General features: G+C 35.4%; 9 protein-coding genes across 14 annotated transcripts; 4 read left to right on the top strand and 5 right to left on the bottom strand.

The window, feature by feature from the left end:
* Positions 1 to 89,033: 89,033 nt before the first annotated feature.
* On the bottom strand, positions 89,034 to 98,246 carry LOC137405967 (large ribosomal subunit protein eL33-like). Its single transcript, XM_068092455.1, has 4 exons — positions 98,192 to 98,246; positions 97,617 to 97,719; positions 97,191 to 97,343; positions 89,034 to 89,245 (listed from the first exon to the last, which is right to left on the bottom strand). Exons 2-4 carry the CDS (start codon positions 97,688 to 97,690, stop codon positions 89,074 to 89,076), a joined length of 399 nt encoding a protein of 132 aa, XP_067948556.1. The 5' UTR covers positions 97,691 to 97,719; positions 98,192 to 98,246; the 3' UTR covers positions 89,034 to 89,073.
* A 2,210-nt stretch (positions 98,247 to 100,456) lies between these two features.
* On the top strand, positions 100,457 to 131,389 carry LOC137406176 (protein inturned-like). Its single transcript, XM_068092709.1, has 17 exons — positions 100,457 to 100,512; positions 101,487 to 101,590; positions 101,776 to 101,909; positions 103,880 to 104,029; positions 113,943 to 114,111; positions 115,947 to 116,091; positions 117,200 to 117,367; positions 120,198 to 120,435; positions 120,910 to 120,972; positions 121,236 to 121,457; positions 122,157 to 122,206; positions 123,071 to 123,264; positions 127,041 to 127,142; positions 129,466 to 129,739; positions 130,428 to 130,617; positions 130,834 to 130,925; positions 131,028 to 131,389. The coding sequence occupies exons 1-17, from the start codon at positions 100,502 to 100,504 to the stop codon at positions 131,137 to 131,139; spliced, it is 2,418 nt and encodes an 805-aa protein (XP_067948810.1). The 5' UTR covers positions 100,457 to 100,501; the 3' UTR covers positions 131,140 to 131,389.
* On the top strand, positions 108,828 to 110,582 carry LOC137406518 (uncharacterized). The gene is made up of 2 exons (XM_068093107.1): positions 108,828 to 109,148; positions 109,594 to 110,582. The coding sequence occupies exons 1-2, from the start codon at positions 108,860 to 108,862 to the stop codon at positions 110,394 to 110,396; spliced, it is 1,092 nt and encodes a 363-aa protein (XP_067949208.1). The 5' UTR covers positions 108,828 to 108,859; the 3' UTR covers positions 110,397 to 110,582.
* A 1,821-nt stretch (positions 131,390 to 133,210) lies between the features above and the next one.
* On the top strand, positions 133,211 to 140,208 carry LOC137405880 (thioredoxin reductase-like selenoprotein T homolog CG3887). 2 transcript variants are annotated; one of them, XM_068092320.1, is made up of 5 exons: positions 133,211 to 133,276; positions 136,747 to 136,952; positions 137,469 to 137,706; positions 137,978 to 138,065; positions 139,631 to 140,208. In XM_068092320.1, exons 2-5 carry the CDS (start codon positions 136,795 to 136,797, stop codon positions 139,744 to 139,746), a joined length of 600 nt encoding a protein of 199 aa, XP_067948421.1. In that variant the 5' UTR covers positions 133,211 to 133,276; positions 136,747 to 136,794; the 3' UTR covers positions 139,747 to 140,208. The 2 variants fall into 2 exon arrangements, with proteins under 2 accessions (XP_067948421.1, XP_067948422.1); XM_068092321.1 differs by lacking the exon at positions 133,211 to 133,276 and adding an exon at positions 136,098 to 136,215.
* Positions 140,209 to 149,011: 8,803 nt separating this feature from the next.
* Positions 149,012 to 228,473, bottom strand: LOC137406653 (diacylglycerol kinase delta-like). 2 transcript variants are annotated; one of them, XM_068093257.1, is made up of 29 exons: positions 228,019 to 228,473; positions 227,019 to 227,069; positions 226,062 to 226,124; positions 214,834 to 214,914; positions 210,086 to 210,190; positions 209,499 to 209,637; positions 197,553 to 197,666; positions 195,167 to 195,288; positions 184,161 to 184,429; positions 182,894 to 183,002; positions 181,709 to 181,844; positions 176,105 to 176,214; positions 174,908 to 175,035; positions 174,236 to 174,395; positions 172,299 to 172,379; positions 171,109 to 171,205; positions 170,036 to 170,323; positions 167,444 to 167,572; positions 166,352 to 166,469; positions 162,460 to 162,570; positions 161,524 to 161,734; positions 161,308 to 161,421; positions 160,442 to 160,576; positions 159,350 to 159,550; positions 156,188 to 156,268; positions 154,242 to 154,328; positions 153,934 to 154,147; positions 151,174 to 151,313; positions 149,012 to 149,836 (listed from the first exon to the last, which is right to left on the bottom strand). In XM_068093257.1, the coding sequence occupies exons 1-29, from the start codon at positions 228,295 to 228,297 to the stop codon at positions 149,756 to 149,758; spliced, it is 3,954 nt and encodes a 1,317-aa protein (XP_067949358.1). In that variant the 5' UTR covers positions 228,298 to 228,473; the 3' UTR covers positions 149,012 to 149,755. The 2 variants fall into 2 exon arrangements, with proteins under 2 accessions (XP_067949358.1, XP_067949359.1); XM_068093258.1 differs by having other exon boundaries at positions 153,934 to 154,144.
* Positions 228,474 to 228,697: 224 nt separating this feature from the next.
* Positions 228,698 to 243,486, top strand: LOC137406099 (ran GTPase-activating protein 1-like). Of its 3 annotated transcripts, none has more exons than XM_068092627.1 (13): positions 228,698 to 228,858; positions 229,230 to 229,357; positions 229,549 to 229,608; positions 229,691 to 229,870; positions 231,789 to 231,923; positions 232,494 to 232,652; positions 234,562 to 234,675; positions 235,442 to 235,562; positions 235,882 to 236,033; positions 237,554 to 237,767; positions 239,215 to 239,297; positions 239,793 to 239,923; positions 243,301 to 243,486. In XM_068092627.1, exons 1-13 carry the CDS (start codon positions 228,753 to 228,755, stop codon positions 243,368 to 243,370), a joined length of 1,653 nt encoding a protein of 550 aa, XP_067948728.1. In that variant the 5' UTR covers positions 228,698 to 228,752; the 3' UTR covers positions 243,371 to 243,486. The 3 variants fall into 3 exon arrangements, with proteins under 3 accessions (XP_067948728.1, XP_067948727.1, XP_067948729.1); XM_068092626.1 differs by having other exon boundaries at positions 237,551 to 237,767; XM_068092628.1 differs by having other exon boundaries at positions 237,551 to 237,767; positions 239,793 to 239,919; positions 243,301 to 243,435.
* A 7,560-nt stretch (positions 243,487 to 251,046) lies between these two features.
* LOC137406266 (uncharacterized) lies at positions 251,047 to 271,038 on the bottom strand. 2 transcript variants are annotated; one of them, XM_068092806.1, is made up of 8 exons: positions 270,909 to 271,038; positions 268,863 to 269,219; positions 266,707 to 266,987; positions 263,443 to 263,641; positions 262,854 to 263,005; positions 260,163 to 260,365; positions 256,601 to 256,715; positions 251,047 to 251,803 (listed from the first exon to the last, which is right to left on the bottom strand). In XM_068092806.1, the coding sequence occupies exons 2-8, from the start codon at positions 269,148 to 269,150 to the stop codon at positions 251,581 to 251,583; spliced, it is 1,461 nt and encodes a 486-aa protein (XP_067948907.1). In that variant the 5' UTR covers positions 269,151 to 269,219; positions 270,909 to 271,038; the 3' UTR covers positions 251,047 to 251,580. The 2 variants fall into 2 exon arrangements, with proteins under 2 accessions (XP_067948907.1, XP_067948906.1); XM_068092805.1 differs by having other exon boundaries at positions 268,863 to 269,222; positions 270,909 to 271,028.
* Positions 271,039 to 273,240: 2,202 nt separating this feature from the next.
* On the bottom strand, positions 273,241 to 273,915 carry LOC137406827 (uncharacterized). The gene has a single exon (XM_068093438.1). It carries the CDS (start codon positions 273,913 to 273,915, stop codon positions 273,241 to 273,243), a length of 675 nt encoding a protein of 224 aa, XP_067949539.1.
* A 12,221-nt stretch (positions 273,916 to 286,136) lies between these two features.
* Positions 286,137 to 286,610, bottom strand: LOC137406826 (uncharacterized). Its single transcript, XM_068093437.1, has one exon. The coding sequence runs from the start codon at positions 286,608 to 286,610 to the stop codon at positions 286,137 to 286,139; it is 474 nt and encodes a 157-aa protein (XP_067949538.1).
* Positions 286,611 to 288,358: the final 1,748 nt, after the last annotated feature.

Below are 288,358 nucleotides of genomic sequence, written 5' to 3'. Positions count from 1 at the left end.
AAGCGCCACTTCCCGTCCTTCTTCTGGACCAACACCACGGGGGATCTCCAAGCTCCTCTGGCTGGCTTGATCAGCCTCCGCTTGAGCAGATCCTGGACCTGCCTTTTGGCTTTGACCTCCTTCTCTGGTCCGAGTCTGTGGGGGGGTTGCTGGATTAGCCGGGTGCCCTCCTTAAGTGGAATGGAATGTTCCACCTCGGTGGTCTTTCCTACGTCGTCGTCACGTGTACTGAACACGGTGGCATATCGACTCAGCAAGGAGGCCAACCTCGCCATTTGAACTGTTCCTTCACAGTTTGGCTGGGCCGCCTGGAACAGTTCCTCAAGGTGAGCCGGCACTCCATTGATTGAAGTCAGACCGGCGTCACACAGTAAGGGATCATCCTTTTCAATCTGCGGGGTTTCCACTCTCGTGTAAATGCCGATAGTGGCTCCGGACCGGAAAATCAATGGCCGCTCCGTAGCATTCATGCAGTGGGTGATGACCGGTTCCCTGGGTCCTGGCTGATTCAAGCTACTTGCTATCGGAGGTCTGTCGGGGAATCCTTCGATCAGTCCCATGGGGCAGTAATTTCGCATGGCGATGCGATAGTGTATTGCCATTTTTGTCCAGGCAGAAATCACTACCCCCCTTATCACCTGTACCTTGCTCTGTAGCAGCCGCCCATGTCGATCTGTGCAGACCAGCCGTCTGCCATCCACTCAGACCACTGGCTGCTCAAATTCGAGAGAGCCCTGATGGGCCATGAAGAATGGCATTCCGAGTATGGCATTCTCGCTCAGACGGCTAACCACAAAGACATCTTCTGTCTTTACACCCCTCAGGCGGATGGTCAGCCGGATTATCCCTTAGAAGGGGAGCCGTGTTCCATCAGCCAATAGTCTATGGCTGTCACTTTCTTCGAGTTGGTCCCGTACGGCTCCTGGCAATCGGTCAAAGACCTGCTAATTGATCAGGTTTGTGGTGCATCCTGTGTCTAAAAGAAACTGGATGGTCCGCCTCATCACTTTTCCCGAGAGGAAATAGCTGGAGGAGTGAGGCCGGCTGAGGGTTTGCGCCCTAGGGTGTCTTCCAAGACACATTCCGGAAGGCCTGAGAGCCTTCCTTTTCGCGGTGGGGCGGGATCGGTCCGTCTGGCCGTCCTACATCTGGGGTAGACCCGCGGCTCCTGTGATTGCCATCCCCAAGGCGGAGAAGGTGGTCGGCCCTGCCGCCTTTACGGCAGGCTCCCGACCATCTGGTCCAGTGGGAGTGGTTCTTGCTGTCTGGGGTGGAGGGAATTTGGGGGTCACCCTCCTTTGTTTTTGGCAACGTCCTTGCCGTTTGCTCGGAGGGGCGTAGGCGGTATCCGGGACAGTGGGAATGTCCAGATTGGCCTCACTCAAAGACTGGTAGTAGTTTCATGTCTCCACAGGCCTTTGCTGTGCACGAACTTTCCTCGACCTAGTCCTTGCTGGTTGAGATTGACCGCTGACTGTCATTAAATTCCATGTAATTCTATTGTGTTTCTAGGGTTGTTTGGCCTTGGTACAGCCAGTAGTCAGAGCGACTGCTGTGACCATGTTTCGTTTCCCGAAGCCGGTTTGGTGTAGCGAGGGCAATTCTTCCGTACGTGCCCCGGTTGCCCACATCCCCAGCAAAGAGTAGCTGGCTGGCTCCTCCTCTCGGTTGGCGTACGAAACTGCTCCTGGAGCCGTTCCACCTTGTCCGTGAGAGTTTGGACCAGCCGGGCTAGTCGTCCTATAGCATTGGTTTTGGCTGAGTTCACCTGGTCGGAGGTTTCTCCCTTCAGGGTTCATACCGAAGATTCGGTAGATTTACACTCACCTCTTTGGATCTGGAGGTAGTCATTCCCGGCCTGTACAGCGTCAGCTAGCGTGGGCGTATATACGGCCAACAGATGTTGCTGCAGGGCAGGGTCCCTTAGTGAGCTGCAGAAGGTCTCCATAGCCATACTATTTCGGTGTCGATTTGGCAGGTCCCTGTACCCAATGCGTACCAACCTCTCGACTTCCATAGCATGCTCTTGAAGTGTTGTCCTTTCCTCTCGCCTAAGGGCGTTGAGCTGGCTTAGCCCCTGCTTGGGGATAGCCCAAATCTTGCTCGGAGGGCATTGAAAATGGCCTCCTGGTCCTCGGCCCGTCCGCAGTCCTCAGCCTGTTTGCCCAGTAATTCTCGGAGATGAATTAGGGATGCTCCTTCCGTCCACTGGTTGGCGTCGACTACCTCCGTGAAGTGAGCAATGAAGTACTCCACATTTCCCTTTCTAGTTTACTGAAGAGTCCTAAAACATGATGCCAGTTCCTGAGCTTTTGGCATCAGTAGTACCCGTTCTAGTGCTTTGACTAGTCAGTCGGGTCCTGGGTCAGCACTTCTTGCTCTCCTATTGGTCATGTCTGGCTTTCAGTAGGTTTCTGCTCTCTTTCCAGAGCAGTGTCTCTACTGTGTCTGTGGCAGTCGGCTCCTTTCCGGGTTTTTTTCTGTAGGAAGTTCTTCCGGTAGGAGCTCGCTGCCTCCTCAGGCAAGTCCTGTTGGAGCCTTTAATAGGTTTTTGCTCCCGGAGCAGTACATCCACTAGGTCCGATACCGCAGGGCTTTCCACAGCTCTCTCTGGGTTTCTTCCTGTTGTCAGGAGGTTCTTCCAGTAAGAACAGTGTCACCATTTTTCAGGCAGCCCAGTTCAGCCAGAGTCCAGTATTCCTTCCAGTGTCCAGTGATCCTGATGCGAGTCCTGTGGTGGAGTTCTTGGGACGTCAGCGATTCCACCGCTGCCACCAGTGTAAAGGTTTTGTCCGACCTTCACTTTCCTCCACTAGTACAAGACTTGTTGCATGAGTTTATACATATATTTCTGCTTAGTTCATAAGTTGTACAGGAATGATCAAGTAACAGGTAATGAACAGGCCCAGAACAGCTCTGCTCTTCTACACAAATCTTCGAGCTTATGTAGCTAGTAAGCTCCGCCTCTGTTCTACTTGGCTGGGGCCGACATGGCTCGGCTCAGCTTGGTCTTGACTCGGCACGGCTCTGGCTTGGCTTGGCTTAACTCTGACCTCGTCATTATGCCTGACTGAGCACAGTTGGCTCGGCTTAGCTCAGCCCTAGGCTCAGCTCTCAGTGGATCACATTCCACAACAATATTACCTATCTCAGTAGAAGTGGAGTTTATATATTAACTATGTCATTAGAAGTGTTTCACATGTTACCTATCTTATCGGAAATGTGATACAAAACAAACTTTTGTGTTCACATCGATGGAAAATATTTGCTAGTGCAGCCAGGCATTTAGACAAGATGTCACAGTAGCAAACAGCAACCATCAATCACCTAATTTTCTATTAATAATGCATCCATAATGACCATATTATACTGTAGGTAATTTATTTTTATAATTTTGCTTTCAGGAACTCTTCTATTGAGGGCTCAGCCGATCAGGTGGCAGCTACCTAATGTAACTGAGTTCAGAGGTTACAGCTTCAGCATTCTTCCAGATCTTCAAAAATATTTTACAAGTCTAGATAATGATGACTACCTCACCACATCACCCTTAGTGCATTATTCCAGTGGTACATAAGTGCTAACAGCAGGCTTTTGTTCAAATGCTATGCAATGATTTTCTTAAATAAATTTGCTGCTTGAGTTCATATCACAGTTTTCTTACTCCTCTCTGTAGTTTCCATGAAAGCTCAGATGATGCAGAAGTTATTTTTTGTTCATTGTACCACAAAACCCAAAACATTTCTAAAGCGTATTATATTCGAATGATCTAATAAAGCCTGTAGTCAAGGATTCTGACAGAATATTTTACATAATAAGAACAGTGCCTGTCCTTCTGCCCGAAGCCATGCTAAGAGCATTTCGAAAAATGCTTGCTTCACACGAGGATCGATCTCGAATATTCCATTCTGCAGCCAGGAACTCTCGACCATTTGGCAGAATTGAAGAATAACTGTTCAAGTAGTTATTAGACATAGTACGGTTCTATTGACTATAATACATAGTCCATAGACATAACACAGCGTACTAACCAATATAATCTTATTAAATCAGTGGGCAGACTAAATCATTAAGAGAGCAACTTAAGGGTGATGTCCTTCCTATTACTTATAGCCTCTTTTCTCGGGATTGACCAGAGTGGCTTCAATGGAATTGTTTTTGGATGCACAGGTATGTTTTCCCAATGAATTTATGCCAATGAAAATAAGAAGTTGCCTGTATTTGAGAGTGTTATTACTATGTTATGAAAATAATATTATATTAGCCAGTTCCAAGTTTTAAAGTAAATTATTATATTAGGTTTGACTACTTGAGTATTTATTATAATACTCAGTAAGTATAAGTGCCAGATAAACGTGACTTTTACTAGTTTTGACCAATAAAAACTGATATAAATTGTCAGATTCCTTTAATTAAGCATTTGGCAAGCTACTAACTTTTACCAATTTAATTTAATATTTTGTTACATGTGTAAGGTTATAGTATAATATATTACATTGTAATACAAATCTATACATATAAATCTCAGTTTGGCTTTCTCCAGTCCAGCTGTCGCTATTAAAATCTAGCAATAACAATTTCTATCTCACAAGATTTGATCTCAGAACCTCCCATTCACGAGGTGAGAAGCTAACCCATCAGGCTACACGAGATGCAATGGATATATTGGACGATGTGAGTCAGTATCTTGATTAAAGTATGAAGGCATAGCGATTCTGCGTTACAAGCAACGTCTCTAATGTTTGGTCTCACAGCTCTTATTAGTAAGTTTAGCAATATGGATACTACCTTACTCAATTTTGCCAATGTCAACTACATTGCCTGCCATTGTTTATAAGCTGTTTTAATACCAGTGCACTGCCGAGCATTCAGCTAATAACATAATGTAATACAATCTTTACTATAATAAGAACCATGTATGCATGATGTTCATTTGTCCATCTTTAACCACGCTAAGAGCGTTAGCAAAACTTAATTCTCTGCGGGTGAAACAAACTTGAATATTCGGAACTGAGTGAAGCCCACTATCAAAGCACCACGCAGCCACTTTTTTAGATTTCAGAAAAGTAGTTAATAGTTTTTGGCAGTAGTTAATGAACATGATGATCTTTCACTGCACACGAGACTGCTAATGTACTTGTATAATATACTGTAATATTATATATAATAACATATATAATTATACATATTATAATATAATATGATATATTATTATATATATTGAGTTTCAATGCCCAAAAAAGGCCCCTTGTGGTGACAGAAGAGACATCCAACCTTAAATATCTCTCTGCAACTGGTCATGTCTCTACTTGTTGAGGCTTTCTTGGCACTAGACTCAGACAAGTACAGCCAAGACCACAGACCCGTAGATCTGTCGCTCCTGAAAAGACACACAATCAGCTTTTGACAGAACCCATTATTTAATAGCAACAATAACTCGTTATAGTACGTTTTTATCTCTTACTTACCTAAGAGCCTTTAGTACAATCATACCTGTACATACGAATGCCACAACATGTAAAAAACATGAGCATACGAGCTGACTCTCTAGCGAGTTTCTTCTTTGAGATCTGAGTAATCTTTGACATATGAGCATACGAGCCGGTTGTCGATGGCCACTATATGGGTAAGCGTGCAAGAGGCCGCTTTCAAAAATATCATCATTATTTCTTTCTCCTCAAATCAGTTTGAAAAAAGATTTTAATAGATTGAGAAAACGTTGTGGTGAATGCGAAGCAAAACGCAACTAACCAAAAATAGATACTAAAAAATAAGACCACAAAGTTAAAGTAGGTTTGGTGAAAGATCAAAACTTAGCTTCAAGTGTCTGTTTAGTCAGCTAAATTCATTCAAGTTGAACTCAAATTTTCTATTAGATAGGGTCACAAAAGTTTAGTGCACCGAACGCATCGATCTCAAGTTTCTCAGACGGCTGTTGTCCACAACGTCTGTCTTCAAGGTAAAAACTTCAAAAAGTAGTGTACATAGTGATGTTACATTTTATTGCAGATCATAACAGCTAATTAATAGGTATTTGTTACTTTTTACCACATTTAAAAACACGTTTTTCCACTGTAATATCCTGTTTAAGTAGCTTTTTCATATTATACTAATGAATTAATTTGTCCTTAAATATAGTCAAACATGGATAACTCAAACTTCACGGGACCGAGCGAAAGTGTTCGAATTATCAGAGCTTTCAAGTTATCAGAGCACTGTCACAAGTCTATGTATTTACTTATTTATTAGTAGATACATGTACATATACAAACTATAATATAAATCAAAAGCACAAAGGGCTTGTTTCAAGTTAAATGCTTCTAATGTAAAGTTTAAAACGTTTTTATCAAAAAGTATAGAGATTTTTCTATCACTTGAGATTGGTTTGTTGTTTGAGGTGATGTTATTGCCAGGACATTTTTTAGATTGACATTGGCAAAACTTGATCGTTGTTGAAATGCTCAAAAGAAAAGACATCTTTTCATTTTGAGCGTTTTACCCACGATCAACTTTGCCGATTTGTCTTGAAGTTTCTGCAAAGATTACCTCACTTTACCTTGCTTCCGAAGGGCGATCGCTAAGCGGATGTTTGGAATAAATCAAATTTTACCAAACCTTTAAAAAAGTCGTTGACAAAAATATTTTGCCGATGGTGGTAATAACGACGCTTATGAATTACGAAAAGTTGAGGTTTACCTCTATGGCTTGGAATAAAGTGATTTTCTAAAGCGATAACAACCGTTTCGGTAGCCGTTGGGCAAAAAACAGTTCGAGTTAACAGTGTTGAGTTTGAGTTATCTATAGCAATTTATCATTACGTGAGAACGGACCAAAGAAACCGTTCAAATTAAGCATGTGTTCGAGCTATCCAAGGGCGAATTATCCATGTTCGACTGTATTTTATATAGAAACTAATGCTTTGAGGTGTGAGTAAATTGACGTATAAACTCAGTTCCAGAGTGCATTAAGCTCGTGTGTCGAGGTATGACTATATCTGTTTTTGGTAGCCAAGCTCTAGTTGTTTTTCCGCCATGGCAAAATATGCATGTACATTTTAGCTGTTTACAAAGCAACCAAAGCTTCAAACGGCCGGATGTTTGATGGATGGTTCTGCATAAAAGACTGCTTAAAAACACACACATGGACCAACAGAGGCTTCGGAACAAATCATTCTAAATGCTGGTTTTTTTAAATAAATAAGCTGATGCAACTTTAACGTTGCGCTCTAGTTTGAGCAGTTTTAACATCTACCCAAAAGTTAAGCTTGTAGAAGATAGTTTAAAGCAACTTGCTTACCAATATTACTAACCTTTTCATAGAAATTTGATGAAATAATTTAAAAGGATTTAAAGAATTTGTTTAGGGACGAGATGGTTAATACGAAAAGATTTTAAAAAATGCTCTCATATTCTTGTCCGATACAGCTGATTACAGTTGTGTTATAAATACAACTCTGTGCGTAGTTGTCTGCACTGTTAGAAGCAGTTATTCGACCTTTCCTTAGAAAGTAGATAATTCCAAACTAACTTGTAGCTGTGATTGTTCTTGCCTTTTGTTCTGTAGTCATTGAAAGACTTTTTGCTGTGACTTTTATGGTGGCTATTGGTATCATCATTGTGGTTGTTATTGTTGTAGATTTTGTTGTGACCGTAAAATCTGACAAGAATTTTTTGCTGCACTTATAAAGAACCTAACTAGAGTAGCTACAAGTGGTAATTTTAGACGCCACTGTTTATATGAAGCATCTCAGGTGTTTTCTACTTGCTATGTTTTTAAAAAGAAGTGGCCAGTATATAGTGGTTGCCCTGGACTGTCTGGTGTCAGGTCAGTGGCTCAAGCCTAGCTAAATGATATCAAAGAGGGCAACTGGTCTTAAATTGCTCCTGCATGGAAGGAGACAACCCTGAAAGACCTGAAGTAGGCAATGGTAAACCAACTTAGTAACCTCTTAAAAATCTCAATCAAAAAAATATGAGAAGATCATGAAAACAAAGTGCTGCCTACTACAGAGCACTCTTATTTAACATTTCTTCAAATTATATTTTGTATTATTGTACTTATATTATTAGATAAATATATTATATACAAGTATTTTATTTGATAAGTTAAATTAAATGTATATTATTTTATCATTATAATATTTAGCCTATAATCAAATAATATACTACTACATTATTTTATTATAATATTTTATTACAATGTATATTATAACTATAATATTAAAATGTTTTGTTATTATATTATTAGATTATTTACTCAAAAAGTATAAAGTTCTTGTCAGATTTGGTCATTGCAAAAAAACTGCAACAATTGTATATAATAATATATTATTATATTACTTTTACATATACTAATTACCTATGTTTCTATATCGTATTAGTAAACATAAGCAATCTCACATGTATTTTTTATTTTCACAAAAAGTGTGACCAAAGATGCCACTTCTTTGGAAACTGTTGTTTTTATGGCCCTCCACTTCCTGCCTACCTAAAAATTACACCATTACACTTGCTTGGGTAAACCAAGGTGAGGAAACGATTTTATATATATAAACAAGCTGAATGCCAGGCATTTACCGCGTAATAAAACGTCATTGGACATAAGTTTCATTTTTATTTAACATCCAACATTTACAATTCTCACTTTTAAACTACCTATCATGAGTAAAAATTTTCGTGTAGTTCAAATGAATTAAGAGGAGAAAAACAACTACAAAAGTTCTTAAACTTTGTCAGACAACTGTAACTTTCAAACTTCATATCATGAAAAAAAATGTTTTCTGCTAGTCAAATGAATTAAGAAGCAAAGTTAAACAACTATAAAAGTGTTTAAATGTAAATGTGAAATAATTAACAAGTAATAGCTAACTTAAGTCTGTTTTGCTACAATTACATTGAAATATGATTTGGTAATGATGCAATTAGTACGAACTGAGTAAACATAATAAAAATTCTGAATATTTTGAATTAATAACAACAATTCTTGCATAGAAGTGTGAGTGTACAAAAAAGGTTACTGTTTCACCCGAAGCTATACATCAAATTTTTGAATACGACGGTACTGGTACTTCTCGATACTGGTACTAATGTAAAAATGAGATATCGTACTGTATTTGTCTGACCAAACATAAAGAAAATGTAGAGATTATTCCTACTCAAGATAATGCAATGGTCCGGGTGGAAAGTATTACCCTTAACCGATTTCGCAATTGAACCTAACAAAAAAACGGAAATAGAAGAGTAACAGCACATTAGAAATTGAAATGGCACATTAAAAAATTAAACAAGTTAAAAAAATAGGTAATGGTAGCAATAAATAATTTTTAAACAATTTCAAAAACTGAAAAATGCAGAAGTTAATATTAGTTAATAATCAAAAGTGTACATTTAGTGTGTGCATACAGTATAGGGTATATGATACGAGCAATTGAATGCTAAGGACTGTATTGCTCAGTGGTTAAATGCGTGGTTTGAAACTTGTGGTTGCAATTTTTGTGAGTTCAATTCCAGCATGCAGTAACCTTTTTATTTTTAAATTTTAATAGCTATTCAATTTATAATAGCTAGTCAAACTGAACTACGGACAAACTTGGAGATTGATATATATATAAATTGGTTTTCTCACCCGGGTTATATATATACACTTGCATATACAGTCAAACATGGATAACTCGGCCACGGATAGCTCGAAAACATGGTTAATTCGAACCGTTTCTTTGGTCCGTTCCCACGTAATGATAAATTGCTATAGATAACTCGAACTCAACACTGTTAATTCGAACTTTTTTTTGCCCAACGGCTACCGAAACGGTTGTTATCGCTTTAGAAAATCACTTTATTCAAAGCCATAGAGGTAAACCTCATATTTTCGTAATTCATAAGCGTTGTTATTACCACCATCGGCAAAATAATTTTGTCAACGACTTTTCTAAAGGTTTGGTCAAATTTGATTTACACTGCTATACGATTAATAGCACGGGCTTGCCGGGTCACGCGCGCAAGGATTTTCGCCACGCACATACAAAACAAAAACAGCATGTTGTTTTGTATGTGCGTGGCGAAAATCCTTGAGTGAGTGACCCGGCTAGCCCGTGACGAATAGTTTTCCGACGTTGATTCCGTGTTGAATCAACGTCGGAATGTTGAATGTTTAAAACGTCTTAAAATTGTTTTTATTAAACGTATACGTTGTCTTAGCTAAAAAAAACTATTCATCGTTTGACCTAAACACAGAATACGTGTGTACATTCAATAAGTATCCATTCAAAAAGCGTGAGTGATATACAATGTACCGTTAAACCTCGTAAAACTTTTAATTGAACTGCCTCGGAGTGTTGCTCTTAACGAATCCCAGGTAAAGTAAGGGATTTTTCTTTGGTAACTTTTTCTTGAAGTTGCATAAACTTCAAGAAAATTCGGCAAAATTGATCGTGGGTAAAACGCTCAAAAGAAAAACATGTCTTTTCTTTTGAGCATTTCAACAACGATCAAGTTTTGCCAATGTCAATCTAAAAAAACGTCCTGGCAATAACATCACCTCAAACAACAAACCAATCTCAAGTGATAGAAAAATCTCTATACTTTTTGATAAAAACGTTTTAAACTTTACATTAGAAGCATTTAATTTGAAACAAGCCATTTGTGCTTTTGATTTATATTATAGTTTGCATATGTACATGTATCTACTAATAAATAAGTAAATACATGGACTTGTGACAGTGCTCTGATAACTTGAACGCTCTGATAATTCGAACACTTTTGCTCGGTCCCGTGAAGTTCGAGTTATCCATGTTTGACTGTATATGCACATGTAAATTTGTTTCTTCACCATGGATATATATATATATATATATATATATATTTACACATGTATGTCAGTATACATATAATGATATACATATCTACATAATATATGCATAATGGTATACATATTTACATAATATGTATATACTATACAGTCAAACATGGATAACTCGAACTTCACGGGACCGAGCAAAAGTGTTTGAATTATCAGAGCGTTCAAGTTATCAGAGCACTGTCACAAGTCCATGTATTTACTTATTTATTAGTAGATACATGTACATATGCAAACTATAATATAAATCAAAAGCACAAATGGCTTGTTTCAAATTAAATGCTTCTAATGTAAAGTTTAAAACGTTTTTATCAAAAAGTATAGAGATTTTTCTATCACTTGAGATTGGTTTGTTGTTTGAGGTGATGTTATTGCCAGGACGTTTTTTTAGATTGACATTGGCAAAACTTGATCGTGTTGAAATGCTCAAAAGAAAAGACATGTTTTTCTTTTGAGCGTTTTACCCACGATCAATTTTGCCGACTTTTCTTGAAGTTTATGCAACTTCAAGAAAAAGTTACCAAAGAAAAATCCCTTACTTTACCTGGGATTCGTTAAGAGCAACACTTTGAGGCAGTTCAATTAAAAGTTTTACGAGGTTTAACGGTACATTGTATATAACTCACGCTTTTTGAATGGATACTTATTGAATGTACACACGTATTCTGTGTTTAGGTCAAACGATGAATAGTTTTTTTTAGCTAAGACAACGTATACGTTTAATAAAAACAATTTTAAGACGTTTTAAACATTCAACATTCCGACGTTGATTCAACACGGAATCAACGTCGGAAAACTATTCGTCACGGGCTAGCCGGGTCACTCACTCAAGGATTTTCGCCACGCACATACAAAACAACATGCTGTTTTTGTTTTGTATGTGCGTGGCGAAAATCCTTGCGCGCGTGACCCGGCAAGCCCGTGCTATTAATCGTATAGCAGTGTAAATCAAATTTGACCAAACCTTTAGAAAAGTCGTTGACAAAATTATTTTGCCGATGGTGGTAATAACAACGCTTATGAATTACGAAAATATGAGGTTTACCTCTATGGCTTTGAATAAAGTGATTTTCTAAAGCGATAACAACCGTTTCGGTAGCCGTTGGGCAAAAAAACAGTTCGAATTAACAGTGTTGAGTTCGAGTTATCTATAGCAATTTATCATTACGTGGGAACGGACCAAAGAAACGGTTCGAATTAACCATGTTTTTGAGCTATCCGTGGCCGAGTTATCCATGTTTGACTGTATAATGGTTTCTTCATCCAGGTTTACCCAAGCAAGTGGTGCTGTCTACTCAAGCATGAGTCTCCTACCAGAGACCTGGAATATATGTGTGCGTGTGCATGCGTTTGTGAGTTTGTGTGTGTGCGTGTTTGTTAGACCGTGTAAACCCTATATGTTTTGGCGCTTGTTGGCCAACTTCATCCAAACTTCGCAAAATTCTGCCTTCAGTCAAATCACTAAAATATTTAGTTGCGAAACGCTATCAGGTTTCTGAGAACCAGCTTCCGGATTATCTGATTGAAATTTCTAAATTCTTGGGCATCGCAGGGCTTACTGTTTGCCTATTATAAGGTCTACCAAACAACAAATAAAAGTCAATAAATATTGATGCTTATCGTTCAATAATTTTTAAATTTTCCATTAAATAAAATAAAGCTTCAGCATACCTCACAAGAATTTTAGTAACATAAAATTACAAAAAGGTTTATAAAAGAAACTTTTTGCCAAACTTGCTGAATGATAGCTTTGTTGAAGGAGCCTGAAGTGCTGTAATTGGCCCTGAAGCAGCTCTGTTTCCTGCCTGAGATATCTTATATTCTGTCGGGTGATGTAACTACCCCGCAACAAAAAAGCCAGAAATAGTGAGATACACAGCCAGCCTGCTACAGTTATCACACATTTCAAATAGCTGCCATAACCGCAAATATTTATCGAGCACTGATCTGCGCTGCCGTTATAATGCGAGTCTTGCATTCCTTCCTCTCCAATGATTGTCACAAGTTGCTAGGGAAAGTTTGTGGATTGTTAGCTATAAAATTTAGCAGAGGTTTATATAAGTGACAGATTCCCACGTCTTGCAAGCTGCATCCTGTTTCGGTTGTCTTCCTTCAAGGATTAACCTGCATGGGTGGCAGGAAGTTAAGATACTAGCGTGGGGCGTCTTTAAGATTATTGATTGCTTATAGATTGATCTGGTACTTCCTAAAAGTTTGGATATAACTATGTACATGATGGCTATATTGTATTATGGCTAATTCTAATGAATTTTTTACTCCAGCATTTTTAATACAGCGTATGTTTGAGGCTATCTATCAGAATAAGGGAAAACATGGCGCAAATGTTTCCTTGCCTTTACTCTCTTCCAGTTGATCGGGCTTGATATCTTCTCTGATAAAAATCTGCAACATGCTATTTATGGCTAACTGTTTGCACGCATAACTTCCTAGTTTTGGTTCTATCATATAATATTTTATATTGTATAATATAATATTATTTGATTATACTGTAACAACCTTTGGCAGCATCACTCATACAATTTACGAGTAGAAAAATACGATCACACAATTTGCGGGGAAGTAAGATTACGATAGCACAATTTGTGGGGAAGTAAGATTACTCCAACTTTAAGCCCATTATAAAGTAATGAAACGAACGATTGATAAAATAACACTTTGTTTATTATTAGTGTAAATGCTTTTCTGTGTTAACCTACATGTAGGTGATGCTAAAAATATAAAATGTAGAAAGTAATGGTGTAAGTTAATTTGTGATAATACTTTCATTAAGTTTCATTATAAGTTTTAACATTGGTTATACTCTAACAATAAACAGCAGATTCATTAATAAAAAGATACACAACTGTGGTTGCAGAACTAATTTACTGATTTGTACATAATAATGTTTCATAAGCATAATAGAGGTCAATCCAATACATGTAAACAACTTGTGTGCTTTCCTTTACTAACTTGTATTATTAGTCAAGAAAACTCGAAATTAATTAAAACAAGTTGAATTTAATTTAGAGTCAGCAAAAGAAAAATCACTTTTAAACTTACAATGATAGATTTAATTTTTATCAAACAAACTGGGCTAAGTAAAAAGCATGCAATTTATTGTAAAATTAAAATCGTTGTAATTTATATTTCAGTATGTAATCTTTCTAGTGTAGTTGCTCTTTTGGCTTTCTCTTAAATATTACTCAAAGTATCACTTTTTTGCTCTTTCATGTTTATTTGTTTACAATTCAGGATATCATATATACTGTCTGCTTCATATATACTTCTAGTATAGCCTTAATATAGTCTCTCAACAATTTTTTCACATTTTTTGGCACCTCTTCTGCTGTTTAGTAAAGGATTTCAGGCTAAACCTATATTTAAGCCCATCAATTTAACATCAGCGTGTGGTAATATCTAAATATGTTTATCCTATGAATATAGTGTGCAACAATGAATAATTTATAAGTAATAGCATGTATGAGTAGGTTTCTCTTCCTTCATTTGTCTCCTTCTATATGCACTGAATGGAGGCGGAACCAGTTATTTTAGAGCCGCATGATAGCTCCTCCCATTACTGGACTAGCTAGTCTTCACCGTACTGGACCAATCATTTCTGGTTGGTTTAGTCTTCAATCTGTCTGGCCCTTTTGAGGTAATCCACATTTTCTTAAATGGATACTCTGAAAGTTTGATCAATATCCGTAACCAGTTTATCAATAACATCAATAACCAGTTTGGTTTCCTAGTTCAACTACTTCTATGTGCTTCACCCCAACCCTTCCTCTACAACAGTGAGATAACTATATCTCCATGTTTATTAGTCATCAAGGTAGATCAACGGAGCTGGTATCTCAACACTCCAATGTTGAATCATCCCCTTGTTAAGTCTGAATGACTAGGGTTGTGATATACAGGAAACTTTTTTAAAGCGCTGCTGTTTCAAATTTTAAAATATTTTATCAGAAAGTTTAAATATATTTCTATCATTTGAGATTTTGTTGGCTGTTTTAGGTGATCTGACTTCCAGGATGTTTCATGATTAAAATCAACAAAACTTAATCACAGTTGAAATACTCAGATAAAAAAGACTTCTCCCAAATGACATCAGTAGTCGCGCTTCCTGTTTGTTCTTCTCGTAATGACATCAGCTATTGTGTTCAAGCTGCATTGGTACGTGTCTCTATTGACATATATTTTGTATTTGCATTTTGTTTTGTCATTTTGTTTTGTATTTGCTCAGAACTGCTGGAATAAAACTTCAAATATAGTTTAAGATGCATTGCTATAGATGTTTCAAATGGTTTAAAGATAGATTGGGTAGGATTTATCCTATTGCTTTCCTCTAAAAGCTGCATAAATATACTAGAAATTTCACTGTCATACAGCCCACGACCAAAGTGATAATGGAAAAAAGAAAGGGTACTGATGGTTGAAAATTGCAATATTAGCAGTCAAATAGGATAACTGCAATGGTAGCTGTAATGTACTGGCTGTGGGTGTTATTATATACAACAAATAGCAATAATGAAAGGAAAAGATTATATGTTTATATCTCTCCTCCTGCAAAAAGAGAAATGCAATATCGGCCAATATTAGAAGTAAAATGCACTGATATAGACTTTTAGAAAATCTGTACTACGTAGCCATTGTTCTGTAGTCATCCAAACCTATAATTAATTATTGTAATAATCTCATTAGAACCGTTAGAAAAAATATCATCGTCTTGCCCTTTACTTACACTGCGTTAGATTTTTAGAAAATCTGTACTACGTGTTCATTGTTCTGTAGTCATCCAAACTTATAATTAATTATTGTAATGATCTCATAAGAACTGTTAAAAAATATCATCGTCATTTCCTTCACATATACTTCGTTGGACATCAGTTAGAATACGAAAGTACAGTACTCAAATGTGTCGGCAAATGAAATTGAAAATGAAAAAATTGAAATCGGCAAGAATGAAACGATTTCTGTACTCCTATGTTAATTGCCGAAACCTTCGGTAATTCGACAATGCTATAGACTGGTGAAAAGTGCACGTTTTTTCGTGAAATGCGCAAGACTTTATCGTTCTATTCTCGGTCGCTCGGCATTTCAATTTCCGGTCTTAACTTTTATTAAACCAAGCTTTTCAAGCATTTTGTGACGGTTTTCATCCTAATAAATCTGTCTATTTATGTATAATCCGATCAGATGGGTTAGTTTTAGGAATTTGCGTCAACCTTTCAAAGGCTTGGTAACATATTTAAATAGGTTTATATGCGTTTTGTATCATTATTATATTTAAACGACTTTACTGAAAAATAGTTAAATTTGTTGATAGGATTTCGTTGCAAGGGTTTGGTGACGGCCGTTAACGGATAACTTTTCGGGAGTTGTGTGCACATGTGCATTAATCATAAATCTCCCAATCAATCGCTTCACTCTTGTTTGGTCGTGGGATTAGTACCCGATCCTAATGAGACCGTATATTTATCCCTTATAAGCAATATGGATGACTTTTGATGTTATTTTAGAAAAGTCTGTGCATTCAACTGTCATCCATGCTTTATGGTTGTGCAAAGTTTGGTAGACAGGTCTAAGAGTAGGGTCACAATATTTAACAGGAAATGGAAGGTTTACTAGTAGTCAATGCTTGTGTAACAGTCGTACTTCCTGTTCCGTTTTAAAGAAGGAATAATTGGATTAGGGTTATACATAGCTATGCAGATCATGAGAACTTTGAGAAGTAAACCCAAACAATTGGCAAGAGATGCAGGAAACAGAGCTGCATGGAAGTCATCAGTGAAGTCTAAACAATAAAAGAGTCTTTGTCAAAATGATCGACTGCAAGAGAGAGATGTAGCTCAGGTTTCTGTAATTTTTTGATTTTTTACCCTTGTGAGGGAAGAGCCAGCAACTCAAACAAGAAATAGGATTATAGAGATGTTGCTAGGAATTGTGAGCGCAGTCTAAAAAAGTGAATTCTCAACCAAAATGTAAAAAATCAAAGTACTATTGAATGCAGTAAATTAACAAATGACACGCTTCAGCAGGTTCATGCATTGAAAATGTTATGATTATGAATAGAGTGACAGATAGGAACAGTATGTGTTAGATCACTTACTAAACAGTATAAAATTATACAACTAAGAAAGCTGCTGACACTACTTGGGAGACATTGATAAAGAAGAACATAGACAGCAGGGTTGGGCAAATAAGCAAGTAATCTAAATTTAACCTGCTCTGCCTGACAATCGCTCTATGAGTACTTGCAGCGCTTGTCAAATGCTCTACTTGAACATCTATTTAGCTCATGTTTCTTTGCGTTATCCATAACTGTATTTTTGCTTTAAGGTTTTTTGTGTTTAGTATTTGTTTTAGTAAAATAATTAGATAATAATCTTTAGAATGAATAGCTAATCCATGCGACTCTGATAGCTGTTCCAAAATATTCTTCATCTGAAATGAGAGTTCTATTTTACTATATAATGAGTTATCTTGATCTACTAGGATAAGCGGTTCTATGTGAAGTTGAAAACAAAAAGTGGACAACTTTCCAAAGTATCATCTGTTTTTACTTGTTGTTAAATATACATTCTGTGCTTTATCTATTTTCTGATAGTTATAATTTAAAACAGAAATACTTATAATATTTACAAGCAGTGTATATATTTAAAAGGAATGGGTGTTTTATTCTCTGAACTAACATTGCTCAAAAGTTTAAAGCAAGTCGTTAGCGGTCTTATAATAATATAACCAGCATATCGTATCAATGCTTCAGAGATGTCAAAAATTGCTATTGTTCTGTTCCGCTAGAAATGTACAGGCTTAATTGCTTTATTCAAATGGCTTTTCTCTTACTTTTATGACAGTAACTTCCGTGATCATCTTTCAAGTGCTCCTTTGTATTGAACTTACTATTAGCAAACCAGTAGGCACGCATTCTCTGTAGTCAAAGCTTTGGTTTCGGCTAACACTGTTAACATAAAACTGCATAGTTTTTTCAATCTGTACAAAGCTTTGCTGGTGGGTAATAAGCGGGTCAGAGACAGACATCTGTACTAGTTCTCTGTAAACATAGTTTTCATTCGATTCTGCCAGTAGATTAGAGTTCATTGTCTGGTCATTTCCAGGCATATTTGGCGGAAAGTGAAAGTAAGATAATCTGAGTTTAAACTTAGTAAGCTGTTGAGGGCGGTAAAGCTAGCCACTCGTAAAACATTTAGTAGAAGGGTGCGTAACTCCCAGGCTTATTCGTTCCTAGATATACAAATGGATTCATATGTTGACTAGTGTGACAGCCTTACACTGCCTCTGCTCAAGTAGTATGCTATTGTGAACATAACTATATAACATATATATATAACATATATATCATAACATATGATATATATGTTATACATATCATATGTATAATATGATATGATATATATAACATCTATTATGATATACATGTTATATATATATATGTTATATAGTAGATAACATATATATAACATATATATGACATAACGTATTAGTGAACATAATATTTTCCTTCAGCAAGCTTACAGGCTAAACTAGTAAACATCATATTGCATAACATATTAGTAAACATAATATTCTCCTTTGGCAGCGTCAGCAAGTCTTACAGGCTACACAAACAATGAGTCATGTCGCTTTTTTTAGGTTGGCTCACACATTATATTACCATATGTTGGTGTTGATTAATCCTCCAATACTTCAGTGATCGTCTGTAATAACAATGTTCACGCAATCACAAACCCACTTACATCAGCAAATAGTTCACGGTATAGTGTTCTAATTATACACTCTATCACGGAACGAGGAAATATTAGTCATGCAGCAACTGCCATAGAAGAAAATATAAAACAAGCAATCCTCAGAAGCCAACCACCATCGTAGAAGTTGTGGACATTGCACAGACTAAACTGCTTGGCAGATGCTCGGTGAACTGTCAAGAAAGTTTGACAGCTGCAATATTTCCCAACGTGTCCACATTGTCTCAACGATCCCATCGGTTTATGGTCCACATAGTCCAAGAATAATTGCTGAGAGGACAGCGCTGACTTATGGCAATGCTGTGGGAACCAGCTTTTTACTAAAACTCGCTTTGTTTGATGCAGGAGGGGAGGATTGGGGTGAGAACATTTTTGTATTGATGCAATGGTACCAATTCTTTCCTTTATTTATTAATTTGACTATTAACAAACTACCTTGGCTGAGGAGGGATACTTATGAAACAGAATGAATGTGCTGCATAAATCAGTTTTTTGCACAATTATTAATCTAATATACAATTCCCTCATTTTACTCTACACCAATACAGCTAGAAACACAGACATAGTTTGGTTATTTTTGTATATACTTATTATGTTGATTTGTAAATACTAGTAATATCTTTCAATTCAACTGATGTGTTGATTTAAATCTGTGCTATAAAGACTAATTATACAATACAGTAGATACCCCTACAGCAGACACCCATACAGTGTAAATATAATCCATTCTGGGAATGTTTATGCTATAGAGATATTATGTTATACGAACTGTAAAATACATGTAAATAGCCTAATCCATTACACAACCATTCCAAACGCACCCATTTGGCTTTTCAAAAAATAATAGTCTAAACTTACCTTTTTAATTTAATGACCGTACAGTGGTATTATTAGTTTGTATCAACAACTATTTTCTTTTTTCATGTCACCTACACTTGGTTCATTATTACCGTAATTTTACATTAAGTCATTGTACACCGTCAATGTCATATTAAATTGATTTTTCACTTTTTTTCTACACAACAAGATCTATACGACAAAAAGAAAATTTATTTGTGTAAATTATGCGTGCAATATAATATTATATATATTATATATAATATACACTTAAATACGTCTAAAAATTTATACGCCTAAAACGTCTTCATCTATATATATAATCATTAATTTTAATATCTATATATTGTAAATCTGAAAGTGTGTCATCATCTGTCATTAACTGTTCAGATGTCTGCCTGTCCAATTATAGCTGTTAAAATCTTGGAATGAAATGTTCGCTGCATACTGGATTTGAACTCACGGAGATTACAACCGCAAGTTTCAAACCACAAATTTAACCATTAAGCTATGCAGTGCTTAGCATGTGGTCATTCTTATCATATACCGTATACTGTATGCACACGCTAAGTGTGCACTTTTGATTATTAACTAATATTACCTTTTGCATTTGTTATGTTTTGAAATGGTTTAAAAACTGATTTTTGGCTACCATTCCCTATTTTTTTAATTGATAATTTTTTAACGTGCCGTTTCAACTTCAAATATGCCATTACACTCCTATTTCTGTTTTTTTGTAAGGTTTGATTTCTAAATCAGTAAAGGGTAATACTTTTCACACGGACAATTGAATTATCTCGAGTAGGAATACCCTCTACCTTCTCTCTTCGTTTGGTCAGACAAAGTACTAGACACAGACAGTCCGATATCTCACTTTTACATTTGTAGCAGTATCGAGAAGTGTCAGTATCGTCATATTCAAAGTTTTGATGGATAGCTTCTGTTGGAACAGTAACCTTTTTTTATACACACTCACAGACGATTCTAAAATTGATATTATTAATTCGACATATTCAGGATTTTTATTTTGCTTTTTCAGTTTGTATTAATGGTATTATTACCAAATCATCTTTTATTGTAATCGTAGCAAAATAGACCTAATTTAGCTATTAATGGCTAGTTATCTTACATTTACATTTAAACACTTTTATAGTTGTTTTATTTTGTTTCTTAATTTATTTGACCTGCACAAAACATTATCTTCATGATAGAAAGTTTAAAAGTTACAGTTGTTTGACAAAGTTTGAAAACCTTTACAGCTGTTTTTGTTTCTTAATTTATTTAAACTGCACAAAAGATGTTTCTCATGATATGAAGTTTAAAATTTAGAATGGTAGTTGTTGTTATGTGTAAAATAAAAATCAATTTTCTGTGCAAAAACTTTTATTACCCGATAAACACCGGGCATTCACCTAGTCTTTACTATAATAAGAGCCGAGTCTGTCTGTCTGTCTGTCTGTCCATCCGAAGTCAAGGTAATAGATTAGGATAAAATATTCTTTCAATGAGACTCTAACTCGTGACATGCAGCTTGGTAGATTGACACTCTGACGTCTGCATTAATCAGCTGACTTTAAGTATTCCTGAATAAGTCTGCTGCTACTTATTCCCTCTGCTTTATTTTGACTTCTGACAATCTATCATGACACATTAGACTACCAGGGTACTTGTTATATATAATAGAGATATCACTATATGCTTTTTCTTTAGTGCAGCAAAAGGAAAAAACGATATTTTTAAGGCTAACTCCAGGACTTTTGTTATTCAAATTAAATTTGAGAACTTGGAATAAACTTTATAATTTATCGGTGTGGCTAGCTGGTAGTTCAAGTTTTTCAAAGAAAACTGGCTAATGATGGATGGTAAAAATTTCACAAGCCTGGGTGGGCACTCACAGAAAGACCAGCCTTACAGAAGGACCTTGGGTTAAGTATTAGTAGGCAGCTTGAGCTAAAAACTTGGCAATATTCCAAAAATGCAGCATGTTCTTGACTAATGGCATCCTGCCTCTATACAACATGTGCATGTACTGTATATGGATAAGGAAATCCCACTTAGAGATGTCATGTGCCACTACATAAGCTCAGTCGGCTATTGCTGTGGTCAGGATAGCTTCTAATTTATTAGAAGGAGAGACTGTCGCTCTGAAGAAACTATCACTGCAGCTCATGAGAGCATAGGCATCTTCAGATAGTTACCAACAGCTATCAACGACCAAACAAGAAAACTTTAAAACAACAAGGTGCGTGTTTGACAAAGAATTCTGAGAGACATGTGAGAGCTATGTGAGCTATTTTTTACCGTTGAATCAGAGAGATTGTCACATGTATGTGCACATATCAGGGTGATGGGAATATTATCCATTGTGTTATCCTTGTGTGCAACTAACAGTAGATTAGCCTGAATTTGATAGTTAATAAGCCCATTATTTGATTGGCTAGTATATTTATTAGTTAGGAGACATTTATACTCACCAGATGTCACAAGAAACCAGTGAGACAAAGGTACAGTAAACATCCAGTCTCTCATCAAGGGTTGTGTCCTGTAGTTACATTACATTTGCTCTCATAGCAAGGGGTTTCATATGATGATACAGTAAACATGTAATTTTACACCTATAGTGTCTCAATGGAGATACATGTAATTATATTAAACATCTGCTGTAATCTCAAACAGATTGCTTGCTGATATAATGAACTTATAGTCCATTGGTTGCTACACTATTGGTTGCTCCTGTAGATACAGTAAACACCTAAACACATATGGAGAACATGGTATCTTCTTGCTAACACTTTGAAGTCTGGGGCCAAGATAATTCAGAGTTGTTTTCCCACGTACTCCTATGCCTGAGTATACTCGGCTGCGTAGTTTCCCTTTGTTTTTTTTTTGCACTTTCGTTTTATGTGGGATTACGAGGTTTAACCCACCCTATTTTTTGGAATATGTTTACATTATAAGTCCAAAGTTTCAAACTGTTTGCTCTATTAGTTCTTGAGATATTTTGGCAATATCTCAAGAACTAATAGAGCAAACAGTTTGAAACTTTGGAATTATGCTGTAAACATATTCCAAAAATATAAAGCAAAACTTTTCAATAGATCTGTTCTTAAGATATTTTAGCAATATCTCAAGAACAGATCTATTGAGAAGTTTTACCTGACGAAGAAATAAAAATTGCTGATGACAGTACATTAGTTTCTATTGGCACCTTGATTAAAATTCTTGGTAACAAAGTTTTGAAAATAAACAAAAACTACAGAGTTTCTTCTCTTCAGTAACAAGAGCTTTACATTAAAACTATTTGTGTTTCTATTCATAACAAATAATAAATATAATAATAAATAATAAAGATCATAATAAATATACAACTCTATTAAACTCGATATACTGTAATCAATATGTTTCTTCAGTTACTTCTAAAACAACAGTCCTTTAGAAAAGGGATAATATAATTACTCTGATTGGTTGGAATTTTGAAGCTCTCTAAGCTTTCATTTTGAAGTTTGAAGCTTCATAATGATACTCAGTTTAAAAGGAGTTGCGCTCTCCTAAGTACTTTCAGTCAATGGAAGGTTGTGAATACAGTCTATGATCGGAGGACCTTTTTGTATATGTAAGAGTAGGCTACAAAGTTGTATTACAATCGACCTTGATGTTTCCTTGGCCTAGAGAGTGTAAGTTTTATACTCCCTTAGTAGCTCAAAGAATGTAAGTTTTATATTCCTTTTGTAGCCGTAAGATACTTTGAATTGTTGTTGTTAAATTATATTATTAGTTGAAATATTTAATGGCTGTTACAGAAAGTTGCTGAACATATAACCCCAGGTTCTCACAGATGGGTAACATACTGTTAGTTCTACTAGTGAACTTACTTCGAATAAGCTGGCAAGAAGTATTACATGTACCAGTAGAGACTGAAAATGGCACAGTGGTGGTCACCTATGAAAGATCTGACAGCCCCATGTCCTGTTCACTTCTTTCACGGAGTGGCCGAGAAGAGTGCAAATACTATGGAGAGTGCTGCTATGATCCAGTGAGAGTCAGAGAAGTGCTAGAGCCAGGAACATATCAGTGCCAGAATATTGGAGCTACGCAAGGTAATATTCATCACTCCTACCTGTATTTATTACTGGTTAGAGAGTGAAAGCTTTAACACGATTGACCAAATTTTTTGACCCCTGAAAATAAAAACTTACTCCAGTTTCAGATAGTTAATATCACCAGAGTAAGTATGAATAAACTGCTCAACAGTGCCTGATATAATTTAATTTATTTTTAGCAATATGGAACCTAGATTAGGTGACTCGGCCCAGTTGGGAATCTAGATTAGCTGTAATTATTGCCTCCAACTCAATGGGCATTAATAATAACAAGTGGTCATAGCTTAATGGGAGAAATACATGTTTTTGTATACAAATAATATCGTAGCACAAATGCAAGTACTAAACATGAGTGCAGCTATTCTACCTGTTCATATACAAGCTTCACCTTATATACGAGTTTTCTCATGTTAGACTTTTCACTCTTTTCTTGCTCGGGTGCATGGCCTCTTGGGGAATGTGTTCCATGTGGTTTCTCTCTCTCGGTGGTGGCTCGGATGTTTCCACTACAGATAACAATGTGAATCAATTAGCAGCAAAAATGCAAAAAATTAGTATTTGTTGTTAACAAATTACTAGGTCAAGTTGGTATGTTAGAAAGGAAAATAGCTGACCTTATTTAGTTTACTGCTGCTTTCTTCAGCTGCCAAAGCTCTCCTACTAAACAAGATCTCCAAATTTTTAAACTAAGTTTCAGACAGCTAAAAAAGTAACTAAGTGCCATGTCCATAGAGTAGACTGATAAATGAAGAACCCAGGTACACTTACATATGCAATATGCACTTGGATGTTTATACTATGTAGAATGTTTGCAGAATTTTTGCGACCATGCTCAAGGAATAAAGACATATTAGCTATTAAAGCTTTGAGAGGCTTAACTGGGGTTGTTATCTGTTTATATACATGTACTTATAAAACTCTGATCATCTTTTAATCTTCTTGATACCATCGCATTGAAGAAATAAAATAGGAGGTAATACTAGTGTTTCATAAAACATTGCTACGCGTGGGACTCGAACTCAGAATATTCATCTTGAGAGATTAAAACTCCATCACTCGCACCACCCAATCTCATGCCACTATCAAAAATAATTTTTACTATAATAAGAGTAACGTTTCGTGATGTAAACAAATTCTAGAGAGATGGAAGAATTGCAAGAGCAGACTCACTACAGCTTACTTAATGTACAAAATCAGGTCTACTGCTAGCAATGTTAGGCTCAATTGGAAGTCTTAGAACTTTTTTTTCGATGTAAATGTGCCACAATTTATCTAATTAGAAACTCAAAAATCGCCTTTTCATGTACCAAGAACAATTGCCTTCAATGACCAAGTTCATAAATTGTGGTCATGGAATAGTTTACATTAAAAATGGAAGACACCTTGAGAATTTCTGGACTTAATACTATTAACTGATGAATTTGGAGTTTAAAGGTATTTTAAATTGACTCCGTTAATTCATTTTTAGTTATATACAGCTAAAATTGTTATACTTAATTTAAACATTTTTAAAAATTTAAATAAATTTAACAAATATACATTTCAATTACAATACACAAATACATTCAGGTCAGGTACTTGCGCCTGCTAATTGATAACCATGAAGAATGATACAACCTGCAGCATGGGTCAGATTGCCGCTGACTAAACTGGTAATGACAGCTCTAAGCAGTAGGAGATTCTAGACATTCTGTTGGAGCAAAATAAAATATCAAGCAAGGAACCAGACTAGACCTGCTAGAAAGTGTTAGGGCCACACTCAAAAGCGGAGATAGATAAATTTATCCTCCGGTTAGCTGCTGCAACTCGACAGTCAGCGTGAATGACTTTTTCATCAAAATAAACTTTATTAAATAAAATTAGTTTAAAATAAACTATATTATTAGATAAACATATTATAAAATTCTAAATAAGGTGCAATTAAAATTTTCGAAGTTAGCTTAATAATTTTTTCTCCCTTTTGTTATATAGATTCTATTGAATCTATATAACAAAAGGTTATATAGATTCAATAGAGGATTCTATTGAAGAATGTTGTTAGAATTCTGTTGTTACATAGCTTCTATATTCTAATCTAGAATATAGATTCTATGTTATCTATATCACATAGATTCTATTGAATCTATGTAACAACAGGGAGAAAAAATACCAGTAGAAACCGAAAGGGAACCAGTGGTGGTCAACTATGAAAGATATGATAGCCCCATGTCCAGTTCACTTCTGTCACGGAGTGGCCAAGAAGAGTGGAAATACTATGGAGAGTGCTGCTATAATCCAGTGAGAGCCAGAGATTTATATATATTGATTCTATTGAATTTATATATATAAATCTTGAAGTTTGTGTGAATGTGTCGGTTTGTCCAGCTATAGCTATTAAAATTTAAAAAATAATTATTCGTCTCATGCTAATTTAGGTCGCGGAGCCTCTCCATCACCAGACAAATATTTTACCAATTAAGTTATGCGATATTGATGGATTCATTGGGCGATATATGTCATGATGTGGGTGAAAATGCGCATACCGCTCTACATACGGCGCTCAACATCATTTTATGCTTGCTCTTACGGCTCTTACTAGTAAGTTTACCAATAAGTTTATTAACTAGCTTACTCAAATTAGGCATTAGCAATTTGCCAGGCTAATGACAAGTAGCAGGTAACTACATTACCTGTCACTGTTTATATGCTGATTTTTAATACCCATGCAACGTCAGACATTCCGCTGATAATCTATAATAGCTAAGACTTGTACACTTTTACACCAAGGTACAACTAGGCCTAAAAACAACTTTGTTAAAATAATTGCAGAGCTGCGCAGTGTTCACTTTATAACATTATAATCTATCTTTGGCAGTCACCTTTCCAACTGACAATCTAATGATATAACTTCATGCTTTATAGGATATTTAGTGAATAGCTGCCCACAAGAGACAGAGGAAGAAGTTAGTCGACTCTGTACACAAGGGAGCAGTACAAAAGAACCAGGTACTTTTAATAAATCAAACAAGATCACTTGTATCTTCTTTAAAGAAGGTTTGATTAGTTAAAGTGAGATTGGTTGAAAGACTTTTTCTATAATTCTTTATAGATGAACTTAAACAAAATCTTAGTGGATCTTATCAGAAAGTATCAGTATTTTTCTATTATTTGCAATTGTTTTTGATGTTTGAGATCATCTGACTGTCAGGATGTTTCAAGACTAAAATTGACAAAACTTGATTTTGGTTAAAATGCTCAGATCTGTGGGTCGAAGAGAACCACAGAATATAGAGGGAAAACTCTGCAACTTTCATGCATTAGCGGATATCAATAACAAGAGAGACAGGCAGCCACGCAACTAGTGACATCATTTCAGCATGTCTTTTTCTTCTGAGGATTTTAACTGAGATCAAGCTTTGCCTATTTAAATCTTGAAACATCCTGACAGTCAGATCATCTCAAACATTAAAAACAATTGCAAATGTTAAAAAATACGGATATCATGTGATAAAATTCACTACAATTTTGTGTAAGTTCCTCTTTTAGATGTTGTTTCTGTTTTTAGACTTGAGTATATCAAGATGGCCTGTAACTGGAACCTACACAGGAATAACCTACAGTAACATGTACTGTGCGGTTTGTAACGGAGCTCTGTCTCCTGTCACTAACAATAATATCTCTGAAGTATTTGACACGCAGAAAGCTCTAGAGTTCTGGAGTATCGAGGTGTATTGTGACAATGGTATGATAGAACTCATTGAGAGCGATGAGGATTACTTTGTGACCACAGAAGAGCTTCAGAAACACTTACGACAAAGGTGGACTTGTGCATCTCTTTTTTGCTTATACCGTATTAAACAATCTAATGTTATTTTTGTTATAAAATTTGTTATAATTCATTAATAATCTAAACTAATAATTTATTACAGAACAGAAACTATTTAATGTTGTGTTCTAGATGAGAGTGTAGTTGAAGAGCCCCAGTGATATATTTACTCAAGCGCAGCAGATACATCATCTTATTTGCTTTATAAGTATTATATTATACAGTAGACGCTCCTATAACGTATATCTCATAAAACGTAAACTCTAGATAAAGTAAAGAGTTTATGCAAAGTTGTTGTTTCGTACTTGGAAAAAATTTCATATAACATAAAGTGTCAAGTCGGGTGAATTCTCAAATTCTATTTGACTGTAAATCTAGGCGCACTTGCGAAAAAAAAGAGATTTAAAGTTATAGTAGGCATACTGTCCAGTGCGCCGTGGGAGATCACCATGTGTAATGAGTGTATGTACAATTAGTTCAGAATTGGTGGATGTATGGTTTAGTTGTAATACACTAGGTTTCTATGGAACGCATGATGCGCAAGTTCTGCGAGAGTTGTGTTACCACGCAATCAAGTGCTTCAATGGACACTCTCATGATGCACGAATAACGCCAGAGGTTTTGGTAAACGACATTAGTAGTTATTGACCCCATAGATCAATGTGTGACATTTGGAACTATAGCGTGTTGGAAATTGCTCAAGTAAAAATAGAAATGGCTGAAGTGTAAAAATGTTTAGAGTTGACTAGTCTGCGCAATATTTTAATGCGCATCATTCTCAAATGCCGCTTCTATCATTCTCAAGTGTGAAACATTCCATAAATATTTGGGAATAAATAATTTTTGCTAAACTTGCACATTTTAGCCATTTCCACGAGGCGGATCTCTTGCGAAGTGACTTAAACTTGTGCATCATGCGAGTCATGGAAACATAGCGATGAGCTTGGCTTTCAGTCAGTGGACCCAAATACCGTATCCGGGTGTGATTTCTATGTGCTGCAATCTTTTTTCCTAGCATTCTTAGCTTGACCTTGAACAGACACACAGGCAGATATATTTCTTATTAAGGTGAAAATTATTCGTATATAGGCCTATTTCCTATATATATGTATATATATATATATATACCTATATATATATATAATAGATATATATACGTGTATGATGTATGTGTATGATATATTTATGTATATATATCATACATATATATATATATATATCATACATATATGTATAGGAATATATATATATGTATATTATACATATATGTAAATCTATATATATAGGAATATGTATAGTATACTTCCTATATGTATCATATATATAAATATATACACATATATCATATATATATTCATATATCATGTATATACATAGACTACATAGACATATATATACATATATACTTATACATATATACTTATACATATATACTTATACAAAAATTGTTTCCTCACCCCGGTTAACCCGTATGGGTGGTGGTAGTTTCTGCTCTAACTCGGGTCTCCTACCAGAGACCTGGGTGTTTGAGCACTCGCCTCAAGATCTTAGCTGTTCCCAATAGGGCACAGCGAAGATCCATATATATATACTTATACATATATATACATATATATGTATAAGTATATATATATATACATATATATACATATATACATATATATACATATATATGTATAAGTATATATATATATATATATACTATACATAGTATACATATATATAGTATACATATATGTAGTATATATACATATACATATACTATAGTATATATATACCAAAGATATAAATATATATATACATGTATATTTATTTTTATATACATATATACAATTTTGCAAATAACAGCCAATGAAGCTATTTGTAGCTAACAGATAAATCATTGCAAATGGCAATGAAGCTACCTATCCATAATAGCTGTAAATGTCTATAGCCCCAACACTTGATAATTCTGTCAGTTGATGACTCTATACTTTCAGGTCGTGCTGGACAACCTTGCGTCCAACATATCTTGGCATCTATCGTGAGGGTTGTGGCAACTACATTACTCGTTGTCCTGAAGACTATCCCGAAGGGGACCTCAAAGAACTGTGTGACAAAGGGCCTACCAATAAAGTCTGTGCAAACAGCGATGACCTCCCCGTCTGTCAGAGCGAATCATATAAGAATGTGTTTTGTCAGGTCTGCTGGGAAAATCGAACAGTCAACATTCTCAAGAAAGAAACAATAAAGCCAGTAGGTAAGCAGACAATTTGTGGCTGTCTAAGAACTGAACCGACCAAGCATGCATGTCCAAGTTATTCCTGCAACATTTAATACAAAACCGCTCTTTTATGACAATGATTGTTTCAGTTGATCAACTAAGTTACATTGAATTTTTTTGTTACACAGCTTTTCATGTATTGCCTATGTCATTAGGAGTTTGTGATCAACTAAGTAATGCATTCAAATTTTGCTTACATAGCTTTGGTTTAAGATGGGAGAAAAGTTTTTTTTTACATACACTGCACATTCATCAGCTTTAGGAACTTCCCAAAATTTAATGAAAAAATATGTTTATGCCAAAGTGTGTTTCCTGTTTTATTTATCATATTAGAAGAGTGTTTCCTGTGTTACCTATATCATCAGAAGTGTGTTTTTATGCTACCTATATCATCTAAAGTGTGTTTTTTATGTTACTTGTACGCAGTAGAAGTGTTTTACATATGTGGCTTATGTCATTAGGCATTTAGATGTGTGTTTCCCATATAGCATATGTCATTAGAAGTGTTTTGTTATGTTGCCCGTATCATCAGAATAGGTCGTGGACCAAGGCAGTTTATCTTGCATTTCCGTTGGCACCTCTTCTCAGTGGCAATTTTTGCAGAGATTTAGATTAATTTTAGTATGGAGAATTCAGAACTGAAGAGTTGCCACAGCTGCCATTCCCAATTCTATTAAAAAATTGATAAAAATAATATTTTAGGATTTATTTCCCCAGTAAATAGGATTTCTTCCATAGAAGCATCAGATTTGCAACTTTTTATCATAATTATTTTGCAGTAATTCAGGATGTCAGTGGCGAAGTCAAAATTTATCTGCTATTTATTTTCGAACATTCTATATCTTACGATTGTTACACGCACATGTAAACTATATACATGTATATACGTATTAGTACATGTGTATATAATTGTATGGTCTAACAGCTTTATTTTACAAAAAAATTCCAAACACTATAATTATAGTGTTTGGCATTATAATTATAAGTTTATAACCTGACCCTGATGAATCCTAAAAAATAATAAGATACAACATTAGTGCATTCGTGGTTTGAGCTTTGACATGGCTTGTGTAGACCCCACACATGGCACTCAAGAAATTAATTTGATAAACATTGACTAAGCACACAGTTCAAACACTTAGTCACCGTCAAGAAAGCTGAAAAAACACTTTTAAAGAGCCTGGAAGGTCTGTTTCTAATAGAGTATGCCTTCAACTTGTCTGCAAGGGCCCCCAGATTCACAGAACATGCTATCAGAGACTGACTAACAACAGCAAAAATGAGTTTGCTAGTAAAAAACACAGTGAGGTGAGTGAGTATTTTTTAGACTTGTGATACTTTACCACTCAAACATTTAAGGTGAGATAGAGAGACTTATAATTATTCTATAAAATAATTATCATGTAATTTATTTACATAATTAATAATCATTATTAAGATAGAAGGAATGCTCACATTGTAATCTGTACAAACCTGTAGTGTTGGCTACTGATCAAGATGCTTGTATTCAGTTTGAAAATAACTAAGTTTCAGTCCAGCAAGGCATTAACCATTAGTCTTGCCCTCGTTTATCAAGTGGACAAATCATGCATGTATACAATCTAGTTTATTGGTCTAAGCTAAGTAAGTGATAGTGATTTTCCTACTCATTAATGTTGTCCTTGCATTCATTTAGCTACAGGAAGAGAGTCGGAAACCCGGTACTCATGATACACCTTGTCAAGATGAAGACGATCCACCAAAGAAAATTACAAAATCCAATTCTGCTGTTCACCTATACACATCAAGACCTATATTTAAACATATATGAATGATTTGTGAAAATAAGATGTGGTACTACTCACACAAATCAACTACTTGCAAAGCTGTTCTTCATGTGGCCAAAACTGTGTCTGCTAGTATGTCCATTCATCCTGTAAATTAACCTAAAATATGATTTCTCCAGTTGCTTTGACTATGATTAAGTAATTGATAAGCAGTGCCCTGTATTGTTTTGCAGTCCAACTTGTACTGGTATGGCACCAATGATTGGCATCATATCGCTCTACTAGCAACTATGGCCCTAACAACTGACTTAAACCCCTTTTGACATTTTCAAGCATGGTTTCGCTTAAGCAACTTGCTAATTTTGCGAGCGGTGCCCCTGTCTACATATGCAGATGGATTGAAAAATGCTGCTACCATCAACCAGGAAGAACGTGTACTTTGTAGAACTTTGATCAAGATGTGGTTGCTTTAGAGATGGCCTCTCGTAACAAGTGTTACGATGAGTATATCTGTGTAATGCTTGTTACACAACTGCGTAACTGGTGAAAATGTTTATCGATCTTGCTTCAAAAGAATCAATTAAGATTGTTCACTACTTACCTATGGTATCTTGGAATTTTTTATGTAAGGGGCAAGCAGAGAGCTGTGCCTCTAACTGTAGTTTGTGGATATTACAGCCGAGATTCCCAAAGGGCAACATTTAGAAACCTTCTCAGAGGGCTAGTTCATATCTATAGCAGACATGATCAAACTACCATAAATGCAGTGACTCCAAGCTATTGAGGATGTGGGGCCATCCTTGTGAATGCCATGGGGCTTATCCAAGTCCTGCCTGCCAGTGCCATTCCTTCAACATTTCGCTCATGCTAAGAAGTACAAGGCTGTTTGTGTGGATTTTGTGATCAAAAAATATTGCAAGAATAGAGCTGCTAAGGCTACTAAGCTCGGAGATAAACTTCCAATGTGAAATTCTCATAGGTTTGCATGGTTTCTCTAGCTGTGATGCAGTTTCATCCTTTGCAGGAAAAGGGAAAAATAGTCATAGAAAACTCATCAAAACATGCGTCGACTTTTAGCAGGCAATGAAAAGACTCTGAGAACCATTTGAGTTTTGGGGCAACTTTATTCTCTCTGTGAGACTTACACATGCAGATTCTATGGCCAAGAAGATAGCACCCAGGAAAATGGCACATATTTCAACTGACTGAGAGACAGGCTTTTTTGTGTCTAGGTCTAGGCCAGTCAGTCTCTCCCTCCCTTCAATCGCTGAAAAAACATGTGCATTGTGTCATTCATGTAGCAGCTACCTACATGTATATGGAAAGAGGCAACAACACAACTTGCCAACTTCCTTCTTTACATCGGTGGATACTGAGTAAGAAAAATGCTGAGTATGCAGTAAAGTGTCATACCAGAATAATTGCTCCATCTGATATTCCACAAGCAGTTCTACGGGAGTGTCAAAAATCCAGGTGCCAAAGGAACTGATGTGCCAGTATCATGGCAAAGCTGCCTTACACAGAGCTTTGCACTTGCGTACACTAAAAAAAACTGAAGCAGGAGTAGGAAAAGATGCCGATGGTGAGGAGAATGACTAAGAACTCAACATATTAAACAAATAGTTAAGATATGCGATATTTTGAAATATCCCTGCTTGTTTTGTAAGACTGTTGATATTAGCTACTAATAATACTACTAATAGTTATGCTAATAATAAAATCATGTTCACACTGCTTGCAGCGTTCTTATTATTTTCTATGGTTTATCAGTGTCAGGTTATAAAACATAATTATAGTGTTTTGAATGTTTTTTTTGTAAAATAAAGCTATTAAACCATACAACTCTATGCACATGTACATATGAATACCGAAAGTCCTTATGCACAAACCGCGCGGCTTGTCGTTAGGCGCGGCTTCTGGTTCAAGGTCATAGGCCGCGGCTAAAGCCAAGTTTTTAAAACTTACGTGAGGCTAAGGGCGGTTTCTCGATAAATGCGGTCTCTGCTCAGTTCTGTGCCATAACCATAGAATCGCAGTCATGATACACTTTTATGTACGGGGTTTTGGCAACCTACTCATTTATTTTCAAGGTCATGTTTATGGAATACTTTAGACTAAAGAAGAATTTATCGCTCATGTTTAACTCTCCACGGTCATAGGTTATTAACACCTTTTCATTCTTGACCGGCATCTTTCCATAAACGTGAAGCCCTCTAACAGCGCAATAAAAATCTAGTTGAGACATGGCAAGTAATTTATTGATGCAAAGGTTTACGAATTTTAACTCGAACTTGGAAGTAAAAGAAAATTCTTTTTACCTGTATTGATGTAGCCTAATTTCTTATTTCTTATTAGCCTGTTTTCTTATTTTCTTATTAGGGGGGTATAACGAAACCCATCTCAACATTCCCGCTCTCGAAGGGGTCAAGGACAACAAAACCTCACTCAGTCATTAGCCGCGGTCTGTAGGCAAACCCGGCTTGTTGGAGGATTATTTTTTCTTGCGTGAGTCATTTGTTTTTGAGCACAAGCCACGCGGTTTAAGCATGAGGACTTACGGTACATGCATGTATATAGTTTACATGTGTGTGTAACAATCGTAGGATATGAAATGTTCGAAAATAGATAGAAAATGAAGTTTGAATTTACCACTGTCATCCTAAATTACTCAAAATAATTATGATAAAAAGTTGCAAATCTGATGCTTCTATGGGAGGAATTTTATTTACAGGGGAGATAACTTTTAAAATATAATTTTTATCAAGTTTTTCATAGAAGTAGGAATGGCAGCTATGGCAACTCTTCAGTTTTGAACTCTTCATACCAAAATCAATCTGAATCACTGCAGAAATTGCCATTGAAAGGGGTGCCAAGGGAACATCATTTCTAGAGCTATTTTGTCTGCTCAGCCCTCAGCCTAGAAGTGTAGGTCCTATGTTGCCTATGTCATCAGAAGTGTGATACAAAAGATTTGTGTTCACGTTGATGAAAAACATACACTAGTGTGGCCAAGCGTTAAGACAAGCTGCCATAGTAACAAACAATGATAGTCAATCACCTAATCTTCCATTAATAATAGTTAGGTAGTTCATTTTTGTAATCGTGCTTTCAGGAACCCTTCTGTTGAAAGCTCAGCCAATCAGCTGGCGGCTACCTTACGTAACTGAGTTCAAAAGTGACAGCTTCAGAATTCTTCCAGATCTTCCTAGATATTTTATAAGTCTAAAAAATGATGACCTTCTCACCACATTACCTTTGGTATATGACAAAGGTGAGTGCTAGCAGAACACTACCCTTGGTATATGACAAAAGGTGAGTGATAACAGAACACTACCCTTAGTATATGGCAAAGATGAGTGATTACAGAACACTACCCTTGGTATCTGACAAAGGTAAGTGATAACAGAACACTACCTTTATTATATGACAAAGGTGAGTGCTAGCAGAACACTATCCTTAGTATATGGCAGAGGTGAGTGATAACAGAACACTACCCTTGGTATCTGACAAAGGTAAGTGATAACATAACACTACCCTTAGTATATGACAAAGGTGAGTGCTAGCAGCAGGTTTATGTTCAAATGTTGAGCAACGAGTTTTTGAAGCAAATTTTCAGTCTCAGTCAATATCACAGGTTTCTTACTTCTTTCTGTAGTTTCAATGACAGCTCAGATGATTTAAAAGTTATATTTTGTTCATTGTACAACAAAGCCCAACATATTACAGCTAGAAAGTATTATATTCAAATGGTTTATTAAAGCCTGTAGTTAAGGATTATGACAAAATTTTTACCTAATAAGAGCCATATTCATCTGTTCGTTTGAAGCCTCATTAGGAGCATTAAAAAAAAATTGCCTCACACAATAACCAATCTCAGATATTCCACTTTGCAGCCAGGAGCTCGCAACCATTTGCCAAATTGAAGATTAACTGTACACATAGTTATTACATATCTTGATGATTTCTCACACCGCACGAGACCGTCGGGCGTACTAGCCAATATAATCTTATTAAATCATTGGGCAGACTTATTAAAAGGCAACTTAGGGTGATGTCCTTCCTATCACTTGTAATTTCCTTTCTAGGGATTGATCCCTAACCTGTTGTTTAAGCCTGGTTTCCATATTACAGCGCAAGGTGCGCAACAAGGCGCACGACGTCATACGTAGGCCAGCTGTGATATGGAAACGTCAGCGCACGACGATCGCGCGACGTGCGTACGTTGATCGCAAGGATCCGACAGAATGGATCCTTGCGGTGGGTGCGCACGATGATGTATCCCACAATACATCGCTAGACCTTTTCAACCTATCCCACAATTCAAACGGAGGGCTATGGCTCCGAAAAAATTGGTCTCCCGTACGAAAGAGTAAGCCTGGTTTTCATATGACATCGCAATTTCGCAACGGAGGGCTGTTTTTTCCGAAGAAATATGTCTCTCCTACGAAAAAGTAAGGAAACTATCCACCTTGTCCAATGTAAGCATGGCGCCTACGCGCAATATGGAAACACTGCATCGCGGCCCAAGAAATCCATTGCGCACGATCACTGGGCCGCGCATGATCATGGCGCTGTTATATGGAAGCCAGGCTTTACAGGTTAAGCTCTCTAGACAACTAGCCCAGGCAGCTTCATTTATATAGTTTCCGTATGTAAAAGTATGTTTTCGATGAACTTATTCCAATGACAGTAAGAAGGCTGCCAGTACTTGAGAGTTTTACAACTATGTTACGGCAATAATATTATGTTAGCCAGTTCCAAGTTCCAAGTTTTAAAGAAACTTACTATTGTAGGTCTGACTACTTGAGAATTTATTATGATATTCAGCAGGTAAAAGTGTCAGATAAACTAAATTTTGACTATTTTTGAGCAATAAAAACTTATCTAATTTGTTATATTTCTTCAAATAAGCATTTGGCAAACTAGTAACTTTTGCCAATTCAATTTAATACTTTCTCACATATGTATGGTCATAGTATAATATATTACATTATAATGCAAACCTATATATATAAACCTCAGAGTTTGCCATTCATCTGTCCAGCTACAGCAATTAAAATATAGCAATGAAATCTCATATCGCACAAGATTTGATCTCAAAACCTTTCATTCACATGGCGAGAAGTTAACCTATTAGGCTGTACAAGATGCAATGTATATCGTGGTATAAATCGGAAAAACGTGACTTTTATTATTTGTGACCAATAAAAACTTATCCAATTTGTTATATTCTTGCAAATAAGCATTTGGCAAGCTAGTAACTTTTGCCAATTTTATTTAATACTTTCTCATATCTGTAAGGCTATAATATATAATATATACAATATAATATATATAATATAACACAACATAACATAGTATATAATAATATAATATTATTATAACAGAGAGAATTTATTTATTGGTGCATTTCCTAAAACTGTTTATATTTTATCTCATCAACAGGTGCAGATGAAGCATTCTGGAACCTGGGGAGTATTTTATGTCAGAGTACCTACAGTAGAGTCTGTGGAGAGTTTATTGTGTATCCTGAGGGAGGGGAGTGTTCTCTTCCTGGCTGCAGTGAGGGGAGGGTACAGGACCTACTAAACAAATGTGCCAAAGTTGACAGCTACGCTTACAATCCTGAGACTACATTTAATAAAAGTTTCCTGTGGGCAGATTCTCTGTTGGCTAAAAGCCTCAGCTCCTGTGAAAGTGACATTAGGTTTAAAAACTGCAGGTAATTGGGAAAACTTTCGTATTAACAGTTTGCTCTGTTTCAACTTATCAACATCTCGGACAGTAATTTGTCTTCAGCAGATCTATCTGTATATTTAGGATTTTTGCTTAAAAATGCAAGCTTTTTATTACCTGCTATCTACCGTTAAAAGCTCAATTTCAAACTAATTTTTGTCAAATTATTTGAGGTATTTGGGTAGAGTTTAGCAGAGATCTAGTGGTCTAGAACACTGGTCTTGCAAAAAGTAAGTTGTGTTTCACTGTTCAAAAAAGGCCAACAGAAGTGACAGAAATAACATTCATACATGATTGGTCTTTGCAGCTAGGCATGTCTCCAGTCGTCGAGGTTCATTAGCTACTGGGCTAGGACAAGCCCAGTAGCTAATGACATGCCCAGACATGCCCAGACAAGCCCAGACATGCCCAGACATGCCCAGCCAAAACCACAGAGCCATTGGTTGTGCAATAATGCTTTTGAAAAAACACTTAATAACTTTTTGACAGAACCTATAAATTAATAGCAACAATAACTTGTTATAATACGTTTCTAACTCTCACTCGACTAAAAGCTTTCAGTATATGTTTTTGCTAGTCAGACCGCGTGCAGTTGTTTTTAGCCGTCAGCAAATGCGTATGTACAGTTTAGCTAGTTACAAAACAACACAGGTTTCACACGGCCTGAAGTTTGGTAATTCTACATAAGAAACTCTGCTTAAAAACATAGTATTGACCAATTTTTTCCCCCAAATATAGCTCAACTAGGCCTTTAGGACATTTTTCTACACGTTCTTTTTTAAATAAGCAAGCTGATGCAACTTCAAAGTTGCACTCTAATTTCAGCACTTTGAACATCTATATACCCAGAAGCTGAGTTTATAGAAGACAATTTAAAGAGAACTGCATACTAACATTATTAACTCATACATTGAAAAGAGTTTGTTTTTTAGTGTCAAAATTTAACCTAATTTAATAATATTTTTAAAAATGCTTTCATACATTTGTCCAATGCAACAGATTACAATTGTGTTATAAAATTCAACTCTGTATGTAGTTGTCTGCACTGCTAGCTGCTGTTACTTGACCTTTCCTTAGAAAGTAGATAATTCTAAACTAACTTGTTGCTGTGGTTGTTGTTGATGTTGTTTTTTTGAAGTTGTTCAAGTGGTTGATTGTGATTTTGATTGTGGTTATAGTTGTCATTGCTGTGCTGGCTACTGTTGTATATTATGGTGTGACCGTCAAATCTGGCAAAACTTTTCCACTTCACTAATAAAGAATCTAACTAGAGTAGCTACAGTTGGCAATTTTAGGCGCCACTGTTTATATGAAGCATCTCAGGTGTTTCCCTATTTGCCATGTTTTTTTTTAAACAAATGGTGATGGTCTAGTGGTTATCATTCTACCAAGTGTCATACCAGTGGTGCAAGCCTAGCTTCGAGCCCATCCCGGTTTGAGCCCAAGTTCAAGGTCTTGATTTGCTCCTGTGCGAAGGGAGACAACTTGACTAAAACTCTGAAGTAGCCAATGTAAACTACCTCAGTACTCTCCCAAAAAACTCAATCAAAGCAAAGAGAGAAGATCATGACAAAAGGACTGCCTACCTCACAACACTCTAAGCTAGCATTTTTATATTATTATTTATGTTATTATATAAATATATTATCTATATGATCTATATATATAAATCTATAAGTTTGTGTGATTCTGCATGCCCAGCTATAGCTATTAAAATTTTAGAATAAAGTATCCGTATTGCAAAAGATTTGATCTTGGAACGTCCCGTTCCCCGGACGACTGCTAAACTATTGTGCTAAGCGAGATTGATGAATCATTGGGTGATATGTGTTGCTATGTGGGTGAAAATACGCATACCGCTCTGCGTGGTGGCACAATGTCATTTTATGCTTGCTCTCATGGCTCTTATTAGTAAGTTTAGCAGTAGACTCATATTTTACTCAAATTAGCCATTGGCAATGTGCCAGGCTAATGATAAGTGGCAGGCAACTCAATTATCTGTCATGTTTACAAGCTGATTATTAATACTCTTGCAACACCGGGCATTCCACTAGTATAATAATATTTGTTAATCTTTTTTTATTATAATATTATTTATTTTACAATAAAATAATATGTTATTATATTATTTTTATGTATTTTAATTCTTTATTATATTTTTATATCATTTCAGTAACCTTAAAAATCTCAAGCTTGTTTTCTATTTTTACAATAGGTGTGACCAAAGATGCCACTACTTTGGAGACTGTTGTTTAGATGCCCCTCCACTTCCTGCCAACCTAACAACTATACCTTTTGACCAATCAGACTGGACCTGCTACAATGTCTACCAATCAGACTACGAAGGCCTCATTGTGATTGACTCATGTCCTGATCGCTCGACACAGACCGCCTTTCTCTGTGAGAGTGGTGAGCTAGGAGCCTGGGATCTACATGGATGGCTTGTATCAGACAAGGAAACTAAGCTAACGTAAGGATACTCTTAAATATGAACTTACACTAAACTTTCTAACTAGCAGGTAAAGTGCTCAGTTTCCAACCAAAATGCGATTTTGACTAATATAGTTGTACTTCAGCGAAAAGATCGGCAGAATAGAAACGTTGCTGCAACTCCAGCGCAATACCCGATATCAATAACAATAGAGACAGGCAGCCGCACGACTATAGCGACAACATTTTGACATATATTTTTTTTCTAAATGTTTTAACCACAATCAGGTTTTATCTATTTTTATCTTGAAACATCCTGACAGCCAGATCACCTCAAGCATCAAAAACAATTGCAAATGATAGAAAAATACCGATACCCTCTGATAAAATCTACTAAACATCAGTGTAAGTTAGTCTTTAAAATACGTTAGCTAAATATTATTCTCTTATATGGGCCGAGTCTAATTTGAGATATCATTAGTTAAAAGATTGGTGTTAGTCATTCGCTATTTACTAGAGAACTGGCTGTACTACCCGCAGCTGCCCGGGCAGTAAAAAAATCTTTGGACAGAAAATTGATTAGTATTTAACATATAACAACAGTTACCATTCTAATTTTCAACCTACATATCATAAAAAAATGTTTTGTGCAGTTGAAATAAATTAAGAGAGAAAATAAAAACAACTAAAGGTTTTCAAACTTTGTCAACCATCTGTAACTTTCAAACTTTTTTATTGTGAGGAAAAGGTTTTCTGCAGACCAACTAAATTAAAAAACTAAATAAAACAACTGTAAGTTTAAAATTTCATCACTTGAAAGAAGTTTTCTGTTGAAATAAATTAGAAGAAAAAATAAAAATGTAAAGGTGTTTAAATGTAAATGTGAAATCATTAGAGAGTAATGGTTTAATATAGTCTGTTTTGCTACGATTACAATAAAAAGTTATTTGGTGTACAATTATATGATTTTAGCTGGTTTCAGTGTTGGCATGCAAAAATATCGTAAGCTATAGACAAACATAGAGTGGTATAGAAAGCCATAGTCATTATCTAATGCAATCACCTCGTGGTAAAAATCACCAAAATTAAAAAAAATACTACTGAAATACTACCTTTACCTTTGTAACTATATGTACCTACAATGACTTTAGTGCATTTTGTGGTAATCATCTCCAAGATAATATAAAATTACAATGTGCTACGTGGAGAGTTCTTAGCTTCAATAAATATAAACAAACGTGTAACATAAACAATGAATCTATCCTAAATTTACTTTACTAAACACAAACTTGAAGGAAGTTTTAGTATGTAATTTAGTAAACTTCAAACTTTTAACCAAAATTTCCCGAATCGTTTTTATTATAACGGATACCGGATATTGGATAACGGATAACTTGCGATGGCGAGTTCAGCGACGTATATCTTTTAATATATATGGCGATAGACAATAGATTTGGATCTTTTAATAGATGCTTAGATAATAGAATTGTCCGAAGAAGAATTGGCTTTGACCCCAGATATAGTAATCGAACCTACGAAAAATATTTCTCAACAGGGGCATCGTAATGCGTGGCCGCGCCGGTAAAATAATCAGCGTGCGCTGTAGCTATAGTTGGAATGACAGATCCACAGACGACATACATGTACTTTGAAAAATATATATAGACTAAGTAACTTGTATCTAAAAAATTAAGGCAGTTAAGCTAATGTAAGAATTTTCTACTTTAGTGACAACAAAACTTGAAGCTGAATAAAAATTGTGCATATAGTTTTATATTTTTGTGGTATTAGATGTCTCTCTCGTTATAACTAAACTACTATTGATATTAAGTTGCACGAACATATTCCTATAATAGCAAAACTGCACTTGACATCAAGTAGCAAGTGGCTACCATGGTCCCAGAACTATAATTGACATCAAGTAACAAGTATGCTTATGATATCAGAGCAACTCTTGACATCAAGTAGCAATTATTTCTATGATACCAGAGTTACTATTGACATCTACTATTACGTATCCCCATTATACTAGAACTACTATTAACTTCAGAATGCAAGAATATACAGTTACATAAAGGCTACTATTGACAAGAAGAGGTAACTGATTCATTCTTACAGTTTTACTGAGTGTACAATGTAAAATATAATTATTCTGGAATTTTCTTGAAGTGTATCTGCAGTGTGTTCTAACTGGAACACATCAGAGTGGGTGTACAGCTAGTAGCCCATCTACTTGCTAAAAAGGTAATGACCCCAAACTCATTATAAAAATATTTTTAAATGACAGCGTTTTATCTTTTGTTTGTAGTTAAGATTGAAACACCATATTTCTGGTTCCCCAGAAACAATAGAATAATTATGCTAATTTTCTGGTCACCAAAAGAAAACCTGATTATTACATTAATACTAGCAACGTAAAAATTTAACCGAGGCTCATACCCTATAAGATATTTTTAATTAACAGCCAAAGGGCTCAGCATTAACGCATTCCATCATTCCTTTTAACTAATAATATTTTATTATTATTTTTTGGTGATAACTGATACAGGAATTTAAACACTTTAATTAAATGCGGTATTTCAGTTTATCAAAAGTTAGCAGAACACTCACTGGTAGTGATTTGTGCCTTCTTATAGTTGTTACGGTTTTGGTCTGTTGTTTTAAACACAGTGCTGTTATAATTTTATGTTTTGGCAGGCCTGTTATGCAGTACAGAGTAGCATAAATGCCATATTTCTCCCAAATGAAGCTAATTTAATAAGTAGATATTTCACGAGAAAAAAACTTTAGGTGGTTCTTTGGGAACCTTCGAAGCTAAAGGTTAGAGTTCATCAACTGGCAGGATCCATAAAATAAACTACTCATTATGACCTCCTTTTAAACATGAATAACAATAGATTGAAAGACGCGTGACCCCAATTGAATGTCGGGTGAAAAAGTGACAATAGGTTTCTCAGACTACTCCACACAATTCCTTTCATTAATTCTAAAATTACTGGGCATGCTGCTTGATTTCAGCTTACCAACCTATTATATACAACTTCATTCAGCTTGTTTACCTCGTGACATCAAGAACTGTGGTAATACTAATATGATCATCAAAATTTAAAAAAGTAAAATAACATTTAATCACAAAAAGTCTATAGCATGCAACTTGAAAAATAATTGTAAAGTTCAAACAAACCTTTCAGAAAAAACTAACCAAAGCATCTGCCATCCTGCTTGTTTTGCGCCTAGACACACATACATTCAATGTTTTCGTAAATTATTCTGTATTCTCCAAATCTATTCTTGCCACTGAGTTTTGAATATCCTTCCCTGACCAACTTCTTTACATTTCGTTGTCAAGGCTTTAGTTGTTACTCCTGACTTATATTCTGTTTGCTCATTATGTTCTGTCATTTGTAGCAATCCATAAATAAGACATAAATATACTCAATACAGAGAGTACTGCGCATATTTTTATGTAGAATACATCAAGTCAAGTTTTAGGAACTAGACTATAGCAATGACATATGCTACTCTCATCTGTAGGTACAAGAATATCTACTGCGCTAGCTGCAATGGAGCATCAGATATCATCTTCTGGGATGTTTTGATGGATTGTTCTACTTCTAATGGGATAGTTACGTAAGTATTATGACCCATGTCTACTAGTAGAAGTAACCGCCAGTGACTAAACACTCTGAACTAACTAACTTAGAGAAAAGAATTATTGAGAACTTTAAAGATTAACTTGCACCAAATTTTAGTAGATTGTATCAGAAATTTTTAGTATTTTTTTATTATTTGTGATTGTTTTGATGTTTGAGGGGATCTGACTGCCATTATGTTTCAAAATTAAATTCGAAAAAAATTTGATCACGGTTGAAACGCAGCACACCCTATTGTAATGTCTTCAGATAAAGATCTCTATTTTTAGTTCTATAAAATATTCCAATTTTATTTTTCCAACCAGCCTTAAAGAAAGTGCCATATAAAAGTACTTGATGCTGCAAATAATTACGTGTAGACAACTCTAAGTATGGTATATGTATAATTCCATTAATCAAGTTATTGCAACTCCAAAACACTAATAACCATCATACAGCAGACCTTATTATGAATCTTTCTTTGTTTTAGAGGTGAATGCTATTTCCATATGTACACTTTACCAACCCAGCATGCGGATATTTTCTATCCATGCATTTTGAACACCACATTGATATCCTCTTGTCCAGATATGTTCAAAGGATGGCAATTAGACCAAGACTGTCGAAAGAAGCCAGCGTCATTTGTTTACTTTGGGTATTCTACCTACCGTAACTCTTATTGTGCCATTTGCAATCTTGGAGACGCGCTCTATTTAACCACAATTTCTCCTGTCGAGGCATACCCGAGCCGCACAAGATTTGGCACATCTTTTCCAGCAGATGTTGGAAAAGTCGGATACCTTGACCATATTATTCGATTTTCATACGATTCAAAAAGCTGTTGCAGCAATTGTGGAGGGTATCCTAATGAGCTGTGCCGGCAACTTACAAATCTTACAAGCTCTGACTGGGGCAGCGCGATGCTGCCACTTTATCAAGGTTGCGCAAGAGTTCCCTTTGATATGAAGTGTCCAGGCGTAACAGCAGGAATGAATGTTGTAGTCAATCCAATGACCTTCAACTACCTTTGTCCCGGAGTGTTTATCAAATGTCCAGAAATACGAGGACTACCTGGTGAACCTGTATGGACTTGGTCTCTTCCATTCAGCAAATATGTTACTCATACCGCTATTGAGCATGATAGCACAGTTGAGTTGTACACCGAACCATCCGTTCACATCTCAGCTCAACCTATTCAAGTTGTTATTGCTGGAGTTTTTTCAGGGAAAGTCGCAGCTAGTGATCAAGCATTCGAGGTAAAGAGGAAAGAGACTCGTTTGCTATCAATCTCAAACGAAACTTACTGGTTCTGTCCTGAAAGAGTGATAATTACCAACAGCAGTGATGACCACTTCTACAAGATACTGCTAGGTTATGGTGATGTCCAGGTAAGAGTAACATGTTCACTTTGTTTTTCAAAGTTGTTCATAATTTTCATCTTAGTAAGTTTACTAAAGAATGAGCATGTGAATGCAATAGTGAACATGAATGTGAATGCGGGTGTGAACAATGGTGCTAATGCAAGTACGAACACAAATGTGAACAAGACTGTGAACACGGGTGTGAATGCAAGTATGGACACAAATGTGAACATGAGTGTGAATACATGTGTGAATGTGGGTATGAGAACATGTGTAATCAACTACAAGAGTTTGATTTGCGATCATCTCTTTGTAGTCTATAAAATATAAATCAAAGTAATTAATTCACATTCAAAGAGCTGTGTATATAAAGGTTTTCCGCTTGGCAAAAGGTCATAGGTCATAAATTTTTGTGGTCAGCCAGAATGAATTACTAAGCTTGCCTTAGGATAATTTTGCTCATCACATGTGAGATTCAGAGCAAATCATAATAAAGTATTAAATAAACTAGTAGCATAATAGTCTTTCCAGGTGTTGGAAAGACTATTTATTATTGTTTGTTATACCTGAAGCTCATTGTTTTATCCAATCAAATCTCTGATCTGAAAGTCTAAAAGTAATCGTGGATTTTTGTAGCTGAGGACTTACAAGAATATAACAGAAGCAAAGATGAAGAAAAAGAGTAAATTTCACCTTTATGACTTTATTCTTATCGGCCTGTCTCTCTGGGCAATCGTCTTTTACCTCATCTATTTGATGATTTCTAAGAGGAAACGACTCACCACTGCTGATAAAATGATGATAGCTCTTCTTGTTTCTCTCTTCGGAGCACTGGTTTGTTTTGCTTTTATAACCACACCTTCGGCTAATGATCTGATTGGTTGTCAACTCCTCGCTGCTTTGACACAGTTCTTCTTTCTATCTTCGCTGACTTGGAGTAACTCTATGGCCATAAGTATAGTGAGAACTCTGCATACCTTCCTTTTACACAGACAATCCCGCCTCGAGTTTCTGTGTTACACCATCTACTCCTTTGGTTTACCACTTGCTTGTACGTTTATTACATACCTTCTTTCAACTGCTGACATTCCCACTTTCACTAAAGGAGTTTATGAAACAGCAGTTCTTTGTTTCATCGGAGAGATCATTGTTTTATACACATTGTTTTTAGCCCCCGTGTACCTGCTACTTTTCATAAATTTTGTGTTAGGAGCCATCGCTATAGTAAAAGTGTCAAAAAGTGGAAATGTTGGTTCAAGCCGGGATAAAAACCGCATGAAAAAACAAATAATTTCAAGCTTCAAGTTGTCTGTGTCATTAGGTTTAGGTTGGGTCTTGCTGTTTTTCGTTACGTTATTTGACACACTTCAGCCACAAAATTCCTCAATACTTTGGAAAACTATGCAAGCCTTTGTTGAGCTTCAAGGAGTTCTGATTGTTATAAGCAATTTAATTAGTTGGAAATGCTTGCAATCTGCTGCTAAACGTGTGAAACCCCGTATGAGTACCAGCCAATCAGACTCTACTAAAGTAACCAGCGCTACTGAGTCAGCAGAAACCAGAGCGTTGACTGGTGACATACCGATGCAACCAATTAATGAGGAGGAATGAAACGACTCCCAATGTACCATGTTTTGCTTTGTTGCACAGAACAATAGAACTGATGGTTCCAGTATAGTACTTTGTTTATACTAGTGGCTTAAACCAGCAAACATAGCTTTTACTATTTGTGAGACTTGATATATATCATGAAATAAAGCCTGCTGTAAATGTCCAAGTTGGTTTGTTCATTATCTCTAGGTGTAATAGCTGACAGGTCTCAACAGGTTCTCCAATGGAAAACGCACAATCTCATGGCACTACAAATCAAATAGGGTTATGTGGCATCGGAGCGGAGATACAGTTCGAAGACTTAATGTATACGACATTCAAGATTACCACACTGTGTAGCAAAAACATAGTCTCAAAAGAAGGCGATAGAGCTCGAGCTAGAAATGAATTTACTGTACATATAAATGCACAAGTTATAAATTTTAACATTTTATATGGAAATACCATGGGCTAGCTTGAAACACTTGAGCAGGCTTACATACAGTTGACTTCTTTTTAGCAAATATTAGCTTCATAAATGTTTCTAGAAAACTCTTTTGAGTTTAATGCATGTCTTATGGTATGTAGCCAAAACATATGCCCATATTGTATTATGACAAGAACTATTGCTATTTGTATGGCATGGTAATAGTTGCTGAATAAAATATATATCAATTAACTGTTTTTATTGTTACATACCAAGCAACATGAACTACAAGTTCTTAACAAAATACAAACCACCTCTTGCTCCTCATTACGTAAAGTAAAGAAAAAATAAAAACATTTTAAAAAAACCTTTTTTATTTATAAACCATTTATAGTGGTATAAAAACATTTTTCTATCACAATTTCTTATTAATAATCAATAAAGAGAGCCAAAGACTTAAGTTACTGCTAGTTGCTATTAAACTAGCTGTACAACTTTTTTGAGCTGATCGTTAAGTTATAACTTAACATGTTGGTTATATTCTAGCGTGTTGGTTATATCTTAACATGTTGGTTATATCCATAGATATATAAACCTAGATTGGCCAATAGGGAAAAAGCCTGTCAGGCTTAAATAGCATGACATTATGCCATTGTATTGTACCTAACGCTTGACTGCACTGTTGTTTACAATAGAGGTAATGAAAAGAAGGGGACAAAATAACATTTATTTTCACATAAAAACCTTCTTGGATACATAAGCCAGTAAACTAAAGCAATTCTGTGATAATATCTGATAACCACCTTAGATTAAAACTATAAAAGTTATGAAATGTTGCACACACATCATGAGCCATCAGGGATTTATTTGCGACCTCCTCTCCAGACGAGACCAGACGAGCTACCCGTGCCAGCTCTATTCTTAGCTTCATAATGTGCCCTAATCGAAATATATCTCTTTGCTATCTCAAGAGTGAGGCTACTAGCATGAAGATTACACTTATAGCTTACACTTACACTTAAACAATAGCGTGATGTTAAACCTCAGCAACCTCTCCATGGTGGCAATTAGTGCTAGCTTGGGAAAGTTTGTCACCAACCCAGCACTACTAAGCAACACTCTCATCGCTTTCTCACTGTGGTTGCAAATCTCAACCACCGCAGGCAAAGACAAAGTCAAGCCATCACGAATCTGAAAGGTTGACTTGCAATAAAATTCACATTACAGTTATTTGCTATGAAAAGATTTGCCATGTCTTACTATGTTGTGTTGTAGGTGCAAAATATGTGGAAAGGTGATTACAAGCTCTTAGAAGCTCAAAAACGAACAAAAAATCGCAGCCACACGAGACCGCCATAGTTTGGATTTTCTTTCCAAAACGGCTCAAATGTGGCATAGATGTGAGAGATGGTTTCTGTTTACACTTTCATGCAATCTTATTCGTCGAAATATTTTCACAAATATACTTCACACATTCAATAAAACCATGTCTATTGTTCTTACCCGTCTGTTTTATCGTCATCGTAATGCTGTCACTTTTAGCAGTGATATCCTATAACTTACTGTAAAAATTTGTTTAGTTTTTTAGCCTTAGTTTGAAGGAGTACATATCATTGTCTGATAATCATGACAAGCCTGTTAGTCCAGGGCATGTGATGCTGAATTGTAAAATGTCAGAAAACGGCCAGCAAAAGATTTTTTGATCATTTTAAAATGATTAATGTAGCATAAATTAACTAAAATAAAGTTTTTAGAATCTGAAAACTTGCCATTTTTAGTAAAAATGCTACAAAATATAGTTGCACTGTTTCACAACGCGCAGTCATGATTTTATAATTACTACGCCATGTTAAACAATGCGCTTTACTATGAGTAATCCGGTTTGTTATTATTAAAGAAAGTAGTGCGTAAGCCGCATGCATGTTTGCAAGTTGAAATGGAGAAAAAGGCTGCTACCAAAAAAGCTGCTATGTGCTTTTCACTGTTTGAAATCAGAAAATGACAACTGTAACGTGATTGTTTTATCATCAAAGCGGCTTGCCACTGCTGAGTCATATGCTCAGCAATATATTAACTATCATCTTGAGCCACAAAGAAGTTTATCCAGACTCTATTTGCAACGATCTTCTAAGGGACTAGGAGCATCATCATCCTCTACTACTACCAACACCTCTCAAGATATCACTATCAGCTGCCATGAGAAATGCTACAGCCATTTCACTCACAAGAAAACATTACAATCAGCTCAAAGGAGAACTGAAGTGAGTTGAGTAATACTATCTCAAACAACAATCTCTTTTGCTTATAGCTTTTGGAAGACGCCATGAGAGTAAAATAAATTTGTGTCACTCTGGGAAAACATTCAGAAAGCAGAAACGAAAGCAGAAACCAGCTACAAACAAAATTCCCAATTTTATTTAAATACATTTTTATTTCGGATTTTTCGTTCATTCAGTATTACAAAAACGATCGTTTTTGTTTCTCAAAACGGCTTTTTTTGTTGCTAGCAGAGATCAATCTATTGTAGTTTACTATTGGTAAAAAAATTAAATAAAAAAAACACTAAGCTAACCAGAAATCAGTTTATAAAAAACATTCGCGTGGTGACATAATAGTCGCTCTGCCCACCAGCGTCAGTATCGCAAAAGGGTTAAGGCTTATGTATATATGAGATGCAACTGTTTTACGCAGAGTACACAAAAGTCTAGTGTGTATGTGTAAAATGGTCTGACTCAGTGTTATCAAGTTACCTGGTTGAGAACCCGTCACCTCAGCTTGGCCTTTCATTCCATCATAATATAAACCTGTTCTTTGCAAAAATGAAAGTAAGTTTGCACATTTTGCGTAATATCACCACAGCCAGAGACAGACCCAGCTGTCAATATTTATGAATCTCAAATGGAAAATGAGGGTATAGGGGAGACACCTAGGCCTGCTAAGAGAAAACGAGTGGCAAACCAGCGACCAATCTTACCTCCAATATGTATTCTGTGTCAGAAGGAACGCAAGTGCAAGACTGGATGTGTAACCACTACTATTGATAAACTCCGAAAAACCCAGTCCAAAACTGCAGGTAAGTCAGTGAAGAATGTTCAAATAACCTGTGATGGCTTATTTGATCTAGTTGGTTTGATGGCATAGTATTATTATGGCGATATCATCCGATTTTGACCTACTAAAGGTAACCTGTGATTTATGGTATATGTTTGAGTTGTGCTATTGGTTGTGCTATTTTTCAAAGGTAAACTCCAGGACTGCGCAGAGATCCTTGGAGATGAACGTATTTTGCGGAAGTTTAGCTGGAGTGATGCTGTCGCTCGAGAGCTGAAATACCATAAATCCTGCTATGATAAATATGTATATGACGCCGAGAGGTAAATTTCCTATTCTATTTCTTTTTAAGAATATTATTGTTGTTAGTGCTTTATAGTCTCTGTGTGAACAGGTATTCTATCTTTGATATTTGTTTGTCATGTGAAACACTCAACACTGCAAAGCATGATTTTATTTAACAGATTACGCAGGAAAGATGTGGTATGTATAGAGTGTGTAGAATAATAGGTATAAAAGGTGTATGGCGTATGTTGTGATTTGTGTGGCCTTCTGCTATAGAGATTGGCAATCTATTTCAGTTGTAGTTTGAGGCAAAACAACAACCCCAAACATAGTGCTGTTGAACTAGATTATTAATAAATCTCAACTAGAGGCTCTTTAATATGGTTAAGGATCATAATTATTTGGCAGGGGGAAATAACTCACCTCAAACATAAACTTATCAGTGCAATGTAATCTAAGTAGAAAATAAACAGCTGATTTGTGTTATATAATTCTTCTTCAACATGGCTTCATTATTATCCTGCTAACATCTACACACCCTATGACTGCTAATAAAGAGCTTTCACATGCTTGTCTAACAATTTGATATAATGCCATTGCTGTTTATGGTATGAATTACCATCGCACATATATAGAGTTTATTTCTGCAGATTAGTTGGTAAAATAAACAACCTGAATCACCCTCCTGAACAGTCAAAATCAGAAGGATATGAAAGGTTTGTTGATATTGTGCGCACATGAGTGATCATGAACCACATGGTGATAAAGTGGACTGATCTATATGAAGAATATGACACAATGATGGATGATTACCCAGATGAAGTACGCCAGAGGTTAGTATGACTAGACAATTTTATATCATTTGGCTAATATATAATGTTAACTACCACTGCAGAACATGTTTTGCTCTTTTGTGCGGGGCGTAAGCGTTGATGGGCTTATGGCTGGCAATGCATTGTTGTTATTAGCACAACAGCAAGTGATTGCTGTCATGAAGTCCGATTGTAACTTAATGTCATTTTGTTAGATCAAACAGATTGAAAGAGAGACTGTGCAAATCCATTCCAAACCTGAGATTCAAGGTTATTGATGAAACGAGGTCACACTATATTTGTGCATCGGATTCTGAGCCTCAGTTTAGTCAACCACTTACGAGTATGAATTTTAGCGACAGCTCTGATTCAGATATGAATGAAATTGACCTCTCAAGAAACCTAAAATTAGGTGACTCGATTGAAAGAATGATATATCATGTAGCTCAAACCATACGCTATGACATTAAGCAACTCCCTCAAAACATGATGGGCTGGCCACCCTCTTTTCAGAGCTGGGGATTGATGCTTCAAGAAAACATGTCCCAGAGTCTCTGTATAACATCATTGCCCTCATTGTTGGTGCAACAAGAGATGTTCCTCAGCCTAATACTCGAGTGTCAGTTCCATCTTCCAAACAAGACAAACAGATTCTTTCTTTCTGTCAGGATATCGTCACCTCTGCTACAAAAGGGAAAGTTATGACACCAAAGTCTTACCTTTGTGGTTTAACTCTACGCCACTACAACATCAGCAAGACCACTGCTAATCTCATTTCTGAATATGGTCATGCAGCGGGTAATGGAACACTTGTTGATCTAGAAACTGCTACAGCTATGGCAAATATGGATGTTGAAGTACCATCTGGATTCAGGAAAGAAGTCCCAACTGTGATCTGCATGGATAACCTTGACTTTAGCGAGGAGACTAAAACAGGTGCAGGTACAAGCCACTTCGTCAATGGTATCATGATTCAAAACGCAGGCCCAGATTCCACACAGAGAGAAGAAAGTATTAGTCAAAAAAATATTCTCAAGATAGTGAAAAAGTTGCCTGAGCAAGAAAATAATATCACTCCAACAACACACAAATCCAAAGATCGCCATGGTCTGACAGGATTAGATTATCAGCCTACCATAAATAACACTCAGATAATGAAAGATGGCAATCTCCTGGATCTTGGTTATGTCTTAGCCAAAAACGTAAACCCTATGCCGATGCCTAGCTGGAAACATTATAATCAAAAGTCGCCAAGTTCGTCATCTGAAAAAAAACATTACCAAGTCAGCTATTCATTACCTAAATCCCATAATGGCCCCAGCCACAGAAATAAATACTATTAACACTATCCTAACCAATGCCCTTCAAATTTTAAACAAGCTAAAGCTCACCAAAATTACATTGGTGTTCGATCAGGCCATCTATGCCAAAATACAGGAGCTACGCTGGCGCAACAAAGAATATACTAAGAGATTCATTGTGAGGCTTGGTGAGTTTCACACAGCCATGTCATACATGGGAATTATCGGAAAGCGATTTGGTTCTGCTGGCTTATCAGATCTGCTTATAAAAGCAGGAGTTGTTGCCCCTGGCTCAATTAATGGGGTTTTATCTGGAAAACACTATAACAGGGCGTTTCGCGCCTACAGACTTGTCTATGAAGCTCTCACCAGGTCACAAATCAATGTATTCTTAGAGACTCTTGATGAAAATAAAGCCAGCAAATATAGACAACTAGGACAGGTACTGTCTGAAACATTCACTCAGCCTGGCATGCTTGACAATGTTGTCCTACAACAGTTTGCTGTAGAGTTCAATAACTTTGTTGCTGACAGAAGAAAGCAGAGTGTGACCTTTGATTTCTGGTCCAGCTTCATCAACATGACTCAACTACTACTGCTATTTATCAGAGGAACTAGAAGCTCCAACTGGGATCTCCACCTGGCTGTTATTCCTGAGATGCTCCCATGGTTCTTTGCCTGCAACCATACTAACTATAGCAGGTTTGTATTAATGTGATGTTGATGTACATGCTGCTAACCTGCAAACCATGAGTGTGATTTCGAGAGGCTTTGCTGCGTTTACATAGACTTTTGAGCTAATGAATTTCTATTTGCCGCTTATTTTAAAGGTTTCTACCAGCTTATCATGCAGAGATGATGGCATTGTCAGATGTTGACACTGACATTGTAAAAGCTACTTTCACAACTCAGAGAACTTGTCTCCCCTTCTCGGGAACAGCTGTAGACCAGACAATCGAGCAAACCCTAAACAAATCCTGCAAGACATCTGGTGGAATGAAAGGCATTACATTACACCCAGGTATGCATTGCTTACAAAGATTAATATATCATAGAATAATATATGGGCACAAGTTACTGGAAAAAACATGTTGCTTATGTAAGAAAACCATAGATATATATTATGAAAACCTGCTTTGTAAATTGCCATAGATATAAGCCTTTTATGTTTGGTTTTCAGTGCATACAAATTTTTTCGACAGGTGGCATTCAACGATGGATCATGGCTCAGCCATACAAGGCTGCGGTTGCAGAGTTGGCGGAGGAAATGGCAGGGCTATCTACATCTGATCCAGCTGTAAGACACGCTGACACCTGAAGTGAAGAGGATATTAAGTGCTTGCTCACAACTATTGACACAATGATGAACCCATTTGATCCCACAATAGGGGGGAACAGAGTTGCTCAACATCAGTAATGACACAGTGGCTACTGCTGCTGAAATATCGGATATAATTACAGACCATCAAAAAGGAGCTTAACAGTATCAATCATTCTGTCAAGAGCGACTCAATGAATACAGCAAGGATTTGTTCATGCCAATCCCAAAGATCAATCTCAAAGACTTCTCAACCAAGGCCAAACCAAGTAAAGCTGCAGCTGCAGAGAAAACCGCTTCACAGCAGCGACAAATCTTTTCTAGAATTCTAGTAGCAAGCCAATCAAGAAACATCAATCTCAAAGATATTCTCAGCTATTCATTGAGTGAGAAACCCCCATCAATCGCTTCGTCAAACGGTTTCCTGGTAAAAACGAATAAAGCTGAACTGCTGCACCACCTTGAACAAGAAGCAGGATACCCAAATTTACAACTGACTGGCAATATAGCTGTGTTCATTGATGCCATGGCTTTAATACGTTCTCTGTCATTCACTGATGTAAAGACATTTGATCAACTTGGGGAGAAAGTCTAGGAAAGAATTATCAGCATTGCAAGTTTGCATAGTGCCTCAAGGGTTGACTGGGTTGTAGATTCATATCTAAATCATAGCATCAAAGATGTTGAGAGAGCCAAGCGAGGTTCAACCCAGCAACGCATCAAGTTGACATCAGGCACCCAAAAGATACTGTCGGAATGCAAGCTCACTTTGCAAACTCAACAAATAAAGAAGAACTGCTGGAATTCTTATATAGCAAATTCACAAAGAAGAGCACTGAACGTCTGAATGTTTATGTGACTAACAAACACAGCTGTACACTTCTCCCTACTCACCATTCCACCCAATCCACAATGGAGATTTCCGATTTAGAAACCACCCAAGAGGAAGCTGATACCAGGCTGCTTCTTCACTGCAAGCATGCTGATGGGATGCAAGGGCTTGGAGGAGAATTTGAGAAACTGATCATCACATCCCCAAATACAGATGTGGCTATCATAGCCTTAGGGGTGATGGGTCAGTTCAACTGCACAATTGGCCGCTCAACTGGAACAGCTAATAACAAACGGATCGTAGATCTAACAGCTATACATTCATATTTTGGGGATTTGTTTTGCAAATCATTACCATATATACACGCAGTCACCGGCTGTGATTCAACCAGCGCATTTTTTCGAAAAGGGAAGAAAAAAAGCTTGTAAAATCGTCAAGTACAATAAAGAAATGCTTGCTACCTTCAGCGCTTTTACAACCACACCACTCAACACGCTAACAACTGTAACTGAAAAGTTGGTCTGCTTAATGTATAACACCAAGTGTCTTGCTGTCAATGATGCTCGCTACCACCTATTCAAAAGCAGAAATGCTGAACAAATGCTACCACCAAATGATGATTGTCTTCAACAGCACATCAAGAGGGCCTGCTACCAAGCTGCAATATGGCTCCGCTGCCTGGATGCCAAGCCCAACATTCCTCCACCTCAAGGTAACGGCTGGCACATGACTGAAGAAGACACACTAGAAATAACTTGGTATCAGAAATCTGTCATACCTACACAAGTTCTGAAGACGGTACATTGCAAGTGCGACAAAAATGGCTGCCGCCAAAAATGTTCATGTAAGATGGCCAACTTCCCATGCTGCGACCTTTGTGAGTTTGTGGCTGCACCGATACAGAATGCACTAATAGGGGTGTGGAAAAGGATGATGATGAGGAATATGAGAGCTAAATCCTATTATTAAGTTATCAATATGTATGTATTGTTATTTATCAAATCTCAATAAAAACCACAATTATTTGTTGAAGTTGTCTCTTTTGTGTCTGTAGAAAATACATTTAATAGCATAAGGCATCTATTCACTTGTGTAATAGTTCAGCTACTAGGTATGAAATACATTGATATAATCACCTTATATATAAAACAAAGTTAAATAGTTGTTTAAAAGCCTTTAGGTCACCTTAGACTGCCATGCACACAGTACATGTGTAAATGGCAAATGTGGCCGCCAATAAATTTGACGCTGATTGAGAATTGGAAAAATTGACCATTCCGACAAAATGAATTTTTAAAGACATACATTACATTACAGCTATCTTTTGGAACAATCAAATTCTGCTCTGCTTTTGGTTTCCTAAACTAAAAGAATATCAACAATTCAGCATCACATGCACTGGACTATGTTGGTGACTTGTGATAATCGAAAAGTGCTGCAGAAATTATTTGCGAAGTATTAGGTCACATGATCAGATTACGACTTGACGATTGAATAATGCCGAAACAAAACTGTAAAGTAGCGAACATCTATATTTGATACAGGGTCTTCAGTAAAACCCGAAGTGTTTGTCATAAACTAGTGCTATGATAAGTTTTATATTGAGCTTTTTATTGGCATTTCAGTTCACATGAGAACATCACGTGACAAGACAATAACTAAATTTTGTGGCTACGTCATCGAAATAAAGAGATTCCAATCTACGGCGGCTTTTCTTTTTTGAGCTTTTATGAGCTTGTAATCACATTTCCACATAATTGGCATCTACTACACAACAGCGTAAGACATGGTGAATCTTTTGATACCAAATGACTGTAATGTGAATTTTATTGCAAGTCAACCTTTAACTGTGATTAGGGAATTCGTTGCTTGGTTGACATCATAGTTGGTAACATCCACGATGCTAGTGATACAATCATTACACTTCAGCTTTAGTGACCGAGATACATAGCCAGTTGTAAAATAATCATTCTGTCTCATTTTTGACTTAAGACATACTTGCATACTCATCATATTTAGTCATGTTTAGTTCAGCATGATATTAGTCTATTTACCTAGCCAGGGTCTGGCTCTTCGGGTGTGTGGGCTATTTGCCCCCCCCCCCTTCTCCTTTCCCTCTTCTCTTTTTTCCTCTTCCCAATTCTTCTTGAAAGAAGAGGGAAGGCGAAAAGAGAGAAGGGGGATAGGAGAAGGGGTGGCAAATAAATCCCTGATGGCTCATGATTTGTGTCCAACATTTCATAACTTTTATAGTTTTAATCTATGGTGGTTATCAGATATTATCACATAATTACTTTAGTTTACTGGATTATGTATCCAAGAAGGTTTTTATGTGAAAATAAATGGGATTTTGGCACCTTCTTTTCATTAGCTCCATTGTAAACAACAGTGCAGTCAAGCGTTAGGTACAATACAATGACGTAACATCATGCTATTTAAGTCTGACAAGGCAACCAATGTGAATAGCTATTATTGGCCAATCTAGGTTTATATATCTATGGTTATATCTTAACATGATAGTTACATATAAATTTGGTAAAAACTTTATTAAAATTTGACTAAGCATAAAATTACTAAAAGTTTCATATTACACAAAAAGTTGTTTAACTCTCATCAGATAAAATGCTTAGTGAGAGCTATACATGAAATTCTGCATTAGCTGGTAAACTGAAATGAAAGCTCAGATATTAAAAGCTAGATGAATGGGATCTATTATGTAACGCTAATTTGTAAAAGATGTTTCTTAGAATGTCTACACGTAGATACGTTCACTTCATTTGTTTAGAGTTGCCTGCTCAGGTCTGTAAATGATGAAATATTTTTCCAAAGTACATAAATTGCAACTTCCGCTGTTTGTAGAGTAACGCTTGGCATGTGATAAAATTTTCCAGGTGATGTGGTAGTCGGTGCTGCTTTTTTTGAGGTCTTATATGTAGCTGCTTAGTTCGGTAGAGTGGCGTTTAAATATGTCCTTGAATGTCTATTTGTGATGGTTATATCTTGTTTTGAAGCTGTTTTCGGTGAGCCCTACATACATATGTGGCTACAGGTTTTTTTTATCGGTGGTTGTTACGTTTGCCTGGCATATCACTGATTTTGCTAGGCAATTGTCTGGTAAAGTTACATTTATGTTTACATTCACAGTTGTTTTTATTTTTCTCTTAATTTATTTCAACTACACGAAACACTTCTCTCATGATTTGTACTTTGAAAGTTATAATTGGATTATTGTTATATCTTAAATTACAAATCAGTTTTCTGTCCAAATACTTTTTTATTACTCGGGCAATGCGGGGTAGCACAGCTAGCATGTATATCGTAACATGTTGGTCATATTTTAACATGTTGATCCGAATGTAGGTTACATGTGTGTGTGCGTGTGTGTGTGCATGTGTGTGTATGCTTGTGTGTATGCAAGTATATGCGTGCGCATATTGCTTGAACGCATTGCAGGTGCGTAGGTATATGTATGCGTGTGCATGCATGTGCATGTATATTTCATGTGCATACAATATTACATGCAATATTACATGCATGCAATATTCTGTGTGCACATGCATTTGTGCGTGTGCGCATGTGTGTGTATGTATGCGTGTGTGCATGCATGTACAAGTACAAAGTGCATGTGCATAGTTGCGTGTGTGTGCGTGCATGCGCGTGTGTTCATGCATGCACACGGAAGCGTGCACACGCACACATGCAAACACACATTTAATAACTCAAACACAAGATTTGAAAAACTATGTTTAAAAAGCTTTAAACTTTTTTTGGTAAACAAAATGTCAAAAAATATTTGGTTAGGAAGTAGGGATGAATTCTTTTAGCTAGACACTTGAAAGATACTAAAAACTGTTCAAGAAGGGTGCAGAATTTTTTAGAAAATTGAATAAAGCATAAATTTCATCAATCTAATACAAAATATGACTCAAAAAATATTTCGAATCCCTCAGAATGATTGTAATGAGCAGTAATGGAGATAAACCAACCCTTGAAAAATCCTAGCTTGAAGCTAATTAAAAAATCAAAAAATATAAATGCTTTGTAAAGAAAAACACATGCAAAGTCACCATGTCATCATGTGCTGTCTGCGGTGCAGAATCAAAGACAACGCTGTGAAGCGCAATACATAGAACAGAGAAAAAGATGCTTCAAGTGTGACAGTAGTACATACCTAATTGAATAGTGTACTATCAGTATCGTGACAGAGGACTCTTAACAGTAGAGATGGTTAAGAAACTTTGTGCATGGATGGCTTTGGTTAAATTTTTAATGAGAGGACAACTCTATATATATAGAGTTGTCTACTCATATATATAGAGTTGACAACTCTGAATATATATATACACGTATGTATGTATACATATATATATATATATATATATATATATATATATATACGGGACAGATGACGCAGTTGGTAAGGTATTGGGATAGTGGTCATTGGGTCCTAGGCTCAAACCCCAACGGCTGCACCCTTCTGGCAGGTCCTTAACCAAGACCCTTACCTGTATAATGTCTACAACCTCTATGATGAGTGCAATAACCAAAGCCATGCCGGCTCGAACGTCGCCCAGTCAAAACAAGGTCCGTGCTGCCTGTAGCTAAACCAAGGCAAGGCAGTAAAAAATGGGCTACTGGTTCAAAACGGTTGAGTGCTCATACTCCCAAGTCTCTGATAGGAGACCCGAGTTAAAACAGAAACTATCACCCAAATGGGTTAACCGGGGTGAGGAAACAATTTATATATATAGATTACAGACTAAATACTCTATATAGAGTATTTTGTCAAGTGTATATATATATATGCTAAGTGAATGCTCGGCATCGCCCAGGTAATAAAAGTCGTTGCACAAAAAATTTGTTTTTGTTTAACATATAACAACAGTTACCATTCTAACTTTCAAACCTCATATTATGAGAAAAGTGTTTTCTGCAGTTTAAATAAATTAAGAGAAAAAACCAAATAACTGCAAAGGTTTTTAAACTCTGTCAAACAAATGTAACTTTCAAATTTTATATCATGAGGAAAATGTTTTGTGCAGGTCATATAAATTAAGAAACAAAATAAAACAACTATGAAAGTGTTTAAATGTAAATGTAGAAGAATTAGCAAGTAATAGCTAATTTAAATCTGTTTCGCTATGATTGCTATAAAAGATGATTCGGTAATGATACAATTAATTTGAACTGAAAAAACAAAATAAAAATTCTGAATATGATGAATTGACAATAACGATTCCTGCATAGAAGCGTGTGTGTTTAAAAAAAGTTGCTGTTTCAGCAGAAGTTATCCATCAAAACTTTGAATATGACGATACTGATTCTTCTCGATACTGCTACAGATGTAAAAGTGAGATATCGGACTGTCTTTGTCTAGTACTTTGTTTGACCGAACAAAGAGAGAAGGTAAAGGCTATTCCTACTCAAGATAATTCAATTGTCCCCATGAGAACTACTAGCCTTCCCTGATTTAGCAACCGAACTTTACGAAAAACCAGAGCTAAAAGTGTAATGATACATTTGAAATTGAAATGGCACATTTAAAAGTTACAAATTAAAAAACTAGGTAATAGTAACAAAAAATTTAATTTTTAAACAATTTCAAAAAATAACAAATGCGAAAGGTAATATTAGTTGCTAATCAAAAGTTCAAATTTGGCGTGCACTTTTGCATCGTAGGCACGTGCATTCGGTATACGGTGTATGATACGAGTGATATGATGCTAAGGTCTGTATAGCTCAATGGCTAAATGCGTATTTTGAAACTTGCAGTTGCAATTTCTGTGAGTACAACTCCAGCACGCCGCGAGCTTTTTATTCCAAGATTTTAATAGCTTTAACTGGACAGGCAGACATCCGAACAGATGACAACAAACTTTGCGGTTTAGATGATTTTGATGTATAAGCATACAGGCGTATAGGTGTACAGGCGTACAGGCGTACAGGCGTACAGGCGTACAGGCGTACAGGCGTACAGGCGTACAGGCGTACAGGCGTACAGGCGTACAGGCGTACAGGCGTACAGGCGTACAGGCGTACAGGCGTACAGGCGTACAGGCGTACAGGCGTACAGGCGTACAGGCGTACAGGCGTACAGGCGTACAGGCGTATTGGCATTTAGGTATACAGGTATACAGGTATACAGATATGCAGGTATACAGGTATACAGGTATATATGTAGGTATATAGGTATGTAGGCATATAGGTATACATATATGTATAGATAGATATATAATAGAAGAAATATTAGGAGTAAAGTAAATTTTCTGTAAAAGCATTTCAAATCAGTTTCGTGCACTTCTCGGGCTTCGCACTCCTCGGGCACGATTTGTCTAAATTTAAAAGCTGTATCAAAAACAGCTTCGGTACGGCTTTTTATTTTAGTTAAACCGCACCTGAGTAGTGCATTGCACAAAACAGATTTGTAGCGCTTTTACTAAAAATTTACTTCACTTCCGATGTTTTTACTATTATTCTATACTTTGCTAATTACTGCTTAGGTTTTTAGTGTAGAATTCCTTTTTTATAGGCTTTTGCACCTGCTTTTAGTTACTATATACAGTATATATTTAATTATATATAAAGATATAGTGATATATAACACTTTGAACTTCATAACAAAAGTGTTTCGTGCAGTACAAATAAATAAATAAATAAATATAGAGGAAAATATAACAACAGTAAAAGTGTTCAAGTGTGAAATATTCAGCGAGTGATGTCTGTTCTACTACATTGACTGCAACAAAAAGGATATGATACTGATACAATTAATACGAACTGAGAAAACAAAACAAATATTTTGAATAAGATTAATTAATAATACCATTGCGTACATAGAAGTGTTTGTTTAAAATTTCTACTGTTGCAGCAAAAGCTATCCATCAAAGTTTTGAATACAGCAATAATTTTTGAATACAACGTAAAAATGAGGTATCGGAATTAAACACATCACTTAAGCATTGAAGCAGACAAAGATATTGTTGGATAACCCTATCTGGATGATTTGGCTTAAAATCAAATGGTATCGTGATCTCGCGAAAGTGCAATTGACATATAGTCCTAGAGCCACGCAACTGCAGGTCATGATTTTTTTATTGTAGGACATACTTTTGACACCCTGTTTTTTATAGTTCTATTATTTTTTGTGTATTGAATATAGGCTAATTCGAAAGCCAAGACTCTGGAGTACTAAAATATATAATAAAATAATTATATAAATTATGTGCTTTAAGGTCTTCCACAGTTTACTCTTACTCTTAAATACCTGTAATTCACCAGTGTTACATGCTACAATATTTTTTTGTATTTCTCATTTTTGCAGCGTGTAATTGGTTTAAAACGTCGAATCTTTAATTCTTTGAAGTGATTTATACCTCCGTTTCAAGGGAGAAGTATTTTTGAAAACATCGTATCAACAATGAAGTACTGCGTTTGATGTAAACATCAATATTTGTATTATTGTATTATTGCACAAATATTTGCGATCGGAGATTGGATTTTCATCGTCTTTATTAGTGATGTCCTTACAGCATCCTTACACATCTCTGTTTTTAACGCACGTGTTTTAAAAATATTGTCTCCAAAATAAAAAAAAATTAACTTTGAATTTGAAAGAAAAATTTCTTACACACTTTGACATTTGGCCTTAGACACATTTTAGGAGCGCCAGCCACGATATAAAATATTCCCCCGTTGTAGATAAAAGCACGACAGACTAATATAGAAAGCGCCAAACTGTGCGACAATTTCTTTGTAGCACATAAACTCGTCAGCTACAAACAATTAGGAGTTGTGCGACCACTCCTGCGTATCATGTAAATACCTCCTCCTTATTCCTACGATCAAATCCACAACTTCTTAGAGCAAAAATTTGTAATGTGTTAGACTAGTGATTGCAATATGTGATGCATTCCTTATGTGATGCAATATACATGTGATTATCCTGGTGCTCCAGTGTCCCGTGACTGATCATCATGGCAAGAAGTTTCAATAAAATCATTGGTAGGGTGGTGCAGATGGTAGTGTTCTTGCCTGCTGATCTGAGTGTCTGAGTTCGTGCCTCATATGGTGCAATCTTTTATCATAACATCCAACCACGGCTTTTAACACTTTAGTTGGATTTCATGAGAAGACAATTCCAGCTCTCCATAGTAAAATCTGACTAATAATATGAGTACACTATTATTAAAGTGAGAAATAATTAAAAAATTCTTGTTGTATAGGTTTAGTTTTGAATTAAGAAAACTTGCTTAGGCCTTAGAGCCATCTTCTTTTTAACTTTTCGGAATTAGGACTATCTTTTGTATGAATAAAGCCGATCATAACACAAATAGGCTACTGTTTATCACAGGCTATGGGGAATTTTGCGTGAAAAGATCTTCATTAGTGTCTTTGACCAGAGTTTGATGCACAGTTTCGCCGAGTGCACAACTCTTACTTCGTTAATCTGTCCTCTGTTCTGCATTGCTAAAGAAGACTGCATAACCTTTGATTATGATAGAAAAAGAAACATCTGCAGAATTTCAAGTTTTCCATCTCTAAATAGCAGCAATCTGGCTAGCTCAACTAGCATATTCACAGGTAATACACTGCTTTTTTGGAGTTGAGAAATCACTATCTGGCATGTGCTTATTTTTTGGTATTTGTTGTTGGCTGGCAACTGTATAACATTTATAATTGATCTGAACATATATCACATGGTCAATGCTCTTGTGACCAGCAACTTTCAAATGCTCACAAACCAATAATGTTAAAAATTAACTAACACAATATTTTAGAATATAATAATATATACAATATATATAATATATAGGTATATTATATATATATCAGAAAGTATCGGTACTTTTCTATCGTTTATGATTGTTTTTCATATTTAAGGTGTTAGTACTTTTGTTAGTCATATTTTGTTAGTAGATGTTGTCTGGCAATTGTATAACAGTTGTAATTGGTCTGAGCATATGTCACATGGTCAAGGCTAATTGTATAACAGTTATAATTGGTCTGAGCATATGTCACATGGTCAAGGCTAATTGTATAACAGTTGTAATTGGTCTGAACATATGTCACATGGTCAAGGCTAATTGTATAACAGTTGTAATTGGTGAAATGTTAAAAATGGACTTACACAAAATTTTATTAGATTTTATCAAAAAGTGTCGGTCCTTTTTTACCATTTATGATTGTTTTTTTATATTTAAGGTGATCTGACTACTAGATGTTTCAAGATTAAAATTGACAAAGTTTGATCACAATCAAGTTGTAGTGAGTTTTCCTTAAGGGCCAACTCCTTACCGAGGCCAATTCTCATTAATGTATCAGCCACCAGTAAACGTTGTTTAGTTGCGTTAGTTTGTGTGGCTACTGCATTCATCGTTGTGTTTAGCCACACACCTTTATTCATCAACTAAACTTGGTATTATTTAATGTACTATTCAGTTCCTGAAGAATGTGTTACTGCGATCAACCTCACAGAAGCTTGGAGACAAGACCATAGTGGATCTAAAATTACACCAATAAACGGGGCAGTAAACTGTGACATCAGTGCTATGGTTAGTAGCAGGCCATGGTTTAGATTCACGGGTGAGGCTGGTAACACGCTACTCAATTACTGCCCCCCAACGCATAGCTGTGGAACACACGGAGGAATTTGGTCTAACAATTCCATGCCAACAGCAGTTGGAATTGCTTCGGATATCACCGTTTACGTAAGCTGGACAACTTGTTACTATCAACCCAAGCCTGTATCTGTGATGCGATGTTCATTTTCAAGTTCACCAGATTATATTTATAAGTACCTTGGAGATTACCATTGTGAAACCAGCTTTTGTGGTATGATGAGAGGAACACTGTAGTCGCTGGCTGCAGCTATGTTAGCCTTAGTAAAATTTTATAATAGCGGGCCAGCAAAAACCTCTTTGTGAACTAAACATACAGTATTTATAGCATTAATATCTGTAATTTATTACCACAGCAGTTGTTCTATAGTACTATCAGTAAGCCTGTTTACATATTCTATCATAGTATAGTGGATTAGATCGCCATTCTGCCGACCAGTAGGTTCTGCGATCAAGTCATCTGTGAGGCCCAGCGTTGCCCAAATAAATTTTGGCACAGAAAATTTATTTATTTAACGTTTACAACATTTACCATTCTAACTTTTAAACTCCATGTCATGAGAAAAATGCTTTTGTGCAGTTCAAATAAATTTTTTTTAAAAACTATGACAATTTTTAAACATGAGATATCAAGCAATGGCTAAATAGTCTGTTCTACTACAGTGATTACAACGAAAATTCATTTAATATTGATACAATTGAATGAATCACTATGAACTGAGAAAACAAAGTAAAAATAATGCATATGTTGAATAAATAGTAACAATGAGTACATGAAGTGTGTGTGTATAAAAAAGTGACTGTTGATGCAGAAGCTATCCATCAAAACTTTGAATACAATGATACCGGTACCTCTCGACACTGGCAAAAATGTAAAAATGAGATATCAGAGTTGAATACATTGCTGAAGCAGTGGAGTGATAGAGAGAGAGAATGTAGGGGCAATTCCTAATCAGGATAATGAACATACAACTGTCCATGGGAAAATATTTTCGTTTTCACATTTTTTAGCAATTGACCTTAGGAAGAACCAGAGATTAAAAGCGTCTAAATTGAAACAGCACATTTAAAAATAATAAACTAAAAAACTAGGTTATGAATATAAAACTTTTAAAAGATTTCCGGAAGAAAAACAAACCAACAAAAAGTAATATTAATTAATAATAAAATAATAGCGAAGATAATGTAGATAAAGATAGATAAGATATTAAAGATGGATTAAACTAAAGACAACTTAGTGCAGTAAATAGTCACGCTTGTATTCAGATCTGGAGATTCCAAGTTCAAATCCAGTGCAAAGCAGATTCTTTGTTGCTAGCTTTTAGTCGTTATAACTGGACAAACAACACACAGATGACAGACAGACACTGAGATTTATATTTATATTAGATGGATGACCGGCATCCAACTTTTAAATCAAAGTGTTTGTTTATTTCTGAGTACTGTGCTATCTATGTTTACTGTGTTTATCTCTGTTACAGTCATACCATACCAGCTGCAGCGCCTACTACAGACCTAAACTGATTGCAATAGTCTGGTTGGCTCTATGAGTTTAAACATATTTTTTTACTTATGGTAACGTGTTTTTCATCTGGTCTGGCTTTACACATAAAGCTAGCTGCAGTGTTTTCCGTGAACCCATGAAAGATTGGCATGTATTCCAAGCATGTGCCAAATTTATTCCATGGTGTATCAAGTTAGACAGTTTAGTGTGTTGGATAAATAGATCGTGGCAGAACTGGAAGTTGTGAGTTCAAATCCAGTTCGCAGCAGATTTATCATTCTTAAATCTATCGCTATATTTGGACAGACAGATGGAGAATATTTGAAATTTATATATATAGCTATACTAACATCGTAATACAATGGCTGCAGGATTACCAATGGCATTTATGTTTGCAGCTATTGATCATACATGACATGTCAATTATATATTTATGCAAAACACTAGTGTTGTTTATTTTATCAAAAATGAACTCTGTTGAGATATTTGCAGAACCCAAACGATCATGACATACGAGCCACTATTTAATTTGTCAGAAAATATCTGCACCGATAATTAACTGTGATACTTTGCTTTTCGTCATCCGGCGCTAAAGGTTTTGACGATTTTTGATAAGTCATATAATGGCAGGCTTGAATGAAAAATTAGATATCTCTGAGCAAGTGTCATGATTATACTGTTAGAGCTAGTAAAGTTTACTCAGCAAAGAACTAAATCGAAAATCGCTTCGACACATTCATGCACTTATGTTATTGAAAAAAGCCTTATTTTTAAGGATGTAGTAAGGTAACTCTTCGAAGGTGCCCACACTAGATTGATTTATAGCTTACAGCAAGAATATAAAACTGCCACCTTAATGGTCTAAATCCAATTTGCTGCCATCTTAATCAAAATCTTTGTACTTGGAAATAAAAGATTTTGCAATTTTAAAATTCATATCATTATTTGATTAACTTGTTCAATAATATCGCATTTGTTTAAATTAGTTACTGATTTAAATTTTGATCAGTTGACCAGCACAGTTTTTAACTTGGATTTCTTAGTTGAATTATCTGAGCAAAATATTTTTAATTAATTAAAAATATAAGATTGAGTTTTAACTCATTTTAAAACCAAGTGTCATACATAATCTTTTCCTTTTATAATTGCTGTTTGTTGTATATAATAACACTCACACCCAGTACATTACAGCTACCCTTGCAGTTATCCTATTGCACTGCAGTGCCATTTGACTGCTAATATTGCATTTCTCAACCATCAGTACCCTTTCTTTTTTCCAATATCACTTTGGTCGTAGGCTGTATGACGGTGGAATTTTTAGTATTATTAATTATTATTCTATTACTTATTGTTATTATCTGCAACTCAATAAAAATACACCAGTAAATTGGCTTTTAAATTTAAATAGGCATTTTAAATAAAATAAAAATTTTAATCTCGGATTAAAAATAGTTATTTGAGATAACAATTATTGTAAAACCTTCATGTGAATGCCATGGCATTATATTTTTCAACCCTTCATTTATGATGGCATTTAATTAGAGGTGACATTCAATAAAAGGGTGGCGTTCAATTTTTCAAATAGCTGCTCAGAATTTTGGGAAGTTAAATTTCATTTAACAAACAACGAAGGATAACATAGCATCCAGCATAAAATTCTAACACAAAATAGTTTAACAAGTAATGAACGATAAAATAACAACCAACATAAATATATAATACAAGAAATATGATACAAGACATATAATACAAAATAAAATGATGATAACTGGTGAGTAATAAAATTTTTACGGCTCAAAATCAAATGATACATCGTTATTGCAACAGTCTTCGTCATTCACTAGAACTTGGTCATGAGCGTCGAATAGTTTAATATCATTTTTATTGGTATCAGCATCAGCCTGCATTTGCTGGAGGCATCCTGGTCTAGTCTTAATTGAGCCGTCTGACCTGACATGGTCAAACTTGTTATCCACAGAGCTGTCTAGAGCGTTGATCAGCCTACATCCCTTGAACGAATTGACGATTAGATCATTCGGTGATTGACTCCAAGCATCGACTACCCATTGCAAAGAAGTGAAACACTTCTAGTCAGCAAAGAATTTGGAATTTTTGTAGTAGCTTGTCCTAGTTGTAGTTAGGGTTAGAAAGTGTTGCCACGAGACATCTCTTTGTTTGATATAGTAACACCTAGTTCTTTTATATTCTTAGAATAATATCTGGTCCATATGTGGTTCCAATGGGAATACAATTGTTTTGTAGAAAATATATTAAAATCTTGCCGGTGATGAAAAGTAAATTGTATTTACAAAAGGTCATTACCATTTCATTAGTTCGGCATCAACTACATAATGTAATCAATGGCAAACTATTAGAATGGTAATGATCGTCTATAAATGTTTAGCATATGTAGTGTACATAAGCTATCATAAACTTGCAATAAAAAGAACAGACACAAAAATGCTTCAAGTGTTGACAGTAGTGCCCACCTAATTGACTAGTTTACTATCTATCAGTATCGGTGGCAGAAAACCTTTACCAGCAAAGACGGTTTGTGCAAAAATGGTTTTCATAAAATTTATAGTGAGAAGACAACTCTTATGAATAGATGGCAAACGTGACAGGGCACCAACAAGTTCAATTGACAAACATAATAATCAAGCAGAAGATGGGGCAGCTCTATGAACCATTGACAAAATGCAAAAGACATGCTCACAGTATAAAAGTTTTAGTGTGTTGCATTGTAAGTTGGGAGTAAATAGCTCCAATTTCAATGTGGGAAACGGTGATGAGACAATTTTAATTCACCTTATAAAAAGAGAAGGCAACTTGAATTAGCTCTTGTTGTACTGACAACAGAAGTTTGTGTATAATGTCTGAAAGTAACATTATTATACATCTGTTTTTTATGCATATACATGTATGTACTAAGCATAATTTGTTGTCTATGCCAAACTAGCAGACGATTCTTAAGAAGTTGTTTATAACTTCAATTACAATAACATTAATAGACAAAACAGAAGGGATTCGCGTTAGCAGATGACCCTAGTAGGAATATTTTAAGGTATAGAAGAAAAAATGGTTATCTAATTTAGATCCTTATAAGGTAATAAATTGATGAATGAATTCACTTACAATTGATTGTTGACTTTCGCTCTCACGTATTTGTTTAACCTATTTAACATTTAAGCAATTACATATGTTCAATACTCAGAAAATAGATTTTGGTGTATCTTAGGTGTATTTAGGTGTGTCTTAGGTGTACTTTAGCTTATCTTAGATGTATTTAAGTGTATCTTAGGTGTATCTTAGGTGTACTTAGCTGTATCTTAGGTGTACTTAGGTGTACTTAGGTGTACTCAAGTGTACTTAGGTGTCATTAAGTGTATTTAGGTGTACATGTGTCTTAGGTATATTTAGGGGTATCTTAGGATTGCTCTACCGCTAGCTCAAAATCAAATATTTAGCTTTATTTGCTTAACAAAATAATATAGGTCAAAATGTAAAATCTCAAACCAAACAAATTATTCAAGTTTTATAATTTATAACAATCATTTAATAATACCATATCTCTGTTATTTTTGCAGCTATTTGTTGCAAAACTTTTGGAAGCTTAAAAGATGGAAAAAATATACATAAATTGATGCAACCAAAGAATAATTTCACCTAATAAATAAATTAGAAAAAGAAGATAAAATTCATCTCAAATAAAGATTTATCTTGAGCCAGCTTCTTAATTTGTTGTGTTTTCTGGCATTAAAATTGTAAAAGAGCTATTTGAATGGATATCTTGCAACTAAAACGATGGCAATCGATTTTTTCACGAAGAGTGTATATTTGCTTATGCTTACTTCATACTTGTCATTTATATGCTGCCTCATTTTAGTCGAATGACAAGTGTCATCCACCGGCTGACACTTGTCATTCACATGCTGGCTTACAATTGCCGCTAGCATACTAGCTTGCTCTTGTCATTGTCACACTAGCTCACGCATGCCACACTTATTCACACACACACCGGTTGACACTTGGCATTTACATACAGTCTCAAACCAATGATATAACCCTATAGAGATGGGTGTCTTAAAACCCATTATTATCTAAATCCAGCCTGTAAAACAATCGCAGTCTTTTATGAAAGGTATATAAACTATTTAAAATTGCTCGCAGCTTGTTACATTATGTTTAAATAGGCTGGATGCCAAGAAAAATGAGCTCAAAAAGTGCGGATTTATCACAAACTGGCGTTGTTATCGCACTTTTTTAAATATGTGATGTTAAATAGCTAATCTGCCTTTCAGAAAAGACTGAGATTATTTTTAAGGCTGAATTTAGATATTTATAGATTTTAAAACACCCATCTCTATTATTCTAAATCGATCTAAACATCCCTACGTAACTTCTGTTCCTAAAAAGCTAGGTTACGTCACGTATTTATGGGCGGAACTTGTTGCGCCGATCGTGTTGTTTTCAAGACTGATATTAAAACGCTGTAAAAAAGCCTTCATTACTCTGAAAGCTAGTGGACTAATCTTTATTTTGAGTACAAAATCGGAATCAGCTTGGCTGATTTACCTAGAAACTACGATAAAAGTTGTACGCGACAGTTATGGTTTAACACTGATATTCCTGCTTACGCTTATCAAGGTGCTTTTCATTCACATGCACTGGCCTGTGATTATCATGCAAACCCTTAGAGAGCCAGCTAATAGTAATTAAGTAATCAATATTTAAACTGCCTTAGATAAAGAAATGAGTGAGATTTTGTAGACCTACATAGTTCATTCAAATTTATAACTACAGTCCTTCATCAGAATCAGATATTTCATGAAAGATTCATGAGATGAGTCGTACAATGACAGATATATATTAAAAATAGATTAAAAAAATAATGTGTGCAGTTGTTTGAAACCAATGGACTATGCAGTAACACAGTTTCATATCGGTGTTGGGTCCTACTCTCTTTTCCCTTCTCATTGTAGCAGTCAAACATAAAGTTTGTATATATGTGCAACAGCAGCCAATTAGTGCTCGATAAATAAAGTTACACTGTCAATATATGTTTCTAAAAGGTGACAATTAACTATTTACAGACCACCAGTCTGCTTCGCAGGGTTCAGTACAGTTGGCTGTATTTTGACATCACGATTTTCTGTTATTGTTTTTTATTACTTTTTGTTGTTTTAAAGGTGTTTTGGTTGTATCACTGTTTCCATCACATTCACATGCAGAAAAGATTTAAAATATCTAGTAATGGATTACTAGCTAAAGACTACATTTGATTATTTGTAAGCCTGAGTCAAAAAGAAATGTCAACAGCGTATTCACAAGTTTGAGTAACTCATCTGATTCTGTCTGGGTTATTGAGGAGAGTTATAAAGATGTTATTTTCTCATTTGCGTCCTCTTTTATAAATGAATAAATATTTAGGTTATTTATATAAATAACATCTAATACACATACACATCTACATAGATATTATACAAACAGGATTGGCTTTAGGCATGAGCTTGTCAAATAAAAGGATGTGATGTCATCAAATCAATACTGTTCTAAAATTTAACCATTATTAATCGATGATTTTATCTTTGGAATTGCTATACCTTCCTTTTGTAAGGCGCAAATAGACAAACCAGCTTATCAAAAGAACACTGCAAGCCTCTAGTCCAATAAATACTTTAAATACTTCAAAGCCTATTGATTTACTGGTGTCAGAGTGCAGGAATATTGATAAAAAGCTCTCTATATCAGAAGTCCGTTAATTAAAATATCTAAAGAAGTACGCCACAAGTAAACAACGGTTCTATTTTCTTTCGGCTAAATTACAATATTTTAACAACATCTTAGCAAGCAAAACAAAAAACAACAAGCAAAGCCAGTCATTGTATTTAATCTAATCTCAATAAGACCCTCAAATGTGAGTGTGTATATACATGTGTATAGTGAATATACTATTATATATGGGCCTATATATATTTATGAATCTCAGTGCTTGTTTTTAGTTTGTTTTTTGTTTTCTGTCTGCTCATGTGTCCAGATACAGCGATTAAAATCTAGCAATGAAGCATCCTCTTTACATAGGATTTGATCTCGGAGCCTTCAGGTTTGAAGAACAGCAACCTAAACCACTACACTACAATCGCTCAACTAACTAGAGTGTGGAATGATTGTGATGACATTCATTACACGGGTTAAAATACTCACGCTTAAAGCTCTTGGGGTTTGATCGACAGCTGATCGATAGCTCTTGAGGTTAACTAGCGCAGTTGATCACGCAAGCAACGTAACAATTATTAAGCTGGTTTCAAGCACCGCTATTATTTTAGTAAAGATTTAAACTACTAGCTTACGAGATAAGTTACTCAAATTTATTGGGTCATTATTTTATTACCTGCGCAACGCCGGACATTCACCAGTAGTACATACATCATAGTAAATATAGTGTATATATATACATGATAGTACATATATATACATAATGGTACATATATATACATAATAGTACATATATATATATATACATAATAGTACATATAGATGCATAATAGTACATATATATATATATTATTATATGTATATATATATATATATATATATATATATATATATATATACATATAATAATATATATATATATATATATATATATATAAACTATATTAAGAACTGAAAACTTTTAATATATTGTATATATATATATATATATATATATATACAATATATTATATATATATATTGTATATATATATATATATATATATATATTAGTAACTAATCGTTACTAAATTAATGTATTTGTATATATATATATATATATATATATAAATATATATATATATATATATATATGTACTATTATGTATATATATGTACTATTATGTATATATACAGCTGTTGGTTGGTAGATTGCTGTTGGTATTTGGGCAAGCCACATTTTATGTGCCAGTGTTATTGCGCCCAGTGCCCCAATGACTACTGGGATTACAGTTGTTCTTACATTCCAGCATTTCTCAATCTCTTCTCCAAGAGGGAGATATTTTTCTACCTTTTCTTTTTTTGCTGGCTATATTGTAGTCATTGGGTACTACTATATCTATTATAGTAGCCCTCTCGTTCTCCTTGTCCACCGCCACTATATCTAGTTGATTTGCTAGGATATGCTTGTCAGTCCGGATGTAGAAGTCCCAGAGGATCTTAGCGCTGTCATTTTCATTGACCTTACCAGGAGTTTCCCACCAGTGTTGTGGTCTATTAAAGCCATACTCATCACAGAGACTTCTATGCACAACACCTGCGACATGATTATGCCGCTCAGTGTATGCATTTCCTGCTAGCTGCTTGCATCCACTGATGATGTGTTGGATGGTCTCCAACCAGATGTGTTGGATGGATATATGTATATATACATATATATATATACAGTCAAACATGGATAACTCGAACTTCAAGGGACCGAGCAAAAGTGTTCGAAATATCAGAGCGTTCAAGTTATCAGAGCACTGTCACAAGTCCATATATTTACTTATTTATTAGTAGATACATGTACATATACAAACTATAATATAAATCAAAAGCACAAATGGCTTGTTTCAAATTAAATGCTTCTAATGTAAAGTTTAAAACGTTTTCATGAAAAAGTATAGAGATTTTTCTATCACTTGAGATTGGTTTGTTGTTTGAGGTGATGTTATTGCCAGGACGTTTTTCAGATTGGCATTGGCAAAACTTGATCGTTGTTGAAATGCTCAAAAGAAAAGACATTTTTTTCTTTTGGGGTTTTACCCACGATCAATTTTGCCGTTTTTTCTTGAAGTTTATGCAGATTACCTTACTTTACCTGGGATTCATTAAGAGCAACACTCCGAGGCAGTTCAATTAGAAGTTTTACGAGGTTTTACGGTACATTCTATATCACTCACGCTTTTTTAATAGATACTTATTGAATGTACACACGTATTCTGTGTTTAGGTCAAACGATGAATAGTTTTTTTGTAGCTCAGACAACGTATACGTTTAATTACAAGAATTTTTAAGACGATTTAAACATTCAACATTCCGACGTTGATTCAACACGGAATCAACGTCGGAAAACTATTCATCACGGGCCAGCTGGGTTACACCACGCACTCAAGGATATCCGCCACGCACATACAAAACAAAAACAACATGCGATTTTTGTTTTGTATGTGCGTGGCGAAAATCCTTGCACGCGTGACCCAGCTAGCCCGTGCTATTCATCGTATCGCAGTATAAATCAAATTTCACCAAACTTTTAGAAAAGTCGTTGACAAAAATATTTTGCCGATGGTGGTAATAACGACGCTTATGAATTACGAAAAGATGAAGTTTACCTCTATGGCTTTGAATAAAGTGATTTTCTAAAGCGATAACAACCGTTTTGGTAGCCGTTGGGCAAAAAAACAGTTCGAATTAACAGTGTTGAGTTCGAGTTATCTATAGCAATTTATCATTACGTGGGAACGGACCAAAGGAAATGTTCGAATTAACCATGTGTTCGAGCTATCCGTGAACGAGTTATCCATGTTTTACTGTATATACATAAAAGTATTTGGGTAAAGTTTATTCATTTTATTACTACAACCATTGGTTGCATACAGCCAGCGAGCTAGCTGCAATTGTCAGGTAGCTTGCTGGCTGTATGAAACCAATGGTTGTAGTAATAAATTGAATAAACTTTACCCAAATACTTTTATGAATTTTAGCTCTATTTTATATTGAGCACTTTTAGTTTACATATATGAAACAAAGTATATATATATATAGTATATAAATACTATATATATAGTATATAAATACTATATATATACATAGTAGCGCATATATATACTATATAATGTATATATACTATATATAGTATATATATATATACTATACATAAGTATAGTATACGTTATGCAAGTCATATAACGTATATGTTATATGTAAGTCAGGGATGTTTGTATGCGATGTGAGTCAGAGATGTACACATGAGATGTGAGTCAGAGATGTACACATGAGATGTGCGTCAGAGATGTACACATGAGGTGTACGTCAGATGTCTATCCTTAAGTTTGGAGTATATCTCCAAATTTAAGTATATATATGGGAGCGTAAAGTTTTTCTTAACTCTATGGCTGTGATGTGACATAAAGTGCTTCTTAACTCTATGGATGTGATGAGACATAAAGTGCTTCTTAACTCTATGGATGTGATGAGACATGAAGTGCTTCTTAACTCTATAGATGCGATGTGACATAAAGTGCTTCTTAATTTTATGGATGTGGTGAGTCATAAAATGTTTCTTAACTCTATGGATGTGATGCGATGTAAAATGCTTCTTAACTCTATGGATGTGATGAGACATAAATTGCATCTTAACTCTATGACTGTGATGAGACATGAAGTGCTTCTTAACTCAAAGGAAGTGATGTGACATAAAGTGCTTCTTAACTCTATGAATGCAATGTGACATAAAGTGCTTCTTAACTCTATGGATGTGGTGAGTCATAAAGTGTTTCTTAACTCTATGGATGTGATGTGATGTAAAATGCTTCTTAACTCTATGGATGTGATGAGACATAAACCGCTTCCCAACTCTATAGGTGTGATAAGATGCAAATTGACTTCTATTTTCATCCATCAGGTAAAACTTGAAAAGCTATCTATGTTAATGCTTAAAGGATGACTTGCAACAAAATTCACATTACAGTTATTTGATATCAACAGATTCACCATGTCTTACTCTGCTGTGTTGAAGGTACAAAATATGTGGAAATGTGATTACAAGCTCTTAAAAGCTCAAAAACAAACAGTTAATCGCAGTCATCACGAAAACGCCGCAGATTGGAATCAATTTCCAATATGGCTCAAATAGGGTGTTGTTGAACAAAAAGGCTTCTGTTTACACTTTCATGCAACCTCATTCGTCGAAATATTCTCACAAATATACTTCACGCATTCAATAAAACCATGCCTATTGTCCTTACACATCTACATGTATTTCATCATAATTGTAAAGCTGTCATTTGAGCACTGATATTTCAAAACCTACCATGAAAATTTGTTTAATTCTTTAACCTTAGCTCGAAGGAGTACATATCATCCTCTGATAAACATGAGGAGCCTGTTGGTCACCTGCGATAGTCAAAAAATTATGCAGAAACTGTTCGCGCGATTTGGCAGAACGTATGGGTCACATGATCAAATTATGACTAGATGATTAGACCAAGCTGAAACGATACCGTGAAGTAGCGAGCATTTATTTTTGATGCAGGCTTTCTGGTAGAACCCGAAGTATTTGTCATAAACTAGTGCTACGAGACGTTTTATATCTAGCCTTTTATTGGCCTTCAGTTTCACGTGACAACATCATGTGTCAAAAAAGTAACCAAACTGTTGGAGTACCTCAGCGAAATAAAAATATTCCAAACTAAGACGTTTTTTGTGTGATGGCTGCGATTAACTGTTCATTTTTAGCTTTTAAGAGCTTGTAATCACATTTCCACATATTTTGCACCTGCAACACAGCAGAATAAGACATGGTGAATCTTTTGATACCAAATAAATCTAATGTGAATTTTGTTGCGAATCAACCTTTAAAAATTACAGTATTAGTTCATACTTGACGTCTTTGCTTATCCGCGTAGATTAGATCTCTGAAGAGAGCAAAAAATTATCGTTTAATATGTTAAACCTGTTGAGTGAAATGAATAATAAGAATAGACTATGATTACACAAGTTCATATTTCTTACTCAGTGCTGTATTGATCAAACTGTTTTATCTGCATAACAAGCAATGCTGCCACTTATTGCTTTGTGTGGGTGAAGCTGAGACTGAGCAGTAGTCTAGGCAGCAATACATCAAGCTGCTGACTTTTATCTACCTTCATGTCACAACCATATGGCTGTGTGCTACATACAAATGACGACAGACTAATGAAAGACAAACAAACACTAAGGGTCCACTAAGATTTATATATATATGGATGAACTTATAAGAATAGACTATGATTACACAAGTTCATATTTTTTATTTAGTGCTGTATTGATCAATCCAGTTTATAAGCATAACAAGCAATGCTGCCACCTACTCATTGATTTGCAAGAAGCTGTAGTAGCAGCAGAGGCAGCAACACATCATGCTGCTGACTTTTATCTACCTTCATGTCACAACCATATGTGACCCCGGCCGTCAGAATGTACAATCGTGCGGTAATTCCATTGTTCACAATAGCGGAGCTAAACGTGCTTACGCTATTATATGACTCACCGTCACTATTTTAGTAAACAGTGGTTTATAGGGCATTCAACCCTGCTCTTTCACATGGTCTTGTTTATTTTTGTGTCTGACCAATCATTAAGTCAGAATTGCCTTTTAACTATACCCATATCCGTGGTTGCTATGGAATTTTTCATAACCCAAGATCATAAATATAGGCTTTAACTACGGGTGCGCGCATGCATGTGGCTATTTCCTGTTTTGATGCTTCAGGCTAGAACAAAATAAAACCATCGCAAAAATTACGGCTCGTTGCTGCTATTAATTTAGATGAGTATTTCTACTTAGAATCTGAGTCAGCTGCCTCAGATCATAGTGAAAGCGATAATGAGGGAGGGTTGTGATAATAGGGCAACCTTAGAAATACAGCTTCTTACGCAATATGAGGCTGCTAACGATAATGCGAGTAATAACGGTCATCCTAATGAATTAAATCAAATTACCGCCTATCAAAGATCAGCCTATCACTGCTGATAACATTCTTATTCTAGCTGTTGACATCAAACTAATAAGTGGGTGCAAATGTAAGAAATTATGCGCTAGTTTTATGTCGTCTGAACAATTAAGCCTCATTAGAACTGTGTATCAAGAATTACCGAAGGAAACATTGAATATGGTTGTGTTGGGACAAATTGCCACTAGCATAATAAACAAACCCCTCCAATGCACTACAATAAATCTCTGCAGCGTACTCGTGCTACACTGTGTGAGTGTTAAACTACATAAAGAAGCTCTAGATTGAATGGTCACTTGATGGGTTGATATTTCCGCATCCTGATGTCCCCTGTTGTCACTTTTCCTTGACCTTACCATGACCTTCTGTATAGATGGACAAAACTGAATGCACTTCCAACACTTTGTTAAGTTGTTGGACTCTCATTATATGCAGTCATAGCAATACAGCTTGATGAGAAGTGCCCAGTTTGAAGCATACCCTTTTAATGAAAAACTCCAGGACGGTGAGCTTTTAGCCACATATATTGTTAACCTTACCATGACCTTTGGGAGGTCAACCGTCAATCGAATTGGAACAAAAATACAACCATCATCTTTTTCAGGGTTTTATTGTAGATAAGGCCAGGTTTCATCAATATAGGTTGAGATTAAGTGGTCGGTTGCTATGGCATTTTGATTGGTAAACAAATACCATAATTTACAGTTCATGAATCACCAACGTTATCCTGCTTAAACTCAAAACGACAGTTTTAGTTCATCACGAGACCTTCTCTACTAAATCTTGCATAACCTGGGCATAAATAATCCGATTTGAAAAATTTAAAATGCATTAAAATCCTCAGAACTTGCTGATTTCAGTTCTTTAAATAACTCAAAAATGTGGTTTTAGCACGATTGTACATTCTGACTGCCTGGGTCACATATGGCTGTGTGCTACACATGTGAGTACGAGCAATACTGTTTAGTCTTCTGCAATCTCTAGTGTTTCCTGATAGACTAAAATAACTGTGCTGTTGGGTAACCTTTACTATAATAAGAGCTGCCACCATCCATTCGTTGGTTTGAAGCCACTGGTGGATATTGAGAAAAATGATTGCAGCACCTGGGATTTGAACTCTTACATTCGGCTGAACAGTCACGCATGCTACCATCTGCATCACTAAACTACCTTGCCGCACGTTGGAATAATAGTGCGGATAGCTATTACACATGATGATCTGTCATGATGCAACGGACTGTCAGGGTACTAGTTAAAATAATTTATTTTAGTTTATTTAGAGCAGCGGTGTATTATTAGTGAATATTTGTGTAACACGAGCATATTGAACTGAATGCCTAAACAGCTTACTGTTCTGAAAATACACATCACATGCCTCCTCAAGTTCCTCTACAGTTTACTGACAGTACAGTGTGCCATGAATGATCGTCATGGATAAGAAGATTCTCCAAATCATTGATCGAGTGGTGCAGATGGTTGTGTTCTTGCCTGTTGAATTGAGTGTCTGAGTTTGAACCTCATATGGAGCAATCTTTTATCGTAACATCAAACCACGGCTTCGGACAGTTTAATGAGATTTTGTGAGAAGACAATCACAGCTGTAATTAGTAAAATCTGACTCTAGTAACTTGACTGCTCTATTAAAAGAAAGCGAGAAACTAATTTAAAAGAAGCTTGTTGCGCGTGCGTGGTTTTTGACTTACTAGGTTTTGCCTAAGCCTTAGAGCCATCTTCCTTCTAATTGATTGGAATTAAGGCTATCTTTTAAAAAGGATGGCTGGTCAGAACACAAATAGGGCTATGTTTTATCACAGGCTATAGGGAGTTCGCCTGAAAAGACCTTCATTCGTGTCCTTGACCAGAGTTTGATGGACAGTTTCGCCGAGTACTCTACTCCAACTCAGTCAATCTGTACCCAATTCTGCTTGGCTGAAGAAAGCTGCATGACCTTTGAGTACTATCAAACAAGAAACATTTGCAGAATTTCAAGATCTCCGTCTATACACAGCGTCGACGTGGCCAACTCAACTAGCATATTCACAGGTAATTCACTGCTTTTCTGGAGTTGAGAAATCACTATCTGACAAGTATTTGGTTTTTGCATACCGTATTTGATGTCAACTAGCAACTGTATAACAGTTATAATTAGTCTGAGCATATGTCACATCATCAACGCTCTCACAACTAGCAACTGTATAACAGTTATAATTGGTCTGAGCATATGTCACATCATCAACGCTCTCACAACTAGCAACTGTATAACAGTTATAATTAGTCTGAGCATATGTCACATCATCAACGCTCTCACAACTAGCAACTATATAACAGTTATAATTAGTCTGAGCATATGTCACATCATCAACGCTCTCACAACTAGCAACTGTATAACAGTTATAATTGGTCTGAGCATATGTCACATCATCAACGCTCTCACAACTAGCAACTGTATAACAGCTATAATTAGTCTGAGCATATGTCACATCATCAACGCTCTCACAACTAGCAACTGTATAACAGTTATAATTGGTCTGAGCATATGTCACATCATCAACGCTCTCACAACTAGCAACTGTATAACAGTTATAATTAGTCTGAGCATATGTCACATCATCAACGCTCTCACAACTAGCAACTATATAACAGTTATAATTAGTCTGAGCATATGTCACATCATCAACGCTCTCACAACTAGCAACTGTATAACAGTTATAATTGGTCTGAGCATATGTCACATCATCAACGCTCTCACAACTAGCAACTGTATAACAGCTATAATTAGTCTGAGCATATGTCACATCATCAACGCTCTCACAACTAGCAACTGTATAACAGTTATAATTAGTCTGAGCATATGTCACATCATCAACGCTCTCACAAATAGCAACTGTATAACAGTTATAATTGGTCTGAGCATATGTCACATCATCAACGCTCTCACAACTAGCAACTGTATAACAGTTATAATTAGTCTGAGCATATATCACATCATCAACGCTCTCACAACTAGCAAATTTTAAATGATCACAGGTTGTAGGCGTTATGGATGAACCTACACAAAATTTTAGTAGAATTTATCAGAAATATATTTTTTTAATGTTTGAGGAAATCTGACTGCCAGGATATTTCAAGATTGAAATCGACAAAACTTTATCGCAGTTTAAAACGCTCAAAATAAAAGTATGTGCCGAAATGTTGTCAATAGTCTATCTCATTATTGATATCCGCTATTATTGATTATTGATATCCACTATTATTGATTATCGATATCCGCCATTATTGATTAGTGATACTCGCTATTGTATTCAAGTTGCCGTGTTATACGCCTCTATTCTGTTGGTCTCTTTACAACTATAGATGTAGATGTCATAACCGCATTTTTGCTCTGAATGATTTAACTGCAATCAAGTTTTGTCGATTTTAATCTTGAAACATCCTGGCAGCCAGATTCCCTCAAACATCCAAAGCTATCATGAATAATAGAAAGATATCAATCCTCTATAGTATGGAGTGCCATTTGTGAAATTTTGTGATATCTACACTATAAAAACATGTTTAGTATGTTAGTTTACGTGTTTAATATGTCAAGATTCATGTTTACTATGCTAACTTACATGTTATTAATTTACATTTACGAGCATTTGTTTCGAGATGTAACAAAATAAGATCGCATATAACATAAAAGTTGAATAACAAAATGAATACTGGCATATCAAACACGGATCGCAGCCGATTAGCGCACATGCGTGTTCCGCAATACCAAACATGAAAGTTAGCACACTAAGCATGCATATTAACATACCAAACATGAATTTTGACATATAAAACATGTAAGTTAGCATACTAAACAGGAATCTTTACATACTAAACATGTTTCTATAGTGGGGACATAACAAAATTTTACAAATGGCACTCCATACTATAATAAAATCTACTAATATCTTGTGTAAGCTCATTTTTGACGCAGTCAGTTTCACTGACTTAATGACTTAATATTAACTATACTTAATATATAGTTAATAGGTCTATGGACTCAATACATGTGGTTTGTGGACGACACATGAGTATTATTATATTGTTTATCGAAGAGTACCTCAACTGCTAACTAATGCCTCGGTTCCTTAAATGTGTAGCCCTATTCTTATCACTTTAGTCGTTTATATACAAAAACTGTAACTGTGCTGTTCTCAAAGGAAGAGGGTATCTGGATAATGCATCTATAAAAACACAATAGACCAGATTAAACTTGAGCATGTTTTAGTTCCATGAAACATCTCCGTATTTTATCTAGTTTAAATAAATTTTTAAAAAATGAATTGATTAGATATTCCTAAGTTTCCATACAGTGATAAAATAGTGGAACACCCCCATATGGCGCTGAGATGCCATCATGAAAACAACCTTGCCACTTTTACTCTGTCATGATTCAGTGTCACTGCTTGGAAGCGAAACACACGTGAAGTGCGCCATCTTTGTTTTGTGCCATAGAAACTACCTCAGCGACCAACGGCGTCTCACTGGTGCGCGCATGGCTCTTGCTTTTCTGTTGCTTCATGCGCATACATACATGTATACCTTGACAGAAGGCCACGTACAATCATCACTCTATTATAATGCTCTATGGAAACATGATCTGCTTGTCGGCCAAGCATAAAGCTTCAACTCTAGCACAGTCAGGTGTTATTATGGAAGCATAGTATAATATTACACCAGAGTAACTATAATAAATGCCCAGAAAATGGGTCATGTCTAGAGTTAGGTCTGGAGCATGGTCTCCATAGAGTATAAAATTGTCAACCGTCAATTGTGTTGACTGTTACAACGTAGCTACACGCGCCTATGAGGTGTGTTGTTTGCATGGCTGACATGCTGGCAACGCATTGTAGATGCATTGTTTCCAGGTATATATGTTGGTTTGCGTCAGGAATGAAAGAACCAACACATCTGTGATTGACCAGCAAAAGTTGATTCCTAGAGCACATTATCTTGATTCCATTTTATTCATCTTCAGTGAAAGCTGAGTTTAAATGAGATTCACTTCGAATCACAAGGCTTCACTCTAACAACCATTTATATATGGACAAAAATGTTCCTAGTAAAAATACAGTAGGTATAAATTGGAATATTGCTAAAACATTTCAAAAAATTCTTTAGGTAATTTTTTAAGTTTAGTTATTTTCATAGATGCAAATTATTTTGCTACTACTGATTTCCATAACTTAGTTGTTGGGACGTTTCCTTAGCAAAATATGGTGAAGCAAATATCTACACACAGGTTAATGCTATCACAAATTGTTGATGATCCATATCAGATAATATATATGTTAGCGATGTTCCCATAGCGATAACAGAAAAGGACATCACAGCCTTCACATGACTGAGGCTAATTGTCATTGGTTAATGCACCAGTAAACATTGTTTAGTTGCAGTCAGTTTGCGTGACTACTGCAGTCGAAGGTTTGCCATTCTTCGGCTCTTAATGCTCCTAATTCTGGGGAGCTAAATATATTTTTTAATATTTGCTGTTTAAAATACTCTAATCGTATCTCCAATATGCCTGAACACCCATAAAGCCTGGGTTCCATATGACAGCGCAATGATCGCGCGCGGCCCGCTATGCTATGCGCCATGCTTGCATTGTACAGGGTGGGTAATTTCCTTACTTTTTCGTACGGGTGACCGATTTCTTCGGAAAACAGCTCTCCGTTGCGACTTGGCGCTGTCATATGAAAACCAGGCTTACTCTTTCATACGGGAGACCGATTTCTCCGGAAAACAGCCCTCCGTTTGAATTGTGGAATAGGTTGAAAAGGTCGAGCGGTGTATTGTGGAAGACATCATTGCGCGCACCCATCGCAAGGATTCATTCTGTTGAATCCTTGCGATCAGCGTACACACGTCGCGCGATCGTCATGCATTGACAGTTCCACATCACAGCTGGTCTACGCACGACGTCGTGCGCCTGGTTGCGCGCCTTGCGCTGTCATATGGAAACCAGGCTTTACATTCCTACGTACCCAAAAAACAACTCTCCCTTATACCAGACACCAACACCTTGCCAATTTATATTATAGAACCGCGTAATGCAAAAATGAGCTTTTTCTTTCAATAAACATAATTTACTACTTTTTGTCTCATTGCCTTAAACGGCATGAACCAGAATAAATAAAGTTAATAGATCTGTATGGAATTATGTAGATGAGTTCGATATATCAATCTAACTAAACATTATATTATTCAGTGTACTATCCAGTTCCTGAAGAATGTGCTACTGCAATCAACCTCACAGAAGCTTGGAGACAAGACCATAGTGGATCATTCATTACACCAATAAACGGGGCAGTAAACTGTGACATCAGCACTATGGTTAGTAGCAGGCAATGGTTTAGATTCACGGGTGAGGCTGGTAACACGCTACTCAATTACTGCCCCCCAACGCATAGCTGTGGAACACACGGAGGAATTTGGTCTAACAATTCCATGCCAACAGCAGTTGGAATTGCTTCGGATATCACCGTTTACGTAAGCTGGACAACTTGTTACTATCAACCCAAGCCTGTATCTGTGATGCGGTGTTCGTTTTCAAGTTCACCAGATTATATTTATAAGTACCTTGGAGATTACCATTGTGAAACCAGCTTTTGTGGTATGACGAGAGGAACACTGTAGTCGCTGGCTGCGGCTATGTTAGCCTTAATAAGACTTTATAAAAACTGGCTATCAAGAACCTCTTCGTGAACCGAATATATTTATAGTAGAATAACTATTCTTATATTGAAAAAATATATTATATAAACTGAGCATGATTTTCAATTGTTTATTGTTGGTATGTTTCTCACTCCTCAAGGCTGGTTGTCACTGTATCGCTGTATGTTGGAGTTGTTTTCTCGGTGATTATTTGCCGACTATGTGCAGAGTAGACCGATAGCATGGCCGAGGCAACGCAGATATTTTGGGAAACGTTGAAGCTGTCAAACTTTCCCAATATTTTTCAGTGCATCCATGACAGTCTGCGTAACGTGCAACACTTTGGTGATGGTGATCAACTTACATTTCCGTTTATAATAGTCGCTGCGAGACTAGTATTTCAGTGACCGCGTTAATGACTTAATGACGTATAGTGACAGGCTAGTTTGAGAAAAGAGACATCCTTGAGCAGGTTGTCATGGCAATACTGTTAGAGCTAGTAAAGCTTAATAAGTAAACAACTTCAAACATCCCACAGAGCTCTTCATCATTCACAATTGATCACTCATCATTAAAAAGCATAAGATCTTCATCTTGTAGATGAATGGGTAAGGTGACTCTTGGAGGTGCCCAAACCATATTGATTGATAGCTTAAGAATATAATAAAATTACCGTATCGGTCCAAGTCGTATTTGCTGACATCACAATCAACATTTTTTGCACTTAAATATGAAGTATTTTGCAATTTTAAAATGCATATCTTTAGTTTATTAATGACATCACAATCATTCGAATTATGGCCAGCTCAGTTTTCAATATGAATTTATTAGTCAAACTAGCTGTACTACCCGGCGTTGCCCGGGTAATAAAAAGGTCTTTGGACAAAAAATTGATTTGTATTTAATATATAACAACATTTGCCCTTATAACTTTCAAACTACATATCATGAGAAAAGTGTTTCGTGCAGGTCGAACAAACAAAAAAATAATACAACTATAAAAGTGTTTAAATGTAAATGTGAAATCATTAGCAAGTAATAGCTAAATTAAGTCTGTTTGGCTACGATTACAATAAAAGAATATTCGGTAATCATACAATTAATACAAACTGAGAAAACAAAATAAAAATCTTGAATATGTTGAATTAATAATAATAATAATAATTCTTGCATAGAAGTGTGTGTGAATCAAAAAAGGTTACTGTTCCAGCAGAAGCTATCTGTCAAAACTTTGAATAAGAGGATACTGACACCTTTTGATATTGGTACAAATGTAAAAGTGAGATATCTCTGTCTTTGTCTGACCCAATGGAGAAAGAATGTAGAGGTTCTTCTTACAGAGATAATACATTTGTCCGCATAAAAAGAATTGGCTTTGACCGCGATATAGCAATTGAACCGAAAAACCGAAAATAGAAGTTCAAGAACACACGAAAAAGGATCGTGTTTTATAGAATTAATGGAGTTTCAAATAATACGTCATTTAACGTGCGCATACGGTATAAGGTATATGATAATGTCTTTGATCTATACACCTTATATAGGTCAGTGGTCGAGCACGTGATTTACAACTTGCTGTTGCATTCTCCGTGAGTTCAAATCCATCAGAATGTGAAATCTTAATTCCAAGATTTTAATAGCTATAGTTGTACATATACAGACACACAGAAGAGCTTTGAGAACTATACATGTATATACTAGCTGTGCTGCCCAACATTGCCCGGGTAATAGAAAGGTCTTTGGACAGAAAATTGATTTGTATTTAACATATTACAATATTTGCCATTCTAACTTTCAAACTACATCTCATGAGAAAAATGTTTTGTCTTATAAACAATGAGAAGTAGTGAGAGTCGTTCGCTATTAGCCAGTTTAATAATGTGAGCAAACAGCTTCTCGTAACGTTATGTTATGACCCACGTAGTACGCAAATCCGTTGGGTATTTGCTTTCATACAATGACTTATATTAGCAAGCTAGCAATTCAATCTCTGTAGTCTAGTGGGTAGGGCGTTGGATTGGCTAATGGCAGGGTCCGCAATCAAATTTTCTTCGATACAGAATCTTTATTCCAAGATTTTAAGATCTATAGCCTGACAATCAAACCTACGAATACACATATGACGATCAACTTTGAAAAATATAGATATCGATTATTTGAGCATTCTGAGTCATTCAATAAACTCAATAAAATACATCAGGAAAAGTGGTGTTAAATTCAAATGTGTTTTGTTAAAAAAAATAGATATTTAATCACTGATCATAAATAGCGTTTTGAAATAACAGCTATACACTCTATTTGAATAAAGTTTCAAGGGTAAATTGTGAATATTTGGTATATGTCGAGGTGCTACGTTAAATAGTAACTAAGACGATAATCGGGCATCACAAATGTCTGATTTGACATTGTTGGAAGGATGCCAAATTGCTCATAAAGTGACAAATGAAACTGTCACATAAGTGAAATATTGAAGATTTGATTTGGGAGTTTTCTCCACTCTATGTAAAGCTGCAATCAGAACTTGAGTTATATTCAGGAATCGTTCAATTAAGTGGTTAAGTTAATTAAGTTCAGTTAAGTAGTAAAAATAAATGCAGATTTCTGTTTGATTAAATCCATTGCAATAAATAGTTTATAACTCAACTGAATAATTGTATATGCATTTTTGACTTTAAAAGTGTTTGGGATGTAAATCATAACACATCTTGTAGCTAATGTCATGAAGCTAAAAACATCTAATCTTGTGCTCTTTACAGTTATTGCGATAGAATCAATGTAACATGAAAATAATCTATGACATGTCTAGATGATCAGAACAGATAATGAAGTTCAAATAAACATCTCTGGAGTTATAATCAAGGCTTTCCAACACATTCATTTACATATTAACTGCTCCTCTGATTTCCAAAGTTGAAATACACTACTCGTTTAACTATCAATAAGAACCTTCGTTAAGCATCAGTTCCAAGCGATCTTGCTGAACTTAGTAGCCAAGCATTACCTGACAAAAGTGAAAACTGTTTTTGGTTGAGACTATGATTAACACAGTTTGAGTTCTTTTGCATTTAAAGGGGAAGTTATAGCTAGTTTTTGCTGAACAGTAAGAGAGCCAATAAATATGCCATTATAAATAGTGACCCAATGATGACTTTGAAACTATTGCGTAGCTATTAATCTAGTATAATAGTGAAAGGTAACTTTGCTCAATCAAATATTTAATCAAGATATTAGTTTGTGTTGCAGAGGAAATTTTCATGTTTGATTCTTTCTCAATAGCATTGTTCAAACACTGTTGGAAATAACCAATTGACGTCGACCGAGTTGGTTAATCTCAAACATTCCAACTGCTCAAGTTACTGAAAAAGGTCAATTCATAAAGGTGATAAGCAAATGTCAGACACATAAAGTAGAATTTGTTAGTGAAACTTATGGATTTTTGCAGGCTGTACTATCTGCAAATGGCTCTATAAGCTCAGTTTTTAAAGGATTTAACGAGTTTGCTAAATTATGTTAAACATAGGTAGCTTTGTCTGATTGTTCTTCCATTTGTTGTGAAAACTTTCATCTTATAAGTATTTATTAATTTTTACATATTTGTAACATGTATATATATATAAATCTCAGTGTTAGTCGGTCGTCTGTTTGCCATTCGTTTGTTGAGTTATAGCGATAAAGTTATAGCACGAAAAATCACCTTCGTACTGGTTTTGAACTCACAACATTCAAATCACAAATCCGCTAACAAGGGTGCGTAACCAAAACCCTTTTTATCATTGCCATCACTCTCACCATATACCATTTATCCTTCTCGTGATTGCACATGCCAAATATGCACTTTATTATTATCATTACATTTTGCATTTGTTATGGTTTTAAAATTTTTCAAAAAGCTAATTATTTTTTACTATAACCTATTTTTTTAATTTGTAATTTTCAAATGTGCTATTTCAACTTCAAATGTGCCGTTGCACTCCTATTTTCAGTCTTTCCTAAGGTTTGGTCTCTAAATCTGTAAATAAAACTATTGTACCAGTATCGAGAAATACCAGCGTCTCGTATTCGAAGTTTTCATGGATAGCTTCTGTTGCAACAGTTACCTTTGTATACACACACTTCTATGCACTCATTAATTCAACATATTCATGATTTTTATTTTGTTTTTTCAGCTCATATTGTTTCATTACCAAATAATTTTTCATTGTGATCATAACAAGACTCTATGTAGCCATTACTTGCTTCTCATTTTACATTTAAACACCTTTACAGTGGTTTTATTCTTTCTCTTAATTTGCGTGAACTACACAAAACACTTTTCTCCTGACATGAAGTAAGAAAGTTAGAATGGTAACTGTTGTTATATGTTACATAAAAATATATTTTCTGTGCAGCCTTTTTATTACTTGAGTATTCATCTAGTCTTGACTACAATCAGAGCCATGCCCATTCATAGCTGCACCAACTGCATGTAAAGAAACTACTTCAGACAGGATTTGAACTCAGGCCCTTTGTTTGACAAACCAACACACTAACCACTAAACACTGCTCAGCCACCTTACTGAAGAGTCATGAACATACGGACTGACTACTCATGAAGATCTTTTACAGTGCATGGGACTGCAAAGTGTATATAAATAGTGGCTTGCAGCCGCTCATACATCTTTTCTCACAGCAGTTGAGTGTGAATCTGCTCAAAGGAAAGCGCCATGGAATACTAATTGTGATGCAACATGTGGTGGAATATTTAGTTGGACTCATTCCATAGTAAAACGAACCACAAATCATGCTTGTTAACAAAACACTTCTTAAATGTGTGTAGCCATAATTAAATCAATCGTTATATTAATTTTCTAGCAGTTTTTTTCATGCTGTAATACTCATGTATGAAAGAATTTTCGACTAAGACCTACCAACAAATGGGCTACTCATCTTAGTTGCGGTTCGAGGGCTAGAATATTACTAGTGTTTCTGTGAAATATCAGCAAGTAAATCGTTTTAGGTAGTAACACCTAAAGCGTCCTTGATGTTCGAGAATTAGCACCTTGTTCATTAAGTTATGCGCTGTATTCTCAGAAACCTCAATGGCATCATACTCGTTCCACATGAAACATAAAATTGACTTAATAGCTGTGCAGCTCAAACAAATGCTTTATAGAAGATACATTATATATTTTGCTCGTGATGAAAAGTAAATTGTATTTACAGACGGTCATGATCAGTCCATTAGTTCAGCATCAACTATACAGGCTATCCGAATTCTATACACCGCTTATACTTGACATCGTTTACAAAAACAAGTGCGATATTCCAGGAAATGATAAAATAGCCGGAACAAATTGTTGGTGTTTCATTATTTTATTAATTAGCACAGAGATGTTATACATTTGAAGGGTACAACATTACACGGATTCGTCGGCCCATAGCATTTGCAGGTAGATTACTAGAGAATTTGGCTCTCACAGCACCACTGCTACCATGAGCTCTAGTTATTTTTCCCCAAATCACTCTCAACTTTGACCTTTTCTCGTGTCCGGGACAAGCTGTAAGACTGCAAAAGAAACAACAACATTTGCATGCCATTCTGGAATGGAAAAACAGTTTTTGGCATGATATGTAACAGATCATCGACACGTGGATACACAGAGATGCGACCCACTATATTCGTATTCTATAACTTTATCTAGCCAATCTGGTGATGATGAGCCCATTATGTGACCAATCATACGCTATCATGGCAAAGCATGTAGTGTTTGCAAACTGAAGACTAGAGTATAAATAGAGTCAGAAAAACATGAAAACGTTCTAAATGAAATGAGATTGTTAATGAAATGACTGCTCACAGCTAATAAAATGCGCAGGGAATGGAGAAAGTGAGATTTAGCATAAAACAAACATTTAAAAAAAAGAAAACAGGAAAATAGTGTCTGCTAGCTACTCCGATAAGAGAACTCCGTTGCCACCAACTTGACCAAGCAATTAAACATAATCAAACTTGTTTTATGAGTAGCTCAATTCATGAGTTTATTGACATGCGAATATAAGTTCTGTTTGTCATAGGTGCACAAGATGAGGTGCCATCATGTGTTTATTCGACATTGAGTGCTTGCTTTTTACCTGCTGAAATTGTGAATTCATATATAACTTCTGTGTCAATTTTTTTGTTGTTAGCTAGGAAAATTATTATCACCTCAAATTATTTTTTTCACCCATGCAATGAATATGTCACCCTCGTGTGGCAGCCGATCGCCGGGCAAAGTGAGAGAAGAGAGAATAACCCGGGACTGACGCCAGGACCGAGGCACCAACTTTTCAGATGAGACAACTCTTATTAGTCTCCAATCGATTGAATGGTCAGCCCTACGACTGAGGGGCAGGGCTCGCCATCGTACGAAGATTATTTAGGACGACGCAGAAGCGACAGAATGCGGATGGATTTTTCAGCATCTGAAACCTAACATCGTACAATATACTGTTTATCGCATCTGCTAAACTATACCCTTATATATATTTGCGAAATATCAATTTATTGCCTTGTACTCAAGTAGTTTGAGCCTTGTAGATCAGTAGAGGAATACGGCAGGAAATTTGTCATCAAGGAAAATTATTTCATGTTTACTAACACCGCTCGCAATCAGCTATTTCTATTGTCAATGGTGATGTTTTATCTGTTGCTAATAAATCAAAACTAAATAGTATATCTTTTATTACTATTATCTTGTTACTAAATGAAAAGGTACTTTTAATGGCTGCATACATTGAATTGACTGAAATTTGTAAAATGCAAAGGTGATTAGACAAACAAGGTGGTTTTAGAGGAGAAAATGACATACTACTAGTTGACAGCATCGGTGTTTCTGTTTCACTTTAAAACACAAAGAAACTAATAGGCAAGGATGTTACGTGTAGACAGTAAATGAAAATATACAGAAATGACAACTCCTATTTTGGTTGCATAAAATAGCAACTGTATCAAAATTTGCCAATATTCAGAAATGATAACTCCCAATCAGGTTGATGACAACGCGAGACCATTACACCAATGTTGTAGCATTTATATTTAGGACATCCAGAAAGAAGCTTTGTAAACGTCACAATTTGACAATTTTGTGGTGGGGATGCATGGAATATGTGAACCCACTTAACCGTATAGAGAGAATTGAATTTTTTTCAACGTTGCGCAAGAATCAAGCACAAAAAAGCTTACTAGCTCGGTTTTCACTGTCAACAATATAATAAATACTTCTAAGAATCCATAAAGTATCATTGAGACATTGTTAAAAACTAAGTTAATAATGCGTAAAACATTAAAATGAAGGAATATGTGGTTATCAGGAAAAAGCTTCTTTCAAGATACAGTGAAACTCGGATAACTCAACCTTCAAGGGACCGAGCAAAAGTGTTCGAATTATCAGAGTGTTCAAGTTATCAGAGCACTGTCACAAGTCCATGTATTCACTTATTTATTAGTAGATACATGAACATATACAAACTATAATATAAATCAAAAGCACAAATGGCTTGTTTCAAATTAAATGCTTCTAATGTAAAGTTTAAAACGTTTTTATCAAAAAGTATAGAGATTTTTCTATCACTTGAGATTGGTTTGTTGTTTGAGGTGATGTTATTGCCAGGACGTTTTTTAGATTGACATTGGCAAAACTTGATCGTTGCTGAAATGCTCAAAGAAAAGACATCTTTTTCTTTTGAGCGTTTTACCCACGATCAATTTTGCCGATATTTCTTGAAGCTTATGGAAAGATTACCTTACTTTACCTGGGATTCGTTAAGAGCAACACTCCGAGGCAGTTCAATTAAAAGTTTTACGAGGTTTAACAGTACATTGTATATCACTCACGCTTTTTGAATGGATACTTATTGAATGTACACACGTATTCTGTGTTTAGGTCAAACGATGAATAGTTTTTTAGCTAAGAAAACGTATACGTTTAATAAAAACAAATTTTAAGACGTTTTAAACATTCAACATTCCGACGTTGATTCAACACGGAATCAACTTCGGAAAAATATTCGTCACGGGCTAGCCGGGTCACGCACTCAAGGATTTTCGCCACGCACATACAAAACAACATGCGATTTTTGTTTTGTATGTGCGTGGCGAAAATCCTTGCGCCCGTGGCCGGGCTAGTCCGCGCTATTCATCGTATAGCAGTATAAATCAAATTTCACTAAACCTTTAGAACAGTCGTTGACAAAAATATTTTGCCGATGGAGGTAATAACGACGCTTATGAATTACGAAAAGTTGAGGTTTACCTCTATGGCTTGGAATAAAGTGATTTTCTAAAGCGATAGCAACCGTTTCGGTAGCCGTTGGGCAAAAAACAGTTCGTTATAACAGTGTTGAATTCGAGTTATATAGAGCCATTTATCATTGCGTGGGAACGGACCAAGCAAATCCAGTCGAGTTAACCATGTGTTCGCTATATCCGAGGGCGAGTTATCCATGTTTCACTGTATTTTCCAATGAAGCATTTTGCAAATTGTAGCGCAAGATATTGAAGTGTGGTTTGTTTTATTAGACAAAGATTCCCTTTTTAGGAGGTATGATATCGGCTTATCAATAGGGTTTCACATTTCTTTTTATTACGATGCCCACACATTAGCTAGAATAATAAAATTTTGTCTCCAGTGAAACAACCTTGTTGCCAATCACACGCGACCAATAGAAAATCTTTTGGCTCGACATTTCCATTTCTAAATATTTTTCAAACTGGGAAAACCAGATCGTTATCGTCATGGCAATAAGAAACACACTACGTTCTTTCAACGCATAGAAAGCGTCAGAAATTTTGCGAAAGTGAGATTCACTAAACAATTTTATATTTATCTTGTAGAAAATCTTGTTCTGAATACGATGCACTTTACAGTAAAACGATATCTGTTTTGATTCTCAAGATATTGCCGAAATACTATCGATATATCAGTTTTTCGAAAATCTGTTTGAATCATTTCGGGCAGAATAATCATTCGGGCAGAATAATCATTCGGTCAGAATTTAATGCGGTAGTGAAAGAGTTAATAGCTTAGAGAAACCAACTCAATGTCAATATCTCGATGAACTTAGTACACCGAAACCTTTGTAGTACAAATGGGTTAATCTTGACGTGTGAACAATACCAGATGAAAGGAAAATCCTGACTAGACTGGAAACTTATCAGAGTAATGATGCTCAAGACCGTCAACTCTCTCAGACGAGTCCCGATGTTTATGATTGTACTTCATAGTATGCAGTTTTTTTTTACCTGCACATAGATATACGGACATATTTGTCTACATGTACCAAGTTTTAATGCGGATTAATAGCAATGCGTAGTCTGGAGAACATTCATAAACATGCTGTGTCAATTGGGTAGAATAGATACAGTGAAATAAATCTCTGAGAGGCCATGCGCATCTACCAATATCACATGATGTAGCAAATGATAAAAGGTTCTTCACCGCAAGTGGCAGCAGTTCATTGAATAAACAAACAGCAAGAGCGAAAACCGGAACAAAAATATTCTCAATTTGACTATGAATCTGAGTAAGCAAATTTCCGTAGGAAGGTAGGAATAGTTTAAGAGTCTATTGCAAAGTAAATGCTTCAAATAAACAAACAAACAGTTTTCAACTTTACTTCAAAGATAACTTTTGCTTTACTTTCATCATTTATTAGTAAAATATGTAACAAATATCATCTTTAAGCAGTGTTATTTCCGTAATGTACAGTGATAGCACAATGTTTTTCAGCCATGAAATGCAATTCCATACAATAGATGATCTAATAACGTATACCTCCTATAACGTAAATTCCAGATAACGTAAATAATTAATGTGAAATTTTCGCTTTGTACTGCGTAAAAATTCCATATAACGTAGTGTGAAATCGGGTGAGTTCTCACATTCAATTTGAATGGCAATCTATCTCGCCACACTTGCAAAATAAAAACGACGTGCGTATAGCATTATATCTACTGTATACACAACTTCCGTGACATTCTAGTTCATCATGACAGATCATCAGATGCTTTTACAAAACGGAGAATAGGGTAGCTGGGTGATAGTTCATAAAAACAAAGGCGATCGATTGGTGCAGCTTTGACCTACCAATCTAAATGTTACGAGCTGGAGAACCATCTAAAGTTATGTTTTATCCTAACCTTGACCCCTGAATACAGATCAAACACAAGAAGGTAGTACCGCTCTTGTTACTGTTTTGCTTTATTATAGACGTGTAAACCATTTGTTAGTTTTACATTGCAGAATAGACTTTGCTGTTTGGAGAAAATAAGCAAATCGCTGTAAATGAACGTCGACAATGCGCGCTCGCCATCAATTTATTGTAATATCACCGCAATCATGGTCTATAAAACCAGTGTAGTTGATTGAAAAAGGACAAAAGTCAATGCAAACCAATAATACTGCGGTTACAGTACAGCCCACAAATTAAAGTTGTCAAGTTTTTCATTTTTGTATGACCAAAGGAGTGAATCTGGAAAAATATTGGAACAGATTAGGCAATTTACATGTATTTTACTGTTCGAATAACATGAAATTCCCATAACATAAACATTCCAGGAATGGATTATTCAAGTTGTAAAAGCGTCCACTGTATTTCAAATGGGATTTATTTTATTCGCATAATCAGTTCGTTAATGTAAGAGCTTGACCACCAAATGAATTAAACTCATGCCTTAAAGGTTGACTTGCAACAAAATTCGCATTACAGTTATTTGGTATCAAAAGATTCACCATGTCTTACTCTGTTGTGTTGTAGGTGCTAATTATGTGGAAATGTGATGAAAAGCTCTTAAAAGCCGCCGTAGATTGGAATCTGTTTATTTCCCCGACGTAGTCATGACAGTTTGGTTATTGTCTTGTCACGTGATGTTCTCATGTGAATTGAAAGGCCAATAAAAAGCTCAATATAAAACTTATCGTAGCACTAGTTTATGACAAACACTTTGGGTTTTACAGAAGACCCCGTATCAAATATAGATGCTCCACTACTTAACAGTTTTGCTTCGGCTTGGTCTAATCGTTATGTCGTAATCTGATCAAGTGACCCAATATTTCGCAAATAATTTTTGCAGCACTTTTCGATTATCACAAATGACCAACAGGCTCGTCATGATTATCAGACAATGATATGTACTCCTTCGAGCTAAGGTTAACCCATTCAGGACTGTTCCCGATCACTTCGGGAAGAGTTGTGCTCTCCAGGGCCCATTCCCGAAGTCTTCGGGTTAAACTTTGATTTGCTCTATTGCTTAGCTGTCTAGGTGCATCGGTTTTATTCATTCACCAAACGAGGTTTAAGAGTCTGGGCATCATTTTGATACCAAATATGTGATTGGACAAGAAAGTTTTAACTAACAAATTATGTGATAGATATCAACTGTTTTGAAAATTTGTTGATCGCCATTTTGGAAAAGGTTTATCCGAACGATGGCAAAATTTTTAAGTGAATTAGATGTGGTAATCAGCTCAGGGAAAGAAAATAGCAACAAAAGTAATATTCAAGAAGAAATTGAGAATTTTCTGATGGAAGAAGGTAAGTTTTATGTGGCTATTTATAGAATTTTACCAAAAAAAAAACGATAAAAAGCCGAAATTTTTCTTGTGAATTTCTAACAAAATTTATTCTAACAGTGTAAGATATGGATTTTTTCATGATACACATGATTATAACATTTTCAATCCAATAAAATTTAGATCTTTTTGCAGCATGAACTCATCACTCTATTACCCCATAATAAATAATAGTTTTATGATTTCCTTGTAGAACTACAAGATAATAAAAATTTCTCATTTCATTTATATCCAATTGTTCAACCCACAATTAGTCAATCCTATAGTTCTCAACCTCAACATCTACTATAAACTAGCCCCAACCACTAGGCTCTAATATTGGTTGATAGGGGACACTTACCACAGTAATCATCTTCATGACTTTCTGTGTTTATATCTACAGTATCAAAAAACTATTTGCAATTTGTATTACCAATTGTTAGCTGCAGTAGACTACTTATTTTCAATTTGTTATCAGGTATTTACCCTGAAAAGCTACTAAAGCACAATTTTTTCTCTAGGCTGTACGAGAAGTTTGAAAGCAAATAGGTTGCTTACTACCGATCATATTTGCTACATGAAGGTGAAGACAGCCAAGGGCTTGTGAGTGATGATGCCGTTGATGATGAGCCTAGGGCTTCAACACCAATATCTGATGAATACTGCATCAACTAACTTATAATGGGAGCAAATATGCATGTGTAGTTGGCATCAAATAACTCTCACCGTGTCATCATTTTTTTATGAACACACCCATATTATACATGTATATATTGTTTCGTTTTCATGCATATTCATTTTTACTGTATTTTTTACAATATATTTTACTGTATTTTTACACCTATTTTTTGCTGGTGATTGATTGTCTGTTAGCTGGTAACTTGAGTATCTTTTTTATGCATAATATATTCATAATAACCTCTGCAATGCATTTCAATATAAATTAACAAATTGTTTGATTATATAATTGATAAAACTGTCAGTGACGTAGTGTTGGTTAGAAGCTAGTAACACCTGTTCTATTGCTTGGAATTGAGAAATCTTTTTTTTATTTGCTGCTGATAAAGTTTGCTATCAATCTAACATAGGTCCAACAATGTCAGTACCAAAAATCTGCTTGTGAGCTGCTATGAAAGATAAAAAACAATTTTGATCAAAAAAAAAGTTCACAGAATTATTAGAAATTGTGGTTAGTAGAATTTGTAAAGGTGCACAAAAATTTATATCAAATTGTAGCCTGGAATGTCATTGTTAAGCTGCAAAAAACAAATCAAGATTATTTTGAAAAGAACTCTAGTTATACTCAATTTTGTGTAGCTCTATTTTAATTGTAAGGCTAGTGAAAAATTAATTAGGCTGGGGAGCAGTCAACCAATAACTAATTAGTCCTGAATGGGTTAAAAAGTTTAACGAATTTTTATGGTAAGTTATAAGATATCAGTGATAAAAGTGACAGCAATACAATGACGATACAACAGACGCGTAAGAACAATAGACCTGGTTTTATTGAATGCGTGAAGTATATTTGTAAAAATATTTCGACGAATGAGGTTGCATGAAAGTGTAAACAGAAACCATCCTGTAACAACTACGTCACATTTGAGCCATTTTGGAAAGAGAATCCAAACTACGGCGGTCTCACGTGGCTGCGATTAACTGTTCGTTTTTTTAGCTTTTAAGAGCTTTTAATCACATTCCCATTTATTTTGCACCTACCACACAACAGAGTAAGACATGGTGAATCTTTTGATATCAAATAACTGTAATGCGAATTTTGTTGCAAGTCAACCTTTAAGCTTTATTTGCACCTAACCTCATTCTAGTAATGAATCTTAATTTAATTTAACTGATTTAATGACAGCCAAGAGCCAGAAGTTTTGAACGAGAAATTATGTTTGCCACAATGAAAAAAAAGTAACATACTTTCTAGCTTTGTAGACGTAGGCACATTTCTTGCCCATATAGAATGCTGTGTCCTTCTTGGCATTCACTCCTTCAATTTTCAGCAGTGAAGTGTTTTCATGTTGATTTCTAAGGCCTCTTTTGTATCCAGTAAATACAGCCTTACAATAGAGTCTACAAGAGAAATGGAGATAGAGATGGTCTAGCAAATACAGTGAATTATATGCGCAAATCAAACAGTAACTTTGTCATATTTGGAATAAAATCTGTGGCCAATAAATAGGTCTAAATAACTTAAATGCATTTCTTCTAGCATGAGCTAGTTAACTGTCATGGAATAATATTTTGCAACCTTATGTTGTAAGTGATAAAAAATATGGATTATTTAGTGGTTCTGACCATAAATAGTTCGTCGACCGTCACGGAATAAGAATGAATTGGACTAACCTTCCCGGCTTCTTCCCAGTTTTTTTGTCCACGATTGCGACCGCTTCCTCAGTTTTTTTGGCTACTTCAGCCATTTTAACTACTTGTCCACAAAAGCAGGGAACTGAAAAAATTATATACGCAAAACCAATCAAATGTGAGTACGAATAAAATAATAGAAAGATATGTGCAAGTACCAATCTATTAAACTGATGAAGAAACGTTCACTGTTTCATTGCAAATAAGCTCTGTCATAGCATGCTGACAAATGGGGTGCATAACCCTATAGAGTCGTATTTTCTACTCGATACAAGCGTGCTAATCATCTGATATAACGCATATGCACTTCGTTTCCAAATTCCAATACAGGCAACAAGAGCACACACGGCAAGAATTGTGGACTTCACTTTTTATACGCAGAACTAAGAGTCACATTTGAAATCGTCAAAACGCTTGTCACAAACTGGCCATCGCATTACACTGGCAATTTAAAAAACATCAAAAAATATTCGAATAGCTGTTTTGCATGTTATATTCGTGATTCTTTCACTATTTACCACAATATTTTAAAATAAATATGTACAACTACTGCTTACCTGAGCAATTAAAAAGACTTCTTGTCTGAAAAGGATATGACGTAGGATTTTTCCATAGACTTTTAGAATGTTTGACGTTTTATATAAATTGTTGATATTCGATTTTGTCAATGTCAATGCTTCATGGCTTAACAGGATAGCCTCTGATTAGCCGTGATTGCGAAGTCCCGTCACATTGGCGTCAGAGTTACGTTTAGAATTCGGGAAGAAAGACTGACCCTTCAGCTTTTCCAACAGTTGGCATTCAAAAAAGCGTCTCTGGAGACTCTTTTCCGTCATTGTCCATATATTTGGTGTTTTTTATTGTTTGTTTCATTACATATATTGGCATAAATATTACTTTGCATATTAAATTTATTGTTAATTGTTCTAAAGCAACTGACCCTTGGGTTAACAGTATATGCAAATATCAATTGTATATCAAAGTATCACTTAATACAATCTTGATTATGGAAAATTTTGGCCAACAGTCAACATTGCCAAACATGAACAATCAAAATAAACATGTCCATTTAATTGTATGTAATATCTTTTTTTGGTATATAATATATATTACAATCTATTCAGGTCAATATGTACTATAATCGGACCATACAATTTCATTTCATCTTTGCCTGCAAAAAGAGACTTATGTTTAATTGTTGTATATCATATTTTATTTTATCAATAAAGAGTTCATCATCATTGTTCTAATTTTTTGCGGCAAAATGGTGCAGAATATCCTACTGATCACGAGTTTTATGAGTTTAACGTTAGATATTTGCTGTTTGACTCGTTTGACTTTACTATTTCAGCTAAATAAGTTTTACTTTTTAATTGTGGTTAACTTTGTTAGCAACCGAATATAAACGTTTTTGTTTATTTGATCTCACGTACTTTCTTGAAACAGCATAATGAAGAGATAAGGCCAAGTCAACCAAAACGTGACAAAACTTGCATAAAACTTTGCAAAACTCAAACATAGAAGTCTACATTATACATCACATTTGTGATTTATAATGTAAACATAGTAAGTTTATTCTGCCTGAATCATGTTTGACCAGATTTGTATCGGGGAAGTCTTCATATTTATATTATAAAAGACTTAAATGAAGCAAACTTAAAAAAATTAGTGGCTATCTCAGCCCCTTTTACATGCATTATAGAATGAATCAACACTTTTTCTACCGAATTATACCAAAATTTCACTGCTTTTAATATTTAATAAGTCGGCTGAAAATCTAAGCCCATATGTGAATGTAGCTGTTTTAATAATTCCGGCTTAGGCTGAATGACTATCAAGCTTTTAGACAAACTAGACTAGATGGTGGCTGATAAACAACTTATACATTAGCAAAAGCTATATATTTAACGCTTTCATGCATAGCATAAGTTTTGTATAGGGCTGATAGTTGCTACTATCATTTTTATCAACTCGTAAAGCTATATGTTTACAAAATGAATGTTTTTCAATATCGCTGTTGTTCTAAACGGTGTACATTAGTATTGTATCTACTTTAAATATTTTACTTGCTATTTAAAGCTATAAAGCTTTAAAGCTATAGCTGTATCGGCTACGTATATATGATATGATTAGAATAGCCGCAAATTGGTGAGATATATCAACTATAATAATTGGTTATACGAGACAAAGTTAAAGTTGATATAAGAATAATCAAAAGATAGTGTTCTGTGTACCTTATTTATAAAAGTGATCACTGTTAATATTAATTTTTGGATATTTTTTAATACCTGCAGTTTGCCGTAACGTTTTAAAATCAAGTCTATTTTGTTTTAAATCTATTTACTATTTTGAGATTATACCTTTAACTTTTATAATAAACTTTTGCATTCTACTCGGATTAATATCACAAGCAAGATTGAATGTTTTCGAGTTATTACAGCGAATGAAGTTCAAACTGTTCTTTCAGTCTTAATAAATAATAACTCTAAAAACATTATCGAAGTTATTCATAACAAACTGCACAACTGGTAACTATTATGATAACAAATTATTTAATAAAAACAATGATTTAAAGAAAAATTGATATGAATCATCTTTATCAGCTACGTATGGCATAGTAAGTAGGTAATACATGTATGCTTGCATTGATGGACCACAATGAATACACAAATCTCATGACATACTGCATTACACACATGTTATTATGGTTCTTTCAGAGTTTTTCTAATCGTAAAAACCACGATACAGTCTCATCAAAGGTAATTCATTACTGTAATTGAAAAACTATTTGCTAGTTTTGCTATGAGGAGTTGTCAAATTTAGTTTTGTAGGCCAAAAGTAAGGATGTGACACTGTGATAGAGGAAAATGGAGCCTGGGTAAGTGTTCAACTTTGACAGTTTAATGAATGTCTTTTCTCTTTGTCAGTTATCCAAGTTGTAGCGTGTTACATCACATGATTCAGCTAGCAACTTAGTAGCTTGAAAGGTTGACGTCAGAGTAAATGATCACCTTTGATTCACCACCATTTTTGGCTCTCAAATGATGAAATAGCATTTTTGGTGCTACCAAGTTGGCAATCATGAACTGCTGTGCCTTCCTAAGTTTTCACGTACAATATATCAAATATTTGAACATACAAACAGTTGTGAGCTGTACAACATACAAACTCTAGTGAGCTGTGCTGTATCTAGAGTTAGCTTGAAACCTCATGAAATATAAAGACTATTATAATAAAAAAATTTAAGTTGCACTCAAATGGTCATCATTGGATACAGTTTGTGACGCAACTTGCGTCACAAACTGTATCCAATGATGACCATTTGAGTGCAACTTAAAATTGTTTATTATAATAGTCTTTATATTTCATGAGGTTTTAAGCTAATTCGAGGTACAGATCTATGACATTGATCTAAAGATTGTGTACAGCTGCTATCTTAATTTATCACGGAGTTGTCATCTGTTTTATAACGAGAAGATAACTTTGTAACTAGGCAAGATTACTTTTTGGTTTTGCTAAAATATCTTTGTTGTTTGTGATCAAGTCAATAAAGTACGCATGTTTTATTTTATAGGTAAAATTATTTTGGTAGTTCATAATTCTAGCTCCCATTGCATGTTTCATTTTATAGGTTAAATTATTTTAGTAGGTCATAAATCTAGCTACCAATGCATGTTTTATTTTATAGGTAAAATTATTTTGATAGGTCATAATTCTAGCTCCCAATGCTTGTTTCATTTTATAGGTTAAATTATTTTAGTAGGTCGCAAATATAAAGAAACACCTTTCTCTCACATATTTTTGCCCTAGTTAAATTGTATCAGCACCTGTTGGAGTGCTTCATTTTTGCAGGTCAAATATTGATTGGTCTGGTTCTGTTGGAGAAAAAGGTGACGTGTTTCATCTTGTATATGATGACATAAAACCAGACTTGACTCACAGGCTTCTTCCAGTAGGTAGGTGGGCTTTTACTCCCGTTTTTTTTGTGAAAATAGTTCAAACAATACATTTTAAACCGGATTCTACTCTCTCTAGCCTTTTTATTGGCCAATGCTGGAATGAATTTATTTGATCAAAATTATTGCAATCCTCAGATTTGTATTAAGTTGTTACATTTAGTAGCCTTTCTTATTATAAACAGGAAGTACGTATGAGGTTATACTCACCGTTGACGCAATGAGGGGTCGCAGCAAATCTGGAAACTCGGAGTGCGAAAGGTCCTTCGGAATTGTTCCTTCTAAATTTTCCAAAACATCTCCGGCAGGCATCTCAAAGGTACAGGATTGTTGTCTATATCAGTGGTTGTACTGAGCAGCTTTTTTGAGTCTTCTATGTAGGATCTTTCATTTCTATTCTACCTTGTGAACTCTGATTCCAACCCTATCACAAAAATTCTGATCAATGGGAGAAAAAAATGTTTTCTACAGCTGTTATAATTTATAGTGAAAAAATAAAATATTTAGTCATCGCTTTTTAGATAAACAGCAAATAATTTTTTCATTAAAGTGAATTATTATATTTTAAAAAATTTTTTTTCATGATATTGAGAACAAATTTATGATTTCCTTTTTTATCTAAAAAGATTGAATAATTCATCAGTCATTTACCATGTTTTTATGCGGTGATAGCATAGTGACCGACTCCAGATGGTGCTGCAATGCCATCATGGGAACAGCTGTGTGGCTCTCATTCTGTCATGATTCAGTGTCGCTGTTTGGAAGGAAACATTGGTGCGATGTGTCATCTTTGCATCTTTGTGCCAAGGAAACAATCTTAGCGACCTTAACTTAGCCTCAGCATCGCACGTGTGCATAGGTCTTGCTTTCTTGTCGCTCCACTTATTTAAAACATGCTGTTACACTCCTATTTTCGGTTTGGGTAAATCTGTAAAAGCCTAATACTTTCCATGTAGACAAATATTTTATCTGGAATAGGAATTGCCTCTACATTCTCTCTCCATTTGGTCAGACAGCGTACCAGACAAAGACTTTTCGATATCTCATTTTTGCGTTTGTACCAGTATCAAGAGGTACCAGTGTCATTCATCAAATTTTTGAATACAACGAGCTTCTGCTGCAACAGCAATCTTTTTATACACACACTACTATAAACTCATTGTTTATTTTTTCTTTTTATTTATTTAAACTGCACAAAAACACTTCTCTCATGATATGTGTAGTTTGAAAGTTAGAATATTAAATGTTGCTATATGTTAAATAAAATAGGTTTTCTGCGCAAATACTTTTTTATTACTGTTTATTAATTTTTAATTATTATTTATTGTGTTTGTAATTTGTATGTGTTTAAAGTTACCTTTTTATCAATTATCCCTAGATTTTTTTTTAGTATTGTTAGTTTGTAAAGTAATTATCTATATTTGTAAATATACATACTATGTTTATAACATATAATATATATAAATATTATATATAGTATAGTTTATATTTATATGTAAATATAAACGTTTGTTTTAAAATTCTGCACAATTGACCATCTAGTAAAGATCTATCTCAGGTTTTCATTTGTAGTCTGTTCTTTTGGGAATATTTGCTCAAACATGCAACGATTTTGACATACAGCGCTGTCAGATATTGTGAGACCACCCAATAATTCACGCCTCTGTTAATCTTGGCACTCTTGCTGGAGCCATGTTAATCTACATAGTTACCACATAATGTAAATCACTAGACGCAGAAATTTCTCCTTATTCTAGCAAATATAGCAAAAGCCTTTCAATCTCATTTTATAGCAGAGGTGATGGAGTTGTGTTATCATGTTATATCTTCAGTACCCGATCATTAGCCACTTTACACCATGAATGGCCCTTTTCAGAGCTACCAATTATTACAAGAGTAGTTCAAATTACGTTGAGATAGTATCAAAGAATTAATTAGTTAGAGTATACAGTTAGAAGATAACTAGGATATCTTTTCATTCTCATCAAGGTCAGTTGTATACGCGTTTTCATTGAGAAAGTTAATTGCTAATTGCTGCTTATTAAAAACTTCATCCATAATAATTTTTAGAAAACTCTGCATCTGATAGTACTATATGATTTGTGGTGGTTTCTAGCTTAATTAAGGCAGTAAATCATTGCTGCCAGCAAATGTCTCTTAAAATGTAGGTGGTCTCATTATTTCTTTCGGCACTGTATAAAGCAAGTCCCAGATGTTTGTCTAGTGCAATCTATTCTTTCCACAGTAGGTTCTTTTCTCACGCCTAATTTGAGCAATTATATTATTCAGGGCTATGTGAGAGTCGCTGCTTTAATACCTGGAACAGAGGCTTTTCGGTCAAGAATCAACCTCAACGATTGGCTCATGTGTATTAATGACCTTGAAGTTACTTGGGATACTCTCGACAGCATTCTGTCAGCCATAACTTACCCTAAGCAGGTAAGTCAGCTCAGAAATGTTGGCCTAAATTGTTAACAAAACATCGCACCGAGGTCAGCGGTAAGAGAGTGCTCTATAGTTTGATGGTAAGCAAGCTTTCTAACAGTGCTTGCTGCAGTTAAGTTTTCAAGAATGTCCGTGAAGATTTTTAAGCATTCTGCTAATTCTCTCATCTCACAATATTTCTTATACAGCCTTCTATCATTTAGAGAAGTCCTATATACATATATATATATATATATATATATATATATATATATATATATATGTATATATATATATATATACATATATATATATAATAATGTAAAAGGTTGCCCATTGGATCATAACCGATGTTCATTGACTCTTTTAGGCATAACATTCTCTCAATAAATCATTTTCCTTATACAAATGTATAATGATATTTGAGAGTTATGCTCTCATGTAAAGTTGTGAGCTCTCATTGTTTCAAGTAGGAGCTCATCAACCAAAATCACAAATGATTTATGAATCGATTTCAACATTGATTGGTTCATCTAGCACATGCCCACCCAATGTTAGCGATTTCGACGAACTCCGAAAGCTTTAGTAATAGAATAATATTTTTACTACAATCTGTCCAAAGCTACGGTTAGAGGCTTGAAAAACTTCGCAGCATTCAGGGCTTGAACACGTAACATTCAGCGTTGCCACCCCGCACACTACCACCTATGCCAATCATTCACCTTCCCAAATGTTAGAATTACTGTGCACATACTTATTCTCTGTACTTTATCAGCACACACGACAATCTCTTACAGCACACTAGACTACCAGGGTACTAGTCCCACGATCAAACGAGTGGAGCAAAGTTTGAGAGTTTTTATCATAAATGCATGTGCACACAACTTACGAACATTTTTCATCAACAACGTCGCAAACCCTTGTTTCGAAATCTCATCAACAAATTTAACCATCGTTTTTTAGAGTCGTTAAAGTATAATAACGATACAAAACATATATAGGCCTATTTAAATATGTTACCAAGTCTTTGTAAATTGTCGACAGTATATTAAAACTTACCCATCTGATCGGATTGTACACAAATAGACAGATTAATTTGGCCGAAGATCACCACAAAACGCTTGAAAAGCTTGGTTTAATAAAAGTTAAGACCGGCCTACGATACGCCAATAAAGCCATGCGACAGATAGTAGAACTATTTAGCAGTGCGCATTTTACGAAAAAACCGAGCTCATTTCACCAGTCTATGGCATTTTTTACTTGTATTCAAATTTATCCGAAGATTTCTGTAATAAACGTAGACCGTTTGAGGCGTAGACCGATTTACAGGTACGAAATTGTGGTACACAGTTTATCAGCCTATGTTTTTTTGTCCAATCGCCGAAGGTTTCATTAAATTATTTAAAACGTTAGCCGAAATTCTTTACAACTTATGTACAAGCTAGGGCAGAACTACAATGCCCCTTTATGATGAGAACATTTTTTATTTTGCTGCAGTTTGCAGAAAACTTCCAGACGCGTGAACGCTCATACTTGCTTTCTGTTAAAGATCGCTATCAAAACAATTCTACATTCAACACAACCAACTTTCAAGCTGTGTATAGTACACAGTAGCTTGCCATTTTACTTCTAATTTTGTATTTCAGAGTTATAATAAACATATTTCCTTATTGTTGTTGTTAAATTACATACATTACAGTAGGTTAGGCCTACAGCTTTAATTAATTAATGACTTACTTGTTAATAATTTCGCTAGGGAGCGCATCACTCGATTAGCTATCAATGACCAAATCCTACAACGTAAAAGAGAGGAGACTAGATTCCGTGACCTTTAACAGAATGCTGAACTTATCTAACTTTTCTATATTTGTTGAAATTGTTATTTGTACCTTTTTGAAGTCGTGCTCTCTCAAATTTATTTTATGCCATCTCGAAAAACTTTTATTTACACTATACTCTGCCAATTCCTGCTGACAACTACTTTTTCAACAACCAGCACTGCCATTTCTTTTTTTCCGTTATCACTTATTCCATTATCAGGTCGTGGGCTGTATGACAGGAGAATTTCTAGTATATATAATAGATATACCTCTATATGTTATACAGCTATTTATTCTCTGTAGTTTATCAGCACACATGACAATCTCTCACAGCACACTAGACTACCAGGGTACTAGTATATATAATAGAGATACCTCTATATGTTATATAGCTACTTATTCTCTGTACTTCATCAGCACACATGACAATCTCTCACAGCACACTAGACTACCAGGGTACTAGTATATATAATAGATATACCTCTATATGTTATACAGCTATTTTTCTCTGTAGTTTATCAGCACACATGACAATCTCTCACAGCACACTAGACTACCAGGGTACTAGTATATATAATAGATATACCTCTATATGTTATACAGCTATTTTTCTCTGTACTTTATCAGCACACATGACAATCTCTCACAGCACACTAGACTGCCAGGGCACTATAATAGAGATACCTCTATATGTTATACAGCTACTTATTCTCTGTACTTTATCAGCAGACATGATTATCTCTCACGGCATATTAGACTGCCAGGGCACTAGTAATAATAATAGAGATACCTCTATATGTTATACAGCTACTTATTCTCTGTACTTTATCAGCAGACATGACTATCTCTCACGGCATATTAGACTATCAGGGTACTAGTAATAATAATATATCAAATACACAGCCATTTAAATGTTAGTTTGTTACATCGTTTGTTAAATCATAATAATACAGCCATATTAAAGATGAGAGAGAATGAATAAATGACATGAAAGGAGATTTATTTTTGTCATTTATTTCTTTCATAAACCTGTTTCTTCTCTCTTAGCTGGTCGTCTCGACCAACCACATCCTGAGCATCTAAAATAACTAAGGAGATATTTATTTCATAGTTCGTCATTTTTAATAGAGATTATTAGATTAAATATTTGTTCACAATGGTGTCACCATGACAAACCTATTATATAGAAGGTATTTTATAAGTAGAGCTCAAGTGATCAGTGGAGAGTCTATGATTGTATTTCTATGATTCGAATGGGTTTGGAGTTGCCCGTTGCTGACAAATTCACATTTTACCATTTCAATGCTCCGGAGTTGCACTTATATCAATCTATCCAAGATTCGCGATGTATCCCTCGATACAAAACTTGTTAAAACAGACTCGCTTTCTCATAGTGAAGTCCTTCGCACAAATTTAATGAAGCTAGCTGGAGTCAAATGCATTCGAACTTTACCATTTCTATGATTCAGTGTGGAAACAACTCCAAACCTGTTCGAAGCATTTTAATACAGTGTATGAGTGATCTCTTCATTTTTATTACTAATGAGTTGGCAGCGCTCTCAGCTCCAATAGTCCGTCTGTTGGGATTACTCAGATATAGTCTTATAAAATTGTTATCTCAATGGGTGCTGGTCATATTTGTGAATTTAACAATTATTTAATATCTAATGTAGTGCATTGATTTGCAGTTAATGTAATTAATATAAACTTTATTAAAATTTCAAACCTATGAACAATTAGAATATGCATATACTATATGCCGCAAAACTGCCATATTTCTACCAACAGTTCATAAATCCATGCTATAATATTTCAAGCAGTTTTGGCATCACTCCAAAAGTCTGTCATTTTTTTTTGATAATATTCATGGAGCTATTTTTTAATAGTTGTAAAACTGCGCTACCTAATTTTTCACCAATTTAAAAAAAATGGTTTGTCATTTTCAAACTATTCTGAATTTAAAATAAACAAGTATCGCAGTGTCCCAATTTTTATGATTGTTTATAATCCAAATGGGGTTTGTAAATAGACTATTTACCAGTCCTTTGCAATCGACTGTTCATTAGTCTTTCAGCATTAGGCTGTTGACCATACTTTAAAATAGAGACGGGAAACATTTTAAATACTATATCTTTAAATGGATTCTTGTATAATCCCCTTGAATATTTTTCCTGGCTTCACTTTTCTTTTGCTAAGCCATACCAGCCAGTTTCTTGACTTTTATAGATCTACAGCAGCAATGTTATGTTGGCTAAATCCTTCTGTGCTCCATAATGAATTTTAAACAAGTTACATTTCAGCTTTTTTTTAATTTTTCAAGCTCATTTTTATATACTTCTTTAATAATTCAAATTTTTTGGTATATATAGTATTTATCATCCGTATTGTCTTCTATAAAAATTAATTGCGCCAAAAATTAAATCACTAGAGAGGTCTACATATTCATGATTTTTCAATATTTAATCATTTGTCTGCAGATCACCAAAGCTCCTGGGACACCCATACATGTAATGTTGTAGCATGAATGGCCTGTAGACTGAGCAGGGACAATCATGTCTAACAAGTGAACTTGTTTGTGAGTGAGCATGACCACCAATTAGGAGTGGTGGTCATCTCACATCATTCTAATCACACCGTCTGGCCCTTAAAAAGGATATTGAGTTAAAATAGCATTGTAGCATCTCAAGTTACTCCGTTCAGACCGAAATCAACAACTTTCAGAACTACCTGTAAGTCAGAGCGCTATTGGGAAAGAAATCTCAATATCTTATTGGAATAGGAATATTCATTAGTTATTGATCGGCGACATAGACTAAATCATAGCATACCTTATCGACGCTTTGCCAACCATTCCATCTGTGAGAGCCTCTCCACGTGCCGCAAGTGTCACAGCTCTTTGATCAGCTTCTACAATATTCAAACGTCATGATGTCGTTATGAATATTTACACAATCATAATGTATTCAGTTGCTTTCTCAGCGTACAATGCTGGCACTAGCATCAGTCGGGCTGACGCTCTTCCGTGATGGACAGTCGACTCTCTGTTAAGAACATTCAGGACTTGAAAATTCTACACGATATTCGGAGGCTTCTTATCAGCATGGAACTTGTGAGGGGAGAGGGAATGGTACTGGCTTCTGATGATTTGTATCCTCAGAACAGAAACTCGGATAATCTTTGGAGGAGGGACGTTGTACGCGCCAATTTGACTAAAGCATTTAAATCCCAGTCTATGTACTCTAAAACAGTTGCTCAGCGGGCTTATTCAAAGTACAAATCAGATCAACGTTCTTCTGGCTCGTCTTCTAATACAAGTGAGTGTTTACGGTGAAAGCTAGTGAAGTTAAAAGGAAGGAAATGGGTGTTGATTATTTTCATCTAATGGAAAACTTGGTCAAATAAGCAGTTTCGAGCTGTATTTTCGACTATACATGTACTTAGTTTAGATACCCACTATATTTTAGTAGAGCTTTTCACCTAATTGCAAAAGATTTTTTAGATGTGAAAATTTTAAAAAATTTGTAGATTTAAAAATGGTCTGAGGTTTGTTTATATTTCTCAAGGGATTAGGGCCATTATTAAAGATCTCTTAGGTTAGAGATTACTTTTCTCTTTTGAGCCTATCTTTCTTTCATGTGTTTTTTAACTGAAATACTCAACAACAAAATTCAGCTTTAATTTTCTACATCTATAGTTTATGTTCTCAGTCTTCTTGTATTTAAAATTGTCCAGTAATTTTGTAATGGACAAATTTTTCAGGTTCTTCCGCATCGAACAGCAATCCAGAAAGGTTATATGCTAGAAATTGGCAGCAAGAAGCGGCTAAAAAGGAAAGGTCCATATTTTCCGATTATCATCATTCTACACCTCATAACTTATCACAACAGCTGAAAGTCCCTTCAAGGAGTAACAGCCAACCTTCAGCTACTTACAACCGATTGACAATGGCCCAGACACCTGCTAACACTTGTCAACTTAAAGACAATGTGTTAGTTTCTAGCTCCAACATTGAGCAGTCTCGTTTTTACAAAAAGTCTTCAAAAATAGCTGCCACTCATGAAAATAAATCTAGCCGTGATTGTATTGTGATTGGCAGAAGTGTGAATCAATCAAGTGTTCCGAGTTCCCAAAGCTCTTGCTCTGCTAGCAGGCTGTCTCGAGCTCGGTTTTCAGAGGACCTGCAAAAAGGTCCTAGAGGTTCATCTGGCTCTCTCTCAAGTTCTACGTCGGAGTCTCATGAGAGACCTCAAGATATCGTTTCTAAGCCGCTAGAGAAGTTGAAATGTGGCGTGCTAAATTCAAATTGCAACAGCAATTTATTGTTTTATCCATCAAAAAAGGCCAAATGTTTGCAACGAACGATTGTCTCTTCAGAGGAAAACTCCTGTGGTAAGGAAGAAAAACGCAGCTCCACAACTGAAACAGGCAAAGAACTAGATGATGATCTCTTAGACAGCGTTTTAAATGGCAGAAGTTTGTTCGACTGCTCCTCCAAATCTCCTCTCTATTTTCAAAAAGTTAACAAAAAGACATTTAATAAAACAAGACACTTGAAACGTTGACGGCAGCGCTTCTACTATTTCTATTTGTGTCAAAGCTGTTTGCTTTAAGAATGCATTTGCCTCATTGCTGATATGATTTTACCAATATAATTCCTCAGTGTTGAGATTATATTTCAGTACTTTGCTCCTTTCTAGCTAGTCATTTACTTTTGTAATACAATGATTAAATATTTGTTATGCTACTTATACTCCTATCATCACAAAGCTTGGTTGTTTTGTTGTTAATGTGTAAAATGTCAATCAATATTACAATATTTATATACCAATTTATTTGAAGAGGCAAATTATCTTAAATAAATCGTGATTAGTTGAGGGAATGTGCTCACGTTTCATCAAAGGCGGTTGATCACGCGTCTTCAATGCAAAGTATCTTTTTACAAGAGTCAACAGAGAATTATAGGTTCATTTGCAGTACAACGATTTAGCTATATAAAGCTCAGAGACCAATTAAAAACGTGTCCAATTTTGACAAAAAATTTTACACAACAGATTGGGCGAGACGACTTTGCAAAAGCATTAACGAAGCAAATATTATTAACGGAAAAATATTTCACAAGATTACGTAAGAATCCTTTTATTCAAAATATAGTACTCGAAATTGTTCTCTATAAGAAAACTTTCAAAATATTGAAATTTAATTAACTTGTAGCATATTTTAAAAGATTGGTAAACAGCCTAGTGTTAAAAGACTAATAAATAGTCTATTGCCTGACTAGAAATGGTCCTTTTTTAAACCTAATGTTGATTATGAAAAACCATGAAAAATTTGGGACATTGTGGGATTTGATATATGCATAAAATGGCAAAAATAATGCCTAGTGTATGCATACAACATCATACATACCACTCAAATTAGCAAAACTACATGAGCCAGACATATACCGCTTAAGTCAAGATCAATTCTTATTTGCGTGATAAGGCGTACACATGTATCCATATTGTGCAAAGTCACTGAAAGCTTTCCTGTTGCCTGTTCAGTACACCCTCTAAAGGCCATCTTTTTCAAATAATCACCGGTTGCCAATTACAGCACATTTAAAGTCCTGTGAACAAATATTTGCATCGAGCATTGATTACCTCTTGACAAAGTATATGCTGTTCAACAATTAACGCAACACTCGTACTAAACAAATATTAATCATTCAGAGAATAGTTGTACTCGGGTAATTGGCGCTTTCGCGATAATTTTTTGTTGCCTCTCAGTGGAGCCTTGCATCATATCAGAATGAAATAAGAGCATGTAATGATAGCATTTAATTAGGTGGACATAAAACATTCTTTCAAGTATTGGATTTATAGCATTTGTGTTGTTGACGAATTTAATATTAAAAATATTGTATGACATATTGTTATAATTATGCTATAGTGTTACTAACTTTACGGGTACCATGGTCCCCTGTACCAGTAGTGGTCTCCCTGGTAGTGTGCCGTGAGAGGTCGTCAGATGCACTGATAAAGCACAGAGAATAAACAAGTATGTGCGCAATTATTCCAAAATGCTAAAAAGCAATTAGTTGGTGCAATTGTTTGAGTGTCGGAATGCCAAGTCAAACGTCATAAGTTGGAATTCTGGAAAGTGCAATATTTTATCCAAAATGTTGTCCATGGCTTCAAATGGACAGACATAACGTTTATTATAGCAGATTGTTGATAAATATGTTGTTACAAGCACTTTATAAAATGCTACTATATTGACGTTTCATCTCTTAGTACAAGCCTTTACCTTTGAAGTGACATAAATAACCTTTGAATAACATATGATAAACTATTGACATGCATTTAGAATGATTTCACAAACAAAATGAAGGCATATCTCTTGTTTATGAATATGCAAAAACAGATTTCAGTATCTATTTTTTAAAAGTTCTGAAAACATCCATATTTACTTTTTGGAGTTCAGTGAAAATTATTACTAGTACAAGGTATGCTGTGACATGTCATATTGAAAGAACTGAGAAATAAGGGAGTCTTCTAGGTTTGTTTACAACAGCTTACGTTTCAGTTGTCGGGTCTATTTGTGAAATATTGTTTTGGCTTATTTCATATTTCAATAAAATTCTGCTTTAGTGGTTATACAATATGTTTATATGGCTATATGTGGCTATTGTGATAAGGAATGGCAGTTATGGAAATGTGATTGCATGTCATTGTCATTGATAGGCATGTCATTGCCTATTGAAATGTCAAAGAGGGCAATATGTGTCTGGCTATCTATCAAGGCTTCTTTTGTTGGTCCCCCTGTAAACAAATAATCAATAAACATAGCGTTTGCAAATATTTATGTGTCAAAATGGCCCTCTCTTAGATGCAATGCCTCAGGGTGCACCCACACATTGCCAGTTGATTGGGTCATATATTCTAATCATTCCGCAATTGGTTTGCTACTACTTGCCAGATGTTATTTTCTCATTTGAAGACGTTTCACATTCAGTTGAAACAATCCTTGTGATAAATAGTTGCTAATGCTCACCAAGGAGTTTTTCACTTTTTTATGCGCGCCATGTTTGGAGTTACACATAAGGGTTCATGTAAGGTGTACACATAAGGGTTCATGTAGGGTGTACACATAAAGGTACATGTACTGAGTACACATAAGGATACGTGTAGGGTGTACACATAAGGGTACATGTAGGGGATACACATTAGGGTGCATGTAAGGTGTACGCATAAGGGTACATGTAGGGGATACACATAAGGGTACATGTAGGCTGTACACCTAAAGGTGTATATAAGGCTTGTGGATTCCAACTGAGTATCCCTCACCATGTAACAAGAATTGTGGTAGTGTTTGCCTGGTTTGGGTTAAATGAGGTTATGTGATAAGTATCATTAAAAGCCGTGGCTTAGGATGTTTATATGTTATTCTAGCCCAAAACCATGAACATATGTTAAATATGCTTATAGTTTTGGGCTAGAATAATTGATGGCTTCCTTATAACAGATGTATTTGGTGCATGAAAAAACTTTTATTGGTTTTGCTTGTTGGTTTTTGATAAAGTAATTATCACATTTGGCACATTTCTGAAAGTGGCGAGTAAATGGTAACTCCAAATGTGTGGATATGTTTGGGATTAAATGAGTGTTTATAATGCCCCCTTTTCCATGAAAAATTTTTTTTTTTTGACATTTTGTTACGCCTTTTCCAATTAGATATCCAAAAGCAATTGAAGAATACAAGGTTAAACCAGATTGCTTTTCACATAATCTGCTAATGCGCTACCAAAAGCTCCCAGAGTTTCTTGTACTAAACTATGATTGGTTATTCTCAAGTTTTCAATATTTAGTTTAACTATCACACATACCTCATGTTTTATCACACTCGACTAAAATACATCATATATCCCATTCATAACACTTGGTTAGATAGGTTATATAGCCTGAGCTGGTTTCAATCTAACCATTATATGGTTATGCCTTAAGCATTCTTGAACCTCCATTTGTTTTCTGAATTCTCAAAAGATATTGCCCTGATTTATTTTAATCAAAGCTTCACCGTTTGGACTAGCTTGACCATTGTTGATTGTTTTAGTATTTTTCTTGTTGTAGGTGCGTCTGACTTTTCAGGAGATGGTAGCTGACAGCAAGAAAGTTTTGCTAACTAGGCATCAATCTAATGAGGCCAACCTGGTACGACCTATTCCAAACCCTGGAGAGACAATTAGTCCTCTTGGAAATGAGCCTGAACATCACCTAACTGTCATGTACATGACACTAGGTAAGTTAATGAAACATCTCAAATGATTTGTCTGACTTCACTGGCCAAGAGTATGCAACTCCCGTGTGTGATGTTGTATTTCATGATCAGTGGTTGTACATATCTTACCAAGCCAATATCTGGGACATCAATAAATTGCTGTATTAGAATAAAAACTATTTTATTTTTCTCAACTTCTAGGTGCACTGCTAACATTGAATTGGATGGGTTGAAGTTTTGCTATTTCCTACACAGTTTTATCGCTATAGTAGTTTTTTTGTTGCAGTCAGGATCTTTGAATGTTTGGGGGTCTGAAATCTGCTGTATCGACTTGTAAAGTTTAAGCATTATATTTGACCAGTGAAGAAGCCGAATTAAGATTTAATTTATCTGAGAGAGTAAAAACACTTTATGTAGAAATAATTTTGTTTATGTCAGTTGGCCTGTTTAGTAACTTCAATAGATGGTGATTGTTAAAACAGCTCAAGACTGATATTTAAAATGTTTTCATTTTTAGATGACCTCTGTGTAGAACAAATTAGAACAAGGTTGAACCATTCTCGTCTTAATTTCAAGTACACTAAGTTAACAATTTGATTTATTTACAACTTTACCCCAGCACATTTCCCAACCTTTTAATCGGCCGTTACAAGTATTCATATGCAAATTGTTATGCAATTGCTATGCATATACATATATTGTTATGCATATGCAATTGCAATCAATTTTTAACTATCAAGTTAAAAAAGGAAAGTTAAAAAAAAACTTGTACATTTTTTGTTGACATGAACACATATATACTATTGATATCAATAGTCTTACTACACTTCATCTTTTAAAATGTTAGCAGAAAAACTGTAAAAGTGCAAATCATAATAACCGTGCTAACTCGATGCTGGCCTGTAGAGCTACTCACCCAAATAGACCCATGAAACTGTACAGTCTTGCAGCAATACAAAATTGTACAGACCTGTAGCAATGCAAAATTGTACAAATTTCTAACAATACAAAATTGTACAGGCCTTTAATAATACAATATTGTACAGGCCTCTGATAATACATAATTGTACAGGCCCCTAATAATACATAATTGCACAGACATGTAGTGATACAGAATTGTGCATATCTCTAACAATACATAGTTGTACAGGCTTCTAACAATACATAATTGTACAGGCCTCTAATAATACATAATTGCACAGACATGCAGTGATACAGAATTTTACATATCTCTAACAATACATAGTTGTACAGGCCTCTAATAATACATAATTGTACAGGCCTCTAATAATACATAATTGCACAGACATGCAGTGATACAGAATTGTACATATCTTTAACAATACAAAATTGAAAGTTGATTAGCTCAATTGTTCTGCCATGCTGCTTTGTTCTGCCATGGTAGACCAAGTTTTGGTCTACCATGCTGAAAGTTATGAGTTCAAATCCAGTATGATACAATAATTTTTCCCACCTTTAACTATGGCTTTGGACAGACACAGCTATTATTATAGTAAAGGATACCTGAAAATGACTCAATACATTGTAAATTTATAACTATAAACAACCAAAACCTTTGTAATAACTACATTTATCATATGTACATGTATTTAACAATGAAATGGTCATTAAAATATATGTGGGGAGTTACACCTCTCTGTAACAATGAAAGTACCATAAAATATTTCAATGGATGCTCTATGACTTGTTTTTGCTTATCAGCTATGTTTATACTCACAGGCTAACTTATATACTTGGAGTAGGAAACAATATAACGGCTCAAATTGGAACATTTCCAGCCGATTTTATAGTTCTATCATTCATATTACTCGTTATGTCATTCACTCATTTTATAGACAGTAGTGAAGACTCCAGCAGCAATAATCTGCTATACTGTTACCCACCAGAGACTAAGGAAAGCAACAAGCTTGTCGCAGTAAGGGGCATGTTCCTGACTCTCAGCAATGTCATGTCTGATATTTCAAGTCACCCAGCTAAAATGTAAGAAAATACTGACCGGTATTATAGCAATCAAGTTAATTATTAGAGTTGCAATGAAAAGACAACTCCGCTTAAAAAGCTTACAACTTAGTATCAAGATCTAATGCGCATACAGCGTAACCTTGACATATGAATTTAATTTGCTCCGTTACTATCATCACATATCAAAACAGTTGTATCCCAAAGCATTTTTTTGCATTTAAAATAATGTAATATGCATTAATCCGTTGTAGCGTTATGAAATTACACCAAAGTATAGCTCAATTACATTTAATATACACAATTTATTAAATAATAAACCAGTAATAGCACGAATGATATTAAAAATAACATAGTGATAAATAATAATGATTGTTAATAAAATCAATAGAAAAGAAAGGAATTTGACTTACTACCACGAATGATGACGTGAGGGCAGCAGCAGGAGGAGGAAAGGAGGGGTGGCAGCGAACAATTTGTTTTCTTTTTATTTACATATGAGCATTAATAACAGCTTAATAAACATGAATGAAATAACATGCCTAAACAAATCTTATTTTAACCACATAACCGCTTACTCATCATCACCGTCACGTCTGGCCTTTTTAACCTTACTTTTTTCTTGACTTTCACAGCTCGTGAGATTTTCACAGAGTAACGATCAAAAGAGGTGTTTTTTGGCCTCCTTTTTGAAGTGTTATGAAAGAATGTAAGACACATGGAATAAGGTGAATACAACGAACTACACAACGATGCAGCATGGACAAACAAACAGACCAAACGTCAACTATCGCTGGCCTAAATGACTATCACGCATTGAAAATCGTATCTCAAATATTCCTTCGTAGACCAAAACATATATTTTTACAAAATTGGCGTATTTCAAAACCTTTGTGTATCAGGGCAATTGTATGTCAAGGTTTCACTATATATTTTGGAATGACTTCGGTGCCTATGCTGATATCAAGGCGACTGTCAATAGGTTTGGAAGTCTTCTAATTTGCTATTTATTCCTTAACATTTGCACATTTGCTGATGGCTGCCCGTAAACTTGATAGTTTTGCTGAAAAAGGGCAGAATTGCCACAACTTTTGTAAAAAAAAAGTAGACGTTCTTGTTTTGTCTGCAGCTCCAGTGTGCGATGTGAGGGAAGCCTAGTTAACATCTGCTATATATCTAGTGGAAGACAACTCCTTATCTTGGCCGCACCGGCGGAGAGAGTAACTCCGCAACAGCTTCTGCACATAATGAACAACTGTACCAGATGTTTGAACTATTTATTCTCATCCTTACACAGGTTAGTTTTATTCCTAGAGCGGTAATAGATTCTCCATTTTGGCTGGATGCAGTATAAGGGTTAAACCGGCTGGATGCAGTATGAGGGTTAAACCGGCTGGATGCAGTATAAGGGTTAAACCGGCTGGATGCAGTATGAGGGTTAAACCGGCTGGATGCAGTATGAGGGTTAAACCGGCTGGATGCAGTATGAGGGTTAAACCGGCTGGATGCAGTATGAGGGTTCAACCGGCTGGATGCAGTATGAGGGTTAAACCGGCTGGATGCAGTATAAGGGTTAAACCGGCTGGATGCAGTATGAGGGTTAAACCGGCTGGATGCAGTATAAGGGTTCAACCGGTGATGAATTACATTATCTCTCCTTAGCACTTAATCTTCAGTCTGGGACCAAGATAATTCGGGAGTCGCATCCCACCTGTTTCTACACCCAAGTAAACTAGGCTGCGTAGTTTCGCTTTGTTTATCTGCACTTCCAGTTTACATAAGATTACAAATTTTTGGCCGCTTTGTGCGTAATATGTTTTCAGCCTGATTGCGATTTTCAAGTCGACATAACTAATAGTCTTTGAGATGTCAGTAAAGTACCGAGGACAAATCTAACCGACTGAGAAATAAAAAATGGCTGCTGGCAGATCATAAGTTTCTAATGAGAAGATCAAAAATAGACAACATTAAAAAACTTCTCCTCGGCAACAAGAGCTTCACACTAAAAATATATGTTTTTTATTCCTAATGAATATACACATTCTATCGGACTCAGTTTACTGCAATCATAAAGTTTTTTCAATTGTTTCTAAATCATCACTTCTTTTAAAATGTGTAAAAAAATTATTTACTCTAAACGATTTTTGTTTAATTTTACTGAGTTTTACAAGCTTGAAGCTTCAAAATGCTATCTAGTTCACAAGTAATTGTACTATTACAAGTACTTTCCCAGTCGATAAAAAAGTTATTAACACGATTTAAGATCAGTGGACTGCTTGTGTATACAAGACTAGGCCTCATGGTGCTGTACACTTGTAAACAGTGGTAGTTATCAGTGGCAGTCATGGCACAGTGAGGGATCATCATGTGTAATAACTGAGAGCACAATCATTCAGTTACGCAGCAAAGTAATCGAGTGGTACAGTTGGTAGCATGCTAGGCTGGAAATATGAATATGCGTTCAATTCCCATAGGCTGCAATCGTTTTTCCTAATGCTATTAGCGTGGCTTCGGGTAAATGAACACGGCTCTTACTATAGTAAATAAGATTGTAAAAGAAGCCGTCTCGTAACACTTCGTAGAATAAAGCAGCAGACCAGACATTTTCCAAAGTTTGCCTGCTGCCAAAAACTGAAAATAATCAAAAGGTTAGGTTATGGTCATTATCACAATACAGCATCTCTAGTGGCTGTATAACCAGGCAGACAAAAGGAGACCTTGCTCATTGAGAGCACTTAATGTGGTAAGAGAAGACAATTCCGCCATGAAAAAGTTAGTTTCGTAACAAATAATTGTTGTGCAGCTGAAGAAACAATAAAATGAATAATGAGAGTGTAATCAATAAACATAACATCAAGTAGTCAGTAATAAAAAGTGAATAAAGATCGAATTCACAGCACCAGGTAATAATTTGACTTTAATTTATTATATATGTAGAGGTAGAAAGTCCACGTTGAGAAATATACATGAATTGATTATAGTCTGGTACCTCTGTGGGAAAGTCACCCAGGGGCTTTTTAAAGCAGATTTTTTAAATTTTGGACTGACATAGGATTACTTGGGGTTGTGTCCACTTTCTAACAGCACCAATAGTCCTGGTGTGGCTCAAGCCGCTGACTTTCTGGTCATAAGTGAGCTCCCTAACCACTGCATCACAGCTGCTGCTTATATTTATATGTATGCATGTATATACTAGTAACCTGGCAGTCTAGTGTGCTGTGCGCTTTAATTATTGGCACAGTTATTGTCAAATGCTTCAAGACAGTCAATTGGTGAAGTTTTAGAGTCTACCAAGCTAAATGTCCCGAATTTGAACAAATTTATAGTAATCCTTTATTCCAACTTACATCCCTGGCTCTAGACTGGAAGATAGGCAAAACTGGCTTTTTATAGTATAGATAATATATAACATACCATGTGCAATTGTATATATATATATATATATATATATATACATATGTATATATAAAGGTTATATACACTATATAAATACTCTCTATCCTTACTCTCTACACTTACACTCCATCTTTGTGATTTTATGCGTGAACTTTATTCTCTACTTCACCTTCAATGCTTTAGATTTGACAATAAACACCTACTAGCTGAATTTCCCAACTTGTACGGGTAATAAATAAGTGTTTGCACAGAAAATTTATTTTAATCAACATACAACATTCACCATTCTAACTTCTAAATGAAAGCGTTTGTTTATTTCTGTGTGTGCCATAAGTTTAATTAAATTTGTGCTAAATATACATATATTCATAGCATTTTGGGAAAGTCTGGGCACATATTTGTCTTTTAGTACACTGGCAGTCCCATGCTCCATTAAAGATTCGCAGGGCTAAAATAGTATGTCCACAATTATTTCATAGTATAGAAACAGGTGTTTTTGAGTTCAATTCCAGTGTGATGTGTTTTTTCTAGTAGTTGAAGAAAGTGTAGTTTAATCATTATAATTAGACATACAACCAACCAACAAATGTTTATATTTATATATATATATATATTGTATAGATAATTTGCATACTTTTGAAAATTACTTGGAAATTTTTCAAGTCATTAAATAGACTAGAAAGTGTGGAGGACATGGAAATGCTGTAACCAGGAGTTAATGTTATTTGTAGCGCCCTCTCAGAGAAAGACAATATTGAGAGAGTCAACCTTTTCTTCAGCATGCTTTCGCAACTGCTCCTCAGCAGTCCATCTGAGTCGACTATACACTCCTACTATATCCGATCAGATGTGGAGAGAAGTTATGACACCCTGTCCCTGGCTCCCTGTTGCATACAACTTCCTGAAGAGGCTAAAACTAATGTAGACAATGTATTGAGTGAGTTTGAAGCTGCTGACTTTGGAGATATGGTGAGTCTGATTGTCACAAACATTGCTGACTTATATGGTAACAAGGAGATATGGTGAGTCTGTCACAAACAATGCTGACTTATATGGTAACAAGGAGATATGGTGAGTCTGTCACAAACAATGCTGACTTATATGGTAACAAGGAGATATGGTGAGTCTGTCACAAACAATGCTGACTTATATGGTAACAAGGAGATATGGTGAGTCTGTCACAAACAATGCTGACTTATATGGTAACAAGGAGATATGGTGAGTCTGTCACAAACAATGCTGACTTATATGGTAACAAGGAGATATGGTGAGTCTGTCACAAACATTGCTGACTTATATGGTAACAAGGTGATACGGTGAGTCTCACTGTCACAAACTTTGCTGACTTATATGGTAACAAGGTGACAATGTTGTTTGGAGTTGCCCTGCTCTAGCTGTTAGCACAATACAAGCATTTGCTTTCTATTGACTGTATGTTTACAGAGTGAAGACTTCTATGAGATGAGAAGAGCTTATACTATTATGGGCTGCTGCTTATTTTATAAGGTATCTATAGACCCAAAGACCTAGTATTTAACTTTTTGCTTGCTACATTAAGTATCCATAGACCCACAGACATAGTATTTAACTTGCTGCTTACTATATTAGATATTCATAGACATAGCAGATATCTTACTTATTGTTTTGTAAGATATTCACAATCAAAGCATTTCTAAGTTGCTGCTGGATTTTATACATTCATGGGGTCCATTCTATTATATTTTTGTATTACTCTGCATGCATTTAATAGTTTATTGCACATATTTTAGGGATATTTAGTAGCAAACCACTTACCAACTCCGGATATGCTCGATATAGCCACATATGCCAGCCACTATAATATACTTGCTATTTCAAGACTCAGTCCCATTGGCTCCTCCATGGTTTGGCAGGAAGTGTTTCCCACTCGTCGTAATGGCACCAGTGAAAATACCCAGGATCCGTTTTATGTAGAAGTTGAAGGAAGATATTTTCTGCTCATTGTTGCTCACGTAAGTTTGAGTAGTTGCCCACCACTAGTCTCAAGCACCTGCATGATGGTGTCAGTAAAGTGAAAAGTGTAGTGCATTTCACCTGATCTATGTGATCAGGTGAAATGCATGTTACTTTACATGCAATAGTATATAAAAGTTACTAACGGCAATCATTCTTTTTTATTGAAGCCTTGCAAATAGTTTTATAAAATTTAGCTTAGTTTCCTAAGTGGGTGTGTTAATTCCTGTTTCAGCATTTCTTGTTAGCTAACTCTAGTCGCAATAAAATCTAAAGTTTGTTTTTTGTCAGAGCTTTCTCTGACTTTTTCATTTTACATTCTAGTTGTTTTTCATTTGCAATTATTCCTCAAATTTTTCAGCATCAAAGTTATCCTCCGTCTTTGCGGCTGTCTCTTCTATCTGTACTAAAATTTTTGTTAAAGATAAGTACATTGCTCGATAGTATTGTCATTGTTATCATTTAAATATGGTACATCCATCTAATCCTTTTTCTCCTCGAGAACTAGTTTTTAATGTAGTTGCCTTCTCATGGTGTAGCCACTCTACTGTACTGGTTTTTTCTATGTTCTTACATTAGGGACCCTAATCTACAACGATATTCTGTTAAAATACATTCGACACAGACTTGAGTTGTTAATTCTGATAATTTTTGTTTCTCTATGTATAATGCATTGATGCATTCTATATCTCTTATAGAAACACACAGTGATGGGGGTGCTGTTAGAATCTGGGGGCTGTGCTGCAAGGTATATTTAAATCAAACTTCTATTAGCCTGTAGTTATATCAGTAGTTCTACTGTCTTCTAGAATGGCGGAGTTGTGCACTGGTGTATCATTGTAGCAATGGCTATAGACATTTACTAGTCGAACGTCTGGTGTTGCACAGGTAATAAAAAACAGCTTATAAACAGCGGCAGAAAATTTAGCAGGCCATCAGTTAAGTTTCTTCACTCAATGAATATGAGTAAGTTTAGCTAGTTTAAATCTTTACTATAATAAGACCGGAAAGCCAGCTTCTAATCGTTACGCAACGTGTCATGGTCTCTCCCGCAGTAAATCATGATCTTCAAGCGTGCCAGTCGTAACCAATAGTATTTTCGCAAGCTCTTTAAGCATGCATACTTTAACCGGTGTAATGAGTATGAACACAATTATTCTATTGTAAGATTCTATTCTATTGCCGCTTGGCTTGGAGGATAGCATGCTCGTCTGCATACCTGCAGGCTCTGAGTTCAAATTCAGCACGAAGAAGATTTTTTATTCCGAAAACTAATCACTTTAAATGGGCATATGGACGACGAGCACTGATATTTGTATTCCTATATATAGATATAAGATATATCAATATACATATAGCATTCCCTAATAAGTTGTTATATTCTCTATATTTAGTTCACACTTGGTATTTTTCACTTGAACTTTCCTTAAAAGGTCAAAGTTTACCTTCTTATAGATGACAGTAGTTATAATTGCCATGAGGCCCCTTTTTCCTAAATACTAAAGCATTATTCTAGGAGCTATTCATTTATGCTGTGTAGTGCCAGGCCTTTTTTAGTAATAAGTTTTCATATTGACTGTTTTTTTTTGTGTAATTTAAGGCTGTGTTACAGAGCAATGGGAAACCCAGTGGCCGATGTATTTTATATTAACCAAGCTCGTCAAACTCTTCAACAGCTGGAAACCTTTGACTTTAGCTTGATATGTGAGGCACGATTGCAGACGCCACGACCTCCTTTGAATTGTATAGAGAATTTGCAGCCATATGGAACTAAGGTTATACCTGCGGCCTCTACAATAGCCAAAGGTAAGGTTTATCTTTGGACGTATTTGTTTGGAAATGTTTTTGTGTAGGTTAATTGGAGCAAGTGCTATGCTTGGTGCATGCACCTACATGTAGTAATCTGAAATGTGAGATTCAAATCTCAGACCAAGTAGTAAGATTTGGTCGAAAGTAGATAACTCTCAAAGTTGATGGTGCAACAGAAGTTAGATGTTCATAATAACCATAGAAATAAGAATCTAATGTACTTGTTCTAACACAATGGTGACAGCGGAAAAGTCTGCACATTTTTCGAAAATTATCGCGAAAAAACTATTTTAATTTAACTACTTAACTACGCAGTTTTCAAGGGCTAACTGTTCTCGCGATCATGGCCCATTATATACAAGCATTACGGAGGCAGCAGTAATTGGCTACAGTCAGCATCGTTTAGTCATTCCATCACCAGACAAAGAGAGGCACATCTAGAATTGATTTAAACATAGATGATTAAAGGACAAAGCTATTACTGTATGGTGCTTGTGCAATTCTCATGGCGTGTCCTTTGAAATTGCTTTCAAGTGCGAAGACGAGTCAGTCTTCTTTATTTATTTCATTATTTTGGTATTTTGATGTGCAACCAAACTACTGCAATAACAACTCAGATGCATTCTGCAAATAAAAATGCATCTTAGGTTTTTAGGTTATTCAATCCTTCCTTTGAAAAAATTATTTATTTTGGTCAAAAGTTGAGTGGGAGATGCTCGACAAAGGTGAACTCTTTTTAAGTCAGTTTGTATGAGTTTTTGTGCATTGAGTTGCTGTTATTGGTAACTTTGGATTTCAAAAGCTTGTGTGTTTCTTCAGTTCATCTATATTATTTGAAAAGTCATATAACCATTGAGAACAAGAGCAAAGCAGGGCATTAGCAGGGCAGTTCTCATCATCACACTGCTGTTATTAGAACTTAAGCTAAAATCGATTATTTAGCTTATTAACTCCTCTAAGATTCTCATTACAGGTATTTTGTGTTTTAATTGTTCAGCCTCTTCAAAATTTGTATCCCAAGTATATGCTTTAGTAGTAGCTGTTAGCTGGTTTCAAATCAATTAGAGCAGTTTTAGTGCATGAGTTTTTGATGACTTGAATTAAAGTTATAGAATAGCGGTGTTACTGTCACAAAACAATCCATCGGTTTTTTTTTGGCGTCATCACCCTGTTGGCACATGCGCTCATCCACGAAAAAGCCGCCATCTTTGTAGAAAACGATCGTCATTCTCTTGATTAATAGTATTTTTCGATGTTGTTTTGATACTAAAATAAAAAATTTGCAAACAAAAGCATTTGCAATAATTAATTGCAGAAGCTTCGTGTTTTTAATAATAAAAGTTGTCCATAAAGATGGCAGACGAGGATAGAATGACGTCACGAAATAATGAAGGATAATATTTAGCATTATAGGAGCCAAAACATTTTTCTTCAACAGTGTTTGAACTTCTAGCTCTTGACTTGTGTATCTCTGTACACCGATGCTCTACTACCTATCAAATGTCTTGGAACAATTTAGATTAATTGTGCAGTTAGTTATTCACTGTGCTTTATATGCACACCTGATGATCACGGCACACTAGACTGTCAGGAAACTAGCGGTGATAATAATACAATTGGAAGCCATTGACACTAGTTTAGTTACAGGTTGACTTGCAACAAAATTCACATTACAGTTATTTGGTGTCATAAGATTCCCCATGTCTTACTTTGTTGTGTTGTAGGTGCAAAATATATGGGAATGCGATTACAAGCCCTTACAAGCTAAAAAACGAACAGTTAATCGCAGCCACACGAGACCGCCGTAGTTTGGATTCGCGTTCCAAAACGTCTCAAATGGGACGTAGTTGCAGGATGGTTTCTGTTTACACTTTCATGCAACCTCATTCGTCGAAATATTTTCACAAATATGCTTCACGCATTCAATAAAACCATGTCTATTGCTCTTACGCGTCTGTTTTATCGTCATTGTAATGCTGTCACTTTTAGCACTGATATCTTATAACTTACCATAAAAAATCGTTAAACGTTCTAACCTTAGCTCGAAGGAGTGCAAATCATTGTCTGATAATCATGACGAGCCTGTTGGTTACCTGTGATAATCGAAAAGTGCTGCAAAAATTATTTGCGAAGTATTGGGTCACATGATCAGATTACGACTTGACGATTAGTCCAAGCCGAAACTAAACTGTAAAGTAGCGAGCATCTATATTTGATTCGGGGCCTTCGGTAAAACCCGAAGTGTTTGTCATATACTAGTGCTACGATAAGTTTTATATTGAGCTTTTTATTGGCCTTTCAATTCACGTGAGAACATCACGTGACAAGACGATAACCAAACTGTAATGACAACGTCAGATAAATAAAGAAATTCCAATCTACGGTGGCTTTTCGTTTTTGAGCTTTTAAGGGCTTGTAATCACATTTCCATGTATTTGGCACCTACAACACAACAGAGTAAGACATGGTGAATCTTTTGATACCAAATAACTGTAATGTGAATTTTGTTGCAAGTCAACCTTTAATAATTGACTAACCCTAATGTCCCTACGAGGTACCCTAGTTCCTCACCTACTTACACGCACGCGCATATATATTCATGGTACAAACAGTACTGTTTCGGCTATTGAAGCCTCATCAGTGCAGCTCAGAGTAGGCAAGGGAAACAAATCCTGCCATGTATATTAGCTGTGCTACCTGTCATTACCTGTGTATTAAAAAACAGCTTATAAACAATGAGAGGTAATGAGAGTTGGCTGCCACTTGCTATTAGCCTGGCACATTGCCAATGGATAATTTTAGTACTTAATTAGCTAACTAATAAAAGCTACCTCATGACATTAGGCCATGATTTGCTTCTTATTGCCTAGTGAATCTATCAAGCTCCTGTGGTTTAGTTAGTAAGGTGTCGGACTGGAGTTATAGAGATCAGATCTTCTGCTTTACAGATTCTTTATTCTAAGATTTTAATAGCTACAACTGAACACACATACATACACACGACCAACATTGAGAAATATATATATTATATATATATACTTTGAGAAATATATATATTATATATTTATATATACATATTTCTCAAAGTCCGTCTGTTGGAAATCCGGCTATAGCTATTATTAGAACAGCTGAGCTGGACAACAATACAGACTCAAAGTCATGGCTTACCGTCATTGGAAGCCTAACCTTATTAACTAGCTTAGTGGAGTTTTCCATTGGCAATATGCCAGGCTACTAGCTTGAAAGGTACATTTGTTTGACAAAGTTTTAAAACCTTTACAGTTGTTTTTATTTTTCTCCTAATTTATTTCAACTACACGACACACTTTTCTCATGATATGTACTTTGAAAGTTATAATGGCAAATGTTGTTATATGTTAAATACAAATCAATTTTCTGTCCAAAGACTTCTATTACACGGGCAACGCCGGATGGCACAGCTTGTATATACATATATATACTTGTATATACATATATATATATATATATATATATATATATATATATATATATATATATATTGATGAATAAAGATGAACTCTATGTACATATATAATATATGTACATAGAGTTCATCTTTATTTTAATGACCAAATGAAAGATGCATGTGCTATTGTTGTTAGTGAGTAACAAACAGTAGTCTATGGTAAAGTGAAATAATCACACTGAGCTCAGACATTCATCCATAAATTATGACTCAGTTCAGACTAGGCGCTGATAAAGGGCATTCATTGCATGCATTGCTGACAAGTTAAATAAACCTCGCGTTTCAGGAATCTTGGCAAAGGCTGGTACTACCGCAGCAGATTTTATGAAAAGAGCCGGAGCTAATAAGCCTAAGTCTAAACAGGGATCTGATCCATTCACCACCTCTGGTAGGTTGCTAATGTTATTCCCCATATTTCATCATGTTAGTAAGAGACAGCCCGCCATAATAGAGAGAGAGAGGGAGAGGGAGAGGGAGAGGGAGAGGGAGAGGGAGAGGGAGAGGGAGAGGGAGAGGGAGAGAGAGAGCCTTCTATGATCAGGCGAGGTGATCATGTGAGACAGTCTGATTCAATTATGTGCGGCCATTTGACGCGCTCATTTGAAGTTACTGGCTATGATCCTGTGAAGCAATGATGTGTCAATTCTTAATGTAATCACTTTAATTAAACTGGTGTGAGACACTCTATCCCCATTCTAGGATATGGCAAAATTTAGTTGTGTTGGACAGCCTGGTGTGACTCCGTAAAACAGCTGGATTTAGCTACTTGAAACTGTGTGATTTGAACATTCGAGATAGCCAAATGCGGCTGTGTGATAATACAGCCTCCTGCAGTTGTTCGGGTCAGCTTCTTGTGCTTATCGCATGCTTTACTACAGATACAGGTTTATATAGATATAAAATGAACACACATACTATATGCGAGCTGTTCTTCCTTCCTATGCAAGGAAGAACATGCATGCAATGGTATGTGAAAGGTTGTTTTCTAACAAAAATGTGTGTTTTGTTTTTTTTCTCGCCTTTTCTGTGTTTCTATGAGACATAACATGTTGCTAAAGTCAAACTAAAAATATAAATATATTACTCACAACTAACCAAATTTCAATGCTAGTTACTTATTATGAAGTTAAGTTTCTTAAGAGTGGCTGTTAACCAGAGTGGTAGACCTAAATCCTTAAATATCTATTACTAGCTGTACTACCCAGCATTGCCTGGGTAATAAAAAAGTCTTGAGTCAGAAAATTGATTTGTATATAATAACATTTGCCATTCTAGCTTTCAAACTACATATCATGAGAAAAGTGTTTTGTGTAATTGAAATAAATTAAGAGAGAAAATAAAAACGACTGTTAAGGTTTTCGAACTTTGTCAAACAACTTTTAAACTTCATATCAAGAGGAAAATGTTTCTTGCAGGTCAAATAAAATAAAAAACAAAACGGCTATAAAACGATTTAGATGTAAATGTGAAATAGTTAGCATGTAATAGCTAAATTAAGCCGGTTTTGCTACTATTACAGTATAAAAGATGATTTGGTAATGATACAATTAATACGAACTGAGAAAACAAAATAAAAGTCCTGAATATGTAGAATTAATATTAACCACTCTTGTATAGAAGTGTGTGTATAAAAAAATTTTCTGTTCCACCTGAAGCTATCCATCAAAACTTTGAATATGAGGATACGGAGACAATATAACTTTCCATGCGAGAAGTATTGGTCTTGACCTCAGATATAGTAATCGAACCTTACGAAAAATATTTCTTAACCGGGGCATCATAACGCGTGGCCGCCACGGTAAAATAATCAGCGTGTGCTATAGCTATAGACGGAATAACAGATCCACAGACATACTTTGAGAAATACATACATGTATATAGATAAAGATAATAAAAGCAGTGTCTATCTGTTTGAAGCTACGGTTGAAGGGTTGGAAAAAAGATTACATCATATGGGATTTGAACCCATGACATTCTCCGTTGCTACCCACAAGCTGTCACCTGCACCAATTATTCACCTTCCAGTATGCTACAATAGTGGTGCATATACTTATTCTCTGTGCTTTATAAGCACACCTGACCAACTCTCTCGGAACTCGAAACTGCCATGGTGCGAAAAAAATTTTACCAACTAGGTTTACCTATGGCAGTAAAATCTTGGCTCCTGATTGGTTGTAGTAATTGAGTTTTAGCAACCAAAACCTACATCATTACATTGAAAATTAATAGTTATAATTAGAAAGGAACACAAAATTTCAAAATTTTATTAAAAATGGTTTAAATCAATTAATTTTAAGTGAGCGCCCTCATACATTTTAACAGCACTTTTTGAATGATAACATAATTTTTACTACGTCATTTGGAATTTTGTGTTCTTTTCTAATTATAGCTATTAATTTTTAATGTAATGATATAGGTTTTGGTTACTAAAACTCAGTTACTAAAACCAATCAGGAACCAAGATTTTACTGCCATAGGTAAACCTGTTTGGGAGAAACAATTTCGCTGCTAGGGTACTAGTGTATATAATCGAAACCCTGGTTCCTTACTCTTTCTTGCTTATTCATCAATGCTGCCAGGTAATCTTCATCAACCAGGATTAGAAACTGACCGCTACAAAGCTTTTTCTAGTTGTTATTTAATAACACTCCGTATTAGTTGACTGTATTTGGCTGATGCTTGTTAACAACTTTGACATACTTATGTGGCAGGTTTCATGGCATCGATTGAGAAAGGAGACGCTGATGCGCTATCACACGACAGCGGCAGCAGCCCGCCTCCAACACTTGGAAGCGAGGCATTCGCCAGGTCACGTAACATGAGTGTAGCTTCGACAGGCAGCGCTGATTCAAGCAACAGTGTGAGCCAGCTCTACAGTAGCATGAGAATGGGGCGGGGAAGCGGGAGGATCATTGCCAACACCGAGCAGAAGGAAGCGAATTCTGATCTCACATTGACGAGTCAAACAAAACAAAATTCTTTTGTGTGAGTAAATATTGCCTACCTACCTTTAATGATCGATTCAAGAAGAGGTTTAAAAAGACTCATGAAAAGTAGCCAATGAGCTTTCATTGTTTCAAAACAGTTCCAACTTGGTTATAAACTCATTTCTGAATGCAGCATATTGAATTGGTGTAATCTCTTTAATCAGCACATGACCATTTTGAAAGCAATTGAAAGCACATGATATGTTATACTAAACCTGGCTTTTAGTTCGCTCTCAATGTTGTCCAGCAAATTCATGCATGAAGTTCTACTTATTCAACTCTGCTAGTGAGTGCTGAGCTCTACTCTTCATGCCATGTTTGTGGTTAATGAAGTTGAATATGGGTGATCTTGCGCTAATGATAGTTTTTTACTACCAAGTATAAGAATTCAAATTGGGTTGTTCATGACAAGCCTAATCAGCATCATTGAAAAGGTGATAACCTGTGGAGTAGCACACTAACCAAAACAGTCGGTCTTTATCTCTTTGGAAAGAGAGATTATGCAGCTAATTAGAATAGTCATGTATTAACATCATGAGGTCTATAACAGTCGGAAGTTACCACTAAAATCGATGAGATGTGTGTAAAAGTATTTAGAAATGATACCCATTATAGCCCAAAATTGGTTACAACCCTTCTTTGTACAATGATCACCTTTAGTAATCTTATTTTCATTATGTTTTTAGCCTTTCATCTGGGGAAGAAAATACACTGTTCAACTACATGAGCTTTGACTCTGTTCTTGGAGTTGTCCTCTCTCCCACTGTAGATGAGTTTTTAGTGTATGACTCTGCAGATCATAGATGTCTTGTGAGCATGTTCTATGCAACATGTCTTAATATCAAGTGTCTTTTCCAGCAATCATTTGATTCTAATGTAAGTACATGTTTGTGAGAACATATGGTCTTGGTGAAAATATTTGTGCAATGCACTATAGTTTGAGGTATGAGAGACAGTTCATAATATCCAGTATTCTCTGAACTATTAAAATCCAAGTTACCCTTTAATCAGCACAGTAGTTTCATGGTTGATATGTAATCTGACAAAGTATGCCTGTGTTTGAATGGCATCAAATGTGTCTATCATTTTTAGGATTTACAAGCTACAACCATACATGAACACGGGGTGATGTTCAGCCTGCCTTCATCAATAAGCAATAGATCTCACCGCTACTGGGTGATAGGGTATGCTTCAATGTTTGGTTCAGTTTTTGTTGTCACTGTGGGAAAGTTTATCTTTGATTTTAAAGTAAACATGAAATATTTTCACTGCTGTTGTATTTGTAGTCGATGCTTTCTGCAACCCAGTAGACACGAGTTCTATGTCTGTCATCATGAGCTGATAACAGAAAATATGGTCGAACTAGCATTTAAAATCAACACCGGAGTATTACTGTGAAGGGATTAAACCAAGCAGGAGTTGGCTACCCTTTACCAATTCTCTCATGAAGTCTGCTTTTATATGTTCGGAGCAGGAGGTAGAAATCACAAGAATGACACAATATTGTTTATTTCAAGCCTTTAGATGATGGAGTTTATTTCATAAATCAATACATAGCCGTCCTTCAATCCTTCCGATTTGACTTTCTTAGACCACATTTATTCCACATGGTTCTAAGTATGTGTTTATTATATGTAGTTTTTGAACATACCACTTACTATCTTTTTAATTTTTGTATTATTATGAAATACACAAAATAACGGAAATCTACTCATATGTGAATTAAATTTGCTGAATTCCTTGCCACATAGCCATGTGGGAGCCCTCTATTTAAAATATTAGTTATTGAATAGATACCTCAGTCATGTGTTACAGTACGTGGCCGCTTACAATAATCTAGCATTTTTAAAATATATATAACCAGTTGTAACTTGTCTTTAAAAAATACAGAAGCTTGACATAATTTTAATGCTCAAAATATTTTGTATCTATGTTTCTTATTTACTAGTCATTAATACACTGCTCTGGCTGCTACGTCGCTAAGCGGTGTTAAATATAAACATATTTTGTTCAATAAATGCTATTTTGAGAAATTGATGTTAGAAATGAGTGCATTTAATACGCTAGGGAAGTAGAAATTTTAAACATTTAAAAAAGTTTCAAAGAATTTAACACAGTGGCTTGAGAAAAGAAATTGTCATTTTAAAATTGACTCTACTGAGCAATATATGTGACAACTTTAAGTTGACGTTATTGGGCTTATCGAGTCCTAAAGATTAGAGTTGCCCCGATTCTAATATCGGAATCGGTATCGGTGCCGATATGGGTGTTAAGTATCTGAATCGGTATCGGCCGATCTTTTCTTAAAATATCGGAAACTTCAGATACTTTTTACATATCAACTATTTAACAGAAAACCGTATTTTAGCCTGCTACTTTAAAAAGAAAAATAATCAGCTGCAAGTTCCTTACTTTTACTTAATGAATTCCGGGCCTGCCACACAATCTATTTCATGTCTATAGCCTAATAAACATCCACACAGCTGAGCAATCTTTTGGCTTTAGTCAGGACGTAATCACAAAGTGCGGTATTTCCCAATTACAGCGATATGATTTATTTTAGCCGATCACAAACAATAGAACCATAATGAGAAACAAGAATGCGGTGTAATGTTTCTATTTACTAGCATTGCGAAAGTAATTTGAGCAGTCGATGCATAAAGTTATTTATCTCTCTCTTGATCTTGACGATATGTTGTATCGTTTGTATCGCATAAAATAACCTCTGTGGCTTATCGGTGTTTAGCCTGTTCTCCATAATCTTCAGCAAGCGAGTCCTTTTTCAGTACGACTAGCTAAGCTACATCGATAGTGATTGATAGAAGATTGAGACGTCTCACTGAGATGATTGAATCACTAACGGTAATTAAAGACGCATTTATTTGCTCTAGACTTGTACAGGCGCAGCAGTTCATTCAACAGTAGAAAATAGACTTCATTATCACAGAGAAAGCTGTGCCACTAACAGTAGTTACCATTCTTAATAACATACATTGAGAAACATGGACTGTTTTATTATTAGATGCACGGTGTGTCAGTATGTGAATATATATACATGTACATGTATATCTTTTTTCATAAATACAAACAAATAAATACATCAATATTTAAATTTTCTTTGCATTATATTTATATTTGCATAATAAAATTACCAATAATCTATGCAACACAAAAGAATCTGAATCGGATTATTTTTCAATAAGAATCGGTATATCGAATCGGTATCTGAATCGGCTGATGAAATTAGAATCGGGGCATCTCTACTAAAGATCAAGTGCTCAATTACCGAGCATCCCTCTACCTTTTGAACTCGAATATTGAACTCTTGATGGTACACAGAGACGAATTTTCTATAGGTAGTTTCGCCCGTTAGATGGTTTCGCCAACTTTTATTGTCCGCAATTAAATTGTATTGAAGTATCAGAGCCGATTAGGTTGGGCGAAGCGTAAATATTAGTTTCGGCTTCCATCTTTAGTTCCAAGTGCGAAGCTGTTTGTTTCAGCTTTGGACCATTCTGGAACGTTTGGTTAATAGGTAAGTGATTGGTAGGGTTAACATCATTTTTAATTTTAACTTGGATCTATGTCGACATTCGGTACCTAACACGGCTGAATCGAACTTTCTCTTTTTGTATCTTATTAATGCCTAGTCATCGTAGCCAAACATTCAACAAAATTGGTTCAAATAACGTGTTATATATACACCCAAGCAATTATTAGTTGAATAGTAAAAGATATTGGAAGGAGTAGCTGTTTGAACGGGAGACTAGAGTGGTAAATTATAACTGTATAGTTTTGTTGTTGAAACGGGTTATGTAACCACAACGTTTTTGTAGTTTAACGCTGCGAAAAATCAATATCAATCAACTTTTGTCTTTCGTAATGTTTAAAGTTCGTTGAACGGCCCAAAGAAGTAGTCTCTTTCAAAAGTATTATATTTTGACAGGAAAGCGTTGAGCTGAATGTTATATATAATGTCCTTTGCTATATTATCAACAGTGTCAATATCGTATGACAGTCGATAAAGTCTCAGACGCCTTCGATGTCTAAGAAGCCTAATCAATGCTCGTCAACTTATGATAACTGTTAATCATATTAAAACTAGTATAGTAAACTGTATACTGTCAGAAGCAAAAACGTCTGTACTTTCTTAAATATTGTAGAAAGGTAATGGAGAGCAATATCAAGGGTTTCGCCTTAAATATTTGAAGAGGTGCAAATTTCTCCATAGAAATTAGTAAATCCGTCATATGTGTAGGTGTATTTATTTGCGTTAAGACTTCTGAAACATATCACATTTGTTGTAGATTAGTGGTTTTAAAAATAGCGTTTGTTTTGTAGAAATTAGCACTAGTACCTCATAAATCGACCTTTGGCTTGGATCACAAGCTCATACCACTTTGGCATAGGCCTACTCCTCACCTGCTTGTCTTTGTGTTTTCTTGTCACAGTTTTCTTGTTTTGTCATGTCTTAATGCTTTTTAGTCACTGCTGTCTTAATGTTTGGTTTGTCTTCCTTCATTTTTTCACTGAAATGTTGCCAATGATTCGCAATTGGGTTTTAATTGGATCTGCTGAGATCTTCAAATCCATGTTCTTTGTACAAGGCATTTACCAAATGGGTCTATGTTTTTACTTTGTAGTTCATTTGATTTAGTCTTGTCTTGTTTATCAATCAGGGTTCTACATTTAGAATCATTTTCATCAAACCAAACTTGATATTTTCGCATCGGTTTTTGCAAAAGCCCGTGTGCTGTTTCATAGGTGGCTCTCTTCAACAGTGAATAGAGGTTTAGTCGAAAAGATAATGGTTGAAACCGTTGTTGCTGACAGGCTATTAGCCAAATTCATGGGCTATTAGTCCAACTTGAAGACTACCGAAAAGATATGTCTTATAGCACTATCATTTTGCTAAAATTCTCGAACACGGCACATCTAGCCCTAATATCACAATTATGCCATCTCAAAAGATTTCACTAGCTGTAGCTTGTAAAACAAATAAACATGCATGTCGGTAAGGCTGTGATAACTTTTAACAAACCAGATTTTGCATAGCAACTTAGACCTTAAATCAACAACACACAATATGCTATACATCTATATATTATTGAACCCATATGTTTGTAATTTTTGTAAAAAAAAGTTGCATGCGTGTCAAAATTGGGTGTGAAGTATTTTTACGGTACACCAATTACAACAGCATATGTTTAGCTGTTAGAGCTAGTACAAAATTAAAAAGCTAAACTAACATTGAGTTGAATATAAATTTAGCCAATAGATGAAAACTTAGTATTAATATTAATATATATTAATATAGTATTCATAATATTTTGGTCAATATTATTATTATTGTCGACGAAATGACATAAGTTTTTGATTAATAGCCTAAATTTTTGATCAAAGTTCTACTTTTCAGTAAAAGATTTTAATTTCAACAAATGGTCTTTCGGTATATGTGTATTTCGACCAATAGAATTTCAGCAAAATCACAATAAACCTCTTCAACATCTATCTCTCTTTCATATTTGTCTTTCCATGGCAAGTGTCATCCATGTTCTCATCCATCTTTTCAAGCGCCTGATAGCAGTCATGGTTGTTCAACTTGTTCACATTTAAATTGGGAATTGAACATCGGATTCCTTTTATTTTTATCCTTCAGGTTCTCACATAGAACACAAGTTTTGTGCACCCTGCGTTATGATCTGTGGCACAATCATGGGGCTTATCGTTTTGAAAAGTCAGTACGGCGCAACTTTTTTCCTCCAAAATTCTCACATGCTGTTCTTCAGGCTGTCATAACTCGACCACACAATCACCAAAGTTGGCTGGTTTACTTTGCTACTAAGTGTTGATCTTAACATCCACTTTTTTATTTTAACACCTGCACCAATTGACAGTATGTCTGAATAATTGTGCAGCTACATATGCTCTTCGCTTTATCAGCACACCAGACGATCTCTCATGGCAAGCTATATTGCGAGGGTACCAGTATCTATAGGTCTAATAGATATACCCCTATATGTTATTTTCTCTCCCAGCTGCGGCAAGAGATAAAATGATATATTAAGGCTAACTATGAGACAATCATATTCAAGTCAAATTTGAGCACTTGCGCTGGATTTGACACTACATCATATGGAATTTCTTACATAATATGAAGTAAAAACTTTACATACTTTTCATATTCACTCTGGCACAGACATAGGCGTAGCCACAATGGTTTTGCATTCTGAATGTTGATTTATTTGAGAACACATCCATCTCTATCAGGCATAACTTCAGAGCTGAAGATCTTTTACCCAGTTTTATCACTTTTGTTTTTTTCTAAATCTTGCATCCTTGGTGTCCATTTTAGCAATCTGCTTTGACTGTTGTTGAGATCTATATCACTACAATTTGGACAGCTCGGTCAGAACTTATCTGATGCCAGTCCTTAAAGCATCGAGATACTAACTGGAACACACTCTTCCACTGGTCTTTCACTTACTATTCTAGTATTGAAACCTTCAGTGTCTTGGTGCCATTTCACCACTGTTAAGATACCATTTTCATTACTGCTTACCTTTTTTGTTTTTATGTACATTTCAGTATTGGCTCCACAATGCTGAAGTGTTCACCAATTTTCTGAACAAAAATGTAGTCAAACATTTTTGTTCAAAAAATTAGGGCATTCTTAGTTTTTGGTCACAATTTTATAGTTCGAAGCAATGTTTGATATTACTCGAAGCTCCGCAGTGATTGCTGACATTGATAGGCTTGTCATGGACGCATAAACCGCTCTATCATCCGTAAATCTGGTTCAGGCTACAGTACACTAATCAGCCATACGCAGTACCTTTCACAAATTCCAATGTTTTACACCTAAATTATTGTCACAGATATAAATTTAAACCAAACATTGGCGTTCATTTGATAACTCGTATGGCGCTGTGGGTAACAAAATTGTTTCAATTGATCAGACATTTGTCTTATTGTGAAACAGTTATGATATTGTTTTGTTGTCAGGCTAGTACGATAGTTGGTTGGCGAGCAACAGATCCTCATATTGAGTGGATGGCTGTGCTAGGTATTCGTCCCACAGTTGGGATAACGCTCTTGCTAGCAGTCATAAGCCTCCACACTAGCACCACCTCTGGAGACCCAGATGAATCATTGCATAGCAAAGCGAAACTCTCCAAGTTTGCTGCACCGACACTCAAGTTCTTATATTGGTATGTAAATCTCTTACTGTCTTGTGATATTCTATTCATGATCAAATGAGTCAGTTGTTATCCAACCTAACTGCACATTCATACAACACACATAGACTGAGGACTTTAACTATTACTCCCTCCCTTCCCCGTGATGCATTAGATGAGAGTTAAACATTTAACATGTATGTTTCTCATTCTTGACATCACATTTATATTGTTTGCAGTCACAGACCTTTGTTATCTGATTAAAATCTTACCTCTAATTGAGAGAACTCACTCGATACGATACGACAACTAACATGTCTAATGATAGGAGGATTTGTTGGATAGGTTGACTTTTTGATGTTTGGCATCACATGGTTTTGAGTATAAAGTGATTCATATATATTTATTTGTTGCTCACCATGATGAGCATGCGGGTTGTCACGTCTCATTGAAAATGTCTTATCATGTGCTAAAACTGTAGCTTCCCTTAGATTGTAAGAAGTTCGAGTTGCGAGGTACTGCGGTAAAGCAATGGTATTTTTGTTGCAGTTACTCATGAGGCTACCGAAAGGTGTTTGAGCAGTACTCAAGTGCGCTCCACCAACGATACCCTGGACTTTTAATCGAGGGAGATAACTACCCTCCTACTACTATTAAATATGTATTGGCTCAAATATTTTCCGCTGTTAAAATCATGTTTATACTTTGCGTCGTGTCAAATACTAATCCATTTCCATGGTTCGGACTCGAGACTCCGCCTCTCTTTCAGAGCGCTCTTGATAACAAGGTAAGTTATATTAACATGGATAAAGCGCTTTTCATTCTGTGAGAGTTTTTGTTATCCTAGCAGTTTCTCCATGAATAAGGACCTACGAGCAAGTCGTCATGGGTGTCATATTCGAGGGTGCTTCTCATTTTCTTTGCTTACAAGTAGTCTACCATTTTATCATTTTTTTTGGTCGAGTTCAAGCCAATGTCGCGCAGTAGTGGGAGTTTGTTACCAAATTTTCAAGTGCATTAGATGCCCTTTGTGTTGCTAAAACTGTGCTTCTTCTTAGGTTTACGCCGGTCTTATGGTATTCTTCATTGGCAATGCTATTGAGGGACAGCTTATTTCGACTGGTGCATTTGAAATCTCATTCAATGGTGAGTAAAATGCTGGATACCCACAATGCTATCAGTTTCTCAATAAAGCTAAAATGAGCCCAAATTCAGCTCTTCGACATAGATTCAGTAGCTTGTATTTGAATACACTATTTAGCAGTCTAATACTCTCATCACATAATTTGTACACTATTTACGCTATGTTTCCATGACTCGCATAATTTGCATGATTCAAATAATTCGAACAATTCGCAAGTTGAGTTACTTGCGAATTCAGCGTTTCAACCTGCCGATGCGGATTTAACGCCAGCGCTTGACCCCATAGGTCAAGTAATAGCTTTATTGATGACTCCATAAATAGATACGCAGTCTTGTCACGCTAAGCTTAGCAGCAATCGTTCAGAACGTTGGCTCACTGAGACTGCTGACATCGAAATAAAAACGTCTGAAGCATGAAAATGTTTTTAATGTAATAGCCATTGATATTCTAATGCGCATTATTCGCAAGTGTAGTTTCCATGATTCGAAAGCACAATGGATTCGATAAAGTTTTGTGGATCGCAAAACTTGCTTAGCTTGCTGATTTATGTCGTTTCCATGATGCGGATGGCTTGCGGATTGGCTCAAATTTGCGAATTATGCGCATCATGGAAACATAGTGTTACTTAAAGGTGCAAACACACTAGACGATTTTATTGTTTAGTGTGCACTGCTGGTGTGTGAGCTGGTGAACACACTTTAGCGGTACACCAGCAAATGATAATGAGGGCATGCTCACAAACTGCCAATAAAATTCCGTATCATTAGTTTCTTCGGGGTTGTTTAATAAATTTAAGTCAATATGGCGCCTTCTAGGCAACGACGTAAACAATTTCCGCGTTTGTTATTAGGCCTATTCACCGATTGTACACTACAAGAAGACAAGAAAAAAACTATCTTTGTTTTTTTAACTGTAATATTTTATGATTTTTATATATAGTTTACTTTATAGCAGTTTTTTATTTTTAATGTAATAAATATTTAACATATTCATGATGGTCAACCTGCGCAACGATTGCCTCCGAAATGTTGGTTTTCAGCTGGGTTTCTTTGTAATTTTGTGTGTTGTGTCATACAGAACTGGGTGTGCTCTTATTAAATCTTTGAATAAGTCAGTGTTCATTTTGATGATGTTTCAATCGTAACAAAATAGCAACATACTTTTGCTGTACGTTGCTATACGAAAAGATTACATAGGATTGCATACTGGGAAAACCAACCAATTGAAATGCATCTCGCACGCGATAAATTTGTGATAAAGAATGTCTAGCGTTATCGCTCTGCATGAGCTCGCTGAGCGATTTCTAGCGCAGATTAGCGCCACGCAGCACGAGATCGTGCTAAATCTCGCTTAATGTGTTTGCACCTTTGTCAGCGTCTGTAGTTGGACAGGAAAAGCCTTGCCACAGCCACTCATTGTTACGTGAGGCCAATACATAGCAAATCTCTTAGAAAATTTTTATGAACTGTTACTTAATACATTTGTAAGTACCCTGTCAACAGACATCCAGTCGATGTTACATAATGACTAGTCAACCATCATAGAGCCTTGTTCCTTACTGTTGTAGACCAGCCTGTATGGTCCAAGCTGGAAACAGGTCGAATTCCGCAGCCAAATGAAATTGTGCAGATCATAGAGAATACCATGAAGATGGGCAAATCAACCTTTGAACCTGAATTTTAGCATTGCACACCTTCTTGTTGTCTCGTTGTTTATTTTTGGAACTTGAAGGCATTGGATATGTAACTCGATGATATTAACAAATTATTGTTTATATATTCAGTCCTGCACCTCATAGTTTGTCGGCTAGCAATTGCTAGCTTTGTTTCTGCCTCATCCGCCATTATCTTTCAACAGCGTCAATGCTTTACTTTAAGAGCATAATGTATCATTGCTATACACATTTTTGTATTTAAGGCTAGTTCACATGTCACATTTACATCCCGTACGAGTGTTTTGGAAACGGAATAAGAGGCAAACCAGTTCCAGGCAGCTCATGATGCAGGTGATATCAAACTTTTAGCCTGTCACCTGTTGATCCTTACTGATACTGACACTGGTTTCCTTTGTTCTCGTTTCAATACACTTTGCAGCCATTTTTATTCGTTACATGGATTTTGTGCCAATACAACTATACCCTTTCTATCAGTCGTAATTTGATTGACTCAGTATATATTGACAATTATTTCAGTTTTATACGGAATTACACGAAAGACATGATAAAAATAATTTGGGCGTTTCTGTCTTTTCAAAATAAGTCACTTCTCATTTGCTTCCACCCAATGGTATCCAATGGCTTTTGTTCTTTCCACCTGTAATTATACAATTCGAAAGATCAGTATTGGCTTCAGCATGTTTTGTCAACCTTTTTCCTTTATTGACGACTCTCTAATGAATGTGTCAATCAGATCAAATCTATATTTTCATTTGTTGGTATGGTTTGGTTATGTAATATGGTTATGTAATACGCAATTGGATTTGTGAATGGCATCTGATTCATGAGGTAATAGTCCTGATATGCAAATTAATTTGGATTTAATTTCTAACTGTTTAATTGTATGAATCTGGATCTAGATATAAAATTGAGTGTCAAAAGAATTTAAGTCTGCAGAAATATGGTGCTGAAACTCGTATAATGTTAGTTGAGTTGAAACTGAGTCTAAAAATTAGATCAACACTGAGCTGACAGCAAATTCAAGTCTGACAAAAGCTCAATCACGCTTTGATATTTTTCCAAGACTCAAAAAGTGAACACAATATATCACACCTTTATGTATCGTAATATCGCACTTCTATTCTCATCAACACTCTTCGTTGAAAGATGGGGACTTACCTCCTCGTTATATTCAAGCACGCCGTCTTTTCTGAGTTCACATTTTCTAAATACAAAACCGATAGGGAGCATGCTCTGACTGTTCCACTGAAACTTGTCCTCGCGGATGACCTCGGTCCCAGCCATTGTTCTCACTCGTACATTCATGATCATTGATTTAGCTATATATACTTCAGTGACCAGGTATATCCTTGCCACATTTTGTAGATCTGCGCAAAATAACACTTTGGAATTCAGTATAGTGAGAATTTTTAGATGCTTTTGATAGTAGCAAGTCCGAATATTGAAACAATGCGACAATTGCCTGTCTTCAGTCAGATTTGGCGATGCATTCGCATGGTGATCTAGGTAGCTGCTGAGAGTTGTCCGCCTTACTTTATCTATCATAGACAAAAACTCGGAAAAAGCTTCGTTTGTTAGATTCCAGATGAAATTCTTCAAAATTTTTGTAGATTTTATTAAAAAGTAATAATATTTCCCTATCATTTATGATTGTTTTTGATGTTTGGGCGATCTGTTTGCCGGAATATTTCAAGATTAAAATCGATAAAACATGATTGTGATTAAAATGCTCAGATCAGTCGAAAGTGCGATTATGATGTCTATAATTGCAAAGCAACCGACAGGATAGAGGCGCAAAACGCTTCACCTTGACTGCAATCGTTGATATTATCTATCGCAAAAATAGCAACTAGTGACATCATTTTGCACATTGTTTTCCCGTCCGAGTGTTTTAATCGTGATCAAGTCTTATCTATTTTAATTTGAAAACATCCCGGCAAGCAGATCACCTTAAACTTGGAAAGATCGCAAATTATAGAAAAACACTGATATTTTCTGATAAAATCTACAGAGAAATTCATGTGAGTTCATCTTGAAAATGTAATTTAGAGTACAAAATGTAGTAAGCTTGAGGGTAGATAAAACCAACAAGATTTATACGGAACCCTTGGATTGTCTCCTGATAAATTAATGCCATGAACTTAATAGCTTTGTTCATATTCATTAGAATAAAGGCATCTCTGGGTAAAGTCTTGCTCACATTGTTGCAAGTAAGAAATTGAAAATTTTTGAAAAAATATGAGTCATAACGCAAAAAACAACGACAACATCCTTTTAAGAATGCTGCTTAATTGTCGGAAGCGACTGTTTGCTATAAAAACTAAGCATAACGAACCAACACATTACAAGAATGCTGGCAATTGTACTGTGGACAAAACCAAACAGAATCAGCATCAGCTATATATGACTACTACCAAGGTAATGCAATTAGAAATCAAACAGACTTAACATTACCTACATAAAAATGCTGCTAACTGAATGTGATACCAAGTTCATCATAAGATGATGGTAACTTGTCACTTTCTCTATTACATAGCCTGCCATCACGAGTTGTGTTTATCACACCCAGAATTTTAACAAGGAAGCATTTTGTACCACATTTTGACAGACTCCTGCAAAGCTTTGATAAGCTATTTGGCCATTCTTAACAAAAGGGTTTCACTTCAAACACTTTTCTCTAGCAGGAGAGTCGGTGTAGCTGATGTTCTAAGAACTTATGAATCTATGGTATGCTCTAATAAATAGTCTTGTAAATTTTCCTTTAAGAATGTCAGGTATTCATTTGCTTTAATCCTTCAAAATCATTCGGGTAATGTTACATTCGAGCGGACACGCTTTGAATCTATATAAATCTCACTGTATGTCATTTGTTCAACCCTGTGTCCAGTTATAGCAATTGAAAAGTTTAATAGTGAAAAATCCACACAGCACTGGATTTGATCTCAGAACCTCCAGATCTAGAAACAGTGATCTTAACTATTAAGCTACATAGAGTACAATAGTTCATTGGGCGAATATTGGGGTCATTGCATTGGTTGAAATACTCACGCCTAAAGTGCTTGGTTAGGGTTAGTAACTAGCACTATTGAGCGTTACGCATAACAGTTGTTAAGCTATCCCAAAACACAGGCAATGTTTCTGTAAAAGTTTCAGTAAAAATCTAGCTTTTTAGGTAAGCTACTCCAACTCATCAGGTAATTAATTTATTACTCGTGCAACGCCGGTATTCTGCTAGTCTTTGCTACAATAAGAACTCCTTCTGTCCAGAGCCATGGTTGAAGGTTTGGAATAAAGACTGCATCGTATGAGATTTGAACTCACAACTTTTGTGGGCCAACATACCAACACCAGCACCAATCTACCACCATTACAGAATAATTGCGCGCTTAGCGATTCGCTGCGCTTTATTGCAACACCTGATGATCTCTCACATCCTGCTAACCTACCAGGGTACTAGTTTGCCAAATAACTGACCTTCACAAACCAATTATATTACACTTGTGAGTTGTCTCCTACCTGCATTGTTCTTAGCCACTGGAGTCTCTGTGGTTGCGCCATCCACTTTGTAATGCTGAACGTTGAACAGTTGGACTTCCACATCACAAAGCTGTCTTTCTGTAGATTATAAATCAAACAGATGAAATATATAATTTCACATTCTAAAGACTGCCCATTTCTGTTTTTCGATGTTTGTGGGCCAAAATAGTGTTGACTTATTTATTGAAGTGCTTTAAAGTGACTGAACCGGTTGCATAACAGCGACCAACACTTGATTATATATAGAAACAATTGCTGCTGAAATCCAGCTGAAACGGGTTGCAATTCGTCTCCTTGCACCCCTGTTATCCTTATATCCTACCAGGTGTTGACGCTATGCTTTGAGCTGTATCCATATATAGTGCATGTGACAGCATTACTGGGAGCAGCTGTTTACAAAAGACTAATTTTGGTTACGACTAGAAGATTTTTATGAAACTGTCTCAACCAATCACCTTTTTCTCCTTTTGATCCTTGGTCAGAGTTTTTGAGATGGTACTGAAGGAAGTCCTTTGAATCTTCGTCTATCATGTCAATCTTGTGAGCTTCTTGAAAATCTTTCAAGCTGACGGTTGCTGGCAGCAAGTTCTCCAGTGGTGCAGACCAGTGCCTGATTATAGATAAACATGAAGTAATCTATAGAATAATCGTACTACTTTTTTAAGGTATGAAAGCTGGAAAAATTGGCATGTGCAAACAACTTCAACTAGGTTATCTTATGGCGTGAGTATCCAAAATGTTTGCAAAGCCTGCAAACATTAGCACTCAGCCGACAATAGTTGCGTGAGTAGTCAAAAAAATTAATGTAGTAAACGTTGTTTCCTTTCAGATTTTAGCAGCTAACAACTAAGCCATTTGCTTTTAGCTAATGATAGGGTGGCTGCACATTCATAGACAAACAACTTCCTCTTTTGTATAATGTGGGGTTGTTTTTGAAGAATGTTTTGTATCTCAATAGCTAGAATGAGCTTGACACTTACTTCACCTTATCGAGAATTTACTCTCAATTTTTCTTGCACATGCGATGTCTCTATTAATACAAGCGCTGCTGTTATGTATTGTCATTAAAATAACTCTATTGCAAATCAATCAGAAGCAAATGATGTACTATCGGGAGAAATACTAAGATTCAAGCTCTGGTTTGATCGCTAAAATCTATAAAAAGAATAGGAAAAACGTAAGTGCAGCTCTCTGTCACTCACACTGTTGGTGGTCGCTGGATCATTTTTCCTATAATTGGCTGCTTCTCCTTGACAAGCACATTTAGTAGAGCGTACTGAGTTGCCTCTGTGAGATGTGGGACGGGGCATCCTCTGTTTCCTGTTTTCATACATAGTACATGTATGTAACTACAACCCTACTAAAAGGAGTGCGAAAGTAGAAAGTTTTAAAGCACATTTGAAACCAGCAGTCACTAATGCATGCACGACCCTGCGACCCTGCGTAGCATGTTGTTGAAATGGTAACCACAACATCAACAGTATACAGTAATACCTTGAGATACGAGTGTCCTGACATATGAAAAGTTTGAGATTCGAAGAGAATTTAGAGCAAACTTTTGCCTGGAAATACTAGACAAATTTGAGATGCGACACGGCTTCCAATAGGCCACTCATGAAAACATCACTACTCGGTCATTCTTGACAGATCAAAAAGCATTTAAAAAACTGGCTAGAAGTTAAAGTGAAAGCGAGTCAAAAGCGAGACAGAAAGAGACAAGCCAAAAAAGAAAATAAACAATTAAGACAAAGACAAAATTAGAATTAGTTTTAGCTCAAAGTTAAAACTTATTTTCAAATGTGTGTGATAAGTTAAATTTGTTTAAGTTAAATTTAAACTTCATAGTATATTACGTAGTGTCACAAAAATTTAGCGTACTGAACGTTTTGCCAGTGAGTAGCTAATACCGTCGTAAGCTACCACCGTTTATCTTGAAGGTAGAATTCCATACAGCACTCTACATAATATAGTCACCTCTTATTGCAAATCATAACCGTTAGATAGATATTTGTTACTTTGTGAGCGTGCTTAGTAAATTAGAGCAATTAAAACACGTTTTCCTATTGTAATATTCCGCTTTAGGTGTTTTTATCTTAGGATGAGAATGAATTAATTTATATTTAGCTATTTTGTATCAAAAACATTGATTTGAGATACAAGTGAATTGTCATACATGTACAAGCTCGGGCTCCAAACGCTTCAAGTTCGTATCTCAAGGTATTAGTGTATTTTGATTTTGTTGCGTTTAGTATATATGTGCATACTAATGATGATTATATTTTAGTTACCCATGAGCTTCAGGGCTACAATGTCTCGCACAGACTTCCATGCAAGTTTGATAGCTTCACTCTGTAAAGTGCTTGGAGTTATCTTCTTTAAATTGGAAAATGACGGTTTTTCTTCCAGGACTTTTACTGTTGGGGGTTTATTTGTACCTGTGTAATGAGAAGCAACATCTAGTTACATAAATTTTGTTCAACATCGCTTTCTTTTTATACTATTTGTGTGTCTGTCGACGCATGGAGGTGTTGCACCATTTTTTCTTTCCAACATTTGCAAATGATTTTTACCTGCTATCAGAACTCGACCACACAATCATTGAGGTTGACTGTGTCACTTTGTTACCAACTTTTGACGTCTAAAGCTAAAGCTGCGAACAAAACATCATCATTATTCAAAATTAATAAATTAGTCAACATTTTTATATAGTTGCATCCTTTTATACAGAAATTACTATTAAGCTATAATGTTAATGAGAAAATCAGCTAGCAGCAAGTTTTGGGTGTCTATACCAAAAGTTGAAGGACATACAATATACCAATATAAGTTAGTCCTAATATTTGACCTCATTTAACAAAAATATTTTAGCGGATTATATAATCCATAAAGTATTAACTGGCTAACTCAGGCTATGTGATTCGCGGACATATTGAGCAATAACCACGCTGTTTAAACTGTTTAATAATATAGAGGTAATTACGTAAGAAACATCTTGCAATGTTTATACGGGTTATTATATAATGCTTTTCCCTATGCTTTTCTTAGCTATTGAAACCATTCATGGTGTTAACTGGTTTATATATTGCTAACTAGCTACATGTAGGTTGTTACATGGCTTCACGCTATCTAACCCTGAGCCTAATCTATGTGAAAGCTGTTACCGTCAGCATCAAGTGTTATTTAGCTAGCGCAACAGGTGTAGACAAATCCAGTTTGGCATTAACTTGCTATCCCTTAAAAAGATAAATCGCTATTGAATGTTTGTTCGTGATACCAGCTTCTCAGCATACCTTCATGATCTAGAAAAATCTTGTCAATTACAGAATTGTCAGTAGAGTAAAACGTATGGTTTTCAAGCCCAAGTTGGTGTCTTATTTATCTGATAATTGTGTGATTGCTTTACTTGTAGCAATATAAGTTTTGCTATTACCTAAACCAGGTGACCTGTTTGAGAAGTATAATACAACAAGATTCACACTTTGCCCTATCCAAAGCCTGTTTCGTAACCGATGATGATGGCAATGTTGTGGATTTGTTAGTGTGCATATTACAGGAATCAGTCTCAAAAAAAACAGCTCACTTTTTTGTCTTTTCAACTGTATACTTTGGAGAGATATTATCTACAGATTATCCAATTTTGCAACAGCCATGTTGCAAAATTTAGGTTCGCTTTTCCTCGGAGCCATCTGATAATCCCATTCTGCCAATCTCCACTTGTATTACGGAACCCTCACGCTCGGTGCTTATCAGTATGGCTGCAGCGGGATGTCTCCACTTTGTTAAATTTTATCTCCTTCAGATTCATTTCATCTACGGCTCAATTGTAAATATTCAGCTCCCATTTAGTCTACGTAAATTTTTGTCACTACTAGTCTGAATTTATAATCTTGTGGCTACCAAGACAAAGTGAAAAGAGTGATTGGGGTTCGTCTCCCTACTTTGGGTGGGTTACAATCAACACCATTCTGCATTAATCTAATTTTATTATTTCAATGCAGTGTTTTCTGTTGCACTTCGACTTAAGTAAACCCATGCAATGCTGGTGGCCTATTAGCAAACCAAACAATTATGTAATATGTAGCAGGAAGGGCAATAGAAGCTAAATGCCCTTCTGAACTCAGCTGGCAGCAGCCAGTCTTCACTCTTATGAAAGAAAACTTGGTTGTCAGTGTTTGTTGCTATTAAAAACAATCGCATTTTCCTGTGCTATAGTTGTGTACATCATAGCGAGTGACATTTTCAATTTTTATCAATACATTTTCCACGAGAGCTTTTCTATCTTACACTCACCTTCAGCCATTGAAAGGCTGGGTTAGACGATCTGTTTATGTGTAGCTCCTGTAATATTCAATTTCACCATAACTAAAATATCTCTTGTTGGTCATTGTTGAACGCTCGGCTTTAAGCATTGGCATTGATTCACAATATAATTCATTTTGAATAAATTTTATTCTTAATGATACACATAGTTTTATTAAAGCGTAGGTCTTTTCAAATGTCGCTGTACTATTTGTCATTACTCATTTCTAGCTAGTATTAAATATGCTACTAATCCTTTCTCTATCAGTCAGTGAATGTAGGATGCCCATAAGATTAGAATATTAGTGCTTGATTAAAAGGAAAAAGCATATATGCTGGTATTATAACCTCAAGGCTATGTTGAATATGGAAAAGCTGCGATAATTACATTCAGCTAACAGATGAGGTCAAAACCGTATAAGAGCCGTGCTTGTCCCTCTATACCAGTCTCTCCATGTGAAACCACGCTAAGTGCTATAAAAAATCACCTTGTACAGCAGTGTTTCTTAACCTTTTTCATTGTATTTCTCAATTTGACAACTCACTTCGAGATTTCCCCCTCTTTAGCAGCCAAAAATTGTGATATTTTTGCCACTCTCAGATTGCAGGAGGAGGCTTTTCAGATAGCATTTTGCCATAGTCAAAATGAATCAATTATTAATTGAACTGTGATAGAAATCATATTTTATGGATAGTTTGTCATGATATACTTTTTATTTATGGAAAAATAAAGTTCAAGATAAACACATCAATAGAGTAATTTAATTATCCAATAAGCTGCTTGATACATCACGAGGCTTGGTTTCCGTATTAATACAGTTGAACCCACAATAAAAGCATGTATCTGCACCGTGTATGTCGTGAAAATACAGTACAACAGCTATATCCTTGAAATGCGCGTAATCAATATTCTCAATCTGAAGCTTGAGAATTTCTCACCTCAAATTTCCCACTGGTAGGAAATTTCCCACTGGTTAAGAACCCCTATTGTACAGGGATTGAACTTTGGGCTTCAGATTCAAATGCAACACACTCCAGCTACACCGCTGAGTCACCTTGCTGTGCTGTGAAATAATTGCGGATATAGCGATTACACATGACGATCTCGCACAAGACTGCTAGCGTACTAGCAAACAATAAAGTGAGTGCAGACAAACATGAGCACAACAGAGGAGAGATCTGGTAAATAAAGGCCACCATCAACAATGAGATGATCCGTGAACGAACGCCTTTCTTAATACAGTACCACTTATTGTGATAAAACAGCTACATCTGCTTGACTTCAAACAAATGCTGCCATAACATCAAAAAACTATGTAACTTCAAAAACGAATATGACCAGCTGCCAAAAAGTAGCCACACTTCTCCTCTAGGGCCATCACCATTTCAACATTCACAAAAATTCCTCCAAATGTAAATGAATTACTTGAAGGGTAAGTTTATTTTTAAACATGTACATTAAAAACACAACTAGTCTCATACCACTTTGTATTTTCTGTCTGTATGAAAAATATGTATGTATGTTAGCTTAATGCAGCCATTTGTGATTTAACAGTACAGTTTCGGGGTATCAGCAGTTCGGTATTGGTAAAGTTCACCTTTATGATAGCATTGTTCCAGCGATTTACATATAGGGTGCCATGAAATAATGCGCAAACCAGGCAATATTTCATTACCAATTGTGAAGACAATTGGAGCTTCCAATTACTATTACAAGCCATTTCTATAACAACATCGCTGATGCAACTATAAAAATTTACAAACATAGATTTGGTGATTAAAAACAGATGAACACATGCAGCGCATAACAGCCAACCGGTGGCCAAAACAACATTAAATATGACTACAAAAATGTGTGAATAAAAAATATCGACAATTGTTGGTAAAATGGTTGGGCTACAGCCAGTATTATGAATCATTATAATTATTACAATGCCAGCAATCTAAACGTGTCTAAAACTGCAGAAAGACAAAAGAAACGGATAAAAATAGGACAATAATATGTGTCAAACATAAATGTCACTATGCACTGCACAGTTCATATAAAATATATCAAAAGCAAGCGACAGCTATGCAATATATAACTTTAATGTAATACATTTGTGATGGCTATGAAAACAATTGGAAGCCTCCAGAACTCCTAGAAATGTGTAGAAAGCACCAACTGGCTCCCCAATATGGTCACAAGCCTTTGCCAGCAATGGCTGCCTTGAGAGCAGCCTGAATTCGCTTTATATGTCCAACTTTCGTGATCCCAAGATCCTGTTTGACAAAACCATGTCAACGAGTTGTAATGTAATATCACTCTATCAGAAAATTTAACAAAGTAAAGGAACAGCAACTGGAAGCATCAAGTCAATTGAATAGGTAATGGAAGGCATCATGAATGAGTCATGACAACTCCAATATAGTGTGAACCAGCCTTAACTCATTCGCAACCATCACGAGTTAACTAGCGAAATTATATCGTAGCAAGGCAGCCAACGCGAGTTATCTCACCTTGGAAATTTAACCATTCCATTTACAGTTATCTCTAAGTTATAAAAGAAAACTTTTGATTAGTTAGGAAGAGAAATTTCTGGCCAATCAGAAAAACTTACCAATATGCTTCAATAATATCTCTGGCAAAAGTTATAACCAAAATACTAAACCCATACCGACGTCTACTTAAACCAGAAATCATCATGGCGACTTGAAATGTTATCGTTCGCGATCAATTTTTTTCAGCTGCAGAAATAAATATGCAGGTTCAGACGAGGTAAGACAGTGAAAGTCTGCCTAAATCAATTTAAAACATTATTTTTAATGTTACAAAGGTTTTATTAACTTTTAATTTTGCTAATTTGAATCGTTATGCTAAAATAACAATGCACTTTTTAGGCAGTCAGCAGCGGTCAGTCTAAAGTTATTATTCACTTTCGATAGGATCATATCGATTCTTAGAGCTGTCTGGTAAGTGTGAAAAGTCAAGAATAGAGTCTTTGAACATATTTTTATTATTTGAAACATGGTGATGACAGTTTATTTGAGTTATATTGGCATGTAGATTTGCTATGTTTTGATTTGAAAGATGATACTCGGGAGGAAAAGTTCGAAATTAAGTTTCATGATTTTTACGTTGATGACTAACTGTTATTTATAAAATATTATTTATAATTGTGTATTGTTTGCAGCCAAACAATAAATTTAGCTAAACTACTCATATTTTTCCCATCTTTATTGTGAAATTCTAACTTTGTTTCATCAAGTAAAGGCTTTTGAAAATCAGAAATTTTCTATAACTACGTTCTCTGAGACACATGTCTATATGTAAATAATATGAAGTCTCCATTGGAATTTTATACCATTTGAAAGAGAATACTTTGCTGGTTATTTTTAAAATTGAATGGGTAACTTGTCTTACTTCAGTTTCTTGTAGTAGTAGGCTGAACTATATCATTTTTTTTAGAAATGACTGGTATTTGAGGTAGATCGCATGAAAGTTAGTCAGTTGCGAATGAGTTAATGCAGCTAGCAGGCACATGAAAGATTCTGGGAAAATATGCTGCATTCTATAAGCAGACACTGGGTCTTTTTCCAGCTGTTATTAGTTGTATTACCTTGAAATCATGTGGTTGCAATTGGAGCAGCTCAGAGCCCCGAATATCGTTGCGGATGAAAAAGTCCGAGTATTCAGCCATACCAATTCTAGATAGCCAGGCAGCAACATCTTCAGTGCTCCAGCCACTCAATTCACTCTCTGTATAATCAGACAGATACCGCTCTGACTACTTGGGAGTAAAATATATATGTAACTATTACGGCGGCCATTTCTACCTAACCTCATTTCATGTTGCAGTGATTTTATCTAGAATGAGATGCAGCATCATGGCTATGCCGCTATGCTGATTAGTTGGTAAGGTAATTTATTGCTATGGCGACTTGTTGCAATGGCGACTTGTTGCTATGGCGACTTGTTGCTATGGCGACTTGTTGCTATGGCGACTTGTTGCTATGGCGACTTGTTGTTATGGCGACTTGTTGCTATGGCGACTTGTTGATATGGCGACTTGTTGCTATGGCGACTTGTTGCTATGGCGACTTGGTGCTATGGCGACTTGTTGCTATGGCGACTTGGTGCTATGGCGACTTGTTGCTATGGTGGCTCGCTTATGATAGGCTGGTTGCTATGGTAACTCATTATTATAGCCACATACAGATAGAAGGCACTCGGACAGTTGGTGCAGTACAAGCAGTGCAGATACAAAACATGTTATGAGAATAGCTTTGCAGTGTGTGAAAACAGACAACATGTGTTGAGTTCATACATTTTTTCATTGCCATTTTCAGCACCATTCACTTCCTACTTTTCACCGTCAGTTGAAATACAGTTCAAATTGTGCCTAATAGGCCTAACAAACTAACAACTTTGGTGGATATAAATCTTAAAAAAACAATTGCATCAAGTGCAATATGTGAAAAGGCCTGGAATATGAAGGTAAAGTAATCAACTACAAACACTCAAAAGGAGGGAAATCACAAAATGATAACCGTGATCAAGGAGCTATAAACAGCGTTTCCAGCCCTAGATTAGGGCTATGTTTAGCTCAAAAGGTTCGTGTCTAGTTAATAAGCTTTCTACAAAATTGTGGACCTATTAGAAATAGCAAGAGCACAATATAATTGTGGCACACGAAATATATCAGAGATTAAGTCCACTAACACAGAGTTAGCATTCAATATCAAACGCATAATCGTCAATGCGTGAGCAAATAATTTTAAAAGCCAAGAAATCAGAGTAATAGATAGAAAAGGAACATTAACTGTACATGATACCTTTTTACCTTTTTGAGGCCGATGATGCTAAAGAGATGACAAAAAGTAATGAAGGGAAAGTTTATGAGCAAAAAGTAATGAAGGGATAGTCTACCAATATTAAACTATCATAAGCTGACAGTAAAGGCAGCTATATAGGGTGATTTAGTAGGCACATTTACTCTTTCAAATTGCCTGCCAATGAATAATTCTTTACTATCTTTGGCTGTTGCACATTGAATTCTATTGGCTAATGTTAAAAAGTCAAAATATGCATTACAAATTTCTCGTGCATTTGTGCAAAAGTCACACATTGAAATTGTCTAACAGGAACCAACTATACGATAAAAACTGAGAACAGTCCCCAAATGGTAGAAATGGCTTAACTAGAATAGCTATTACCCAGCCCAACATTTAAAATTGATATGGAGCATGCGCACAGTTTACTTGTCTTTTAAGTGTGTGTACTGATATGTTGAGAATTCAATTTTGGATGGCAGAAATAGTGGCCTTAGACTAGTATAACTACTAAAATACTGAACTTAGAGTAGTACAGTGCAGCCTCAGGATACGATTACCCTGATATGCGATTTTGCACCTTACCAAGTAGAACAAGAAGATTTTTTTTCACCTCCCCATACGAATCTTTTTCCGTCATAAGAATTCCACAAAATTTTCACCCGAGTTCAAAATTGGCAGTCAATGTTTTTATTACATACGTCGAAATAACAAAGACACCGAAATGCTGTTCCCCCAAAATATGTTTACAATGCCTGAACGAGACACGATGACCGATTTCTCTCAGTCCAGCAATAAGTAAACGTAAAGCGGTAATATTTTCCCTTCAAAACCAGTAGCTAATTTGGAGTTGCGATCCCTTCATACAGGCTTAGTGGGCAGACAACTTCCCTTAATCTGCTAATAAAAATCCATTTCATTACGAAAACAGCATCGTTTGGGTTTTCTTGCCGAATTAGGTTAAAAATGTTTTAAATAGGTCCAATAAAACTTATAGTGAAAACGAATACCGAAACTGATGAGGGCTAAAATTGTAGTGATAAAATGTTGAAATTCAGTAAAATAGTTAAAAATACATACTAAAACTTAGCTTTAAGTGTGTGTGTTTAGCAAGGTGAACTTATTGGAAGTGAATTCAAAGTTTTTGTTATACGTACGTCTGTCTTGAAGATAAGAACTTTCTATGGTACGTAGTAGTGCTCATAGATGTTGTAACGATACATTTTAATGTAGATCATAACCAATGAATGCATTAAATATAATAAAGCTATTGTAGGCAACTATAGTTAATAAAGTTAACAAACTATTTTGTTACTATTTTTCAATATGTACATCACTTGTATAATTTCGGTGATTTTGGCCAGGGGTTGTTTGCATTATATAATTACGATGGTTTCTATACCCTTAAATACGATTTTTTCACCATACGACGCCAACCCTGGAATGGATCAACATCGTATCCTGAGGGTGCACTATATAACTACTAACAATGTGAACTTGAACTCGGATAACTAATAAGAAATGAACTTAATATATTGTATAAATACCTGCAGCAGAAGAATTACTTTTACTGGAGCTATTAGAATGCCTTTTACGTCGGTGGAGCAAAAATCTTCCGATCATAGCAAAGCGCCCAAGCTTCTTGCGAGTCGTGCTGAGGGAGGGTTCCAATGATGAGTACTTCTCAACCTTACTCTTGGTATGAGTCAGCGCCTCTTGCAACCGTTCAACATCGGCAGCGTCAGCATCTGCTCCTGCCTGCTGCACGTAGACAAACCAAACAGATGCCAATAAACAGGGATGAGAAAAAATGCATTGCTGATGTAGGAAAAATAGTGGCAATGAGAAGGCTGACCTTTGAGTATGTGTTGACAAGTTCTTGCACCTCGGCACATAGTTCAGTAGAACAGATGGTGAGCTCCTGCAAGCCTGCCTGAGTCGCCTGTAAATTCAAAGGATTTTTGCAGGAGAGGAAGAGGGAGTGAACGCACTATGTAGCTTATACAGACATACGGGTGCCCAAACATACGAAAAAATCGAGATACAAGCGATGTTACGAGAAAGTTTCTATCTTGAGATACGACAAAACTGAGATACAAGCCACTTCCCTATGTGGCCACTAAGTGACCAAGTATGTGAGAGGCCTCCTTCGAGAACTGCATCACTTGGTCCTTTTCATCAAAAAAGTTTTGAAAAGGCCAGCTAGAAATTAGAGTAAAAACGGGTAAAAAGCGCCAAACCGAAAAAAAAATTAAAATGAAGACAAAATTAGATTTAAGTTAATAAAGTATTAAAACTTAGCTTGAAGTGCGTGTTTAGTAAGCTAACATCATTTAAGTTAAATGTAGTTTATGTTATGCTTAGTGTACCAAATGCGTTGCTGTCAAGTCTCTCACGCCGTTGTTAGCTATTACCCTCTCCCACGAAGGTAAGAACTCCATGCAGTGCTGTACATAATGCTACATTTTATTGCATATCATAACAACTAGACAGGTAGGTGTTACTTTTTGAGCATATGTAGTGAATTACAACAATTAAAAACACCTTTTTCTATCGTAATATCCTGTTTTCATGTTTTTTTTTCCAAAATATGGGAACAAATTAATTTTTATTTATTTAGTTATTTCATATAGGAAATATTGCTTTGAGATAAGAGAAAATTGACAGTCCTAGTAACAGTCCGAGTTCAGTCCCAGAGCTCGCTGCAGATGAACTTACACAAAACTTCAGTGAATGTTATCGGAAGGTATCAATATTATTCTATCATTAGTGATAGTTTTTTGTTTGAGGTGATCTGACTGCCAGGATGTTTCAAGGTTAAAATCAACAAAACTTGATCGCGGTTAAAAAGCTCCAAAAAAAGCACATGCGAAATGAAATCGCTAGTTGCTATCATTGCTATAGTTGATATCGCCTAGTGTTTTCAAGTTGCAGCATTACGCGTCTCTTATCTGTCGGTCTCTTTACAACTATAGATGTCATAATCACACTTTCATTCCATCTGAGAGTTAACCGCTATCAAGTTTTGTTGATTTCCATCTATAAACATTCTAGCAATCAGATCCCCTCAAACATCAGAAATGATAAAAATGATAAAAAATACTGATACTTTTTGATAAAATCTACTAAAACTTTGTGTAAGTTTATCTTAGAGGTCGAAGGTCGTAGGTCGAGGTACGACTCTACACAAATTTAACATTACAAAGCAGCCTTGGCTGTCGTCAGCTAACGAAATGCTGTTTGCAGTGTTGACAGAGTACAAAGTACCACATGTACGTTACTGATAGAATACAAGTTTTATACTTGTCAGAGGTTTACATATTTATGTCAGGCAGCAAAGGCTGGTTCATACTATATGACCGTATGTCGTTGTTAATTACACAATACTTCGATGATCGTCTATTATAACAATGTTCACACTATGATAAACCCATCCATTTACATCAGCGAATAGTCTGCGGTGTAGCGGTCTTATTATAAAATGTGCTCACGGAAATGATGATACGCCAACAACTGGCAACTAGCAAATCCCGCAGCAACTGTCTTGAGAGAAAACAAAAATCAATTAATCTGTGACAGCCAATCACCATTGCCAGGGTGGTTCACATTGCAGTCTGTTGTGGATGCACAGCGAAGTATCGGGTATACGGTTTACAGAGCACATAGTCGATGAATAATCGCTCGGAGGACATACAAACAACATCGACATACAGTGATATAGAGAGAACCAGCCTTAAACTAAAGTACAATATGGCCGCTCTCGTGACCTTTATAAAAATAAACATTGACATGTCTGCTTACATCGTCAAGTGAGTTGAACTCTCCGCACTTGGCAAGAACTTTCTCACTCAGTTCCACAGGGTTTGGGTTTAAAGAGTCGAGCTAGAGAGTGACACAACAATAAATGTACTCACATCATCATAACAGCTCAGCAACTACAAACTTATAACTAGAAATTGATTTTCTAGCCAGTGGATGAGCATCGTTTCTAGTTTTTATCTGTTAGAATCTTACCCTAAGGTTTCAACAATTCTTCCAAACTATGAATAGAATTGCAAGTGTGTAACACAAATCATAAGATATAATTTGACAAGTGACTGCCAGACAATAGGATGGTTAAAGTATAGCACAGAGGAAATGATATGATTTGTTCATGTTTTTTACCAATTTTCCTAAATTAAACCAAGCTATAAAGTGCATTTCTACCAAAATCATAAAATCATATTCCCAGCCTTTCATTACTAGAAAACTTTTTCTTAACACTAGGAAAATCTCATGTAGGTCTCTCCAGCCAGTTATATATACAGTGCACCCTCGAGATACGATTACCCTGATATACGACTTTTTCACCTTACGAAGTCAAATATTGTGATATCTTCACCTCGCTATACGAATTTTATTTCACCATACGAATTTGAAAAAAGTTTCGCCAGAGTTAAAATTTGGCCGTCGGTGTGCTCATAACACACGTCGAAATAAAAAAGACACCGATATATAGTTTGCCGAAAACATTCTTAGAACGTTTAGAAGAGACACGATGATCGACTTCTCTCATATCCGCGTGGAAAATTTTGTGTAAAATACACAAGCGAGAGCAAACATTCATTTGTAGAGTTATTATAGCTTTTACTATAAACTTTTAAGTCAGCATATGTATATAACTACAACTATCTACATTTAATTCGTTATCTATGGAATCTGAGACCGATACAAACGTTACAAAACGAAGGAAAAATGATTTCTATGTCAACAAAGTTGGATGTCATAAATAAGAAGGGACCCGTATTATTAACATTGTCAAGGAATATGATCGCAACCAATCAGCATTTGCAATTATTATTAAAACAAGAACTCCATTAAATCAAGCACAAGAAAGAGCTTCCGATTGAAGATTTGAATGAGCTAGGTCATGCACGCGATCAGCATTCAAAAGGAGCAACCATTTTGTAAAGGCGAGGATGTAGAAGATACAGAAAATCCCACATTCGCAGAAATGTTTCAAGTGTTTAATTTGCTGATGTGGACTGGTACATTAAAACAATGCATGTATAATATATATTATTTATCTCTTGTGTGGCATGTTTTTCATATTTTATTCATTTTATTTGTTTCCTTTTGATTTTATGTTATATTTTCTTGTTTAACCATGTCTTTGCATATGGGCTTGTTATCTTCTACGTGAATACAATTCATCGTATGTATGTATGTAACTCATATAACTAGCTACTCAAGATAGTTGACGCATCCACATTACTTTCTGAAACTTGCTAAAGCCCTGTCCCCCCATAGGGTAATAATACGTACAAACTTTGTATGTATGGTTACATTGATTCTTGTGCACATTTCATACAAGACAAACTACTGTACCACATTCTCTGGATTCTTTTACAAGCGCTAGCTAGCAATTTTCTGCATTGCACCATCAATTTTTTCGTAGAAAAATTGGACAGGAATGGACAACTTCTTTTAGCGTGCTAAAAAATTCCAATTCATTACGTTTTAAATTTATTTTCAAGTGTACAGCACCATAATTAGCATTGATACGTTTTTGCCTCCTCTCTGCTTTACCCGCTACATGTACCAGCTACGTTACTCTAAAGGTATGTACGTCCAGTATAGAAAATAAAATTTTATTTTTCTTTTCGGTAGCCATTAAATGGTCAAGTGTGCGAGAGGCCGCTTTCTATAACTGCATCGCTCGGTGTAATTGTTTTAGGTTGAAAAAGTTTTCAACCAGACACGCTAAATTTTATAGTGAAAGTGAAGATAGGAACTGCTGAAGGATAAAATTTCATGATAAAAAGTTGAAATTCAGTAAAATAGTTCAAAATACATAATAAAACTTAGTTTTAAGTGTAGGTTTAGCAAGCTAAACTTACTTAAAGTGATTTCAAAGTTTTGTTATGCGTACCTTTCGAAGGTAAGAACTCCTTACCGTACGTACTGCATTTGGTAAACACATTAAAATTTTGCATTTTATTGCAGATCATAACCATTAAAATACACTAAATACAATACAGTTACTGTAGGTAACTATAATTACTAAAGTTAACATACTATTTTTTTGCCAATTGTCAATATGTACACATTTTTATAAAAAAAAATTGACGATTTTTACTAGGGGGTGTTTGCATTGTATAATTACAATGGTCTTTATACCCCGATATACGAATTTTTCACCATACGATGCCAACTCTGGAACGAATTAACATCGTATCTCGAGGGTGCACTGTATATATATATATATATATATATATATATATATATATATATATATATATATATATATATTCAACACAAGTCACCTGAAGAGTGCACCAGCACGAAACAGACCTGTCGTGACCCCAGAATAAAACATCAATCTGGAATAAAGATAAGTAAAATTAACCTATTCCACACTCTAGTTAGTTATATATATATATATATATATATATATATATAACTGAATATATATATAATAATAATGCATATTTAAAGCAGTATATATTACTTTAAATATAAATCGTTATTATATATATTATTTATATATACACGTCATATATTTATTACTTTATATATATTATTATATTTTACTTTTCTTATACAGTACGAATGCATAGCCTTATATTAATTTTCATAGATCTAAGAGCACTCCAAGTTAGAGGCCCCATCCCCTTGGACTTCTAACTTTCTTCAGACGCTTAACAATGGGTCTATTCTTTTGACCTCTGTACCAGTAATGACCGTTTATAGACACCTAATCAGGTTCAAAAACTAGTTCATTTTTTACCATACAGACTGTCAAAATACACGCTTATATATTTCATTTGCACACAAAAGCAAACTTAAGATTTACTTCAACTACGGAGAGCAATGAAACGATGATATAGCATTATAATTTCCATTGTTACACACTATTAACAGCATGCTCTTAATTTCAAAAAATAGATAAAATTAACATTCAAATCAATAGTATGTCCTTACGCAGTCGATGAGATCCCTAGTAGCCTGTACGATGCTCTGCATGTGGGTATCTGAGTACAAATTCTGCGTAGATGGACTTGGGGAAGGGGAAGCAAGGCTATGCGAGGACTCCCTCGTTGGACTGCCATGTTGTTCACTTGTCTGACTCTGAATGGATACCTTCGGCTTCATCGACCATGATTGAAATGTGTGACGGAATCCCTGTGATGTGGGAAAGAGCTTGAAAAACGGTAACATATCATACGAACAATTATCCCGCGTGACTTGTTTCATTTAATTTTAGTCTTTGGCAGTTAATTCTAGTTAATTCAACCTTTTTCACTGCCACAACGGTAAAGGCCCTAAACTATATAAATACAACTCTATATTATTAAAAATCAACTTACACAAATTTTAGTAGATTCTATCAGAAAGTATCAGTATTTTTCTATAGTTTGTGATTGTTTTTGATGTTTGATATGATCTGGCTGTCAGGATGTTTTAAGATTAAAATCAATAAAACTTGACTGCGGGTAAAACGCTTGGAAGAAAAATATGTGCTTAAATGACATCACTAGTTGTTATTGTTGGTATCGCTAGTTGCTACTGTTGACATCACTAGTTGTTATTGTTGGTATCGCTAGTTGCTACTGTTGACATCACTAGCTGCTATTGTTGATATCGCTAGCTGCTACTGTTGACATCACTAGCTGCTATTGTTGATATCGCTAGCTGCTACTGTTGACATCACTAGCTGCTATTGTTGATATCGCTATTACGTTCAAGTTGCAGCATTACAAGTCTTTATTCTGTCGGTCTCTTTGCAACTACAGACATCATAATCACACTTTGGCTTGATCTGAGCGTTTAACCGCGATCAAGTTTTGTCCATTTCAATCTTAAACTATCCTGGCGGTCGGATCACCTCAAACATCAAAAACAATCACCAATGATAGAAAAATACAGACAATTTCGGCTAAAATTTAATGCAAGTTCATCTTCAAATGCTAATTGTGGAACATCACAAAAAAGGGTCTCATATAAACTCAGATCAGCGGAAAAAACACACTTTGAAATGGACAATCTATCCTGGAAGAGAACCTCGGTGTATACCTTATCCTTGACAAGCATCTGAGCTCTGTTTTTATGGCTGATCTTGATAAAGCCTGGATTTTGCATCCACGCCTCCCCGTCCACCTGCATAGGAACTGGGTCCGTGCCAAGTATCGTCAACTTCACTGATCGACACTAAAAGAGATTATAGCATTCCAACTGTGGGCATATAGGGACTCAGGAATATATAAAACAAACATGAACTTTTGTGGAAATATCTTTCATGCAGGTGATTTGGTACAATACGCCTTCCACCTCTTACCATAGTGGCCAGCCAAGCAGCACGGGTTCATTAGATGAGCGATGTTTCGTAGTCAGCCCTAAATATCTTCTACATTTACGTGGTACTGAAACTAACAACACAACGTCACCATCAGTTACTCGAGTCTAGCATCGTAGTAATGTATTTAGTACAAACTAGTATTGCACAGTAATCAGCATCTCGTCATAAGCCTAGTATTGTAGTACCCCACCAGTCAGTTGAACCTGATATTGCAGCGCCACTTATAGTTATTTTTAGTATAGTATTGCAGTGCAAATGATTTTCATATACATGTAAGTTCGGAATTCCTTACTCACAGACAACTAGTTAAAGTTAGTATTGTGGCATCACCGGCTATCATGTAGGTCTAGTATTACATCGTAGCAAATAGTAAATAATATAATTTATCCTTGATTGGCCTGGGGATTACTCAAGCAGGTAAAAGACCAGTTCATATCCGGAGCTTGATCAAGCCTGGACAGTGCATAAATTGTTAGAATTATTTCTTATAAAACAAACATCCAACAAGTAATCCATTATTTCTCCTTTCATCTTTCATGGAAAGAAATAAGAACGATTAAGAGTACTGATAAGCAGATGCTACCTGTGCAATGCGGTGGTATTGGAAGTTGAAGAGACGGGAGGCTCCAATATGAGCGCTACCATAGACTGCCATTACCTCTATGATCTTGTCGTCGAATGACGGTTCAGCAAAAGGCTGCAAAATATTGGCAGCCAATAGCTATTGATGAAAGATATTTCATTTTTAGCCTATAACACAACAGCAAATAAGGCAGCGTCAGCAAGCTTCGGTCTATACCTCGCTTGATCCCCTACTGTGGCTGCCCCAGAAGTCTGTCCCCCCGCTGTAGCTAGGAATATTGAGCACTACAATGCCCTGCAGGTTGGGCAAAGGAATGATTTGTCCATCACACTCTAGCCTTATTCGCTTCTCGAAGTTGCGGAGGGTTTGCGCAATTATTTCCTTGCTTCCAAGCTGCATCATGGTCAAAAGATTTCCAAACCGGCTCCTAAAATAATGACGATATGACACAATGTGAACGAACTGTAGAATTCACCAAACTTACCAAAAACTCTGTGACTAGTTCTAGATAAAAGAGAAAACACATGAGGCAGAAGTTCGCTGAATAAATGTTTACAGTTAACACTAACAAGTTAACACTAACAAGTTAACACTAACAAGTCAACAGTAACAAGTCAACACTAACAAGTTAACACTAACAAGTTAACAATAACAAGTTAACACTAACAAGTTAACACTAACAAGTCGAAACTAACAAGTCAACACTAACAAGTTAACACTAACAAGTTAACACTAACAAGTTAACTCTAACAAGTTAACTCTAACAAGTTAACTCTAACCAACTGCCACACAAGGCATGCCGGATATTTAATGCTGCCATATTGTAATTGGCTCACCAATTGTCAGCAGGTGTGTTATAATATGAACTCAGAATGCAAATACAATGTAATTCAACATACAAAGAACTAAGTTATTCTTACATTACATTAATGTAACAATTTTTTAACAAAGCGCCCGCAATAATCCACAAAATTCAAAATGTTCCTTAAAACACTTATTACACGACAACTCACGTGTGCGTAATGCGAAATTCACATCATCGACACAATTGAAAAATATTGACAGATAGTGGTTAAAGTTACCCTAGCAACAGCTTTCATAATGCTTATAACTTGAAATGACACAAAATGAGATGTATTCATTAGAACTAACATGAACTTCTCAGGGTGACTGTCACGTTGAGTGTGGAACTGGTAAACTATCTTCGCATCAACTCCGATTCCAAAATAGTTGTTCATGGAAGTTTTTTCCTCAAACTTTGACCTGCAACAGACACCGCTGTCAATAGTTGTCCACGTTCGTCTCTTCATAGCTTATCTTACAGGCATCTGAGTAATTTTATGTTTTAGCTTACATCTTCATTAGCCTAGACTTGGGGAGAATATAAATCTATAGTTTAGATGATATACAAACTAGTAGACCATAGTAGAAAAGAGTACTTCAGGCTGTACTATGCGCCCACAATCACTGACAGAGTTTCATACTTAGATGATACCCATAGTAGCGAGGATAAGTAGATTACTACCGATACAGCAAGCAAGAAAGCCGACAAAGCCATAGAAAGAGATGTACCTACATATCAAAGTTGATGTTAATATTACGTGACAATAATAATAATGACATAATACACCAGTGCAAATCGGCTAAAGATGGAAAACGTATTAAACATAGCTAGTTACAGTGGACCCTCGCCATATGATTTTAATTCATTCCTGTGTTGACATCGTAAAGCAAAAATATTTTGTATCAAGGGGTATAGAAACCCATAGAAGATATCTGATGCAAACACCCCCTGGTGAAAACCATCAAAATTTTATATACTACTGTACTTTTATATACTAGGGTACAGTACATATAAAAAATTAGTAACAAAATAATATGTTAACCTTAGTAACTATAGTTACCTACAGTAACTTTGGTGTATTTAGCGGTCATGATTTATAATAAAAGGTAACATTACAATGTACTATGTGCAGTACATACCATAGGGGGCAGTTACCTACGAAACAGACGTATAACATAAATGGTGAATTTAACTTAAATGAATTTAGCTTACAAAACACATACTTAAAGCCAAGTATTAGTATGTATTTTACCCAAGTTCAACGTGTTGTCGGCTAAAATTTCATCATTTACCTGTTTTCGTTTTTACGATAACTATTAAGGAATAACGATGAACTGAGAGAGAGCGAGCATCGACTTTCCTTTAGGTGTTGTTGGAGGGAGTTCGGCAAATAGCATATCAGCATTTTCGTTGTTCCAGCGTTTTCAGCACACTGACTGCCAAATTTGGATGTCTAAAGAAATTTTTGTTGATCTCGTATGGCACAAAAATGTTGTACGACGAGAGAGGGCGAAAAACATTGTGTTCCATATTGTAATGTAAAAAATCGTATACCAGGGTTCATAATAAAAGCATTGTAATTGAATTAATTTTAGAAAAGGTGTGACAAAGTTTTACAAATTTTACTCATCAATAACTTTTTCATACATTGAATTATGTTAGCACCAACTTCAAAGTGCCTCCCTCAGTCTACCATTTATATGATGGTTCAAATGCTGCCTCCCTCAGTCTACCATTTATATGATGGTTCAAATGCTGCCTCCCTCAGTCTACCATTTATATGATGGTTCAAATGCTGCCTCCCTCAGTCTACCATTTATATGATGGTTCAAATGCTGCCTCCCTCAGTCTACCATTTATATGATGGTTCAAATGCTGCCTCCCTCAGTCTACCATTTATATGATAGTTCAAATGCTGCCGACTTGGCATTTGTACAGCTGCTTCGCTATAAGCACATATAGCAAACAATTGACTGTTTTCATATTTTAGAACAGCTAAACATGGGAGGTTATTCATAAGCTGTCATTGTAGTATTTCAGCATGTCTGATAGAACGAAACTTCAAGTATTATAAAACTGTTAGATTTCGAAGAACTGCAATATCGCTATAACATTGCTCATTTCGCTAGACAACGTTATGCAATTACATTATATTCCTTACCGATGAGTAGCTAAAGAATTAGGTGCGATAGAAACCCCAATGAATGGATTTATAGTAAGATTTGGTTCCAAGATGGACGTTGAGCTATTTTAAGCAAGGCTCTAGAGATTCTCAGGCAAAAGACAACACAATAATATTGAGTGGCTTGTAGCAATAGGCTATTTTAGTAGGCTAAACAGAGAGTCGACTGCATTGCTACGACAGCAATAATTTGTGCCCGCCATTCATTTCTGCTACTGATCCTGTGCAAGCATGCCAACCAATTATAATTTGAAATAGTTTTCTAACCTATAACATTTTGAACAAAATAATTCGACTTCGATGGTTGAATTGAATTTTTTTCAAAATGAAAATCGCGGAAAAACACATGAGACTAATCATAGATGGAGGCTAATCATTGATAGCTTTCTTTAAAAATTAGCATTTGTGAATAATAGGAAGGAGTAACTTTAACAAAGAGCAACCATAGACTTACTAACTGTAACGGAGAGCGACCATAGACTTACTAACTGTAACAAAGAGCGACCATAGACCTACTAACTGTAATAAAGAGCGACCATAAACTTACTAACTGTAACAAAGAGCGACCATAGACCTACTAACTGTAACAAAGAGCGACCATAGACTTACTAACTGTAACAAAGAGCGACCATAGACTTACTAACTGTAACAAAGAGCGACCATAAACTTACTAACTTTAACAAAGAGTGACCATAGACCTACTAACTGTAACGGAGAGCGACCATAGACTTACTAACTGTAACAAAGAGCGACCATAGACCTACTAACTGTAACAAAGAGCGACCGTAGACTTACTAACTGTAACAAAGAGCGACCATAGACCTACTAACTGTAACAAAGAGCGACCATAAACTTACTAACTGTAACAAAGAGCAACCATAGACTTACTAACTGTAACAAAGAGCGACCATAGACCTACTAACTGTAACGGAGAGCGACCATAGACTTACTAACTGTAACAAAGAGCGACCATAGACTTACTAACTGTAACGGAGAGCAACCATAGACTTACTAACTGTAACGGAGAGTGACCATAGACCTACTAACTGTAATAGAAAGCGACCGTAGACTTACTAACTGTAACGGAGAGTGACCATAGACCTACTAACTGTAACGGAGAGTGACCATAGACTTACTAACTGTAACGGAGAGTGACCATAGACCTACTAACTGTAACGGAGAGTGACCATTGACTTACTAACTGTAACGGAGAGTGACCATAGACCTACTAACTGTAACGGAGAGTGACCATAGACCTACTAACTGTAACGGAGAGCGACCATTGACTTGCTAACTGTAACAAAGAGCGACCATAGACCTACTAACTGTAACAAAGAGCGACCATAGACTTACTAACTGTAACAAAGAGCGACCATAAACTTACTAACTGTAACAAAGAGCGACCATAAACCTACTAACTGTAACAAAGAGCGACCATAGACTTACTAACTGTAACAAAGAGCGGCCATAGACCTACTAACTGTAACGGAGAGCGACCGCAGACTTACTAACTGTAACGGAGAGCGACCATAGACCTACTAACTGTAACGGAGAGTGACCATAGACTTACTAACTGTAACGGAGAGTGACCATAGACCTACTAACTGTAACAGAGAGTGACCATAGACCTACTAACTGTAACAAAGAGCGACCATAGACTTACTAACTGTAACAAAGAGCGACCATAGACTTACTAACTGTAACAAAGAGCGACCATAAACTTACTAACTGTAACAAAGAGCGACCATAGACCTACTAACTGTAACGGAGAGCAACCATAGACTTACTAACTGTAACGGAGAGCGACCATAGACTTGCTAACTGTAACGGAGAGCAACCATAGACCTACTAACTGTAACGGAGAGTGACCATAGACTTACTAACTGTAACGGAGAGTGACCATAGACCTACTAACTGTAACAGAGAGTGACCATAGACCTACTAACTGTAACGGAGAGCGACCATTGACTTGCTAACTGTAACAAAGAGCGACCAGACTTACTGGATCATAAACTTACTGGATAGATGAGTCATCAAAGGTTGGTAAAACAGGAGCACACATTGCATCAGCATTTGCCATCAGCACCTTGCTTACAAAGCTCCCTTGTTCTGCTTTGTGGGCCAAAGCATTTCTTACTAGAAATAGTGAGTGGAGAGAGTTTTAAACAATGACACAGAGTTGGGGGTAGGAGTAAAACCATCTGATTTTAACCAATAATATATTCCAGATAAAAGCAATCGTGGCTCTATTAGAAAAAACGGGTGTAGTTTTTTCTCTTGTTTATAATTACAAAATATTGTAACTGTCAGTTAATAATATGGTCAAACTTTGACATACAAAATTTATCATTTTCTAGTTTTGCATCCCGAGGAAATTATTCCTAATTAAAGTTGTCTGCCCCTGTAACAATGTTCCAAAATTTGCTGTCACAACTGCTGTGGTGATCATTCTGCAAAACGTGGGCCGGCAAACTCCCGAGCATTAAGCCAGATACCAGTTTTCTAGCTCGACCCAATGGCTCCTTGACTTTTCTTAACTGTATTCCATTATACATTGTAGTTAGCCCAACCCATGCACACGATCACAATGTTTGGCAGCACCTATTCGCATGAGCAGCTCTTTTCGAAGATGAAATTTTATAAGCAGAAGCTGTGGTCTCAGCCCATAGATGAGCACCTAAATGACATTCTGTTGTTAAATGCTTCCTCAGTCGAAGCTCATGTTGTTTCCATCTCGATGAAATATATTTGCAACTGATTGTGTCGTATATTTAAATATATTCATTCTTTCTTGGAAACCTGGTTTCCTCCGACCTAGTACAACTTCTTGACTACCCGAAATGGCCTAGTAATCTAAGACGCTTGCCGACCCTGACCTCTGCTATATAAGATGACATCGATGCATCAGTTTGTGACAGCAAGCATTTGAGTATAGCCTTCCCTCCGTGTTGCATTATACTCTCCACCCTTCCTTCCCATCACCACCTCCTTACAACTCAGCCTTTACTCGTAAACCCCTAAGGCTATCCTGAATTACCCACATTCTCCCATCATTAGACAAATATTTCTATTCAATTTAGAAAAGCGATGCTCTCTAGATGTCTAGTCACCTCTTGGACAATGTTTGATCTGTTTTGGTGTTTGCTGATTGGCAGCAGTAGCGCTGCCAGAAGTTCCCTGTTCTGCAACTCCCATCAAACTGACCTCACTAATGTTTCTGGGAGCAGACATCTGCAGACCTATAATAAGACAGCCATGACACCAATTTTAAATACATCTCATGCTGACAACTTAGACAAAAGACCTAACCTGAGCGCTAACACAAAGCAATGATGAAAGACGCTACCAGTGAGGGGAGAAGGGCAACAGACAGTTTGACTGAGACAAACTTTTCAGAGTACAAGCAGTCAGGTTTCTGATCATCAGCAACTATAGTTAGTATGTAGTAGTTTCGAGGGAACACAACAGCTGACGGCTAGCAAGGTTGAATACGTGAACACATGGACGTGTACCTACACAAAGGTACATTGACTTACTATAAAGAAAGCCTAAAAATTACACAGAGCCTATTAGCGTGGAAGGGTAGGCATTTGTTACATTAATGGTCGACAGATACCAGGCAAAAATCAAAAATCATTTTGCACACTAGTTAGGGAGTAACATGAGCTATTACGTTCATCGATGAACTTATTTCCATTGCCAAATCTTGAAAGTTTTTAAAAATTTATGAATTTTCAGTTAAAAATGTTTCTCAAAGTATATCCTTTATAGCTGTCAAAATAGATACATGTATATATAAACTTTATTAACACCGTCAATACCAAAGAAAAATTAGCAAAGCGAAGTTAATTAAGTGCATTGAAAGAAAAAGCTTTTCATCTGGTGTAAGGTGTTGTGGCTTCTTTATAGAAGTAGGAAAGTAATGATTGGTCAGGCAGATTGGAGATACGATTCGAGTATTTTAAACAGCAAATGTCTAAAATATATTTAGCACCTTAGAATTAATGGCAATAAGACACCGGATGTAACTGTCCATATCAAGTAGCATAACACTGAACCTTAGTATTAATGGCAATAAGACACCGGATGTAACTGTCCATATCAAGTAGCATAACACTGAACCTTAGTATTAATGGCAATAAGACACCGGATGTAACTGTCCATATCAAGTAGCATAACACTGAACCTTAGTATTAATGGCAATAAGACACCGGATGTAACTGTCCATATCAAGTAGCATAACACTGAACCTTAGTATTAATGGCAATAAGACACCGGATGTAACTGTCCATATCAAGTAGCATAACACTGATGTATAAATTTTAAAATCATTCTGAATTTTCTTTGCCAATTTTCGATACAAAATGATACCAGCTAGGAGTAGCGAAAGACAAATTGAACAATATGAGATTTCGGTAAAAGAGTGATGGGCCTTTTCGTTTTACACCAATTTTTTTTAGCTGTATTAGAGCATGAGTTGGTGGTCTAGTTTTTGAGCTAATAAAGTGGACACAGCTTAAGAACGGTAAATGATTGTCTATTTGTATGGCCAGGAGTTTGAGACTGTCAGGATTTTTATGTTCATGTTGTTTATGGTGATAGAAGGGCTGCATACGGTTTCCTGAGGATAAAATTGATGGTTTGTGACTTGGCAGTATTCATAGACATAGAGTTCTGTTCACACCAGTGATGCATAATTCATATTATGCATCACTTTGGTGATGGTGAAAACCCACTACATACGGTAGTGATTTTGACAAATTATATTATTGATTTAGTCTTTGTTGATTCAGTGACTGACACTCCATATCGCTTTACAGTGTTATACAAGGTAGTGTCATCAGCATACTTTACATGTTTGACACTTGGCTTGAGGTCATGTACCAAAACATACTATAACAAAAGACCCAAAATGGTTCCTTTGGGGACTATACATAACGTACACAAAACCAAACTTGGTACTTCAATTTTTCGCAATTATATTCAAATGTTGTGTCTCGTGAGAAAATATTAAGCCCTGCATTTTGAAAATTAATTCTTTGCTTTCAAAATAAAGACGAATAAGCTAGCTGAATGTAGCAGCATGTTATAGATAGCTAGCATTATGTTAGATATTTCATCGCTAGCATACCGTGTTATAAAAGCACTAAATCTTAATGACTTATACGACCACTAGAGGGGTGAACATGTAGCCGTAAGAATCGTCAAGGTTGAAAAAGCATTAGAGGTTTGCTAAAAAGAAAACTGGAAAAGCAAAAAATTTCCCGTCTTACAAAAATAAAGACTATAGTAGGAAAATAAAAAAAGTACTTTCCAAGCTGCGGAAAATTGTTGTGATATGAGGCAGAGTAGAGATGCTCAAATTATATTATTACTAAGATGAAGCCCTCATATAGCTCTAGAACAGTACAATTGCCTCATTATAAAACTATGGAAGTTTTAATGTAATTGAGGATCGAGAGCTTGCGCAGGCACCACAAAACTCTCACCAAATCGCTATGCATCTTTGATTGGAAGGAACTGAGAAAAAGTATTTTTACTGTAAGCGTTTGAAATGCGATGGATCGATGAAACATCAGTTCCACAGAATAATGGGTAATAAATAGTTTTGTATTTACTTGTTGCTTGCCATAGAGTAAAGTTATTTCCGGATCTGTTATTGCAACACAAAATGCATGAGTTGACACCGAGTCAAGAGATACCTGCAGAGGATGACAAGGAACCTATTGTGGCTGGTGTAGATGCCGGAATATATTGAGCTATTATGGAATCCTCTACAGGTTCCACCTTAAAAATGACTCGCTCAGGTGCCACGGCTTCTTTTTCTCCTGTGCCATGAGAGTTGTCTTCTTTTTCTCCTACGTCATGAGAGTTGGATGAGGTAGGCGAGTCAAGATCTGGAGTGTTGGATTCTTGGTCAGAAGTGGAATGTACGAGTGGTTTTATACCTGAGAGCGATGTGAGGTTTGCGCATATTGACATGTTTATAGCTGTAATGACAGAAACACACTTTACATGAATGTGCTTAGTTGTTGGTACCACACGCTCATATTTTATTAATGTTTACGGAATCTGAAAGCTTGATCAAATCCAATTTTTTTCAGTTTACTGATCGGTGAACACCTACGCTAGTGGTTCATCTCAGAATGATCATATAACGGATATTCATCTCAGAATGACCATATAATGGATTTCCCAAATTATATTTGATAAAACAAAATAAAATATTTATTTGAATTTCAGCTGAGAGACAAATATCAATGTAACCAACAAATAAAGAAATATTTAACGAAATATTACACAATGAACTTACACAAAATCTATAATTTGTGTAGATTTCATCACAAAGTGTATATATATATATATATATATATATCTGCGATTGTTGTAGATGATCGAGGTGATCTAATCGCTATTGATCAAACTTCATCGTGATTAAAATGCACGGAAGACAAAAATGTATGAACTGATGTCAATAGTTGTTATCGTTGCGATAGTCGCTGACAATAATAATGGCTATAACATTCAAGTTAAAGCGCTATGAGTCTTTATTCTGTCTTACTCTGCAATTATTACCACCCTTTCACTTAATCTAAGCGATCAACTGTAACCAAGTTTGATCAAGTTTAATCTTGAAACATCCTGGCGGTCAGTTCATTTCAAACATCAAAAACGATCGCAAATGATAGAAAAAAGCAGATAATTTTTGATGTACTAAAGGTTTGTGCAGGTTTATCTTTAACAAATAACTGTATATAAATTATCATTAACCTACCTGCATCTGTATGTTCCATTATTTGAAGAACAGCTTTTTTTACACTGTTAGCCCGAGACATGAGGGTTTCTCGAGCAATAAACACTTTTTCCTTTGCCTACCAAAATGTGAAATCAGCTTCAAGCTTTATAACGCTATAAATATTTACAGTCTAATTATTAAAACATCGCAAGGCGCCGTGGAATTTCCTACGCTTGTGGAGTACACACAGGAAACGTGAGCATGGTGTAAATGTAAAGGATAAACGTATAGAGACAAATGTAGGGTATATGTATAGAATAACCGTAGAGTACGTGTAGAGGATAAGTGTATGGGGTTTATGCTCAAAGGTAAATCTACAATAAATGTACAGGCTAAATCTAGAGGCTACACATGAAGAATAAATGCAGAGGATATGTGTATAAAGTAAAGGTAGGGTACGTGTATAAAGTAAAGGTAGGGTACGTGTATAGGGTAAATGTAGAGGTACGTGTATAAGGTAAATGTAGAGGTACGTGTATAGGGTAAATGTAGAGGTACGTGTATAGGGTAAATGTAGAGGTACGTGTATAGGGTAAATGTAGAGGTACGTGTATAGGGTAAATGTAGAGGTACGTGTATAGGGTAAATGTAGAGGTACGTGTATAGGGTAAATGTAGAGGTACGTGTATAGGGTAAATGTAGAGGTACGTGTATAGGGTAAATGTAGAGGTACGTGTATAGGGTAAATGTAGAGGTACGTGTATAGGGTAAATGTAGAGGTACGTGTATAGTGTAAATGTAGAGGTACGTGTATAGGGTGAATGTAGAAGTACGTGTATAGGGTAAATGCAGAGGTACATGTATAGGGTAAATGTAAAGGGTGTGCACATGAAGCACACATATGGCATTTGGATTTTAAAGTTTAGGCAATTATAGAACTACAGCACCTTTCGCGATTATTGACATTTGACATTATCGATATAACCTGATTGATGTAGTTTTACCAAGTTGATCGCAGATCATTGAGTGTGCTGTGTCGATGATAAATACAAGTTTATGGATAAGTAGAGGCTTCAACCTCATAGCATATCCGTGTAAACATTATATATTTCTCCACAGGAACCCCAAATCAGAAGATTGACAAAGGAGTTCACAGTGAGATGCATATTTCAGATGGCTAGTGAACGCAAGCCGAATACATAAGGAGCACAAACTATGTATGACAGTACCTCTTGAGAAGGCTGATTTTCTGGTTCTGCATGGTTTTCTATTTGCTCTGTCATCTCTTGCTCATCTGCAGTTGACTTGGTCTGCAACCGGCAGAAGTATTAGGAAAGAGGGTGTAGGCACCATAACTGAGCCAAAAACAGTTATATACTAGTAGTAATAGTAGTTATATACTAGTAGTAAGAGTAGTTATATACTAGTAGAAATAGTAGTTATATACTAGTAGTAATAGTAGTTATATACTAGTAGTAATAGTAGTTATATACTAGTAGAAATAGTAGTTATATACTAGTAGTAATAGTAGTTATATACTAGTAGTAAAAGTAGTTATATACTAGTAGAAATAGTAGTTATATACTAGTAATAATAGTAGTTATATACTAGTAGTAAAAGTAGTTATATACTAGTAGTAATAGTAGTTATATACTAGTAGTAATAGTAGTTATACACTAGTAGTAATAGTAGTTATATACTAGTAGTAATAGTAGTTATATACTAGTAGTAATAGTAGTTATATACTAGTAGTAATAGTAGTTATATACTAGTAGAAATAGTAGTTATATACTAGTAGTAATAGTAGTTATATACTAGTAGTAAAAGTAGTTATATACTAGTAGTAATAGTAGTTATATACTAGTAGTAATAGTAGTTATATACGAGTAGTAATAGTAGTTATATACTAGTAGTAATAGTAGTTATATACGAGTAGTAATAGTAGTTATATACTAGTAGTAATAGTAGTTATATACTAGTAGTAATAGTAGTTATATACTAATAGTAATAGTAGTTATATACTAGTAGTAATAGTAGTTATATACTAGTAGTAATAGTAGTTATATACCAGTAGTAATAGTAGTTATATACTAGTAGTAATAGTGGTTATATACTAGTAGTAATAGTAGTTATATACTAGTAGAAAACAATAGGGAATGAATAGTAGAAAAAGCTCCAACAATAGTAGCAATATCTACAGCATAGATGGAAAAAGGGATACTTCGAAAAAAAAGTATTTTCTCACCCATCCACTGGTCATGCTAACTTTTTTTTCTCATGCTCTCGACATGCTACCAAAGCATAAACAAGGTTGGACTCAAAAATAGCACATTCAGCAGCCTGACACTCAATGTGATATTAACCTTGACTGAGAGAATACTGGTTTATACACTAGTCCTACCACTCCACAAGCTCTCGATTGTTCTAGCAGCCAGGATGTTAGACCAACTAAAGTGACTGCCACGCAATTATTTGTCACAATCATCACATGGCAGTCATTCACTGTTTCCACGACGCGCATGACTCGCATCATGTGCATTCGGAGTTGTGTGTAAGTTGCGTTACCGTGCAAATTGAGTGTTTCTAAGGGCATTCACATGATGCGGATTGACTCCAGCGCCTTGTTGAAAAAAGGTGAGGAATTGTACGCTATAAGTTAATAATTAGCGACGCAGTTAACGACACACGTGTTAACGACGCAAACATATGAAACTCAATCTAGGAAGGATGACAGTATTGAAAATGTTTGAAATTGAATAGCTGGCGAGGTATTAATTCGCATCATTCGCGAGCGCTGTTTCCATTATTCGCAAGCATGATAGATTCGATCAAGTTTTGCGAATCGCAAAAATCGCTTGGTTTGCGGACTTATGCCAGTTTCCATGATGCGGTTAATTTGCGGATTGGCTCAAATTTGTGGATCATGTGTGTCATGGAAACATAGTAATTTTGAGTTGAACCTTAAGATATTCTAAACCACTAAAAAATTCTTTAAAACCCACAGCATGGGGCATCATAAAAATGATATCTGTAAATTTTCAAAGCAAATTACGAGCCCATCTACAAATACAATATCTACAGATACAACACCTACAAATACAACATCTACAGATACATCTAGAAACACAACATCACTATGATTCAGCAAAATCAGCAAGCTAATCACCTCATTAAGTGAGTCCATAAGCATCTTCACTTTTGCCTGAACATTCCTAAACTGCTGACTGAACAGTGGATTTGAGCTTTGGTCACCCTCCTCAGGAGAAGACAACTTCTGACGAGAAAGCAACTGAGAGAGGAACTTATCAACTATGAGACACAGTGACCTGCAAAGGGAACCTGGGGAATGATAAACAGGAAACAAGTTAATAGGTACTGAAGACGAAAGCTACTAGTAGGTTCCAACAGGTACAAGGTTATGAGCAAAAAATAGAATATATGAACAAAGATAGGTTTTTACAAAGTTTCTAGTTTGTGGAAACCACCTGAAGCAGCAACTTACAACAGAGAAATGTCACTGAAAGGTGAAAAAGCAAAAGATTTATAAATACTCAGAGAAAAAGCCACTAGTAAGAGTAACCGTATATACCCGCATATAAGCCTATCTCGCTTATAAGCCACTAGTAAGATTTACCGTATATCCCCTTATATAAGCCTATCTCGCGTATGAGCCACTAGTTAGATTTATGTCATAATACCAACTTGAGTTTCAGCAGCTGTAATAACAACCATAACGATGACAATATACAAGCCAATCATAGGTACACAGTCTATGTTCAACTGATGACAAAATATTAGCCTGTGAGCTTAGAGTTAGTGAAAATATAGCCACTCATACCTAGAATAATTAAGTACAGTGATGTAATCACTAGAGTATAGTATTTTATAAAGGCAGTCCACCATTGTAATATTAGGTTCCACTTCTGCAGCAACAGTCTCCTCTTCCTTTTCTTCTCTGCCTTCGACCTTAACACATGATAATATACTGATAAGCAATTAATTTTTACTACATATAATAGGCGCTGTGTCCATCCAATTATAATATTAGAAAAACTTCCCTCACCCAGGAATTGAACACAGGTGTCCTGGTTTGCAGCCCAGTGATCACATCACTACACCACTCAACCACATTGCCTCTTGACAGATTAATTATGCATACAGTCATTACTCATAATGATTTCTCACGGTGCACAAGACTCCTAAGGGTACTAGTAATGTACTAATAGCAGTCCCATCAACAGGAGATATTTTATGAGAACTATGGAAGGTTTAGTCAATGCCTAAGTTCTGTAATACATCTATGTTACTGTTTATTGTCCTCTCCTGCTAATACAGCCCGACTTTGGTTTGTGAACACAACCTATTCTAGATGGCTGTACTAAAGACAATTTGCTTGAATTCCTAAGTGATTTTTTTCCATCAAAATTACCAAAAATAATTTTAACCAGTTTAAAGAATAACCAACATCTTTTGAAGTATTTTTTATACTGTTTCACCATTACCTATACATGAAATGTTCTATTAATAAAGTAGGCTTGGCTGAGAAATGTATTGCCATACCTGTAGCAACCCGTACCCCAACCTCATTTTCTCAAAGTGTTAAAAAAAGTGAAACAATAGCTTGCGTGCTTTATTATATTAAAATATAAAATAATATATTAACAATTAAAAAAACACAAAAAATGTTCAGTATTTTATAAATTACAGCGAGCATGTATGCATACAATGGTTGAACACCAAAGGGAGTGAGAGGTACTCAAATTAAAAACTTTTATTTATTATTTGGGACCAAAATCTCAAATTGTTTTAACCCACATTTGTTTGAGATCTTGGATGTTCAAAAACTGAAGTTGGACTGCATGAGGACTAGTACAAACTTAAGTACTGAAGTGACGGTATTGATAATACTGGAACTTATGCTAGCTAAGCACTGACGCGACCACGAGTAACTTCACCGAGACCAAGAGCGAATGCTGGAGACATTTTGAACCTATAAAATTGATTAATGTCTCTAACCAGAGCACTCAAGACATACCTCATCAGTGGCGACAGTTGAGACCATATCATGGATCTGGTTGGCTGAAGTCTCTTCTGCGGGTAAAATAAATGATTGCTTCCACTCAAATGTCTGAATCGACCAGCGATCTGATGAAATAGATAAACAATCGATATGTTGATCTGCGGTTTGATGGAATAGATAAACAATGGATACATTGATCTGTGGTTTGATAGTATGGAGAAACATTTGATATGCAAAGATTGATAGAGCTGTGAGAGGAAAACAATAATCAACTTCCATAAGTACAATCATTCAAAGGAGTTGTCCGTATGGAGGAATACTATTGCAAGTGGGTTTCCATAATGTCAACAATGATTGGATGTAACCAAAACTCATAAATTCTAGCTAATTGTCATTCTGAAATCAAAGTAGGCGCATAAGCAAATTTTTCCAGTTTTTGTTAGGCTTTCGAGGCCTTGTCAGCGATTTATAAGGTGAGCGATTATTTGCCGAGGTTATTTCTATATGCCAGCCTTTTAATGAATTATTTTATGTGATTATTTTTAATAGAGATACCATCATGTTGATTTGTTAAATATCACCTACTTATATGAAAGACCACAATAAAAAATTACAAGACATAGACTGGCATACTAAGGATATTCCCAGCGCTTATTTAACTCTTCAATGATTGTCATTTCTGTTTATTAAAAGATCTCGGGTCAGATTGATTTTGTACAAATACATAAGAAAAACTTCCTTGAAGGTACCAATCTTCATACTTTGATGTGTTTTAATGCCCCATAGGATACCATTGAGTACCAATCTCGAAGCATGGGAATGTGGTGAACAGGCAAAATGATCCCATCTCAGATACTGATTACACTATGTGGAACAGCGTAAAAACGTTTGAGCTATGTTTATTAAGCAAGATGATAGACTCTGTCGCTGACTCCCAAAGAATAGTTAGCTAGATGTGCCAGAGAAGGGGAAGGTTATGACTGCATCTGCCAGTTAGACTATTAGGTTAAACATGAACATATCTAATCAATATTCCAAAGTCAACCGCACAATGCTGAGCGGAATAAGAAGTGAATTTAGAAGTTGTCCCCTTTACCGAAACGCAATATGAAAAGCCTTGTTGGTTCAACAAATATTGACGCTGTAGATGCTAACAGTGAAGTAGTCACAAGATACCATACGGAACTTATCATCTTCGGTGAGCCGACCAGACTGATTAGTTAAACTGGTCTACAGTTAAGCATTAAGCGGTGTACTTCAACTCCTTAATTCTAACCACATGTCACTTAATGATCGACTTATAAAAGATTACATTTATGATGAGCTATAATCTTAGTGAAACATAACATTGAAAACATGCTTAAGAAAGAAGCATTGCGAATCATCATTCAGTAAGATACTTCTATTATGGCAAGGGAAGTTTAAATATACACAACTATATGTTAAGCGTATTATAATACAGTACATCATATGCAGCCAGCTATAATTATAAGGTAGGCATATTATAATGCAGCAAATCGTATGTAGCCAGCTACAATTATAAGGTAGGTGTATTATAATACAGCAAATCGTATGTAGCCTGCTACAATTATAAGGTAAGCGTATTATAAAACAGGACATCATATGTAGCCTGCTACAATTATAAGGTAAGCGTATTGTAATACAGCAAATCGTATGTAGCCAGCTACAATTATAATGTAGGCGTATTATAATGCAGTACATCATATGTAGCCTGCTACAATTATAAGGTAAGTGTATTATAAAACAGGACATCATATGTAGCCTGCTACAATTATAAGGTAAGCGTATTATAATACAGCAAATCGTATGTAGCCAGCTACAATTATAAGGTAAGCGTATTATAATACAGCAAATCGTATGTAGCCAGCTACAATTATAAGGTAAGCGTATTATAATACAGCAAATCGTATGTAGCCAGCTACAATTATAATGTAGGCGTATTATAATGCAGTACATCATATGTAGCCAGCTACGACAAAATGGAACCATAGAATACATCAGTATTTTTATAATTTCAACATGTACCTCGATAGTTTACATTTGCTACTAGGTTATGGCATGCCTAAATGCCCATTACCACGTCAAGAAGTCCCACTTTGGCTTGCTAATCCATCTAAACATCTGTAATCACTTAGCTGATTGTCACAATAAGGTCACAGCCTTTCGTAAATTTTAAGCAGACAGTCTATTGTCAACTCTATGGGCAAAATAATCTATCGTCAACTCTATGGAATCATAGCCTGTTGTCACCTTTATGGTAGACAACCATATGTCACCTCTATGGGCGACATAGCCTATTGTCAGCTCTATAGAAAAACAACCCTTAGTCACCTCTATGAGTTTATTGTTGTAAACTCGATGGGTGACAATCTACTATCACCTCTAGGAAAGACATAACCTTTTGCCAACTCTATAGAAAAAACTTAGCATGTTGAAAACTTGATGGGAGGCATAGCTCTGCGCTAGTGTTAGCCAAACTCAATAAGAGATAAAGCTAGACAACACACTATCGTGTGCACATAGATCTATTGAATATTGTGAGCGACGCCAAAGGGAACTGGGGCAGTACGTAGGAAAAGACAACTTCTGAAGATATGTTTAAAAATATTGACACTACCAACAAGTACAACGCAGAATTTGCTGAGATCCTTGAGTCAGCAAAGAGTGAGCGATAATTGAAATCTTTGCGACATCCGATTCGCAGGGGGTTAGCAAACGAGTGACACACGAGTTTCAGAGGAATCTCAAGTGTTGCGTAGCCAGTAAATCCAAAGATTACATTCTATTGATGTTCGCTTCAATTGCTAAGTCTTCCCACACAACCAAACGCTCATAAATATACAGCTTGCTCTCAGATTACATCTGTCACCAGAGATTTAGTATTATAAATAGATTTGTAATGACTAGGGAGGGAAGGTTCAGGTCATAGGGAAGCATATTCCAGCTGCTAGTTAATATTAGTTATTATTACAACTAAAGATGAACTTTCACAATATTTTTTACATTTTGCTAAAAAGTATCAGTATTTTTCTATCATCCGTGTTTGTTTTTTATGTTTGAAGTGATTACCAGGATGTTTCAAGATTAAAATCGATAAAACTTAATCGCAATTATAACTCTCAAATCAATCGAAAATCCGATTATGACGTCTATAATTGCAAAGCGATTGACAAAATAGAGACGCGTAATGCCTCAACCTGAACGAAATAGGCGATGTTAACTATTGCAACGATAACAGCTAGTTATGTCATTTTACACATACGTTTTTTCCGCGCATTTTGATCGTGATCAAGTTTTAGCAATTTCAATCTAGAAACATCCTGGCAACTGTATCACTTCAAGAACCGCCAAAGATAGAAAAATACTCATACTTTCCGATAGAACCAACCAAAGATTGTGCAGATTCATCCCTAAGCGCATTTTCAGTTCAATACACTCACAAGTTGAATATTCACTGAAGCAGAACACTTCATAAAAAATTATAAAACTGCTATCTTTCTTAACGCATTGAAGCCTACTCATGTATATACGCACAGAGAGGTCCACTGATCCTAGACTGTATCACCCTAACAACTTTTCCTCAGCTGTTAAAGTGATTATAATAGCACAATGCCTTCTGAACTGAATATCATATTGAAACATCAGCATGTTAAACTCTAAGAAAAGAACACAAATCAAATAAAGTAGTTTTTCACATCCTTTCAAAAATTGATGTTTCGAGATAACTAAAGAAACATAATGATTGTAGTACACCGAGTCTGATAGAGTGTGTATATTTATTATAGATTGGAAAACAAACAGTCTAAGTGTAAAGCTCTTGTTGCTGAGGAGCATTTTAGCTAAATGTTTTATCAGGATCCTCATTACCAAGAATTTCAATCAGTGGGTTAGAAACTAATGTTCTGTCAGCAGCCATTTTTCATTTCTCGATCAATTGAAAGTGCCCTCGGTATTTCTGCAATATCTTAAGAACTAATCGTCCAATCAACTCGAAACTTGAGAATTATACAAACTAAACATTACACACAATGCGACCAAAATTTCGTAATCCTATGTAAACCTAAAATGCAAAAACAAAGTGAAACTACGTGCATAAGTTTACTCAGGCGTAGGATCGGAAGGAAAAATCAATTTACGAATTATTTTAGACTCAGTTTGAATGTCTTAACCCGAATAATCAACAAACCTATTGGAACAATCGCCAAAGGGTGACAGTTTACAAATATGTCTTGATAGAGCTTAACTTGTAACTGAAGGCATAACTAGCTAGTCACAACAACACATGATTCACTAGACTAAAATAACAAAACTTAGATCTAATAAGTTTCAAATGTTTCATAGAGATTAATGTTGAGCATTTCCCTTTTTGCTAAACACATCGAATCTTAAAAGATTTACAGGTAGAAAATAATATTATTAATATATTACCAATCCAAAAAATAATAAAACTTGAGCAAGTATAATAATATTTCTAAAGGACCAGAACTAAAAACTGAACAGAGCCCACATCCTTTGTCCCGATAAGCACTACAATTTCGACATCTTTAAGGCTGGTTCATACTGTTAGAGTTGTCCTCTCTTGGCGATTATCCGTCAACACGTCCTTATCCGTCGGCGATTATCCGTCAATATGTGCACTGCAAACTGATGGCATCAAGGCAACACGGATACTTCGGAAAAGATTGCGGCTATCAAAACTTTCCAATAGTTTGCCGTGCATCCACGACAGTCGGTACAATGTGCACCACTCCAGTGATGGTGATTGGCTGTCACGGATTACTTCATCTATATTTTCTTTATGATAGTTGCTGCGGGACTAGTATTTCTTTGTTTCCGCGACTACATTATATAATTAGAACGCTATAGCTTCAGTTCGCCAATGTAAACGCCATTTGCTAATGTAAACGCAGTTGGGTTCGTGATAATGTGAACTAGAGCTGGACACGGGTAATAAAACTCATTGAATTCGCCGGTTTATCTTCTCTCGAGTCTCGGGTAATAGAAACTTTGAGTATTTCATCTTGCAGGTTTTGACTTGCGAGTTAGAGTGGACAACAACTCAGTCTATTGGGCTCTGCGTAGTGAGCACTGTTTAATAAACCACCTGTTAACGCTGCCTGTTAACGCTGCCTGTTAACGCTGCCTTTTAACGCTGCCTGTTAACGCTGCCTGTTAACGCTGCCTGTTAACGCTGCCTGTTAACGCTGCCTGTTAACGCTGCCTGTTAACGCTGCAAGCACAAATACCGGTCGATAAAAACTAGTACAAAACAATAAATAAATTGAATAGAATTATAATTGCATTGTAAATTTTAAGATATGTCTGATGCTTGAAAATTTCAGACTTGAAACTCGTATCAACAAACCCGATACTCGAAAACTTGTTGGCAAAAAATGACTCATGCCCAGAACTAGTGTGAACATTGTTATCACAGACGATCATCAAAGTATTGTGGGATTAACACTGACATCAGAGATATAGTGTGAACCAGCCTTTACTAATTTGCGAAAAAGCTAAGATACAAAACGTACAATTATGCAGGCAGCAACAACTCCCTGCACGCTCTTGTGACCATGAAAGAGAATTCAGCCAACTTACCCAACATTTTGATTTGTGATTGCTCAAGTTCATCAATAATATCAGGTATCGCGCTGTCATTATCTATGGCGGAGCCCCAACCAAGCACCCGAGACAAATCATTTCCCGTTCCTAGGGGCAGCACTCCAATCTGGCACTGTGAAAACATAAACTATTTTAATATAAAGAAGTGTTAGAGCAAAAATAAAAAATGGCGACTTTACACGAACATTCAGCTTTTAGAAGTATTTAGTTTTTCATTTTAGTGTTTTAAACTAACATTAGATTTTACGATAATAAACTTAAAAAGCAGGCATTCTTCAAATATAACCTAAAAACCGCTTAGAGCAGTTAGAAATACCTGAAGATGACCTTTTGTATCCGCTGACTGATTTTTCGCAGGAAGTGTTTTGGAAACGTAAGACAGATAATAAATGCGTTGCCTAATTTTTAAAAATAAATTATTTTTTATTTAAATAGGACATCCAGTGAATATGTTTAAGGTACTCTATGCCAAACTCTCAATCGAGAGAGGTACACGGTTGGCGTCTGACCTTCTCACATATACTCAATCGCATACCACCCACATGTAGGCAATCAAAAAGCCCTTTTCATCATATTTTCCAGGCCCCAATATTCAGATTGAGTCGTCTTTTGTACCTGTAGCTCAGTGTGACTAAATTCAGGGTTGTGTAGGGCTGTAGGCCTATGTAGTTGCAAGGCTAAAATACTGCTCATTCTTAATTTTAGTTTGGAACGTTAAAAATGAACATTAAGTCGAAAAACTATCTTTTTTGCTTCTTTAAAGGCACATAACAACTAAATAGTAATTAATAATAAAGTCGAGTAGAACTGATGGAGAATAAGGAGATGAGATGCATCAGCAAAAACCGGTAACGAGTTATTTTGATAAATGTTTTGATGTTTTGGAGTAAGATCAGTTTATGTAATGTACATGGGTGCCACTAAACCTGCCTTACCCATACCTCATTCTATGGTAGGTATTGGTCAGAGATTTCGTCGCGAATAACTCTCTAGGGTACGTAAAAAGACAACAAAAGTACCCAAGTTTGCTTCAGTTTGGTAATCCTTGTACAAAACCTTTTGAAGATCGAAAACTTGAAAATCCAGCATATAAAACACCGGTATCGCAATCATCAAGCCAACACAAAGACCCGAAGTGCTGCTTTTATGACCCGGACTGACCTTGTGGTGCAGGTCAAGTTTGTCCATCTCTGACATGACCCAGCTAATGCTGCCATCCCCTCCACATATTAAAATTCTAAACTGGTCAAGGTTTCGGAATAACTTGAGGCTACAAACACAATAGAACATTTATTTTTTCAGTATGGAAAAATGTCTTATTTTTTGAAAGATAAGTCTGCTGCTAGTGACTTGATTTAAAAATCCAGTAATCCTGGCGGTTTTACAAGACGGTTACATCTCAATAACTTAGTCATATGATGCTGCCTCGAACAAAGCAACCAAGCCGAATAAACAGATTTTGATCTGCATATACACATGTGCAATATTAGTCGTAATAAGGGAAAATCTGGGTGAAAATATTATCGCATTACGGCGCAACATCAGTAAAGCTTGCTCTCACAGTTCTTATTACTAAGTTTAGCAATGCAGATACTAGCTTGTTTAAATTAACCTTTGGCAATGTGCCAGGCTAATGGCAAGTGGTAGGCGACTACATTACCTGCCACTAGTTTATAAGCTGTTAAATATAAACACTCCGCTAATATGTACATGTGTATATGCGGCCACTAAGTGACCAAGCCTGCGAGAGGCTGCTTTTGAGAACAGCATCGCTCGGTTTTTTTAATTGAATCAGTTTCAAAAAGTTTTAAAAGGGTCGACTAAAAGTTAGACTGAAAACGCGGCAAAAACGCCAAGCCAGCAAAGGTAATAAGCAAATTGAAATGAAGAAAAAATTAGAACTAAGTTTAGTAAAAGCAGGCACTTATCGCATAAATTGGGGCTTTCTATCAATGATGTGAATCAGCAAGCCAAAGGCTCTACAAAGTCGTCTGGTCCAATATTCGATCTGGTAAGAAACTCACCAACTGGTGAAAAATTCAACCCTCGATAATAGTGCCTCAACCCAAGATGGTGTACAAGCCTAACAAACACAGGTTTCAAAGTTTTTTTTATATTACATGATGCACTCCGTAAGTAGGCCAAATTGTATGTTTCTAGTCAAGAAAAATGACAAAGATATAGATACCTATTTAGTATCTCGAAGTATACCCGTGGCGTCCCAAACCATTGAAAGTAATCCAGCATAAATCGATGAATGCGCGTACTAGACATCTAGACACTTACATGTAACAAAGGTTTAATGAATATATGGTGTTTAACGGTCTTTGGCAAGAAAAAATTTCTGCTCAAACTTTTAACACAGACAATTTGTTTGAGGAGGCGAATTGACAGCCTTAAACAGGTGAAAGAAATTGTCCAAACCTACCCAGGGGTCGGCCCGCCATTCATGAGATCAAAGACTTGTGCAGGATTAAGAAGTTGCTTGAACCTTCTGAGAAACTTCACCCCATGATTGTCTCCAGACTTTGAGTTGACGAAAACAAGCAACGGAGAAGTAGTACCACCACGACAGTTATTGGCAGCACATAGCCCTGAGGAATCGAGAGACTGTATGCAGACAGGAGAGAGTACGGAGTACTTGGACACTGCTTTGGTGCATCGTTTTGCTAGAAGTTCCTTACAGGCTGTGTGCACCTGTCAACATATCAATACTTCATATGATATCCACATTTGCCAACATATGAACATTTTGTGTAATATGTGCGCTTGCCGACGTGTGCCCATTTTGTGAGATGCGAGCCTTTGACAACATCTGAACATTTCGTGATATGTGTGCTTGCCAACATATGAAAATTTTGTATGATGTGAGCCCACGGCAACATATGAAAATTTTGGAGGTTATGTGCTCATGTTAACATATGATCATTTTACATGATCTACGCATTTGTCAATATATTCATAGTTTGTATGATGTATGCACCAGTTAACATATGAACACTTTGTACACACCTGCTAACATATGAGGGTTTCGTGCAATGTAGACAAATACAAACATAAGAACACCAGTTAAGATTATCCTAGTACCCAGTTCACTATCTGCTAGGTGCCTTGCTTCAGTTGCATGTAATACTGGTCATCACACTAGATCAGAGCTTCATGATTAGGGGTGATCGCACCACAAAGGGGTGGAGCTATTGTTCGTGGGAAGGGGGATTCAGGAATCAATTTGCATCTCTTCTATACATCAAAAATAAATATCACTCGCAATCGACCGTGAAAATCATCTGTGCATTTCAGTTACTTACAGCTCTACAAGCAACCACGTTTCTGTCAGATAATGTGTATGGTTCCATGATGTGCAATGTTCAGCCAACCCGCAAGATGGAAACACCAAAAAAACTGCAAGTTAAGCTACAATTTGTTTTATAGAATGTTTCATGTTTGCGAAAGAGGTTAACAAACTTGCGAATTATGTGCAAAAAAATGTCGCACAAGCTATTCCATTTTAAACATTTTTCACACTGCTGTCATTCTTCTTTCGATTTCAGCAGTTCTGAATGCTCCGCTTTGACCTGTGGCCTAGAAATCCTTTTTTATTAACACAGTGCCAACTTTCATACGCATCATGTGAATGCCCATTGAACCACTGATGGCACGGTAGCTCAACGTGTGCACAACTCCAAATCAGTCTCATGGAAATGTAGTGATTAGCAGAGAAGATGCTAGTCACAAATCAAGAAGCAATTAAAAATCATAAATTGAGTTGTTTTTATTCTCGTTGCTGCTGTGTGAAAACGTTAAACTCTTTTTAGAATGACCTTCTAATAACATATTGTTTTCATATATTCCAAATATGTCTGTTTTTCATCAAGTTTGGAGCTTTTTTGCTTCATACCAAACACGGGGGGGGGGGGGAATGCAAGATTGCCCTCAACAGTCGTAAAGAGTTCGGCAAGGAAAAGAATATTACGCACAGCACAACTCATGTTGTGCGTGATATTCCAAATTACTAACTAGCTCCCCTCTAGCACAAACAGACAGGCCTTACCACAAGCTATCAAGCCTGATCTTCCAGTCTTAGCTAGAGAGAAAAGGCTGAAGGTGCAAATCTTGTCCAATCTAAATGATAGTCAGGCAGTAAAACAGCTGTCACCTACCACTGAGTCTGATAGAGTCAGGCAGTAAAACAGCTGTCACCTACCACTGAGTCTGATAGAGCCAGGCAGTAAAACAGCTGCCACCTACCACTGAGTCTAATAGAGTCAGGTAGTAAAACAGCTGTCACCTACCACTGAGTCTAATTGAGCCAGGCAGTAAAACAGCTGCCACCTACCACTGAGTCTAATAAAGTCAGGTAGTAAAACAGCTGTCACCTACCACTGAGTCTGATTGAGCCAGTCAGTAAAACAGCTGCCACCTACCACTGAGTCTGATAGAGTCAGGCAGTAAAACAGCTGCCACCTAGCACTGAGCCTGAACGACTGCTGATTTTTACAGTCCTTTATTCATTGTTATAAGACTAAACCACAAGCAATTTAGAAACATTTTACAGACTAACGCATTTCTGCATTTAATTACAATTCTATAAACATCATCGCACTTTTAAAGAAAAATTATTTATTGTTAACCAGTACAAGTGTGATAATTAAGATTGCTCTATGTAAAGCATAGAATTACGTTTCCATAGAACAATGAACAGTCGGAAACAGTTTTAATGCTTTCGATAGAGCAATGCTGGAAGGAAAACACCCCTACTATGAATACTCCTATTATGGCAGTATGATTCTCCATAATGGAGCGTCAAAAATAGCGCCAGCTATTCAGGTGACTATTCAACCAATGGGGTTATTACATGGAACGCTCGGGCCACTCCCTGAATAGAAAGTCTCAAATGGTGCAGGCTACTATTAAATTTTTAGCGAGATGAGTGAATGAGGGATTAATCTCTGCTAGATGTAGACACTAGGCAAAGTGGGATGACTTTATAAGGCCTTCAGTTTTATAACTTATACTGCTGCGGAAATCGGATTTTTTGATTGAAATCGTAAACGAAAAAGGAAATATTTCACAACCTAAAGACCGCTGATCCGCTTCTTTTAGGATGGCCCGCGAGTAGTACATTCCGTCTAGCGTATGTCAAATAGTCAGCGCTGCACTAAAAGCATTCCAAAAGCCCTTTGTTCTCCTATATAGAACATTATGAATCAAGATAAAACTGCTGAGAACAGTGAAATTCAACAAAATGTTAAAAATAGAAAGACTCCATATGTGTAAGAAATGAGGGCCAGTCATCACGCTGTCTGATAAACCAACATGACAGCAGCAACGCTGCAGCTCAGCTAGACCAAAAATATGATAAACTTACAATATTAGTAAGAATTCACTACAAATTTAACGGATTGTGGCTGAACAGCTTTGGAATTACAGAGGGAGCGTTATATGCATAAGCTAAATAATGGCTCATGCTTGTCTCTGCAACTGGGAGGTTTCACAAGTTTCCCATTAGCACTGGATACTAATGGTATTCAATGTGAACCATACTTCAATGATAAACTCGCTATGCGAGTGTGAGACAAATCTATAAAATGCAGTAGATTGGCAGAATTGAGATTACAATGGGTTATGTTGGTAAGACGTAAGACTTCCTATCAGGGTTTCTAAGTGGCTTAGGGACTTACTACGGTTTCATCTACAATGATGTTTTCAAAAGGTGCATTTATTTGGCTTTTTCCATTACAAGCGGATTTATGTCCTTTTCCACAATAGAAAAGTACAAAAAAGATATCTAGCACAATTCTAGACAGGAATGAAAGTTTAGATTGTCAGGAAGTATTTAATTTGTTGCTATACAATTGTCACTACATGATTTACTTGTTAAGTAAATCATGTAGTGACAATTATTTCATGACAACTATTCAGCAGTGACTAAGATCAGTGAAAAGTAAGAAGTGAAGACGCTAGACTTGAGTCAGGGCCACATGGTACATGAGTAACACTTCGATTTCCGACAACTTTGTTTGGAAGAGGCAGATGCAACAGACGAATTAAAAAGCTTGGAACCAAATTCTCAATTCGGTTCGGCCAGATGCTTGCATATGCTTGAATAACTACTATTATATACTTTATTGTTACTACTTTATTCCTTATAAACAATCACTTCAATCATGATTCAGCTTGCAAAGCATAGAAATCTGCAACCCATCAGACAGGAAATAGCTGAACGAGGGCGTCTTGTTTGGCTTTGAGCTATATGGCTACTCTTTACAAACTTTGACTGGTTTGGCTGAGATACATTGTATATGCACTTCAAATTGTTCTGAGACTGAACTTTGATTGATATTCACATGTATCAGTTTACTATGAAAATATTTAATTAAACAAATTTTCAATATAAAACAAAAGATATTACCGGTAAGTGATAACTACTAAACTTCAATTTAAAAATAGCCTTAAAAATTCAACCAATCTCATAGAATGACAGCAACAAATAGCTTGAATGGGTTAGCAACTGTATAGAAGGCTCTCACTGGCTTGTTAACTTTTGAACCAATTCGGTTTTGGTGCAAGTCAGATAAATATATTTACTTGGTTACCTACCACCTTCTTTAATTATTTGAATATCCCCTTGCAATTATTTTCTGAAGAAATGGTGACTTCCGCAACGTGTATTACAATGCATTAATGCATGAATGTGATTAATTGATTTGACTTGAATGCAATTTTAAAGGTTACAGTTAAATTTTTGCTGATGATGCATCTCAGTGGACAAGATAACACTAACAGATTGTCACTATATTTTAATCAGTATGCAAAGATTATAAATATGATACAGGCAATTTGGTAGAAATTCTTACAAGAGCACTGACGTTTGACTTTCCTATCCCCACCCCCTGTAGCTAGCATAAATGTTTCCCTGGTATAAAAAAAGCATTTGAGTGTTATAAAGGTTACCATAAAACCTGTACTTAAACATCTATGTGAACACCACCTCTATTTAAGCGCCACTATGAGAAAGGGGCTGAAAAATAGAGACCCTCATTACTTGGCATTCTTGATCTTTACGAACCCATAATAGCAAGTGATCAGTAGAAAAGTGCCCACAAAACCATACTAATAATGATTCGATTATATCAATAATAATTAATTCGTTCGTTGTTTCAGTTCGTATCAAAGTCCGTTTTCCAACTTCAAGTCTTTACGGGTTTTACGTTCACTTTGAAAGCAACACCATAGAAATAAATATACTGTATCAGGCTGATAGTAGTTCCTTGTTTAATGCGGTCTTGATACTCCGATGTACAGTGCACCCTCGAGATACAATCACCCTGATATAGGATTTTTTCACTTTACGAAGTTGAACATTGTGAGATCTTCATCTCACTATACGAATTTTATTTCACGATACGAATTTGAGAAAAGTTTTGTCGAGTTAAAATCTGGCTGTCGGTTTCCTCATAATGCACGTCGAAATAACAAAGACGCCAAAATACGGTTCGCCGAAAACATTTTCAGAACATTTAGAAGAGACACGATGACCGACTTCTCTCAGGTCCGCAATCCGCGCGGGAAATTTTGTGTAAAATACATGAGCGACCGTAAATATTCGTTTTAAGCGTTATACTCTATTTTACTATAAACTTTTAATCAGCATACATATATAACTACAAGTATCTATATTTAATTCGTTAGTTATGGAATTTGAGACTGATACAAACGTTACAAAACGAAGAAAAAATTATTTCCATGCCAACATAGTTGGAGGTCATAAATAAATAAGAAGAATGCGCCCATATTGTTAATATTGTCAAGGAATATGGTCACAACCAATCAACAATTACAATTATTATTAAAGCAAGAACTCCATTAAAACAAGCACAAAGAGAAGCTTACGACTGAAGATTTAAAGGAGTTAGAAGGCCATGCACGTGATCAGCATTCAAGAGGAGCAACCCTTTAGTATGGGCGAGGAAGTAGAAGATACAAAAAAACCTACATCGGCCGAAATATTTCAAGTGTTTAATGTACTGACGTGGACTGGCACATAAAGACAATGCACGTATAATGTATATCATTATTTACCTTCTTTGTTTGGTATGTTTTATTCATTTCATTTTATGTTTTATTTATTTCATTTTGATTTTGTTTTATTTTCTTGCTTAACAATGTCTTTATAGGCGGACCTGTTCTCTACTACGTAAATACAATTCATCGTATGTAACTCATATATAACTAGCTACTCAAGATAGTTGACACATTCACATTACTTTCTGGAACTTGCAAAAGCCCTGTCCTTTAGGGTATAAATACATACAAACTTTGTATGTATGGTTACATTGATTCTTGTGCACATTTCATACAAGACAAACTACTGTATCACCTTCTCTGGATCCTTTCACAAGCGTTACCTAGCTAGCAGTTTTTTCTTTTGAACCAGTAGAAAAATTGGACAGGAATAGACAACTTCTTTTAGCCTGCTAAAAAATTCCATTTCATTACGTATTAAATTTATTTTCAAGTATACAGCAACATAATTACCAATGATACATTTTTGCTTCCTCTCTGCTTTACTCGCTACATGTATCGGCTTAAGTCACATTACTCCAATGATATGTACGTCCTGTATAGTAAATAAAATTTCATTTTTCTTTTCGGTAGCCATTGCATGGTCAAGTGTGCGAGAGGCCGCTTTCGATCGCTGCATCGCTCGGCCTTTCTTATTGAATTAAGTTGAAAAAGGTTTCAACTAAACAAGCTAAATTTTATAGTGATAGGAACTGATGAACTATAAAATTTCGTGATAAAAAGTTGAAATTCAGTAAAATAGTTCAAAATACATACTAAAACTCAGTTTCAAGTGTGAATTTAGCAAGCTAAACTTACTTGAAGTGAATTCAATGTTTATGTTATGCGAAGGTAACAACTCCTTACCGTACTGCATTTGGTACAGACATTATAATGTTGCATTTTATTGCAGATCATAACCATTAACATACACTAAATACAAAACAGTTACTGTAGGTAACTATAATTACTAAAATTAACTTACTATTTTGTTGCTAATTTTCAATATGTACACATTTTATAAAAAATTGACGGTTTTTACCAGGGGATGTTTGCATTGTGTAATTACATTGGTCTTTATACCCCGACATACGAATTTTTCACCATACGATGCCAACCCTGAAACGAATTAACATCGTATCTCGAGGGTGCACTGTATGTAAAAAAAGTTTTGCACATTTATGATTTTAATCTGTGCTACTATGTATTTTGAGGCTAAAATTGTGAGGCTATTTTAATTACTTGTGGTTTCTTTTTATTTGCGAAACAGGTGTATATTTTAAATTGCATCGCATAAAGGTTTTGGTCTACTAAAAATTGTTTGAACGCTAATACTGGCTAGAAGCTGTGCAAAAGAAGAGAAGAAGACAAGGTGGAAGGTATTGAACAGCCAGAAGAATATGAACTGATTTCAAACAAAGGCAACATTCAGAACGCAACTAGCCGAGCAAAAGATGCTGACATTTTTGTTTTAAAATGTTAAATTTTGTTTCTGAATGTATTATAAATATGGTTTGTTTATGTCATTTGTTTTTAAATATATGTATCTTTGTAGCATTTGATAGATTATTTTTCTATAACTTATAAGCTTGCAGGTTTATAGCATATAATTTGATAGCATCATTGCAGTTATATAAACTCGGCTTACAGTGGATCAACGTTCATAACTCTTCCATTGCACATTAAAAGCTAGTTTTGGCAGCAAACTGTGGCACACATATCAATGAGTGCAATGAGCTTTACAGCCACCTCGTTAAATATAGTTATAAAATGAAAATATGCCTTCAAACTTGAACTTGAAAAGAAAAAAAAATTGAAAGCTCTAACAAATTGCAATGCAGGCTATAAGACCATCATAAGTTAATTGCAAGCAATAGATATCACTTGGCATAGACATGTATCAGCTTGCCCGTGTATATTTGTCGAGAGATCTACGAAAAGTTGGAGGTAAGTTAGCAAACTTCTTGCACCCAAAAGGGTTAAAGTAACTCTGACCAAAGGAGAGTGGAAAATAAAGGCGACATTCATTTCACCCGTAAAATTGTTAAATTTATTTATCTTCTCAAAATTCTAAAGAGCTATTCGAAAAATACAAAGCCAGCCTCTATTCAAACGCCACCTCTATTTGAATGCCATTATAGGAGAAGGGTTGAAAAATAGAGCTCCATGGCGTTCAAATAAATGTTTTACGGTAGATCGGGCTCCTAAGATGTTACCATTGGTGGATCATCTACTTCATCAATCTCATGTTTGGTATACAGCTATGTCATAAGCTACAATATGTATATGACCTTTACATATTGTTAATCTTTAAAGATGTGGTTGCGTCAAAAAAGTCGATTTAATAAAAGTAAGACCAATAAAAGGCTAAAACATCAGCTACAATTTGATGTCATGTTAGTCTTTGTAGACTGACTCTGTCCAGAGATATATGCGTTTGAATGAGGCTATCTTTTAAAAAGCTCAGATTCCAGCAGGTGCTTCATTCGTGACGCAACGAGTGATGCATCTGAAAAGAGTCCATGAGTGATAAATATAAGATCTCTTCATTAGCCAATCACCAGCACGAAATTTTTATATGAGTCATATTAAATATTATCGCTCATAAAACAGGTTGTCTGTGATTTCGAAGATTCTAGTTATTAGGGATTTTACTTTATTACTAGTTAGTTAAGGCATCGACTAGTAGTAGACTCTAGTAGCTACGTGCATCTACATCGATATTTAATTTACTGCTTTAATTAACATTGTTAATTTACTGAATTACCTTACATTTTATTGACGAACAACAGAATTGTAACCATGCTTAGTTCAGCGAAGGTGACTCAAAGTTTTCTGAGCGTCAGGTGATTAAAGATTGGGCAGACAGGTTATGGTTAGAACTGACAGGCGTCAACAGCATTATGAAAAAATAGGATAATGGAGGTAAATTTAGCTTCAAATTTGAGTATCCTTTACATTCTAAACTAACGGTAATAATTTTAGTACTCATGAATACATCTACTAATAAGGAAAATTATAACTTGTTGCTATCACGAATCGTCGTTTCACAACTTTTTATCGTTTCACCTAGATATAAGATTTGCTTAAAATCTTCTTTGGCATTTTTAGCTAGTAAATTAGATTTATGAGTAGAATTTATGTTCATTTCTCACTTGTAGAAAGTGAGGAACATCGATTGATCAATGCTCATCTTCAGCTCTCAGAAACAAAGCTTCGGATTGTTGGCTTTGCGTATTTACGCTTTTGTTAAACATTTATTCATTTTGAAAATTACACTTGCAATCTATCTAACTCCCAAATTGAAAGCTTTCAGTAGACATGTGTTAGCACGACCTATATATGAATGACATTTGTTTTATTGTTACAGGATGTTTATGTGGTTCACTTGAGGAGCAGTCGTGTGTCGGTCTGGAAACTGCCATAAATGGGAAAGAGAGAAACAAATGTGTGCTGCACAAACCATAATATGTTTTGTTTGAGTTTGCTGCAGTAGACTAATTTGTCCTATTACATGTATATGAGCTGAAACTATGTGAGCGCCACGACTTGGATGGATGGTTTTAATAAAAACTTTATGCTGCAACGAAAAATTTTTGGCTTGTAAAAATTATACAATAAAATAATATTGTTGAAGACAATGCAAAACATGATTTGCACAACATATTAAATACATCAAAGCCCTGCTGCCATCTGTGCTGAAATCTTCTTTGATAGATGGATTTATGAATTGTAATCAGAGCTATATTGGCAGCTACTTCTGCATATTTCGACTCAATTCCAACAAACTGAAAATTAAGTTCACAAAATTTTATCCTTCAGCCTACTAAGTGAAAACAGGTGAGTCCACAGACCGCCAACCAGGTGCAAGAATGGCTCTAGTAATCCTATGCCAGAATAGGTGGGTTAATTGATTTCAACAAAATTGACGTTGTTTTGCGTTCACTATTTGGGTCAACTCATAAAACCATTTGTTTTGTAGGCCTACTTGAACTAACTAATTGAATGTGACCAGTAAATCTTTTCTACAAACTGATACTGATAATGACTAGATAACGTTGACTATACATGACTTTTGGGATGCAGTTGGTTTCGCCATATATTCGAACATATTCATTTCAAAGATGGCGGCGTGCTTATTTTGTTTAGTAGCTAGTGTGCGGTGTGTATGTAGCAACTGAGAACTTAGCTGATACGAAAGCCGCGATGAAATACATGTAAGTTAACTCGACCTAAGTACTGTAGACCGGCAGAATCGTAGTCGGTACTTAGAGGTTTACACAGCACTTTGAGGAAGATAATATGACAAGTTTTTAGTTTTCCTTATTTGAGGCGGTTGAGACATTCATAATAATGTATCTGTAGCTAGATTTAAAATTTTATTCTAGCCAATATGAGCAAATACAAAATAAAATATATGCCAACAGGGCCGCGTAAGACTGGACTTTTATCGTAATAGCTGATTTGAATACGAGAGTTAGAGACAGGTTGTATCACTCGTTACCTCATTTAGGGCAAGTCTGGGTATGTTTTTTGACCTGAACGTTTTTACCGCGATCAATTTTTTTGGATTTTAATCCTCAAATATCTTGACAACGAAATCGCCTAACGCAACAAACAACATATCAACTGATAGACAAAAAAATACTTTCTTTTAAAATCAACTCAAATTTGACGCAAGCACATTTTTAAGCCTTCTTCACTCCTGCCTGTGACCCACTTTAATCGATAGTAAACCTTGCAGATTTAGTATGTAAAAATGCATCATACATCCTCATCACGTCGTAGTTTTGAGAAATTATCTAATTACAACTCTGCTTAAATCTTATTACTACAGCCAAAGTTAGCCTCTGGTATATACAAACAAACTGGATGGGTCCCCTCAGCAACCATCATGAACAGAGTCTTATATGTACATTCAGGCTAATTATAGCAACAATTACAGCTAGAAGCCTCCAGCTACTCAATTATAAAGTCGGTGTCAAAGACCGCTACAGGTGAGCAGTGAATGATTACAAGACGCGGCAGGTGATTACAAGATACAGAAGCTAATTTTAATGCACAGATTAATTAGTCTACTTCCAGCAGGCTGAGTGAGAGAACAGGCTAAGAGAAAGTTTTTAAACAATGAACATATACAAAATTTTAGAAGATTTCATCAGAAATTATTGATACTTTTCTATCATTTGCGATTGTTTTTGTTGTTTGAGGTGATCTGACTGCCAGGACTGTTTCGAGATTAAAATCGACAAAACTTGATTGCGGTTAAAATGATCGGTGGAAATATACATTCTGAAATGACACCAGTAGTTACTATCGTTACTCGAATGCCAGGATGTTTGAAGATTGTTAACCTGCATATATACACACCTTGAGCTTGCACCAAAGACACCTCCAGTCAACGAGTTTGCTCAAACTACCACACTTCTTGTCACAGACAGCGCAGTGACTGTTATGAGATAGGTTTCCCTCAATCCACTGATGTTCTATATCTGTAAGAACAATGTTTAACTAGAGCGCTTCAACAATGCGAGTTGTTACAGCCGACCAGCGCGTGCCCCACTATTTGCGAAGCGTTGCGGTCCATCCCTATGACAAATACTAGCTTACTAAAGATTTGATTTTATTGAAGTTGATCATCAGTCATAGAGTTATAGCGATAACATACAACCGTATGATCAGAATACGGTATACCACAGCTAGCGCATATGCTAACATATGCGCTAGCTAACACAGCTAGCTAGCTAACACAGCTAACTAACATACTGATAATAGTGAGTAAAATTATTATACGTATACGACTTTGTGTCAAATATTCACCAAGTGCCAATAAGAATACACTGGCTTACCTATAGAAAACTGTAGATATAACTAAGTGTCATAATCTGTTATGTTATAAACTATAGTCATAGCCTTGCTATGACTATAGTTTATAACATAAAACATGTTGAGGATCAGACAGAAGTCATTAAACTGAAATTTTGATCACAATTTGGTAAATACGCATTTGGAAATCTTTTGGTTAACTGGTTATCCCGTTTAATATACATGACTATATTATAAATTTTATATAATATAAAACTATATATATATATACTTATTTAACCCTATAAGTATATATATACATGTAGTAGGCTATATATACTTGGATATATATATATAGTATATAAACTAGTGTATATATATTTATATACAGTATATATACTAGCATATATATTTATAAAGACTATATATAAATATATGTATAGTATATATATGTATATATACCGTAAAACCTCTATCTGAATGCTACCTTTATTCAAACGTTACCTCTACTAGAACGCCACCTTAGAAGAATTGAAATAAACAGCGCCAACCCTTATTGAATGTCACCTCTATTTATTGCCACTTTGACATTCTCTGATCTTCATGAACCCATAATAGCAAGTGGTTAATAAATCAGTGTCCACAAAATATTGCTAATAATCACTCGGTTACATCAATAACATCAAAATTCTTTCATTTTTACTGTAGTGGTTGCCATGGTTTTAGTGACGGTGTAGAATATATATATTCTTATAGTAAATAATACATACAGATGTATATATTATTTACTATAGATTATACACATTTATATATATAATCTATGGACTATAACTTGGAGTCGATATACTCCTTAAGCCATATTCAACTATTTATAGTCTAGCATTTATAACCTATATTCTATAAATTATAGTTTAATTTAAAATCAACTAGTTCTAAGCTTTAGTCTACAGTTTATAATCTATGGTCTGTACTTTATAATTTACAACTTATAATATATAAGATATTTTCTTTGAAAGTAATCAAAGAAACAGCTTATGAACATTACATAATCTTACCGACTACATTACCTTTACACTATATTGCCAACAATTGTTTATAAGCTATTGTTATTACCATGCAGTCGGGCATTACAAAGTCGGTAATCGTTACGTGTGACACAACATTGTTATGCGTATTTTACTTGATGTAATGAATATTTTCACCACTATTGATCTCTATGCTCAGTTGAACGTAGAAAAGCTGGACTACTCCAGACCAGGAGGCATGGAGTTCAAATCCTCTGCAAAGCGGGTTTTTCATTCTTAAAACTTTGTCACTATAACAGGACAGACGGACATTGAGATATATATGTATACATACAGAAATAAAAGCCATAAGTACTTGCAACTCATGCGTTTAAAGCTGTAGGCAACCAGCCAATGTTTTCCATTGTTCATGAACGAACGTTTTATCAACAGTATAAAAAATCGAACTCGCTAAAATGCAAAATTACGCTATTTTTTGTGACTACCACCGCTGAAGTAGTACTTTTAGCGGTCACACAAACGGTGTGTCAAGGTCGGAACAATAGATGACTTGGTATCGTGTGTCTACAATTTGACAGTCATATTTATTGCTTTGTGTTGTTAAGACTACGACTCCATGAGCAATATTTTCGCGACAGGTTGGATTTTCAAGTTGCACCGATCTAATGTTAGTCCTTCTTTGCCCACGTGATGCCAGTCTGTTGCTCCATCTTTATGGATCTTTTAATGTATCGATCTTTAGTTTGATCCAATTTGCGTCGCAACTTGGGGAGACGCAATAAGCATCGTCATTGCTTAAGGAGTGCAAGCAATCTAGGTTTGACTTCTATTAAATTTATAAAATTTTAAATAGACCATAGTGAAAATAGCCAACAAACATAAGTTTACCAAACAAACAAGTAAAGTAAATTTCATATCATCATTACCTAAGGTGCCATCAGCATCTTCGATGACATGCCGCCCGACACTGGCTAAAGTACTCCACTTGCAGTTGTGGGAAGCTCGAATGGCACAACCTTTGTGAGACTTCGTCTTGCAGACTGAAATGACAAAACTCACATCAAAAACACCTTCAATAGTTTTACGTCTAAATAACCTCATTTTGTGTAGACTTCCTTATGAGTAAGGATACAGCATGAGCAATGTTTGCAAATAACATCTAATATGCCTACATAGGTAATGGAGACAGCACACCTAGATGGTGCCTAGCACAGGTAGATGACACCTGTGATGGGTAGCTAACTGATGTCATAAATAAATGACAACTTATAACAGATATACAGTGCCGTCAGAAATTATGAGACCACCTCACATTTTAAGAGACAAAGTGGTAGCAATGATTTACTGACTTAGTTTTACAAAAAACTATCATAAACCATATACCATTAGATGCGGAATTTTCTACTGATTAATATGAAGCAAATTTCCATCACATAACAATCCATACTTATTTTTTATCTCAATCAAAAGGCATATGCAACTGATATGAATAAAAAACAAAAAGATATTTTGTTTTTTTATTCATTTTATTATTTTATTCATTTTTTATTTTTTTATGCCAAACTATTTGACTTTGTGAGATTACAGAATGCACAACACATAGTGATGATGACATCACGTTTTACCACTAACAAGCTATGTGGTCGGACACTGAAGAGATAACTTGATGACACTAATTCTATCACCAATGCTGTAAAAGAACAATGAAAGACTTCTGATTTACTTTACTAGAACAAGGAGAAATTTCTGCATCTAATGATGTACAATATGTGACAAATGAATGAATTAATATGGTGCCAGCAGAGGTGCAAAGTTGAACAAAGGCGAAAATTATTGGGTGGTCTCATAATTTCTGACAGCACTGTATGACACCTGACACAACTACATGTAGATGACATCTAGTGCATGTAGATGACATTTATCATGGGTATATAGCAAATATCATAGGTATATGACACCTAGCACAACTAGATGACACCTATCACAGGTAGATGACACTTATGATGAGTATATGGCTAATATCACAGGTATAAGACACCTAGCCCACCTAGATGACACCTATGAGAGGTAGATGACACTTATCACGGGTATAAAGCTAATATAATAGATATATGGTAACCTACCGCAAGTATATGGCACCTAGCGCAATTAGATGACATCTAGCGCATGACACTTATTGTGGGCATATACATACATAATATGATGAGTATATGAAAACCTATTACAGGTGTTTGCCACCTAGCACAGCTAAATGACACCGAGCACATGCAAGTGACACTTACCATTGATATATGGTAATCTAGTTTAGGCATATGGTAACTCATGACTTTTTACTTGAACACGATGTGCTGACATAAAAGATTTTGAGCAAACTCAGAAGAAAATTATTTATATGTAAATAGAACTTTATAGTACACTGGTATTGCTGAAGGCGTGTATTAGTGAAATAGGTTTTATTGTGCCGGTAACCGGCAATCTCACACAGATTCTAAGCATGTATACAGTATTTATCAAAATGCGAGAGTGAGAACAGACCAGACACCTCTCCTGCTATGTCATAGAGGAGCAATAAAAATGGAAGTAGCCCAAATTTGGATACTTATGAACACAGAATACCGGTTGAAGTGTATCACTTTGAAGTTTGAACTGATCAATGCAACTTTGTTCAGAAAAAAATTTCTTGGCTTCAACTAGTTGAAGATTCTTTGTTTGTTATTTAAATCATGACCTTACAAGTTGACTCACAGGTGTCAAGGTTGGCAGTTGACAAAAAACAAGCTTTTAAAAGGTTTCAATATATGTATTTCAGATCGGTAAAGTTTTGCTATTGTTATGAATTTGTTTTTGTTGAATTTATATAGTCAATGTACATGTACAATTTATATAGTCAATGTACATGTACAATTTATATAGTCAATATACATGTACAATTTATATAGTCAATATACATACACAATTTATATAGTCAATATACATGTACAATTTATATAGTCAATATACATGTACAATTTCACCTTTGCTAGCATCTCTAGTTAAGTGTAATAATTTGTTGTTCATACGTATAATAGAATAGGTTTGAAGGCTTTTCAAATTATTCAGTGATGTTCGTATTGAAAATACCTGCCACTCTAGCGGACATTTCTAGCGAACATTTCTAGCAGACAAACTGTACTGAAAAACTAAAACTATTGGTAAGATTGATGCCCCTAGCAGGTGCCCAGCAGGTTTCAGACCCAATCTATGTAAAATGTCAAGGAAAAATGTCATCTGCTGATACAAAAAATGTTAGACATCTCAGGGGCTAAAGAGATAAATGTTAACATGCTGAGAGAAGAGAGCAGGAACAATGGGAATGTTACAGTAAAAAAGCCTGATTGCCCCTAGCGATTCTTTGCAAAGTCATCTAAGAGTATGCAGTGCAAACAGGGCAATTGCTTGTTTCATTTGTTAAGTTCATGTTGTTATTACCCCTCTGAACATGACAATTGAGCAATACATTTACTCTTATTATAGCTAAAACACCAGAGCGTTCGCTAGAAAAGCTGCTGGGCAGGTTTTAGCTAATGTTATAGTACTAATAATACTTCACATATACCTAGTCTTGTAGCTAATGTTATAGTACTAATAATACCTCACATATACCTAGTCTCATAGCTCATGTTATAGTACTAATAATACCTCACATATACCTAGTTTCATAGCTAATGTTATAGTACTCACAATACCTCACATATACCTCGTCTTATAGCTAATGTTATAGTACTCATAATACCTCACATATACCTAGTCTCATAGCTAATGTTATAGTACTCATAATACCTCACATATACCTAGTTTCATAGCTAATGTTATAGTACTAATAATATCTCACATATACCTCGTCTTATAGCTAATGTTATAGTACTCATAATACCTCACATATACCGAGTCTCATAGCTCATGTTATAGTACTCATAATACCTCACATATACCTAGTCTCATAGCTACATTATATGATGTATTTATATGGAACAGTACCCTCGCTAACTACAAAACATCCAAACCGACATCTATCAGATCTCACATAAAAATTCCTTTGGTAGCCAAAAATGGGCATTCAAATGAATTATTATTTATCATTTGCACATTAAGCAGGTGAACTATATCGATTAACTGTTCATAAATAAGAAAGATGATGTAAAAAACTGAAGGCTTGAAGGCTATAAAAATTTATGAGGTATTTCGGGAGAAGTTTACTTTTACAAGTACACGCGAGGAGTGTTTTATTTTGAGTCCAAATGTGCTTCTGGAATGAACGACTGACAACAGAAAGGGAGAGGAAGGAGGGTAAGAGAGGGAAAGCAGTGAAAGATAAGAGATAGCGAAAGAGAGAGCCCCCACTACATACATAAAGTCCATTAGTAGAATCTGACACCTTTAGTTAAAACGTCAATCTGCTTGGTATTGTAACTAAATGATTCAAACCATGGTGACAAATAGACAAGAATTATTAAGTATTCTGTCATTCTGAAGAATTTGTTTTATAAATACAAATCTTATACTCGATGGTGTGAGACCAACAAACGACATTCAACATATTCATCTGAAAGCCTGCTCTGCTCACTCTAGTTATGCCACATGTACACATACACACATGCGCAGACACTCAGACAGACAACTGAACTTACACTGAACGTAATGGCGCACTAAACACTACCGTGTCTTGTTCCAAATTTTGGTTTGATTGATTTAAGAGAAAAGCTATTAAGAATTTTGGATAAGATGATAAATGAAAAAGAGACAACTAGAACAGCTGCCTTTTTATCATATCTACACGTAACAGAGCTGTGACATTCCTGCAAACCTGTAACATTCCATTTATTACCCCCTACATTTGGTAGTGATAGAAATATCCAAAATAACTTACTCTAACTTAGATTATAATTTGTTAAAATTCACTTCATTCATATATTGATTTGAAATATGTATATTCATATATATTTCACTCATTAAATATGTATATTCATATATATTTCACTTATTAAATATGTATATTCATATATATTTCACTCATTAAATATGTATATTCATATATATTTCACTCATTAAATATGTATATTCATATATATTTCACTCATTAAATATGTATATTCATATATATTTCACTCATTAAATATGTATATTCATATATATTTCACTCATTAAATATGTATATTCATATATATTTCACTTATTAAATATGTATATTCATATATATTTCACTCATTAAATATGTATATTCATATATATTTCACTCATTAAATATGTATATTCATATATATTTCACTCATTAAATATGTATATTCATATATATTTCACTCATTAAATATGTATATTCATATATATTTCACTCATTAAATATGTATATTCATATATATTTCACTTATTAAATATGTATATTCATATATATTTCACTCATTAAATATGTATATTCATATATATTTCACTCATTAAATATGTATATTCATATATATTTCACTCATTAAATATGTATATTCATATATATTTCACTTATTAAATATGTATATTCATATATATTTCACTCATTAAATATGTATATTCATATATATTTCACTCATTAAATATGTATATTCATATATATTTCACTCATTAAATATGTATATTCATATATATTTCACTCATTAAATATCTATATTCATATATATTTCACTCATTAAATATGTATATTCATATATATTTCACTCATTAAATATGTATATTCATATATATTTCACTTATTAAATATGTATATTCATATATATTTCACTTATTAAATATGTATATTCATATATATTTCACTCATTAAATATGTATATTCATATATATTTCACTCATTAAATATGTATATTCATATATATTTCACTTATTAAATATGTATATTCATATATATTTCACTTATTAAATATGTATATTCATATATATTTCACTCATTAAATATGTATATTCATATATATTTCACTTATTAAATATGTATATTCATATATATTTCACTTATTAAATATGTATATTCATATATATTTCACTTATTAAATATGTATATTCATATATATTTCACTCATTAAATATGTATATTCATATATATTTCACTCATTAAATATGTATATTCATATATATTTCACTCATTAAATATGTATATTCATATATATTTCACTCATTAAATATGTATATTCATATATATTTCACTCATTAAATATGTATATTCATATATATTTCACTTATTAAATATGTATATTCATATATATTTCACTCATTAAATATGTATATTCATATATATTTCACTTATTAAATATGTATATTCATATATATTTCACTTATTAAATATGTATATTCATATATATTTCACTCATTAAATATGTATATTCATATATATTTCACTTATTAAATATGTATATTCATATATATTTCACTTATTAAATATGTATATTCATATATATTTCACTTATTAAATATGTATATTCATATATATTTCACTTATTAAATATGTATATTCATATATATTTCACTTATTAAATATGTATATTCATATATATTTCACTTATTAAATATGTATATTCATATATATTTCACTTATTAAATATGTATATTCATATATATTTCACTTATTAAATATGTATATTCATATATATTTCACTTATTAAATATGTATATTCATATATATTTCACTTATTAAATATGTATATTCATATATATTTCACTCATTAAATATGTATATTCATATATATTTCACTCATTAAATATGTATATTCATATATATTTCACTTATTAAATATGTATATTCATATATATTTCACTCATTAAATATGTATATTCATATATATTTCACTTATTAAATATGTATATTCATATATATTTCACTCATTAAATATGTATATTCATATATATTTCACTTATTAAATATGTATATTCATATATATTTCACTCATTAAATATGTATATTCATATATATTTCACTTATTAAATATGTATATTCATATATATTTCACTTATTAAATATGTATATTCATATATATTTCACTTATTAAATATGTATATTCATATATATTTCACTTATTAAATATGTATATTCATATATATTTCACTCATTAAATATGTATATTCATATATATTTCACTTATTAAATATGTATATTCATATATATTTCACTTATTAAATATGTATATTCATATATATTTCACTTATTAAATATGTATATTCATATATATTTCACTTATTAAATATGTATATTCATATATATTTCACTCATTAAATATGTATATTCATATATATTTCACTTATTAAATATGTATATTCATATATATTTCACTTATTAAATATGTATATTCATATATATTTCACTTATTAAATATGTATGTTCATATATATTTCACTTATTAAATATGTATATTCATATATATTTCACTTATTAAATATGTATATTCATATATATTTCACTCATTAAATATGTATATTCATATATATTTCACTTATTAAATATGTATATTCATATATATTTCACTTATTAAATATGTATATTCATATATATTTCACTCATTAAATATGTATATTCATATATATTTCACTCATTAAATATGTATATTCATATATATTTCACTCATTAAATATGTATATTCATATATATTTCACTTATTAAATATGTATATTCATATATATTTCACTTATTAAATATGTATATTCATATATATTTCACTCATTAAATATGTATATTCATATATATTTCACTTATTAAATATGTATATTCATATATATTTCACTTATTAAATATGTATATTCATATATATTTCACTCATTAAATATGTATATTCATATATATTTCACTCATTAAATATGTATATTTATATATATTTCACTCATTAAATATGTATATTCATATATATTTCACTTATTAAATATGTATATTCATATATATTTCACTTATTAAATATGTATATTCATATATATTTCACTTATTAAATATGTATATTCATATATATTTCACTTATTAAATATGTATATTCATATATATTTCACTTATTAAATATGTATATTCATATATATTTCACTCATTAAATATGTATATTTATATATATTTCACTCATTAAATATGTATATTCATATATATTTCACTTATTAAATATGTATATTCATATATATTTCACTTATTAAATATGTATATTCATATATATTTCACTTATTAAATATGTATATTCATATATATTTCACTTATTAAATATGTATATTCATATATATTTCACTTATTAAATATGTATATTCATATATATTTCACTCATTAAATATGTATATTCATATATATTTCACTTATTAAATATGTATATTCATATATATTTCACTTATTAAATATGTATATTCATATATATTTCACTTATTAAATATGTATATTCATATATATTTCACTTATTAAATATGTATATTCATATATATTTCACTCATTAAATATGTATATTCATATATATTTCACTCATTAAATATGTATATTCATATATATTTCACTCATTAAATATGTATATTCATATATATTTCACTCATTAAATATGTATATTCATATATATTTCACTTATTAAATATGTATATTCATATATATTTCACTCATTAAATATGTATATTCATATATATTTCACTCATTAAATATGTATATTCATATATATTTCACTCAATAAATATGTATATTCATATATATTTCACTCATTAAATATGTATATTCATATATATTTCACTCATTAAATATGTATATTCATATATATTTCACTCATTAAATATGTATATTCATATATATTTCACTCATTAAATATGTATATTCATATATATTTCACTTATTAAATATGTATATTCATATATATTTCACTCATTAAATATGTATATTCATATATATTTCACTCATTAAATATGTATATTCATATATATTTCACTCAATAAATATGTATATTCATATATATTTCACTCATTAAATATGTATATTCATATATATTTCACTCATTAAATATGTATATTCATATATATTTCACTCATTAAATATGTATATTCATATATATTTCACTCATTAAATATGTATATTCATATATATTTCACTTATTAAATATGTATATTCATATATATTTCACTCATTAAATATGTATATTCATATATATTTCACTTATTAAATATGTATATTCATATATATTTCACTTATTAAATATGTATATTCATATATATTTCACTTATTAAATATGTATATTCATATATATTTCACTTATTAAATATGTATATTCATATATATTTCACTCATTAAATATGTATATTCATATATATTTCACTCATTAAATATGTATATTCATATATATTTCACTCATTAAATATGTATATTCATATATATTTCACTCATTAAATATGTATATTCATATATATTTCACTTATTAAATATGTATATTCATATATATTTCACTCATTAAATATGTATATTCATATATATTTCACTCAATAAATATGTATATTCATATATATTTCACTCATTAAATATGTATATTCATATATATTTCACTCATTAAATATGTATATTCATATATATTTCACTCATTAAATATGTATATTCATATATATTTCACTCATTAAATATGTATATTCATATATATTTCACTTATTAAATATGTATATTCATATATATTTCACTCATTAAATATGTATATTCATATATATTTCACTTATTAAATATGTATATTCATATATATTTCACTTATTAAATATGTATATTCATATATATTTCACTTATTAAATATGTATATTCATATATATTTCACTTATTAAATATGTATATTCATATATATTTCACTCATTAAATATGTATATTCATATATATTTCACTCATTAAATATGTATATTTATATATATTTCACTCATTAAATATGTATATTCATATATATTTCACTTATTAAATATGTATATTCATATATATTTCACTCATTAAATATGTATATTCATATATATTTCACTTATTAAATATGTATATTCATATATATTTCACTTATTAAATATGTATATTCATATATATTTCACTCATTAAATATGTATATTCATATATATTTCACTCATTAAATATGTATATTCATATATATTTCACTCATTAAATATGTATATTCATATATATTTCACTCATTAAATATGTATATTCATATATATTTCACTCATTAAATATGTATATTCATATATATTTCACTCATTAAATATGTATATTCATATATATTTCACTCATTAAATATGTATATTCATATATATTTCACTTATTAAATATGTATATTCATATATATTTCACTCATTAAATATGTATATTCATATATATTTCACTTATTAAATATGTATATTCATATATATTTCACTCATTAAATATGTATATTCATATATATTTCACTTATTAAATATGTATATTCATATATATTTCACTCATTAAATATGTATATTCATATATATTTCACTCATTAAATATGTATATTCATATATATTTCACTTATTAAATATGTATATTCATATATATTTCACTCATTAAATATGTATATTCATATATATTTCACTCATTAAATATGTATATTCATATATATTTCACTCATTAAATATGTATATTCATATATATTTCATTTATTAAATATGTATATTCATATATATTTCACTCATTAAATATGTATATGCATATATATTTCACTCATTAAATATGTATATTCATATATATTTCACTCATTAAATATGTATATTCATATATATTTCACTTATTAAATATGTATATTCATATATATTTCACTCATTAAATATGTATATGCATATATATTTCACTCATTAAATATGTATATTCATATATATTTCACTCATTAAATATGTATATTCATATATATTTCACTTATTAAATATGTATATTCATATATATTTCACTCATTAAATATGTATATTCATATATATTTCACTTATTAAATATGTATATTCATATATATTTCACTCATTAAATATGTATATTCATATATATTTCACTCATTAAATATGTATATTCATATATATTTCACTCATTAAATATGTATATTCATATATATTTCACTCATTAAATATGTATATTCATATATATTTCACTTATTAAATATGTATATTCATATATATTTCACTCATTAAATATGTATATTCATATATATTTCACTTATTAAATATGTATATTCATATATATTTCACTCATTAAATATGTATATTCATATATATTTCACTTATTAAATATGTATATTCATATATATTTCACTCATTAAATATGCATATTCATATATATTTCACTTATTAAATATGTATATTTATATATATTTCACTCATTAAATATGTATATTCATATATATTTCACTCATTAAATATGTATATTCATATATATTTCACTCATTAAATATGTATATTCATATATATTTCACTCATTAAATATGTATATTCATATATATTTCACTCATTAAATATGTATATTCATATATATTTCACTCATTAAATATGTATATTTATATATATTTCACTCATTAAATATGTATATTCATATATATTTCACTCATTAAATATGTATATGCATATATATTTCACTCATTAAATATGTATATTCATATATATTTCACTCATTAAATATGTATATTCATATATATTTCACTCATTAAATATGTATATTCATATATATTTCACTCATTAAATATGTATATTCATATATATTTCACTCATTAAATATGTATATGCATATATATTTCACTCATTAAATATGTATATTCATATATATTTCACTCATTAAATATGTATATTCATATATATTTCACTCATTAAATATGTATATTCATATATATTTCACTCATTAAATATGTATATTCATATATATTTCACTCATTAAATATGTATATTTATATATATTTCACTCATTAAATATGTATATTCATATATATTTCACTCATTAAATATGTATATGCATATATATTTCACTCATTAAATATGTATATTTATATATATTTCACTTATTAAATATGTATATTCATATATATTTCACTTATTAAATATGTATATGCATATATATTTCACTCATTAAATATGTATATTCATATATATTTCACTCATTAAATATGTATATTCATATATATTTCACTCATTAAATATGTATATTCATATATATTTCACTCATTAAATATGTATATTCATATATATTTCACTCATTAAATATGTATATTTATATATATTTCACTCATTAAATATGTATATTCATATATATTTCACTCATTAAATATGTATATGCATATATATTTCACTCATTAAATATGTATATTCATATATATTTCACTCATTAAATATGTATATTCATATATATTTCACTCATTAAATATGTATATTCATTCATACATATTCATATATAATATATATTCCTATTCTCTATATATTATATATACATGTAAATTAATATATTATATTATATTAATATATTCATTCTATGTATTCATATTCCATTAAAAATTTTCCAGCTCATTTTCCTTTATTTAAAAAAACTGAAGCATGTCACAAAATTTTGGCAATTTTGCGATCATTCAATTTAGGCGATCATGTCGCCACAATTGCTTCCTGTGACATTACGGTGAGTGTGCAAACAGTTGCGGCTGTACTGTACATCTGCATAAGAGAGTTTGCACAGAATTATTGCGACGCAAAGCAATGAGCGAAACAGAAGTTGCCATTAATCTTCAGGTCATTGCAAAGAGCAGGTGCTCTGTTTGCTCTGAAGCAGTGGATGGCTGCATATAATATTGGAGGCAATTTTTCATGGAACTGCATAAATTTCAAGTAATTCTACAAATAAGAAAAACATAGCAAAAAACAAATATGAAGGATGATTCATGATACATCACCTGCGCATGACAGCCCGTGTACTATGGGCAGAGCGCCGGGAGAAAGCAGCTCTCGACAGATGTTGCAATGGACAATCTTGACATGTGACATTATATACCAGGTGTGCTGTCCGGATATGATAGTGTGCTGGGCATTTGGCTGGTAATAGAAAGGACAGCAAGCTTATACTGAAACAGCTTATTGATCCGAGTGATATTAAAATAGAAACAGACAGGACATATGCTTCAGGCATTCAATTCCTTGTCACACTCACAGGACATTAAACCCCGCTGTCAGAATAGCTATCAAAATAAACAGCGAAATAACTACTTGAAAATTTATTTCCCCGGCAACATTTATAAACTATCTGAAGTGTGATGCTTATAACGCTGTTAGCTGCAAATTCTATATTACATGTATATACACAAAATAATCGATGTCGTATTAAAAATTCAATCTTAATATACATATTAAGTCTGGCTTCTAGTAAAACATTGATGTAGTATGTTGTATATGTAGTATACATGTTGTATACATGCAGCATATTGATAGATTCACGATTAACAGTATGGAGGAAGGTGTGAGTACGTGTGTAAAGTCGACCTACATCATAGAACTCCTGACGAGAGGCATGATCTATGGTGTGTATCCATGACTCCATTTCCTTACGACTATCTGCCTTTAGTTCTATGTTTCTTGGGGTTGCGAGAATCTGTGCCAAAAATAACATTATAAATAAGGCTTATTATGGTAATAAGTAGTGCCCTGGAGGTTTTATGTGCCAGCATACTAGTACTGTACTAGTACAGTACTAGTACAGTAGTTGAACAGTAGTTATAGTAGTACCCTGACAGTTCCGCGCGCCGTTAGATATCGTCAGGTGAAATAACTATTTGCATCATTATTTCAAAATGCAGCAGAGTGTTTAGAAAGGTGGTACAATGGTGAGAATGAAATCCCAAATTGAATGCGACGGGTTCAAATTCCATATGATGCAATCTTTTTCCCAATGCTGGCTTCAGTTAGACAGCCAGACAGGGTTGAGGAGGGGTGGAAAAATGAATGCCCCAGGTTTGAATCTCATATGATGCAATCTTTTTCCCAACTCTGGCTTCGAATAGACAGCCAGACAGGGTTGAAGAGGGGTAGAAAACTGAATGCCACAGGTTCAAATCCCATATGCTGCAATCTTTTTTCCGACCACCATGGCTTCAGGCAGACGACAAGACAGAAGTGGGGGTGGAAAGCTGAATGCCACCCCTGGCATTTAGCCCCCACCCTTTACATTTACGCCATGTATCTTCTTCTGGATGTTCAATACCATCCACAATGTCTTCTGACATCAGCTCATCTTCTGCACTGCTGAACTAGTCGACATTAGTATCCAAACAATTGTTTGGCAGAGTAAAACTTTCACACGTTACACTTCGCACAAATAATGATAAACTTTTAGTCACATGACACTAAGCATAACTTTTAGCCTCGAACTAGTCACTCTATTACCATTGTAAATGTAAACAGTATAACCTATACAGCGAAGTTTCAAGACAGTGTTAAACAAGGAACTACCATTAGCCTGATACAGATTAATTATTTCTATAGTGCTACTTTCAATGTTTTAACGAAAACACTGAAAAGCTTTGGAATTGGAAAATGGACTTTGATATGAACAAAATCAATGAAAGATTTGATTGTTATCGATGTAATGAGTCATTATTAGTATGATTTTGTGGACATTTTTCTACTAATCACTTGCTATTACGGGTTTGTAAAGATCAAAAAATGTTAATGTGGCGGTCAGATGAAAGTGGCGTTCAATTGAAGGGTGGCGTTCAATTAGAGCGGCGCTCTATTTTTTAACCCTTCCCCTAGAGTGGCGGTCAAATAAAGGTGACGTTCGATTAGAGGTTTTACAGCACAGTGCGCCCTCAGGTTACGATTACTCTGTTATACGAATTTTTTGCCCTTCGATGTCGAACACGCTGATTTTCTACCCTCTCCAAATGAAATATTTTTTGCCATATGAAATCAATAAAAAAACTTCCAAAATTCAAATTTGGCAGTCGGCGTGCTGATTACGTCGGAATAACAAATATACCGATATGCTATTCCTCAAAATCCCTCTAACAACGAATGAAAGAGATACAATGCTTAATCTCGCTCAGCTCAGCGTTATTAGTTAGTGTGAAAAAGAAACCGGAAACAGATAGGTGATAAAGTTTCAGCAATGAAAAAGTTGAAGTTTAGTAAAATGGTTGAAAATACATACTAAAACTTAGCTTCAAGTATGTGCTTAGTAAGCTAAATACATTTAAGTTAAATTCAACATAATAATTATACGTATGTCTTGAAAGCACGAACTCTCTACGGTACATACTGCAAATTTTACTATATAACGTTACATTTTTATTACAGATCATAACCACTAAACACACTAAAGTTATTGTAGGTAGCCTAACTATAGTTACTGAGGTTAGCATATTATTTTGTTACTAATTTTTAATACGTGCAATACATATATAAAAGTTTTGATGATTTTTTACCAGGGGGTGTTTGCGTTAGATATTTACTATGGGTTTTTATACCATTTTTACGAAATTTTTGCTTTACGATGCCAACACTGAAATGAATTAAAATCGCATGGCAAGGGTCCATTGTAACCTCAAAAATCAATCTGGACGCTTAAAGTAGTATATAATAAGCCAAACTTTAAGCGCAACATGCACCATTATACAAAAATAACCGTTTCTCACTTTTTGCCCACACTTTTTGCTAAGCGAATGAGTTATGGAGGTGCCAATAAAGGAACTAATCTATCAACTAAATATCAGGCTTATATAAGTGTTTCCACTCGAATGTCTGAGATACGAGTGAAGAACTGATATTCAAGAGAAGTTTATAAATCACATGAAAGTTTTATTAGACTAAACCATAGGCAAATACTGAGCGATTTACTAGGGTGCTTGTAAACTCTTGGTATGCGCAAGAATGAGCATGCCACAACATATGAAAAAAAAGTTATTCATCGAATTACAAGGCAGTTTCATAAACCGCAACTCTTTTTGCTAGCAAATATGACTGAACGATGAAACTTGAGATAGCCAACATAATGGTAGCATTTACCATGCTGTGTTACTGAAATAAAAAAATGAGTGAAGGTATATCGACTGACAACGCCCAAAGCTTACAATAATTATAGCGTTATTTAATTCACATTTAATAGCGGCGCACACTGTGTATGATTATATAACAACATAGAAAAACTAAACATCTAGTTGGTCTTACAACAAAGATAGAGGTATGGTGTAACCATGACAACTAGATGTTGGAAGGTTTGAAAACAAGACTATTCTGTGCCAAAACCATATTTAAGACACTCGATAATGATCTCATAGAGCATGTTCTGCCAAACCCATTACGTCGCTACCTCAATAATTTATGCTGAATTGCTCAACCATTAAAATCTTTTTAAGACAAGTAGGTGCTATGTATTATAAAGACTGTATGACCGAACCACTCAGAATTTGCAGTGTCATTGGCTTTACTGCCTTAAAATTTGCTTCTGACCGTTATGCTACTAAAAAATGTTTTTGTGTAGCTAAAGATGGCAATCATAAAAAAAGCTAATATATTACTACAAAGCACCAGCTATTACAGTACCACACTATACCTATGAAGTACCTGCTATTACAGTACTACACTATACCTATGAAGTGCCTGCTATTACAGTACTACACTATATCTATGAAGTACCTGCTATTACAGTACTACACTATACCTATGAAGTACCTGCTATTACAGTACCACACTATACCTATGAAGTACCTGCTATTACAGTACTACACTATATCTATGAAGTACCTGCTATTACAGTACCACGCTATATCTATGAAGTACCTGCTATTACAGTGCTACACTATACCTATGAAGTACTTGCTATTACAGTACTACACTATGCCTATGAAGTACCTGCTATTACAGTGCTACACTATACCTATGAAGTACTTGCTATTACAGTACTACACTATATCTATGAAGTACCTGCTATTACAGTACCACACTATATCTATGAAGTACCTGCTATTACAGCACCACACTATATCTATGAAGTACCTGCTATTACAGTGCTACACTATACCTATGAAGTACTTGCTATTACAGTACTACACTATATCTATGAAGTACCTGCTATTACAGTACCACGCTATATCTATGAAGTACCTGCTATTACAGTGCTACACTATACCTATGAAGTACTTGCTATTACAGTACTACACTATATCTATGAAGTACCTGCTAGTACAGTACTACACTATACCTACAAACAAGGCAAGAGGAAGATGAGCAAGGTAGCGGCTTTATTTGTGAATGAAAGATGTCTGGTTGACAGTGCTACTGAATACATAAAATCAAAGGAACTACTACAAAGATAATTTTAGTAAAATAATGCGTAATAAAAGATGGCTCTTTATAACTGGCTAAACAAAATCAATGTGAACACTGAGTAAGGACATCTGGCAATTATGCTATATGAAACCCGGTCTTTCATTGGAAAAGAGAGAAATATTTTCAACAGGTTCCTTACGTAAGACCAAAGACTTATATCTGCATTGCGTGATAACAAGCATGAAATAAGATTAAATATTGAGTTCTGGTAAGATGAGCCTATACAACCACTAATCCTCTTCAAAGAATAAGACTGGAGAACAGCGGTGACATACTCCTATGCTCATCAGTATTACATCATACCAAGTACAGTAGACCGTCCGCTAACGAAAAACACCGAATACAAAATTTTCATGTTGCGAAACGTCTTTTCGTAAAAATATTATTCTGAATAACGAAAGATGCCTCCATATACGAAACAAGCTCCGGACTTTTTCAAGCAGTTAAACAGCTAAGTTCGAAAGTGGTGCGGCTGAGCTGCTCGAACATTGGCTGAGACCCGGCAGCTTCTTGCCATTCGATTGGTCGGTTTGTTACCCGTTGGTACATACCTTGAAATGCGCTCACTCAGTTTCAGATGCTAGCCAAATTCAGTGACTGATTAGCCTTACCTATCCATCGCCAAAGGTAAACAAACACACCGCGTATAGTTTTTATTCGTTATTTCTCTGTTCTTTCTTTTTCCATATGTACTTTATTTATTATGCGATAATATAATTCTAACATGCAATTGTTCCAGATTTTAACCATTATTTATAATTTATACAAACAATGCGACCAAGTTTGAAATAATTTAGAGCATGCATAGAGTAGAAAGCGCCCTACTTACAAATTTTCCTACCTACAAACGTCTTTGGGAAAGAATTAATTTTGTTGAGAGTTTCTCCCATATACAGAGAATATGCTCACCCTAAAAACGTGATGCAAATTCTTTTGCCTTTCCTCCGCTGCCTTTGCATCTATCAGACTAATCTCTTCAAAGATGTCAGCCTACAAAATACCCTGAAACATTACCATAGTTATTCGTGTAACCATTCACTAGAAGATAACCGCTTGGCCTCACTTATCATGTCATAGTTTGTTTGAAGGACAATTTAGAGTTTGAAAAAGTAGCATTCTTTTGCAAGAACTTCATTTCAATTGCTGGAACAGACCTTTGACAGTCAAGAAGTGCTGTGACGGAATTCATAGTTTTCTAACGTCAAACCTCCACTTCTGAATTTGTTTCATATAAAGTTTAATATAAAGCTAAATTTTGCTACTAACGACATTGAATGTTTGTTAGAACCTTGTAGTTTTATGATTCAGAGTAAACACGTCGAAGAAACTTAAAAGTAAAACATGAAAAATATAACAACAACAAAAACTATATATGCGTTGAATTAGATTAAACGCTCCCAAAGGCCAAGCTGACACTTGCTGTCTTCAAGGACACGTTGTAATCAGGAGAATTTTATTGATTTTTAACAGTTTCATTTAACGCAATGTTAATGCAATATGTAATTATAACCCATAGTATTTATTACTGAGTTATCCACACGTTTTGGACTGAAGAATGAATAAAATGAATTATAGAATTTTTAAGAAAATACTGGCTTTGACACATTGGTTTTAATATACAAAACAGATCCCCAAACAATTTACTTTGTATGCAAAAATTTAACCGTGATTTATCTTAGAAGGATCGCTTTCATTACTCAAAGCCAGCAGATAAGACGTCATGTAGCCTGTCTTGTCAAACTGTTGTTTTTTGCGGAGTTGTCCCCGGCGAGTGGGGCGAGCAAAGCAACAGCTTGTCACAAGCCGCACTGCACTGTTGTTTTGCTCGCCCCGCTCGCCGGGGGACAACTTCGCAAAAACAACAGTTTGTCAAGACAGGCTAGACGTCATGGTGCAATGCACCATTTTTTATGCTGAAGATATGAAAAAAATAAAGACTTTATAAATGGTGGCTAGCTACCTAAATCAAGAATAGTAATAGTAATAATGATAATATATATAAGGAAAAACCTGGAAAAAACTACTTAAAAAAAGCAAAAGCAATCAATTTTTTTATAACATTTTAGGAAGCCATGATAAGGCTAATTCACCATACATGTGAAAGCTGTCGTTCAAATGTTAACCAAATGGATTTAAGATAAAACCCATGTAATTAAATTCATATTTTTAGAAAATGCAAGTGATTAAGTTGGGACAAGCCTAGGCACTAATGGGATTAAAACAGGCAAAAACAAACTGCAGCAGAAGGGACACACATAAGACATTAGAAATAAATCCCACGATCAATGATGTATGCCAGAACTTTGAGCTCCAAGTTTTGTTAACATTTTCTTGAGATTTGAAACAACTAAATATGCTTTTTAATCAACTATATTAATGATACAACAATCACGCATAACAACATGAGATATCAAGTTTGCATTATAAACTTCTTATAAACGTCATGTGAGCAAGGTGACAATATATCATATGTTCATGTTCTCACTGAAGCCCTCTGATCATCATAGGTTCTATTTGGATGCATGAAAATAGTGAAACTATAATCGGAACCTTGAAAGGAAACTTGCAATGAATACAGTGATCATTGAAGAAGTCAACTGCTGCAGACAGTTTCTGGTTTGTATTAGTGACTGCGTGTTTGTAATTCCTATCACGGCTATGCATAAGCTTGCTATAACTTTAAACTTAATTTTCATTTCAAACTCTTGAAGTAGCATATCAACTACTAGTAAGCTTCTAGAATATTCTAGAATAGGTTAAAAATTGAGTTCTAGAATTCTTCTAGAAATCTATTTTTTCTAAAATTAGACTTCAAGCTTCTAGAATATTGTAGAATAGGTTAAAAATAGACGCTGCCAATACATAAAGACGATTAGCCAGAACATGTTAACAGCTATGTTAACTACGACTGTAGAAGCTCCTATAACGTAAAACTATAACATAAATTCAACTTAGCGTATATAGTTTATGTCAAGTTTTTTTCGTATTATGTAAAAAATGCCATTTAATATAAAGAGTCAAATCTGTACAAGTTCTCAAATTCGATTTGAATAACGAGACTCCGACAGTTAGTCTTGAAATATCGTTTTCTTTCTTGCCAACTTTGGACAAGACAACGGCGTAGAGTGGTCAATAGAATTACATATGGTTTTCTCTGATCAAGAAAAAAACAGAATTATGACTGCTGAAAAGGAGATGAAATATGAAAACAAGGTGAGGGCTGATGATCAATCATGCCATTCACAAATAACTAAAAAATTTTCTTTCGAAAATCGCCATTTGGGGTATTTTTTGGTTTTTTGTATGCCATTATCTTGCAGCTGCTCTATTTTTGTTTTCCGAAGCGCTCCCCACAGCAATTGGTCAGCTTCGTAAGCTCTCATCATGCACCATTTTGAAATAACTGGTATAAAACATTAAATGACTATAGTTAATAAAATGATAGTGAGCGATGATTCAGCAAAAATAATTTGATGAACTGCCGCGACCATTTTTAAATCCAAAATCATGTGGCAGTCCGCTGAACTCCTGGTTCGGCTTACATGAAGGAAAAATAAAGATCGCGATCGTAACGATAAACTTTAACAAAATGCTTCTTAAAATGTCGCATTCAGATTAGGAGCCATTGAAGTGCAATACCTTAAATAAGGTGGACTGGACTATAAGCTGCTCAATCACTATTTTTGGAAAAAATTTCAGATTTTAATAACACTTCATGGGTTCGAAAAAAAAAACATACGAACAACTATTCGCATGAAGGACATTGAATATTCCGATTATAAATGCTAGGCATTGCGGGTTCCTCCACCATAACTTGCTTTCTAAAATAATAACTTGAGATCAATATATTTTGATTATTTTTCTAGTCTACCAGCAGTTTGGTTTTTTAGTCGAGATCAGAAATAAAAGCTTCGCACAGTCAATGACACGGAATGGGCCAGTGATAGGGCATTAGCTTCGAATTGAGCCAGGTGTCAGCTTGCTCAAAGAGTGCTCTTGAAAAAATTCCCTCTCGCAACGCCCCGCTTGAAAACTCGCTGTGATCAGGTTTTGCCTCTCATCCCTGGTAGGCCAGGCAACAAAGACCCATGCGTAGTCAGCGAGTTAATTATGACAGATCTAAGAGATAGGCCATCAGTAGCTAGGAAGGACAATTGCAGTGAAACAAACAGGTGCAAATGTTCAACATTTAACAATCGCCAAGCTGTCATCAGCAGCACTTGTGTCACGCTCTGATAGGGAAGGTCAAGAGTGTTGGCAGCCACTCCTATTCATCATATGGCTAGTTAATAATAGAGGATGTCGTTAAACAGTTGTCCTTTATTATTATCATTGTCACGCATTCTGCTTGGGGCGAGGCAAATTGGCACTAGCCACTAAGCGTGAGAATAGAGATGTTCTGGAATATTCTTCTCATGAGCCAGCCTCTGGCTCACAATTAAATGTAGTACCCATCGCTATTTTTTGATTTGTAAAACAAAATTTTCAACGACTGAGTACTAGTTTTATTAGAAATCATTGTCAAAAACATGAATTTACAGTAGTCAAAAGAAATATTAAAAACATTGACATTACAGATGAAAGCTAGGGAGTATCGACCTAGAGGACTTAAGATTTACGATGACATTCACCGATATCACCACATCACCAAATCTTTATAATTATGATCACCATATCCCAAACTACCTTGTTTTGACATCTGTGTTACAGGTTTCAAAATCCTATATGCACTAGGCCAAGAATATTTATCCTTCTATACAAATGACAACAATGGTTTTCTATTTGGTGACACCAACATACTATGTCCATCATTGTATGTTTCAGTTTATGAACTGTCTGTTACTACAACCTACAATTCACTCTCCCATCTCCTAAGCAATTTTATTAGATTACCAACTTCTAGAACACGTCTACTCAACTCCCTCAATAATTCCTAATTTCTGTCTTTTCATATTTTGTTTTTCTTTTGGTAGTCATCAGCTTCATTTTGTTATGACTATCTATACATAGCCTACATTTCATTCGCAGGGTTTGGCCAAAAGTTATTTAGCCTACAAATTCTCTAATTACTGACTTGACTAGAAATCTGCAAAGGGCCGTGCTAATAACGCGCCTCCTAACATCGTTCAGTATATGTAGATTATCAGGCTTTGTCCCAATTTTTTAAGTTTGATTATCACCTATACTTGAGTTCATATGCCTGGAGTGCTTTCACAACTGCCTTGTATAAGCGCAAAGCTAGACTCCACTTAACAAAAAGGTTTTGCGCAAATTTCCTTAAGTGAAGGTCATCACGATGACTTGTTTTTCAGAATCAATCATTTTTAGTAGTAACCAGAACTTAGATTCGCGCATTAAAGGTGTGTGCGAATCTTATAGCAAAATAGAGAGCCTTACAAACTGTATTACTAAATACGACTAGCTATGAGGATAATGTCTCTTGGGTATATTTGGGAAGGCCCTGCTACCCAGGGCAACGAACGTGTTGGCCTACATATATATGTCAAACATAATTTTTCAAGGTTATGTTATCTGATATGGACAGTTATGATCAGCATCTAAATACCTTTAATGCTGATGAGCTAACTATGTTATTAGATATGTGCTGTCTAAAATATTCAGACCGCATCTTACCATCCATTGTATTCCTAGTTCGCCAAAAACTCCGCTACACCTTATGCCAGACACCCACACCTTGCTAATCCATATTATAGAACAAAGAGATGCAAAAAGAGCTTTAATTTTATTAAGCTCTTAATATTATTTATTTATTATTTATTGTATTGTACTATTCTTTATTTTATTTTTGTTTCATGGTCTAATTTACTTTGAGATGGCCTTGACCTCTGACAATAATGTTCACATCCATCTATTGGTAGAAATAAAGCCGACGCATGAACAGACATTTCTTTTTATTCATTTCCCCAGCAAGATTGTTTCATTTAAAATTCACTGTTGGGTGATGACAATAACAAGAGGTCTTCCCACAAACTAACATTTATTGTAGACAAAGACATGCCGTCACTGTTCATGAAACCTTTCAAATAATCCCTGAGGTAATTAATCCTGTTGAAATCCATAATTCCCATCATGGACACAAAGTATTTTTGTATTAGGCTCTTGTCATAATTAATGCTTAGCTTTCTGTCTTTTAAAATAAAATGTAATAATGCAAATAGCTGAACAAAAATTATTATTGTTATAATAAAATTTTGATTATCTATATTACATAAAAAATTGTTCATGATACTTTAATAGCAGTATCAAAGAACCCAACGAAGACATCATGGCCTTCACACATACGAGGTCAATCTACTTTTACCATTCTACATTTCTACAGTCTACCAAACATTTATCCACATGGTATACCTCTTAGTACAGCTGGTGTGTGTTTGATAAAACAACGTATTATTAGCGATTAGAATATCCATGTCACTACAACTGAGTAATATGCGATGACACAAAATGCAAGAAATGTAACGAAACAACTATAAGATATGAAGTAGCAGCGGTTCAAGTTTGTGTGTTCGTTTTTAAACCATTTGGGCTCTTCAGAATCTTTGGCTGCCTCGGTTGATATATGATGACTTCGGAAGTTTCTGAGCAACGACCATGACCCCAGTTTTATAGTATTATTAACAACGTCCTAAAGAGTCAAATACCCGTATAGAAATATGACAACCATAACTAATCAAAAGCAAACACCAACACGGCAATCTCCACCAATGACAAGCAGACGCAAATAATATAAACCAATCAAAAGCAAGCATATACAGTGGACCCTCGCCAAATGATTTGTATTCATTTCAGTGTTGGAAACCCATAGTAAATATCTAATTCAAACACCTCCTTGTAAAAATCCTCCAAATTTTTTATACATATTAAAAAATAGTAACAAAATAATATGTTAGCCTTAAAAACTATAGTTAGCTACAGTAAATTTAGTGGTTATAATCTGCAATAAAATGCAAGGTTACAATGTACAGGGCAGTAGGTACCGTAGGGAGTTCTTACTTTCAAGGCAGATGCATAAAATAAATGTTGATTTTAAATTAAATGAGTTTAGCTTACTAAACACATAGTTAAAGCTAAGTTTTAGTATGTATTTTCAACTAGGCCTGCTTTACTGGACTTCAACTTTTCAATTGCTCAAATTTTATCACCTATATGTTTCCGGTTGTGTTTTCACTATAACTAATAACAAATAACGCCGAACCGAGCGAGATCGAGCATCGTATTTCTTTTATTCGTCATTGCCAAATTTGAATTTCGAGAGGCATTTCTGTTGATTTCAAATGGCGAAAAATATTTCGTATAGAGAAGGCAAAAAATCAATATGTTCTACTTCGCAGGGCGAAAAAATCGTATAACAGAGTAATCGTTACCCGAGGGCGCACAGTATATGGATATGGTAATCTTAACTGATGAACAACATATACATCCGCATTTCGAAAAATAGGTCCGATTCTTCACTGCGCAAAAACTAGCAAAGAAGATGGAAGAATACCAAACAACGGATCAGGTGTCACGGATCAGGTGTCACAGCTGTGTTATGATGTGAATAACACCACCCTGAAGGAAGAGCTTGGCAGGAAGAGTACAATAGGACTTTGTTCCCAAATGACAGGAAAAGAATAGTACACAGAGTTATCACTAGAATGACGCCAGAGGGCAATAGATAAGTAGCAGGAATATCATCTATGGTATGAGAGAATAACGAGCGTCGATGTTACATTATGAAGAGAGTCTCCAGTAACTCCTTCACTACTAATTAACTTTTCAAAAGACAATCATACCAGCTGGCCTGCGCCATGCGATTCTTATAAGCGGTATCACGAAACATATATATATTATAATCTGGCAAGACCTGAAGTGTCAGCGATACCGCTGATGCATCTGCAGAGCTAGATTTTAATCTTTTACATTAAAAATGAACTTGCATAAAGTCTTAGTAGATTTTATCAAAAGGTATCGATACTTTTTACCACTTGTGATGGTTTTTGATGTTTGAGGTTATCTGACTGCCAGGATGTTTTAAGATTAAAATCAACAAAATTTGATCATGGATAAAACGCTCAGATCAAGTGCGATTATGACTTTCAAAGTTGCAGAGAGACCGACGCTGCAACTTGACAAAATTTTAGTAGATTTTATCAGAGAGTAACGGTATTTTTCTACCACTTGTGATGGTTTTTCAAGTTTGAGGTGATCTGAGTGCCAGGATGTTTCAAGGTTTAAAATCGACAAAACTTGATCACAGTTAAAACGCTCAGATCAAATGAGAGTGCAGATCAAGCGATTGTTACAAACAGACCAACAGTATAGCGACGCATAACGCTGCAACTTGAACATAATAGCCGATATCAACTATAGCAACTAGTGACATCATTTCGCGTCTATTTCAGGCAGTCAAGTCATCTCAAACATAAAAAACTGCATATGATAGAAAAATATCGATACTTTCTGATAAACTACAAAGATTTAGAGCAAGTTCATTACTAAAAGATAACTTCGTTTGTAAATGCGTACTTTTTCTTAATGTAGCATAACCTATGTTTTTCGTTCCAGTAAATTAGATCGATTGTGAAGGGGCTATTACATTCATCAGTGTTATTATCTATTGTTACTTACAAACAATTAACACATTTTCACCTTTTTTTAATTCTAACTTTTAATTTTTAACTTAAGAATATTGGGAGAAAGTTTAAATGTTGCATGTAGAAAATAACTTGGGGGTGTATAGTCGAACATTTGTTCAAATCTTACATTATATATTAGGAGGTTAGTGAGGTAGGGCAACTGCGAGTAGAGTTCGAATGTATTTAGCCAAAGGGTAGGTTGCACTTTTAAGGACAATGTCTTAGTACTGAAGCAGCTGTTATGTTACAAGAGTGTTATGACTTGTCCTTTCTAAACACAACTAGTATATCTAACAGCTCAAATTGCTACATTTATTTAACACTCATTTCTGACAGCTTGAGATGCTTGTAGCAACGACTGCCGCTTAAAGCAACATTTTTATGAAAGCATGAAGTTTAAATAAGAATGAAATATTTTACACTTTACAATCAGAGCTATAATAAGAGCCTTGTCCATCCATAGCCAAGGTTAGAGAGTTAAAAAATTATTGCTTTGTACCGGAGTCGAACTCACAACACTCTGCTTAGTAAATAAATACACTACTTCCTGCGCCAAACAAGCGGCTCAATGTATTGTCACATAATTGTGCAGAGAGTTATTGTCTGCTTTACCAGCCGTACCTGACGATCTCCTACAGCGCACGAGATTGCCAGACGACTAGTTATGAAAATTAGAGTATTTTTATTCGATGAAACCTGATGGGAAGGAGTAAGAAATTATATATAGCAGCTTGTTCTGAATATAGTTAAAATAAATAATACAAAACTTAGCAAGAAATTAAATCGGATGTTGTGTGCAAGTCAAAGCCACTAAGTTTATGAAAAACCAAACAGCAATACTTTAAACTGCATGTAGAGTATCATCAGAGATGAATATATATACAACTTAAACTTGTCTGAAGCATTCAAACAAGTAAATTCATATGGTGATAACATTTTTGATTCAAAAGTTTCTCTACATAATCAGAATTTCATTGTATTTGTTTATTTTGTGTAATAGGTTTTAATGATATGATAAAAAATTGGCAACTGTTTGTTTATCATGGTAGATCATAGATCTAGGCCTATTAGCTAAACGCTATATTTATAGTAAAGTTTAATGAGACGGGTTTGTCCGAGGAGGACTCAAAACTACGTAAGAGTGAGGAAAGGAGATAGCTACCTCAACCTTCATCAAAGCATAGAGCATAGCATATGTAAATCTGAAATTTGGCGCATTGACAATATTTCATGGTTTTTTTCTAAATTTAACTGCCATATAGACATCGCATAAGTAGTAAAAACTACCAGAAACTTAAAGGTTGACTTGCAACAGAATTCACATTACAGTTATTTGACATCAAAAGGTTCACCATGTCTTACTCTGTTGTGTTGTAGGTGCGAAATATGTGGAATGCGATTACAAGCTCTTAAAAGCTAAAAAACAAACAGTTAATTGCAGCCACACGAGACCGCTGTAGTTTGGATTCCCTTTCCAAAACGGCTCAAATGTGATGTAGTTGAACACGATGGCTTCTGTTTACATTCTCATGCAACCTCAATCGTCGAAATAGTTTCACAAATATACTTCACACATTCAATGAAACCATGTCTATTGTTCTTAGGCGTCTATTTCATCATCGTTGTAATGCTGTCACTTTGAGCGCTGATATCTCAAAACCTAGCCTAAAAATTAGTTTAATTTTTTAACCTTTGCTCGAAGGAATGTATATCAGATTCCGACTAGTAGCGAGCATCTATATTTGATACGGGCTTTTCAGTAGAACCTGAAGTGTTTGTCTTAAACTAATGCTAAGAGTCATTTTATATTGAGCCTTTTATTGGCTTTTCAATTCACATGATAACATCACGTGTCAAAACAATAGCCACATCGAGTTGAGTACGTCTTTGAAATAAAGGGATTCCAACCTACGGCGTTTTCGTGATGGCTGCGATTAACTGTTCGTTTTTGAGCTTTTAAGAGCTTGTAATCACATTTCAACATATTTTGCACCTACAACACAGCGGAGTAATACATGGTGAACCTTTTGATACCAAATAACAGTAATGTGAATTTTGTTGCAAGTCAACCTTTAAGCATGACTATACAATTAGTACTTGTGTGTAGATCTGGATTCACTCAGTTCTTCACGAATACATAAAAAATGTAAACAACATGTCAATTAATATAATACCTGAAGTTGCGCTTGCTTCGTTAGCGATATCCCAGCTATCCCAGCGCAGCTGTTGAATGATGGCACTAGGAACTAATTGTATTACGGTAATTTAAAAACAGGAAACACAAGATATCTTTTAGAGTGATAGCATGTCTTTTAAACCTATGATCTGAAGTGGCTTTAATGCTATAAATCTTACTAATTGAGATGTTGTATGGACATTAGGCAGATATATTTACTATTATTAGTTAAGGCACTAGGAACGGAGTCAGAACTGACTTAAGATATCTGATATGGAAAGTTGTCTGAAACTCTCCTAAAGCGAGTTTCCATCCCTTCCATCTATTCTTTTCTATTAATTTGAAACCTTACTTTTTCCCAGCGTAGTACTGATGCTGCAAAAACTAGACTACAAAATAGTGAGGGACTACTGTATCACCGAAGGGTCTACTGTATCACCGAAGGGTCTACTGTGTCACCGAAGGGTCTACTGTATCACCGAAGGGTTTACTTTATCACCGAAGGGTTTACTTTATCACCGAAGGGTCTACTGTATCACCAAAGGATCTACTGTATCGCCGAAGGGTCTACTGTATCACCGAAGGGTCTACTGTATCACCGAAGGATCTACTGTATCGCCGAAGGGTCTACTGTATCACCGAAGGGTCTACTGTATCACCGAAGGATCTACTGTATCACCGAAGGATCTACTGTATCACCGAAGGATCTACTGTATCGCAGAAGGATCTACTGTATCACCGAAGGATCTACTGTATCACCGAAGGGTCTACTGTATCACTGAAGGGTCTACTGTATCACCGAAGGGTCTACTTTTAGGTAGAAAGCAATAGTAAAGATAACGGCACTATTTCATTACTTTAAAAACACAGAAGAAGTAACATCGAAATGATAGTCTAAGCCTGTCACACGGTTTGTGTAAAACTTGCTAGTGACTTGAGCCTTGCAAGAACTGCATAAAATGATAATCTTTGCTATTATAAGAGTTGCTTCCACCTGAAGCCACTGTTGGATGTTGGAAAAAAGATTGCATTGCACTGGATTTGAACTCATATATTCATCTTAGCAGCCAAACATGCTATCATCCATGCCATTCAACCACCTTGCTGAATTGTGGAATAATTGTGCACATATTTATTACACATGACAATCTCTCACAGTACCCAGTGCAGCCAGGGTGATCTTGTATTTATATATTTAATTATTTATAATATAATTATAAATTATATTATAAATTAATAAATAATTATACTATATATTTATAATTTATATAAAAGATGGCGTAATAAATTAAAAGGTTGAGAATAAAAGGGCACGCCTTTACCTTGTCATCTCTACCATAGAATAAAACTCTCCCCTTGAGCCAGAAGTATCTCCTTTTCCACTGCTGTAGCAAATAATAAAATGGCTAAAGGCAAAAGAATAAGCATGCTGGCTTAAACAAAACTTCAACGATACGATGTATTTCCTGTAGTGAGTACAAACGACACATTAATGATGAAGCTAGACAGGCATGTCAAGTAATCAAATTAAAACTGCATTTCAGCTATTGCCTCTCTACAAGTAAAACTGATTCGACTTTTTTGAGGTTGCAATTTTAGCCTATATATTCTTACTGTGTTATGTATGTTTCTATTCATACATATACAAAAAAATTAATTTAATTAATATTGGATTAAAAGTTAAAACAGCAAAAATATTGCAATTTTGCCAAATATATAACATGTTTCCATGAAATTTATTGCTATTAAAGTCACTCTTAATGTTTATTGAAGGATTTATAAAATCTTTAATGACGAACAGATGCATCAAAATCTCTCATTTGTCAACTAGCCATCACGAGCCTTGGTATACACCTGGGACATAAAGGACATGCACGTAGCAATGCAAGGAAATGACGCATTTGGGTGAAAATATTATTCACTGCACATAATTAGAAATTCATTACTAACCATAGCTTAATGAGGTAAATAGCCTTTGAGAAAACACGTTAAAATTGACTAACAAAACCTCCGCCAGAATATCATACTACAGCACAGTCAGCTAGACTACAGAAGCAGAGCTGATTATAACAAATAGAATTGTTTACTTTTCATTGTTCGTGAATGGGAAAATTCGATTGAGAGCTCACAGCAAAACACTTCATTGATCATCAATTCCCAAGTGAAAGTGTCTGCAACTATTTAATCATGGAAACCAGAAGACTATATGACAAGGATTCCCTAGTGTGATCTTTAGCTCAAGAGGGCCTCAGATATGCTCACAACAACTAATCACTTACGTGTAAAGCAGTTCGTCGACGAATCTGTAGGTAACCTGACTTGACGCAATGCTACAAGTAACAGTGTTACGTGAGAAATAATACTAGATATTGGCTTTAAAGAATGGGTATCAGATCTCAAATAGCTTTTTGATGTGCACATGGTTGCATGACCAACAAATGAGGTGGTTTCTCAGAGTTATTGAGACTTTGACATGATACACAAAATATAAAGCAGATGAAAAGTTTTCAGCCCCAAAACAGATTGTCTTACCAAAAAGGCAAGGTTTATTTAGATAAATGTATTAAGCATAGAAATAATGCGCAGGAAACGCTGAAACGCTACCAGGAACATTTTTTTAATCACCCCGCTATTAAATATTGAAGCAAGTGACCTAAAGCTGATGACCCATAACTATGTATGTACTGCTAGAGTAAGCTTATTTAAAACAAGTTCACAATTTTTTCTTGATGTATCAATATTCAGAAGAAATCAGATAGTGTCAGCAACACCCGTAAAATGCTAGGTTTACAATCGCTTGAATCCAGAAGAAGAAATCAGAGAGTAGCTTTACTGATGAAGATCATATCACATGAAAGTAAGCATAATGTTCTAGCTTCTGCTTATGATGAGCTTACTACTGACAGAAAGGATACTGCCATAATCACACGTGCTGCTGCCCGTGGTGAACCAACATCAATATATGCCATGACTCACCTCTTTCGTAACAGTTTCTTACCCAAAACCGTTAGAGACTCAAACATAACTCAGCTTAATACTGGAATCTAGGTGAACCAAAAGCTTAACCAAAATTTCACTTCTGAGGCACTTTCTCAAGGCCGCTGGGGCTAGTTACAAGTGTACTATTACTATCGAGTAAGTGTCCCTTTGTTAAAGAATTGTCACATTTATTTGAATCCATAATAGGTAAACTATCACTGGTGCAAAAACAAGATCCAACGTAAAAAGGTTATAAGAGGCAAATGACATACATTGTAGTTAATTGAAAAAGTGGCTTACCGACTTATTAAATCCTTTTTTCGTTGAAATTTTTCGACTAAAAGAAAAAGACTGTCTAACTCCTAAATGGCTGGCTTCATCATCGTCGGACGAATCACTAGATACCGTTGTACTTAAAGTATTGTTAAAGTTGATGGGACGGATGTCTTTTGATGTTGTAGCAGTCACATCAGAAACAGGAGAACTACTCAGTATTTCTTCAGAAGTAGTTTGATCGTTAGCCTCCTCATTTGTTTTGTGCGGTAAAGAGTAACAACAGCCATCAACTATTGAACCCATCCCTGAAAGGTGTACTGTTTATATGATATTCTCGCGCATTCAACAACTGTTATCAACTCTCTGATTACCATGTGATATTTGTCACTGCAGAACAATTCGCAACAAGCTGACGTGCACGAGCCATTGTAGCTACATAGATTAGCCCGTCATTAGCAAACCTCAAGGACATTCGCGGAATACCCACACTAGGCGAATAAAAACCGTGGAGCGTGGACACGGCAGCAGGATTTCTGAAGCCACGCCTTTTTTACTCTTGACGTCTTCATGTTTACAGTCCTCGCCGACATAAAAGGGAGTTGCACATTTTCGTGACAGGGTTGCTGAACTCAGGCTAAGCAAAGAACAAGGCAATCTTACCAGGCGCCGAGACTAATTGGCGCTTTTCTACTCTTGCCCGACACGAGCAAGTTTCATATTCATTGCCTTTTGCTATTTTAAGGAGGTATTTTTTCAGGATGGCAGACGTAGACCAACTTTCGAATTTATTTAAAGGCGCCAATGTTGAAGATGGAATATTGTCATTTGCTGGAAAAGCCATTAAAATGAATAATGCTGCCGATGGTAAACAACTATTGGATATGGTATATATTTAACAGAAGGATGGATAGAAAACTATTTTATCTTGATTGACAGCAAATATTACTTACGGTTGTCAACGTTGCGTATATGTTAACTGTGTTTTGCTGGTTTCTTGAAATCGTCGTTAAATTGAACAATTTGATGCTAACTACCTTAAAGCTACTGGATTTTGTTTATGCTGACCTAAATTGTTTACTTTTTTTTATATGGATTCGACTACAAATAAATGAAACCATTTTATTTAGCAGACAGTATATTTAAAGTTGATTGCCAAGTCTGTAGCATATTGCTGTTTTGCAACAACCATAAGTTCTGTGCGTGAGTGTATTGGTTCCATTGCTTATGTTCTTTAGCTTCAGAGATAGTTAAAGCGGTAGAGGAACAAAAGGTTTTGAAAGTTCTGATTCTCGAAGGTAACACAATGGGTGTTGAAGCTGCCGACCTTATTGGAAAAGCTCTTGCTACTCACAAAGAGTTTCAGGTGACTACCTAGTCTCTCAAGACATAAATGTAATCATCTATCAAACATCTCAGTAGGCCTACTACTACTTTGTTAGTATTCAGGCAACTACGTGTGAGAAACCTCCTCAGTTTTTGTCGCATTTGTGCTTTGTGGTTTTAGAAGTCTGTAAATTTTTAACTTTTGCTTTATGCTGAGCATTTTTATTACAGCGAGCAAAGTGGAGTGACATGTTTACAGGGAGATTAAAGACTGAGATTCCTCCAGCATTGGTATGTTTCACTAATCTAACTGAATTAAATTACTTTGTAATTATCATGTAAAAAATTGTTCCAGTACTTCATATTTTTGTAGAAATTCTTAGGAAATGGTATTATGAACTCTGGGGCTAATCTGGTTGAATTGGACTTGAGTGATAACGCCTTTGGTCCTATTGGAGTTGAAGGCATTGCAGATTTACTACGAAGTAATAGCTGTTACTCACTGCAAGAGCTCAGGCTAAACAACAATGGATTAGGACCAAGTGGCGGAAAAGTGAGTCGCAATTATGTTAGATGATCTCTTGGCTTATGTTTATATAATTAATTGATATATTTAATTATGTACATATAAATAAATAATTTATTAGTTGATTATTGAAATCATTTTTTAAAATTTAATTATGCATTTAATATTATAATTAAATTTGTTTTATTAAAAGATTTTATTAATGATATGGTTAATAGTCGATGTATACAAAGAACCTCTGAGTATTACAGCTGGAACAATCATGAGTATTTTGGCACTGACTTGGTCTCATTATATCAAAAATTTACATAAATCCATCACTTTCTGTACTCGCAAATTTTTTAATCCAGAGTACAACTTTGTGGTATTTTCAAAAGAGATATTCTGCCAATTACCTGATTTAACAGACAGATAAAGTTCGTAAATCACTTTTACTCTTTTTACGAAATGTACTGCGTATTGCTGATGTGAACGACCATCGATTATGTGTATTACTGCGTATTGCTGATGTGAACGACCATCGATTATGTGTATTACTGCGTATTGCTGATGTGAACGACCATCGATAAATCTTCTTTCTAGCAACTAAAAACATTTTAAGCACTATACCAGATATTGGCAACTCGACACTCAGGAGCCTTGGATGGCGTCTCGTAATTCTGTTGTTGCTACCTGTTATTTTGAAAAATAAATAATGAGCATTTTATTAAAACTAAGTTTTATTCTAGCTTGTTCATTTTAAATAGAATTCTAAATTTGAAGGTTATGGTGAACCTGTTTATTAAAATTGAACACCTAAAATATATATGCCACATTTGATAAACAATAAATACTCGACCGCGTGTCTTACCTCGCATGTCTGCCAACCCACATTATCCCTGCACACTACCAGTGTGATTTATTGACTTTAGTCTTTGCCTGGAAGGTAAATAGTAAATCTTGGATGCTAGGTGGATAACTAACTGCCTACTCCAGCACGCACGATTGAACACAGAACTCTAGTGGGCATTCTTTTCGTCTTTTGATTGTTTTTTTTTTTCAATGCCAGTGGATAACATTCGGATAAGTTTGGGTTTTAATCTCCTAAATATGAAAACAGGTGGTTGCATGATGCTTGCATTTTCCGTTTACGTTGGGCAGGTTTGGATTTTTGTTTCAAGGACTCTAATCGACAAAGAGTAGTTAATTTGAAGTGAAACATCAACCATTTGTAAACTGCTTTTTGTTACAAGCCAAATTAAACTTCTGTATTTTCTGCACAAGTTTGTTGATTTCGTATATGTGACATGTATAGTTCTTTTGTACATAGCTTATAGGTTGTATATACACAGACATGTATAGTTCTTTTGTACATAGCATATATGTTATATATACACAGACATGTATAGTTCTTTTGTACATATAGTATATGTGATATATGCACAGACATGTATAGTTCTTTTGTACATAGCATATATGTTATATATACACAGACATGTATAGCTCTTTTGTACATAGCATATATAGGTTATATATACACAGACAAGTATAGTTCTTTTGTACATAGCATATATGTTATATATACACAGACATGTATAGTTCTTTTGTACATAGCTTATAGGTTGTATATACACAGACATGTATAGTTATTTTGTACATAGCTTATAGGTTGTATATACACAGACATGTATAGTTCTTTTGTACATAGCATATATGTTATATATACACAGACATGTATAGATATTTTGTACATAGCTTATAGGTTGTATATACACAGACATGTATAGTTCTTTTGTACATAGCATATAGGTTATATATACACATACATGTATAGTTCTTTTGTACCATAGCCTATAGGTTGTATGTATATTCTCAGACAGCATTACTGAATTGCTGCTTAAAAGGAATTCTACCCTAAAAATAGAATTTCTGCAGAGTCAAAAGTCAACTAGGTGTATGTTTGTAGATGCTGGCTGCTGTTCTGGATGAGACATACGAATCCAGTTGCAAAGCTGGTAAACGCTTTGCTCTTAAAGTCTTTGTTTCTGGTCGTGGAAGGCTTGAAAATGAGGGTTCAATAGCGTTATCTCATGTTTTCAAGGTATCCGCTTGCACTTCTGTCTGCATGCCTTACTCTTTAAATATAAATACTTTAAATGTATGTTTCATCAAGTTACCATTGCTCGACTGTCAAGCCTTGCGTTTTCGTATTTTCCTTTTAGTCGATCATCACTCTCAAGGTTAAAAAATTGAACAAATTTTTTTGGTAGGTTTTGAGATATCATTGCTCAAAGTGACAGCATGAAAATGATAATGAAACAGACGCGTAAAAACAATAGACATATTTTCATTGAATGTGTGAAGTATATTTGTGAAAATATTTTGACGAATGAGGCTGCATGAAAGTGTAAACGTAAGCCATTGCATTCAGCTACGTCCCATTTGAGCTGTTTTGAAAAGGGATTCTATCTACGGCGTTTTCATGATGGCTGCGATTAACTGTTCGTTTTTTAGCTTTTAAGGGCTTGTAATCACATTTCCACATATTTTGCACCTACAACACAGTAGAGTAAAACATGGTGAAATTTTTGATACCAAATAACTGTAATGTGAATTTTATTGCAAATCAACCTTTAAGAATTATGAGATTCTGATACCTATGTCTTTGCAGAAAATGAAAAGTCTGGAATACGTATCGATGCCACAGAATGGCATCAACCCGCCGGGTATTAAAGCCCTCGCTGAAGCCTTTTCTTTCAACACAAATCTGAAACACATAAATCTCTGCGACAATACATGTACGGTAACAGGAGCTCAGGCTATTGCGGAGGTAAGTCATCTGTGTTTCTGTCGACACCTCATTTCCTCATTTATTTGTAGGTGAAATATTTGGGTATTGCAGACGACTTGAAATGGCGAAACAAATACTTTCGTTGTTTACAAAAAATCTTATTTGGTTGGTTCACTCTATATTCTGGAATAACATTCTGTATTCGTTTGAGTACCTTGCATTTGTATTGCAACAGTTGTAATGGTCATATAAGTTTGGAACATATTGCTGGTAAATGGTCTTCAGTTTTTCAGTCAAAGCAGACATCTACCCTTATATATCTTAACAGCCAATGGAACTCATTCGCATCATAGCCCTAAATACTACTCTCATAGCCCCAGATACTACTGTCATTCATATAAATGCTTGTTCGTCTCATTTTAAGACTGGCTGTTAGATGCTCTCTTCTTATAATGTTCTGACAGTGTGTCAGTCTTCTCATTCTAATTACGCCGTTTGAGATTAGAGAGATGTTACAGAGGGCATCCAATCGCTACCAGATTATAGTCACACCAATGAAGTTCGTCGTTTGCTCGACTGAAGCAATATCTGTGTATCGCTGATGGCTGTACACCGTTTTGTTTGGTAACAAACGTGTTGGTCTCTGCTATTTGAAAAGGGTTCTGGTGAATATGTGCTAGGTTGAAAGAGTTGATGGTCTATGAAAGCAAGCCTGATTCCATGTTACTCTAGTCCAGCACTGTCTGATTTTATTTGAGATTTGGTTTTGGACAACAATTACAAGGCTTCACACGAACAACTTTTATATTTTGATGTGTCCATAAATAATAATTTGACATTTAGAGTTATTTGATGCCAACTACACATGTGCATTTGCTCCCATTAGAAAATTTTTTGAATTAATTGATGCAGTTGTTTCTTGGCTTTCAGATAATATAAAATTTATTGCTTTAAAAATAGTAGTTCCGGAGCTATGAAGTGCAACTTGCGTAAATGATGGGACATTTTGTGATGTCCCATCATTTACCATGTTACTGATAATGCTTCATAACATTTTAATAACTCGTACATAAAGTAAGTAATGAAAATTGGCAGCAAAAATAAAGTTATCATTAGTAATTCTTACACAGCTATAAGTTATTCTGTAGTTAAAAGTATAATAATTAGTTTATTGCTTTGTGAAACTTCTAAAGATACGGAGCAAGGTCGAAACGAATTGCATAAATACTGAAAAATGCTGTGTTGTTCTTTTAAGGGCCCTTTGAGTTTTGAGTTATGGTTATAAATTTTTGCGTGAAATCAGTTATGATTACCAATGGAGCGACCGATATAACATCACAACCAAGCCGCATAGATGGAAGAGAACAACTCCCTATAAGTGCAGCTGATGCATCAGGTGCAGTACGTCTTGTGACAAGCTGTTGTGTTGCTCGCCTGCGCAACGAGAGACAACTCCGCAAAAACAACAGCTTGTCAAGACAGGCTAGATATTTTGCAACTATCGTGAATATTCTGTCCATTTTTACATCTTGAAAATGTTAATAAAACTTAGTGTTCGTTAAAACATGCAAAGATAAGTCGAGACCCCAATCTGTACTTTTATCTGCTACTGATAACATAATTTTTTTAGTTGTCAGTTAACCTTTAAACCTGTTGAAAACTGTTAAAAAGTTTTGTTTAGTATGTTTCTTGTACTAACACTGATTTTCTAGAAGGCTGGTTTTTTATAGTTAATATATAGCATTTTTAGCCAAAAATATAATATTACAAATAGCTGCCGAAATACTATTGGCAAAAAAAATCGTTGATGACCATAATGGTGCTAATGAAAAATCTGGCAAAATGACCATGACCTTCACCGGACTATATATTTTGATCTGTTAAAATTTCACCATTCTTCAGGTAATTGTTGCTGATTTGTTGTTCATATTGAATTTTTTACCTTCAGGCAATACCAAAGCTAACGAATCTTGAGACGCTCAACTTGGAGTCATGTCTCATACGCACGGGTGGGGCCAAGTCTATCGCCAAAGCACTGGATGGAAAATATCCTCATCTCAAGGTATGATGACAGATATGTGTTTCATAGTCTTCTTTTGTTGGCTGAATCGCCAGCCACAACACGATATCTGTTGCGTTTGATTCGTCTGCTGTGTATGTTCCTTTGCTATGTATGTTCCTTTGCTATGTATGCTCCTTTCCTATGTATGTTCCTTCGCTATGTATATTGAACTATATTCCTTTGCTATGTATATTTCTTTGCTATGTATATTCCTTTGCTATGTATATTCCTTTGCTATGTATGTTTCTTTGCTAAGTATGTTCCTTTGCTAAGTATGTTCCTTTGCTATGTATGCTCCTTTGCTATGTATGTTCCTTCGCTATGTATATTGAACTATATTCCTTTGCTATGTATATTTCTTTGCTATGTATATTCCTTTGCTATGTATATTCCTTTGCTATGTATATTCCTTTGCTATGTATGTTTCTTTGCTATGTATGTTTCTTTGCTATGTATGTTCCTTTGCTATGTATATTCCTTTGCTATGTATGTTCCTTTGCTATGTATGTTCCTTTGCTATGTATGTTCCTTTGCTATGTATGACCATTTTACTCTGCTTGTCAACATATGCTCTGTTCACCTTTTCTCTTTGGTCTGGCATCGGGACTGCCATTTATGATCTTTATTAAGAAACATGAGGAGTTGTGTTCTCTTTTTTCCTCTATAGTAGTTGCTGCTACGATGGCAAAACTTTACTCATCTGCAGATAATGTTTATCAGCAGTTTGTTCGTAGGTCATCTATTTCGTGTTCCTTTCATTTTAAAGGAGATACTATGCAATTACAATGAGATAAACAAGTCAGGAGCCGTTTCACTCGTAGAGGTCGCTGCTCTGATACCTTCCCTGCGATGTATACAGTTAGATGGTAACAGCCTTGGTGAAGAAGGTAAACGTTCACAGTGTAGTGTAAACCCCTGGGCTAGTTGTGAGCTCAAATACTCCATTTGCAGAATATGAATGAGCCTGAATCTTTCTTGCATAATACATATTTTTGCTATCTTAATAGTAGCTTTTTCAGAGTTTTTCCTAAGAAAAACATTAGCTTAAGTAGTTTCATTTCTTCTGCTACCAACCATGTTATTGTCTGATTGGCTATATTGATCGCAGGTTTAAGTTTTAGCTTTCATGTAATAAAGTCATGCATAATCTGCGGTGTGGGATTTTTTTGAAGTAAGGTAAGGGTAAGGTTTGTTTCCTTCCACCAGGCAAGGAGCTCATCTACTCCACCCTGGAGTCAGCTGGCAAGTCTGACATCATTTCCTCTTTGAGTGACGATGAAGGTACTGAAGATGAGAATGAAGATGGTCACGAGGAGATTGAGGATGTCGCAACAGATAGACTTGATGAAGCACAAGTGGTGAGACTTTGACTGCCTTGAGGTGTCATGAACGATGTGGTACAGTAATCTCACACTTTTCACTATTAATGGGGACTGATATGCCTCACAATAAGGGATATCTTCCGCGAAGTGAAAATCTGTGAAATAAAAACTAATTTTTAAACTCGGATCTAAATGTATGAGCCGTATTTTAACACCAAATCAATTGAACTGCTTTCTAAATATAATGTATTTATTTCCTATATAAAAAGTACATGTAAGTAAATTCATGTTTGCATTATTGACTTTTAGTTTCTATTTCAACTTCTGTCCCAGTATTTTAAGCCAGAGAATGCACCTGTGTGAAACGGGTGTAGTTTGGGCTTGATCTGGTCTGAGTATTCATACTAGTCGCACGTTTCTAAATAAATGTATTTTAATGTTTTCCTAATTCATTTTTTTTATTTTTTAATGAATATTTTTTGTCCCCAAAATGCTAAAACCGCGAAGTAGTGAGGAATTACTTTAATAGTATAGAGCAACATTAGCTATCATTGCAGGGGTTAAACTGTGCAGCTGTTGGACAGAATTAAAGCTATTTAAGAGGATTGCCTAGATCACCTTCATCCTTTTTCATAAGGCTTGCTTTAAAACTAGCAGTGTTTGCTTTTACTACATGTAAAACAGAGTCAGTATCAGAGAGCACTTTTTACTCTCCTTTGTATATTATAGTATTTTTACACTTTAAACGATATGTATCCAGTTACCATGAGTATCAATTCCTGGTATGTGATCAATCTCTCACAGATGTCGGTTTAACTTATTGTAAGCAGAGGTTGTTGGTGTTTTTATTAAGAGTATTGTTGAACGAACAATGGCTCTGCGCTCTTAGCTGGACATGTCTGAGTTCATTGCCATGGGAAACTCAACGACTGGAGACATGACCAGTTGCAGAGGGCAATTCAAGGGTGGGTGTCATTGCTGTCACCACCAATGACAGGAATGACATCCACCAGTGATAAGATTGACAGGATGTTTAGGCATTGAATGCCAACCTGTTGTTTGCAGGTCAGGTGTTTTAGACCACCAGGTCGCTGATCATTACCAGCGACCTATTGATTAATAATTGTAGGTCGTTACTATTGCCAACCAATTACAGTGGTTGGAATTGATTATATCAGCAGTCGTGTTGCACTTTAAATGTATTTTGCCTCGAAATAAACTTGATACAGAGTAATGAATATGGTCAGTGAATAGTATGATAGATTACAGAGGAGGTAGTGTTGAAACTACGACTGTATTTAGTGTACACCTTATTAACAATCCTCTGTCTCCTTAGTAAATGTACTAGCTGACCTCTGATGTTGATAGTCTTATAAGTTTAATTACGCAGGTCCTGTCATGAATAGACACAATATTTGGCCTTCCACTGCTTTATTGGAGAATCTAGTACGCCAACAGACTCGCTTTTTGTACATGGGATGCGGTAAAAGTCTGGTCATAATGATTTGTGATAAGTGGTTATTATTGGTATCCACTTTCTCTTTTTCTCACAGCAGGTTCCAGTTGAAAAGTTTATAGAGAGCCCATCAGCATCCCACCTGGTTGGCCTAACCTCGGATGACTGGCTGAGGCATGTCCAGCAGGAGTTGTCTCATCTCAACGATGAAACTGACATATCTGATAGAGTTGTCTTCCTATGCATGAAGCTAGCTTCTCCACTCACAACTAGTTGTAAAAGTGAAATTACTAACAAAGCATTTAGTTTGTGTGGTAAGTTAACCTCCAGTGCCCACTCATCTCTATCAGCTGATGTATGAGTCATTCCAGTTAATAATCAACTCTGATTAGACTGCCTGAGTGCACATGTCATAACGTATTCATTTTTGAATTTATGTTTAAATAAATTCCAAAGGTAAAAACATACTAGGCGATACTTAGTGCGATATTGCGCTAGTCTGCGCTAGAACTTGCTCAGCAAGCTCATGCAGAGCGATAACGCTAGACCTCTATCAAAACTTTATCGCTAGCGAGATGCATTTCGATTGGTTGGTTTTTACCAGAATGCAATTTTATGGATGATAATTATATGATAATTATTTCTGATTGATCTTCACCAACGTACAGCAGCGATAATTTGCTATTTTGTTACGATTGAAACCTCATCAGAACAGACATTGAATTGTTCATAGATTTAATAAAAGCACTCCCAGTCCTGTACACCATAACAAACAAAAATTACAAAAAAACGCAGTTGAAAACCAACATTTGTAGTCAATCATTGCGCAGGTTGACCATCTTGAGAATGGTAAATATTTATTATAATAAATATAAACAACTACTATAAAGTAAACTGATATATATATATATAAATTGTAAAATATTACTGTTAAAAATACAAAAATCATTTTTTTCTAATGTCTTCTTGTAGTGTACAATCCGTGAAAGTGAGATAGGTTTAATATCAAAAGTGGAAGTTGTTTACGTTGTCGCCTAGACGGCGCCATATTGACTTACCTAAATTTATTGACAACTCCGAAGAAACTAATGATACAGAATTTTATTGGCAGTTTGTGAGCGTGCCCATTATATTGTTTGCTAGTGAATCGCTCAAGTGTGTATAGGCACACGCCAGCGATATCTCCGTCTTCTTCATGACGCTCGCGATAAAATCACCTCGTGTGTTTGGACCTTTAGTTATCTGTTACATCGGTCTGATGGTACATTTAAGAGTTGTCAGCACTTGCGCTATAGAGTATACATGTACATTAGTTACTCTGCAAGAAGTCTATTATTTTGCGAGGTTAGGAACGAAGTATATGAAGCAGTGATTCAATCTCCCTATGTAAAGTTGGGTTCCTTAGTTTACAGGAACTACATGTAACTAACCGCCAAAGAAAAAAAATTTTCTCAGTTAGAATAATTTTGCTTTGTGTATACCTCATCATTGAATTACAATAACATGGTTTACTAGCCTCATTAACACTAGTAGTCATTCACCATAAAAGATGTATAATACCGACAGAAATGTTTGATCAACCCAAACATCTTTATGCCTTTTTAGTCTGACCAATGTGCACTCGTATTTCTGTTTAACCGCTCGGCTAAATTCTAACAGATCAAGGGTTATCGTCTCTCTTTCAGTATCCTTCATCAAGTTTTCTGAATAGACAACGACTTTATATTGTCTGCAGTCTTAACCGTGTCATTGAAATTGCAGATAAGACATTTGAAGTTATCTCCACTCGACAAGCTTCTTCCACATTGTGTAACAGTCTATTGGTGAACCTTGGGCTTATAAAGGTACCTCATAAACATAAATAGTAACAATGATAGTGATAAATAGTGATACATTGTAATGTAACATTACATTGTATCACTCTTACTGATATGCGAGACGTAGGGTTTGAGTTGGATTGCCCGCTTTTTACTAGTATTTCTTGCGGTATGGGCTCTAATGTATTGGAGTGTACAATCAGTGACTGGAGTTTTATTTTGTATTTATTTAACCAGCTAGATATGAAGCCTTCGGTATGGATGTCAATAGGAATACTCTCTCTGTTATTGAAGTAAGAGTAAATCATAAATATCACTCATTCAGCCATCTTTCTTTCTCATGATTGTGTTTCTCACTGCAACTTAATATTTCATGTTCTGCCTCTCTCCTAGCAGATAGAGATTGTTTTAATGGTTCCTCTTTTGCCTTTTGTTAACTGGTAGTTTGGAGAAATGGCAAAAATCTTACAGAGTTCCAGTCGTTTCTAGTTGAAGTTTTAATGACTTGATGTTTGATGTTAGAGCGAGAATAAGAAGTTCAAGCTTGCTTCGGAGGATCTGACTGGCCCCCTAATCATGGTGGAGCATATTGTACAACAAGGCTATTTTCCATCACAGTCTGTCAAGACATTGCATTTCTACCTCTCTCGTCAGTACGTCTCACATTTACTGTCATACTAGATGAATGCCTGGTGTTACCTGGGTAATAAAAAAGTCTTTGGACAGAAAATTTATTTTTATTTAACACACAACGTTTACCATTCTAAATTTTAAGCATCATATAATGAGAACAGTGTTTTTTGTGCAGTTCAAATGAATTAAGAAAAAAGATAAAACAACTGAAGGTTTTCAAACTTTTTCAAACAACTGTACCTTTTAATTTTATATTAAATAATTGTTTGTTGAAATAAATTAGAAAGAAAAATGTAAAGGTGTTTAAATGTGAATGTGAAATCATTAGCTAGCAATGGCTAAATATAGTCCGTTTTGCTACGATTACAATGAAAAATTATTTAGTATACATTTATATGATTTTAGTTTGTTTCACTGTTGGCATCATAAGGCGTAAATACTGTATAGAGTGTACGGAAACCCATGGCAATTATCTAATGCTAATAACTGGTAAAAATCATCAAAAAATAGTAACAAAACAATGTTATCCTAGTATCTATAGTTACTTACAGTAACTTCAGTGCATTTTGTGCGTATGATCTGCAAAAATGTAACATTACAATGTACTAGGTGTAGTACGTACCATGGAGAGTTCTAGCTTTCGAGACAGACGTGTAACATAAATGCTGAATTTAACATAAATGCATTTAGCTTACTAAAGACATACTTGAAGAAAGTTTTAGTAAGCATTTTAGATAATTTCAAACTTTCATCTAAAATTCTACCACTTATCTGTTTGCGAATATCCGTCACAGTAAAAACGGATAATGCTAAACTGAGATATTGAGCAACGTACATCTTTTTCCGGCATTGCGGGAGGTATTTCTGCGAATAGTATATCGACATTTTTGTTATTTCAGTGTAATCTGTTGAACAATCGCCAAATTTTCATTTTGAGAGAAATTTTTGTTGATATCCGTATTGCAGAAAATAAATTCAAAAATAAATATATGATAGGAGTGATAGAATTGTAAGATATGTGTAGCTTAGTGGTTAGATGCGCGGTTAGAAACTTGCAGTTGCAATCTTCGTGAGTTCAAGTTCAGCACGAAGCGAGCTTTTCATTCCAAGATTTTAATAGCCATAGCAGGACAGACAGATAACGACAGGCGACAACAAATTTTGAGATATTTATAGATTTCTACCTCCTTTGTGCACCGCTATTTATAGGTATATCAATACAGTTGTACCTCAACATACGAGCTTAATGCATTGTGGGTCTCAGTTTGTAGGTTTATGTCAATTCGCTCGTATCTCAAATGATTTTTTTTATATAGATTTACTAAATACAAATTACTCTGTTTCCGTACTCAGCCAACTAGCAGGCACATCGAGAACTGTCTCCTATGCTTGTGTCTCAAGTTTGTCACACATCTCGAGGCAAAAATAGCATAAAATTTTCCTCGTATCTTAGATCTCTTGTATGTTGGTAAGCTCGCATGTCAAGGTATTGCTGTAGTAGTTGCAGTCAAGTAGATGCTTCTATAACACGAACCTACTTTTATGTAAATTACACTGAATGTAAAAAGTTCATGTAAGGTTTTCGCATCATATTGTGTAAGAAATTCCATATAATAAGGTAAAGAATCAAATTGCTACAAGTTCTCAAATTTGATTTGAATAACGAGTGTCCCTTAGTTAGCCATAAAAGTATCGTTTTCTCTCTTACCACACATGGGAACAACATGACGTATAGAGGTATCTGAGGTATTTTTTTTAACTTCATTATAGGCGAGTACATTTTTTAACAGCATAGTCCTTGATGTGGAAAATAAAGTGATAAAAATTAATTCTAAGTTAATTCTAATTAATTAATTCTAATTCTAATTAATTCTAAAATTAATTCATAGTCATTTACCCTAAACCAAGTAAAAGTGATAAGAAGAAAGAGAAACGTTCTTGATACAAACAATTAATACCAAAGTTACTGTACATCTATTAAATTAAAAAGGTTAGGTTTAGATTTTTCCTATTTAAAAAGCTAAAGAGGGAGTTTGGGACAATCATGGAAATGGATTATGCGATTGACATGTATTTTACTATTTGTATATCGGAAAGTCCCTATAATGTACCGTTCTTAGAACGCATTATTTCAGTTGTTGGGGCGTCCTTATTGTAGTACCATTTATAGCTACCGTACTTTTTGGACTATAAACCGCAACCCTATATAAGCCGCATCTGCTTTATTTTCCAAAAAATGATAATAAAACAATACATAGGCCACACCTTTGTATAGGACGCAGAACTCAGGACGGTGCTTTTTAACGCAGCAGCAACTTTGCTGTTTAAAACGGAACAGTGCCTAACGGCACTGTTTCGTATTATTACACTTTTTAACCTAGTGCCTAACGGAACATTACCATTAGGCATTGTTTTGTATTTTCTTTCAGCGCTAGAGGCGCACTAACCGGAGATTCTGGTTAATACGCCCTAGCGGTGAAAGAAAATGCCACAGAATAGCCCCATCCTTATATAAGCCGCATGGCTCAAATCGTCAGAAAAAAGTAGCGGCTATTAGTCCGAAAAGTACGGTATATGACCTTATTATTTAAGAGCACACGTACCAACTCAAATGTCTGGTATTCAGAGGTATCCTAAGGCTAGATGATCTAAGTAGACAGCCCTGCTCTTAAAACGAACACATAAAATAAAGCAACAAATTTAACAGTTTCACTCCGTTGTCTACTACTACTACTTGTCATTAATGTTGATAATCGCTAGTGTTGGAAAAACCATGGATTGTGTAGCCTCGTTTAACGTTTTGTGAAGAAAATAATTGTGTGCACTACGTGGGTTTCCTGAATGTCAATATTATACCCAGTGCTGAGCCAGAAGCAATATAACTTGGAACATGATGTCATGTGATGTCACATGATGAATTGTGCTTAGAATCTTACACACGCTCTTATGTCCTATGTTTCTTCCTGTGATGACCAGGTTAAAGTATTGTTACTTTTGATTGGCTGCTCTCACAATGCGTAGCCAATCAAAAGTTATCTATAAATAACAGCAGAAATATCGTCATCTTGAATATGTATAATTGCAGTAGCAGTTGTCTCTGCTATAACTCACTAGAGAAATTACTAAGCGCTGTTACAATGCATCAGTATTAGTGCTTTTGAAAGTTGGTTTCCGTTTTAACTTCGCATTTGACACAACTATTTTCAATAAGTCTCTACCATATGTCATATGCTGTATTCTGTTTGAGTTGAAAGTCTATCGCAGGTCTGTATCAATATTTATAAAGGCTGCTGATAGAACTGTATAATATGATTGATCTCTTCAATGCCCTAAATTCATTCATAGAGAGTCTTTCACTGCAGTTGAACCACAGTAATAATACTCTCTTATATTGTAGGAGCGAGCAGAAGTTATCCAACTATTTCCATGTGAACAATCATCTCCTCCAGACTCTTTTTGCCATGTGATTTCTACTCGTCTAAGCTTTATTTTATCTTTTCATTTAGGAAATATCTCAAGGGTGTGTTTATGATGCTGTACATTTTGTAGGAATGTAAGATAAATACATAATAATATACATTATAAGCCTGCTGTTATTTTGATGATTTACAAGATGAAAGAGAGAAATATAGAGATGCGCAGTGTATCAGTCAGAGGTTTAATGATTGATATCTTTGGTATATAAGCGGATGGTAAAATGAAGCCATGCCTGGTTACCTTGCCTAAAAATGTTAAAACTTCTTTATATGCAGCATTCCAGAATTTAGAGACCCTGTATGAGAGATTTCAAGAATGATAATGGCTAAATTCCAGTATATCAAGCTATGTGCTTCCCACTGTTTACTGTTTTTGCTCTACAAAAGTGTAACCTCCTGTGTGACCTTTCGTGTCAAGTTTGACTTTTGTATGCCAATTGTTAATCTGGCCATGTCAAAGATGGGATGACTTCTATTTAACTTTAAAAACTGGCTGCTAAAATATGAAAATTATCCCGTCAGGCTTGTGTATGTTATTGATCCCTTTTGCATCTCATAGTAGAGTGGAGGCTTCATTGAATATATCTCTGCCACCACTGCAAGGTACGTTATCAAGGTATTCTTTCAGTTTATTCAGATATCTATATATTCAGATACGATTGACTAAAGCTTTCATGTACGAGATTTGCTAAAGGCCAGCTCAATTTGTTTTAATATTTACTTTGAGCAAATTTATGGAATTTTATTAGTGTACCTGCTGATAGAATGTCTAGCAAGCTTACTTCAAGTTCATGATATGGTGATTCTAAATGTCTTAAAAAGCTCAACTCATGGTGCTAATATTATGGCTACAGCATATATGCCAATGACCCTGGTTTCCATGGCTAGTCAATATTGCTGACAACTCTAGCATGAGCTTAGCAACCTTGTTAATAGTTCGGTGTTCATGTTTTTGATGGTTTTTTTGTTTTTGTAGTTAGTGATATGCTGCTCTGCAGTCTGCATGAATAACAGTAGAAGTATAACAAATGTAGTTTATTGACTCTCAAATATGCAACAAACTGTTGATCAGATAACCTAGCTTATATACCCATTAGCTATTGCTATATTTTATATATATGTACATGTAGCCGATTTTTATATATGAATATACGAAATAATATATTATAATGCAATATATTATTAAATACTATTGAATCCAGCTTTGTTTTATAACAAAATATCATAAGATTAGATGGATATCTACCATTTATAGGCGGTAGAATACTTGTTTGTTGTAGTTTTACACCAGGACTTCAATCATGACTGCCAGTCAGTAGAGGACTGCTATGGTTTTAATACTAAAATCTATGGTTGCAAGAACCAGCAATGTTTGTACTCAATGGTACGTTTTATACAATCTCCGAGTAAAGATAGGACAAGCCGTGAAAGCAAGCTTTAGTGACATTGCGTGAAACACAGAATCACTATGTGTATTCTAACGCAGATAATCACTTTGCCCAATTAAGCTAGTGTATTCCGTGTAGCTTAATGGTTTAGTCAAATCCTCTGCAATACGGGTTTATCATTACTGGATTTTAACCGCTGTAACTGGACATAGGGACACCGCTGTAACTGGACATAGGGACACCGCTGTAACTGGACATAGGGACACCGCTGTAACTGGACATAGGGACACCGCTGTAACTGGACATAGGGACACCGCTGTAACTGGACATAGGGACACCGCTGTAACTGGACATAGGGACACCGCTGTAACTGGACATAGGGACACCGCTGTAACTGGACATAGGGACACCGCTGTAACTGGACATAGGGACACCGCTATAACTGGACATAGGGACACCGCTATAACTGGACATAGGGACACCGCTGTAACTGGACATAGGGACACCGCTGTAACTGGACATAGGGACACCGCTGTAACTGGACATAGGGACACCGCTGTAACTGGACATAGGGACACCGCTGTAACTGGACATAGGGACACCGCTGTAACTGGACATAGGGACACCGCTGTAACTGGACATAGGGACACCGCTATAACTGGACATAGGGACACCGCTGTAACTAGACATAGGGACACCGCTGTAACTGGACATAGGGACACCGCTGTAACTGGACATAGGGACACCGCTGTAACTGGACATAGGGACACCGCTGTAACTGGACATAGGGACACCGCTATAACTGGACATAGGGTGCACGAAAAGTCAAAAAGACAAAAATACTAACACTGATCTATATAGACATGTGTAGGTATGGAGCCTAAATACATACCTGATCTGCTTATGTACACATGTACATAAGCTTGATGCTCCTACACTCATTTATCTACTAATTCATGACTGCCCAAGCCTGAATCATTCAATCATGAATCATTGAATTTGAAGCATTAAAAACAAATTGAGCTTCTCGTTCTTCATGTTTTTGCTTGTCTTTGAGTGTGATATTTTCATGGTGATTGTCTGTGGGAAGTTATACGTATCTTCAACAGCGCTGACCGAAGAAACAGCAAATACATACAAATGCCTGCTAAAACATCAGATTGTAAACTAGTAAACTGAAAGTTTATATAATATGATGAGCAGTTCCTTTCTCAAGGGAAGGTTTCAATAACTTGCTATTGTTTTCATCAATAGATTAGCTGGCTGAGAGAGATCCAAACAGCTTGGGCAACTATGCTTTACAGACAAGCTACCATCAACCTTTTATTTTTATAATAAAGTCTTAATTATAATTGTTTTGCATGAGTTTAAGTAAATAATAATGTTCATAGTGAAATGAGATTAGAACGGTATTTTGAGATAAAACTTGGCTATATAAGTTGATGACTTGCAGCCTTTTAATATGTTGAAATTCGTTTAACATTATTAGATGGTTCTCCAATTTAGTTGTGCTCTAACTGGTGTCACCATGAAAATGTCAGAAAAGATTAGTGTCCTTTTATTAAGGGTTTCTGTTATTACTAATATTCTTTTTTAAGCTTATTCATAATAGCAATAATATTATGGACGATATCTATGTTAGTCTTCTGCTCAAATCATATCAAAGATAATGTAGTGGCTGACCCTAATGGAAATTGGATCGGAGCTGCAATATTCCAACTCTACTTCTACAGCAGTTGAGCTATTGACTTTGGTCAGGCTATGATGAAGTTTACTCAAAATCCATGAAAACATAAAAAATAAACTTCTACAGCCAGACATGGAAGGATTGCAGAATCATTGCAAAAAAATACATAATTCAACCGAGAGTCACCATCTCCTTCATGGCTGTTCCAGCTTTCTCAATGCGTGGCTTGTTATGTAAAATTCATGGAACTCATCAAGAATGGGGTGTTTTACAACTCATAAAATAATCATCATTATTGATTTTTCTCCATAATTGTCATGAGTATTTCCAAAAGCTTCTCTAGTGGCCTTACTAATGTTATTGTAGGCCACATACACCACCTGCCAGACAGATGTTGAATGCAGAGGCATAGGCAATACACATTGTGACAATGAATTCTGCACATGTATAGCAGGATATGGCATCAGCAAGTTTGAGGCTGAAAACTGTGTGCCTATACCATCATTGGCCGAGAGTAACTTTTTATACATATATATCTATATATATATTTTTTCAAAGTTGGTGTGTGTATTTGTCGTTTTGATTGTCCGGCTATAGCTATTATTAGAATAACGTAGCTATTAATAGATATAGTATATCTATATAGATATTAGTGTATTAGATATCTTGAATAGTATATATACAACATCTACCTTTTACTTTTTAAAGGAAGGTATTTGTTTATTTTTGTGCACTGTGCTTATTCTGCGTAATTCGTACATACTGTACCAGCTGCGGTGCCTATTACAGCTCTATACTAATTGCAATAGTCCTGATGCCCATGTGAGTTTAAGCATTTTTTTCTGACCAGAAATTCTAGCACAATGTTGGCATAATGCCAGCTGAAATGATTAGCATGAAGCCATAAAAGATTGCCATATGTAATAAGTATGTGCACAATTTATTTCATAGTATAGCCAGTTAGACAACCTAGTGTACTGGATAAATGCTTGTCTGCAGAAGTGCAGGTTCCATGTTGAAATACAGTGCACAGCTAATTTTTCATTTTTAATTATTGTTGCTAGTACTGAACAAACGGAAAGACAGATCAACAAAAGACAAACAAACACATGTTTATATAGATACAAGATGTGCACACATATATAAATATATAACATATGGAGTAATTGTAGTAAATAGAATGTTGAAGGATAAATGGAAGATAAATTTTGACTTCAGCATTGACTTTAGTCACTGCAAAACAATCATTAGAAAAATTGCAAATCTGCTTTCAATTATCGCTACTTACGAAATCTTATTGAAAAGGGAGATGAATCCTAAAACATGATTTTTTCAGATGTCTCACAAAGTATGGGAATGGCAGCTGTGACAACCTCTCTGTTAAAAAATTTAGTTTGCAACTCATTGATGTGTTTATGCATTGTTTAGTTAATAGTATGTGGTAAATATATCGAATGATTGTCATTAGCTTCCTTCCCTGAACTTAATTTAGACGATTGCCTGTCAACAGGCATGCAAATTTGTACAAGGTGATTTGGTAGAGAGATCAATTTAAGGTTTGAATCCTTTTCTGTCACCAACAGTGCCTTATTTGGTAATTGGACCATGTTATTTACTGATCAGGTTTTTTATACCATTAAATCACGGTAGGCTCTGCTAATTGTCCTGTTTACGAAATTGGGAATTGTCTATTCAATCATTTGAACCAAGAGTACACAACTTCATGTAGCAGTCTCGCACAAGCATATTTTATCACTCTTCGCTTAGCCTAACTACACTTGTTGTTATAGCTTTGATAATTACTTTGCATGTCGCTGTGTTTGTAAAGGCATAATTCTTTATAGCTGTCGCTAAGTATGAAACTCGTGTTGGAATAAAATTATGTTTGTTTTTCTTTTCTTCTTGTTTGGCCTAGTTTCATTTTCATCAATTATTCTATTGCTGGGGAGTGTGAGGTCAGCATCACCTTAGCTGTTGTTAGCACGTTAATTTAATTCAGACATAATAAACAGCTCTTTCACAAATTTAGTCAGCTGGCAGCAACATATTTTTTATTCTACCTCGCTATTTCTTTTCTCAAATTATACCAAATTTTATTTTCTGTTTTTATTGTCACTAGCTTGAGACTTACACTACCTACAACGTTTCACAGGATGGAAGTATGAAGTGAAGCGTTATCCAAAGAAACTCCAAACTGTGAAGCCATGGGGGCAGAATGGAGAGTACCCATTGGTAGTTCAATATTCAATGTTTATCATGGTCGCTGTTGGAAGTCTTCTAGCTGGCTTATTCCTGGCATATTGTCGAGCTGAGCTTTCTGATAGAGATCTAGGTATGTACTTGGACTGATGACATGGATACCATGTACGAATCAAGGTGCAGATTAATAGAGTAACCATGGTTTAGGTGATTATTGCTTCAACAAACACTATAAGACTGACAAACTAATGAAAGACGGAGAAGCAAAAGACGGACAAACAAAATATGGACAAACGTAAGATGAACAAGCGAAAAACAGACAAACCAAAAATGGATGAGCGAAAGATGGACAAGAGAAAGACGGACAAGCGAAAGATGGACAAGCGAAAAACGGACAAGCGAAAGACGGACAAACGAAAGATGGACAAGTGAAAGACGGACAAACGAAAAACGGACAAGCAAAAAGCAGACAAACCAAAATTGGACGAGCAAAAAATGGACAAGCAAAAGACAGACAAGCGAAAGACGGACAAATGAAAGATGGACAAGCAAAAGACGGACAAATAGAAAACAGACAAGCAAAAGATGGACAAGCGAAAGATGGACAAGCGAAAGACAGACAAATAAAAGACAGACAAGTGAAATACGGGCAAACAAAAGACAAACACTGTCACTGAGAGTTTTATATGTAGACTGAGATAGCTTCATTGTTTGTTTTTTAGATGACTACATCTCTGGTTATCTTGCACCTTAGATTTAAGTGTTAGCAGTTTGTTGTCAGTACACTGTCAAATAGTTCACTATTTGCTAAAGTTGGGTCAGACCTTAGAATAGAATCGTTTGAATTTTAGTCATTGTATAGGGCACACATGAATATGTTATATATATTGTATGCGTAACCCACGGTGTAAAAGGTCATACCTATAAAACCAGGAATATCAGCAAAATCATAATGTTATTAAATATTGTAAAACAATGCTGGTAATAGTTTCAAATAATGCAAACTCATAACTTTTACTAGTGTCAATGTTGTAGAATGCCTGATAGAAAAACTGTCATTGTAATACATAAACATGAATAATTTTGTTATGTCAAGACGAAGTTCACCGCCAGTCAAGAGCGGATGTACCTGCAATGGAGCGGCGTCAGCCACTGCCAAACATTGTGGTGAAGACGGTGAGTAGCTCTTCGGATGAAACCACCAGCTCCTCTAAGGGTGATAACTCTCAAGCACCTGTAACGGTTGCCAACAAACAAAAAGAGGTCAAACATGGCACACAATCAGCTGCCACTGTGAAATCAGCATCTATCGAAGAAAAAGCCAGTGTTGCCAAAGTCCCTAAAGCGGCACTGGAAAAGGAGCATAAAGAATTCCCTAACAAAAATAAAAAGCAAAAAGTTGAATCATCCAAAGATAAAACAACAAGTAAATCAAAATCAACACGGAAAGTAGACAAGAATGTGACTAGTAGGAAAGATAACAGCAAACAAGGCTAATGTTTGACAGAAGCTGTTGCCTGACCGGAACCAAAGAAACGCTATTGTTGCCAGCTGAAAGCACAAAACAATAGATGGTGAAAACAGAGTCAAGTTTGTGCGTAATCATGATAGATAATACCTTTTAAACAAGCTAATAGTTCTAATAAATCTATTTTCGATAAACAACCTGGCTAAGCATTTGTTACCTCTACTTTCTCATCTTAATGGGGTAATCTACATGGAAGGAAAAAGGAGAAACACAATCTCTCTACTGTAGTGTGTTAATATTTTCAATATTATAGAGAAATACACATAAAGGGAAAAACAAAAGCGAATCTAGCATGTGTATTTAAGTTTTTAGTATACTGGTCTAATCTGTATTAGGGAAACAAAAGACCACTCACCTATACATTCAGAGCAAAGTTGACGAGGCTAAACGAGGCTAAACGTAAAGCCAACCTAATTAAGGATACCTATCGACCTCTGACACATGTTTCGTGATAAATATTTTTTATACAGCTTATTATTCTGTCGTACTCCGTAGCAGTGATGGAATGACTGACAGTGTACTGATCACTGTATGGTAACAGTGATCAGTAGAAAATAATGACTGTAGAAAGACTCATGGATTATAATCGGATCAGTGATCATGGCTATAAAAATACCCATGAATTATAATCAGATCACTGTGATCATGGCTATAGAAATACTCATGGGTTACAATCAGATCACTGTGACTATAGAAATACTCATGGGTTACAATCAGATCACTGTGACTATGACTATAGAAATACTCATGGGTTATAATCAGATCACTGTGATTATGACTATAGAAACACTCATGTGTTATAATCAGACTACTGTGATTATGTAAAAAGTGAAATTATATTTTTATTGTATTATCTGGTGGTTGCCTATAATACAATATAAAGCTTTTTGTTTACAATTCATAGTAATAAAAATTTTGGTTGATGTTATATAGAGGAGTGTTATAGATGTTATATATGTTATATAGAGGAGTGTTATATAGATGTTATATATGTTATATAGAGGAGTGTTATAGATGTTATATAGATGTTATATATGTTATATAGAGGAGTGTTACCATAGATTCACCGAACTACAGACATTGCAATTGATGAGATAATTATATAGAATAGATAAAATTGGTATAGCTTTTTAAACAAAATATTCTTAACATGTGAGAGAGACAAGCTAGATCTATCAGACACAAATTGCAACTACCAATGCTCGGCTATATCTGTTACGCTATGAGCAATTTTTACTCTGCAGAGATACCATAAATTGCACTAATAGTTCTGAGGCTAAATGCTAGAAAAGTAATCTTTAATCTTTCCAGGAAGATAATTGGAAAGTGATCACTATGTAAATAGGAAAAAAGTAAAAAAGCATAAATTAATATTGTGAAAAGGTAACAGAAAATGTGATTACAGAAACACATCAACAACTTGGATAATTCTTGCTCTGCATAGAGGGCATGTAGCAGGGGTGCGACGCAGCACCTCTTGGACACAGTCGGTGCATAGACAGACATGCTTGCACGGCATGAGCAGGATATTTCTACTGAGGTGATGACAGATGACACATCGCCGATTGTTCACCTCATCGTCAAGTCTTCTTTTGAGTTTACGAATGTACCTCGTCTCTGCTCTGTAACGAGTAAGAAGGACTGTTACTACAGGATGACCTTGATTTAGCTAGTCGTTACATCGCATGGTAGTTTAATATACAGTATTGAGCTAATCAGTTGAGGTTATCATCACTAAGTCCATTCAATGAGCTCTAACAAAAAAGAGTGGACTTTCTGGTGTATCTTCATTTACACATACTGAATACAATCAAATATTGCTATGGCAACACTTGACGAGACAAATACAGTTAGTACATGCACATAGCAGATAAGTGTTTTAAGTGCATTCTTAAAGTACATAGGATCACAGGATTAACGATGACATGGCCTTATTTTCATTTTTTGATATAGCCTGGTTCCCATATACACCGCAAAGGATCGGCGACAGCACCACAGGCTATCAGCGATGAAATGTGAACCTACACACCGGGTACCACCGGTAGTTGCCGGCGATCAACGCAAAAGTTTAGCACTGTTCAAATTTCGTGAAGAGCTGCGAGCAAAACCTTCCGAAATGCATTGTACAGGTCAAGGTCACCATTATCGAAATGACATAGCGAGCGAACATTTTTTATACAGTTATTAGAGATGCAGCTTCACGTGAACAGTAGCCGCCGAGCCTAGCGCCGCAAGCATTTTGCTGTGCAATATTACCGCAGGGGTCTCGCAATCGATATGGGAACCAGGCTTTAGTAACATACAAATCGAAGGTTTCTATTTTTGAGCTCAAACCTTTGTCCTTTACCTATGAATATACTGTATATGAGAGGACCAGGGTTGTTTACACCACAAATGTTTGAAATACCAGTGCAAGCGTTATTTGCACTTTATTAGATATTCCATATACATAATATTATTAAAAATAGCTTTAGCTTCAGGGGAATATTACTACTATATTAATGAAGAATATTAATAAAGTACAGGTATTCCTCACTCAACGACATTCTGAAGACCTGACACTGAGAGATTCTGTCACACAAACAAACACCTCCTTTCAAGCCTCCATTGCATACGCAGAGGCTGTTCGCGCTATACTGTACTTCTATACCTTTGTTATTTCTCTGCTTGTACTAGCTTTTACTAATACATTCAACGTCGAAACTTTTAGCAAGTACATTGAATTTTAACTCTTTTTTTCTCTAATAAGATTTCATGTGTGCACAAGCGTGTAAACAAATGTTAGGCTACTGTAGAGCACATTGTGGTAGATGTTTGGTTTTTACCTATCCTTTATATTTACTTTTTTGGCATATCTATTTTTATTTAACATTGGTATGTACCTGTATGATCTTATTCTAGGATGCTTCAGCTATCGCAGACAGTCTAACATTTGATACCATATGTGCATGAATATAATCTCATGCTAGCATACATATGTAACACTTAACTGAATACTTTGCGTTGCACAGGTAATAAAAAACAGCTTATGGTATTTATATATATATACAGTATGTATACTAGCTGTAATACCCGGCGTTGCCCGGGTAATAAAAAAGTCTTTGGACAGAAAATAAAATTGATTTGTATTTAACATATTATAACAACATTTGCCATTCTAAACTTACAACTACATATCATGAGAGAAGTGTTTTGTGTAATTGAAATACATTGGGAGAAAAAAAAAAACAACTGTAAAGGTTTTCAAATTTTGTCAAACAACTGCAACTTTCAAACTTCATACCATGAGGAAAAGGTTTTGAGCAGGACAACTACATTAAAAATAAATAAAACAACTGTATAAAGGTTTTCAAACAACTGTAAATTTAAAATTTCATAACTTGAAAGAAGCATTTCGTTGGGATAAATTAGAAGGAGAAATACAAATGTAAAGGTGTTTAAATCTAAATGTGAAATCAGTAGCAAGTAATAGCAAAATATAGTCTATTTTGCTATGATTACAATCCAAAATTATTTAATATACAATCATATGATTTCAGTTCGTTTCAGTGTTGGCATGCAAAAATTGGCATGTAGGCTAATATCGTAGGCTATAGGTACTAATCATCATCATTAAAAATAGTGCCAAAATACTATGTTAACCTTAGTAACTATAGGTATCTACAATGACTTTAGTGCATTTAGTGATTATGGTTTGCGTGCCCAAGATGGTATAACATTACAATGTACTACGTGAAGAGTTTTTACCTTCGAGACAGACGTGCAACATAAACGCTGAATCTATTTTAAAAGTTGACTTGCAACAAAATCCACATTACGGTTATTTGGTATCAAAAGGTTTACTATGTCTTACTTTGCTGTGTTTTAGGAGCAAAATATGTAGAAATGTGATTACAAGCGCTTAATAGCTCAAAATGAACAGTTAATTGCAGCCATCACAAAAACGCCGTAAGTTGGAATCTCTTTCCAAAACGGCCCAAATGAGACGTAGTTGTACAAGATGGCTTCTGTTTACACTTTCACGCAACCTCATTCTTCAAAATATTTTCACAAATATACTTCACGCATTCAATAAAACCATGTCTATTGTTCTTACGCGTCTATTTTATTGTCATTGTAATGCTGTCACGTTCAGCACTGATATCTTATAACCTACCGTGAAAATTCGATTAATTTTTTAACCTTAGCTCGAAAGAGTACATATCATTGTTTGATAAACATGACGATCCTGTTGGTCACCTGTGATAATCGAAAAATGCTGCAGAAAATGTTTGCGAAGTATGGGTTACGTGATCAGATTACGACTTGACGATTAGACCAAGCCGCCACAAAACTGTAAAGTAGCGAGCATCTATATTTGATACGGGGTCTTCGGTAAAACCCGAAGTGTTTGTCATAAACTAGTGCTACGAGAAGTTGTATATTGAGCCTTTTATTGGCCTTTCAATTTACGTGAGAACATCATGTGACAAAACAAAAACCAAATGTAATGACTACGTCAGAGAAATAAACTGATTCCGATCTACAGATATATGGATATACGGCGATTTCGTGATGGCTGCGATCAACTGTTTGTTTTTGAGCTTTTAAGAGCTTGTAATCACATTTCCACATATCTTGCACCTACAACGCAGCAGAGAAAGACATGGTGAATCTTTTTATACCAAATAACTGTAATGTGAATTTTGTTGCAAGTCAACCTTTAAATGAATTTAGTTTACTAAACACATACTTGAAAGAAGTTTTAGTAGGTATTTTAGTAAACCTTGAACTTTTAACATTAGTTTTATCATTGCGAAACATTTTTATTTTAACGGATACCAGACATACCATATAACGGATACAGATAACTCGCCATGGCAAGTTCAGCGACGCATATCTTTTAATAACTTATATCATCAGTACACAAATCGCCAAATTTTAAGTTTGAGATAAATTATTGTCGATATCGCGGGGCCAAATAAATGAGCCCTAACGCAAAAAGACGAATAAGCATCGCATTGCATATACTCCGGTCTCAAAATATTTCTGAATAGAAGCATCTAACTCATAGATGCAAGGCTAAAATAATTAGCACACGCATGATGTATACGTTATATTAAAACACCTCTGACCACTATGGTGTTCTAGCTCAGTGGTAGAGCGTCTGGATTAGAATCTATTCGAGGAACTCGTCGTCAGTTCAAATCCATTAAAACGCGAAATTTAAATATCAAGATTTTAAGATCTATAGCCGGAACGCAGACAGAAGACATTCTTTGAGAATTATAGATTTAAGTGGTTTTAAGAAATATACTTTCTTTTTATTTAACTTCTATATATATATTTGTATTTATATATTTTTATATATATACAACTTTGACAATATTTAACATACCATAGTAACTCTGAGGTGTCATTGAGCAAGGTCATCGTTAAATGAGGACTACCTGTACTTGAGACAATTATCATACTATGAAGTCTGTTATTTTGGTTAGAGATGCTATACAGTCATACCTCTATATACGGGTGGCATGACACGCGAGAAATTGGAGCATACAAGCTGATTTTGGAGCAAGTTTCGTCCTTGAGATACGAGTCATCTTTGAGATACGAGTCATCTTTGAGATACGAGCTGGCTGTCGATGGGCACTATACGGTGAAGTATGTGAGAGGCCGCTTTCGAGAACAGCATCGCTGGGTCTTTCTTCTCAAATCGGTTTGAGAAAAATATTTAAAAGGTTGGCTAAAAGTTATAGAGAATACGACGCAAAATATTGCTAACTGGAAGTGGATACTTAACAATAATGATGAAATAATTGAAGTAAGTTTTGTGCAAAATGAAACTTTGCTTCAAGTGTGTGTTTATTAAGCTAAATCCATTGAAGTTAAATTCAAAGTTTCAAATACGCTGAGTCACAAAAGGCTCTCAGAGGGCTGTTACCCACAACGTTTGGCTCGAAGGTAAAAACTCCATAGTGTATATAGTGATGTTACATTTTATTGCGGATAAAAACATCTACATAGGTATTTGTTACTTTTTTAGCCCGTGTGCTGAATTACAACAATTACAAACACGTTTTTCCACCCTAATATCCAGTTTAGGTGTTTTTTCATAGAATGCTAACAGATTAATTTGTACTTAGATATGCTATAATGAAGTCCCACAACGCAAAAATTAGCGTCGGTAAGTCGATGGAATCGTTGAATCATGAAAAAGATTCCGCTGACAAAGACAGATAGGAGTATTCCTTGCCAGTTAGTGAGCAGATGAGCTCGTATGTTGAGGTATGACTATATACAGTCTAACACAAATAACACCCTGTTATCAAGTGTATTTTGTGATTAGCAACCAAATTGAGACAGTTTGAAATTGTGTGAAATTAACACCTAAGCAAAGTGCTTACTAAACTAGTAGAACAACTTGATTGAGAGTTTACCCTGGAGTAGAAAGGTCAGGCGTCTGTGACCTTGACCTCGTTACTCTTCGAGAGGTCATTAGAGGCAGCTGGATCTCTGGCCCAATTTCATCTTCCAACTCTTCAGGAGCAACTTCTAGGAAAGCCACAAGAAGTTGCGCTTAAGGAATGATAATGTCCCATCAACAGAAATTGCTTTCTCAGACAAGGAGTTGTAACATAATAACACAATCGACGAAAACACAATGGCTTCAACTTAAACCAAAGTCTGTTTATGGTATAAACTATCTCATATATCCACACTCATCAGACGAGAGACAAAAAAGCAAGGGAGACGAAGAGAGAGAAGGGAAAAGAGAGGTAGAGAAGGAACGAAAAAAAAGAGAAAAAAAGGAGGGAAGGTGGAATGGAGGGAGCGAAAGAGATGAAAGAAGTGAGACAGACGGAGAAAGAGAGGAATGGAGAGAGGAATAGAGAGAGGAATAGAGAGAGGAATGGAGAGAGGAATAGAGAGAGGAATAGAGAGAGGAATGGAGAGAGGAATGGAGAGAGGAATGGAGAGAGGAATGGAGAGAGGAATAGAGAGAGGAATAGAGAGAGGAATAGAGAGAGGAATAGAGAGAGGAATAGAGAGAGGAATGGAGAGAGGAATGGAGAGAGGAATGGAAAGAGGAATGGAGAGAGGAATGGAGAGAGGAATGGAGAGAGGAATAGAGAGAGAGGAATAGAGAGAGGAATAGAGAGAGGAATAGAGAAAGAGAGGAATGGAGAGAGGAATAGAGAAAGAGAGGAATAGAGAGAGGAATAGAGAAAGAGAGGAATGGAGAGAGGAATAGAGAGAGGAATAGAGAAAGAGAGGAATAGAGAGAGGAATAGAGAAAGAGAGGAATGGAGAGAGGAATAGAGAGAGGAATAGAGAGAGGAATGGAGAGAGGAATAGAGAGAGGAATAGAGAAAGAGAGGAATGGAGAGAGGAATAGAGAGAGGAATAGAGAAAGAGAGGAATAGAGAGAGGAATGGAGAGAGGAATGGAGAGAGGAATGGAGAGAGGAATGGAGAGAGTAATGGAGAGAGGAATGGAGAGAGGAATGGAGAGAGGAATAGAGAGAGGAATAGAGAGAGGAATAGAGAGAGGAATAGAGAGAGGAATGGAGAGAGGAATGGAGAGAGGAATGGAGAGAGGAATGGAGAGAGGAATGGAGAGAGGAATGGAGAGAGGAATAGAGAGAGAGGAATAGAGAGAGGAATAGAGAAAGAGAGGAATGGAGAGAGGAATAGAGAAAGAGAGGAATAGAGAGAGGAATAGAGAAAGAGAGGAATGGAGAGAGGAATAGAGAGAGGAATAGAGAAAGAGAGGAATAGAGAGAGGAATAGAGAAAGAGAGGAATGGAGAGAGGAATAGAGAGAGGAATAGAGAGAGGAATGGAGAGAGGAATAGAGAGAGGAATAGAGAAAGAGAGGAATGGAGAGAGGAATAGAGAGAGGCATAGAGAAAGAGAGGAATAGAGAGAGGAATAGAGAAAGAGAGGAATGGAGAGAGGAATAGAGAGAGGAATAGAGAGAGGAATGGAGAGAGGAATAGAGAGAGGAATAGAGAGAGGAATGGAGAGAGGAATGGAGAGAGGAATAGAGAGAGGAATAGAGAGAGGAATAGAGAGAGGAATAGAGAGAGGAATAGAGAGAGGAATAGAGAGAGGAATAGAGAGAGGAATAGAGAGAGGAATAGAGAGAGGAATAGAGAGAGGAATAGAGAGAGGAATAGAGAAAGAGAGGAATGGAGAGAGGAATAGAGAGAGGAATGGAGAGAGGAATAGAGAGAGAGGAATGGAGAGAGGAATAGAGAGAGGAATAGAGAGAGGAATAGAGAGAGGAATAGAGAGAGGAATAGAGAGAGGAATAGAGAGAGGAATAGAGAGAGGAATAGAGAGAGGAATAGAGAGAGGAATAGAGAGAGGAATAGAGAGAGGAATAGAGAGAGGAATAGAGAGAGGAATAGAGAGAGGAATAGAGAGAGGAATGGAGAGAGGAATGGAGAGAGAGGAATGGAGAGAGAGGAATAGAGAGAGGAATAGAGAGAGGAATAGAGAGAGGAATAGAGAGAGGAATAGAGAGAGGAATGGAGAGAGGAATAGAGAGAGGAATAGAGAGAGGAATAGAGAGAGGAATAGAGAGAGGAATAGAGAGAGGAATAGAGAGAGGAATAGAGAAAGAGAGGAATAGAGAGAGGAATAGAGAGAGGAATGGAGAGAGGAATGGAGAGAGGAATAGAGAGAGAGGAATGGAGAGAGGAATAGAGAGAGGAATAGAGAGAGGAATAGAGAGAGGAATGGAGAGAGGAATGGAGAGAGGAATAGAGAGAGGAATAGAGAGAGGAATAGAGAGAGGAATAGAGAGAGGAATAGAGAGAGGAATAGAGAGAGGAATAGAGAGAGGAATAGAGAGAGGAATAGAGAGAGGAATGGAGAGAGGAATAGAGAGAGAGGAATGGAGAGAGGAATAGAGAGAGGAATAGAGAGAGGAATAGAGAGAGGAATGGAGAGAGGAATAGAGAGAGGAATAGAGAGAGGAATAGAGAGAGGAATAGAGAAAGAGAGGAATAGAGAGAGGAATAGAGAGAGGAATAGAGAAAGAGAGGAATAGAGAAAGGGAGAAATAGGGATGGAGAGAAATAGGGATGGAGAGAGGAATGGAGAGAGGAATGGAGAGAGGAATGGAGAGAGGAATGGAGAGAGGAATGGAGAGAGGAATAGAGAGAGGAATAGAGAGAGGAATAGAGAGAGGAATAGAGAAAGAGAGGAATAGAGAGAGGAATAGAGAGAGGAATAGAGAAAGAGAGGAATAGAGAAAGGAATAGAGAGAGGAATAGAGAAAGAGAGGAATAGAGAAAGAGAGGAATAGAGAAAGGGAGAAATAGGGATGGAGAGAAATAGGGATGGAGAGAGGAATGGAGAGAGGAATGGAGAGAGGAATGGAGAGAGGAATGGAGAGAGGAATGGAGAGAGGAATGGAGAGAGGAATGGAGAGAGGAATAGAGAGAGGAATAGAGAGAGGAATAGAGAGAATAAAGAGAGGAATAGAGAGAGGAATAGAGAGAGGAATAGAGAGAGGAATAGAGAGAGGAATAGAGAGAGGAATAAAGAAAGAGAGGAATAGAGAGAGGAATAGAGAAAGAGAGGAATAGAGAGAGGAATAGAGAAAGAGAGGAATAGAGAGAGGAATAGAGAAAGAGAGGAATAGAGAAAGGGAGAAATAGGGATGGGGAGAAATAGGGATGGAGAGAATGAGATGAAAAGAGAGAGAGACAGAGAAGAATGGAAAAAGGGAAGGAGATTAGAATATAGAATGTACAGCTAGTATACATTTTCTATATTCGCTGTATTATTGAGGTTGACCTGCTGTGACAAGTAAACCTCATGCAAAATGAACGAGTAGATAAATTATTCCACCACTAGGAATAGAACAGCCATCGGCTGCCTGAGACAACTAGATCGGCAAAAATGTTTAGGTCTCAATGAGCTCTAACCAGCAAGACTGTAGTACTTAGTTAGGAATCTAAGCGTTGTAGGTGATGGTAAAAAGTTACCGTCGACAGGTCGATGGAAACGTTGAGCCACGAAGCTGTGCCGTTTCATCATAAAATAGATTCCGCTGACAAGAACAGATAGGAGAAGAATTCCTTGCCAGTTAGTGAGCAGTGTGATCCAGGCAAGCCATATGAGCTCCTCCACTACACAATAAATGTCCCTCGGAATATTGGGGAAGGGATAATAGATAGGAGTGATCTCACTGCAATTATACAATACAGTGCACCCTCAGAATACGATGTTGATCCGTTCCAGGGTTGGCGTCGTATGATGAAAAAGTCATATGTAGGAGTATAAAAACCGTGGTAATCCCACGACCAAACGAGTGGAGCGAAGTTTGAGAGTTTTTATGATAAATGCATGTGCACACAACTTACGAAAATTATTCATCAATGAGACGAACCCTTGTTTTGAAATCTCATCAACAAATTTAACCATCGTTTTGTAGAGTCGTTAAAGTATAATAACGATACAAAACACATACAAACCTAGTTAAATATGTTACCAAGTCTCTGTAAACCGTCGTTATTATCTTAAAACTTACCCATCTGATCGGATTATACACAAATAGACAGATTTATTTGGACGAAAATTGCCAGAAAAACGCTTGAAAAGCTCAGTTTAATAAAAGTCAAGACCGAAAATTGAAACGCCAATAAAGCCGTGCGACAGATAGTAGAACTATTTAGCAGTGCGCATTTCACGAGAAAACCTTGCTAATTTTACCAGTCTATGGCCTTGTTTACTTGTAATCGAATTTATTCGAAGGTCTCTGTAATAAACGTAGACCGTTTGAGGCGTAGACCGATTTACAGGTACGAAATTGTGGTACACAGTTCATCAGCCTATGTTTTTTTTGTCCAATCACCGAAGGTTTCATTGAACTATTTAAAACGTTAGCCAAAATTCTATACAACTTATGTACAAGCTAGGGCTGAACTATAATGCCCCATTTATGACGAGACGTTCTTCTCGATCTAGCATGGGGTTTGACAATACACAAGAGTCAAGGTCTTACCACGGCTAAAGCTGCTGTCATTGATATAGGCCACCGCGTAATGACCGCTGGAATATCGTTTGTTGCTCTCTCTAGAGTTTGGAACATCAATGACTTACTTGTTAACAACTTCGCTAGGGAGCGCATCACTTGAATAGCTATCAATGACCAAATCTTACAACGCAAAAGAGAGGAGACTAGACTGCGCGACATTTAACAGATACTGTATCGCCTACTTATAACATATATTGTAATATCAACAATTAACCAATTACTCCGTCGTGCTCCCTCAAATTTATTTTATATCATCTCAAACAAGTCTCATTTACACTATACTCTGTCAATTCCTGTTGAGAACTACTTTTTCAACAATCAACAGTACCCTTTCTTTTTTCCATTATCACTTTGGTCGTGGGCTGTATGACAGAGGAATTTCTAGTTATATAATGCAAACATCACTTGGTAAAAATCCTCAAAATTTTATATACCGGTAAGTGCTATACATATTCATAATTAGAAATAAAATAGTGTGTTAAGTTCAGTAACTATAGTTACCTACAGTAACTTTAGTGTATTTAGTGTACATGTATTTTGTGAGTAGGATTGTAATAAAATGCGACGTACAAAATACAATGTACAACATGCAGTAGAAGCAGTATGTACCGCAGGGAGTTCTTACCTTCAAGACAGACGTGTGTATAACATAAACTTTGAATTCACCTCAAGCAAGTTTAGCTTACTAAACACGCACACACACACTTAAAGTTAAGTTTTAATATGTATTTTTAACTATTTTACTGAATTTCAACTTTTTATCATTAAAATTTTATCACTTACCAGCTTCTGTCACCGCTTTCGCTATAGCTGTTAGCGGCTCTGTTTAATTCCTTTTTTAACCTAATTCGACAAAAAAGCTCAAATGATTGTTTTTGTAATGAACTGGATTTTTGTTAGCAGGTTAAGGGAAGTTGTTTGACCTTCTGTTTGAAGGAATCGCAACTCCAACTTTGTTACTAGTTTCAAAGGGAAAATATTACTTCTTACACGGGAGAATTGTTGAATTGAGAGAAATCTGTCATTGTGATTCTTTCAAGCGTTGTGAAAATATTTTAGCGAATAGCATTATGGTGTCTTTGTCATTTTGACATGCGTAATAAACACAGCAACTGCCAAATTTGAACTCAAGTGAAAATTTTGTTGAATTCGTACGGTGATATAAGATTGGTATGGTGAGGTGAAAAAACCATCATGTTCAACTTCGAAAGATAAAAAAATCGTATATCAGGGTAATCCTATCCTGAGGATGCGCTGTACTGAACTTTTTCATTAGCGCATGGTGACCATTCGGACACTGATCTCTTTTTGCTGAGAACAATGCATTACTGAGCAGAAACAAATTAAGAAGCTTTTCGATAAGTATTTTTTCCTGAATTTTATGTTTAGAAGTCCACATTTACGAAATCATAAACCTCCCTGACAAAAATACTTTACTATAATAAGAGCCGTGTCCGTCTAAAGTCACGCTCAGAGCATTAGCAAAAAAATATTGCTTTGCACGAGAATCAAACTTAGAGCATCAGATTCCAAGGCAAGCACGCTACCACCACACCACTCAGTCACCTTACCACTTCAAGGGATAATTATCTACATACTGATTACTCATGACAATTTCTCACAGTGCATGGACACTTACCTCGACCCGAGCTGAGAAACTCGCTGTAAATAGGTAAAAACATCTTTGGTGAGTGTGACAAGAACCTTGAAGGGTAGTCGGAAGAGACAATGCAGAAAACTGCTAATGGTAGATTGTCCACTGAAGACAACAGAGAGATTCCCAAAGTATACCTTAAAATAATATTAGATGAATAAATTGACTCACTGATTGACTCGAGCACAACTTTAACTACATAAAACAACTGTCACAATGCCTCCATAAAAGGCTATGTGTCAATGTAAACCATTACAACATATCAGCATGATACCTCCATTTAGACAAGTCACTAAGTTTTTATTATTCATAGCCTGTGCTCCCTTATAAAAAACCGTTAAATATCAAAAGTTATTAAAATGAAAGTTTTCCAGTGTCAGTGGAATTAAAAATGACATTAACAAGATCTTTGCTCGTTGAAAAGCTGGTAACATGAGGGTCATGTCGGTATCCAGTATAATAGGTTAGCATACAATGTTAAAAACGAAAAAGTAAAACTAAAGAAACTTAAGATATATGAATAGATTCAACCAACAAAATATTTGTAGACACCTTAGAAAGAACATTTCTGTACCTCGTCGATAAAATGAGTGCTCCAAATACATGAGTTTCTGTAAAAAGGAGAGCTTTGGGAGACCAGCCACTGAGCAGAGGAGATATATGTGTCTTTCACTGCATTGAATGTCATTGACAAAGTATCCGTCGCATTTCTTGACAAATATTTTAGGTGTTGATAGGAGTCTAAAGTTAGTATTTGTATACTTCCAGCAAGCCTGAATGATAGAATAGGATCGGAAGTGCAAACTATGCTTGAATTTCGGTCGATTATTAATTTGTTTTCTCATAATGACATTAAGCATCGTGCAGCTGAAGTTCTATAGAATAAATCTTGAAGTGTGAATGAGGTGATGGTATGTCAAAGATATGGTTTGATGATATATAAAAACGAGCCAACACATCAAATAATATATAGTTTTTTGACCGAGGTGCGTTGAAAAACTAAGTTGATCGACAAATCCTCAATTTGCAACATCGTATCAGTTTAGACCTTCCATGACCTATAACGTTGATTAGAGGGTTTAAGATGCCATCGTGCAAAAAACATTTAAGCTATGATATAGCCTTCTCAGTGAAATGAGTACAAGCTTCACAATGCGTTCTTGACACATAAAACGTTATTCTATCGATTATCTGTTACACAAAAATATTTGTATGGATATTCACATAATCTTCGAAGGACCCTTGCCTTCTTGAGACTTAGTGACTATCAATCAACAATGCTAAGATTGCCGGTTACATTGTGCATTGGTTAGAGATCAATTTTAAACTCAGTAATCAATTAAAAGCCAAAACTTTTTTTTTACTTTTAGGGTTATAGTTTATTGATTTCAATATCTTGAGCTCAAAGTACCAGCATTAGACATTCACGCCTATTAAAGATCATCCCACAATGTTATTGAATGTTAGCATTCCCAGCAAGCCCGATGTACCCTAGGACACTTATATTTCGCTAGTATTTAGTTTCGTGAGTAGCATACAGAGTAAAATTTCATTGCAACTTAATTTCGCAGCTCTGATGAGTGCGAAAATATAACGATGTGAAAATAAATGCAGTGGAACAAACATAATTAGATTCCTCAGGTTCAGTTCACCGCAGGCCTGTATTCACTGATTGCAAGTTGGGGCGGCTAATGTTAGGCGGCTAGTTATGAACACCTGGGTGTGTTGAGGGGGGCGGTGTAAGCGCCCAACAGGTTTTTCTTATGTAGGGCCTCAGCCGGGCCTCTCGCGTGAAGTTTAAAATTTTTTTATCGGAAAGAATCAATATTTTTCTATTTTTTGAAATTTGTTTAGTTTTAGGTGATGTGACTGACGAGACGATTTTAAAATTAAAATAGGCAAAACTTGACCGCAGTTAAAATGCTCAGAAAAAAGTCATCTTTTTCTTTTGAGCGTTTCAACAAAGATCAATTTTGCCGATTTTATTTTAAGTTCATACGGAAGTTTCCACGCTTTTGATGGGACATGGCCAAGCGGATGTTTGGTAAAACTTGATATTTTGCAAACCTTTATAAAGGTCGTTAACAAGAATATTTTTCCACTGATGACGATAATAATGATGCCTGAGAACTACTAAAAGTTGATGTTTGTCTCTATGGCTTCGAATAAAATGATACTCTACAGCGATAAAAACCGTCTCCATAGCCGTTGGGCAAATAAATTTTCGAATAAATGATGTTGAGGTCGAGTTATCTGAAGCCATTTATCATTGCGTGGGAACGGACCAAACAAATCCGTTCGAGTTAACCTTGTGTTTGAGATGAAATGTTACATTTTATCCGAGGGCGAGTTATCCGAGTTTGACTGTATTTACTATTTAGCCGTGGAAAGTTCCTAAAAAGTTGGGACGGCTCAGCCGGCCAGCTGCCCCAGGGAATATGGGCTTGGTTCACCGATAAGAAAAAAAATTTCAATTTGAGACTAGTTTGTAATTGTGAACCGCAGGTAGAATGGTATGGGTGAGATCGATAATGCAATTTGATCGCTTGCTGCCATTTGTTTCTTGGACTATCAATGAACAAAGCTATTTAATTTCGTGTTTTCGCTCGTTCGTTATGATAGTTTAGTTTCGCACATGAAATTTTCGCGAGAGGATGACTCCGCGAAAATGCGAAAGTTAGATGAAGCGAATACATAAGTGTCCTAGGGTAATAGTTAAACACGAATTAACTCAAGGAAGAGTCAAAGGAGGATGAGCTCGATGTGATGAGTCAGCGGTTTTATGAGAGACACTGGATAATACTAGTTATGTCAACAGTCTCTCATGAACTTTGCTAAAGTGATTTAGAGAGAAGCAATGAGTGATAGCGCTAACTTCCTGATGTTCAGTTACATCTATGAATCAGGTGAACATCTATGGATCATAGGTGAACATCTATGGATCATAGGTGAACATCTATGAATCATAGGTGAATATCTATTAGTCATAAGTGAACATCTATGAGTCATAGGTGAACATCTATGAATCATAGGTGAACATCTATGGATCATAGGTGAATATCTATGAATCATAGGTGAACATCTATGAATCATAAATGAACATCTATGAACCATAGGTGAACTTCTGTGAATCATAGGTGAATATCTATGAACCATAGGTGAACATCTATGAATCATAGATGAACATCTATGAACCATAGGTGAACTTCTATGAATCATAGGTGAACATCCATGAATCATAGATGGACATCTCTGAGTCAGGGGTTGAGCAAGGTGGGGCGTCACAAGAAACTAAAACCACAAAAACGATTTGTTTAACAATTGTTAAAGATGGACTTGCAAAAAAATTCAGTAGGTGTTAACAGAAAGAATTAATATTTTCTATCGGTTGAGATTGTTTTTGATGGTCGAGGCGATCTGACTGCCAGGATGTCTCAAGATTATAATTTGTTATAATAGTGGATATTGGATATTATGTTCAAGTTGCAGCGTTACGAGTCTCTATTCTGCCAGCCTCTTTACAACTATATAAGTTATATAAGCAGCGTTACTTGCCTTTATTCTGTCGATCTCTTTGTAACTATAGGTGCCATAATCACACTTTTAATTTAACTGGATGTTTCAACAGCGGTCGAGTTTGTTGATTTTAATCTTGAAACATCCTGGCGGTAAGGTCACTTCAAGCATCAATACAATCGCAAATGATGGAAAAATACCGATACTTTCTAGTAAAATCTGGTGCAAGGTAATCTCTAAGCATAATGAATGAAATGATGGAAACACTTCCAGTTGATGTTAAAACTCAATCTAGGCATGTTTGACTATTTTAAAAATTTACCGACTTATAAGCTGGAATAATCCGGAACATGTCCACCACCCAAAGCTTGCCAAATGATGTGGAATGAGGAGTATGTGGTAGAAGCAACTAATAAAGGCATGCACGGTTGTTGTACTGAGGTAGGACAGCACCCGGGTGATTTCTGTGTAGCACCAGCGGAGATGATTGTCGAGAGAAATAAGATGTACATAGGGCAAACAGATTGTCCACCGGAGGAAGAAATAAGTCTCAGTCAGCACCGACCACAGCCTGTAGACTATTGACATCACACCCAAACAAATCTACAATTTTTGACCAAGCAATAAAATAGCGCAACTGAAGAGGATGGTTGGAAAGGTGATGTCAGTAAAACAAATATAAGGAACAAACATAATAAATAAAGTATCAGACGTCATAATAACAAACGCCAGAAAATAAAGATAAGGAACAACATCTAAGAACCATAGGTGAACTTCTATGAACCATAGGTGAACTTCTATGAATTATAGGTGAACATCTATGAATCATAGATGGACATCTCCGAGTCATAGAAATGGGCCATTTACATAACCAACACGTTGTTAATGCTTTGTATCAAAATAAACATGTCAGTCGACATTATAAAAATAAGACTGGTACATCGGCGATAGGCTGAAAACGTTGACTTAAATGAACATCATTTTAATTTAATTCTATTTTATTAATTATCGCTAATTGGTTTTATTAAACATCAGCTTTTGAACACCGACAGAGTTTCGTACAAGTAACCATTTATCTGTGAACCAACAGAGGTCACACTTTCAACATATATACTCTACAGGATGAAATTATTCGATGGATTTAATAATTCACGTACTGGCAATTCGGGGAATTATTAAAATGTGCGAATAATTTGTTTTACTTTTCAACACAAGGGAGAATAACTACTACCTCAAATTAAAAACTAACCGTTAGGCAGAGTTAGTAAACGTAGCCGAGTTTTAAACTCTTTTAAAAACATCGTCGGGGCTTTCAGCTAAGCCCATTGCCAATGCATCACACTTCTTTATACAAAATTATTCAAGGGTGTCACAAGTTATTTGGAATTCGGCACGGCGTCATCATCGCAAAAATCTCTCCTGCAGTTCTTTACGTTGAAAAAACCAACTTACAACAAGCTGGTTCACCAAAAGCCTCCACATCGATAAATATTCATAAAAACCTCTAGATTCAGTCAAAAATTTATAGCTCAGCATGATCAACATAAATTTCCTAGCTAAATAGAAACCTAAACCTGTGGTATACACACGTGAAGGTTTTACTCTATTGCTAGCTGCTTTCACAGATTATTTTATTCGCGAATGTGTTCATCCGCGAATAATTTAGTCTGCGAATATGCCATGAAAAGATAATTTTCGCGAAATTTAACTCTGCGAATAATTTTATCCTGTAGAGTATAAAGGCCTCGAGTGTAAATTGTAACTGTCCATGAAACTCTCTAGATGATAATTCTTGAGAAAAATGCACAAACGATACTGTTATCAAAAACTGCTGATGAGTCAGATTAGCTGCAAACCCATATGCTGACAATACTTTGATAATAATAATAGAAGTTCCATCAAGGATCTCATGATCCTCATATGAGTAAGGCCAATTCTCAATGGTCAATTTATTTGAAAATATGTCTACGAGTTCGAGAGTAGCATTGGTGTGTAACTACTGCAGATATCTGCAGTACACATTGGCTACACATTACCCCAGCATGTGTAGCCAGGCCTTTAAACCTGGTTCAAATATAATTTGTTCATAACCTGGTTCATAATACGTCACAAAAGATGTAGAAGTTACTGACAGTGTTTGCGCCATTGGAAATTCCTATGAATGCTGTGATTGCAAAGCGTATAAGTTTCGCTTGCCATTGTACGAGAGTCTAGCAAGACCCAACTTCCGTGGACATACAAAACTTCAAATTTAATTAATATCTGTGATCTTATGGCATTGTGCTTGTAATTTTACATTTAGTTAAAACAGTTTAATAAGTGATAAACATCAAACTTTTAGCTTTTATTAACATAACTAATGTCATCGCAATGACTTCTGTGAAGTGCTCCTAACTAGCAATGCTAGTATGAATTATTTTAGTATGCTAAAATAGTCAATGGATCAGATAAAGCAGATTAAAATGTATCTATACGTACATGATAGAGTAGAGACTCGACTGCCAGGAGGGTGCGTTGAATGAGAATAGCGAACCATGCTATGATCCAAACAATAACCTTGCTAAAGTTTACTATAGCCCAAAATGTATCAAGTGTCAGTGTCGCTATTCCACTAAAGAAATGCCCGATAACAAAGGTAATAGTTTGAAAAATGCTGACTGTAGTAACAACTGCCCCATAAATGGTGATTAAACAATATGTTACAACTTGGTAATGTAAGTCTAGGATGTAGGAGAGACTCTCAATGGCAGGTTCCACGATATTCATTTCTCTCTGTTTGCATGATGTTTCTCTTTACGCTTCAATAAGCTGGAATTGTCCATTTTCGCTAAACTTCTGCTGCAAAAATGATTAGCATTAGCCAAAGATGCCGAAGTACCTACTAGAAGCTACACGAATACTCCATGTGCCATGATATAGACATCTCAGTTAAAATGTGAGTGTGTGCATTTTTATCATTGGCAGAATAAGAGTGACCATTTTAGTCTATGGCAGCAGTCTGTACATGACCTCATTGATGGGTTGAGGTGTTATTAACAATACACTGGCATTTTGACTTTTGATGTACACTAAGGCACATCTGATTTTGGTTGGAGGGGTAACCATGCAAAAAACCACTAAAATATTAGCGATATTATAGTTACATAGCCAATGAAATACACTATATTTACCCTTGTATAGTTTACTATTAGTGTATTGTAGCTTCTGATGCCTTTACGGTACTTGAATTGAATGACCCGAGCATTGTATTTTTTGACAAACTATGTTATTTATCATACAAAAATATCATAGAAGTAGCAAAAGTAGAAACATAAGACGCTGAGGCCGGAGTGATGGAGGCACTTCAGATGACAACACTCAGCGATTTGCTGAGGCAAAATTTGACTATGAGGCAGAACAAAAGTGAGCCAAAAAATCTTCACCTATAACCATATGTTCACTTATAGCCTACCAATAATTGAGGATGCTCCAACCATCTAAGAATACCGATGAAATGATAAAGACCATTTCGGCTCATGTCAGGTAAATTATAAGCATGAACTATGCCATTATTCAAGTTCTCGCTGCAAGGATGAAAACCTATAACTAGGACAATAGAAATTCATAAACAGACATTTAAACTAAGTTATAATGGCCAGTGCTATCCATAACAAAGGATGCCAAGTAATCAGCTCCAACCGAAATTGAAACGGTATCTAAAAATTTTATGGTTTTTATTTAATGCTCTCCTTCGCTTGACAAGTTAACCTAGATATAGAGCCTTCATAGGATAGGCCATCAAGAGTTTGCAATGTTCCTTACTGTTTTTTAGTAAATGCATTCATATGGGAACTATTGAGATAAAACTGTTGGTTTGAAAAAAATAACTACTGCCAAGTAATAGTTATGACTAATTACTATTAAACAGACTGTAGACAGCCAAGAACAAATTATAAAACCTTTGCATTGCATACAGACATAAGTTATCCAATATTTAGAATTATGCCAGTACTAAGGATGCACTTGCACTACTATGGAATCATGAACTATCAAAACTAGTTTTTGCCTATTCAAGCAAAAGTAGACCACAATCCTATAGATAGTTAAACAGGAACCAAATATTTATTGCAAGAACTTGCTTGAATATTCAAGAGACTAAATTTCATGGAAAATGTTAAAGGTCTACACAACTCTTTAGCAAATGCCTTACGGAATGCTCTTATCAAGTGTAAATTATAAACAGATATTCTGTATTTCCAGTAGTTGTAATGTGAAAAATTTAACACAGTAGTTGCGAAACCTATATGTTAACCAAGGTCCTCGGCCAGTTTGTCCTCAGTTCATGATTACAACCGCCAGTAAAATCAATTTGTTTTGCTGTGATTACATTATATATGATACAAATATCACTCTTTCATCTCGCCTGCAAATTGAAGCTTTTCTCCTATTCAATTCAATATAGAAATAATCATTACTATTGTCCTCAGCCTATTCAATCCTACAAAGTGTGACGACTTGACGCCTGTGATTTTGACACATACGCACCAATTTTCGACTTTCAGCAACCTTTGACTTAACAGTCTAAATACGCCAGTATACATTTGCAACTGCTATAATAGTATACAACATTTTTATGATACCAAAATGTTGCAGTTGTGCGCGAAAATTAAACTGCGATGCATGCCCTTAGCGCAAGCTCACTAAAAATCATTAAACCATCAAAGTAACTACACATAATCACTGAAGAACCTAAGAATACAACTGAGACAAAGTCAGGAACCTAGGTTTCTTGTTATGGGTTTTCGCGATTCAATTTTTTCACTGTTTAATCTCGGTTTGAATTTGCTGCTGTCCTTTATTCCCATAAGTTATCGGTAGTGACATCGTGTCAAGGCCTTATATATGAGCAATCTTTATTGTGGTAATCAATAGTCATATTTTACAATATGTTTTCCACAAGGTACCACGGCAAGTAAACTAACTAAAAAGCGGTGTACAACAAAAAAATAAAAAGGACCGCAAAGAAACTATAGTCTAACTAAAAAACTAGTGAATAGTCTAACTAATATAATAATATTAGAACTGAATGCATAAAATATGTAGAACACAAGCTTGAGGATTGATATGAGTATTGTTTAAACAAAAAGTGGACAAATAATAGCTCAGTGAAAATAGTATACAAATATATGACAAGTTTTCTAGTCATGAAAACAAAGTGTAATATGAAATGGTTAAAATAGGTAAGGCTATATGGTGAATGGTATTATTGGTCAGAGGATAGTAGGTGTAGTTTGAGTTTTGTAGGCCTTCGAATGCAAAGCCTAACAAACACGTTCTTTTACTTTACTTTGTCCGTCCAAAGTCAATAATTAGTAATGACAATTTGCATTGTATTTAAATATGAGGCCAACAAACAATCGAGAATAACCTCAGCAGCATGTTTTGTTCCTGCCTCACAGTTGTAATATATACCTGTAGTGTGTAAGTAACTCTCCAGACAGTACGTGCAGTTTTGGCTTGTTTCAGTGTATAGATCGCATCTCTCGTGAGGCTCGCCTCATCTGTAGGTATCCTTCTAAGATGTATGGCATATCTCTTCAGCCAATAGGTGCCAACCAGGCCTGCCAACTCTCACGCAATCACACCAAATAAAAAATGAAAATGCGTGAGATTTTTTGCCCCAATTTCCACAATAATATATATACTATCATTGATACATCAATTGCCCTAAAACCAAATCTCAAGCATTGCCCCACTCTTGGATTGAGACGCCTGGTGCCAACACACCTAAAACAAATAAAATAACAACCCGCGGCAGTATCATACTTATCGAGTCGTACACACCGGCACAAAACACAACTAATCACAACATCTCGCTCACCCTGCATTTTTTTCTTTTCTCTTTTAATTATAACAGTTACAGTCAGTGTTAGCTACACGTATATATGATATTTAGTTCGGTGCCTGCACACCAATATCGTATTTACATTGAATGTTAGATATGCATATATACAATATTTACAATTTTGATGCCTACACACCAAGATACTCGAGACAAGCGGTGCCTACACACACACGTACATGGACATATGACGTGTCCTCGCAATATCCAATGTCTCCTGGTTGATATCATTAGCTCGATGTATTTCTCTTCGCCAATCTTCAACCATTCTGGCATCGGAATGTAATCCATTTGAGCGGTACTCGTCTCTAAAGACATACCTTTCTCGCTGTCTTGTATACACTTTTCTGTGCATGTATGGCGTTACACTGTCGTTGCTGACATTAAAATCCACGATGTCCCTGTTTTTCGATGACAGTCATGCTTTTGATTTTGCTGGTTAATGACTGAAGTAGGTTACGATGGCGAGCATCGATGGTTACCCCTCTGTGCCTGTTATATCTTGCGAAACACATAGGATATACTGTTGCAAATAACCGGGTGAATCCTATACGGTGCGAGTAACCGTAACCAGTCCCTAAATACAGATGACACACTGGATAGTGTTCTATGGTTGCGAATATGGCATTCCGTAGCACCTCTCTTGTGGATGAGTTCTGAAAATCTCATAGGGCCAATATGTTTATACATAATAGAATTTTCAAATTTCCGACTATGCTCAAATACATAATTCTGTGATTAATCAATACCAGTCTGCCCCAGGTATGCTGATCAACTCCCATGCAAGATTCGACAATCATCGAGCTTTGGATTTTCCTAACACAAAGATATTCATATTTAAATAAATTTAACAGAACCTAAATAATGTGTTACGAATTTACTCTCTGCACAGGTTTAGACGTTCTGCAAACCTAGTTCGTGCTGCATTTGTCGTTTTGATGACCGGGCTCTGAACCACTTCGAAATACGTCCTTTCTAGTTGTTTTTCAAAGTTATTTGGAGACAACATCGATTTGTTACGTTGTACCAGATTTTCTTCTGGAATTCGTGTCGGCTATGTAGCCTCAGGTACAGTGTTTCTAGATCTTTCCTCTGACCTTTCGAAGCCTGTTTCACTATCCCTGGTGCCTGAGCACGGGCTACTTGTGACGTATTCCTTCGAATCAAGCTCTGTTGTTTGTTAACAACCACTATCTCCCGACTTTGTGCTGCAATCACTGTCGCAGGTGCTGGTGCCCTTTTTGGCTCCTGCACTATGACTTTCTGAACAATAGCGATCGGACTTCTATCTCTAGCAGCGTGTCTGCGATGATTACAGTTGGTTCCTTGTTTCTCTCTTTGGTCTCTCTCAAATGTCCTTATTCTACCAATGTTAACTTGCTTACTCGACATTATGCCTATTAAGTTCATAGATCTATTAAACAACTGCCCAGGCGAATATCCATTAGCTAGAGGAGTGTCCCTATATGCGCAGAGCACTGCTTGTAGGTTAACATTCTTGTTTAACAATGACTCAACCGTTTGAACTGCCCTCTCTGCTTCCCCATTACTTTGGGCACACTTGGGCGCACTCGTGATATGGTTAATGTCCCATTTTGTCACAAACCTTTTGAAACTTTGAGCTACTAACTGCGGACCATTATCACTCATGATCGTGTTTGGAACCCCAATCATGCAAAAAGTTTTTCCAGTTCGCTTATTATCGGTCCTGCTTTCGTTAATTCCTTCAACCCATGTAACGCGATATATCTACTATACTAGTTCACAACCAACATGTAATCTATTCCCTCATGTTTAAATAAGTCTATGGCAAGCCTCCACATCGACTTTTCCGGCAGTGGTGTACTTATAAGTGGCTCCCTCGGTTTCCTTTGAAACTCTTCAAAAGCGGGACAATCCCTCACTACTTCCCTGATATCTTTGCATATACCCGGCCACCACACCACTTCAGCCGCTCTCCGTACGCACTGGGTCTATCCTTGATGTCCGGTATGTATTTCTTGTAGAACTCTACCTCTTTATAAATTCGGAATGAAGACTATTTAGAGAGAAGAGTACTCCATCGATTGATGTCAGGTAGTTTCTGAAAGTATAAAAAGGTTTTAACATTTCCGGGACCTCCTTACCTGATGGCCAACCCTTTATCGTAAACTTATCCGACAGCCTCCTGACATCGTCTTCCAAAATTGCTGCTCTTATCCTGTTTAGCCTACCTGATGAAGTCTGTAAAGAGTCCAACAACTCTAATACTAATTCACATTTTGAGTCATTCAGTGTAACTCCAGCTTGTAGCCTCAACAATACTTCTCTTAATCTTCCTTCATGCTGATACTTAGTAGAGCCATGCACCAGAATGTCATCCATCTGGCAGATGATCCCATTGATTCCATTTAAAATCTTTTGCACTTTTTTTTTAAATATCTCTGGTGCAGAGCTCATCCCGAATGGTAGCCTCTTGCAAATATACCTCCCAAAAGCCGTAATGAAACAGGTCAATCTCTGTGCTTCTGAGTGCAACTTCATTTGCCAGTAATAGCAACTTGCATCCAATTTACTGAAGATCTTAGAGTTTCCTAGTTCACTGAGGGTTTCCTGTGTGTTAGGCAGTGGGTAAAATTCACGTTTCACTGCTTTATTTAGTCTTGTGAAGTCTATACAGGGTCGTAACATCCCACTGTTTTTCGGGACTACAATTCACGGAGCACACCAATCTGTTGGTACTTCGATCTTTTCGATGACTCCTAAAGACTCTATTCTCTGCAGTTCCTCGAACAAGGGTTGCTTCCTTGCCACGGCCTCCCTCCGATGTACATTCTTCGCAAAAGACAGTGCCGAGTCATTCAAAACAATTTGCGCTTCCGTCTCCATTGTACCTAGTCTTTTAAACAGTTTAGGAAACGCAGACATCCAATCTGTCTGGGTGAACATTGTCTACAGAACCTAGAAGCCCTAAACCTGTTATAGCTGGCTTACTCAGTAATGGCATCACAAGATTTTTCACTATATACACTCATCCTTTTATGACATTAGACCCTGCCATTATGGCTGCCTCTGCTACACCCAGAACTTCTAATTTGTGATTACCCACCCCTTTCAGCATTTTATCAGAAGGCTGAACAAACGACACACAATGTCTCAGTGACTCAGGGATAGCTGTAACCGCAGCGCCGGTGTTGAGTTTATAAGTCACAGAGGTTAAATTAACTTTGTTATCGACAAGCCATGCGATAACAAAGAGTAGATAGTAGAGGTCTCTGTGATGACAGTATCTATGCAATCCAGGCCTAGTCATTCCGACTTCGATCCTAAATATAGGCCACCCAGCTCGGTTTTTTCGTCCACTACTTAATCTGCTGCACGAGCTTGTGATTGTTTTCCTTCGCAGACTGCAGCTTTGCTATAATGCCCCTTAGTTTTACATGCAAAGCATACAGCGTTCCTTGCTGGACATCTATCCTCCGTGTGCACCTGCCTTCTGCTACAGTATGGGCACTTTTGCTTTTGCCCTGGTGCTGTTTTGGTTCCACTCCTACTGAACCCTCATGGTTGTCGAGCTCTGACTTCATCCAAATTGTCAATTGCTGATGCATTACTGCTCATTTTTAATACGGATGAATGGTGAGCAAGATATTGTTTGGCCGTTTGAATCGCTTTGTGTAGAGTCAAATTGTCTAGGTGAATGAGATATTTACTCATTTTTCTATTGTTCACTCCTACTACCCTATCACGAATGAGTTTATCTTTCATATTATCATACTCACAATACCCTGCTTGTGTTTGGACATCAGTGATAAACTGGTGAATGGATGAATTTCCCTGTTTCATATCATTGAACTTGTCTCTCTCATAAATTACATTTTTAACCGGATCAAAATATTTTATTACATTGTCTAGAGTTTTTCTCATCTTTACTATCGTCAAATGTGAACTAGTCGTATATTTTTACGCTGTCCAACCCCATCAACAGTAACAGATTAGCTACCCTTTCCTCCTCCGACATAGTAGAGTACTTTTTGGCAATTTTAACAACAGCAAACTGTGACTTGAATGTTTTCCAACTCGCAGACCAGCTACTACTGTCTTTGAAGTTCAGGCGTTGTGTAAACTTATAGTCTTGTGGTTCTGCCATGTTTACGTTGTGCAGTATACCTCTATTACTCTAGTGCTATTGGGCCTAGCAACCCAAGAATCAGTAGCAGTTCAAATATAGCAATGGGACATGCATACACTATACTCACAATGGTTTCAACAAACCACTGTACAGTGACAATGAACAAGCACAATATGTGAATTCCTGCAAATTCAACAACTTAATAATAAACTACCGTCCGTGTTTTATTCTCATAAGGTTCCAACTAACCAATAACACTAGTAGCTACCAAGCAATCAGTATAGCTGAATTCCCAATGTACAATAGTAGTACACAAGGTTCGTATATTCTGACACCATGCAGTATACACCTATAGTAGGTACGTAACTCTCTAGACAGTACGCGTAGTCTTGGCTAGTTTCAGTGTATAAACCGGGCCTCTCGCATCACTCGTGAGGCTCGCCTCATCCGTAGGTATCGTTTTCGGTTGGTCGTAATCACGATACACTACAACAGTCTCTAATCATACACCATATAAGGCACTTTCTCCTTTTCACTATCAGTGTTATTATAGTGTTTTATGCTCCACGAGGTCTGAGATAACTGTGATTAACTGGTGTTATAAGCTGACACTTTTTTATTGAACAGGTACCAAACGGATAAAAATATGTAAGCCTAATAGTAAACTTATTAAAAACTTAGCCAACTATTCTAGCGAGCAAACTATAAATTAGTGATGGCCTCACAAAGAGCTATGGGAGAGCAACGCCATAAGCTTTTATTTACAATAGACTGAAAAGAAGATGACAGACGCCATTTTTGAGGTCTATAGAAAACTAGGGCCACTCATTTTTTATTTTTAGGTTCACAGATTTTTCAACACATTTTAGAGTATGTCGGTATCATCAGCAGCAAGCAGACACTCCTCTAATCGATAATCAACACTGGCTGTTGCTGCATTTACTGGGGCTGATGCGTCTTCTCTCAAAAAGTTGTACATTGACCTTAGAAGTGCTGGTTTAACAGAGGGGTACCGGTTTGTGAACTCTCGCCTCATTGTACGTGTCGAGTAGATTGGTATTGTTTCTTTTAGTGAAGTCACAGTTTTGATAGTATCTTCATCATCTTTCTCTCCAGATCGCTGCCATAGGAAGTTTGTTTCCCAGAGAATTGCCATGGTGGTAGGAGTACAAGGTGGCTGGAAAGGGAAGTGATAGCTTTTCTAACTACTGTCGCCGTTCATGTCTGTCTTCAGGTTCCAGGTCCAGTAGTGATACTGGACAATATGCATGAAGATTCTGGACTGCATCCACAACATGGAATTGGTCCCAGAGAGGCAGGAAGATGACGCAGAGTCCAGGTGTCTTTCATGGCTCTGATTGGTTCAAGAGATGCGTGGTTGGAAGCTGTTCTTTCTCTTTGACGAAGAAGATAGTCGTGATAGGACTTCATTCCTTGAACAAGCTTGGACTCTTCACTTTGGAAATCCTGGAAATTTTTGTTTGAAAACCATGGATGGTTCAAGAGTTCACACAAACGATCAATGTTCTGCTTCAGTTCATCCACATGCAACACAGGTTTTTTTTTGCATTTTGTAGTCGTTGTACCCTGTAAATTCTTCAAAGGGTAAAACAATAGCTCTTTCCTTGATAGTTTCGCGATGGGTATCTAGGAGCCATAGCACACTTACACTTGTGAGTGTGCTCACAACATTTCGACCGATGCCCTCCACCTGAGTTGCAAGGAAGCCGATGCCCATACTCTTCATCTTATTCAATAAGGTGTTGAACACAACAACCTTTTGGGTAGCCACTTTCCTACAACAAAAATGTTCAAAATTATATATATATATATAATTTTTAACATTTTTGTTGTAGATATATATATATACATATATATATATACATACACATATATATATATATACTCATGCTACAGACAGTACTGTTTCGGCTATTGAAGCCTCATCAGTGCAGCTCAGAGCTTAGGCAAGGGACACAATATATATGTATATATATATATATATATACATACATGCCATGAGCACATCGAGTGCTGACGGGTGTCTGACGTCCGGTTCACATTTGATAGCGTCTGTGCTGTATCCGTCTTCAAGCTCAACAGTGATATAGTGGCAGTCAAAGTCTCTGACTATGGTTACCACTGGCATGTCGAGCACTGCTCTAGTATCGGATCGACCCTCCTTCGTGAAAGCGAACACAGATTTTATACTTTCTTTGTCCACATTTAGTTTTTGCGATATATAGTCGCCGATGTTCTGTGAATTTGATAAACCGACTCCATGAAATGATTTCTTACCGCTGCAAGAAATGTTGACATAACAGTCCGAAGCCATTTTGCCATCACGGAGGATTCGCACGTGGTTTATGTTGAGGTAAAGCGGTCACAAATCACATGGAATGTCATAAAAGATTTCCGTGGTTGAAAGTCAACATAAGTACACACTCAATTGTTTGCATTTACGTTTTTCCTTGACAGATAAGTTGGTGAATTGGATAAGCAACTTCTCAATGGTAATTGCCAGTATCCCAGTCGGAAATTTACAACAAACAGTGTTTACGACATGTTATTCTCCAGTGTTAACTGGGAAAGTCATTTTTTCCGATACCGAGCTTGACCCTTTGTAAATCATCTGCGGTTAGATTGTTGCACATAGTGACCAAACGCAAATGTATACTCGTAATACCAGTGGGAATTTCCTAACCGAATTCGACCAAATGCAGTAGATCTGTTTAATAGTACTGTGTATATAATGCTGTTACAAGAAAGCTAACGTTACGTTTTCAAAAAAACATTAATCAACAAATTGCAAGTTTCGGCGGTTCAAATAAAAATAAAAGTACACATAGACTTTTTATTTTTTCAGCGGTAGTTTTTATCTCGCGTCGGCGGATTTGTGAACCTAATGATCAAAAATGAGTGGCCTAGCTGTGCTACTCGGCGTTGCCTGGTTAATAAAAGCTTTTGGTCAGAAAAGTGATTTGTATTTAAAATATAACAGTATTTGCCATTGTAACTTTTTAACTTTATATCATGAGGAAAATGTTTCGTGCGGTCAAATAAATTAAAAAAATAAAACGACTACAAAAAGGTTTAGTTGTAAATGTGACATAATCAGCAAGTAATAGCTAAATTAAGTTTGCTTTGCTACGAATACAATAAAAGATGATTCGGTAATGGTACAATTAATACAAACTGAGCAACCAAAGTAAAAATCCTGAATATGTAGAATTAATAATAACAATTTTTGCATAGAAGTGTGTGTATAAAAAAGGTTGCTGTTCCACTAGAAGCTATCCATCAAAACTTTGAATACGATGATAAGAAAACAATATAATTGTTCGCCTGCGATAAGCATAGACGACCTCAGATATAGTAATCATACCTTACGAAAAATATTTCTTAAGAGGGGCATCGTGACGCGTGGCCGCATCGGTAAAATAATCAGCTGCGCTAAAGCCGAATGCACATACAGACGACATACGGCCAACTTTGAGAAATATATATATACTAGCTGTGCTACCCGGTGTTGCCCGGATATTAAAAATCAGTTTATAAGCAATAAGATTTGCCTGCTATTTGCTATTAGCTTGGTGCATTGCCAATGCATAATTTGAGTAAGCGTACTAATAATATGTAGCTACCCTCTCGGTGACATTAGGCAATCACTCTGCGTAGTACACAAAGCCGTTGGGTATTTGCTCCCATACAATGACATATATCGCATAGGTAAATAGGTCAAAGCAAGTAATACTTCTAGCAGGAGAATTATATCGCCTAGATGAGAACCCTTTATAACTTCGTCTACCTCTCCAGGTGAAAAGGTGTCAGGCCTATCACTATCTGAACTATCTCTTCTAGACTAAAACTAGAACGCTCTCCACAAGATTTCTCACTCTTCTCAGAAACTCGGCAAACAAGTGCAACAGGACTACTGTCACTAAATTCGCTATCTGCTCTCACCTTGTGACTTCTACCTTGATATCTCTCTTATCCCTAATGATAATAAACTGATTCCCTAGCTATGTCTAGCTTTTAATCTGTTGGATAATTGCTCCCAAGTTAAGTCAGTCTCCTGCATTAACTCTTTCTTCGCGCTGGAATCACGCAAACAATTCACCGCTAGAGCTATACAAAAGAGCTGCCTCAAATCATCATTACCATCACCAAAATCCATATCTCTACTCAACTTTTCCACTCTCACCAAGTACTCTCTCTCTCTCTTCTTCCCCCAAAGCCTATGAAACCATAACAAATTTCATCGTTATGGTTTCACAGGATACAATATAACGAAAATCTATCTAGTCCTCTTTGTTATTAATATATACAACATATTACTAACGAAATACAATATTTTGAATCCAATCTCTTTCGTTATTAAGATGTGTCTTACTGTTTCCCTAGATATTGTTTTCCACATAGAATATATATAATTTTATGGACGTTTTTTTAGAGTTTAGATTATTGCAATGCAATGGCTAATTTTCCATCAATATTTTTATTGTTACGAATGGGAAAGTTTTACAGTCAGCAGTAGGGAAAGCGATGATATTGGCGAGTTTGAACAATAATGTTTTGTATCTAGTCTTTTTCGTTATTAAGATGTCTTACTGTTTCCCTAGAATATTGTTCTCTACATAGAATATGCAGAATTTTATGGACGTTTTGTTAGAGTTTAGAGTATTGTGAATGCAATAGCTAGTTTTCCATCAATATTTTTATTGTTACGAATGGGAAAGTTTTATAGTCAGCAGTAGGGAAAGCGATGAGATTGGCGAGTTTGAACAAGAATGTAATGTCAAGGCATTCCACTAATATAAAGGAGAACTGCTGAAATTTGTTGGGAAAGTCAGCTCGTGTTTTGTTCTTAAAAGAGACACATAATATTATTACCATAGTAAAATCATTTATTCGTTGGAGCAATATCATTTCTGGTCGTTATTAAAATACTAGCAGCAAGCTCGGACAAGATTGCAACAAATAATTAGATAACAAGTGAGTTGGTTTCATATTCTTCATGTTGGGTTCAGCAGGCTGTATCGTCGGCAGCATCGGGTTCAGCGCAAATACGCTAGAAGTAAGATTTGTCTCCACCCCACTCCTAAGAGTTTTCTTCAACACGTTAAACATGGGAGCACAATTAACATCCTTTTTTACTGAAATACAATTAATTGAGAGCTGTCACGCCAGTTATAGTTCACAGGAAATGATGTCAGAAGTTTACTTTCATCATTTCGTAATAGATAGCTAAAAGAGGAAAAGCTCTTGTATGCCATTCAAGCTAAAAATGAACATATACATTACACTGTCATAGGTATGTATTTCTTAATGTAAATATAGATGAGCATGAATGATCTCTTCTTTTTTCAATACTCAACATAAGCAATGGGCAGAAGCTGTGAAATTTTCATCTCAATTTTTCTCACAAGGCGAAGTTGGGGCACAATGAACAATGTGAAGTGGGGCACACTGAACATGGTCTACTATACCCCTCTTTATTCTCAGTGCTCCTACACCAGAACAAGGGTAATAAAAAGGTAATTTTAAGCTAAAATACAGTTAGGCTAATTTTGAAACACTTTGGCCTCAGATCTCAATCACAATTTGTACCAATTATAATCACCTCAACTCATTAAGTTTGGTTGCTCAGACTCACTTTCGTTTATATTTGGGACGGCTTTTAAAAGGTGTTCGCTTTTATATATTATTTTTATATAAAAGGATCAGTATTGAGACCGCTACTAAAAAGAAAGAGATGGTGCATACATGTAAGAAAAAGGCTGATGGCCGTAAGAAAAGTCGAACCCCTGCTGTCGAAATGAGGGCTGCTGTGAAGATGGTGGTTGAGAAAGGCCTTGCAGTGTGCAGAGTCGCTGAGGACCAGAAGATATCGAGACTTACCTTGACTCGTTATGTAAATGAGGCACAAGACAAAGGAATAAATAATGTCGAGTCCTTCTCAAAAACAAAAGCACATCCAACAGTTTTTACAGTTCATTGGGAACTGTTAATGAAAGAATACTTGCTCACAGCTTCGAGGCATCAACACGGACTGATAAAAAAGCAACTAAGAAAGTTATCATGGGACTATGTTAAACAAAACCACTGTAGCTATCATCTCAGATAGGATGAGACCGATAGTGCTGGGGGAAGATTGAATAAGCAGATACTTGAAAAGACACAGAGACCTTTTGTGTGGAAAACCAGAGGCAACAAGTCTGAGCTGAGGTACCAGCTTCAATAAAGCAAATGTGAAAAAATTTCATGAAAATCTATATGATGTTTAAAGTAGATATTCATACACATCCATCTGGAGTATGGATGAGACAGGTATGACTACAGTCCAAAAGCCACCCAAGGTGATAGCTGACAGAAAAACAAAACAAGTTGGACAAGTTACCTCTGTCGAGTGGGGAGTCTTGACTACTGTGATATGTTGTGTGAATGCCGCTGGAGGCTTAATTCTACTGATGCTGGTCTTCCCAAGGGTCAACTTCAAGAACTACATGCTGTCAGATGCTCCAACAGGCACTGTTGGTGCTGCTAATTCCTCATATTTCTGCAGTGGCTAAAGCATTTTATCAATAATACTCGAGCGTCGAATGATAAACCCATTCTATTAATTTTAGATAACCATGATAGCCACATATCTATTGACGCAATTGATGTTGCAAAGGAGAATGGTGTAGTTATACTCACTTTCCCACCACATTGCTCCCACAAGTTACAGCCCCTGGATATTTCTGATAATTCGTGGCAACTAGAAAATCCACGAAAAACACTTCCAGCAACATCCAGCATCTACACTTTAACATGGCTGAAATGCTCAGATTAACCTTTGGTAGAGTTATGACTGCCCCTAACATCGTAGTAGAGTTTCGTAAACCTGGCATCTCGTTGTGCGTTCGGCACATTCTCTGATGATTAGTTCTTTGTTTTTTTTCTCTGACCAACAGGCCATATGCAGTTGATGTTGTCGATCCTAACAAAGATAATAATTTACAAGTCATCACAGCACCACCTGATGTTCTCTCCACTCTTGAAGTAACCGCTTCAGATGATATCCCTCCTTCGCATAAAGCAGCCTCACCTTCGTCTTCCATCGTCCCTATTGATGATTTTTCCCTGGTTGCTCCACAATGCAAATTGTCGCACCGGAACAGATTCATCCATTTCCAAAAGCAGCACCCTGTAAAGGTTCTTGCAATACAAAAGAAATCCTACCGCCATCTTGACTGACACGCCTGGGAAGGGGAACATAGCCAAAACCGCAGAGGAAAGAGCTAGCAGAAGTCACAGTAAAGTTGAGACAAAAAAGGTGAATGTTTTTTTATTTTTCATAATTTACCACGTTAAAATTGTTATTTGTTCCAAATATGTAAGATTAGAGGTGTGGTGAGAGTTACAAGATAAAATTGAAGTAAACAAGGCAATTACTAAAATTTTTTTTGTGGGATTTCCTAGACAAAGAATCATCTTATCTTGTCATTTCAATTGCATTGTGAAAGGTCTTGAAATTTGAGTTTATTACAGAAATGGCCAAGAAAGGAAGTTCTTCCTGAATCTAGTGATGACAAGGAAATCAAAGCTGAGGAGAGTTGGTTGGCAAAACAACTGGGAGACAAGAGTGATGATGAGCTGATAAGTGAAGCTGGAGATGAAATTGGAAATATCCTCAATATTGACAGCTTGAATGTATCAGAATATGTATTGGCTTCTGTGCATAGCAAGAAAACGATCAAGTATTTTGTGGCTGTCATCTCAGAGGTAATAAAAGATACTGATGAGATATTGGTAGATTTTCTCAAAACTGTAGGGGCGAATCAATTCATTGTGTCGAAAGGGAAAAACGCTATTGTGCACATTGATGACATAGTCGCGCTCTTGTGAGATAGAAGTCGAATACAATCTTATAGCACTTTATTTTCCCTATCTTACGACACTCATTATGTTCACATAAAATACATATTTGACTCATTAGACTCATTTCGAAAATCTGGTTGGATATTACCACACAATAGATATGTTAGAGACATTTCATTAGGCTGCCACCACCTAAATGTTGCGATGAAGACAATGACCAACAGGTGGCACAATGTTTATGGAATAATCGGAGGAAGTCAACAAGGGTTTTCCTCTCCATGTTTGTACAATCCAATCTGTTATAATGATATGTTAATTATGGTCTGGCATGGTCATCCTTCCAATCTGTTCAAGTGTCTTTGTATCTTGCTTCTTGTATGAACAAATTTTTTTCTATTTAATTGATATCGTAGCCACTCGGTTCTGGGATTCCTATTGTTTTGTAAATAGTATATAAGGCTGTGTATGAGAATCATTAGTGTGCGTAAGTTAGTAAGCGGGCTGTGAGAGCATAATACAATAAAGTTTGATAATAATCCACAAGCTCATCTCTTATTTGATACAAAGATAGTTGGTAGTCTAACTACACATCGCACCCAAATATTACACTCTTACCTACTCCTGCTGTTAGGGTGGTACTAAGCGTACATCTAAATGGCGGAACTTTGCTGTTGATTTGTGTGAGATATGCCTATCTCGACATTGAAATATTTCGATATCTCTATATGACATTCCATTATATTCTATATTATTCCATTCAGAAGATTGTGTAACAGATCTACATACGTTTTCTTAGTATTCATTTCTTAAGACATTCATTTACATAATAACCACTGAATCCACCATTACACCTGGACACGATCTTGTAAAACACTGTTGCCATCTGCATCAATGTTAAAGGTTGACTTGCAACAAAATTCACATTACAGCTATTTGGTATCAAAAGGTTCGCCATGTCTTACTCTGTTGTGTGGTAGGTGCCAAATATGTGGAAATCTGATTACAAGCTCTTAAAAGCTTAAAAACAAAAAGCCGCCGTAGATTGGAATCTCTTGATTTCGATGACGTATCCGCGGATTTTGGTTATTGTCTTGTCACGTGATGTTCTCGCGTGAATTGAAAGGCCAATACAAAGCTCAATATCAAACTTATCGTAGCAATAGTTAATGACAAACACTTCAGGTTTTACCTAAGACCCCGTATCAAATATAGTATTGTTTTATACGCGATTATAAGGGATTTATAGTTGAGTCCTTTTATTATACAGCCACCATTATCAGGATACAATCAAGCAAGGGAAGAAGAAAAAGAATTGTGGGTAAAATATAAGTTGAATAATAATAAAGACGAGCAGACAACTCTAAAACATAATCCAACATTATCTAAACTACTATGATATAATAATATTTGAACACTCCCACATAGTTTTGATAATTTCACAACAAAATAATGTATGCAAATACGAAGCGTACACCCTGTAATAATAATGTTCCTAGTTACCGGCCAGCCAGGCGTCTATCCCACATTTAACATAACACGAAGTTTCTCGAAACGAATTTTAGGTAGGGGTTTGGTGAAGATATCGGCTATCATATCATCAGTTGGACAATATTCTGTGACTATATTGTGGTTTTGGACTTCTTGTCGAATATAATGATATTTTATATCCATATGCTTGCTGCGCTTACTAACGTTAGTGTTGTTTGCTATGCTGATAGCCGATTGGTTGTCTATGCGGAGTACTATTGGTGGTAATGTCTCTCGAGTAATGTCAACAAATAATTGCCGTAGCCAGGCTGCCTCTTTTGCAGCTTCGAAAGCTGCGATATACTCGGCTTCTGTTGAAGACAGAGCGATTGTCGATTGGCGTTTACTGAACCAGCTGATTGGCCCACTGCTAGACAAAAACATTTCCGGATATCGAGTGTCTAGATTCGTTGTTCTCAGCCCAGTTAGCATCTGAATAACCAACGGGTTGTGTGTCAGTTTTGTTGAATGTAATCCCATAGTCCATGGTGCCTTTTAAGTATCTGAGAACGCGCTTTGCGGCAGTGAGGTGCGTTTGGGTCGGCATGGAATTGAATTTCGACAACACTCCCACAGAATGTGCGATGTCTGGTCGTGTAGCTGTAGATGCGTAGAGAAGGCTGCCTACGATCGATTGATATGGAGTGTGATCCACAGATTTACTGCCGTCATCCTTCACTAGTTGTATATCTGTAGCGAACGGGGTTGCTACACTTTTGCAGTCGGACATATCATACTTCTCAAGAATCTGCTGAATATAATGTTTCTGGTGCAGCTTCACTGAGGTGTCTGTGAATTCCACGTTTGTAACTAGACAAAATTGCAGTTGCCCTAGGTCTTCCATCTGAAACTTTGAACTTAACGATTCTTTGATTATTTTCATCGATTGATCAGTGTTACTTAGGATTACGATATCATCTACATAGACCGCTAATATCGTTTGATCGCCATGGTCGTTACGTACATAGACACATTGTTCAACGCTCGAAGGAGAGAAGCCAAGCTGCCGCAGATACTCATCGAGGACTAGATTCCAACATCGTGATGATTGCTTTAGGCCATACAGAGGAGCGATTCAATTTGCATACCAACTCTTCATTTCCAGGCGATACAAATCTATCAGGTTGTGTCATAAATAATTCCTCAGAAACTTTACCATTGAGAAAAGCTGTTACTATGTCCATTTGATGTATCAACATGCCTCTATCCGTGCCATATGATAGAAGCGCTCGAAGTGATGACCGATGCACTACTGGTGCAAATGTTTCATCGTAATCTATTCCTTGTTTTTTACTATACCCTTTGGCTACTAATCTAGCTTTGAATCTGTCCACGCTTCCATCGGGTTTGCACTTGGTTTTGAACACCCACTTACTACCAATGGCTTTACGACCAGCCGGTAGTTTTACTAATGTCCAGGTTTGATTATCGATTAATGCGGTGTATTCTTCGGAGGCAGCATTCATCCATTGCTTCGATTGGGGACTAGACATAGCCTCTGACATTGTTAGCGGTTCAGTTATATTGCTGGTGAGGCAAGCCACATGATTGACATACTCATCAACCCCGAATCTTACAATAGGATTGGGGTTTCGCTGTGATTTTCGTGTAACTGCTGAGTGATTTTCAGGTTCTGGTAATTCAACTATCAGCTTTTCGGAGTTGTCTTCATCCTCACATTGGTTAGTGTCGGACTCTGGTAACCCTAACCTATTTTCATCTATCACGACATCTCGGCGTACTACGACTTTCTTAGTAGAAGGATTATATAAACGATAGCCTTTCGATCTAAGGCTATAGCCAACAAACATCATTGTCTCTGCTTTATCATCCAGTTTCTGACGGAGCTCACTTGGTACATGAGCATGGGCTAAAAAACCAAACACCCTTAGATTACTAATATCTGGTTTACAGTTGTACCATTGCTGGTATGGAGTTGTGGGCTCATGGTGAGCAGTAGTGGGGCACGATTCCTAACATAAACAGCTGTTGAAATGGCCTCAGCCCAGAAATGTTTCGGTAATGCGGCGTCGATTACTAACGCGCGGGCTAATTCACATACAGTGCGATTATACCGTTCTGCTACACCATTTTGCTGTTGTGAATATCTAACGGCTAGTTGATGCTGAATACCTTGAGAGCGCAGGTATTCTTCAAATTCGCTTGATACTTATTCCCCTCCACCGTCAGTTCGAAGGGTTCCGATTGGCTGGCCGGTTTGTTTGGTCACCAAGGCTTCAAACTCTTTAAATACAGAAAATACATCCGATTTCTCATTGATAAAATACACATACGAAAATCTACTAAAATCATCGATAAAACTCACAAAATATTTACTGCCACCAATTGATTTATTCTGCATTGAACCACATACATCGCTATGAACTAGTTCTAGCACTCTAGTAGATTTAATACAATCTCTAGCTATAAACGGTTTTCGAGCCATTTTACCTTTCACACAAGGGTCACATATGGTACCTACACTTACGCTAGACAGATCGGCACCTGTAACAAGCTGTTCACGGTTCATAAGTCCGATGCTGGTAGGATTGATATGAGCGAGTCTCTTATGCCATATATCGTTACACGACG

The sequence above is a fragment of the Watersipora subatra genome, chromosome 10 (assembly GCF_963576615.1).
Source record: "Watersipora subatra chromosome 10, tzWatSuba1.1, whole genome shotgun sequence".
NCBI lineage: Eukaryota > Metazoa > Bryozoa > Gymnolaemata > Cheilostomatida > Watersiporidae > Watersipora > Watersipora subatra.
Note: the sequence above shows the minus strand (reverse complement) of the source record. Positions and strands in the feature narration are given on the sequence as shown.

What these genes read in the sequence shown, in the direction of transcription:
- LOC137405967 (XM_068092455.1), bottom strand. Translation starts at nt 97,690, where the DNA reads ATGGCTGAAGTAGCCAAAAAAACTGAGGAAGCGGTCGCAATCGTGGAC. An exon ending in ACTGGGAAGAAGCCGGGAAG is followed by an intron (nt 97,344 to 97,616) that starts GTTAGTCCAATT and finishes TTTCTCTTGTAG; the next exon opens with ACTCTATTGTAAGGCTGTAT. An exon ending in TACGTCTACAAAGCTAGAAA is followed by an intron (nt 89,246 to 97,190) that starts GTATGTTACTTT and finishes TTTCTTTTGCAG; the next exon opens with TCTTACAGCTTGTCCCGGAC.
- LOC137406176 (XM_068092709.1), top strand. An exon ending in TGTCATGTACATGACACTAG is followed by an intron (nt 114,112 to 115,946) that starts GTAAGTTAATGA and finishes CTCATTTTATAG; the next exon opens with ACAGTAGTGAAGACTCCAGC. An exon ending in CTGCTGACTTTGGAGATATG is followed by an intron (nt 120,436 to 120,909) that starts GTGAGTCTGATT and finishes GTATGTTTACAG; the next exon opens with AGTGAAGACTTCTATGAGAT.
- LOC137406518 (XM_068093107.1), top strand. Translation starts at nt 108,860, where the DNA reads ATGGACAGTCGACTCTCTGTTAAGAACATTCAGGACTTGAAAATTCTA. An exon ending in TGGCTCGTCTTCTAATACAA is followed by an intron (nt 109,149 to 109,593) that starts GTGAGTGTTTAC and finishes CAAATTTTTCAG; the next exon opens with GTTCTTCCGCATCGAACAGC.
- LOC137406653 (XM_068093257.1), bottom strand. Translation starts at nt 228,297, where the DNA reads ATGGGTTCAATAGTTGATGGCTGTTGTTACTCTTTACCGCACAAAACA. An exon ending in AAAAAGGATTTAATAAGTCG is followed by an intron (nt 227,070 to 228,018) that starts GTAAGCCACTTT and finishes TGTTACTTGTAG; the next exon opens with CATTGCGTCAAGTCAGGTTA. An exon ending in TTGTCAACACATACTCAAAG is followed by an intron (nt 154,148 to 154,241) that starts GTCAGCCTTCTC and finishes GTCTACGTGCAG; the next exon opens with CAGGCAGGAGCAGATGCTGA.
- LOC137406099 (XM_068092626.1), top strand. Translation starts at nt 228,753, where the DNA reads ATGGCAGACGTAGACCAACTTTCGAATTTATTTAAAGGCGCCAATGTT. An exon ending in CTACTCACAAAGAGTTTCAG is followed by an intron (nt 229,358 to 229,548) that starts GTGACTACCTAG and finishes TTTTTATTACAG; the next exon opens with CGAGCAAAGTGGAGTGACAT. An exon ending in TAACAGCCTTGGTGAAGAAG is followed by an intron (nt 235,563 to 235,881) that starts GTAAACGTTCAC and finishes TCCTTCCACCAG; the next exon opens with GCAAGGAGCTCATCTACTCC.
- LOC137406266 (XM_068092806.1), bottom strand. Translation starts at nt 269,150, where the DNA reads ATGAATATCGTGGAACCTGCCATTGAGAGTCTCTCCTACATCCTAGAC. An exon ending in TTTCCATCGACCTGTCGACG is followed by an intron (nt 256,716 to 260,162) that starts GTAACTTTTTAC and finishes TGGCTTTCCTAG; the next exon opens with AAGTTGCTCCTGAAGAGTTG. An exon ending in CCTGACCTTTCTACTCCAGG is followed by an intron (nt 251,804 to 256,600) that starts GTAAACTCTCAA and finishes TACTCGTTACAG; the next exon opens with AGCAGAGACGAGGTACATTC.
- LOC137406827 (XM_068093438.1), bottom strand. Translation starts at nt 273,915, where the DNA reads ATGAGTGATAATGGTCCGCAGTTAGTAGCTCAAAGTTTCAAAAGGTTT.
- LOC137406826 (XM_068093437.1), bottom strand. Translation starts at nt 286,610, where the DNA reads ATGGAAGACCTAGGGCAACTGCAATTTTGTCTAGTTACAAACGTGGAA.